Raw genomic sequence first — 259,442 nt, 5'->3', positions numbered from 1 at the left:
GCAGTGACAGGTCTTCACCTCATCCACGTAGAGCAGTGACAGGTCTTCACCTCATCCACGTAGAGCAGTGACAGGTCTTCACCTCATCCACGTAGAGCAGTGACAGGTCTTCACCTCATCCACGTAGAGCAGTGACAGGTCTTCACCTCATCCACGTAGAGCAGTGACAGGTCTTCACCTCATCCACGTAGAGCAGTGACAGGTCTTCACCTCATCCACGTAGAGCAGTGACAGGTCTTCACCTCATCCACGTAGAGCAGTGACAGGTCTTCACCTCATCCACGTGGAGCAGTGACAGGTCTTCACCTCATCCACGTAGAGCAGTGACAGGTCTTCACCTCATCCACGTAGAGCAGTGACAGGTCTTCACCTCATCCACGTAGAGCAGTGACAGGTCTTCACCTCATCCACGTAGAGCAGTAACAGTTCTTAACCTCATCCACGTAGAGCAGTGACAGGTCTTCACCTCATCCACGTAGAGCAGTGACAGGTCTTCACCTCATCCACGTGGAGCAGTGACAGGTCTTCACCTCATCCACGTGGAGCAGTGACAGGTCTTCACCTCATCCACGTAGAGCAGTGACAGGTCTTCACCTCATCCACGTGGAGCAGTGACAGGTCTTCACCTCATCCACGTAGAGCAGTGACAGGTCTTCACCTCATCCACGTAGAGCAGTGACAGGTCTTCACCTCATCCACGTGGAGCAGTGACAGGTCTTCACCTCATCCACGTAGAGCAGTGACAGGTCTTCACCTCATCCACGTGGAGCAGTGACAGGTCTTCACCTCATCCACGTGGAGCAGTGACAGGTCTTCACCTCATCCACGTAGAGCAGTGACAGGTCTTCACCTCATCCACGTAGAGCAGTGACAGGTCTTCACCTCATCCACGTGGAGCAGTGACAGGTCTTCACCTCATCCACGTAGAGCAGTGACAGGTCTTCACCTCATCCACGTAGAGCAGTGACAGGTCTTCACCTCATCCACGTAGAGCAGTGACAGGTCTTCACCTCATCCACGTGGAGCAGTGACAGGTCTTCACCTCATCCACGTGGAGCAGTGACAGGTCTTCACCTCATCCACGTGGAGCAGTGACAGGTCTTCACCTCATCCACGTGGAGCAGTGACAGGTCTTCACCTCATCCACGTGGAGCAGTGACAGGTCTTCACCTCATCCACGTAGAGCAGTGACAGGTCTTCACTTCATCCACGTAGAGCAGTAACAGTTCTTAACCTCATCCACGTAGAGCAATAACAGGAATAGGTAGAGTTGAATTCAACCCAGATAACCCAGACTTGGGCAGCGGGCACGTCTCTCGTCTCTCTTTCTCCATGTACCTTTCCTCTCCCTCACTTTCAAAACACAGTGCATAATCGTGGGTTACTCGCAGGAGAGAAAACCATTCTTTCCCCGATGACTGTGATTAGATATGTTCACAAAGCCAAAATTACAGAGATCGCCAAATGCCTTAATGATAAAGGAAAAGGATTGGCTTCTTCCTCTCTCTCTCTCTCTCTCTCTCTCTCTCTCTCTCTCTCTCTCTCTCTCTCTCTCTCTCTCTCTCTCTCTCTCTCTCTCTCTCCTCTGAAAAGAATATTGGCGGGTTGATATGGAAGGTATATATGATGGTCCGCCATTATGAGCGTTCCCCCTGCCGGACAGCTGTAACACTACCAGGGTAGTTGAAGGTTGAATCACCTCTAGGGTCCGTGTGTGTTAGATCGTTTTTCGAATATCTCGAGAACACTGAGAAATAGCGCTCGTTCCCCGACTCCAGGGAAGACTCGAAGAAAACTTTCAGAGCCGTACTCATCTCTTTTGCCCCTCCCCTGGGGTAGTGACTCATGGGTTCCCTTCCCCGCTCCCACCCCCTTTGGCAGATTCACGTGGCCCACCTCCTCTGCTTTCCCTAACACACACACCTCCGCCTCCCTCCAACACCTTCGTCCCCATCACCAAACTCTCTGTAACACCGGCGATGTCCTCCCTCCATCACTTCCGACCCCCATCACCACCACCAACACAAACAACATTATTACCACCGCTATTACGTCGACCATCACCTCCAACACTTCTCCACCACCGCTGTTACTGTCGACACCATTCCTCCAGCCACGCCACCATCATCATCACCACCATCAACATCACCTCCAACCTACCCATATCCCCACCACACCATCACCACCACTCCTCCCTCCCTCTCTCCCTTCCTCCCTCTCCAGGGGGTGAAGACTATACTCGACCATCACCGTCATGAACTCTCCGTAAATTAGAACTTGACCTTTATCTCTGACCCTTGACACCGTATCTTTGACCCCTGGTCCCACGGACACTGGCTGATCCCAATCGCTAACCAGTCCCTCGCTGGGCTGTCTGTTCTTATCGCGAAACCTCCAACACCTTCTGCCAGATTTATGACCACCCTTGACCCTCAGTAAGGATTCACGAGAAACAGAAAAGGAACCGTTGGCTTATCAGGGGCGTCTGCATAACGAGGTGCGACGCTAATTACAAAATGACAAGTGACGTCATTTCCGTCGGCGGGCGGGGGGGAAAAGAGCTCGTTTGGGGAAGGAACCCCGGCTCGTTAGTTGGTGTTTTACTGGTCTCCTTTTATGAACCATTGGTGGAACCCCACGTAATTGGCTCCGGATCTCCAGCTGACCCTATGCCCCCCTGTGTGTGTTTGTGTGTGGGTGGGGTGGGGGTGGTGGGTGGTATTCCTTATATGTATAGGGTCTCCTCTGTCAAGAAGAGAAACAGCATATATATATATATATATATATATATATATATATATATATATATATATATATATATATATATATATATATATATATGATTACACTAATTTGTGATGGAAGTTATGAAGGTGAAATCGCACTTCAGTAGTACATATAATTTTATTCAACATGTAATTCTCCATACATGTGGCACGACATGTTTCGTGGAGACAATCCACGTCATCAGGTGCCAGTACTTGATAGAGTTATTTAAAATCAACATCACAACAGAGTACCGCCCTCCAGTGTCTGCCAGCATAGACGACACACAGACTTGACCAACAGTAACCGTTGAAACGGAGAGTGATCAAGGGCGGGTCACGTGGCAGGGGGTTGACCTGGGTGTGTCTTGAGCAACTCTTTTTGTTTTCGTGTTTTTGTGTATTCCTGACTCACAGTATTTGCCTCGTATGGAAGAATGTGCTTAGGCCTGTGTTATGGGAAAGACAGAATTTGCTCGTAAATCCTTTCGCGAATGATTGTGAACGCAATAAGGTGGAAGTTTAAAAGCGACAGGGGTAGGGGGGAATGCATTAGAAAATGTATCTTGTGGAGTTAAGAAATGGCAAATTAGTCGATGCAGTGAATATCGGGAGGGAAAAATAAAAGCGGGATGAGCCAGAAAATGGGGGCGGTGATAAGACTATATACATTAGAGGGTGTCAAGAGATAAGGTGGTTTACGGAGCTGACTGGTAAAAACGGGCCTCCGACACCACCAACCTCTCGCAATTCCCCTCTTGATAATATGCAAATACAAACATTACTCCTCGCTACTGTCTCCTTGCCACCTCACAGTGACCAGTGTGTGGCTGTGAGGTGTGGTGGCTCCTCCGGGCTGTAGCTCAGTGCTACCGCAGCTCAAAGACTTCGGCTGTTGACTGTGGTTTAGGATTTGGTGATCTGATCATTCAGCTCTGTAGAATAAGTTAGGGAGAGTAGGGAATACTTCGTCTCCCATGGTAAAGGATTAGTGAAAGGGGAAAGACATGGGTGAGGACCGAGTCATCATCAACTTAAGAATTTAAGTCTTGAATGTATATATATAGTCGTAAAGAGGTGAAGCTACAACAGGCCAGTTATGTAGGTGCACATGAGTAGATGTTGTAGTATATCAGGCGTGGAATCTGTAAGGGCCCTTACAAAAATTGTCAGTCTTCCGCAGCGAAGAGAGTCCATAGCCGCAAGACATCTAGGATCGTGTTCCAATACGTCGAAACTAAGATTCTTTGCCTTTCAGCCCGAAGGGAAGACTTATGTCTTTCTCGGAGTTCCATTCAGCTTTTTCCCTGCTCCCCTGGACCTTCTCCAGGATGATGAAGCCAATAAAGTTATTTTGTCACAAAGGGAGTGTCAGGGTGTCTTCTTATGTGGACGATATTTCACCTTTGACCTATAGGAGGGACAAGCTGTTCCAATAGCTCCTGTTTTCTTGGGGCTGAGGAAGGATTTGAGTTTTACCAGGTATGGAGCAATGCCTACTTGTGATTTGTCATGGGCTACTGATTAAGGACAGGTTCCCATCTTCCACACACGACACCGCGATCCTCGAGCTCGAAGATCTGATCCTTTAAGTACAGAGGGGTAAAATCCTGAATTTCGACGTGCGACCCGTGAGTATTAGTGGCCAGGCCCTTAACCTAACCTTTAGAAAAGCAAGGTTGAAGGCCAGGTCATGAGACCCATGGGTCGTAACTTCGTGCTCAAGGGTCGTAACTTCGTGCTCAATCTTGGGTAGTATCGTCGTGCTCAAGGGTTTAGGTGTACTAACCCTGACCCACAGTAGGGGAGACCCGGAGGCCTGGTGCATGAAGCCCTGTTGAAAGAGTTAAGCCTCCAGACGGCCCGCTGGAATCTGCGGTGGGATATGTGATTTATTTACTTCCAGGGCTTCTCTGCAAGCCTTGGAGGGTGGATGAGTTCCAGGACCTGTCTTTAGTTACCATATGTTTTATTGTTATATATGTCATAGGATTTTAAGATAATGTAATATTCCTCCTTGTACAAGAATATCACAAAGTTGTGTCCAACGTGTTTGTATATTCACATCACTTCATTTATGGAGTTTATTCTGATTTTGTTTTCAGTGATTTTTATAATTGTTAATGAATTGATATACATACTTGAGGGGCTGCCATGCAATTTGCTGAAGGGTAAATGCAATGAAGTATAAGGAGGCCTTAACTATGCCTTTGAAACAGGCCTTAATTACAAGGGGTGCTGTCAGGGGTGAAGACGGTGGTACCCATAGACGTGGACGACATGAGAGTCAGTTTGAAGTATTGATGCCACTTTTGTGAGGAGGGTCCGACGTGTATTAATCACACCACATTCTCTGGCTTCTCTCTTGTTATGTCTTATTTCTTATTATTCTTTTTGTGTGCATCTGTGTTGTTAGGATTGATCCCTTTTCTTTGTGTGATCATTTTTCTTTTGTTTTTAAATTTGTCCATTCATTTGTTTCTTGTCATGAGGTTGTTGGGTGGATTTGCCTCTTGTTACTTAGTCTTCTGAGTTCGAGGTCACGTCAGGTCATGTGTTTTATGTATACTCCGACGCCTAGGTTACACATGGAACATGTGTCTCAACAGACGAAAGATCCCATGAAAAAAAAAATATATATATATGTTTTTAAAAAATCAGACTACTGAAAGTCTGGATTTTTTTCCGACAGAAATTTCGAAACTGTAAACGAGTTTCCGTTAGCCAATCAACGCGACGCTTGCACACGACCTGTCACGTCCACATGGCCGCCCAAATATTATCTTTCCGTCGTTGTGATTGGTAGACTCCCCACCCCCGGCCGGTTGGATGTGAGGAACGTGCCGTCCAGAACCCGCTAATTTATTTCCTGTGGCAGGTTTTAAGGTCGGTTGCCGCGCCAAAGACCCCCAGGCAGGAGAGGAACCGTGATTGTGTTTCCCATCTGATGTTTGACGTACTGTTGGCGTAGCAGCCTTATGGAACCCACGGGGCGGTGAGATGTGGATTTTCCTGGGGTTTCCCTCGTCTCTCTTACGTACGGTGTGGTGTTCGTACGTTGGGAGGGGGAAATCCTCACCTCCTTCATTGAAGTTTAGGACTGGTTTAGAAACTGTGTAGCCAAGGTACTTTTATGCATATAAGCCAGCCAACCAGCCAGCCAGCAGGTCACCTAACCAGCCACATCGCCAGGTCGCTAGGCGCTAGCCAGACGGCTAGCCAGCCAGCAAACTAAGCATAGTTAGCCAGCAGCTCGCGTCCCCCACACCCATCCCTCGTAGGGCTCGTAAATCAGTCTTGACGGGGAGGAAATCAGATATGGTGGACAGGGTGCAGATTTCCCCCTTGATTGGCTAATACCTCCTGGAAAGTAGATTTTGGCGGGTGGTGCGCGCCAGTCTCTATTGTCTGACGTCGACTGGGATGAGTCGGTGTGAAAGTGATTAGCGTGCAGTGAGTTGTAGGGGATTAGATGTGAATTTGGAGTGACCTGAACACGATTGTGTAGGGGGTATTGGGGGGGGGGGGGGGACTGAAAAGGATCCGATGTGATTTGAGGAAAGACTTGTAGATGTTTGGCCGGTAATACGTTTGGTTGGTTTTGGTCCGAAAAATTTTTTGAAATGAGTTATGATTAAAGGAGACTGTTGTTTGCGATTTAAGATGTTGGTTGGTGATAATAGGTCATAATCCAAAGAGAATTTGATTAAAGTCTTTGTTTTGGTTGGTTTTGGGTGAGATCGAACTTTAAAGTAACTAACTGTAATTCGAAAGGACTCCTGAGATGAGTGGGTTGTTATGTGTGAAGGGAAGGTAACTTACTTGGTTGTTGTATGCGAGAACTTTGTGATAATTGGTTGTACAGTGCGAGGGGCTTAAGTTGATTGGCTGTCGTATGAGAGAACCTTAATGTGATTGTTCGCATAAGCAGAGTTCTTTGTTGATTGGTATTGCTGGGAGAACACTTCGAGGTGATTGGAGGTCGTCCGAAGGAGACGCGTAGGAGGAGAATAACACGACTGTAATCCAGTACTGTGCAGACGACACTGGTCAGGGAGAAAAGTCTCTAGCTCAGTGTATCCTTCCCTTTCGAATGGAGGTGTGTGACACTCTCTCTCTCTCTCTCTCTCTCTCTCTCTCTCTCTCTCTCTCTCTCTCTCTCTCTCTCTCTCTCTCTCTCTCTCTCTCTCTCTCTCTCTCTCTCTCCTTCCTTTACCTTCGTCTAGCGACATATTGAACAACGTTTCAGGCGGTTTGTCATGCGATTTTTCCCAGAAATCTTCACCACAGACAAAGATATATCGTCAGGACCGCGAGCCTCCGCTGGGCCAAGGACCCTTTAGCCCTTTAGTATTCCGGTCGTGTCCCCCATATCTACTTCAGTGATTTCCAAGACCTCTCCCTCCTCCTCCTCACCATACCATCTCGCTCATGCTCGGGATATAGTTTCTCCCAGAGTGGGAAACCCTCCCACCCCTCCCCCTCGGTTGTGGTTGTATTTGTGTGTGTGAGTGTGTGTGTCTGTCTGTCTGTCTGTCTGTGTCTGTGTACCTGGTAGATGATTATCGAGACATTTTTCTTGAGTTCTGTAGAGTGTTTTTTTTTTTTTAATTCTTTTTTTTCTCGTTTTTTTTTTCATTCTTTCTTTTCTCGTGTTTCTTTATTCTTTTTTTTTCCACGTATGTCTAAGTTAGCCTCTTCTCGCTGCCGTGCGTGGTGCGCTTCATGAGTAAATGTACCCCATTTTAACCCCTTCGTTTAACCCTTGAAATTTAACCCTTGGCCTGGACGTTGATGGCATCTGTAGTGATGATATAACCACATACCAGAATGAGAGAAATGGTTAATGATTATCGAATGTTAACGTTAGATTTAGCGTTGCTTGCTATATCGTGGCGCCAGCCGCTTCTCCCAACAGCTTTTGGTTATCGGAAGCACAGGAGGTTGATGGTCTCTGTCATGATATTCTTCCTGGAATTAGGTTGAGGTACCGGTGCGACGAAGGTGTTTCGACATGGTCGTTCTTCGTGAGATCTGCCTCTACAGAAGCGACGTATCGTATATGGTGGTGCCTCAAAAACACGGACGGGAAAACGCATCTTAAGTGAAAGAAAAAAAATTATAAAGGTATGTATGTACCTACAGCTTTCTGCCGCCAGGCAGAGGTGAAATCGGATCCCAAAAAAAACGAGCGTAGGCGAGAAAAATGAGTTGATGAAAAAAAAAAAAAAGGTACCCTGAGCTTCAGTAGGATAGACATGGGCCAATACTCTTCGCTACAGACGTGTAATGTATATTGACATGGAAGGGAAGAGGGGGTAGACGAGACCCCCAGGTCTGCCCGTCTAGTCTGTGAGCCGTACCGTGTAAAAAGTGAGGGCGCGCCAGACTGACGCGGGAAAAGGAGGGTAAAAAGCTTTTACCGGACAACGGTGGTAGGAGGAGGAGGGCGGGAGACAGAGAGAGAGAGGAAAAAAAGAATTACAGGACTGGAAAGTATAATGGTGACAGAGAACATGTGTAGTTAAGTCGTGCCACTTTGATTCAACTTGTGTAGTACGGTATCGTCGTCGGAGCTTTGAGATAGCAATGCTAAACTGACAGAGCAGGACTGAGAATGAAATGCTTCTTGTAGGTTTGAGGTCGACGTATGTACTGCAAGTTGTTGGATTCGATACCTTTAAACGGCTGATGGGTCAGTAAGCCAGAAGTCGTGTGCATGTACTACATGCGTAATTGAAGAAAAAGAAAATTTTGGTGTAGGTATCAGACGGAAACAGGATATATGCCCACGCAAGATACAGTACACAACAGATACATTGATGAAGTATTGACTAACAGGACACAGTGCGAGTGAAATATATATATATATATATATATATATATATATATATATATATATATATATGGTCAAACAGTTTATAGACAGGAAATTCAGTTACGGCAATAGCTAAGGGTCTTTGACACACGATACTCCAACATGGCTGTATTCCGTAAGGGAAATTTGTCCACAGCTACAAGGTAGGATGCAATATATGCCTTATTGCCTGGTTGCATATCTCCTGAGGAAACTCCGCCGACTTGCAGATATTGGCCCACAAGTTGAAGAAAACGTTTTCATCCGTCAATCGTTGACTAATAGCTTGTACGTTGTTCTGCGGTAGTATAATGTGACACGGTATACGTTTTCTTCCGTCGGATTATCCTCTCCAACCCCATTAACTCGTGTCGGTGTGTTAACCGTTCCCTTGATGCGGAGGTTTTCATATCGTTCTCCGCTTGCAGATTTATGGATACTGATGATATTACATTAATGGATCTCAAGACAGTATTTGAGAGAAGAGGATTGTGAGTATCGTCATGTAATGTAATGGCCCAGCCCTCTTCTTGTAAGAAGAGTGATATATGTATATATATATACATATATATATATATATATATATATATATATATATATATATATATATATATATTATCCCTGGGGATAGGGGAGCAAGAATACTTCCCACGTATTCCCTGCGTGTCGTAGAAGGCGACTAAAAGGGGAGGGAGCGGGGGGCTGGAAATCCTCCCCTCTCGTTTTTTTTTTTAATTTTCCAAAAGAAGGAACAGAGAATTGGGCCAGGTGAGGGTAGTCCCTCAAAGGCTCAGTCCTCTGTTCTTAACGCTACCTCGCTAATGCGGGAAATGGCGAATAGTTTGAAAGAAAAAGATATATATATATATATATATATATATATATATATATATATATATATATATATATATATATATATATATATGTGTGTGTGTGTGTGTAAGTTACAACTGTATGTATAAGCTCAAAACTCGACAACTTGTTTTACTTGGCACACATAGTGTTCCTGCAATGTTTCCAGTGTTAGTTTCGAGTATCCTAGTATGCCGTACATTAAACAGAAAAAAAAAGAATTAGCATATATTGAATTTCAAAACAAAAAGAGAATGAAATATGTATATTTGTTTTATGTTTTGCATTAGAATATTCCACTGTCAGACTTTGATCTGTTTTGCGGTCTAGTACAAGATGTTTTTTTTTTTTTTCTTCTTTAAGGGGCGTCGTCTCAAATGGTAATGCATTAAATTAGGTTTGCATAGACCGCTGCATAATACATGAGGCGACCCTCTCCAAGTCAGTCGCAAGGTTAGAGATACGAGAAAGCATCTTCATTTTCTTTTCGTCAGACCCCAGTCACGTCCGAAGGTCCTCATCAAAGCTGAGCTCACACTGGGAGTTACGATTTTTTCAATCAAACAACTCCTCGTAATGTAAGTCAAATACGCTTTTCGTAACATCACCAAATTCTTCACTAAGGAACTGACTCTCTCTCTCTCTCTCTCCACTGCGGGTATCGGTTACGTTCGATTGTGTCTGTGCTACAAAATATGGTTCCCCCCACCCACCAATTTCCTCTCAATAATTACGTTGTTTGTGATAAAGCAACAGTTCGAGAAATGTTGAGGGATGGAACAGTGAGATGGCTTTTACTTTGTCTTTCCTGGCGCTACCTCGCTGACGCGGGAAACAGCGATTAAGTATATATTGCTCAAATATATTGTAAACAGCGTTGAAACAAAGAATGCCTATAAGTATAATATAGTCACCCTAGAAACTGACGTTCGTTTTCTCTTATAACCGTAAAGAGGAGTACGAAATATAATACTTGATGGATAACTTAAATGTCTGTGATGAAAGTGTATATGGCTCTGAAAGGTACGAAAGTTAAGAGGAAATAGCTAACTTAAGAGAAATGTGAAGAACATAGATACGGATAACTTTAATAGAACCATGGGTAACTTAAAGGGAAGTATGAAGTATTACTGTAGATGGATAGCTTGAAGATAAGTTTGAAATGCTACAGAATATATAACATTTAAAGGCGAGATTTTAAGTATTACAGAGTATCTTTTAAAGGAAGCCACTGTATTTGATTCTATCTTGTTGTTCTCATCATTAGTATTGTCCACACTTGTCGTCTCATCACACGCACCGTTCCAGCCCTCTGCTGTTATGTTCACTACCTCATAACCTTATGCGAGATTCGTCCGGCTCGCGACTTTATCCATCTTTCATAATTAGGCTGCATGTAGTCCACCGAAGTCGAGATGGGTGAAGAGAGCATACGAAGTTCGTTATGAAAGACGGTTTTCGTAAAATCAGGAATTTTTTCAGGCGGACTTTCAGGCCGAGCACATCTCGTGGGGAGGAGGGGGCTTCGAAGTGCATCCAGCACCGAGTACCCTCCGGTCGCAGGGGGACCATCTGTCAGCAAATTAGGAAGCTTTTTAGAAAACGTAGAAAAGATAAATGCAGGAGCGAGGAGGTCTAGGAAGAGTCTTCACTACATGAGTGGTCTCACAACCGGCACACAGTGTGTCACAAAATGAGAGATTGGTTCAAAAAGATTTTTGGAACATCCGGAGGTCATAGGAAGAGGACCTCGAAGGATTCGCCGGCTGGGGAGTCCCAGGGGCATGAAGAATTCGTCGGAGAGGAGTTCCCACGTCATACATGCTGCCTGCCTAAGGCAGATCCATGTCGCTCGAAGGATATATCCACCGATGGTGCTTCACTGCCTAGCCAAGGGCGTCCACGCCGATGCTCGAAGAAACTCTCAGGTAAGGGAGTGCACGAAGATTACATTGACCCCAAGGTAATTATATCCCCTGAACGAGGTCTCTGGATTCAGAGTCCTGTTAGGAATAGGACCCCCGTCCCGAGCGCTGGTGCATCTCACGTACTGCCAGCACTTGAGGTTCAACCTAGTGGATCTAAGAAGTCGAGTTTGTTGACCGAGTACTTGCAGACAGGGGCCGAGTTGGCCGAATTTGCGTGGACACAGATCATTGCCCCCTTCACGATATCTAGGATAATTCTTCAGTCGTTTTTGATACGCGCGTCAAACTCCTATCTTTCGGAGACCAGCCGGACGACTTCACTGAGCGATCAGTCCAGTGGCACGGAGTGGGGTACTCCCAGCGGTGTGAGGTTCATGTGGGCCGAAATTTGTTCCTATTGTTGTTGTACGTGTGCATCGTTGTGCCTGTGCTTTATTATGTATGTAGGCTTGTCGGCAGAGTGATGTGGACGACTAGGAGGGTCAGTGTTCGCGGAAGAGAGGTAGATAACCACCCACCCACCCCTACGGCCTAAAGTCATCTCCATTACCGAGTTGATAAATCTAAATTACCCTACTACCATGTATGATTTTTGGATTATGTTTCAAGCGCACCATGTTTACTACAGGATAGATCTTCACTACATATTGAGTCTTTAATAGAGTAATGATATATTAGTTGTGATGCATCTTCACAAGTTATTCCTCCACCTTCTTTTAAAAACTTCAACTTCACGTATATCTGTCGTGAAGCGTCTCTCCATCAGTCATTTAGTATCAAATCTTTACCACATTTATAATTCATCGGTGTTTCGTAACAGCATACTTCACTCTTCTACGGGTCAGGCCAAAAGTCCTGGTTGTATTGAAAATGCGTTTATGACACTTCCACGTACGTAAGGTCAAATGCGTCTTCGCTCCCTCGCTATTCCCTTATCTTCACTACTACAAGCTTAGTTCAAAATTACCTTAATCCAAATCCAATGCTCTGTGTTCACACAATACTCATCTTCACTACATTTCACTGCAAAGGCCATCATTAATTCACTCTAACTACACCTTCACCTTCAGTGCTGATTCCACCACCCCCACACCACCACGTCACTGACTTTCGACCACACACACACACACACACACACACACACACACACACACACACACACACACTATTTTTAGTTTTTAATCCGTGTAAAATTCCAACGTTACTCATTTTTTACATCTTTCTATTCCGGTTAACACGGCTTTCTACGACAATTTATGAATTAGAAAAATATCATATATCGTTTCAATGTCGTTCAGGGAGAGTTAGAATCGACCCCTGTCCTGCTTTGGGGTAAATGGATGTGAGAATCGAGTACCTTCTGCTCCAGAGGTACAGAGGGGCAAAAATGCAAGAATCCGTAGTGCAGATATACTTGCTGGACGCAAGAGAAATCTGTCGACCCCAGATGAACAGAAGAGAAAGAAGTTTAGAAAACTTAACCCAGAAATATAGTCAGGTCAGACGGGAGTTTTGTCTAGCATGGAGGGACACACTGGTCGGGAAGAAACGATGCTTTCTTCAGTAGAACTCACTAGTTGGGAAGAAAAGAAAACTCTAGTGCAGCGGAGGCGCGTGAAACGCCACAGTGATTCCTTCCGGATGAAGAGAGCTTTGCGAACTGTAGATTATTTGACTAGCCGATCGTAAAGAAAACGGGCACTGCCATCACCTTCAAAGAGAATTAGCGAAGGAAAACCGACTGTAGAGCCACCGGAAGACGGGCGTTTGGGGAGAGCAGTGCAGACTGTGGAGAAGTATCTGCTCGAACAGAGAGCGTTGTATGCTTACGATCAGTACACTAAGCTCCGGGCACGTTACAGTCAAAGATCACCTTCTTCGGATGAAGAAAGCAGTCTTTGTTAGAGAACCGATGGATAAGCGAAACATCAGATCTCACGCCAAAGTAAGAGTCTGAAGAGCCAAGGCGGGAAGGGTAAAGAGAAAACTTGCTGGACCCAGAAATGTAGAATGTTTGAAGATGAAAACAGCGGCGAAGCACTGAACTGTGATGAGTACTGGACCAGTAGAGAGGACAATAGAGAAGAGGAGATCCTTCAAGCAGAAGAGACAGACAAGGCCAGAGGGAACGAATAGTATAAACGAGAATTGATTGTTACAACTACGAGTTTATACTCAGTGGATGATGGTACGTCTGATGATCTTACCAGTACATGTGAGGTTGATGAAGGAAGCTTTTCATATAGTGAGTATTATCATTCATCTGATAGTGGTTGCCATCGTGAATGCGATGTGAGTTCTTATTCTGCTGATGACGAACGTTATTCACTTGTTGCTCAACCTGTTTCATGTGTGGAGTCCCGATACTCATCATCAAGTCTTGGAGAAGATGAGAAAAGCCTCGAAAATGATTTGTACATTGAAGAGGAGGGAAGGAAGTTACATGGTACACTCTCCTGGGATGATATGTTTTCGAGTGATAAGGACGTACCTTACCCGCCAAAGACGGCTCCCCACTTCAGTTTCAGTGTACTTAAAGACCCTAAGCCGGTCCCCACATTGAAGAGTCTGTGTCGATCGGTCTTTGACGAATTAATGAAGCGACTCTCGTCGGAGTGGGATAGGAATTTTGCCGCTCAGCCTCAGAAGATGAGTGGTCTTAAACTCGGAGATGTACCATTTTATAGCATGTGTATTGCAATGACAGCACTCAACAAGAATTCAAAAGACCATCTCCTCCTGAGAGACAAGTTGGTGGCAGAATTCCACATGAGTGAAGTCGCTGCCAAAATATCAGCCTTTGAATTGGCGATTGAGGGAATCGCAGAAGTTGATAAAATAATGATGGACTTGATAGAAACGGTTAACGAGCTCAGAAGACGACACGAGGAAGAAGAAAGTGTTGGTTGAAGGCATAAAGGAGGAGGATCCATGACCCCATAACTCGTTTTGGATTTTGCTTGAGCTACTGGTCCGTATGAGATGGTTTTGCTTTTCTCATATATTTTGCAAACAGTATCTCATCCTATTCTTATTCACCACCCAAAGATAGCTATGCTGCGCTGCAGTTAACATAGTTGTCTCGTGGAATACCCATTTAGTATAGTAATTAATCCGTTAACAGAGTTAAATCATCAAGGCTACGGCTTGATTTGTTAAACATACTGATGCACTATTTCCTTGGCAACTGCGCCCATTCCTTAAATTGTTCGTGTACATTCTGGTAATGTAGTGGTGATGCATATATAGAAAAATTACATGTTCAGTAAAATGATCAGAACTCCTCCTGGTGAATTGCGGTTTCACCTTCATAACTATAATCACTGACCAGTGTGATCAACATAATCATTCTCTCTCTCTCTCTCTCTCTCTCTCTCTCTCTCTCTCTCTCTCTCTCTCTCTCTCTCTCTCTCTCTCTCTCTCAAGATGGAATAGTTCCGCAAGACTGGATATAGGCAGACAACATTTCTATGTATGAAAAAGGTGGGAGGGTTGGGGAGGGAGAAACCGTGAAATGCCTGGCAGTTACCGTCCTGTTAACCTCACGCCATTTAATTGTGTAAACTTATATAGAGTCGGTTATTAAGGCATAAGTCCTCGGGGACTGATCACTGGTTGCAATAGGAAACTGGATTAAGTCTGGTCACGTGATAGGAGGCAGAGAGTGGTAATGAATGGTGAATGATCACACTGGCCACCCGTCACTAGTCGGGTCCCCCAGCGATTCGTCCTTGGGCCCATCCTTTTCACCATTTATATTAACGATATTGATGTCAGGCTGAATAACTAACATATTTTCCAAATCTGCAGGTGATACAAAGATCGGCAGTGCCATATCAACTGAAGAAGATAGGCTAAGAATATAAGATTAGTTAAAATCGCTGAATGGTCTAGAAAATGAACTCAAAATTGTCGAAAATTTCTTTGAAGTAGTGCCACCACTACCAGCGAGAGGATGGACCTAAACTTTGAGATCACCAAGTTAATTTGGACTGTACGAAATATTTCTGTAGTCGCTGAGTTGTCTAGAAAATGCATTAACGTCGATTTTGAAAACTTCTTCACAGTAGCGCCACCTACCAACGAGAGGAAATGGACTTTAACGTAGAGGTCAAGTTAATCTGGACTGTACGATTTATTTCTCTACCAACGACATTATTGACGCGAGAATTAAGCCTCAGAACTTGTTCAAAGCAACTGTTGATATCTCTCTAATTAGGTTTGATCATCACTTGTCACTTTCTGGTATTGAAAAGTCATTTAATCATCACGAAGTAGTGGTATATTCTGCCACCCGCTTAGAGAGAGCAAGAAAAACTTATTGTATCATTCTTCAACATCAGGAATGATATGAATATAACTTGTGAGGCTGAAGCTCCAGGTTTATCCTCACTATTGTCTTTATGATAAAAAGTAAATGGATGCATGTCGTCGGTGATGGGATGCGTGACATATTCATGTTCATTCTACATTATGACTTTCCTATGAAACTTTCCTTCACGCACATTAATCCAGCAAGCTAGATATTTTTTTCATACCAGTTTTTCCTGAAAAGTCCGGCGTGTTGCGGGAGGGAGTGGAGGGCGGGCAGAGAGCTTCGCTATTCTTTTCTTCTGCTGCCTTTTTTTTCCCCCTTTTTAGTAGTGTTAAGGCCAGACCACCTCTCTTGGACCTTGGGTCCGTGTATCTGTGTAAACTCTCTCTCTCTCTCTCTCTCTCTCTCTCTCTCTCTCTCTCTCTCTCTCTCTCTCTCTCTCTCTCTCTCTCTCTCTCTCTCTCTCCACACACACACACACCACACACACACGAGTGCAAAACTCCCTCCTCGTACAGTACAGATAGGAAATCACCCAGTTATCCCCCAACCCCAGCAGCCAAGCGCCCCAGCTCCCACCACCTCCACCACCCTCCCAGCTGGCCGGCTAGGAATATTCCACTGGCTACGTCTTCCTCTTGTTACCGTCGGGGGCGTCCCCAGGAATTCCCCCAGCCGCCAGGCAAGTGACTGGTTTCGTAACGTTGCCCCCGTTGGTTTACATGTTTGGTGCCCGGCCTCTCTCCCACTCGCAACCCTGGATGATTTTTGTACAGAATCTGGGAGTATGTGAGTCCGTGCTTCGTTACCGTTACATTAGGTGACGGGTATATTGCAGTGACACTCACACAGTATCTTGGAATATCTAGGCAGTTTGCTGCATCCCCCGTTATGCGTCTGTTACTATCCCGTTACGTCTGGCAGTAGCTATGACATCTGTTACCATCCCGTTACGGCCGGCAGCAACCATCGCATCTGTTACTATCCCGTTACGTCTGGCAGTAACTGTCGCATCTGTTACCGTCCCGTTACGTCTGGCAGTAGCTATGACATCTGTCACCATCCCGTTACGTCGGTCGTTCCGTCTTTCCCGTCTATCGTCCTTCTGTGACGTGCGTCACTCCCGTCACAGTAGGCCTTCAAGTCCTCCTGTGGATGTGTTCCTTAGGATGTTGCTCCTTACGATGCAGGTGTTCCTCCCCTGCTCACAGGTACAGTGTCAATCTACAGGACCATGTCTCTAACAACAGCTCCTCCTGTATTGTTTATAAGTATAGATTACGTAGGTCATGGGTCTTGCAGTGTAGGTACCACGAAAGTTTTGATAGGAGGATTGGGATCCTTAAAATATTTCGTGAGGGACTTGAAAGGTTTCGTGACTTCAGAAAGTTTTCTTTCTATTGTTCTTTTTTGTCTCCTTCCTGTTATGCTCTTCCTCTCACACCGACCTTTAACTTCTGCTTTACTCTCCTCTCTCCATCTAACATACTTCAGACATTTTTATGACACTATTGTTGATCCTCCTACAGGAAACCTCGTGAAACATCAGATTGTCTATCGCATGTCACTTGGCTTCGTGTATATATTTTCGCTTGGTACAGCTGGCCTCAAAGTTTTCCTAGAGTTCTTGCCCCTAATATTCTGCGCTGACGCTCTGAATTAGAGATGTCATTTTTTCTGTGTAAGAATCACTCACGTAAGTGTGATATTTCACACCCTTTGCTCTTAAGCATCCCTGGTTGTGGTGGGTTGAGGGTGTGTGTAGGTGACTTCCTTCCTTGGCATTAGGAGCCAGCAGCAAGTGAGGTCACTATACCCAGTGGAGGCGCCGTCGTTTTCTGAGGTCGCACCGTCGGTACTCAAGAGATGGTAGCGTCGTGCTCAGCGATCGTACTGTCGCGCTCATATGTCGCACCGTCCTGCTCGAATGTCGTAGGCTCGATTTCAGGGGTCGGGCCGTCGTGCTGAAAGATTGTACCGTCGCCCTCAGAGAGAGAGAGAGAGAGAGAGAGAGAGAGAGAGAGAGAGAGAGAGAGAGAGAGAGAGAGAGAGAGAGAAGTGTACTGTCGTGCTCTTGTGTAAGCTCGTAATGACGAACTTGACATCGTATTTGCAGTGGTAGTGACGGCCGTGTGGCAGCAGTTGTTTCTGTAGTGGTCCAAGCTGTCTCACCTGCTATATGCTGACCTTGTCTCGACCTCTGTACGTAGACATAAGCGTAATAAGCGTCTGGCGACCAGTTCTGTATGTCTTTATACTTTTATCTTCGTACAAGTTACCCATGAATCCCTCAGCACGTATGTACGTATGCATCCGTAGCGTTTCATGCACATGTCGTTTATAGGTGTATTTCTACCATGTGGTTCCTCTCATGAGGTGAATTGTCTTTTGGGAAAGAAAAAGAGAGACAGAGAGAGACTGGATTACTTTCTAGGTGAATTAGTTACGCAGCCTAAATACCAACAAGGTGAGCTGGGTCATAGGGCAGGACTACCAGGTACTGGTTATGAATACGTAAGTGTAGGCTGACCTTGCCTGGTGAGAACCTGGGAGGGGAGTTTGATCTTGTTAGAACGGCCTCTTAACACGCTCGGCCAGCACAGGTGATGATCCCGGACTCTCTCTCTCTCTCTCTCTCTCTCTCTCTCTCTCTCTCTCTCTCTCTCTCTCTCTCTCTCCCCTCCTCCTCCTCCTCCTCCTCCTCCTCCTCCTGGTAACCACTCCAGTGAGGAAGTCACCTTCGTCGTGGCTGTTACCATCGTCAGGAGGAGACGGGGGAAGGGAGTACAAAGCGTCGTCCCTAATAACCCCGCTCACCTTACCCTTCCTCCCGCGCACGCGCTCTTACGGAGCACAACCTGCTGGAAGCTTGCCGAGCCACCATCAGTGAGGTTTAGGGGTGTTGCTTAACGAAGCAGCCTGGCGCTCGTGCGTTCCCGCATGACGTTTTTCTTTTTTATGAGGTGAGGTCACTTGACTGACCCATGATGCTGTGGTCAAGTGAACGTCATTGGCACACTATATACCTACCTGGGGACCAGTGATCATTGACGCACTATATACCTACCTGGGGACCAGTGATCATTGACGCACTGTATACCTACCTGGGGACCAATGATCATTGACTATCTACATACCTGGGGACCAGTGATCATTGACGCACTATATACCTACCTGGGGACCAGTGATCCTTTACTGGCACATCATGCTTTTGAAGAAAGTGATTTGCATTCAGCGACATCATTCAGCCGCGGTGTATGGTGACTGTTGATGGATGGCCACGCTCTCCTGCAGCCTGGTGGGTAGTTTTGTTCACACTACTGAGGCGCCGTGTCTACGGAGGAGGTGCTCACCGTTGAGCGGCACACGGCTCTCTCTCTAACTGGGGGTCCTGATGATTTCCTCTCGTAAGAAGAAATGGGTTGATGTAGTGCTTTCCTCTTGTGTATTGCTGTACGTGATGACCCATCACGTAGATGATTTTTTTTCCCGTTCCTTTTTGCGTGTAACACATCCTTTGCTGTGTTCCATTCTCTCTCTCTCTCTCTCTCTCTCTCTCTCTCTCTCTCTCTCTCTCTCTCTCTCTCTCTCTCTCACACACACACACACACACACACACACACACACACAGACACGTGCGCGCGCAAGCACACGCGCATACAGCTTCACCTTATGAGAATAGTAAAGGAGACAAACTGTCCCCTGGCAAACATTAGAATTACATTCAAGTACCTGGCCGGGTAGATATTGAGCAAGCTGTTCACATCCTACGTTAAGTCCAATCTTAAGTGTACTTCTCAAGTTTGGTTCCCGCGCTTGAAACGCAGATAAGGTCCAGAGGAGGGCGAGAAAGATGGTACCGGGGTTAAGGGAAGTTGAGGTACGGAAAGAGGTTGGAGGCGATTGATTTGTCCATCTCTCTCTCTCTCTCTCTCTCTCTCTATCTCTATCTCTATCTATCTATCTATCTATCTATCTATATATATATATATATATATATATATATATATATATATATATATATATATATATATATATATATATATATATATATCTCCTTCCATCAATTTCGGTCCGACCCTTGAGCACGGCGGTACGACCCCTGAGCACGACGGTCCGACCCTTGAGCACGACGGTATGACCCCTGAGCACGACGGTACGACCCTTGAGCACGGCGATACGACCCTTGAGCATGGTGGGTACGACCTTAGGGTATTATGGCCTGACCTGAGTGGGAAGGACGTAACGTCGTGTTTAAGGGTTCGAAATACTACAGTTGATACCATATTTTTTTTTTTTCTTTCCTTTGTTTAAGAATTGGAATCGGGTATTTTGGATAATCATTATTGTGACGTTTTCCCTTCGCTTCTGACACGCATTTCCTCATATTATCGCTGTTCAGTGTGCGTTCGCAGAAATCCAAGACGGTGCGCGGTTCAGGGCGTATGTGACGTCATGCTTGCATGCACTGGTGATGCTGTCTCAGCGGCTTTTGCCCGAGGTAGCAGGCACATTGTGATTGACGTCACTCAGCTGCAGGAAATTATAGGGTGTTGGATCAACGTGTGTCGGGAGGGGGGATTGGGTGTGCTGACTTAGTGGCTTTGTTTGAGGGCGGCTTGACTTCTCTAGAATCTAGAATCCACGAGTCATCTCGGTGGTCTAGATGATAATAACTCGGTGACTCAAGACTGTGGATTGAAAGTGGCATTTATAAACTGTGGGCAACACTACGGTGGTATAATCAAGAGTCATACAGTATTTGGTTCTTGCAGTGGAGGCTAAAAAGAAAGCAGTTTAACAGCATCGACTCAGCAAGGTGGTTGGGAGTCACTGTGGTGTTCGACGTCAAGATATACGTGTCTGGTTTATGTGTAGTGCAAGAAAGTGGCTCTGGGTTAGTCATGGTTCTTTGTGATGATCTGTCGGTAAAAACTGTTTCGGACAAGGTTCAGATGACTGTCATTGTTGAAATGATGGGTCTGTGACCCTCCTGATGTGTGTAATGAGGCAAAGGTTATTGCTACTTTGGTCTGAAGTGTTGAAGGATGTGTTATTTCTTACAGCCCTCGGAGTAGCACTTGAAGATTGACCCGTTCAGCTTGCTCTTATTTCCTTACAGGTGCTACGTGCGAGGCGTGGCGTCACGTAGATGCAAACTCTACTTGGCTGTAGCGTTTGCCGGAGGTGCCCTCCCTGTTCAGCCGAGGGACATGACAAGAGGTTGAGGTAAGTGACTGGTTCTGATGTTGAAAATCAGTTGGCTGGGTTCTGAGGACTGTAAGACGTGCAGCTGTTGATGTTGGACTCCGTCGAGCTTTCATGTCATCCTGGTGTTAAAGTGATTATATTGTCTTTTGATATATATATATATATGTATATATATATATATATATATATATATATATATATATATATATATATATATATATATCGTTTATGAAACGGCCTTGATTAGGGCCATTGACTTGCTTGCGCCGTCTCAGCTAACATTAAGAAGAAAAAGGTCCTGACACACGATAAGGTCACGCCTCAGGTCAGGGAACGTGGGACTTGTTTCATCTTGACGGGATATATTCCCTTTGACAACTGAGCATATTGATGTGGCCGCTGATGGAGAAGACTTGACCTATGCTCACGTCTCTCCATGACCTTTCATGTATCGACTAAAGGACCTTGTGATGTCCTTTGTGGGATCCTGAAATATCCCCGACAGGATGGGATGTGTGAGGATTCCAATAAGGTATTTCCTGGATAGAGGATCTTGTGGAGGATCTGTTGTTACCTCTTTGACACCGAGCTCTCGTTTCCCTGGTGTCTGTTGCTTTCGCCTCTGAGGATGGGTTGTCGTGTTTCACTTGACTGCAAAATACAGTGTGTGGTACAGTCAGGGAAAAATGTATACATATGTAAATGAAGTCTTGTTTACGGAAGTTTTGGTGTTGCTTGGCGCACTCGATTCGTAATCTTCGTGAATATGATGGAGGGTGTGACATTCCGCCCCCCATGCAAAAACCTCGATGGTTATTTATGTAAAACTTAAAATATTCTCTTTCTTAGGTCGATGGTACGACCTTAGGATATGCGAGCCTGACCGTTGAGAAGACAGAGCCTGAAGGGCTAAGTACAAAAGCCGGTCCGTTATTATCCACTGGTGTCATCAGTACAAGGCTCGGATTGTAGAAGAGTCAAAGGTCGTGAGCATTTTTTTTCTTTTTTTTTTCTTATCTGAAGAGAAAGACTTGTGTTTGGAGAATGAGCGATGCATCAGGAGTTTTCCCCGTGTTGCTGCAGCTGCGTGTAATTTGAAGCGACGGTCGGTGGGGCTTTACGTCGTGTACACATCATTACATATCAGAGGTCTGGCTGTGAAAAAGGTTAGGAACCCTTGCCTGAGGAACGGACGGGAGTATAGAGAGGAACGTTCGGTCGTACTGCGCTGGTACAGTCTAGTGCACGTCGCCTGTGCGTCGCCTCGTCTTCTGTTTGCTACCATTGATCGTTGAGCTCGAAGGTATACACGTCCCTTGAACAGGACGGTACGGTCCTTGAGCACACCGATTGCGCAACCCTTGGAAACGACGCTGCGATTCGAGCACGACGCCACGACCCTTGGGTATTATGATTCAGTCCTGGCCTTATGAGCAGACCCTCAGGTACCGAGCTCAATGCCCGATGATCACCTGAGGGGGTAGTATACTCGTGCTCGAGGGTCACTGGGTTAGGTAGTTAGAGCTGCTCAAGTGATCCATATGTTGGAAGGTTGATTGTCACGTTATAGTGATGATAAAGAACTGGTGTTGACGAACGGGCGGCCGGGGAAGTAGTGATGACAGTTTACCTTTCCGTATAACACTTGTAGATAAGGAGAGTGTGTGTCTCTTAGTGGGATTGCCTCTTCAGCCAGCTCCAGGTTGGGAGTGTTTTTGCCTATCAATGAGGCAGAATATTGATGGAAAGGTTAAAAGATTTTAAATTTTGCTAGAATTTTGTTTTCCCTCTTCAACCAGCCCTGAATTAGGGGTAGTTGGTACCTGTATATGATTGGTATTATTAGCGAGTAAAAGACACGGTCTCTTCCTGAAACTGCTTTTTTTAAGGCCATCTGTGTGGTTGGGGGAATTTTGCATCAATGGACTGGCGGTGCTCTCTGTACCTTGGCCCCTTAACCACCTGTGAATGAGAGATGCTCTGGCGTGCCGTGAGCCAGAGCATTGTCCTCTTTAATCCTTCGTCCTCCACTTTATACACGCACACAGAGAAAAAAGAGGAGTTACCTGATCACAGCTTTTGAAGATTCAAAACCAGTTTAATGACGTAGACAGAGAACAGTTCATCGAAAGAATGGAGGCATAGAATGACTAGAGGACATTACATGAAATCAAGCGAGGAACTTTTAAGAAAAGATATGAGCAAGTAATTTTGATTGTGGAAGAGTGTTGGTTGATGCAATGAACCGATTTGCGAGGTTGTGAATGTGGACTGCATACAGAAGTTTAAAAAGTATGGTAGAGGAGAAAGTTCATGGGATGGGGCCCCCCCCGAGTTTAGTGCTCCTTCCCTCCCATACTTTACAAACACTCACTCTTCACGTGCTGGAGTTTGGATGATCATACTTACAGACGCACAGAGAGTTAGTAGAGGAGGTCTAGAGGAGGGCAGCAAAGATTATACCAGAATTAAGAGAACTGAGTTACAGTGAGAGGGTTAAGACCATAGATTTGTCCACCACGGTTGAAGGATGAGTAAAAGGTGAGTTGAGCTCAACCATGAAGTTTCTAAACCAGTTTCATGATGTTGACTGTGAACAGTTCTTCGAGAGATGACAAGACAGAACAGTCAGAGGCCCCAGCAAGAACGAAGTTGAGAATACTGACTGTATATGGAATATGAAACAGTGACAGTCGAGAAAAGCCAAGATATGGGACCTCCACGAGCGTAGGAATCATTTCCTCCTACAGTACAAAGAGATGATTACAAGCAAGCACTTACCAACGCGCGCGCGCGCGCGCACACACACACACACACACACACACACACACACACACACACACACACACACACTTTTCCGTTTTTCTCCACGCTCTCCGAACCATTTCTTGTAAGAACTTTACGCAATGCCAGAGCATTTCAAAGCAACGTCTGTCCTTGAATTACCTCCGGATTCCAGCATTCGTATCGGTCGGGTATGTGCATGCTTCGTATTTCTCTCTCTCTCTCTCTCTCTCTCTCTCTCTCTCTCTCTCTCTCTCTCTCTCTCTCTCTCTCTCTCTCTCTCTCTCTCTCTCTCTCTCTCGTGGAGTGAGCCAGCAGTCACTTCACTGGCTATCAGGTTACACTCCATTGTCCCAGGTCGGTGCGTTTTCTCCCTGCCTCACCCCGCTCGTGGGATGCTGGCTTTTTTCACACCACACACCTCCAGTCTCACCGTCTGAAACGTCACTTGGGCAATACCTAAATATCACACGACTCACTGTTTCCGCAACCGTAGATTCTCTCGTGGTGGGTGCTACGCGCTACTTACTACCTCTGCTCCTCTTTTTTGGGGGCAAAATCTCGTCATAGGGAATGGTATGTAACACCCCCACCTCTCCCCCACGAACTCGTTCTCCCTCTCAGGGAAAAGTGGTCTCCAGTATTAGCATATAGGGCGATTGAAATTCACCAGAAATCTGGGAGAACATTGGCGCACATGGTGTTGTGGGTACAGATTAACCATCTCCTGTCCTGTGTTAATGATTGTCATGGGAAAATCCTAACAGCAGATAATGTTGTTACTATCATCACTACTACTGCTATTACTACCACCACCATCACCGCTATTACTCCTGCTACTACTGTTAATACTAGTAGTAGTAGTAGTAGTAGTAGTAGTAGTAGTAGTGTTGGAACGTTGGTAATTAGAATTATTGTAGGGACAACATTGCCAAAGGGAGGTGGTCATACCAGAGTAGCCGAAGTCAAAAAAAAAAAAAAGCGTGCACGCCACCCACCGCCTGTCTCTCTAAATCAACTCTGTTCTTTTTTTTGTTTTCCAATTTCCGGCAAAGGGGGGAATTTTCCGCGGAGTGTGGTGACTGTTAGGAGGGTGGGGTGGGGTGGGGTTTGCTGCTGGTAGCGGTGGAGGGTGTGTGTGTGTGTGTGTGTGTGTGTGTGTGTGTGTGTGTCTGTGGGTTGCGGGGCCAGCAGGAGCCTGGGTCAGTCGGTGCTGGGCTATGACGGTGAGCGAGTGTGTTACTGCGGGATCCCGACGACTTCCGACCACGCCGCCGTCGCCGTTGTCGTCGCCACTGCTGCCACTGCCACTTCTCCTCCTCCCCCTCCTTCTTGTAGTGAATCGGTGGCCACATGTAACCCCGCCTAGATCAGCGTTACCACAGGGGTACGGATTTCAACCATACGATGGGATTATTTATTCTCTATACTCTAAAAAAAAAAAAAAAAAAATTTTTGACTCTTCTCATCACCTGGACTTCGATGAAGGTTTCTATATAACTCCTGGTGCCACGCGCGTTGTCGAACTGACCTGTTTTGACCACATGGGATGATTTTATGTGCTGTTTGATTCCTGGGCTTCGTCCGTGGCCAAGAGATCTACATCGGACGTTGATTAGTGTGCGATATTGGACTCGCAGGGACGATGGATGAGGAGGAGGAGGAAGATGGGTTAATAAGCCTCGCCACAGGGGTGATGTGAGTCGCGTCTCGTCGATGCATCTCACGTGTTCTTGGTGGTGGTGGAGTCGCCTGCTCCTCCTCCTCCTCCTCCTCCTCCCTCCGTCGTCGTCCGCCCTGCAAAGTAACCGTAGCAAGAGCTCCGTGCGGAGAATGGCCAACCACACGACCAATACCACCGTCAGGTGTATGTACACACACACACACACACACACACACACACACGTGTGTTATATAATGGAGGGGAGTTGGTCAGGACGTTCTCACGCAGTGCCGTGCTGTGGGTGGCGCGAGGGGCGCTTGCGGAGAGTCTCGGGCCGATCGCGAAGAGCGCGAGGGGTAGTAAGGGCTTTCGACCTTCTTTCGCGCACGAGGGCGAGACACGTGAACGACGCGACGGTTCCATCCATCCATCTATCCCCCCCGCACCGCGCAACGATGGGGCGTGGGGCCAAGAGTCGTCAGGTCAGAGGCCAAAGCCATCATACCCTAGGGTCGTACTGTCGATGATAACAACCCCCCCATAAGGGTCGGAACGTCGTGCTCAATGGGTTTTAAGTTTGGAGCGGTACGCCACACTTTGTCCTGCCTCGTCTTTAGGGATGCTTTAGGGCGCGTCGTATGTAGGTGGAAAACACAGAATATTCTTCTCTTAGATCCAAGGAGTACCTATCCCTCACCCCAACCACCTGTTTGCAATAGCTCGTTAGAGACGGAGGTCGCGTGACGTTCCATAGTATTTTGCATATTAATGATCACTGTCGGTTGAGGTAAGATTGGATATATATATATATATATATATATATATATATATATATATATATATATATATATATATATATATATATATATATATATATATATGTGTGTGTGTGTGTGTGTGTGTGGGTGCGTGTGAGAAATATATATATCCTATTGGTGGTAAGCGTTGAGAAATTACTCATAATTTCGCCTTACATTATTTTTATGTTGGCTGACTGACTGTCCCCCATCGACGTCATTTTGATTTGCAATTCGTGTAACTTCTATCGTCAGATGACGAAATAATATCTTGGTGCTCAGGCTGACGATCTCTCACGTTTCTGGTCGGGATATGTAGCGTTTCCTGCTGTATTCGACTCGTCATGGGTGGGGGTGGGGAGAGAGAGAGAGAGAGAGAGAGAGAGAGAGAGAGAGAGAGAGAGAGAGAGAGAGAAAGTTTAACAATTGCAACGAAACTAACAAAAAAAAAAAGGTGATCATTTTCCAGGTTTTCTCTTTTTGTCAGAATTTCCGTCTCAGATTTGAATGATATATTTTTCAGTCGGTAAATGTCTGCGATTTTGAAGATATTTTCGATGAACCCTGAACACCTTATCCTCACTTACTGACCATAGATGGTGATTTAGCCTTTAACTTTAATCCAGGACCTCTCTCCTCTGTTCTGAAATGTAATTCAAATACTAATTTACTTCTAAACGGAGAGGCTAACATCAATATTTAAGATGTTAAGGTTTGAAGATGATTAATATCAAAGATATTTGATCAGTTTGAGCGTTTCTGTCCGTGTGAACAATGCAGGGAAGAGTTGACCTACATAAAGGGGTGAGGGGAGGGCTGCCATATTGGTACGGGCAGCTATGTAAACAAAGGAACAGACATGTTGTTATGATGGCCAGATTAATGCCCCACGGAGGCAGCCATCTTGTTACCATATGGCGGTCATATAAGGTACGTTCTGGGGAGTATATCAGGGGGTGGACATGATGGGAGCCGTAGGGGGTCATATCAAGGGGTTATTATGATGGGCAGGGGCAAGGGGGATGATGTCAAGGGGGTGAAGATAATGGTGCAGGGAGAGGATGATGGAAAAAGGGTGGACATACATGGTAGCCATGTTTGTACGGGGTGAGGATTACATGTCCGACATGTTGGTAAACTGAAGGGGATTACATGGCGGCCATGTTGGGGAAGGGTAGGGGATTATATAACAACCATGTTGATACAGCGTGTGGGTTGGGAAGGGGGGATTTCACGGCGACCGTGCTGGTACAGAGAAGGGGATTACATAGTGGCCGAGCTGGTACGGGGAAGGGGATTACATAGTGGCCGAGCTGGTACGGGGAAGGGGATTACATAGTGGCCGAGCTGGTACGGGGAAGGGGATTACATAGTGGCCGTGGTGGTACGGGGAAGGGGATTACATAGTGGCCGAGCTGGTACGGGGAAGGGGATTACATAGTGGCCGTGGTGGTACGGGGAAGGGGATTACATAGTGGCCGTGGTGGTACGGGGAAGGGGATTACATGGCCACCATGTTGGTCAGAGGACGCAAGGCGACGTAGTGTGGGGAAACCAACAAGAGTGATCAATTCATCCGTCCTGTTTATCTCATATGACTTTCTAATGCGCCATTACCTCCCTCTCCTGAGTCGAGTCTCTGGGGTTGGTAAGGGGGTGGGGTAAAAAGCCATCACTTGGTGGGGCGCCGGCACCCCACACCCCACAACGGAATAATAACAGGAGCAGTATAGTCAGTCCCTTGTCACTTATTAAAAGACTTAGGGTAGCGTCAACATATTTTCCCTCTTTCAGACTCTCTCTCTCTCTCTCTCTCTCTCTCTCTCTCTCTCTCTCTCTCTCTCTCTCTCTCTCTCTCTCTCTCTCTCTCTCTCTCTCTCGTTCACTGGATTCAGTCGTCCTATCGTGACGAATGGAACGGTTCAATACGAACTCAGCCGAACTTTTGTGACGCATTCGAGGTTTCAGACCGAATTTTACGTGACTATTGTAACGGGCCTGATGGTTTATAAAGCTAAATGCCACCGAACTGTCGTAACACATTTAACTGTAAAAAAAAAAAAAAAAAAAAAAAGGAATTTTAGAAGTTCGTTTTGGTGTCTTTTTTTGCATTACTAGTCTCCTTCCCCCCTTTTGGTGTTTCAAGTTTGCTTCTGAAACTCAATTTTGGGTTTTGCTTTGCTTTTTTTTTCACTTTATTTCGTATCACATTCTGGTTTATTTGTGCTCACCGTAGAGCAGAGTCTGGTTTACGTCAGCATGTAATCATTGTTTTCATAAGTGCTCGTCATTATAGATTTCCGATATGGTTTTGCACACGATTTAGAATCATTGACTTAATGTCTCCGCGCCTCCTTTCACTGTATTGTTTCTCGTCTTGGAATTCGTTATTCACATCATCACTTCTGGCGCTTTCATTTGTTACATTTATATATTTTTGCATATATATATATATATATATATATATATATATATATATATATATATATATATATATATATATATATATATGTATATATATATATATATATATATATATATATATATATGATGTGTGTATATATATATATATATATATATATATATATATATATTATTTATCTTATAATTGTCCTCTGCCGAGCTCCTCCTACAGACTAAGATTTTTCCTCAGACTGCCACAGGACCTTCATTGCGCCCACCCTCTTTGGATACCTCAGCAAAGGCCCCCCCTCCTCTCTCTCTCTCTCTCTCTCTCTCTCTCTCTCTCTCTCTCTCTCTCTCTCTCTCTCTCTCTCTCTCTCTCTCTCCACTCCGAACATTCCCCGTAGACAGACAGATGCCTTGAATCTTAAAGCCTTTCCATCTGCTCGCCATCAATTCAGATCTCATACTCCGAATTCCCTTTCTCTAATACCACCACGATCACCACCGCCACAACTTCGCTCTTGTTAGCATTCACTTTCAACCTCCACATCTTCTACCTTCATCCACACTCCCTCAAGGTGACTTCATTCGCTGCTTTGTCTTATCAATGGACAGTCTTACCGGCATATGCAGCAAGCAACAGTCCAGCCTTCCACCTCTTTCATCCCTCAGCCAACCAAACCCTGTTCATTTAACCTGCTCTGTAACCCTCCCCGTACCTCCCCTAGCTGCTCTACCCACAGAAACATATCAAACAGTCAGGGAGACAAGACCCAACCCTGTACCACCTCATCCTAAGCTTCCACGAGACAGCTCACCCGCCCTGTTACATACATATGCAGCTGTGTGTGTGTGTGTACCCTCCTCACTGCCTTCCTTCATATCTCTGTGTGTCAACATCACAGGCATCGAATGAGTTCTGTGTTTGATACAGTCGGTCATGCAAGTTCCATAACGCAGTATGTTTTAAGAGCTTAGATAATCCCATCGTATTAATTATTGTTTTGTTTCATGTGAATAGGTAGTGAACTAAGTTATAAGTGTTTGTGGACACGTGCATCGTAGTTAGTGAAGACATGTCCACCCCATTACAGCTGTACAGTGTCACGTATATGATTACACACACACACACACACACACACACACACACACACACACACACACACACAAGCGCGTGCGTGCGCGCGTCAACCCACATCCTGTGAAATGAGATATTAAGTCTTTTTTCTCGAACCATTCCCGGGAAACCATCACTTGTGCTGCGAACTGTACGGAAAATAGGTGTTCCAAGTGGTGTTGTGGCCTGTCGACTGAGAGACATTGCCATAGTTGTTGTGGACCGAGAGCAGAACCAAGGTCTTCGTGCGGGAGACCAGTGAAGAACCCGTCTCCTCTCCAGAGAGAGAGAGGAAGAAGATGTTGAGGAGTGTGGTGGGTAGTGCGCCAGGCCGGAGCGCAGTGCTTGCCACGTGTCTGCTGCTGTCCCTGTGTCTGGCCGGAGCCCAGGACGCCACTCCCAGGGCGAGAGGAGCCCAGGCCACCACTACCAGGGTGAGAGGAAGCCAGGTGGGAGGAACCAGAGGCGTGAGTGGACGTGGCGGTGGTGGGCGTAATATCGGTGGACGTGGTGATTTATGGGCGCGGAATGTTCCCCCTGCCGGAAAGGACAGGGGCGTCCCCACCCGCTACAGTACCTCTAGAAGGACCCCTCCTGGCTACGACGCTGCCTCCTTCATGCACTCCAAGTCGTGAGTATCCCTGGTATCCTACTGCTCTCCTTTCTCCATCACTCTCGTCTTGTAGCTGTATCGATGACGCCTCCTGGTCCGTGGTCGCATGGAAGGTGTCTATGTTTATTCAACTGCACCGCCAGTGGTCTGCCTGTTGCATTACTCACGTTTCGTAACGCTCTCTTTTTGTCCTCTTACCCAACTGGTAATCAAATTCTCTCTCTCATACCTTTTTTTTTTTTTTACCTCCCGTTTCATCATTACATACATTCACCTCCCTCTTTATCCTTGCATCCTCTCTCCGTTTTTTTGTTCTCTCTCTCGATCCTTCTACCTCTCCTCTCCTTTCCTTTTTCCTTGTAACATACAGCCCAGTTCCTCGAATGCTAACTTCCCCAGTGACCGGCATGTTGCATGTTGTTTTTGGTGGTGTTGGTGATCATTAAGCTTGTCCACGCCCTCTGTTGACTGTCTGCCGCGTTATATATGACGGTAAGTACACTTATAAGATAAACCCGTAATTGAGAACTGTTTAGAGTATATGAATGATGTGTTCATTGAATATTTATGTACGTAAAAAGAAATGATGCTCGAGGCATCAGGAGTTGGTAAGTATTCCTACTTCTCATTATTGGTTATTCGATCATTAATCGTGTTTACAGTAGTGAATGTGCTTTTACACATTCCCACTCAAAACCCTTAAGTGTTAATGATTAATCATGGACGAGATGTCCCTGATTAACATGATCCTTACGAGACACCAGTACCTTAATTAGTGGACTTTTACCTGATAGGGGAAGGCTCTTCCGCAGGTACAAGGGCCCAAATTAGAGACATTCACCTGAAAAGGAGTAGCAGGTCTCCTCCAGAGGTACAGATGCCCCTAATTTGCGAAAAGGCGCGGGAGAGAAGCACCGCGAGACCCCCCAGCGAGGGGTATGAAGACCTAGCAGTGTACTGAGGGGGAGCTCGCCGAGCATTGTGGTATAGAGCCACAGTGACGCTTGATTGTATTTCCCGGGCACGCCGCCGCTTGTGGATCGGTGTTTATTGTTGGAAGTAGCGATCCTGCTTACGGAGGCGGCCTCACTGCCCAGCAAGGCCTACTGCCGCTGGGCATATGTGTCTGTCTGTGGGCTGGAGAACTGGGTAAAGCTGAAGGCACTGGTGGTGTAAGGTCGGGTGGGCGTAGGGAGAGGGTAAGAGAGAACAACTCTCTCTCTCTCTCTCTCTCTCTCTCTCTCTCTCTCTCTCTCTCTCTCTCTCTCTCTCTCTCTCTCTCTCTCTCTCTCTCTCTCTCTCTCTCGTAGGTAATACAGGTATTCGGCACCCACCGACTAGGTAGGCTCTTCCGGTACTACCCGCCTGAGTATCGAGAAGGGTTGGTTAGTGACGGCTCTGTAAGCAAGCCACCAGCACTTCAGTGGCTGACGAGTTGCATTCCTTTGGCCCAGATAGCTACCTTTTTTTCTTTCTTTCTTTCTCTCAACCACACCCACACTTGGGCAGGTGACATTCAGTCCGTATGCATAACAGACCCCATCTCACACTGAACACTCGAGCGTCATGTACCTTCACAGGACTTGTCCCTCGTAAATCAACGTTTACCTGCGGGGGGCACTACCCGCTAGCCCAGCCCTCTGGTAAAACGTTCGTCCCATTAAGTAAGCGCTGGTCTTTGCCTATAGTGAGTCACCAAGAGCGTCGGCCTTCCCCTACCATAGCAGGTGACAACTACAGTTGATCGAAGGTCGGGTGATGGAGAGGTTGGGGGGAGTGAGAGGGGGAGAGAAAGGTATATATCTGTCTCTCTGGACGACGACGTTGGTCGGGTTTTTGTCTCGCCGTCCGACACAGACAAGCTGGAGCTTGGTCTCGTTTATGCGCCCCCCCCCCCCCCCCCCCCATCATCGCAATCCAGGCCATCGCTAGAAAGGGGGGGAGGAAAGGGAGTCAAAAGACGAGAAGGGGGTGGAGAGAGAGAGAGAGAGAGAGAGAGAGAGAGAGAGAGAGAGAGAGAGAGAGAGAGAGAGAGAGAGAGAGAGGGTAAACCGGTGGTAGAGGAGGGGCGACGGTGCGGGAGAGGAAAGGTGGGTGGTTGTAGTGGAGAGGGAGATCATAACACCGGATGGTTGTTAGAGTGGAAGGTGTTTGAAGATGGGGAATGGTTAGCGTCAGAGTTGAAATGTATGGTTCAGGAAGAGGAAGAGATGTTTTGAGTTGGGACATATGGTGAAGGATTAGATGGTGGTAGAGGAGGGGCGTATAGTGAAGATGGAGGAGGGGATGGTGTTGAAGTATGGATGTCTGGTGAAGATGGAGGAGGAGGAGGATGTGGTGGTATTAAAGTAGGTGCTAAAAAGAAGGGAAGACATCGTAGAGCATCTGTCGTAAGACGAAAAGGTAATGTTAGAGTAAGCCATGACATTAGAGGGTGTTACAAGGAGGGAACATTGTCATGGGAGCAGGAGACGGAGTTGAGGGGGTCGGTAGGCGTGAGAGAAGACTGATGTAGCACCAGAGGCTGCAGAGTCAGAGGTGGAAGAAGAAGAAGAAAAAAAATTGTAATCGCGATTGATTTTAGTCGATTAGGTAATGTAGACACTGAAGGAGGTGAGGGTGGTATGTCACAAGGTGACGTGACGTAACTCTTCTCGTAATGGGCCGGTAGGACTGTGGTACTGGCCGATGTGAATGGCCTTTGCTCTGAAGAAAAGGAGGATTATCGCGGGAGAGACAAAAACTGGCTTTGATTCAAGTACTTGTCAACGCTGAATTTCTTAAGGCTGCGTAACTGGTTACTGGGAGAGAGAGAGAGAGAGAGAGAGAGAGAGAGAGAGAGAGAGAGAGAGAGAGAGAGAGAGAGAGAGAGAGAGATCATAGAGGAGATAAAGAGTAAAATATGGGTGGTAGAAACATATAGAAAAAGTAGACTGGTGCGAGGGAAATATAGGAGGGAACGAGAAAGAGATCGAGTTAAGGAAAACGAATGAAAGAGAAAGAAAAGTTACTAACCTTTGCGGAGGCCCGTAAGTGTATTCATGGTGGCAGGAGGCAAACACACACACACACACTCTCCCACTGTACGTGCTGTAAGGATGTTCTCCCACGCACGTTACCCTCCTGCCTAAGAGACAGGCCTCGTACAGGGAATTGTATCATGGGAAAGCCACTTCGACGTTAATATATATATATATATATATATATATATATATATATATATATATATATATATATATATATATATATTATTTATTTATTTTGCTTTGTTGCTGTCTCCCGCGTCAGCGAGGTAGCACAAGGAAACAGATGAAAGAATGGCCCAACCCACCCCCATACACATGTATATACATACACGTCCACACACACAAATATACATACCTATACATCTCAACGTATACATATATATACACACACAGACATATACATATATATACATGTACATAATTCATACTGTCTGCCGTAATTCATTCCCATCGCCACCCCGCCACACATGAAATAACAACCCCCTCCCCCTCGTGTGCGCGAGGTAGCGCTAGGAAAGGACACTAAAGGCCACATTCGTTCACACTCAGTCTCCAGCTGTCACGTGCAATGCACCAAAACCACAGCTCCCTTTCCACATCCAGGCCCCACAAAACTTTCCATGCTCCACCCCAAACACTTCACATGCCCTGGCTCAATCCAATACATGTATATATATATATATATATATATATATATATATATATATATATATATATATATATATATATATATATATATATATATATATATATATATATATATATATATATATATATATATATATTCGAAAGTATTGTTATTTCCTGTAGCTTAATGACTTACATGTACGTAGTAGAAGAGAATATCTTGTTATGGATGATTATAGCAACAAATGTTACCGTATAATGATGATTAGAGTAATGATAATGATAGTAAAAATAATGATAATGATGATAATAATAATAATAATAATAATAATAATAATAATAATAATAATAATAAGAATTATGATAATGACAATGATAACGATAATGATTATAATAATAATGGTAACGATTATGATAAATATAATGATAATTTCGTTAAAGATATGATATATGTCACTGGGACATGACAGGAAATATATTGTGAATAAACAGTAGAAATAAAGAGTACGTTTTTGATGGGAATATGGATGACGAAGAAAGAAATCTACCTTAACCTTCAGTAATTAGTAGAGCGGAAGGGCCTTCAGATTATAAGTGGTGGGACTGGAATACAAAGACGTCGGGACCGGCAGTTGGTACAGAAAGGCGTTGGAGACGAACAGTCGGTAAAGATAAGCGTCGGGGACGAACAGTCGGCAAAGAGAGGCGTCGGGGACGAACAGTCGGTAAAGATAGGCGTCGGGAACGAACAGTCGGTAAAGACAGGCGTCGGGGACGAACAGTCGGTAAAGATAAGCGTCGGGGACGAACAGTCGGTAAAGAGAGGCGTCGGGAACGAACAGTCGGTAAAGATAGGCGTCGGGGACGAACAGTCGGCAAAGATAAGCGTCGGGGACGAACAGTCGGTAAAGATAAGCGTCGGGAGCCAACAGTCTGTGAAGAAAGACCTTAGACTCAGAAACGGTCAGGGATAAAACCCACCAGATAGTATAAAGCGAAGAAACAGATAAACAGACTAGTTTGGCATACTTAACAGACGTGTAAAACAACAGGTTTACTGCTGATAATACATGTGTAACGATAGAGTAAACGTCAGGAGAGTTTTATACCTCTGCTGAAGATGATGTGATCTAGCCAGTCTGACCCTACAGGTAACAGGAGACCTAGTGGTCCATGACGAGGTTATCTGCTTTCACAATGTAAACTGTGGAAGGAACAGGATAGTAAAGCTGAGGGCACCTCCCGACCCACCTCACTCTCCGGCTCAACGGCCGGCAGAGGGAGAGGAAAAAAATATGAGAATAAATGTTATGAAGGAATGGAGAAAGTACACTGATGTGGAAATGTTATAGGAAGGTGGTCTGTCTCGTCTGCCGGGATGTTCAAAGAAGCGACGCAATATGAACGCTAGTGAGTGATAGAGTAAATTATATAGTCATGTGAAGAAACACAAAGAACAGTATCATCCTAAAGATCTGAAGAAGAAAAAACGCAAAAGAATAGCAGTCGCTGAGGAAATGTATGAGACGCTGAGGCAAAGGTGAACTGTGAAACTTGCAGAACTGGTTCCATGTGTCACATGCAGTAACAGAGGAAGAATGGGATATGATGGTGGTGATGAATGGTATGATTAAGGGAGCCTAAGCTTAACACTGGTCACTGGATCAGGCAGGTGCTGGCGATTGGATCAGTGGAACCAAGAAGTGTTATCAGTTAATAGCCAAGTAACGAATCGTGGTGCTCTTAACCAGTTGAGAATGTTGGGTACTTATAAAATGAGATAGTGTTATGGACGAAGTGAAATTCAACTCATGGGTTGGTTGGTTCTTTGGGCTGTAGGCTTGTCAACTGCCAGGGGTCCGTAAGGGCGTCATCGACAAGCTACATCCACCAACTGAAAAACCTCCAACGCCTTCTTCAGGTGTTCAAGGTTGATTCTTAGAACACATGCAGTCTCTCTGTACTTGTGGCTCATAGACAATAGGGATGAGGACGCCCTCCAAGAGAAGTGCCAGGTAAAGAGAAGGATATGCAACTGAGTTGAAAAGAATGACAAACAAAAAAGAAATGAATAGAGAACTAAACTGAAGAAGAAGTGTAGCACAAGAAGAGGCGCGACTGGCGAGGATCCCGGTACTTACTTGCCAACTACGCCCGTGAAGATTATAACGGTTCAGAATTGGTAAATGGAAGGAGGCGATTGTCGTAATATATGTGCCAGAATCATTGACCCACTTAATACTGCAGCACGACCCTTCAATATGATGGCTTGGCCATTGACCTGACCCGTAAGGTTCAAAGTGAAAGGCCAGACCATCGAACCTACCCGTCACACCGCTGTGTTCTAGGGACAGAACACAGAATCAAGCATAATTTCTTTATTATTATTATCATTTTCCAAATACCGACCATCTGTCTAGAACAACTTGGAAGACGTGCTCAGCTTACTCAGAGAGGCAGTTTAACTGGCCATATCATAACATTATATATAACCAACACTTCACGTGATTGACAACGAAGTAGTTTCGTTTCAATACAAGGCTTTATTCTTTTCTTCTTTTATCTCATAAGCTTTTCATCCCCAAACCTCACAAGATCCCTTGAATCCTCTTCTGAGTTCTTCAGCTCCTTAAGAAATCCGTCCCTCCAGTTGCCCCCAAACCTGTCCCTTTAGTCAGTACTTCAAAAAAACCCTCCAGCAATCCCTCCCTCCCATATTATCAAAGTCCCAAAAGCCCTTCCCTCCAGACAGCATTCAAAAGACCCCTTCAACACTCCCTTCTGAGACTATCAAGAGCCCCCAGACCCGTTCCTCTAACCAAGACTCTCGAGAACTCCCGTCCAACAAGCCTTTCTCAAATTCTTCAGCTCCTTTAAAAAGAAAAAAAAAAAACTCGTCCCTCCAGCCAAGAATGACATAGCTCAAGTCTCCAGTCACCTGCCCTGGATATTTGTTGTGTACGCGTCCAGAATGGAGGAACCGACCATTTCAGGTGGGGGGGGGGGGGGGGGGGGTGAAACAATGCGAGTACCCTCAACCATTCTCATTAAACTAGTCTTGGTGAAAGTAGTTCGTTCCGTATCAGCTACTCTGGAGACACAAGACTTTATGAATTCACAAGCGTAACCTTTCACACAATGTTGTTCTCCCTTTTTTTCCTCCTGACAATGAAATCAGTCGAGCTACCATTGAACGACTCTCAGACTGGCACATTACGTAACACTAAAGACAAAGTATGGTGGCAGGCGTACACGGGGAGAGTGTGCATATTGAGTATATTTATATATAAAAAAAGAAACAAAGATTGCTCTAATGCCCATTTGTCATTGAAGATCACGACGTATGTACTTTCAAAGGAGCCAAGATGATAAGAACGGTTTCTACAAGGGTGACTCCCAAGCCTTTAATGAAGTATATACAGAACGCCAGAAGCCAGATGGGATATACAGTGTGAATCCTAATCATAAAGCAAAAATAGATACGTGGATCCGCACGTTGATGCGAAGGCTGGCAGAGTGTTTGGTAGCGGGAGGAGGTGGCTCAATAACGACGATAATCTGAGGAATAAGATAAAAAGATGTCATTATGTATGTGATCAGATCCCTCTTGTCTGATATGGTCAGGCCCTGTGTTGACAGGACGGGATGCCAGCGGAATACCAAGGCAGGTCCTGTTTCCTAGTGAGGCGGGTGAGGGGTGACGATACGTTTCTAGGGAGACCGCTTGAGCGTCAGGTAGGGCGGTGCTGAGGACGACCTAGAAGCGTCACGTAGGGGGGTTGCTAAGGACGACCTAGAAACGTCACGTAGGGGGTTGCTGAGAACGACCTAGAAGCGTCACGGGGGATGAATACGACCCTGGAGCATGACGGGGGTAGAAGAAATAGGAGCGTGACAGGGGTTACAGACAATCCAGGGGGAGTAACAGGGGTTGAAGACGCCTCAGGCGTGACGGAGGACGGAGGATAACCAGGAACGTGACGGGGCTGAAGACGACCCCACGGACAACACTCTGGGGGTGAGGGAGGGAGGGAGAGACACCACGGAGGAGGAGGTCGGTGTCTGGCAGCCTGGAGTAGCCACTTCCGGCAGAAGCGAGATGTGGCGGAAGTTATCATGGACCACCGGAAGTAAGTACATGACTCGTCCGCCAAAAAGCCAGAATTTGCATGATTTTTTTTTTTTTTTTCTGGTACTGCCACTGTGAATGATTGTATGTATGTATGACCAACCAGGCGACAGGACCCCTTCTCCGGGGCTTTCTGCTGCTGAGAGACTACGCTACAATATGTAGCAGCGAAAGGATGGACTCCTCTGAGGTGCGAGGCCTCGACGAGATTGTACTCCAATGTTACCTCTCCCCAAAGCGACTTTTCACTCGCGGCGTAACCTCGAGCAGGTGGTGTCCAGCAGTGCCATATATATATATATATATATATATATATATATATATATATATATATGTTTCATCATTCTAAACACTTAGATCGTCAAGAGGTTTATAGATTGTATTTTATGAATCTTAATATTGATTACTATTAGATTATGCATAACATCACCGGGATACTACAGTGGTCATCACACGATGCCAAGACACGTCTTACACACTTCATGATGCCGTAGGAGAACACTAGACTATATATCCTCATAACACCATACAGTATGGCCGCACTTCGTCTTTAACACCATACCGGAGGGACGAGACACCATACCTTGACAACCAGGCCGTTTCTGACACCATACCGTGACACCAAGCTGTGTCTGACACCATACCGAAACACCAGGCTGTGTCTGACACCATGCCGTGACACCAGGCTGTGTCTGACACCATGCAGGTGAGGTGGGGTGGGGTAGGGGGGGATCCAAGTGTGCATATCATCGTCCTCGGGTGGACCAGACAGAGCGTGACTCCCACCGCTGCAGTTCCTCTATTCAGAAAATTGCCCCACACGACCGCGACCGTGTCACGTGAACCCGTGTGTCCGTTTGTTTGCCTCACACGTTTGGCTGTGCGTGCATTTGTTGTATAAGTGTGCTAGTGTATGTATGTTTGTTTTCATACACTTGTGAGTCTTGTCACAAACCGTAACTTGAAAATCTGCTGAGGAACCAACAGAAGACCTTGGGGGATGTCAGAAAGAGGCGAGGGCTTCGGCGCCGGAAGTATGGTGCGTTGAGCGATGCGGTGTGAGTACGTAGCTGGGGGTTAACGGTAGATGGAGCTGGGTTTGCATGTGGTGGAGTTGAGGTTCCGGTTTAGGTGGAGGTAGGGCTGGCATTTTATGGGTGGTTGAGGTAGGGACTGGGAAGTAAGGTTTGTTTGAGCTGGGTGTAGGATTTCGTTGCAGCTGGGGTTTTTTTTTCAGAAGGTTTACGATTTTAGGGAAGAACTAGGGTTCATTGGAGCTAGGATGAAGGTTTTGGTGACTTAGATTTTAAGGGGTTAAGGTTTGATGGAACTTAGGTCGGAGATTTTTGGGGATAGCATGACAGCACCAATTAGTTTGGCTGCGGTGCCGACGACCTTGGGTAGAAACGGAGTGTCGAGATTAAAGGTTTGTGGTGGAGGAGGTCTCGCTGGGGGTCAGTTGTGGAGGAAGTTTTGTTAGGGATTGGTGTAGTTGGGGAGGAGTGGTATAAGGACGGCCGCTGAAGGCTTGTAGATGGTTGCGAACGTGGAGGTAGAGCGGCAGACAGGCCAGCATATCGATAAGGTGAGTAAGAGAGGAAGTGTGAGGGAGATTCATGGTGAAATTAGAGAGGTTCGGGCGCAAACCGGGGTAGAATGGTGGAGTTGGGGAGGAGGTTGCCTCATGAATACAAGAAGAAGGGAAGGATAACGTTTGTGATCCATCCAGCTGTTGAGGTTAGTGGGATGGATAACCTCTGTTCAGTATGGCTTGAAGAAGGTTTCTTGCTCGCCTGGGGAAGAAGGGGGCGAGGTTACCTTTGTTTGTCAGAAAGAAGGGGTACCTTGCTTTGCTAGAAAGGGAAGGGGATACTTTGCCTGAAGAGAGAGGAGGGGTGAGGGTCCCTTTCTTGTCAGAAGAGGGTGGTAACTCAATAGCGTAAAGAATTCTAGAGTGTATAGCTTGCGACTTGGTGGGGTTAACCAGTTGCTGGGGCTGCTTGTGGTAGGGAGTTGATTAATCAGGCAGATTGGTTGCAGGTGGTTGACTCGCGGTTGGGTTTGAATGACAGGGAAGGGGGTAGTTTCAGGAGGAGGTAATCTTACGGGAGGCATTCTCACGAGGTAATGTTACGAGAGGATTAGTTTCCCGGGGTGGGAGGTACCTTGTGATGGGGATGTTCCAGGAGGGATAATGTTCAAGGGGTAGCATAGGGAGAGACAATCTTGCGGTGGTGGTAGCTAGTTCGTATGGAGTATGTTCCCCGCTGTAGTGCGAAAGGTGGTAATTTAATCATTTTATGCGGGAGGTAATTAGTAAGGGAGTGCTTGATTATAGTTCTCAAGGGGTAACGGATGAGGAGGGTAGCTTGTAGCACGGGTGGTGGCGTGTGGAAGGAGGAAGGTGGAGTTCTTGTAGGAAGGGTGTTGCCTTTTTGGGGAGGATGGGTTGAGTTCTTGTTGGAATGCTAGTGACTAGAAGGATGGGAGGAGCTTGGAGTGAAGGCAGGCGTGAAGAAGGAACCTTGATCCTCTGTCTCATGGTGTTGGCGGTAGGTGTCAGGTAGCTGATATCTCATTGGCGGTTCCGATGCGGTTGTGGCACCACAACTACAACTCTTTCGGGACGAGATATATCAGGTGGCAGGCGTTGACTATGACGAGAATGGCACGGGGTAACACCTTCCCGATATATCGGTCCAGGTCTGAATTACGGTTGGAGAGAGAGAGAGAGAGAGAGAGAGAGAGAGAGAGAGAGAGAGAGAGAGAGAGAGAGAGAGAGAGAGAGAGAGAGCTACTGTGATGACCGCCATCTTACAGCTGGATTTTAAGGAAATGAGGATGATTCCGTGATCTTTTCTGAACCAACTACATTTGACCCTCTTGTGTGGTGGTACAGGAGGAAGACCAGGCTGGGGGTAGGCGTTTGTAAGGATGGGGAGGTTGAAAGTTATGTAGTTTCTCTGCGCTCAGGCGCCCGGAGCAAGAGTGTACCCCTGAGTGGACGAAGAGTGTGGAGATGTTGGCTAAAAGACTTGATAGGTGGTACTGACATGTTTAGTTTACCGTTCAACGTGACGACTAGAAGCTTGGACTACCTGGAGAGGACTGAGGTCTAGTTTTACACTGTGGGGTGGGACGAAATTCATGGTAACGTGGTTGCAAGTGATATGGTTTGGGAGGCTTTTACAGGTGGCCCAGAGAGCTATTGACAGCTATCAATGGTAGAGTCGTCGGTGTATTTCCATCGAAAAGTTGCGTACATCAGGCCATCATTTGTAAGGACGAGAAGATATTAGCGGGTACATCTTCGTGTCCTTGGTGAACCTCACACGCAAAAGATGTATAGATGAAGGCTGCTCGGAAGCGTATAGCATGAGGATGCTTCTGAGGAAGTCTACTGACCATAGAATGACACTTTCTGAAGCTCAAAGCTGATGGCTTTGTTGATGATTGTGTTATGGTTGACTAGGTCAGAAGCTTTGGTGAAGTCAACGATTTTGAACAGGACATGACTTATGGGTCTTGCTTCTGCGTACGTATTTTCCGATATATAAGGCTGTAGATGGTAGATGGGTTCTTCTTCTTGCTACCAGACTACTGAGGGTTTGTGGTACTGGCAGTATCTCTGTAAGCCTAGCTACACAAAACTTTCATATTAAGCTGAGGATTGGGAAGATGGTAGTAAGTCGTAACTTACAAAGAGATTGTAGGTGTAATGACTTCGGTATTAGGGAAAGATACGAAGTTCTCCAGTCACTCAGACATTCTGATTGCTTTAGAGAAGCACCGCTAGTGGATCAGAGAGGATTTAGCCAGTTGAGGGTTGAACTCCTGATAGAGTTACATAGACGAGTCGGTGGGTCCGCTGAGGCGCCTTACCTTGAGGCTGTGGAGCCGTCTGGCGATTCAGATTCATGTAGTGACTCAGGTGGGTGTTAGGGTTGGAAGGTGGGAGGCAGGTAGTGTCAAGGTGGAGGAGTCTATGGCTGATGGCGGTGGCGTGATTGTCGATTGAGTTGAGCCGCATCGTGGCCGGTAAAGTCGATCTCGTCGCCACGCGGTTGCAGGAGGATGGATTTCTCCGTGTTCACACCGCCTCCTTGCGCCAGTGTTCCATACCACCGGCTGATGGTGAGCTGTTCCAGAAGTGTCGTGGTTTGGTGAGGTGATCAGATTTCCTCGCAGCTTGTATCTTGCCGCTTGTTCCGGAATGCCTCATAGAGGTCGGGAGTGTTGTGACAGGAGGTCCGTTCCCGTAGCGGCAATAGCCTCATACGTCGGGATGTGATGCTGGGCACGTCAGCTGGGTGTAGTCATACAGATCCCTCGGAGAAGGAGTGATTTAGGGTTTCCGTGATAGTGCTGACGACATTGTCCCATTTAGTTTCTGTGTAATTCTCTCTTAGTACCTCACCTCAAGGGTATCAAACAATTCTTCCCGTCCAGAGTGACGTACTGAGGAATCGGTAACCGGCCTGTGTGTGTGTGTGTGTGTGTGTGTGTGTGTGTGTGTGCCTTGACATTCGACTCCTGATGTTGGATCATCGCGGGGCCGCATGTGTGCGCTTGTGTCCAAGTGCGTTTGCTGGTGAGCTTTATGTACATTAGTGTGTCTGTGCTTGAATGTGTGTTAATGTCTGTGTTGTGTGTGTGTGTGTGTGTGTGTGTGTGTGTGTGTGTGTGTGTGTGTACCAGTATATATGTACAGCATAATGGTAATTATTATGATAATGACAGAAAACACAAGGTAGAGATAACAGTTATAATACCAATAGTTCATTGGCCATCAGAGACATTGCTAATACATGAACGTAGGTCCAGATTCGTGTTACGAATGCGTGCGTTGTCCTTCGGACTTCAGGCTGGCCTAAGCTTCCAGCTATACCCGCTCCGAAATAACTTACGTTTTTCTGAGTGTAATTAGGTTGATAAAGTGCTGTACGAAAATTATAAAGCGATATGAGAAACGGTTTAGAGCACGGAGCAGTATATGTGTACGTACGTATTGTTGCCTTGTCAGTGTAGATCAGCTGAACTTAGCATCAGTTGTACCTTAACAGGTAGTTAACTGTAACGGGATGTGGCATCGCTGGATGTTATGATATGATGTTGAGGCCTTTATCTGCCGTATTGTTTAGGGATAAGGATTTGTGAAACGATATCGATAAAGGCCATCGAAGAGGAAGTAGAAAATAATGCAGATTTGAGTAGTATTGACCACAATGTGGATGTAATATACGACGAAAACGAGATGGCACAGAGTATGATCATTATGCTAGTAGATGTAATGAAGTAGACGGATAGTAGTGAGGGATGCATATCCTAGGGTAGATCTCAAGGGAAAAGGCTAATGTGTTGTCCTTTGAGGTGATTGTAAAGCAGAGGGGTCCTGGTGTCCTGTGAGGAGTCTGTTTGACTGGAAGGTTACCACGTGAGACACACGCACTAGCCTACTGACTACTGTCACAACTTAAGCTATACTCAATACACTTTCCATCTTCATGTTCAGGTCGTCCCACGAAAAGGTTTTGGATCCTCCTTAACGGTGGAAAGGTTCAGATTACGTGTCCATATGATCTCAAAAAGCAATTGTCCATATAGATGAGGGACTGTGTGTTGATTGAGGAGATGCGGAGATGAATAACTGATGCCGAGAACAGCGATGGTACGTATGTTAACCTTGGGGTACACCATCCAGGACGGTCATACAGTAAGCAGGTGTGGAAATACCATTAGGTAAGGCGGGAGGAACAACTTGGTAGGTGTGTGTATGTTACAGCTGGATGACTTGTAGGATGAAGATTTCAAACTGTATCTGTAAACCTGGAAGTTTCGTCACGGTAATCCGGTGTTTGTTTTCCCAACCAGGGAGATGTGTTCGCAGATAAAGAACCCAGATTTCTGATGCATGTGATTATGTAAGATGTCATGGGTAAAGTTCACAGAGTTCATGCTTGAGACAGACAGACCGGGAGGCTATTCATGTGTGAGCTGATGTGAAGGTAATGTGGTGCTCAAGGCCAGAGATCGGATCACCTGAAGAGAGATTAAGTATAACAGGTTTACAGGCGTCGACGATATCGATTTCATAAGGAGGGGAAAAAAATAGCGTTGGATCAAGTATAAGTTCCTGAGGAACTCCATATTGTACTTGCATTTGAAGGAGGGTTAGTTAAAAGAGATACTTTTTCCCCCGATTTTATAATCTTTTTTTAAGGTTATTATTCTGACCTTTTTCCAGTCGCTCTTCACAATCACAGCCCTGCATTCAGACGGATGCAGTACGTTGTCTTGGTTAATGTTAACAGATGCTTTTTGAGAGTTCACGGTGAGCCATATTGATATTTGAGTGATGCGTCTAGGGATTGCAACATACTCTTCAGTGAAGTATCCGGGTCGATGTTGCGAGTTCGGCTGCCAGCTGGTCGGTTGATTGGTTAGTTCCTTTATTTGGGGGATATCGTTCTAGGAGAAGTTTTGCGTTTACAACGAACGTGCATTTGCTTGCGTGTCTTGATGCGTCAGTGCTTACGCAGGCGTCCATAAACACATACATGCACTTGCCGACTGAGGCAGGGCTCAGAATATAAGGGCCGTATTATGTGTACAGAATGTACGTCTGTACAGGTTATGAGGTGAACCGTCTTGAAAATTAGAACCTATATCTTACATACTGGTGATGATGTATTGATTAATGAAAATGAGGAGTAAAATTCTCTCATACAGAGATATAGTTACGTACGTTCACACACACACACACACACACACACACACACACACACACACACACACACACACACATATATATATATATATATATATATATATATATATATAACCATACGGTTAACTTAGAAAGTATACGTGATGTCAATTTTGCAAGAGACTGTTGATAAAGGGTTTCAGAATAACCTCGAATGAAGAAACACGTAAAAAGTATTCAGTGAACGAATGAATACGCGAGTGGCCAGGAATGAACATATTTGTAGAAACGCGTGACGTTGAGTAAATGTGACTAAGGAATGAATCGGTGGAAAGCAAAGACGCAAGAATTGAGAGAATTAGCTACACATGGTGTACCCTCTATATACATGTGCATTTAGCCTTTGTGCTCAGAACATATACACATTTCTGTACCCCTCCCAACCTTCACAGTTCTGTAAGGAAAGCCTTCTCTTATAGTATGGTATAGTGTCATCTCTAGCACTGTGTATATCAATGTATATGATTGTATTCTTGTTGCTGGAGTTTAATACATAGTGTACCTTACTGTAGTTTCATGTATTTTTTATGTCACTTTAGTTACATGCGCTGTGTGACTGTAGTTTCATACATTTTTAAGTATGGCTAGCTTGGCTGTACTCTCCTCTGTAACTTGCTAAACAAAAGAGACGGAAATGCACCGTAGGAAGACATTATGATCCAGTAACCTAACAACCTTTACCACACTCCTCAGCAACAGACACCTGCCACTCACTGAATAGGAATCCATTATTGGCAGTATTGTCCACACCGCTGGCCTGACATAAAGCCCATGGTTCTCGACATATATTTTCTTGTTAATTAGTAAACATGATAGAAGAATATCGCCTTAATGAAGACATTAAGGATCTCTTTGTGATCGTGCCATCTCCATTTTTCATCAACGCCTGTTGGGCGATTATTCGAGATCCGGTATCGAGAATAATTTGCATATCAAAGGCTTTGTGAAGTGGGTTAAGATGGAGAGCTTCAGCTTCATTGGGCACTAATGCATGCAGTAGACACACACACACACACACACACACACACACACACACACACACACACACACACACACACACACACACACACACATACACACACACGCACACACAAAGAGATTCTGAACCTGCTCTAGGCTTCAAAAGGAAGCCGGCTTTCCCAGCTGGTGTCAGCTGCGCTTGTGTTTGCCGCTGTTGGCAGCCCCTCCAGTCTCCACCACCATTTTATAAGAGAGAGAGAGAGAGAGAGAGAGAGAGAGAGAGAGAGAGAGAGAGAGAGAGAGAGAGAGAGAGAGAGGCTCTACCACTTTCTTTGCCACTGCCACTTTATAAGGGGGGCTTTGCCACCACTACTTTATAAGGGGCTTTCTGCTACCTCCATGTACGAAGGGTTTGTCACCTCTCCCACCTTGTAAGGGGGGTCCACACTATCATCGCCTCTACCACCTTATGGGGTAGTGGGGTGAAGCTCACGTTTGGCGCCTGTCAGGCAACACCAGAATGGATCTTGAACCTGTTAGCTACAACTAGGATGGCTCTTGCATTCCGCTGCTGATACGTGTACCCCTGGTTGTGCACCACTTGTTACATGTACTCCTGGTTGTGTACTACCGTTAGTACATCTACCCTGGGTTGGGAACCGTTGTTGGGACGTGTATCCCCGATTACGTAGCACTTGGTACACGTACCCTGGTTGCGTACCAGTTGATATATGTACCTCCAGTTGCGTACCACTGTTGTAACGTGGGCCTCCAGTTGAGAGCTGCTGGTGAGCGAGAGTATCCACCGTGAAAAGTACACACCTGGGCTGTGTGCCATTACCAGACTCTTTAAGGGGTGACTGTAGGACGTTGCCATAGTGTGGGTACGAGTCAGTCGGGGCTTGTAAGCATGTTGCCATAGTGGTCTGGCTACAGTACCTGGGCTTCTGGGGTGTTGCCACAGTGTTCAGATCACGTTAGGCTACGACGGAAGGCTTTGCCATAGTCTGGTCAGACGACAGTAGTAGGACTTCCTGGATGTTTCCCTAGTGTTTATCTGAGGTCGCGCGACGTTAGTAGGTGAAGATGTGGAGTTGTAGTTTAAATCTTGCTAAAAAAACCTTGACCTCGGCCATTCATCCATGGCGCTGAGTTACTGGTGCCATGAGAATGGATGTGTTGTCACACCAGCCACCAGCGTGTTGGGACTCTCTGATGGTGTCCAATGTTTCGTATCACGAAGAACAGAATATAAATTCGTGGGTTTGGATTCCTCAGATGAGTTACCAACCTTTTAGCTCTCCGATGGTCTTAGTTGTCGTTCTGCCCTCACCCCAAAACAAAAGGAGGATGATAGTGAGGTAGGGAACTCTGCAAGGTATCTGGCGTGGATGGGCTTGTCCGTTACAACGCAGTTTACCCTCCCCGTTCTTCTTGATGCGAGAGAACCAATGTTTTATGTTATTTTCGTACTTTAGGCTAAACTGCCATTTTCTTTTTTTTTTCCTTTCGGCACACGCCACCAAAAAAGAAAAAAAGATTATATGTATATTTACTGGATCCTTTACCCCGTCGAGGAGTCTTGTACCGTGAGCGCAGTAAATGGTCATTCAGCAGGGAGACTGCGCAGCGCCAGGCAGTTTTGAGAGGCCAGCGCTGACAGGACCTCCTGACTTGAGTCCTTGAGGAGGTAAATCACTTTCTATCCCCTCTCCTCGGTGTTCGTTTTCTCTCCTCCTTTTCATGATTCCCGTTTTCTGCACCAGTCACAGAGAAGGATCGATGAATTCTGCAAAGGAAAGAGGAAAATAAGCTTATTGAAGCATGACTTCAGTAAATTACTGGAACGTACTTGGGTGGGACTCTTAATATGCGGGAGGCATTATTACCAGTCTTTTACGGGGTACCACCGTGTATAGTCAGTCCCTCGCGCCAATCGGCGAGAGCAGTACGGCATGGAACCAGGTCATTGACAGGCTTTACCTCGAACCCTCGATAGGGAGGTTCCAGCTACTGTTGCCAACTAAGTCTTCGTTCGTGCCTGACTCTGCCTTTCCCGCAGCGTGGGTTGTGAAAGGGATCATCATTTGTCGCAAGATTTTAGTATTATTGTTCCAGGGTTTGTTCTTACAGTGGGACTCTTAAGTGTGGGAGTTAGGAGGGTAGTATTGGCCACCCAGCCTAGCTGTTGTGAGAGTTAGGAGCATAGAACTGTCAACCTCAGCCTAGCATATTTGTTTTATATAGTCCCCGTTATGATATGGGCAAAAATGCCCCAAAGGTTGTCTCAAGTGAAGAAGAATACGAAAGTGATTATTAATCTGGGCTTCGCAAATATTTGTTGACAATGACTATTAAAGGTAGAAAGGTCATATCAGAGGGAAAGATGGAGGGAGGAAGCGAGTCCATAGCTTAGCTGTTCGTTGGGAGAAGGTATCACATAACGGTTAATCTTCGAGTGAGCCGGTCTCCCACACAGGAACTCTGGGAAGCAGCAGCCAAACGCATGCCTTGGGTCCAATCCTTGCGGGCCTTACACTTGCGTCATGATGCTTCCCGTGTTTAAGACCTCGTGACAAAGATAAGGTTGTCAGGCACTTGTTCAGGCCTGTTTGGCTCCTGAGACGTCATTAGAGTTGCTGAAGATTGCCAAAAGGAGGTCAAGAGTTTACAGCACGCGTTCGCATCGAAGGCATTATGATATACCATCGACCCATCGCGGCGTGAATGTTAAGGATCTTCCTTGAGCGTGGACAAGACTCGACGATGTGTAGGGGTCGTGGGGGAGGCAGGAGGAGGAGGAGGAGGAGGAGGTCTTCAGCCATGTTTGTGCTTTGGTGTGTCTAATGCCAGTGTATTGTGGGACGGTGTTATTTTCACGGAAATATTCAGTATCAGTGATTGATACATATTGTATTCCTCCCTGTTGATGGGAGGGCAAAAAAGGCAGTATGAGTCTTTCATCAAGTGCGTGAAGACGATTTATATCCATAGTTCTGGGCGAACCAGTGGGAAATGTTGCACCGGTTATGACGTGGACAGTGTTGTCATCCACAGGTGGTTTGAAGAGCTTTTTTTTTTTTTTTGTCTCGATAACGATGGCAGTAGAGCCGACCCGCATTACTGTACGTACGGAGCAGAAGTTCTCAACGTTCATCGCAAAGACTGATACTAAAGCAACTTTGTATATATATAGTCATGATAGCATTACATTGTTATTGATCTTGTGTTTAAGACTTTTTTTTTTGCATTCAGTACCTGGAAGGGCGAAAATCCGCATATCTGGAGATGGAAGTGAACTGTAGTGATAAGCATCACTGGGGATGGCACTGTGTGTGTGGAATCATTTGTACTTCAGGAAATGCAGGCAAGGCGCGCCGCGCCGTCTGGCTGCTCGGATTCAGGTGCTCAGAACAGGTTACGTCGGGAAATACGTGTCCGTGTTGTAAACTTCATTAATATTGGTCGCATGGCGAAGCTTATGTCGCAAATGGTCGAAATGATAATGTGACCTTTTTACCAAACCAGCTCTCTCTCTCTCTCTCTCTCTCTCTCTCTCTCTCTCTCTCTCTCTCTCTCTCTCTCTCTCTCTCTCTCTCTCTCTCTCTCTTGCTGTAGGGTCTTTAGATATTGTGATGGCTAACGAGGATACCAGCCATGCCTCCTCTTCGTGTGTAGTATCTGTTAATCGAGAGCCATGGTGGATAAGCACCTTAGGCCACCTGGGCTCTAACTAGCGGCAGCTACATACAGCATCACAAGACGGAACCAGAGGGACAGAAAGGCAGCATAGCAACATGCAGATGGATAGCGGAAGGCCTGTGACAAAGTGATGTGGTCTGCTGTGGTTTTATTATTATAAGCGCGTAAAGAATAATCACTGACATTCGGGGTGAGGTGACAAATGGACTTTTACGGCCAGCTGTTTTGGCACATGGGTGTGTGTGTGTGTGTACTTAGCGCTCTATTGGAACCAGTCACACACGCTTCTCTCCAATCTCCCTAAATGGATATGGCAAGAGTGAGTGTCGGCCTGTATGGTGACTTTAGTTTATGTGTGACCAGTGTACAACTGTCATCTTGGGTCGTTATCTATGATGAGTAAGCTCTTTTTTTCCCCCCTTTCTAAGTGGCTGAACGGAATGATTAGTCGTCCCCCCACCCAACCCACCCACCCACCCAGTCAGTCCCCACCTGTAGCTGTCATGGCGTCGGAGCCAACCAGTTAATCTGACCATGCACGGACTAGGGTTCCATTGTCAGCAGCAACGGCAGCTTCCACTTTCTCCTTAGGGGTCACTTTCTATGATTGGTCCTGGTCTGACCAGGTCCCTGGGCAGTTCATGTAGTGCACTGACAACATTTGTAGAACGGAGTCACCAGTCTGGGGTGCCTGTCGTAGGACGTATGGTAGGTAGGTAGATCAGGTCAAATGCCTTCAAGGGTGCCTGTCGAAGGACGTATGGTAGGTAGGTAGATCAGGTCAAATGCCTTCAGGTTTGTTTAGCTCGGGTGCCAGGAGACGAGTTCCTCAACTTGCATAAGCAAGGTTGGATTTCAGAGGTGTTGCCTCCACTCGGTTGGAACTCGACCTAAAACTAGTAAATTTGTGCTCTCTTCAGACAGTAGAATCACCTTTGCTGTAGTTTTCATTTATTTCAGTTAGCTAATCCTTCGGTTATTGTTATCACTATCGTGCTTAAGGGGCGCACCACCGCTTGTGCTGACGGAATTTACCCCTAAAACGTCAACTCTCCAGATGTTCAGCATTAATCACCACCCGCCGCTCACGTACACATCAAACTTCCAAACCTACTCGAACACCCTTTGAAAAGCTCCACCCTCTTTATGTGATTCCCATACACACCTTCTAAGCCTTCTAGACACTGTACTGTACTTTAGAACATAGCCTCCAATGAGACGATTTGGAGGTAAGAGGACGGACTGAGGACGTGAAGGTTTATTGTTAGGTGGTGGAGGATATTTGACTGGTATCGATGGTGAAGTAAACAAATTATTACATGATCAGACAAACATCATTGGACGTTGGTTGGTTGGTTGGTCCTTCGAGCTTTAGGCTTGTCAACTGCCAGGATTATTTAGGTCGACAACCTCAACATACAGATATGTAGAAGGACCTCCAATTACGCACGGGGTTACGTTCTTGGACAACCTTTAGTAAGTTGAACCATTGAAACCCATGTTATAATGGGGGTAGTTACCTTCCTGGCCAAACATTTTCCCCCTGTGTAACCCTTTTGGATGGAATATATATAGTATTTGAAACTAGGTAGCCCATCATTGCATGATTTAGACGCTTATTGAGTTAAGCAAATTGAACATGGTGATGAGGGATTGAGGTGTTGACTGAGTAGGATGGGATCGACTGAGAGCTATAGGGAGGGAGAGGGAGAGAGGGGCCTCTTGGATTATCTTCGTCAGCCCTTGAATCATCTCACTCAAAAAAAAAAAAAAAGAAATTGCCATTTCACAGGTAAGACAAACGACTCTCAATTAACTTATAGAGGGAGGAAAAAACCGTAGTAGTGAGAGGTTGAGGTGGTGGAACACTGGAACTGGGTTGGAATGAGGGCAACTTGGTGGGGAGAGAGGGAGGGAATAGGGTAGGGGAACTAGGCTTGCTTACCTGACCCCCCCTGTATTATGTGATGCGGCTCCTGTTTCATCTGAAGGACAGCCAACTTACTGAAATGTCTGCTTCTACTGTCGATGAGGTAGATAATGGGGTTAGCAACGAACGTATTTTGCTGGTTGAGGGGGATACAAATCGAAGGGTATTTTTTACCATGACATAGTAAATATATGCATGGTAAGTACACAAATACTTTAGATCAGTGGTTCTTAAAGTGGGCCACATTATTCCCGAGAGGGCCATAGTATACGTGTAGGAGAGGGCCACACGAAGCAACATGGCCCTCAATGGGCCATAGTATATGTCTGGAGAACCATACACTTTCTGCCATACGAAAGATATCTTTACTGACGCCGTACATGTCAGAAGACTTATAAGATAAAATATCTACTTGGGCGGCTTCGATCGAATTTATCATCATTTTGTAAAGATTTTAAACATGTTCCGAATATCATAAAAGTATTTCCAAAAGATTAAGAGGTTTGTAGAGGTATAAGAAAGCAGTTTTAAAGGTTTTCGATGCTGTTGTATTAATGCTAGATAAGTAGTTTTGTGTTCATTTATTTTTCTTATTATGATTCTAAGAAGGACCACAGCGGTAGATGAGGATTCAACTTGGTGCTGTAAGCCAAAAACAATTCGAGAAATCTTCGCTTAGAATATGATTATATACCTTATTATTGAAACAACATCCATCTAGTCCATAGAACTATATATATATATATATATATATATATATATATATATATATATATATATATATATATATATATATATATATATATATAAACGAAAGATCATTTTTCTCAATCTGTCGCAAGTAAAAGCATAGTTTCGTAAGTCCGGACAGGTGCCTTTGTTCTGTCGTATGTCCGGACTGTCGCATGTCGATGCGTCGTATCTCAAGGTCTTGTGTATATAGACAAATATAGTGCCTGTGAACGCACACTTTCATAGAACACTTATTGCCCCCGAACAGCAAGGATTCGAACCTGGCATCATTTGCGTGGTAGTTGGGTACGCTCACTACTCGGCTATGCTACAGCATATGTGAGTGGTCAGTGTACCCACCTACCATGCAAATGGTACGAGGTTCGAATCCCTGCTCTAGGAGGGCATTATGCGACATATGAATATATATATGTATATATATATATATATATATATATATATATATATATATATATATATATATATATATATATATATATATATATATATATATATATATATGACCTGGTTTTAATACTATAGGTGCACAATTAGGGTTTAAAACTGTCTTAATGTTACGTAATTCATTAGAGCAAGGTCACATCTTATCTATAGTGTAATTGCATACCAAACTACATACATAGACGTCGTCAATAAGAATCTTTCTGCCGTGGCGAAGAGTGTGTGTGTGTGTGCACATCCTGACACCCAGTCATCTGATATCACGCTTGTCCATTGAATTTCATCAGAGATAAGCTCTTGCATTTTACTGGAATACCTTCAGCTTAGAGCAAGCGTCCATCTCGATTTAGGTCGACTCACACAAGTGAGGAAAATGTATCTTATCTTCAACCTGGTTTTCAGAATCTTAGTAAGACCCAAAACACACATTTGGTCAATATTTGGTCTGTGGATGTTGAGAAAATTATAAAACCATACACGTTTTTCAATGCATATATGGTCCTTGAGGTGCGAAAGGTAATTCTAAGACTGTGCACGGATTCGCTGCGTATTTGAACCTTGAGGTAGTAGAGATGATCATCAAATGGCAAATACTTTCACTGTGTATATTGCCCTTCCCCCACTTGTCCAGCGTGATCCGTAGAGAAGCGTATGCATCCACCTGCCCTTTCGGTAACCCAAGCGAAATATGCACAAACGTCGAAGGTAAGCTCTCGTAAGAATGACGGTAGAACGCGTTCGCAATTACTACATCTGCATGTTGTTTGTCATGCGTCTAACCTCAGCGTCGGCGTTCAGCGGCATCAAATATGTTGGACGTTCCAGAGGTTATCATGGCGAGGGTCAGTGATTCCTGCAGATTGGCATCAATGTCTTGACGCAACATTCGTAAGGGATGCGGGGTCGGTCGCCCGTTGCCGAGTCATGGTGGTGGCAAGTTGCTGTGACGTCATACGTTCTACAAAGTGAAACCGTTTACATAATTGATCGGTTACCTCTATAGTGAAACCCATGCTTGAGTGAAATCGTTTATTATGGATCGTTTATCTGTGTAGTGGAACCGAGAAGAACGTATCCTGCTCTTTTAACAATCTCAGTTTTCTCATAGATTTTCCTTAAACCATTTTAGTTCTGTCATTGCACTGGGGAACTTCATGAAGTGTCGTCCTTAAGGAACAAGAAGCTTTGTGTCTTGAGTGAAGTTATTACCAATCAGGTCTGGAACTTCGCAACAACTAATTTGTGTGAACTGATTCTCATTTAAAGAAAGTTTGACCGTTGGAGGTCAACGGTATACGATCCATGGACATTGTGACGACGTCTTTGAATACCTTCTGGAAGGGTCAGGTCATTGATCATGTACCAGTCACTTGCTACAGTTTGTGTAACTAGAGGCAGCAAGAGAACTAGTCAAAATGAAATTACTTTGTGTTTTTGTCCTATGGAGCTGATAGTGGCGTACAGTATACAACCTTTGCAGAGCCCTTGATCCAACAACGTACATACAGAAGCCTTTCTCTGGACCTCTTGAGTAAGGGAATATGAGTTGCCTATGAATACGTTAAACATACTAGTAATTTAATGTAAACAGACTGAATATGTAAACAGACCTGTTAAACGTGTGAGTATCGCTATGGTAAACAGCCTAGTTTATCGTAATGTAACAGAAAGAAACTGAAAGAATCGATATAAGTACCTGTAAACAGGCTAGTACAAACAGGTCGATGTAAAGCAGACTGAATGAATCAATATAATTACGGTAAACAACCTACCATCACTAAATGAACGGGTAAACAGCATAGTTGAGTGTCACCAGCGTCATTTTCTTTCAAATGGATTGGGTAAGATCTTCGGTTATTGGTAGTCACCCCACCGTTCATCGTTATGCAGCCAGTACAGGAATAAGCAAGCCGTTATGTGACGGTAGCCACAAATGGGCCTTTTTTTTGTCTTTTTTAATGCGTCTGCACGTGTGTGTGTGTGTGCGCGTGTTCGTATGTGTGGCTTTCGTGGGTCATGGATGGGAAGGGACCGGGAGGAAGGGGGGATATTTTGTATGGGTATTGTACAACTGTAGTTCAAGGATTTATGTAAATGTATGATAGGATTTGGTTTTTGAGATCGCGCAGTGTGTGAATGTATAGTGTATTGTTATCCGAGGCAGGTGTTTTATGTATGCACTGATATTGTTAATGTGTACTCATTATTTGGTATTGCAGCGAAACAATCATTGCTCATAGATCGTGTGTGTGACTGGACGACACAATATATATATATAGTACTGATGGCTGTTATGTTCTTAACGTTGTGTCGCTATGTTTATAGTATTTAGTGACGTGTGCTCAAGACAGAGTTAAAGAGTCAGTAAGGAATACTTTGTGGTTTAACTCATTATTCACTCGTGTTTGCCTGCAACCCAAGCAAAGTTTTTGTGGCGTTTTAAAAGTCACAAGGGATCTCTCTCTCTCTCTCTCTCTCTCTCTCTCTCTCTCTCTCTCTCTCTCTCTCTCTCTCTCTCTCTCTCTCTCTCTCTCTCTCTCTCGGCAGACGTTCAGTGGATACGCGCGGCTCTAATGCCAATGAGATTTTTTTTTTTTCTTCAACGGAGTTTACGACGCAGATCTTCGGTGAAATGAATTGCCTCGCCAAGTTCTTTTGCATCCCTGAGCTGAGTGGAGAGATGTGCCCAGCTCAATGGATTAAGTGAATGACCAAGTTCGTCTGTGTCGTATGATGAGGACTTACTCATTGTTCATGGGTTGAGCACTGGCCTGTGGTGCTTGTATTATCATTGACGTGGTTGATTACAAGCATATGATACGGATATTTTCCTTTGATATATGAGGCCCCATCTCTTGAGTTTGTCCTCTGTCATACAGCTCTTCTGGACTTCTGTAAGCTGTCTATATTCAAAATGCCATCACTCGGTCTGTTCCATTTATCAGCTACTTTTATACCATCAGAGAACTTCTATACATCTTTCATAATAAGTTTCTTGCTTGATTTTTTTTTTTTTTGGCTTAATTTCATGTTTATGGCTTCTCAGTGTCTTACATTTGCATTAACGTCATCTAAACGGTTTAAAAATCTTTAAGGTGGTGATCAATTTACCCTTGTGGCCGGTGTCGACCTGACCTGGTTGTGTAAACAAGCACCTCCTCTTGACTTGCGTGATCACACCTGTGCAGAATCCCGCGCATCTCTCACGGTGTTGTGGTTCCCATCGTTACGTGGGCGCTTGGTCTTCGGTCGCAACATACGTACTTCACAGACCGACCTCGGCTTTCCACTCAAGGTTAGGTCGGAGGCAGCCAGCTTCGACCTTAGAAGGAACACCTCCTCTAGTCTCTTGCCGATGAATGGGCTTGTATACCCGCCTTCTCTGGTCTCCTGCCGATGAACAAGCTTGTATAATTCCCAAGGACCGACGTCGTGTTCTGGCTCGGCCTGGCCGCACACAGATAACCGAGCATCACTGGGATACGGGAGTCTGTCAAGCAGCTCATGGCTAATACACACCAAAGCGTAGACTTTCCCTGGATTGCATCACCTGCCATGTGACTTTAGATTACAGGAGCTCTTACAGCATCATCTCCAGTGACTTCCTCCTCCTCCTCCTCCTCCTCCAGAAATTCCTCCTACAGGGCCTCCTCCAGTGCATACCCAGCCACCACCTACATCACACACCCTCCATGTTGACTGGATCCCACAAAACACCACGCGGAACATACACTCATCCTGCTGCTACGCCATACTGACGAGTTCATTCGACACTCCCTTTACGCTTGAACACATCGGGGGCTAGCTTGTAGATCGTACCATACTTGCTGGTTCCCTTCCATGGTTTCTGTACATCAGTGGTTAAAGAAAGTCTGTATTTTGTATTGGCACAGTAAGAGTATTGACTCGCTCCCGAACCCAAGGTTCTGCGACTGCCCGTGTCTTCCAGGCGAGACCGTCCAGCCCAGCAGCAACTTCTGGTTCATGGGTCTTACCGTCGTATTCAACGATCGTTCCTTCGTGCTTAACGATCGTGACCGTCCTGCCGAAGCTGAAGGAGTTGACTATTCATGACGGTAGGCGTGGAGCCAGCAGAGGGGTTGGTGAGGCTTATCTCAGTCAGAATTAACATGCAGCCCGACATTTGTTGCCAGTGTTGTCATGCAGGGGACTGACGTCCAACCACGCACCCCACACTGTGTCGTGATTTGTCCAACCGGTGTCAAGGCCATGTGTCCCGGCCCTTGCGTCACTCCCGCCGGGGTCAAGGTCGTGTTTTCAGCCGGGGTCAAAGTCAGGTGCCTAGACCATCCACCACTGGGGTCAAGGGCTCGCATTTAATTCCCTTGTCTTACGTCTGTAAGACAGAAGACGACACGATCTTTTTGGGTCTGCCGGCCTGGCATTTAGTTCAAAGGTCACGCCATCATATCCAGGGTTCGAACCGTGGTACTCAAGGTTCGTATTGTTGTACTTAAGGTCGTTGGGAACAGTTGATCAGTTCGAGGTTCACGTCATTGTAAATGTTCATCAAGCACGCCATGATTTTCTGTGTCGTGATTTCACCGCATAACCCGCTGTGTTCTTGAGGTCACCGTTTCCCTGGTGTGCTTTGTTGTAACCTTACCCGACACTGTGCCGTGCTCCTAGCTCGTGCCAGAGGCAAGAATGTTTGGAACTGTGCTGGTGAACCTTAGGACTGGTACCTGAGACGTAGCCAGCCATTGATATACTGAAAGTATGGCGATGGGAGGTGTGTGCACCATCTCAGAATGAGGAACCAGTAACGTAGTTAAATTCATCAGAGCAGCAACACATTTTCTGCCTATATATATCTTCTTAATTCTCACACTTTTCATGATGTTAAGTTTCGCAACTCTACCATTCATCTTTGCAGCAACATAAACTTGTAGGGCATAACCCTACAATCTACTACGTTTAGGAAATTCCACAAAATGAATGTAAAAAAAAAAAAAGAAGGCCCCTTCCCAGATGCTGGGGTGCTGTAGAAGCGAAGCAGTTGTTTTCATTGAGTATCTGTTTCATATCTTTAGCTCGGCATTCGTCCAAGAATAAAGTACTGCTTACATAGAAGGGCTGTATCTCTTCTTCCACTTATTTCTTAGACAGATTGGAATCAACACTCGTGTTGTCACTTATCTTCAGCCATTTCCTTACATTTCCTGTGATCTTGCTTCTCATCTCGCTTTTCTGTAGGAAGTGTTTGGGTTACTGCTCTCTTGGAGTGTCTGCGTGTACCCCAGCCCCTAAGATCCAGACCCGCATCATATGAGATTCTGCTGCTTCCTGTAGTTTCTGTGTGGAAACCAGCCACTCGAGATTGTCCATCATGTTACCCTCTTCTTTCCCGTTACAGCGCAGTGGAATTATTTTTCCTTTTGTCTTTCCCTCATCCTGTAACCTTCCCAACTTTAATATTCGCATCTGGAATTACCGGAGGAGCTCAAACAAGTTCCTGCTGCCCTGGTTTTGTTTTCTTTCGTTTATCTTATCTTTCATCCGAGATGGTCGTGACAGGAGGGCACGCTGTCGTCCATGTAAGTCGGCTCCTAAAAAGAAAATGTGTGTCATGGATATTTCATTTCTGGGGAATCATGCAGTGCTTTCATTGCAGTGTTTTTCCCATTTTCCCTTCCCGCACATGGTCTCCTTGACCAGTGGTTCCCAACTCTTTTTTTTTCGGAGTGGCGTGCCAGCCAGTAACATGTCCCTTCCCAGCTTTGTGTCCCGCCTCACATCGATGAACCTCTTGTATAATATTATACACTGAACTTGAACCAACCTTTAGTGTATGAATATAGTATCCAAGATTCCTTAACCTAAAAATGTATTCATATTCGTTTTTTTTTTTTCTTTTTGGTCGCGACTGGAACTTGTGAGGCTTAATTAACACCATTTCCTTTCTGGACGGCTCTCTCGCGAACAGCTGACGGAACGGGTGGTACCCGCGGTTGGAATCCACAGCCCTAAACAGAGTCCCATGACATGTTGAGAAGGTAATGCCCACCCTCCAACCGCCGGGCGTCGGGGGATGTTAAAGAATTTCCGGGAACCTTGGCGCCTGCTGACGGGGAAGAGGCTGGGGCTCAGACTGCATCGTAGTATAGTTGCTCGCCATGTCTACAATCCTCGAGACCAATCGGTACCTTTTTAATCTGATCACCACACCAATGCTCGGTGTCTGTAAACAAATATCTGCTCAGTGAAACACCGTTTGATTAGCACTCCTAATCTCCTCCTTCCCCTGGAGATCCGTGCACACCTGTTTATCTCGTGGCCCATCATTTTACGCATTTAGGAAGGAGTCTGTGACTTCTCTGACTTAAACACGCCAGTTGTACGGATCGTGGACCTTCTATCTCGCGGCTTTGATGCCATTTGGCTCAAGTTGGCTCGTATTCTTCCCATGCATCGCCTCATCTGAATTTGCCACATTCTTCGACAACTTTGTCTCCTGTAGTGAGGCTGTACCATCCTCTCACATTTGCTTGCAGGACCCTTTAGCACACATAGTTAAAAAAAAAAATGCTCTCGGTGATACTGGAGGAAATGAAGCCCATTCCTCTCTTTTTCTGGCCAGTAATCGAGAACAACTGATCAGACGCCCTGCTCGTGTTCTCCACCTTCATGACCAAACTAATAACACAGTGGCTCTCTTTCCCACCTGTGGTCCCCCAGGCTATCGCTCCACAATATCACCTCCACTGGGATCATCCGATCACCCTCTGGTAACTTGTCTCTCGGCAGTGCTGGAACATCTTGCCCATGTTCCCCTCTTTAGCAACTGCCGACTGCAGTACGTTGTGAGAGGGACTCACTAGACCGATCTTGCGAGATTTCTTTTCGGACTTCTCTTAAAGTGACCGTTGCCTCTCTCACGTGATGACTGTGTGTTGTGCCGAACACATAACAAGAGGTCACCGCTGCGGACGTGAAGGCAAAGCGTCCAACTCGCCACCATCTTCAACACTCGTCCACGGTGGAATCTCACTTCATCTGTGTCGAGACAGCGATTATATTATGGTTGTGTTCTCCTTCATCTGACACTCACTGAGCTCTTATATATATATATATATATATATATATATATATATATATATATATATATATATATATATATATATATATATATATATATATATTATTATTATTATTATTATTATTATTATTTATTTATGGAAAGAATCGTTTCTTTATGCGGATAAAAGAGAATGTGTTTGATTTTCATTCGTCTCGTAATGATAAATTTCTATGGTCCTTAGTTACGAATGTCATTGACAACATCTGTTTATCCAACGTTCTCTCTCTCTCTTCTGTCTCAGTTATTCTGTGCCTTTTTTTTCCTACTGACAAAGTTACGCTGTTCAGCTGTCTTCCCTTTTCTTGTAATTCTACTGTAATAGAATTTATCACTCGCTTACGCTTCCTGTAGTTTCGTATCACAAGGTCTGCGGAACAATCCTTTTTTTTTTAAAGATAACGATTACAGCGCTTGATGTGGGAGTGTTGTCATTCTCTGTGTCTCAAAGCCACGTGCCTCTCGTAGCCAGCCCTGCCTCTGCGCCTCTAGTTGCTTGTCTTGTTCCACCGTGTCACTATCTGTACCGACGCCTGTCTTTAATTCTTGCCCCATATCTACCCCACTCATACCATCTGTACAGCCTCACGTCACCTCTACGCCCACCTGTCAGCCTCACCCACTTCAGTTTTACTCCCTTGTTCCAGCCGCAAATAAGGTCATGACCTTCGATAAACTCGTCATGAGTTTATCATGTCGCCCAACATCTGTCAGTCCCTTGTACTACCACGTACCCAGTCCCTTTCATCACCACCCCCAAGCTCCATTCCATCACCTCAACCTCCCTTCTCCCCCACCACTTCCCATCATCTCTAAATCACCCGAGCCCACCGCCTCTTCCCATCACCCCTCTCTCTCTCTCTGGTCGCTGAACCAGTCATCGGGTGAAGAACACTTACCTGCCTACCTGCCTGCCTGCCTGCCTGCTTGCTTGCCGGGACTTCCCCCTCCTGTGGTAGGTTTTCCCCGGTTAAGTCCCCCCCGAGCCTCCCTGCGTATACATGTACGTGTGCACGGACGGATACCTGGAAAAGAGGCTTGTTAAGACTGAAAGTGCGACAAGGGACTTTGTTGTCTCTACGAACACAAACACATGCGTTGTAGTTTTATCATGGGACACACTGTAGCAGGACGTGAAGTCAACTAGTCCTTTTTTTTCCTTCTTTTTAAGTTGGGAGACGTCACATACCTGTTCTGTTTGACTACAGTTTCTTCACTCATATTCTCTTCGTTGTCTTGCATGAGAACGTCATTCGTAACTGGACTTACACCGTACAGGCTTTAACGTCACATATATATATATATATATATATATATATATATATATATATATATATATATATATATATATATATATATATATATATATATATACCTGTGTTTATCATTGTATGCATATGAGTGTGTTTTCCATCAGTAGATTTAGCAATAATGCCCTCAGAGTTAGTTAACTATTTATTCTACATCGAGGAAAAACAAAAGCCCTTCTCCGAATGTTAGCTCCGGTCAAGCTAAATTCAACACAGATGATTCAACTTCAGTCGTGTTCGACTGCCAAGCGAGACCTGGTAATGTTTTTATAAGTGAATAGGAAAATATTTCTCTGGACGCTGTAAAGTAACATTCTACTGCCACTGGAGCAGTGAACAATGTGCTGATGCTTACTCCCTCCCTCGAGAAGCTAAGCTGTGGAATTCTGTTGTTTGGTCTCTTCCACTTGATTATGGTCTTTTTCTCCCCCATTATAGAGTCAGGTGTTTCAAACACCTGCACAGACTCCTGACTCATACCTTCTCCCCTTATTTCAAGCTGATCTCTCTACCCAACCGGAGATGGCCTGTGATCGGGGCATGTTTGGCCCATGCCACGTCAGATGGTATTAAGAAGGATAATCACTGCAACGAATATATTGTGATGGCTGTTGGAATGTGTCTGCCGCAGCGAGCGACGAGAAGATGCAATGGAATGTGAGTTAACGTTTGTATGAAGAGTGTTGGCACGAGAAGCGATTGGGGCTTTTATTTTTTTTTTTTCTTGCCCTTGTGCTCATGATAGAGATTCTCTCTCTCTCTCTCTCTCTCTCTCTCTCTCTCTCTCTCTCTCTCTCTCTCTCTCTCTCTCTCTCTCTCTCTCTCTCTCTCTCGTGTGAGGGTGTGGGGCTCAAGCAACGCATATCCGGAGCCGTCGGTGCGTCACAGTATATAACCAACGTCACATCCAGCAACAGCCTTTTCATTCCGCCAGTCGCACGCACGCACACCCCGCCTCCCCCCTTTCCCCCTTAGTCGCACGTGTGCCATTCCCCCGTCGCACTATTCCCCTCCCAGTCACACGCACCTTTCTCCCAGTCGGACGCACTATTCCCCTCCCAGTCACACGCACCTTTCTCCCAGTCGGACGCACTGTTCCCCTCCCAGTCACACGCACCTTTCTCCCAGTCGGACGCACTGTTCCCCTCCCAGTCACACGCACCTTTCTCCCAGTCGGACGCACTGTTCCCCTCCCAGTCACACGCACCTTTCTCCCAGTCGGACGCACTGTTCCCCTCCCAGTCACACGCACCATTTCCCTACAGTCGCACCCCCGTTCATTAAGGATGTGCTGGCCTTGAGGTGGTCCCTAGTCCCGCCCAAAACCTCCATGGCATCCGATACAAAGGTGTCATCAAGTGCAACTGTAATTGCAAAAAAAAAAAAAGGAATTTCACTTGCGATTTAAGCAAGTGCTTCCTCAGATGTAAGTGTCATTGACCCGTAACTGAAATGTCTTCTTAGTCTTGATGTGTGTGTGTGTGTATGTGTGTGTGTGTGTGTGTGTGTGTGTGTGTGTGTGTGTGTGTGTGTGTGTGTGTTTTATATGCCTTGGGGTGATCGGATCATGTCAATTAAGAGACGGGGGTCTTATCGCAGAGGTGACTGTGTCGCGTCATTAAAAAGAAGTGTCGTGTCGTGAGATGACTGACATGTCATGTCCGAGCCCCATGACAAAAGTGAATCAATATCCGGTTATCCTTCGGAAAAAAACTGTAGCTCGAAGCAGCAGACTGTGAAACACTATATATATATATATATATATATATATATATATATATACTGATAATAGTTTGTTATTTGTTTCTCTGTGGCCCGTCTTCATAACTTTAAATTTACTCACGTAAGCCTTCATCAGTCATGCAACAGACCAGCTATTGAGTGTGTCTAGGTTCCCTCGTAAGTTGATGCAATCTTCCCCGTTTTCCTCTTCCCTCGCCACCATTGCATCATCCCCCGACCTACGTGTGTTCAGGCAGGTATCAATACCTTCTGGCAAGTCCTTTGCGGAGATCAAGAAGAGCAGTGGTCCCAGAGCAGAACCCCGCGGCACCCCACCGGTTACGACCCTCGAGCACTACGATCCGACCATTGGGTATGATAGCCTGGCCTTTTGACTCGATCAGGTCGTGGTCAAGAGTCGCAACGTTGTGCTCAAAGGTCGTGCCGTCACGTTGGTGTGATTTTCAGATCTAGGTCGATCCGCGGTTGTCGCCTCGCTGTAGGGCCACAGTGGCCTGTTGTAGAGGCACAGTTGACGGCAGATTATAGCTTGCTCATCCCACCTGAGATACGGTGGCTCGAGCCTCGGGTAGAGAGCCGGTATGCACAGGTGTCGCTGGTTAGGCTGGAGGGAGAGAGAGAGAGAGAGAGAGAGAGAGAGAGAGAGAGAGAGAGAGAGAGAGAGAGAGAAATGATTGTTGAGTGCCCGTCACCTGCTGGAACCTTAGTTGGTCCGTGTCGGCTGAATCTCTCTCTCTCTCTCTCTCTCTCTCTCTCTCTCTCTCTCTCTCTCTCTCTCTCTCTCTCTCTCTCTCTCTCTCTCTCTCTCTCTCTCTCTCTCTCTCTCTTTAAAACCCTCCTCAAGCCTGCCCTCCCTCTTCCATAACCCATGCCTTTCTCCAGCTGACCCCCATATACTTCCCCCTCCACCCTTTGCTGTGAAATAAATCGTTCCAGCACCAGTTGTCAGATGTAATCTCTGGCGAAACTACATCCAGGACCTCACATGACGGGTCGTCGGTCTCGTACAGTTCTTTTTTTTTTTTTTCTTTGATTTCTATTTTTTTTTTCTTTTTTTTTTCGTGTGTGTGTGAGTGTGTTCCACTGAGGCGAAATGACGAGTGAAAGCACAACTCTAGGGGGGATGGAGAGTAGGGCGGGGGGAGGGGAGGAGAGGGGGTTCTACTGAAGGTGGCGTCGGCGATGGCATAGTTGTGAGCTGACGGTGGAGGCCAGTCAGACGTGGCAGCGGCGACATCAAAAAATACTGGGGGGCCCAGAGCGCCCTGATGAATGGCCCGGGAGATGCAAATATGCGGTAGCATTCTTATGATAGCTGCGGCGACACGGTATTGTTGTTTTTCTTCTTCTTCTTCTTCTTCTCCCCGGATGTCTAATGGTCATGTATTCTAGTAGCAATACGGCTTCCATCCATCTGTAGCTGTCAGGAAACATCAGCATAGGGTGAAGGCTTCACGACCCCTCGTGTTGTGGACGAGAGAGAGAGAGAGAGAGAGAGAGAGAGAGAGAGAGAGAGAGAGAGAGAGAGAGAGAGAGAGACTCATGGAATAGGTGAAGGACATCTTGGCTTCATCGATCCTTGGTTCATAGTTGAACGCTCCTGGTCTTGCTTACTTGACCCCGAAGGTTCACACATGTTGATTTTACTACACGCTTTGGTCTCATACTCGACCCCTGATGACGGCGTAATCGTCTCGTAATGACCTGACCAGATCATAGCTTTATGGTGTCTTTTTCAACCATCCTATGTTTAACCTCGAGATGGTATTTAACCCCACAGGTGAAATAGGTGGTAAACCGTGTCTTCCTGGTGACCTAAGCTTACAATCACCAAAAAACTACCTCGTTGGCTGTGTGATACTTAGCCTCCTCAAGAGCTAGCCATATACGAGAACTTGATGGTGTGGTAATTTAGATCCTTGATGACTTTTAACACCTTTTTCGGGGGGACTAACAGTTCTTTTTTTTTTTTTTTTTATTAAACCTTATGATGAACTGTTGACATAAAGACTGGATACATGTATTACCTCTGCTGATAGTTTTAACGTAAATGACCAAACCAGGTGAATTGCTGTTCTCCTGTATGATAAACCCTTCAAGATTTAACAGGTTAGAAGTAAAAACATTTATGATTTGACTCCCGGCGGTAAAGTTATTGTAAGTGTATGAAACTTCTTTTGAAAAAGGAAAATTGGATTTCATTTTAGAGAGGAAAATCCTTTAAATTTGACCATATGATTTCTCTTACAATATTGATTGAATTTTTTTTTCTGTCTTGTAAACTTATCATCTTCGTGATGAGATAGAAGACCATAGGTGTACCAGGACTGACGACGTGGTCGTACTATGGAGCCACAGTGTCGGTATTGCATCTCATGTGGTGAAAGTGACATGCAGGGAACCGTCGGTGTTTGTTTTATGAACTCCACCTCCAGCCGGCGTAGTTTTTTTTTTTCTTATTTTTTTTATTTTTTTTTACCGTTACAGATAATGATCTAAGATTCCTTCTTCTTGAACGACTGAAAACTTTCCTAAACAGTCGCTGTGTTTATTGCTTTCCGTGAATGCATTCTATGTACTTGTTTATCCTGATCTCATATACTGTGCCTTAGAACAGGCTGACCGTTCGTCAAAGTCATCTTTAGATGATTCGTTTTAAGTATCTTTTTTTTAGTTATAGATAGTTTTTGGTACCGACAAGTAACTCAAGGTTGCTCACGTTTGTCAAATACAGAAGTGGACCAAGGACTGAGCCTTGTGGTACAACGCTACTTCATCTTAAGAATTCGTTTGTCTTCTCAATTAATAATCTATCATGTTTGGTCCTTTTAACCCAGTGTTGTTTTATCTATATGTAAATCTCAGCACCGGTACCGTGAGCTTTTGTTTTACGTAACCTTTCGCCATGCGGAACATTATCAAAGGCCTTTTAGGGGTCCAAATAGTTTGGTAATTCGGTATGCATGAGACGCGAGACTCATACGTCAGGTGTATATCATAACTCATTCTTCACCAGCTGCTCCATCCTAATACTAAACATTTACCTGTCAGGTGAGCCCATCAGGGGAAGATAAAGACAGATAGCCAGCATGGTACATACGGTCAGAAATCTCTATCACTTCTTTGTGAATAATGGTCCATCCCTTCTTTCCCGGGCTTATACTACCATCGACCTGGATGCCTCACTTTCAGGTGACGTTGTGTGTGTGTGTATCTGTGTGTGTGTGTGTGTGTGTGTGTGTGTGTGTGTGTGTGTTGCTCAGGGAAGCCCATTCTGGATCACGTGCTGTTGCTGCCACCTCAGTCCCCACTCCAACGCCCCCATCACCCCCCCCCACCCCTTTATATGTACCCCCTACTTTTTCATTTTTATCTTCATTTGTTTTTTTTATATAATTATTTCTCTCTTTCTTTTGTCATTTCATTTACTATGCTTTATTTCATGTATGTTTTTCTTTGATATTTCTTGTCAATTCTTTTATTTTTGTTTTTGTTTTTTCGTTTCGTTTAATTCCTTGGTGGTAGATTGGGTGACCGACCAAAGGCAGGGAAGCCCTATCCCCCAGGGTTCTGTCCTGGGACCATCATTCTTCTTGATCTGTGTAAATGACTTTCCAGAAGCTGTGGTCTCCATCCGTATATGTTTACACATGATGCACAGGTCACGAGAGAAGCGGAAAGCGTTGGAGGTTTCGTCAACTTACACGGAGACCTTCACAGACTCCAAAGATGGTCCCGAAAGACTCCAGAGATACGTGGCTGATGAAGTTTAAGTCCCTAATCCCTCGCCAGAGTCCCATCTCTGGAAGATTATAACGGAGACCAACTGTCCGTTAGCAAATACGAGAATGGCATTCATATGAAGTTCATGGGAAAGAGAATGTTCAGCAAGCTGTTCGCACCCAGCGTAAGTTCATATAACTAGCATATGCATCTAAAGTTTCGACACCACAACTTAAAGAAGATAGAGATAATAGAGGAGGTATAAAGGTTAACATCACCGCGGTACCAGAATTAAAAGAGCTGATTTACAGGGATAGAGACCATGAATTTCACAACCATGGAAGAGAGAAGAGTGAGAAGGTAACCTGATCACTACCTTCATGTTATTCACACGAACTTCTGGCGTAGAAAGTGAACAGTTTTTCGAAAGATGTAGGTCTAGAACAGTGGGAGGACATAACATGAAATTAAACAAGAACCATGTTAGAAAAAGAAGTGTAGAAGAACCTTTTAAGTACAAGGGTGGTGGATGAATTGAATAAATAAATTCATGGTAAATGTGGATTGCATGTAGAAGTTTAAAAAGATGTATGAGGGTAAAGAATGATTAAGAGATTGGATTACGAGTGTGTTAAACTCCCTCCCTCCCCACACATTACGAATAAGGAATTGCTCTCGCAAACACAGTTGATCGATGAAACTGTGAATGCAGACAGAATGCAGGAGCTTCAAATTCTGTGTCGTAGTAGTAGAAGAAGTCCAAGAGAAAAGGCCCCTTGAATGGAGAACTCCCTCCTCATGCGAAACAAATCGGTAATTTCAGATAAGGTAAGAAAAGAAAAGAACAGATGGTGACGCTCTGGGTTAATTCTGCTCTTGGCTATCAGTCACCATCGTTACCACCTGGCCTGATGACACAGCAACCCCATGTCTATAAGTCTTGAGTCATGGTCTCGTGTCACCACACACTGTTATCGTAAGTTTGACATGTATATTTAGATGGATTTTTTTCATCCTGCTCGTTGAGCAAATTGAGGGGATTTTCATTCGCAGTACAGCCAGTAGGAGGAGACAGTGCACCTCCCTGCCTGCGATCGCTCGTCTCGACATAGTGGCGTTTGGCAGAGCTAGGCATGGAGACAGAGCCATACTTATACACTGTACCGGAATGTGGCTCGTGCTAATACCGGGTAATTTCGCTCTTATGCCTTTCCATGCAGCGCAGGGGATTTCCCCCTGTTGAAACATGCCTGTTATTCTTCACACTAGTTTATTCTTTTTTTTTAGTATTCGATATGTAAGTTTTTTTCCCCCCTTTTTTCCTTTCCTGTAAGATTTACTTTCTCGGTTATCAATTAGTAAACTTGTTCGGTTTGGTTCGATATCGCTCTACGTCTTCGAGCTGTGTTACCGGACTGTGTTTTTTATTTCTTTTTCTTTCTGTCGTTCCCAGTTATCATAGAGGTTATCACCATTAACCTATAATGATAATCATAACTGATAAGACAGTGATGATAATGATAACGATGATCAAACACTAATGGTAAACCCTGGGGGACTGGAGGGGAAAAAATATGCTACCCACGTCTCTCCTGCTTGACGTATTAGGCGCTTTGGAAGGGCGGGAGGAGAGGGTACGGGGTTTTTTTTGTGGGGTGGGGGATTCCTACCCTCCTGCAATGTGACCTTTTAAAAAGCAGTAGCAGAGGAGGGAGCGGCGATGGGTTTTTCCTAGAGTGCTTATTTCCATATGCTACCTCGTTATGGCAGGGGAGACAGTGAACTCCAAGTGATGATGATGATGATAAGAAAACAGGACACGTATGCTGGATTACCATTCTGTTACCGTTTAAGTGATTCCTGAATACTTGTAACTTGGATTAAATTTCCTGTTCCGGATTTAAAGATTAAGATGAATATTCACAGTGAATGAGGGAAAATTAGGCCTGGAATTTCGTTAGCCCGGTGTATAAAGTTGCATCCCGGCTCATAACCAAAGTTTTTGCACTAATTGATTCTCTCTCTCTCTCTCTCTCTCTCTCTCTCTCTCTCTCTCTCTCTCTCTCTCTCTCTCTCTCTCTCTCTCTCTCATGGTGGTTCGGCCACCGGGCCACCTCAACAGGCCTCAGCGAGGGAGACCAAGAGAGCAAAGACGTCACGAGGAGCTCGACGTCTGATGGCGGTAGTACTGCTTTTTGGGGGTTAGGGACCTGCGTGCGTCTCGCTCTGCATCCTCTCCCTGGCCACGTACAGGTTGGGTCATCCCGTCGCTGCTTGCTCAGAGCTTCGCCCGTCACTCTAAAGCTTTGGTTTTCCGAAGTTGTCTTGTCCGTGCTTGATCAGGTCTTTTGTCATTTTGGCGTAGAACGTGGCTGTAAGAATGTAATCGTAGACTGGCCCAGAGAGAGGAGGTGGGGGAGAGACGACGACTGACCCTGATCTTGGAAAAGCCGGTTTGTGTGGCCTCGCTTGAAGGACAATAGTTTTGCTTTCTATCTTATGTAAGGAACATTGTTAGACATGATGGCATACCTCAACGTGTCTTGTCTCCCCGTCACTTATATTTTGTGGTGACGGTAACGTAAGGCAGGTCATAGTAGACACGTGACACACAGGTCACAGACACGTTCTTCAAGTACCTTTCATGATGATGATTTTTTTTCTTGTTTTCTCTCAGATTTTCAGAAAGTTCTCGTCATAGACGACTTCAGGACCGACCCATGAACCATCATTGCCGGATTGTATTCATGGCTAGACATGAAGTTTCAGTAGTTTAAAAAAAATCGTGAAGGATTGGATAGTCTTGCGTAATTGATTGCATGTTAAATGACTGTTTGTGTGTTAAAACTGCGTTCTGCCCAGACCAGATTGACAGCCAGAGGTTAATGGATTTTTGTAGATGTAGCAGAGTTTTTAAATGGGTCGCTGACCTTAGATGATTTATTGGTTATAGTCAAGTATTCCTGGACATAAGTCACGGTGAGAACCTTGATATACAAGGTATTAAAAAGAAGTGTGGATTTGATCCTCTTTCAAGAGGAACTGACCAGGTTTTAAAGCAAGTTTTCATATTTATTGTTTGTGTTTGTTATTTTGGAGACCTGTCGTATTACAGGTATAGTTACATCATATATATATATATATATATATATATATATATATATATATATATATATATATATATATATATATATATATATATACTCTTGCTGATTAAATTTCTTATGGCCTGGGCTTAATGCATTGAAGGTATATACATCATCTGGATTTGGGTTTCTATATAGTAAACAGTTTTGCTACTGTTATTATTATTTTTATTATTATTATTATTATTATTATTATTATTATTATTATTATTATTATTATTATTATTGTTGTTATTCTTATTATTATCATTATTATTGTTGATACTTTTGGAGAAGACACCGTGACTTAGTATGAGACCAGTTTCCATTTCCCTTTCAGTTCCAGTGTATAAAGGCTGCTATGCAAAGTTTCTGGGAGAACCCGCTAGTGAAGGTTAACCTGTGTGTATCCTTGTCAGAGCCAGAGGTGGGGTGGTCGGCGGGAGACATACCCCCTGTGAGGCTATTTTAGTCCGGTGTGACAATGAACTAAAGCACCACGACGCAAGAACTGGTTCCTTTGGGGGGCGAGTTTTTCTTTACCTTCGACGCCTTTGTGAGTCCTTTACCCCAGGAACAGAGGTAGAGATCGTCCTGGTTTGCCGCTAGGTGGGAATAGGGTTCCGATCCTGTTACACATGCCTGGGGAAGGGTATTGAACCTCCCTCGTCAAGGATTGAATTCCATCTAGTTGCGGCATTTTTTTTTTTCCACCGAAGGTGACGTAGACTTGTTTATTGACTAATTTCTACGATAGAGTTCTGGCGTAACATTACAGAGCTTTTCATTCCACTCAACTCTGCTGGAGAGATACACGAAGCGCCTCACCGTTTCACGGATGAGTGTAACACAGTGTACAGCAGACCGCGGCACGACCCATGGGTACGTTTGAGGTAATCTTTGAGGCTCGGGTCAAATACGAGGACCTGTCGTACCCCATGGGTCGTCGCACCATCGTACTCAAGAGTCGTACAGGGGTGCTTATGAGACTGAGGATCACTAAGTCGCGTCATAAGATGGACCGAAGTCATGCTGACGCTCCTTGGTCATGGATCAGTTCATTATGTGGTGACATGTTGCATGGTTTGTGATAAAGTCTCACCGATGATTTACCTTTTTACCTGTACGTTGTTTGTTGACATGCCGAGGTACTGACAGGGAAGCATTTACCAGTGTATCATTAGGAGACACGCAGTAACCTTGAGGGGTGTATCGCATGTCAACATTGCGAAAAGTTTTCCATCCACATTAGGATCTAACCTCGCTTGCGCAAGGCATTATCTTCCCCTCGTAAATATTCTCCATTTCTTATTCATATTTATCTCTGGGTATTTCTACCGGACGTCACACGAAAACAGCTTGCAGCTTGAAAAGATTACAAACTTTTGTACACGATCGTATTTTTTTTTCCCCGTTCGTTTAGAACTTGTTTATGTATATATACATATCCATGATGGTCGGTTGTGTCACTTATACCAGAGATGGGAGGAGGCGGCTTTTAGTAATATTTCAAGGCCTAGCAATGAGAGACCAGGTGGACGAACGTACACAACCTAATAATTCCAACAGTAACGTAAAAACTGGATGACCTTTTTCGTATTTACACAGTTTCACGTGTCTTCAGGGTTTTTCTCTCTTCGTCTGATGTTACTTTGGGGGATGGGGAGGGATGCGATTCACATAACTCTATTAGCCGTATTGGTAACTCTATTAGCCATATTGTATCACTTATCTAAACAGTGAAGATAGTAGAAGATTCCAACACTATCAATACAACTGAATTGCATGAGACAATACACAAATACATGGGAAGACAAAGAGTTAGCTTAGCGATGGCGGACGTTAAACAGATGAAAGTTTTGGGGTTATTGGATAAAGATAGATGCATAGGACATGGAATGCCGTTTGTTGCCAGTAAAGTAACTTAGCACCTACAAGGCAAGTTGTTAGCATCCTAAGATATACGGTGAGATAAACCTAGCAGGCCACTGTGAATAAATCAGACTGTTAGATCACTGGGTAAATCAGAATGTTGGACCGCTGGGTAAACGAAAGCAGCCTAGAGACACAGTGAAAGTCCTTGTAAAAAAACACTGCCGTAAACACTAACTTGAATCGTTGTAAATACCGATAACCCATGCTAATCTGAGGTGTCAGTAATCAAACATGTCACAAATGCTGACCTAACCTAACCCAACATATTTATGTTTCCCCTAGATTTAAGCTGTATAGTACCTTTTTGGAGGGTAATTAATCAGTTTGATTATGATTCGTAGGATCTATAATATGCTGGCGGAAATAGGTGCCCCCCTCCTCTGTAAATATGCACATATTAGCCAGCCACATTAACGTGTTGATATGACAGACAGCATGGCCAGCAATGATAGATTGATATAATATAGGTAAACACCAGGGCCAGCAGTATTAGATATCTCTATAAACAGCTTATTAAGCAACTTTAGGATTTACTAGATAACCGCCTTGCTGTAGGAAGCTGAAATTTGGCCCGTGCTATCACATTCACATTGCTCGAGTGAACATTCAGTAGCTGAATAAGCATAGCATAGCAGATCTCATCACACCACTCCGTGAATAAGGATAACTTGGCTATATATTGCTGAATGAATACACGTACTTCCAACAAAGCAGTGAGTAGTTCAGGGGTTATTCACTGTGGTTAAACACACTAGAAACCGACATATGATGTTGATCTTTTCCCCTTAGATTTGTACACGTATTCTGACATGAGAAATTTGGCTTCAGGTAATCGTAAACCACTATGGACCACGCAGTAAACAAGATATAATTCTCTGCGTCTAAGTTTTTTTTTGTTTGTAGTGGAGTTGTTGAAATCCATTTTTATTGATTGTTTCGTTTACGTGCCCCTGGGGTTCAGCTTGTATAATTAACCTTGCCAGCTTACTGGAAATGATTATATGTGACTGGTGTATTTTCCTTGCATTCGTGCAACTCGTCCGTTTCTTCGATTCAGGGAAGCCCGTTGCGTAAGGTAGCCAGTGGGATTTTTCCGACACACACACACACACACACACACACGTGCACACACTGTTATCTCATGCTACGTGCTGGTGATTAGGGTGAACGTTGCAGTTTGAGACGTTCGCTTTGTTCCTTGCGTGAAACACTGGCCATAGCTGTAATAAATCTTGAGCTTTGAACTAGTTCGTTATGACTGAATTTGATTCCATTATTTAGATAAAGGTGTAAAAAGGAGTAAAAAGAAATTATCCCCCGATGCCCCGTAATATAAGAAACCTTGATTAAGACGATGCTTTAGCATGTGGTGGTGGTCCTCTCTCTCTCTCTCTCTCTCTCTCTCTCTCTCTCTCTCTCTCTCTCTCTCTCTCTCTCTCTCTCTCCTAAAAAAAAATGATACGACTGTCTATTGTTTGTCTGCGCTTTTACCAGACGAAGCCAGGTGGTTGATTTAGGCCAGGAAAGGTTCAGATTAGGTTTCACCTCGAGGCGTTTTTTAATAGCCAGAGTTCTGTTGACAGACGGGAAAAACTCAAAATGTGGAACAGGTATCTCAACACATGACTATGATCTTCCCTTGATAGCGAAACAGTGCACTTTGCTCCATGTTTTCAAGCTGAAAATAGTGGTTTTAATTTCACATTATTTCTCGATGGAAGCCTGTGAGATTTATTTCTATTCATATATGTGTTAGATTAACTTAGTTAAAGCCTGAGAATCGTGATTTCAAATAATGCAAATGAAAAACCATGTTTTGCTCTCTCGCAAACTGCCTCTTCGTGAAGGAATGTGACTAGATTGTATAACAGTGTCGTATTGCCTGCTTATATAAAGCTGCGCTGCAGGAAGTGTGATTGTATGTCATACATAACCCGCTTTCACAAAGCCAGTAGATTCTTCTGTGCCCAGAACTTATACTATAGGAATTAGGTGTTGAGCACTGTAATGTCTGATTGCTTTTGGGGAAAATCTACCTCTCTATATATATGGTATTATCCCCACGGTTACGAAAAGTATGAATTATAACGAAACAGCGACTTCTGCTATCTCAAAACTGGAAATACACAGTTACAGTAGTTAGCGATTCTTCTTTTGCCACACACTTGATTGTAATACTAAGCTTGAGCAGTGAAACTAAATCATCCACACTGGGTCTGTAGGAGACACGACTTGAGTGAGATAGAATGGCTGACCTTGACAATAACTTGAGCTTTTGTCCGGAGCCCAAAGGTGGTGTGGGTTGGTTGTGAAACACACAAAGTAGCTAGAAATACAATCTTAGACAATATACACCAGAGAAAGAGCTCTAAAGGAGACTAGGTTAGGTATGGTTCGTGTTAGAAAAGTGACGATAATTTTTCTCTTCGACTCCACAAAGACAAGATCCAAACCCAGCGAATGAGTACCAAAGCCTTTAACTGCGTGATCGCCCTAACTGCAAACCTTAAGATAATGATAGTAGTAGTAATAATAATGATGATAATAATAATAATAATAATGAATATAATGATAAATGAAAGACATCAGACTTATTCTGAATTAGTTATAGCACCTGTTGTGTAAATGGAACATTTTAGAATTATATATGAATCAGCTTCAGTCCAAACCACCAACAGAGCTACCCTTCATCGTCTACTTAGATAGTGGAGACTGTAATCACAGGTTCGATTATGCCAGACCTTTCATTATGTGTATATTAATTTTCATCATATCGGCACTTCGTTGCTGCTGCTTCGTATCGAGCATCACTTACGTTTAGTATAATGGCCACTGAACTTTATCGAGCATCGCTGTAGCCGTGTGCGGTACAGTAGTGGCTACATCCTAATCGAGCAGCCTGTCCCCCTAGCATGGCAGCGACAGCTCCCAGGTCATAATTACCCAGAGTAGAGGCTGTCGCTGCATCATGTATGGGTCCTGCCAGTCTGTAACGTCTTACGGATCATTACGTCAACCGGCTTTTGATGAATTCCACGTACACTTTAAGGAAAGTGTTAGCTCCGACGTGTACCTCCCAGAAGGCAGGCAGGGTTGGCGCGTTACAGACAGGAAAAATTGTTACAAGCGATGGAATGATGTGAGAGATGTCGAAAACATCTAACTATTCATCAAAAGAGAAAAAGTAGAATTACTTATGGTCACATCTGGGTAGCTGGTCGAGTAGATTATTTAGAAATAGTTGTTTTGCACAGACCTATAAAAGCATGACAGCAGATGAAGAAAACCTGCCAATCTGAAGACGTTTCACTTTATTGTATTGGTATTTTTCTCGTCCTGTTGTCTTTAGACCTTTACGTTTCCTTACGTTGCCCATATCACTGTATTATAGGATATTTTCCTTGGCATGGATTTGGTTTTTGGACTGTTCGAAGGGACAATTATATGGGTATGATATATGTATATACACTTATGAACTGTAGGCCACTGTATTTAGCTCTTATCCAGCATTGTGCTACAGTGATTGGTTTTACCCTGTATTTAGCTCTTGTCCAGCATTGTGCTACAGTGATCGATTTTATATTTACGCGTAACGGTGGTGTTAAGGAATGAATACACAACATAAATGGGTTATCACGAATTTATATGTAGGATTCCATCCCCAAAGCACGGCTGTCGCAAGCAAGCATCTAACGTATAATAGGATTACATCTGATGCCTCTTCCATCATCAGTAATGAATCGATGGTTTTCTTAAGTGTAAGAAGCGGACAGATAATGTTGATAGGCTCGCTCGGCCACTTTTTTTTTTTCCCAACCAAGATCCCAAATGGGGAAGAAATAATGGACGATAACCCAATTATTTTCTTTTTTTCTTTGGAGCCTTTGAGGCCTGTCTTAACCGGCTTCCACAGGAGTGTTTTTACCCGGGGAATGATAGGTTACGACAAGTTATAGGATCTGATGTGTCGCTGCACTTTCTCCCCAGCAACCCACGTCATTTAGGCTGCGATAAAGCACTTACGGCGTTGACCTCCTCTACCGTGGAAGCGATTACCACATACGCTATGATAGTTCGTCGGTAGGAAGGGGGTCGCCAGTAGGAAAGGGGGCCGCCGAAGTGCAGCGCCAGTAGGAAGGGGGTCGCCAATAGGGAAAGGGGGTCGCCGAAGTACAGCGCGGTACAAGACAAAGAGTTTTGCAGCGACCACCTCCCCATGTGTCGATAATTCCGTTAATAATGATGGTATTTATGATGACAGCGTCAAGGCAGAATTATCGGTGTTAATTTATAGTGGCCTGACCCATTGATTCAAAGGCTTTATTAGGACGTTTCAAATTCTACATTTTTTATTTATGTAGAAGTAGTATATATATATATATATATATATATATATATATATATATATATATATATATATATATATATATATATATATATAGTGTTACCGGACCCCGCCTGCCGTCAATAGACGAAACAATAAAATCTCGTCAAAGAACTTCTCGCTTCGAGAGAGACTGTCCCACTCACTCTCTCTCTCTCTCACTGGGTGAAACCAAACTTTGAAGCTGCTGCAGGATCCCGCCTGGCACAAGGGGTCCTGAGGCTATAGTTATTCATAATTACTCCAGGACGGTCATCCAGAGGCTCCTGAAGCGGTTAAGGGAAACCGCGGAGGGGTCGGTGGGGGCTTTGGTTGTGGTGCCGGTCGGTGCGCTACGCTGTGTCGCTTGAGAATGGCGGTGGGTAAATCGAGGTCGTTCTTCCACTGTGGCTGGCGCAAACTCGGGAAACGGCGAACAAGTATTATGTATATATATATATATATATATATATATATATATATATATATATATATATATATATATATATATATATAGAGAGAGAGAGAGAGAGAGAGAGAGAGAGAGAGAGAGATTATTCATCTGTCTTATGAATACTTTGATTCATCTAAACATCAAACAAACATCAGTACAACGCCATCTGTTGACTGAGAGGGCATTATTAGTCAGAGCGTAAACGCCTTCATGAGGATTTTATATATATATATATATATATATATATATATATATATATATATATATATATATATATATATATATATATAGTATCAAATTTATTCATAAACGGTATACGTTGACTTGCGTGAACATAGTAAGGTATATTTAAACAGTTTTAGTAGCTGTTGATGCTGATGTTATTGATACATACATACACACACACGCTCGTAAGCAACTACTTGTCTTTCTCATTATAGCAAAGTACGTTGAACCTCATAACGACCTTTACGCCAGGCTAGAATGGGGCTCTACATGGCACAATTATTCAAGACTTTCATCATTATGTATCAAAGGTTAAACGGTATTAGGTGAATAGCACTTGTCGAGCTTCGAGTTGTTGATTACGTGCTCGATTCTTTCGTCCTTGTGGTGATATTTTCCAGGTTAGAAACAGTGTTTGCCACTGGGGGGGACCTACGCACGTCGTTGTAAAAGCTCGGAGAGGAGAACGTCCGGAGAGAAATTTAAACTAGTTTCCTTTCCAAGATCATAGTTGTGTTACCACTGCTACGACGAGTTCGCTGTTAACGAGGAACTCTAAAATTAGCTCTCTCGGCCGGTTCCTAGCTCCAGTTTGTGTGGCGATATATATACTTTTCGAATGCACTTCACTTTTCGTTTTGGACGGTGAGTATTCTAGAGATCTACTTAGCAACCCTCAACTAAAATGCGGTCATAGAAATGCGTCCTTCCTGATTTTTGCATTGCGATATCGAATCGTTAGACGGGAGTGTGGTAGTTCCCTGATGTCCATCCGTTCGTTCGGTAAAAAGCATTGTTAATATGAGACAGACATGTGGGTGACAGCCTGCGCAGGTGTGGAGTATTGTGTCAAGGCGAGATGGGCCGATATGGTAGTTCGTTAGTTCAGGCTTTGAGCCAATCATCATCTTCCAGGGTCGGGCGTCAACTTGTCGCAACCATTTGAAAAATCCTCGACACTTTCTGCAGGTGGTGGTCAAGATGATTATAGCACCATACATGGCATCACTATATAGCCTTTCGTACTTAAATGGTGTGGGTATATTGTTATATTCTTTTTTTTTTTCGTGTGAGACTGACCACTTCTTGCGTCCAGGATGTTGTCGGAGGTGGAGTGGTTTTTCTTTTGTTTTCGTGTTGTTATGAACATAGGTTAAGCAACAGTGATTATGAACATAGGTTAAGCAACAGTGATTATGAACATGGGTTAAGCAACAGTGATTATGAACATAGGTTAAGCAACAGTGATTATGAACATGGGTTAAGCAACAGTGATTATGAACATGGTTTAAGCAACAGTGATTATGAACATGGGTTAAGCAACAGTGATTATGAACATGGGTTAAGCAACAGTGATTATGAACATGGGTTAAGCAACAGTGATTATCACTGATAGCAGAGTTCGTAGAAGATTTTGTAGCTCATATGTATAGAACATTTATTCATATTTATTCATTTTGTCTTAAAAGAGGTCACACTTTTCTTTGTGATTGCGGTATTTATACTGTGATGAAAGTCACTCGCAGTCAGAATGTTGTCTTTCATTATTCCTCTAATCAGGTAAAGCTGTTTGGGTGTGATTCCTTCTCTCCCAACCCTAAACTAACTCTTGCTGCAGCTTCACCTTTGGTTGTATATCTTTGCAGCCAGTTTCTCTGTTCTTTTCTTTCTTTTCTATGACCCTACGAGGTTCAGCTGATACATCCTCGCCAGGGCTTTTCCCTAACCTTCCGTTACTAACGTCCTGCCTTCTGCAGGGGCCCCTAGTGCTATGAGCTCTCTCTCTCTCTCTCTCTCTCTCTCTCTCTCTCTCTCTCTCTCTCTCTCTCTCTCTCTCTCTCTCTCTCTCCTCCATCGTTCCTGTCTTAACTCTAAAGAATCTTATTTTTCTCTGATTTTCTTCTGTTTCGAATCAGTCGTTTCTTTAGTGTTTATTCTCCTCCTTCCGTTTTTCCAAGAGCTTTAAGAGACACCCCCATTTCTCTCTGTTATTTACATGAATGGTTGATGCTTAACTTCCCCAGCTCATATTACGTATCATTTAACTCTTCTTTCCTTCTTTCTGCGCCTTCTGCAGGAGCTACATCATCGTGGCGCCCCGGCTGGCCCGGCCGTCCACGGTGTACCGAGTGGTGGTGGGCGTGCTGAGCGGGTCCTCTCCCGTGGACGTGAGGGCGCAGATGTCGTCATGGGCGGGAAGCCTCACCGCCGCCCAGGCAACCGTGTCCCCGGGGACCACGCAGGAACTGCTTATCCAGGTGCGTGCGGCTGACGCTGTGTTGGCCCGTAGGGTCTTACGATGTGAAAGGATATTCTGATGTGGCGTTTAGTTTTGTGTGGCTGTTCTAAGTGCCACATTAGTTGGGCTCTTTGAACACGACGGTACGACCCTTGGGTATCCACATTAGTTTGGCTCTTTGAACACGACGGTACGACCCCTTGGGTATGATGGCGAGGTCTTTGATCCGCTGAAAGGTGTGGTCAAAGACTAGCCCATCCAAAGATCGATCCATCATGCTCAAAGATCGTACCCTTGAAACATAAAGTGTACGTTCACTGTATGGATCAAAAGGTCTGCCGTAAATGAATAGGGAAGGGCTTTGTTAAGTAATGCGGTTTCTGATGTCTAATAATGGAAGGTGTGTGTGTGTGTACACCAAAGTATCTGGAAGGTGTGATGTATTGCTCATCTTAAGCTTCTCTTGGTCCCGATGACAGCGTTGGTTCTCATACTTTCTTCATTATGGAACCGTTACACTGAGGCGGGATGAGAACCTTCGTGCTGTTGGTAGAGAGGCCGTATCTCGTATTCTGGGAGCCTTCTCGCTATTGGTGCTATTGCTACCCCGGTCAGAACTTTCATCTTCTTCCTATACCCACATCTTGAGGTTGCAGCGAGAGTCTACCTGGTGCTGGTGCTCGTGGTCGTGGACTTTACAAACTCCCGTGCTAATGGACCTCTTCTTTAACCTGTTTATTGGTGCCTTAATCAAGCGGTGTTCAGCGTGTTATACCAGAGACTGAATGCAACACCCATGTTCTTGGATGAGAGCTTTCACGCTATTGGTGAAGAGAACCAGCATGTCATTGGTTCTCATGCTCATCTACTTACAGGTACCTTATACTCATGGAGTGAAAGCTTATACGCTATTGGTTGAGGGACGCCGTGACCACTCCCTCGTCTTCCGAAACTCCACCCAAGTCTTGGCTTCGCCTTCCTTCCTCTCCATCCTTATACACCTCTCCAGGCCGTGTTACACCGGAAATCAAGAAGGTGAGTGTTTGGTATTGGAGTGGAACGTAAAGGGTATGCATGAGAAGAGAATTCATGCATTAATAAGTATGGAGGGAATCTGTGTAATATGCACAACTGGAAAGGTAAATATGTTAATGGGAGAATAGAGTAACGGAATCGGAATATGAAAACAAACCTTTAATGGTAGAAATAGAAAGTGTGATAAGATAATGGGGATAAAGAGAATGAAAGATGTATTGTGTAACTGAAAGATATGGATGATGGATGAATAGAAGATAACAATGGAAATAAAAAGAGAATTAAGAGAAAACAGGGATGGAAAATACGAGAGGTCTGTGTAGTAATTAAAGGGCAAACATGGTAGTACATGAGAGAATAGATTCAGGTATGGAGTACGCATTGGATAAAAATAGATAGTTGAGAAGCAGAATTGAAAGAATTTACAAAGAACGACAGAGGCTGGGACTTGTTTCTCATTGTAACAAGGAGAGATTTACATGAGTGAAGTGTGTAAGGATAAAAGAATGGAAAGAGAGAGAGAGAGAGAGAGAGAGAGAGAGAGAGAGAGAGAGAGAGAGAGAGAGAGAGAGAGAGAGAGAGGATGGAGGGAGGAAGAGGTATGTGATGGTATGTTGAGGTATAGAGCTGTCTGCATCGTATTATCATCGCAATGGCCTAATCCAATTAGTCGAGAAACCTGCTCGCAGAGGGATGATATCAGATTCAGTTGTAACTGCAAATGAGGATCACGTTGATAATGTTGAAGCTGGAGAAAATGTTGGTACAAGACTGACAGATTACTTTTAGGGTTGCTTTCAACATTGCGTGTAATATTGGTCAACATGACAGTCGCGAGAAACTACCTGATTTTAAAAATGCAAATTTTAGTGATCTTTGCATTGCTCTTGACAGCGAAACCTGGGATTACATAATGTCCAATGAAAACGACGTGAACGTTGCATGGAAAAGCTCCAGTAAAACACTCGAAGCAGTGGACGGAACATACGCACCAATGCGAGATAGACGGCCTGTTTCTAAAACGAATCCAAACGGTGGAAATATATGCGTAACCAACATGATAGAATAAGTCATATAACTTTTCGTTTCCTTTTTGTATTTCTTTGTATCCCTGACTCACTAGCATGTCCTCCTACAGTTGGGGTGCGGGTGGTGCTGCTCACGACGGAACTCAAGCCTTATGGTGAACCTATCGACGGCTACATCCTGGTATGTACATTGTATATGGTAAATCCTTCGTTCCAGTCCATATTATTTACTGTTTTATGTTGTTACTGCACCCTATCATGTTGCTACCCATCCTATGAGGTAGATTTTAATTTTTGATGTGGTATCTCTTCCTTGAAGTTTACTTTCATGGTATATGAAACCAGAAACCATTTAACTAAATGTATTTTTGTTTTTCTTCAAATATTAATATGATATTCCTCTTTAGGGCAAAAGAAAATGATTTGCATTAAGTTATGGTAACCTTCAAGGCCCTGTCCAGGGTCGTCGCCAGGAGCCTTTATGTCAAGTAATGACACATTACGTATTTGGAAGGTAATCATGAAAGCCCTCTGGGTGAGAATTGTATGTAGACAGTGCAGGTTTCCATGTGAGGGTCTCGTCCAGTGTGGCGACATTCCCATCCCAGCGGAGTGACGTAGCAGTTGCCATGCGACCAGCCTTTCATAACTTCCTTCTTGTCTCAACTGTTCCGGCTCGCTGCCCCTCCTGCTCCTCACGTGAAGACTGGAGGCTTGAAAGATCCGCAAAGCTCTTGAAGAAAGTAAAGTGTAGTGTATACATACACCTCCTGCCTTTAGCATCCCCCTCCCCCCAATAAGGTGGAAGAGTTTTGGTTCTCCTCCGCCGCTCGGGGTGTCCCCATACGCTCTCAGGGGTTGGGTAATCAACCAGTATTCACCAGATAGTGTGGGCGACGCGCGCTGGCATATCCGGCCTCCTGCACCTCATCAGTGGTCGCCGCGCGCGCCTGGTCGTGCATGTTCAATGGAACTACAGCAGCCCTTGTCCACCTGGGAGGGAAGACCACGATGAAGGCCTCGGTTGTATGAGTTGAATCCCCCCTTCACTCACCCACCCACCCACCGGCTCAATGAGAAAAGGGGAGATATGACAGTAGGACAAGAGAGAGAGAAAAGTAGCGGAAGACCTGATCACGACCCGTGATGAGGTTATCTGCCGGAGGACGGTAATATTACATGAGAAAGCAAGATAACAGAAGACCTGGTGGTCTGTGGTGTGTTTATCTCCTGGAGGACAGAAATACTATATGGGAAAGGAAGATGACAGAAGACCTGGTGGTCTGTTGAGGCAATCTGCTGAAGGACAGGAATAACGCATGGAAAAGCAAGATAAATAAAGACCTGGTGGCCTCTGACAGTTTTCTGCTGGAGAACAGTTATATTATCCCAAATTCCTCATCATGATAGACGGAGACAGGATAGTAAATCAGAAGGTTTTTATGAGGATGAAATTATGCTTCATTTACACAAATGAAGTTTCAGGTTTCTGATGAATTGTACATAGATGTTATGGCCAAAACTTTGTTGAGGAAAAAGATTCTGCAAATAGACTCCTATCCTTCTGGTTGAAAATTTGTTTCCTTAACATGATCTTTGAAACGTCTATACACACATAAATAGTGGTGGAATCGTCGATGATAGAAGTATTAGAAGATTAGATGACAATAAAGCCTCAAAGTATGAAATAGTGGGACGTAAGCTCTCTCTCCACCCTCGTTTTCTTTACGTATTAGCATCCCACGCACACTTCTTGGACAATTAACTTCACTAATGCCTCTCATTTACTGTCTACACCTTACTCCCAGCCACCCACCCAGCCCTCCTTGATACATACTCAACCAACGTGTACTTTTGTACCAATGTTCGTGATGGTCGTCATGTCACTCTTCTTGCTCCTGCTGTTTCTGCTGCTGCTGCTCGTACTACCTCTGCTGCTGCATGACCTACCCCTGCAGCGTGAGTGTGTGTCATATCACCTGTCCCTCATAGCGACCCCGAGCGAGTAAAAGCTAGGAAACAAGCACCTCAGGTGGACGTGCTGCACTTGTAATGGGGAAGCCACTTGTGTTTGGGGAGGTGGGGTTGGAATAGGCCGGATGGCCTTGTGGCTGAATGGTTGAACAGGACCACGGGACAGTGGTACCCCACGACTTACCTCTCGGAAACATTATGGATTGGAAAGTTAAAAGAGGACGACTCCAGAGTGCTGCTCCGTAAGGGGACACACTTAGATGAGAAGGTTAAATAGGGGTTAGTACGGTTGCAATTGACGTTGCGACCAGTCGCTGCTCAGGACGAATAGGTCCGTGCGCATTATCCCGCCTTGCCCAGCGTTACGTGTGAAATGATAATCATGACTGGTAGTGGTCGGGGGGGAAAAAAAAAGATTGAAGTCATGCGACTGGTTTTTCCAGTTTATTATTGGTAGGCTTGGCTTTCTGTTCACTGAATTTTCTGCTAGAATGTGAAAAACTTATGCAACTTATATAATTGTGTGTGTGTGTGGAGGAGGGAGCGAGGGAGGGGGTTTAAGCAATCGCAGACGTGCCAGCGAGAAGACATCTTTAAACGAGCATCGCCTCGGCCGCGGTTGCAGCCTGAATGCTTGCTTCGCGGCCGTGACGTCACAGGGAACCCATTCAGTCCCCCGTGACGTAATGCGTTCGTATGTCTCGAGCGTTCGCTCCCGTGGCCTGTGCCAGGAACACCTGCGTCTCGGGGAGGTGTTTCCCTCTCGGTGTTCTGACCTTTTGTTACGTTCGTTGTGTCCGTATCCACTACAGGTGGCGCGAGCGGGGGTGTTGAGGGTGGTGGACCGCCTTGAGCATTGTTGTGCGACCTTCAAGGACGTTAGAACGACCCTTGAGCGTGACTATACGACTCTTTCGGCACGCATGGTACGACCATCTAACAGGATGGAGCGACTCTTGAGCGTGATGGTACGACCTTAGTACGTGATGGAACGCAATTTGAGTATGACGATACGACTGTCCAAGTTCAATGCTACAACCCATTGAGCATGATGGTATGACCCTTGAGCACGGCATATCAACGCATAAACATATGGATACCAACCTTAAAGGGTCAGGTCAAAGGCCAAGCCTTGTGACCCAAAGGTTATACCATCGTGTTTAAGGGGACTGGTGATCTCAGAAACGACAACTGACTGGTAGTAGGCGGGACAGGAGTGCCTGTTGCAATTTCAGACCACCATCTTTAGTACAACTTGATGCAGATCTCGCACCGACCCGCGTTAGGCATATAAAAAGAAGACTTGACCAACACGAGTCGCAAGGAAAAAGCCACGAGATGGGGAGGTGAGGATCAAGGTGAGGCAGCGTCCCTCCAGTTCTATATTGGAAGGTATCTCTCTCTCTCTCTCTCTCTCTCTCTCTCTCTCTCTCTCTCTCTCTCTCTCTCTCTCTCTCTCTCTCCTTCATCTTTCTCAGAGTCATTTAACCAATCATTCCAGAGTTGTGTTAGTACTTTCGTCTGCCATTTTTGAGGTATACATTTTTCAAATTGTATAATAACATGTGTATATGCCTCTGTACTTAATTGTAAGCTGTTAAGCTGTCACACAAACCGATTTCCAGTCATCAGGAAAATGTCAGCTGTTGTTAGATGTTTTTTTTTTCTCCCAGTCGAATGCTGCATTGTTAGATTGAACTACTCATGGACACCAGGTCATAATTGCAACATATATAGATCTGGAAAGATAGAGATGTAAAGACAGCAAAGGAAAAAATGGCCTCTAAAAGTTTTGAAGGGTCAGGTGTGAGCTGTCAGGGTAAACATGAGAAGGTGTTGGGAAACAGACAGCAACAGCGGCCTGTCCTTGAGTTGCCACCGACCCCACAGTAATGATGTGTGACGCAGTGGCTTCTCCAGCGCCAAGTGGTGTGGCTGATGACGGAGGCACACGGGCAGCCAGACCGCCTCGAGAGCTAGAGAGCAGGATGTTGTCTGCAGAAGAATGGAAAAGAGAATCGACACTGCGACGTAGGGAGAGTGAGTCAAGGTTTGAAGTCAGACTGATTAGTTGAGGACTTCGACTCTTTCAAGCCATTATGTAGGGCTAAGACCTCACCAGTGAGTGTAGCACTTTACATCAAGACGAAGTGGTCGTCTTTCATAACCGGGATGTAACGATTAGGAAGAGAACAGTTTGCGGCACGTGAACAGGTATCCCAAGTTTTCCAGAGGCTGACATGGTGGTTTGTGTAATGCTGTGTTTCCAAGATAGATTTTTAATCTTGCGATGACAACAAGTTTGCTTTTACAGTAATCACAGAGTCGTCAACAGAGATAAGAACAGTGTGAAGGGTTCCAGAAAGAGGTTTAGATGGAAATAGGTTTTAGGGGCACTGAAGTCCTTTCCAGGTGTTAAGTTTCAGACGAGACGTGAATAGGACGAAACAGACTGCTCCTGTGTCCGATTTTTGCGGGAGTATTGTGAAGAGTCTTTCACAACTAATGCACTGGACGAACCAGAGAATTGTCCGTGCCTGTGTGCTCTAGGGGCGCGCTCCTTCCTCTGTATATTATTCTTTTGTTATCCCTGTTCCTTCAGTTTTATCTCTGGTTTTACTTTCATCCCTTTCCATCGTGGAATTTACCGTTAACAGAGTGTATAACCTGGATTGATACCGAGGCCGAGCTACTGTCAGCCCTGCGTACCAGTTACACAAGGATCAAAGCTCCATGCACAGGCTTCAGTAATTTTCCACTCTGCGTAGTCTCACCTCAGGTGTTCCTCCTCCTCCCTCACCTGGCTTGGTCGCTGTAATTTCTTGGCCACGACGGCACAACCTTTCAGCACGACTGTGCACTACCCTTGAGCACGACTGTACACACCCCTTGAGCACGACTGTGCACTACCCTTGAGCACGACTGTGCACTACCCTTGAGCACGACTGTGCACACCCCTTGAGCACGACTGTGCACACCCCTTGAGCACGACTGTGCACCCCCCTCTTGAGCACGGCGGGAGACGACCCTTGAGCAAGATTCTTCGACGCGTTGAGCACGACGGTAGACGACCACTGAACACGATGGTAGACGACCTTTGAACACGACGGTGCGACCCTTGAGCACGACGAATGCGACCCCTGTGTACGATGGGTCTAACCTTGAGCACGACGAGACGACCCTTGAGTACGATACTTTTGACCTGGAGCACGACGGTATAACATATAGTTAAGATAGCCTGTCCTTTGACCTGGTCCTTGATCTAATGTCAGGTCAAAAGCCAGGCCATCTTGCCCGTGGGTCGCACCATTATGCTAAGGTGTCGTTACCGTGTCGTGTTCAAGGGGCTGTGAGTTAGACGCAAACTCCAACCAGCGTCGTAGGTTAAGACGTCCTATAAGCACGTAAAATGTATTGCATATTTACGTCTTGCTTGTGAAAGTCTGGTCGGACAGAAGAGCCAGCGTGTTGCTTCCCCTCCCTTGCCCCCCTCCCCCTCCTCTTCCCCCCCAACGCTTCAACCAAGTGCCTCCACTCCACAAGTCATCCTGCCTGTGCAGAGAGAGAGGGAAAAAAAAAAGTTGTTGGGTCTAGATTCTGGCGAATCGAAGTTTAACTCGAGTTGTTATTTTTTTCTTCTTTTTGTGCGTGTAATTTTTTCCCCCTCCTCCTCCTCCTCCTCCTCCTCGTGCGCCATCTGCACCACCAACGCAAGATGGAAGACCTGTTTCAAGAATGTCTCCGGCCACCTATCATCTTCAAGCCGGGGACTGATAAGGTAAAGGGGGGACATTATGTCTCAGGTCTTGCCGAAGTGTCAGCGATCGCTGATGATGATTGCGACGTCACCCCCCCCACACACCCACACACACACACACACCCACACACCCCTCCCCCACTACTGTGTCGGGATTCCCTGTGGTATTTCCCGGATTCACTCGTGGATTAAGGAATCTCTTCTCTATTTCCATCCAATTAAGAAATGATTGCTGGCGAGACTACAGGGTAGTCGGGGAATCGCTGCTATAGGAAATTTCCACAAAGTAAACCAGTTCGGTTAGAGGAACATAGACCTTAGAGATGCATAGTGGAGAGCACTGTAATCATTTTGACATCCAGCCTTAGATCCGGGGCCACAGGATGTCGGGCTCGACTCCCCTTTTCCATGACTGCTGGCAAAGTCTGACCCCCCAGACCTCTCCTCTGATAGATGTCTCCGTTCTCCGTAACAGTAGAGGAACTTCAACAGGACTTGAGGTTGATGGTGGACAACCTCAGGACTTTGTTTCCTAGTGTGAAGGCGATCTATCGAGTCCCTCTGTGACTGGACACGCAACTTAAGGTCGATTATGATCTCTAGGCAAAAAATGCAAACTGCAGGCGTGGCAGTGTGAGCCTGTGTGTGTGTGTGTGTGTGTGTGTGGGCTTGCAGTGGGGGCAACACGGAGTCAGGAGTTTTAAAGTGGCGTCACACTGCCCATTCGTGGTGTTCATCACTCACACGGAGATGGACGACTGCTGGAGCTGTTGTGTATTATGTGCAAGAGCAACGACCTCCCAACTCCTACCTCCTCGTCTCTTCACCATTGCTTGCTTCATTCTTCCTACACGTAGGGCGTTCCCACTATCAGTTGGCCCCCTTCCTACATTACCCCCAGCCCTCTTGCCCCTCCCCTCCTCACCTCCCTCCCTTTTGTCCTCCCTTGTGACCCTAGGACTCGGTGTTGGCAGCCCCACCACCTGAGTTCATCACCTTGTTAGGGCACACAGTGTGAGGCACCAACCGTTACCTGCTTGCTGCTGGTGCTGGTCCTCCTCCTCCTCCTCCACTTGCCGACTACGCTGCTGACTAAACCACTTACGGGCCTCCCTCCGTATTTACCCACGTCGGGTTAACTGTGGCGTTTTGAAAGCCGTCACACGAGATCATATTTATTTCTCCATGGTATTTTGATTTCCAGGTACTTGCAATCAAGGTAGCATGAACGTCTTAAGTTGTTCTCCATTGGTGAAAGGAATCGTTTAGGAAAAGTGTAGACCAGATGGTTTCCAGCCTTGACATACTTCAAAGGTTTGGACAGGCGTAGTTCTAATTGATGCTGACATACTCTGGCTGTCACAGCTACCAGTATGATGTACCCCAAAATCTCATTGTCGTTTGAGATTGTCATTCAAAGACCCTGTGAATCACTGTATGATGGTGTTCTTTGATATTTATTTGTATTATTCATCCATTCATTTTTCCGATAACAGAAAATGTGAAGTGAGTCTCACCGGTAAGACCTGACGAGTCCATCACTGTGGACTCCACCCCTCCAGTATATACCCAAAGCACCATAGATACATATCCAACAAGCCACCCATCCACCTCAGCAAGCCTCCACCGTACCTCTTCACCCAGTAATGATATCTTCAGTTCCTCCACTTTATACCTTTTCCTCTCGTAACCTACCAGAAGAAAAAAAAGATTACCTGAGGTCCAGGTGCTTAGGAGCACAATGATATCACAATAACATCACAAAAGAAAAATCGCAGTCGTTCTCTTGCGTCCCGTAATCTTACAGCAGTCAATGTTTACACGAACCCCAGACTGATCAATAGCTAGTCAGTCGTAAAGCCTATCTCATGCAAACATTGGTTAGTACTCCCAATGTATTGCGGTACTCCCTGAAGCGCCTGTAAGGCCCCACTTGCGAGCTTGCATCACACCCTTGTTACGTCACGTCAGCAGCAAATTATCTCGATTATCAAGCGGCGAAACATTGGCTGGCTAAGAACAGCAACAGTCGCTGGCTGCCGTCCTGCCCACAAGGAGCAATGGGTATGTGTGTCTTAGCACCAATAGGTTCCCGAAGTATGATTGACCCAGACATCGGAGGTGGCATGCACTTACGCTTGGTTGCTGGTTGATTACTATCAGTTCCAGAGGACTTCAAGAGGCTGAATAGCCCAGGTAAACTTTACTAATAGGGTTCGTCTAGAATTCAAAGGAAGATCAATTTTGAAACGTTGAAGATAAGTTTGACATCCTGTCTGATAACCAGATTATTTATGACTACTTAACTACCTGAGAACGAAGTTACGACCGTTGAGCATGTCGGGAACGACCTTTCGGCATTGGCCTGGCTTTTGACCTGACCTTTATGGGTCAGTCATGTCAAAGGTCAGGCTATCCTCATGTTGGGGTCATCTCTTGTTCATATCCTCTGGTTCCCTAAGAAACCAAGAGACATAAGCTGTCTCTACTCACATACCTTTAGAAACCAAACGACCCGTTTAGTTTTCTTACCTGCATAGAAACCCTTAAAATCTTGAGTCCAGTGACAGATTTAACAATGGACTTGCTCATGCCTTAATCCAGATTTGTATTCGGCTTTTGTTAGACATGTTAACTGGAATATCCACTTGCTCTTAGAAACCGAAACCAAACAGCCAGTAGAAGGTTTTAGTGTTTTTTGACACAGATACTGAAGACATTAGAGACGCTAGCCAGAAATCCCATGTAATTTTAAACAGCATGAGACAAACGAGAGATTTTCTGCTAACATTTCCTTAAGGGAATGTCGTCGGAATTTGGTAACGCAGTTGGAAAACGTAGGTTTCTCTTAGATACCAAGAGACTGGCGAGAAATTTTTTTTATTCTGGAATCTAACGGGCCCTCCCTCAACCTGGATTGCTGCACGGCAGAGGTGAGTGACCTGAGCTGAGTGCTACGCTATGACTAGATCGTCTTGAACTTACCTCGAAAAGGTCACCATCGCATTTCTCTCACGTTAGGTTACTTAGACGATCTATCACGCAGACGCAACGCACGAACACGGACGTGCTTGGTTATGTACGTACACATTTACAAACGTACGTATGCATGAATACACACACTGGTATAGACAGATTGAGAGGTAGACGTTTATATGCACCTGTGTACATAATACGTACGCATAGATATAGGTGCGCATAGCCATATACACCTGAACAGTATTTACTTGAAAGAAAGAGTAATTAATTCATGTCTTGGGTTAATATTCTCTGAATCTTTTCGCCAGGGAAGAAGGACACTTGGTCACGTGAAGGTCATCAGTAACCATTGTTTGCCTCTCCCACCTCACTTGTTGGCTAGTTGCCTTTAGCGCTCCATCTCCCACTCACCCTCCCCTGCATGCTTGCATGTCTCCCCAGTCCGTCCTCTCAATACTCCCACCTCCCACAGTTGTCTCCCTCACCACACCCACTCCCATCATGCACTAAATTTGTAGGGTCGTACACCCGGGCGACTCCAAGGAATTGAATGGTTCTTGAGGCGCTCGACCACCTTGAGTACCTACCCCACAGCCTTGCACCCCGTCGTCTTCATACCACCTGACCAGATCTTGACGTCCACCACGACCATAACGTCCTCAGTATGATTATGGTAGTGCCCAGTGCGCGTGCTTGCGTGCGTGTCGATATGTTGCCGATGGATGACCTGAAGAAATGGTATTACTATTAATATATAGTGGTTGAGATGGGTAAGGCTTAGCCCGTTTATTTTTGCGCTGCGTTTTGCGCCAAACCCTCGGAAGGCCTTGCATGTTATGATTATGCAATGAGATACATTCCTGATGGTGCGCTTAAAGAGTCCTCCACTGACTTCGGCCTCCCATCCTGCAGGAGATTTTATCACTAGTATACAGTGAGATCTTTAGGTGGTAGTGCGCCTATGTAATCCTCCACTGAGACATTTCATCCACGCTCATACACAGGACATATGAACATGATCTTTTGTCGATAGTTTTGCCTTTGAAAAACTGCCAAACTGCCACCTGTCTCCTGTGTACTTGAGAAATATATATATATATGATTAAGTTGACCTAACTCTTTAGCTGCTGGTACGCTGGTGACCTGACTGGAGCTGTTTTTCATCATTTAATTAAGCTGCTGATACTACAGGTGACCTGATTGTTGAAGCTGCTGTAGACCTGATGTTAGTCTGTTGAGACTGTCAGTAGCCTGAGCGTTGCCCCACAAAAGCCACGCGTAACCTGATTAGCCCCGTGGTAGGAGCACTTACGCCCTGATTAGTCCACCGTGTATGTCTCATGAACTACTTCTGGGTGTCAAGACTCGTCGGGGGATTTTGTCAGTATCCCCCATAGTATATTTCTATAGATACCTTAGCCCTGCAGAACTCAGTAGGATGGTTTTGTAGAAGATGGGAAGACCAGCACCTCCTGAGGAATGAAAGATTGACACCGCAAACCACCCAACTCCCCAAGCTTTCCCTCAGTGGGAGAGGGATGAAGGAGCAGAGAGGCAGAGCGCTAGAAGGCTATGTACACGATGGACACCATAAGCCCAAACTCCAAAACCGGGATGGGAAGACAGTCAGAGTGAGGGAAGTGACCTTACAAAACCTGGAAAGGCGGGAGGGAAAGGGACAGGGTTGCGCTGGTTGGGGCCAGTGCCCTTGGCTCAACACAATGAGAGGCAATTAACCTTTCGAGCCCGACGATGCCACAGTCAAGTGTAACGGCGTGAACTTTGACCTAACCCTTATTGATCAGGTCACTCATAGCCAAGGGTGGTAGCGCCGTGCTCAAGGATCGTGCCGCCGTGCTCGGGGACCGCACCGTTGTGCTCAGCAACCTTACCGTTATGCTCAAGGACAGTACCGTCTTACTCAAGGACCTCACCGTTGCAACTCCAGGACAGCACCGTTGCAACTCAAGGATTGCACCGTTGCACTCAAGGACCGCACCGTTGCACTCCAAGACCGTGCCGTCTTGCTAACGGTGTTCACATCTGTACCGCCAAAGCCATATCACGTAATGTCTGAGGCCTTCGGTGGCAGGCGCACTTCAGAACCTTCTCCTCGGGTTGAGGGGTGTGGGCGAGCGTGGCTGCTGGTGAGGAATCCACCAGCAGCCATGTGGGTAGTGGTGGTGTTCCCTGGAAACAGAGAGGGACTGGACCTACTCCAAGGATCTACGTCTCTCTCTCTCTCTCTCTCTCTCTCTCTCTCTCTCTCTCTCTCTCTCTCTCTCTCTCTCTCTCTCTCTCTCTCTCTCTCTCTCTCTCTCTCTCTCTCTCTCTCACCAAAACTTCGCCTTACTAACACGCACTAACTCTTTCTCTCCCTCATTCTCCCCTTCCCCATTTCTCTTTATCATTCATCTTCTCCACCATCCCCTCTTGTCCACTGTACTTTCAGTTTCTACCCCCAACCCCCCATACTCATTCATCAACCAACATGTTAAATGTGAGTTAGCACCAGTTAATCCATCTGTCTCTTCTCCAGGACCCTCAAGGCATCATAGTCAAGCGATGGGTCTCCAGGACGCCCCACGTCGGTGAGTTTCCAATGAGTTTGTTCCCGTACTCTCCTGTGCTTGCTTGTTCCAACACAAGGAAGTCCCTGGTGGTTTTCTCTACCTGTATAGTCTTAAGCATTTTATTCTTCCAGCCCAGAGGTTTTTTGGGTACTCTCTCTCTCTCTCTCTCTCTCTCTCTCTCTCTCTCTCTCTCTCTCTCTCTCTCTCTCTCTCTCTCTCTCTCTCTCTCTCTCTCTCTCTCTCAAATCGTTTCTTGCCATATTTCGTGGTCTGTGTATGCATCTCTGGAAGCATTGTTCAGTTCTGATATCATCAAACTGGTTTAAAGACTTTAAAAAAAAAAAAAAAAAAGATATTGTGATAATCATCTCTTACTCTTATCTCTTCAGCGACAGGATGCTTTATGGCCTCTAACCTGTCACAGGGACTTAGCTGTATTACTCCATGTGCCGCAGGTGTTGTGTCATTATCCTTCCTGCTGCCGGAGCTGCCACAGTCAGGGTGGTGGCGGGTGCGGGTCTCGGCCAGTGGTCAGGTGGAGGAGAAGCGATTCCTCGTCCACAAAATTTACGAACCACTCTACGAGGTAGGTCTCAAAGTCACTCTGTTGTCAGCCTCCCGAGCTCATACGACCTAATTTACCCTATAACCCATCCCTTGTTGTCAGTCACCTGGATTCATTTGACGTAATGACCTTCAAAACCAACCATCTGGTCAGTCACCAGAACTCATATGACCTAATTAACCCCAAAACCAACCTTCTCAGAAGGCATCTGCTCTCTATTGATCCTTTCCCTTTGTCTCCCTCTAGGGAGTCATGGTCGTTCGATCTATCTCCTGTCAGCAACCCCTTCTTCCGTCTTCCATTTCTTCCCTAAAGGTCCATCTCATCCCAGCCTGTGTTCCCTCTGTCTCTCGTTTGCCTTATCATCGTTGCTAGTGTAGCACGGTGCCATATCATTCACTCACCATCTAACTCCTCTTTCTCCCAAGGTGCTCGTCTCCCCTCATTTGCTTCACTGTATCGAATCGTTCTTGCCATTCCTCGTAGTGCCAGTCATGTTATCCCTTACTGCAACTCACAGATGCCTTACGTGCACAACACCAACAATGGCTTCGATCTCCATGTGTTCATTGAACTAATTCTTTTTTCGTTTCTACGTAATAAAATATACAGTAGGGTGTTGATGCCTTCTCGTGTTCTTAGGTGTATGTGGAGATGCCATTTTATGGGTTGTCTGACGACGAGGAGATCAAGGGGAACTTAACAGGGAGCTACAGCTCAGAGAAGCCCGTGTACGGCAACGCCTCCCTCACCCTGTATGTGAAGCAACCCTGGAGCCTGCCGGACTCCCAGCTCAAACGGGTCTCCTCCATTTACTACAGCTATGTGAGTTGCTCAGGCCTGGTGATGTTCATTGTCTTTGTCATACCTGGCATTGGGTCGTAGGGTTTTATGTGGGGAAGTGAAAGAACTCTCTTTTTGTTTAAGGATTCCTTTTCATGGGTTAAGAGAAGGTTTTGAATAGATTCTGGTATGAAAGGAAACGAAGTTATTTTCTAGGGGATTTCTTTCGTTAAGGAAATAGCACAAACGAATAGGTTACCGTGGTCTTGTATAGCAAGACGTCTTTTAGTGTTTCTTTATTGAAGAATGGTTTACCATGAGATTAAACAGACGTTAGTTCTCGTAGATTTCTGATTTGAAATTGAAGGAGATTTTGTTTAATAACTTCCTGCCACTCGGGACAATTCAAGGGATTATTTTCAGTACTTGAAAATAATGGTTTTGCTGGTTTATACTTTGAAATGGTACATTTTGTTTTTCAATTATCTTCACAAAAAGCCTACACACATAAGGGATGTATTTCGATAACGTCCAGTAGTACCGAGAGGTGTGTTTTGAAACATCTAGAAGTAGTCCAAAAAACGATCAATTGTTTTTTATAAGTCACGTGATATCAAGTGAAATATGATTCCACGCAAAGGTCTCTTTTACAAGAGGACGAGTCTCACTGGGTTCGCACAAGATCAGTATTGGAGAGTTTCAGGGATTTACGGTGTAAAAATAAGCCAGTGTTGTATGTCACAGGAGAGTTTGCTGCTTTTCATATCGCATACAGAATGCAACAGATGAGCTTAGGATCTCTAATGTCACTGATTAAACCTGGTGGGTGTGTGTCGCGAAGTTCCGCCATATTCATTTTTCTCTCCGAGTGACTGACCACTTTCCTTCACTACACCCAAGGTGGACGCGGAGGTGAACTTCTCTTTCCCGATGGCGTCACTGCTGGATCACGTGGATCGCCTGGAAGGCGCCGAAGTGAAGGTGGAGTGTGAGTTTCACGACGTCTTCACCTGGATTAAAGCGGAGGGACACTCCAGGTAAGGCCCTAGCGCGTTATGATGTTTCCAGAGGTGTTCCAAAGAAATTGGTCTTCCAGTGACTGTTTTTTTCTTTTCCTTGATGGACGGATCATTCTTAACATGTTTGGTTCTTCGTTGCGAGATTTGAGGTGGTGCATTTTTGAACCTCACATTCAGTGAGAGCCAAAAGGTATTTCCCTCCTCAGGTCTTACACTGATATCACTCACCTCCAGATATTTCTGCTTTATCATCCACCTCTTCATTTTCTTTTTCCCAGCCTTCTTAGTCCAATGTGCAATCCTATCATTATTATCATTAGACAACCTACGCTATTATGCCAGTTCGTTATTCACCATATTTGCTTTGATGTTATTTGGATGCGTCACTGTATTTCTTTTTGTCCAGTCCGTCATACGTCACTGACTTCTTTTTGTAGGATGCGGATCCTGAGCAACCGTGTGCAGGTGGAGGTGGTTGGAACCGGGCCCTTCGTGTTCCGGCCAGGGATGCCCTTCAGCTCCACGGTAGGTAGTGAAGTGACCTTTGACCGTAGGGTGACCTAAGTGTCAGATCTAACCGGGGTGAGGGGAAGAGGTGATTAAATCATACTGAAGACGCCAGCAGACATACACACACACACACACACACACACACGCGGATCACCTTACGGTGGTACCTTGACATACTCCAAAATTGGTCTGATGAAGTTCAACGTAATGGGGATGGGTCAAAGTGGAAGAAAGCCTCGCTATGAATATCATCTTGCTCGATAAAAGCTACAGCAAAGTACATGTGAGAGAGACTTCGGATTGATCATCGTCCCTCGCCTGTTTAGCTAAGTCCCACGTTAGGAGAATAGCAAAAGAGAACAGCTGGAGCGGATGAATGGAAGAAAACGAATGACATGCTTAATGTGGGCACCATACAGAAACTTGAAACGTTTTGTGCTGGTGGAAACTGCTCAAGAAGTGGAGGTCTTACGAATGTAAAGCTCTCTCCTCATACAGTACAAATAGGCAATTACACACACACACACACACACACACACACACACACACAGGCATGACATATTTAAACTAAGTTAAACCACGCACAGAAAAACTGACAGTAACTCTCAAGCACACGTACAGTGATAAACTGTCAAAAGCATAGAAATGTGTATGTCAGTTTGTACATATAATTTAAGACTGCATTTTATTGTTGATATCTCTGGTTTCAATGAGAATAGAAGTAAGTGGTCATGATGCCTGAATTACATTAGACTGGACTGTTCATATTTTCTTTTTCCTAGTTCCTCTTGTTATTTAAGTGCCTTCCCTCAGTTTTAGACATCTGTTTTCATACTGTTACTGTCGTTAACCGACTTCCTTCATTCATTTTAATTTCCCTGCGCCCTTACTTCAGCTCCTGGTATTACCATGTTGTTGTCTTACTGTCCAGCAGGTCGTCTTGTATCATGTGTCCTTCCCACATACCTACCCAACAGGTCTCAGTCAAGCACGGGGACGAGGAGCCAGTGAAGAAGTCGCGTCTTGCCCAGTCATCGTTAATCATTACAGCCTCCGTCACCTCCACCTCCGGCGTCACCTCCACCCTGCCCCAGGTGATGATGACCTTTGGTATCTCTTCATCACGTTCAGCTGACCCCATATTGTGTTTACACCGAACGTCATGTTACACTGACTCATATTATTGCCGACGCCTTGCGTCACACTGACCTTTCGTTAGTGTCTCGCTGTTCATGTAGACAGGACCATGTTTTTTTCCTCTTTGAAACTTATACTGACAATACTTCTAACCTTGTGATACACTGACCGTATTTCAAGCAAACACTGTGCGATGATCACCAGAAAACTGGCTTTGTAATGACCTTGTGTCATACTGATCCTCTGTTACGCTGTGCATATGTTTCCGAGCTGTACTGCGTGGCGTAAACCCCTTCAGGTGCGACAGTTCGATCATTTGTTCCACGATGGCTTGGCCTTTCACCCAACCCTTCAGCGTCAGGTCAAAAGGCCCCAAGCCATCTTCGTGCTAAAGGTTCTTATCGTTGTGTTCATGGATTATTTATGATCATTAATGACAGCCTGCGCGTTACATGATCAGTATATAATCCTCATGATTAGACACATTGCTTCGTGGAAGGGAAAAAAGACGCTTGAAATTGATCAGCGGACACCTTCCATTTTTTGTGTATCCGGAGAATGTCACTTTTGATAAGGAAGACTGCGTCATCTTGAACGAAGGAGAGGTCTCCACTTTAATCTGGGGACTTGTGGGAGTCGTATGTGACCTGGGGACTTGTGGGAGTCGTATGTGGCCTGGGGACTTCTGGGGGTCGTCTGAATCACGATTCTGGGTCATGGGAGGGGCCTAAGCAGTGGAAGATGACATTTGCACGAATTATATCATCCTCGATTTCGTAATGTCGATAGATGGGTGGGGGGGGGGGCTTCCTTACAGTGTGTTTAACGTATCATTCATTTCCTCAGAAGTGTTTGATAGATAGTTTACATTTGCTGGAATGCCAGTTAAAGTATGTTTGTATTTTAGGGTTCGACTAGCAACCGTACGACTACTGGCTGACTGGGTAGGTTTACTCACGTTAACAGTGTGCCACAGAATCAATATTTTCACGATTTTTTTTTTTCTTTTACGATGTTAAGAATAGATCTTGTTGTTCATATGAAATAAGATGAAATGTGTAATGTAATTAGACGAGGTGAGTAAAGTGTCCAGTAAGGATAAGTACTTCATTGTGGAGCTAGTTTTGTGATCTTGGTGACAGATAGCCCGGGAAGTTAGTTCTTTTACCCTCAGCTGAGGGACCATGTGTCATCCAGAACTTTAATGGCTTCGTATGTGTTAGAGAGTATGAGTTTCGGCATTTTTAAACTTTTTATTTTTGACAGTAATGGAACATTTCTCTCTCGTAAGCTTTTCATTGTCTGTCTCGTTCAACTGCGTCCACAACACAGCAGTTTCATTTGTCGTGTACCACGTAATCTTTCCTATTAGAATGCTTCTTTTTTTCCTCTCTCTCTCTCTCTCTCTCTCTCTCTCTCTCTCTCTCTCTCTCTCTCTCTCTCTCTCTCTCTCTCTCTCTCTCTCTCTCTCTCTCTCTCTTTTGGCAGGTGTTGACTGAGCCGTAATCTTTGCGTGAGCCTTTATTGACTTAGAGATTTTCATGAGAGGGGAAATGTATTTATGATTCAAGGAAACTTCCTAGAGCTAAGCTTATATAGCTCGTAAGGATTTTTGCTTACGTGTGACAGGTTCTTTGTGATAAAGTGAATATAATTAAACTGTAGGTAAAATAAAACTACGTTGCGTGGTAGGGTGGTTGTATCATATTATTCTTAACCAGTTTATAAACTTTCAGGTCTCTTAATGTTTAAGTATCACATGAAAAACATTCATAATATAATGTTCACCAGTTTAATAGAGGTATGGTATCTTGATTGTTGTTTTCGGAAGTGGGGAAATGTCGGTGCATCCTCTCCTCCCTCCTTAGCCTAACTCTTCATCACCTAATGATATACAAATAAGAATAGCTATTTTTTTTCTGGAGGGAGGGGGATTTCAAGCTACGTAGTCTTGGTAAAGCTAGTCTGTTTATTCTTGGATGAGATATATCTTTTTTTATGATTTTATTCTTTAATTCTTATGCTTAAGCTGTAGCTTTGTGAAAGCATACTAGGATACTTAATGTTAAACTGATTAGTATGTTAACTAGGAGTCCGGATCTCCTACACTGTCCAGTACAACTGTAGACGTGACTCGGTATCATGTCCATAATTCATGCTCGAACGTTGAAGCCACATTATGGATTGTCACATCCAGTACAGGCCCAATGCATTGGTGAACTCAAGATATACATATATAATGCGTCATATTTCTTCCCATCACCCCATCCAGATTGTCATTCCGGCCCTCTCGAAGGACAGGGTCCAGAATGAGACGCCAGAGATCTTGAAAGAGGGACAGAGAGCGTGGGAGTCTCCATCTGTTGATGGCGAGGAGGGAATGCCCCAGGCGAACGAGGTGGCATGGGTGGAGAGAGAGTTGGTCAACCTCATGGACGACTACATCAGTAAGCAGTACTTCGCCGAGTACCGCGACACGGGCATCTTCAGGTGGGTGGATCCTCGCCGTCAACCATGATTGCAGTATTAGCTATTACTCAACACTTGTCATGACAGGCCCGAGAACAACCAGAAATGTGTATGATACGGATTATCTTATTTTGATAACAATCTGTGTTTGTGTTCCTGTTTAGTCAGTCTTTTCTCGTAATGAAGAATAGATTTGTCGCTTCCATTAATTTCTTCAAACATATTCTGTCAATCATCCAGGTAAAGAAATTCGGCTTGCAAGCAAATAATCTCTCTCTCTCTCTCTCTCTCTCTCTCTCTCTCTCTCTCTCTCTCTCTCTCTCTCTCTCTCTCTCTCTCTCTCTCTCTCTCTCTCTCTCTCTCTCTCTCTCTCTCTCTCTCTCTCTCATCTTTGTAAGTTTTGAATAAAAATACACTTCACGTTTACTACATACCTAAGAAGTCATCTTGGATAATATCCCATTCCTTAGCTGATGTTTTAATGATAGTAATGTGTGCAACCGAATACAGAAGTGAACAAAGAAATGACTTGCAAAAAGAATCACTTTAGTTCATAGGTCAGGCCAAGTTAAGGTTGGTTTTATTTTTTTATTCAAATTGGTTTACACCTGAGTTCTTAGAATATGGCCCATCTTTGGACTTCAGTACAAGCACGGCTTCCTTTCGAGGAACGTCATACTTTAAACCATGGAGTAAATTTACAAAATGTGTTTAACGAATTACCTTTTCAGAGGAAGACAGCGGAAATGTCTCATTCTGTGCCTCTCATATCCATCAGCCTCTAAAAGGTGATCTTTCATCCCCTCCCCACACCCACCCTTTTTTTTCTATCTTTTAATGGGGTTATTAGAGGAGAAGAGCAGGAGGTGGACAGGGGAAGGGATAGTCTGAAATGGAAGAGTGTTTACAGTGGAGGAAGTTATGATATGTATCCTTATGTACCATATTATGTCTCATGTGTACCTACATCATATGTTAATATGTAATAAAGTATTGCGTTCGTCTCCCTCTTGTTTTGAACGAGCGTCATGCACTCTGTCGGCAGATGGATTAAGTTCTCCGAGTAAACAATTTCCCTCGTGACTCTTGTTTGTTTGTGAAATAAACTTTATCTCACGTCTTCACCAGCGTCTTTGTTTCATCAGTCTTACAAACATATGTGTGTGGTGTAAGTATTTGATGCATGTTGGTGATTTTGGTGCCCCCAGCACATTGAGGTTGTGTATGTAGTCGTGTTGTATCTTTTTCTTTTTTAATTCAGTAACTTAAGCTAAGCACAATTTATTGTGTGCAGCGATGGTTGACGGGAGTGTTTTGAGGATTCAGTGGAAGCAAGGGTGTTCTATGTTTGTACTGATGCCGAGATCTTGGATTTGTCTATAGTTCAAATAGTCGTTTCTTCAAGTTTCTCCACATTCTCTCTCTCTCTCTCTCTCTCTCTCTCTCTCTCTCTCTCTCTCTCTCTCTCTCTCTCTCTGCTTTCAGATTCCCTATTCTAGTCCACGTTTCCACCCTTTCTTTCTATCTCACATACACCTGGGTTACTTGCACGTAAACCACAAACATTGTCATTTCACTTGTATAGCACATGACGACAGGTAATTCACACAGCTCTTTCATTTTCAATTTTTCTGCGGTTAGCTCAACTAGGAGGCCCTTCCTAATGCTGAAGTCTCTTTAACAGATGCTGGATCGTAGGTAGTATGTCACTAGCACCCGCTCTCCCTCCCTGCAGGTTTGAGTTTGATGTGCCGAAGGACTCTGCGTCCCTCCGTTTGGATGTGGTCTACCGGGACGCCCACACCCAGACTTCCACCACCACTCATGCCCACTCCCACTACCACCCAGACAACAGGTGAGTGAAGATGGAGGTTAGGAGGCATCGGGGAAGGGGAGGTTGGGAGACACATGTGGAGGAGAGGGTGGCTGGGGGTTACACCGTGAGGAGGAGGGAGGGGTGTTAGTGGACACAGGTAAGGGGAAGGGAGAGACGCCAGGTGACGGAGTTGAGGGGAAGGAGAGGCTGCGGAACGTAGGTGAGGAGGAGGGAGTGGCTGAATGACACAGGTGTGAAAGAGGAGAGAGAGGTTAGGGGACAGGTGAAGTTCACTGGGAGGCTGGGGGACACTGATGAAGGAGAGAGAGAGGCTGGAGGACACAGGTGAGAGGAAAGGAGAAGGTTTGATACACAGGTAAGAAGGAGATTGAGGGAGGACACAGGTGAGGGGGAGTGAGAGGCTGGGGTACACAGGTAAGAGGTAGGGAGAAGCTAGAAAACACAGGTGAGTGGAAGGTAGAGGCTAGGGGTTACAGGTAATCACAGCAGATTGCTAACATGTACCTCTAACCCCCACAGGTATGTGCAGGTGACCTCCAGCACAAATGAAGCCAGAGTTGGGGAGTTTGCAGTCTTCCACATCCGAACAAACTTCCTTATTCAGAATTTCACCTACCTGGTTAGTATGGACAGTTTACACCTAGATGTGTGTGTGTGATTACTATTTGTGATTATTGTTTGTGCATTACGATGAGTGAGTTTTACATTTTTGTTACCCTGTCTCTTTTGCTTTTTTTTTTTCATCATGGAGGCTCATCATGAACAAAAGTCCACATTTAGGCCTGGCCTCAATTGAAGTATACAGAGGTTAATGAAAGGGGAAGAGAAGAGATAAGTGAAAGTATGTACAAATTTTGGAGGAATTGAAAAACCTGTCTTTTAACATGTAACAGGTCAAAGTTATTGGGAAAGACGTGAGAGGGTAGAGAGTTCCAAAGCTTCATTGTCTGGGGAAAGAAACGGTTATCGAAATAGCCTATCCTTGAGTTGCCAGTGATTGCACAGTAATCATGTGATGCAGCAGCTTTCCCAGTATTGCAGTATTGCTTGGTCTAGTTAGTGATGGGACACACAAACAACCAACTCTCAGGAACAAAAACCAAAGTAATACCTATAGAAGAGGGAAAGTGTGTCCTGTTTTGAAGTTAGCTTGGGAGAGCTTCTAAGTCAGAGCATTTGCAACTCAACTTTATCAAGTAAGAATACAGAGTTGGAACCACCCCCAAATGTGAGAGCAGCACACCATACGAGGATGAATCAGTCCTATGTCAAATATAGGAACTGTCACAGTCCTCATATTCTAGAAGCTACTAGTCACTTTTCCTTTTCCAAAAGCTACCAGTCACACTGTTTATCTTCTAGAAGCTACCAGTCATCTTGTATATCATTGAGAAGGTACTAGTCATCCAAAAGCTACCAAACAATTTGTTCATCTTTCAGAAGCAATCACTTCTCTTTCCTGTTTTCCGCTGGTAGCATTTACCTTTGAAGTATATCTCTGTTCTAAGAGCAATTGCTGTCTTCCCTTTCCCTTTTCCAGCAGACACTACGTGCACATTTTCCCCTTCCTTTAACCTGTTCGCACTAAGTTTTGACCCTTGAGCATAACATAATGACTCTTGGGCATGATGGCTTGGCCATCTTACCCAGGGGCAGTACCACTGTGCTTAAGGGTTTGAAGATGACACAGGCTACTTATCTTTTTATAACCCTCCCTTTAGATCATGTCCAAGGGTGTGCTGGTTCACTCGGAGACAGAGGTGACTAAAGGTGATGACGTAGTGACCATAAGTATAGTTGTGGCCTCCGCCATGGCTCCAAGATTCACAATCCTCGTATACATCACTACTGAAAGTGGGGAGGTCCTTGCTGATGCTCTGGCCATCCCTGTCAAGGTCTTCGAGAACATGGAGGTAAGGTCATGGTGAGATGTTCTTTAATGACTATAACATTTATTGGCTGTAGTTTAAGACATGAATAACGAATTTTTATCTGTTGTTGCATAACATCAAAAAAGTTATGAATGTGTTAAGGCCGTATTTTCTCTGACCCATCATCACAATTTTTGAGAATGAGTATCAAAAAAAAATTAAACAGAAAGCAAAGGAAACTCTCAGAACTACAGAATTCAAGGGAAAAAAATGTTGGAATCCTTAGAAAACAGTACTCATTATATGAAATTTTTCCTTAACATATTGCAGTCCTTATTCTGTGTATTGACCTAGGACTGTACCTTTACAGAGTATACATTTAGTTGCTCTTGATATGAAAGTTCACAACATAAGATATGATACTGTGTAGACAAAATTTATTAGTTGATTCCTTTCCTACTGTCAGACAGATAGCATATGACCATATCTTCATGTGCAGCTTAATTTGTGCATAATTGATGATTAAATAAACATGATGTGAGTGTTTCTTTTCACTCTGGTAGGTGCGACTGTCATTGAACCAACACAAGGACCATTGCAAGAAGACAGTGGAAGTTGTGGTAGGTGCACCTCCAGGATCCTTTTATGCCCTGACCTGCCAGCGTGGCCTGAACTACTTCAGGCAGCACCCTAATGCCCTTACTCCAACCCGCGTCCTCGATCACATTATGCAATTGGAACCATCACCCAGGTGCGAGAATCAGCCTCTGTATATAAATGATCAGCAAAGGAGCATTTCTTCACAATAATATGAGACCATCAAAGATACAGGTGTATTCGGTAAACTCGTACTGATTACCATAGACCAGTAGCAGAGGCCACTTCGATATCATTAACATCTGGGTTTGTCCTGTCTTGTTGACTCATTCTTCAGATTGATATTGATATACAAGAAGATCAATATATATCTTCATTCAGAAATTTAGTGCTTTCTCTCCTGCTGTGTGTGTGACTTGAACTTTCAAAGATTATGCAAAAAAAATGACCAAAATTTCACAGTTAAAATTTTAAACATGATTTTGATATCACCAGTTAACTGACAGTGAAGTATATCAGTATAGAATAGATTTAAGGCTTAGTATGTACTGGACTTGGTAAGACATATTGCAGCATTGTGGGCATAACGGCTACTCTCAGGAAGGATATCCCGCTCACAATTTATTTTGGGGTAATACAGCCTCCAAGAGAATAATAGCAGGGAGTAGGGGGAGTTACTAACACTTAGGTAATGCAAATCTGTTGATAAAGCAGAGAAATGTGCATCAGGAAGTGTGTATGTTATGGAATTCAGCTGTGTGAATAAACTAGAAGTAACATGCACTTCACTAATGTCACATAAGTGGAAACAGAATTAAAAATGATGGACAGTGATATGACAAATGATATTTAATGCATAATACCAGTATTCACAAAAGTGTTATCTACACTTTTCTAAGAATTTAGCATTTGACCATGGCTAGTAGCCCGTCAGAAGAGAACTATGGTACGGCTTTATCCTTTGACCATACATGACAGACTTCTTCAGACATACACATAACAACACTTTGTATTACATGCCATCAATCAGCTACTGTAAGCAATCCTAAGAGCTTTAAATTGTCATGCCAGCTTAACCTTTCACATGACATGTATCATGTGAGCTGTTACATCAGTAGTGTCATTATGAGACCAAGTACATGTTTAAAGACTGTACAAGGAAAAATGTTGTGTTTTACCATCTAATGGATGATAATATAAAGACTATTGACAGTACTTTTCTATCTGTAGATCCCTTTCTTTCTCAGTTGGTAGAAAATTGTGCATTTTTGTCATTAATGCTAGGTTATATAAGGGTCCATGTTATTTTGGTATTCTCTGGTCGATGGATTGATGTACTGTAAGAGAAAATCTCCCACAGATGAAAAGTAGTATGAGGGCTATTGATATTTACCTCTTTATCTTCCTAAAAGATAGAAAAAAAATGTAAATTTTTTCTGATATTGAAACTTTTTTGTTAAAACTGTTAACTTATTCAAAGGTTTATAATGTCCCAGGCATCTGTGGTTCGGTGATTGACATATGTCAGTCTTGTACAGCTGTAAGTTATTTGGAATAATTTTCCTCCACGTTAGTGATGCTAAAAATTCCTAGTTATATCTCACCTCATCTGTCATATTAGATATACTTGTACATTAATTTTCTTTGTGATATCTATCCACCATTCACCCTCCCCTACCGTAATTTATTTATGACTGTCATGTTTAAATGTAATAATCCCTCTGTGTTCTCTTCCTCTCTTTCTCTTTTTGCAGGACAGTTCACGGGGTCTTGCACCGGTCTCGTGAAGGATTGTTAGCTGATCGACTGGTACCCCTGGCAGCGCCCAGCTATGCTGGGGATGTTCTTGCCACCTTCCAAGAAGCTGCACTGATCCTCCTTACTGATGCTACCATCTCCCTTACGCCAGGCAGAGGTCTTGACTTTTCTCTTGTAAAATTTGTTCCTTCACCTCATAGTCTCACCTGTCCTATGTTCAAAGATTTATCCCATCCTTAAAAGAAATTTAGATGATTGTGGTCTTATGATGTTTAATTCAAAACTTTAGCAGCTTTTGATTATAACTTCATGATTTTGTTCCCATTTTGTTGGAACTGAAGTTACATATGAAAACAGAAATCTGTAGCCTCATTAGTTAATTACATGATGAGAACCTACCATCCTTAATTTGTTATGTTTTCTGCATATAAGAATAACAAAGAGAAATAGGGAATATCTTGGTGCACAGTTCAAGGAGAATCTTCACTTTAGTGTCATGTGATTTAAAAAGAAATCAGAATGGTATGCATGCTGATTAAGCCAGTAACACACCAAGGAAGCATGTTTTAAGGGAGTGTTGTTATGACACTACCTCCATTCCTTGAGATTTACGTCCCTCTGTGGGATAGTTATTTAAACAGTTTTATCAGAACTAAAGAATCAAAACATATGTGGTGTTTAATAGTGGAGGTTATGATAATCATGGATTTAACAACTGTAATTCAGTGTATGTGTCATTTTCAAGAGTTTGTTGATGGAGATGAAATGGTATGCCAGATAGTGGAGGTTATGATAATCATGGATTTAACAGCTGTATTTCAGTGTAAGTGTCATTTGCAAGAGTTTGTTGTGGGAGATGAAATGGTATGCCATGTGTAGTCATCCTTTACTTGAGGGCCTTCATTACACTTTGAAAGATGTCATTGTGCTCGAAGAGATGATTCAGAGTATTTGAATAATTAGATTGTTTTTGTTGATGGTTTGACTGCTTGCCTTCCTCTGTTGCAGATAAAAGATGCAACATTACCGAAGGTTACATGGAATGTGGGGACGGTTCCTGCTTCCTACCTGAGCACCAGTGTGACGACATCCATCACTGTACCAATGGAGCAGATGAACTGGGATGTGAGTACTTTGTTTGGCAGAGGTTAAGCAGGCTAGGGAATCTCTCTCTCTCTCTCTCTCTCTCTCTCTCTCTCTCTCTCTCTCTCTCTCTCTCTCTCTCTCTCTCTCTGTAAACTAAATTCTCCATCCCTTTCTCCTGCTTACTATCTCTTTTGTTTTTCCAAGTTCAACAATAATGTTAGTTTGAGAACTTCCACATGCCAGCAAATTACCTTCTGTCATGAGAGCCTCAGACCACCAATGTTTGCTTACAGAGGTAGCAGAGACCTGGATATTTTGATTGCACATTCAGTCACCACTGCTGCCTCTTAAGTTCCTTGTTTTGAAGGTGATGATAGTGTGCCTTCTCTTTCTTTTCCTCAACAGCATGTCCACAACTTGCTTTGGTTACTCTTTCTGGTGGTTCAGGGCTTGAGGATCAAGTTATCTTTTGGTCAAGTTTAAAGTCTTTATTTTTTTATAAATGATTTTCAGTTTTTTGTACTTTCACCATATCTTGTAAAATAAACATTTTTCTTCTTTTCAACCATCCCAAAGAAGTACTGTTGGGTGTTTGTATGATAAACTGATTTACCTGACGTACCCTCAAGTTCTAGAAATTATTACACCTCTGATAGCAAACTACCCACTTAAAAAAATAAACCCTCCCATATTTGAAGACTGCATGACTGCAGTCTTTATGATTTGGTCCTCCAAGTGGTACAGCACATCAAGTGTTCTAAGATTTTTTTTTCGATTCATGATATCCATTTATGGACTTCTAAAAGTAACTCCTGAAGTTTGCCTTTTTAAAAGTTTCATGGATCCTCAAGATCATCATTATCTTTCTAAATTGTGATGACTGTTCAGGGTTTGAGATTTCTGAAGAAAACCCATCTCTGTACATTAGCTTGATATTTACTCCATGGGTAAAGTTTTCCCTTATGACTGCGAAGCAGTTATATTGTGGGATTTAGTAGAGATGTCTGTAAGTCATTTAATCAAAATTTGTAGTATCCCATCCAACAAAGTTTGTTTCATGATGTTATTGTTGCGAACATTAGAGGATTTACTTCACTTGCTGCTGTCTCTGCATCTCCTCAAATTGCTTTCACTGAAAATGGATTAGACCTAGTAAATGTGCATGTACATGAAACAGATGATTAACTGCTTAAGAAGCAGTTAGATAACAATGAAAATCATAACTCAATACTTTTTCAATATAATATGATTTATTTTTTGTATGTATAATGCCTGTTGGGTGTGTGCATGTGTGTTTTTGTTTATGAGAAAGATAGATTACATGAAACTGTGTATTTTCCTTTTAGGTGAGAGATTGTACCACGATTTTCCACTACGACATGATCAGCAGGAGGGTGAGTCCTTACTGCAGTGTATTATTTTTTGTTTCTCTGATTTGTTTCAGAAACATTTGAAATATTGCAGTGCCAGTCACAAGATTATTTTTGTCCTCAGTGTCCTGTTTGATTCACCTGTGTATTTGTTGTATGAAAAAATATTTTGGTGTCAGAAAGTCAAATAGATGGAATTCCAACAACACAGTTTCACTGGAAGCCTGACTGAAATCCACAAACAGTCTGTGGGTGGGTTAGGTTAGATGGCATGATTTTATTTCAACATTTTTTCATAGACAGAGGTTCCACTCGAGGCTAGATTGTAAACGAAAAAATGGACAAAGGAATTAGATGATAAAAAAGTCATCTTGAAAACTGTTTACTGCTGTACCCCAGTTTGGCATTCCGAGAATTTATCCCTTTGGCATAAAAAATTATTTTTTTTTCATGGTTTTTTGTCTTGGGTTGAGGAATTTGAATGAATATTCTTTGGTTTAATGAAAGGGTCTCCAGGTTGTAAGGGGAAGAATTGAATTAAATCTACATTTTCAGAACCATTTTATGGTTTAAAACCTGTAATTAGGTCTCCTTAACACATCTTTTTATTGGAATTATAGATTTGATTTATTATTTGGTATATTGTATTATATGGAAATGTATGTTAGAGTACAGTATGTGCTGAATTATGTTGCATGTGGCATATGTTAGAACATGTGTTACTACCTTTAGTGTACAATATAAAGACACATGGATATGATGTACCTAAATACTTTTCATGTTTTATTCTGTAGTGGTGCATTGTTTACTGTAATGTCAGTGTAATTGATAATCAGAATGTAAGACCACTAGCTAATGGAAAATAGAAACATCCCGATGTTTAGGGTATGGAAAAAATTTCACTCATTATGGATAGATTTTTTTTCCCCACTTCCAAAAATTTTTGGTTGTGGTGCATAAGTCTGTAAACTGAAATACGAGTCCCTGACACAGTTAATAGGTGGTAATGAATGCAGGAGTGACCAGCCTGATGTATGTCATGAGCTCAGTACTGTTAAGTGTCTATCCTCCCACAAACATCTCTACTGGTGTAATGTGGACAGTTTTCACATTTGCCTCGATGCTTTCAGTTCACACCAGTTATATTGACTGTCCAGATAACTTGGAAACTGGGTTTCCAGAAGCATATTGGATCCTGATAATCTTGGGAGATCAGTTTCTTCATAAAGTCTCTATATCTTGTTCAAAGATGATGCTGATTCATGCAGGTCCCCAAAATTTCCAATGAGAAACTTTCCTTAATCATGTTAGATTCTAATTACACTGAGATATGCATTTCATTATTATCATCTTTATGTATAGAAGTAGATTTGCATGGGTACTTACTTCCCTCAGTCCCTCACATTCATCTCCAGTTGTATTTCAAGGATATTATTAGATAGAGTGGGCTAAAGCAAAGCCTGTGTATTGTTTTGCTGTTAAACAAATACTTCTTTACACATAAACATTAAAAGCTGGAATAACATGCCTTCATATAATCACTGAACACTGCAGTAAGCTGCCTACTTATTGTCGATGAATACTGAAGTTGGCTGCCTGCTGATATCATAGGTTATATCCCAAAAATGAGATGGTTATTTCCATTCTGTAGATTACCATTGGAAGGATAAAGGTGAAAAAAGATAAACTCCTTGATGAGGTACCCTTGTTATAGGCAAGTGAGCTACCTGTTACTTGTTTGTTGTATTTATAAGACTCTTTCCAGTTATTAACTTGGCTTTCTCTTGCTCAAATTTCATAGTTGGTGAGACTTCATGCACTGACATTCCTTTGACTTGAAACCGAACGATATGTCTCTCCTTATAGATGATTTGAACTGTAGTTACTGATATATGGCAAAGCTTATCATCTTGGATTTTAATCAGACTTGGCGAGTTTGCTTGTTTAGTTGATTTCCAAACCAAGTTCAAAAGCAAAACCAAATGGCGTATTCTTACACTCTAAACTGTTATTTCTGTGTATGAGCCGTGTTGCTGTATTTAAGATGTGATCGCTTCTCTTCTTAGAAATGTTAAAGCTGTTTACAAAAGATATTCATTTGATTATCTCATAAACTCTTAATTTAAAGCAAAGCCAAATGGCGTATTCTTACACTCTAAACTGTTGTTTCTGTGTATGAGCCATGTTGCTCTATTTAAGATGTGAATGCTTCTCCTCTTAGAAATGTTAAAGCTGTTTATAAGAGATATCCATTTGATTAACTCATAAACTCTAAATTTAGAAGGATGAGGGCTGATCCAGCATATGATGACCGTAGTTCCTCCATCATAATAGTGTTACCTGTGTGGGATACTCCTGGCTAAATCCACAGTTGGTTTGTTATTATCACTTGTTATAATTGGTTTCAGGGTGAGAATGTGGATGCTAGAGATGAAGTGACGAGGGGAATGAGAGGTAGTGAGGTCTCTAAAGGTGAAAAGATAGGTAAAATGGATGAAAGGTGGGTAAGTTAGGGTTATTGGTTACATGGAAGTGAATAATTGAATTGGTTTGTAATTACTGATGACAGTAAGTGATGTTACTTGTTCATTAGTAAACATAATTGAATGTTGAAAAGTTTATCTGACAAGGAAATTTATATTCCAGTGTTGACCTCAACACTTGTAATATAAGTAGACATTTCTTGTGTAATTGATGACAAGTGGTTGTAGTGTGTGATGTGGTTAGGTATTCAGTGTAAATGTATAGTTACACCAAATTATTTCTCATTGGTAAATATTCACAAACATTCAGACAATGATGAAATACAACCTTTTTCATTAGTCATGGATCAGTTATTTTCTGAGCTGCAGTTGAGTGAGTTTTAGTAAAATGAGATTTTGTATCGTAAGATTATCTTAACTAGCCATTCTGAATCCTAGCAGTGTGTGCATACATGCACTTTTTCTTATAATTTGCTCAGCTGGTACCTGTGCAGGCCTTTATAAACAGCCCCTCTGCATAGCAGATATGGGATACATGCATTTTTTTCTCCATGATTTGCAGGTATGTACCAGTACAGGTCTTTAGATTTTTTCTGGCAAGCCTTTCTCTTACTACTGAAGATACTGATTTTAGCTCTGGCTTCATGGCATGTGAGGGTGTTTTGAAGAATTCATCTGCTAATATGAAGGAAAAAAAAAATGAAATCAGTGGTTTGGTTGTTAGGTTCTCATTGCACACAGTCTGTATAGGTGTGGAAAAACCATTCCACATTTTTGCAAAGCTTCATTTTTTGTTTCAATTACCATCTTGATGATATGCATTGATGAACAACTAATATCATTACTCATGATGTAAATTCAGTGAAAAATGTCACTGTTGTTAATTGAATAAACAACCCCATAGTGTTGAGTGACCCAGTTTGCCCTGCATACTCAGTTTCTCTCCAGCTTACCCTGTCGTGTAGAACATTATTTAGTTAGCAGTAATGACTATACTTTTCAACAAAAGGAAGTTTTATGAGTAGCTGTATATTAGGTTGTTAAAAGGTACACTTAGATGCAAAACAAGTAATTTTCATTCCACATGAATCTGGAGCTTCAACTACTCCAACAGACAGGATTCAAAGGTAGCTTTGAGAGGTTCTAGAAGCTGTAGGTATCTGGTGACCTCTGCCTTGGGAGCAGCACCAATTATTGTTATGTTCTGCAACATCAGTTTTACAAACTGCCCTCTTATTGTACATCTTGGGAGAGGTCAGTCTGAGTTTCTAACTTTGTTGTGTGTTTCATAGCTGATTTCAGTCTGAGTCATGGAAAATGATATCCTGTAGCTGCATATGATGACATTACTTATCAACCCTCTGAAGAAAGGTGGTATCATTTTTGTCAAGTCACCCATTAGCTTTCTCAGTCTGAAGCATATCTGACTCTGTATGTCTCTCAAACTCCTCGACTAGATTTTCATCAAACTTGGCAATTATATTTGATTAAACAGAAACTAAGACAAACTTAAGTCAGCAAACAGTAATAAGTTATCCCTACAAATGATATTCTCTGTAAATGCCAATAACCAATTAAAATGTTTGGAATCATTAGTTCATAAAAGTGTGGAGAGAACAGCAGTACTGCTCACTGTATGTTGTCATACACAATCATGAGTTGGTGGAATACTTTGCACTTGGTACACTAACAGAAAATTATGATTATTCAGTTTTGCTCTAAACTGGATTGTGTAAGCAAGAACGTTTCAAAGCAGTGGGATATCATAAACATTCATTTAGAATCATTGTAACAGTATATTGATAATAAAAGCATGGGGGTTAGTTGTGACCAAATTGGCTTGCATTATTGGCTTATCGTTCATTTTGATAAACTGTATAGAAAATGTAAAGTTTATATTGTGGTTAGCTGTTTGATGAAAACCTTATAACCTTACAAGGGAAATTTGAGAATACAAGGACTTGAGTTTGGATGAAGATGGTTGTGGTGCATTATTGACATCATGATGATCATAGTGTAACAAGAATACAATACTCATTGATATATCCATATATTGTGGTTAGCTGTTTGATGAAAACCTTATAACCTTACAAAGGAAATTTGAGAATACAAGGACTTGAGTTTGGATGAAGATGGTTGTGGTGCATTATTGACATCATGATGATCATAGTGTAACAAGAATACAATACTCATTGATATGTCCAATTGTTTTGAGGAGCACTGAATTCTTACATTGAGTGAATTTTCTTAACAAATATTTCTTAAAAGATCTGTTGATTACAGGGAATACTTTGAATACATGTAGATCACATGCAATTTCCTGTGTGTTGGAGTTTTTCTTAATCACCACCTAATTATATTTCACCTTCCATTGTGCTGTGCTGGTGATGCTTCACTCAGATCCTCTCAAGCTGAGCTCAGACTCCCTCTTCAGGCTGCTGAGGAACCACTTCATAGAGGACATATTTGATGAGGACGATGTGAACTGGTGCAACACAGAGCTGTGGATAGGTATGGTTTACAGTAGTGTATTAAACGGGGACTAGGGGTTGCCTGACCTCAAGGGCTAATAGTTTGGGTGGCCCTGAAAAAAGATCTGATTTTCCTTAAATCATCCCTGGGCCTAATAGCAAGGGTGGCTCTAAAAATGAGGGCCTGACTTTCCTTAAATTAGCCAGGGGCCCCTATAGCATATCTTTTTTCTGGGGTGCTTGGTTCAAAATGAATTATCAGTGCTTTTATGATCAAAGTTCTGGCAGGCTCTGAGATGGTATGTTTGCCTATTTAATAATGATAACTTGAATTCTTGAGGATCTGATGCACCCTTGTATGTCTCCTTTTTCCTTGACAGTTCTCTAGAAGTCATATGTAATAAGTTTCTTTCACAAGAGTTCTGGAAATGTATAAAGCTTGTTTGATTTTACTTAGAAGAGAAGCATATATGCTGTATTGTTTCTTTGAATTTTTCAAAGATCTTCCAAAAAGTATGGGTGGAACAGAAATGTTTTGGTCCTCAGGATTGCAAAATCCTTAATACTTCACTGTAAGGAGAAATTGGATAGTGAAAGGATATTGTGTGGAATATAAGTAGTGTTTTGTAATTGACATTTGGAAAGATTTAAACTGAAGGGATCTATTCACTTTTTTTATTGACATTTTAGTCTTTATTCTTAAAGTTTAGATGTAATAAGTTTAGTGTAACCTTCAGTGTCACTCCAGAAAACCTTCAGTCTTTGTAGGCTTCCTTCATGGACCTGGATACCTTGGAAAAATCATGCTCCCAGATCTACACACTGTAGGTGTCTTGAATGACTTCACTGTACTGAACAGTGCATTGGAACTGCTTAGGCCACCTTGGATGTGAATTATGACTGCAGACTTGTGAATGTAGTTTTGCAGGGCACCCAGGTCCATGATGGTAGCATACATAGACTCAGGGTTTTGTGGAGCAACTTTGGATGTCACAACAGATCTTGCTGTTTTAGAATTACAGTTCACATTTTGCGATCTGGTTGGTGAGATTGTATATGAAACAGAGCAACTTCCTCTATGTTGCACAGGTCACCATGGGCAGGAGGAGTTGCAGCGCGAGATAGCTAAGACTGCGGAGTCCTGGGTACTGGAGGGATACGCTATACACCCTGAAAAAGGCCTGTCTTTCACTAAACAACCCATTTTTGTGAGTCACGTGTGCTGTAACATGCATACATCTTTTATTGTGCAATAAAGGGACTAAGCATAGAGTAGTGTGGCTTTCAGTGCATTGTTCACAAGATTTGTATGCCTCTCAGTACTGGCTTGGTTGCTAAACTTAAGGAAAAATGAACCATTAACTGACACCAAGTATGGTGTAAGAGTGATAAGAACTATCACAACTCATAGCCCAAGTTTAGTTTGAGATCTTGATATCTATCATAACTTGCAGCATTGTTATTCAAGTACCCATGCGACCTGTTGGTTGAACAAGGAAAAAGATTTGATGAAATGTCCAAATCGTGTCTAGAATCAAGTAGAAAATTTGCTTTTAAAAACCTTAATGTAGCTTAAATCAGTTAGTTAATGAGGACGTACTTTAGGCAATACTTTGCAGATTCTGCAATACCACAACTTAAAGAAGCCAGTGAACTTAAGCCTTCCACATCCCTCTGTGTACAGTTCGCCGGTGACCCTCCCTTCTTCATCGTGACCGAGGGCCCATCCGTGTGTCGTAGAGGAGAGCAGGTGGGTTAAGCCATCATATATATGGTCATATCAGCTTCATGCATATTTGTATGTGGACAGATTTGCCATAGTATGACAAAAATGGAATTGAAAACCATCAGTGATACAAAAACACATATTTCAAGATAACAAACCTTGAAAGTTTTGAAATAATTGTTTCTCTCTTTGTGGACTTTGGTTATTCACAAAGTATTTTCTTGATTAACTTTCAAATGTACATTTCATAGGGGAACCGATGGATGAACTATCTTCATGATTTAGGTTGTCTTATGGCTTTAACCCAGCTTAAATAGCCTCATAGTCCTTAGAAGGTGCAAGGGTTGAAAAGGAGGGCAAATGAGAGTTGAGGAGGGAGAGTATCATTAAACTGTAGGGAGAATAAAAAGATTTTTTGGAAGGAGGTAGATAACGTGCGAAAGATAAGAACAAGTGGGAACATCAGTGACTGGGGCAAGGGGTGAAGTGATAACAGGCATTGATGAAGTGAGGTGATGGAGTGAGTATTTTAAAGTGTTGTTGAATGTGTTTGATGATAGAGTGGCAGATGTCAGGTGTTTTGATCTGGGTAATGTGTGAAGTGAGAGGGTCAGGGAGAATGGTTTGGTGAAGAGAGAAGAAGCGGTGAAAGCCTTGCAGAAGATAAAATCAGGCAAGGCAGCTTGTTTGCAAGGTATTGCAGTAAAATTTATTAAGAAAGGGGGTGACTGTGTTGTTGATTGGTTAGTAAGGATATTCATTGTATGTATGGATCATGGTGAAGTGCCTGAAGATTGGAGGAATGCATGTATGATAGTGTCAGTGCACAAAGGCAAAGGGGATATAGGTGAGTGTTCAAACTACATAGGCTTAAATTTGTTGAGTATTCCTGAAAATTGTATGGGAGGGTATTGATTGACAGGGTGAAGGCGTGTGCAGACCATCATACTAGGGGGAGCAGTGTGGTTTCAGAAGTGGTTAAGGATGTGTGGAACAGGTGTTTGCTTTGAAGAATGTGTGAGATTCATAGAAAAACAGATGCTTTGTGGAAGGTCTTAAGAGTATATAGTGTGGGAGGTAACCTGCTTGAAGCAGTGAAAAGATTTTATCAAGGATGTAAGGCATGTGTGCTAGTAGGAAGAGAGAAGAGTGACTGGTTCCCAGTGAAGGTCAGTCTGCAGCAGGGGTGTGTGATGTCTCCATGTTTTCTTTTTATTTGGTTCTGGATGAGGTGGTTAGGGAGGTAAGTGCAAGAGTTTTAGAGAGAGGAGCAAATATGCAGTTTGTTGGGGATGAGAAGGCCTGGGAAGTGAGTCAGTTGTTGTTTGCCTGAGATATAGCACTGGTGGCTGATTCAAGTGAGAAACTGCAGAAGTTGATGACTGAGTTTGGAAAAGTGTGTGAAAGGAGAAAGTTGAGAGTAAATGTGATTAAAAGAGCAAGGTTATTATGTTCAGTAGAGTTGAGGGACAAATTAATTGGGATGTAAGTTTGAATGGAGAAAAATTGGAGGAAGTGAAATGTTTTAGATATCTGGGAGTGGACTTAGCAGCGAATGGAACCATGGAAGCAGAAGTGAGTCACAGAGTGAGGGAGGGGGCGAATGTTCTGGGAGCAATGAAGAATGTGTGGAAAGAGAGAATGTTATCTCTGAGAGCAAAATTGGGTATGTTTGAAGGAATAGTAGTTCCAACAATATTATATGGTTGCAAGGCATGGGCTATAGATAGGTTTGTGCATGAGAGTGGATGTGTTGGAAATGAAATGTTTAAGGACAAAATGTGGTGTGAGGTGGTTTGAACAAGCAAGTAGTGAAAGGGTAAGAGAGATATGTGGTAATAAAATGCGTGTGGTTGAGTGAGCAGAAGAGGGTGTGTTGAAATGGTTTGGACATATGGAGAGAATGAAAGAGGAAAGATTGACAAAGAGGATATATGTGTCAGAGGTGTAGGGAACAAAGTGAAGCGGAAGACCAAATCGGAGGTGGAAGGATGGTGTGAAAAAGATTTCGAGTGACCAGGGCCTGAACATACAGAAGGGTGAAAAGTGTGCAAGGAATAAAGTGAATTGGAACAGTGTGATATACTGGGATCAGTGTGCTGTCAATGGACTGAACCAGGGCATGTGAAATATCTGGGGTAAACCATGGAAAAATCCATGAGATTGTTTGAGCAGCTGATGTTGGTACAGTCTTGCCAGAGGTGACTTTTCACTTGTGGTGTAACCGAAAGCAGGTAGAGTCCACAAACACTGCCAGTATGTATACTGGATGTGGATAGGGAGCTATGGTTTCGATGCATTATACAATACAGCTCGTGTATGAATGTGAGGGGACGTGACCTTTGTCTGTTTGCTGGCGCTACCTCACTGATCCAGGAGGTGGCGATGCTGTTTTCTGTGGGGTGAGGTATGCTGGAAAACAGACATAGGAAGGCCACATCCACTCTTAGGCATGAGTGGGTGACTCTTACTCATCTGCATTCTGGACTCCACTCCTCTCACAAACATAAACAAGGATTCAGTGTATCACAAGATCCTTCTTGCCCAAGATGCACCTTCCATACTGAAGACGCTGAACCCCTTATCCTCTGTTATTCTACACTCGCCTTACCTAGACATTCTCCCCACTTCACTTCTTGACCTTTTATCCTGTCCAGTGAACATGGCGAGTTTCCTGAGTGCTGGAGGAGCCACTGAGAAGGGGATCCTTGAGCAGGATCTTTACCGTCCTGTTCATCTAACCCTTCTGTGGGGCTTGTGCACACATTGAAAAGTGTGGTTATGCTGTATGTGTGTTTTTGGGGGGTAAGTGCAGGACAGTTGAGGAGTATGTGTTTAGTATTTTCACTTTGGAAGTTATATCTTAAACATGAGGGGTCCTGTGATACATTGAATTGATGTTTATAATGTTGGGGAGATGGGTCGTGTTTAGAGCACTTGCATGAGAGTGTAACATGTGTCAGGAGATATTTGTTTCTGATGGATGTATGTTAGGCAGGGTGAAGTTTAAGTTAGAGTATAGGCTTTTTAGTGATTGTAGATCATTACAATGTGAATTTGTTTGGTCATTGTTATGTTCGCAGGGGAGGTGGGGGATCTGTGAATATAGTTTGCTTAAGTGTGATGCAAAGGTGAGCTTTTTGTTTCTGCATTAGGGATGGTGATTGGTTATCTTTGGCTAGGAAGGGGCTAGTGCTTGTTGCAAAGAACTGGGTGCTAAGCATGTTGAGGTGGGAAAGTATAGGAAGACTTCTGTTTTACTGTGTAAAATAAAGCAAAGTATAGTTGTCTTTTAGATCTCTAAAGATGGGCTTTATTGGTGATGTTCTCAATAATAACTCTGTCATGTAGAAATATAAAGCTTTTTAACCCTTTGAAAAAAAATTGTAAACCTGACATGAAAAACATAGCAAAACAGTCTTTTACACCACCTCTCCATTTAACCATGATACACCTGTTTTTCCAACTTGATTATTCTATTTTACCAGCATGAATCTTTGTCTTGACAGATCTCAGTCCGTGTGCTGGTTTACAACTTGATGGCAACTGCCATTCAGGCATTGCTACTGCTCCATGACAGTGATGACTACCGCTTTGTTCATGTTGAGGCAAATGGCAACGTTCAACACTTTAACCCCAGACTGTCCAGTGGACAGCATCACCACCTCCTGTTTGTGAGTTCCTAATGATGATTCTTCTAACTTTTCAACATTTTCACACTTCTGGTCACTACTCGTTAAAAGTCTTACTTCTAAACATGTCACATTTCTCACTTTTATTCAATCTTCATGCCACTTTTTACACATGCTACAATTTATGTGTGGTTGTTCTTCCCTCCTATGTTCAACACCTCTGCTCTCTAATCGAGCATACCACCATTAGTCACACTTCTTATGAGTGGGTCAAGTGTTTGACCAGCTTTGGTCAGATAATTGGATTATTATTGTTCATACTACTTGCCATTTCCCGCGTCAGCGAGGTAGCGTTAAGAAGAGAGGACTGAGCCTTTGAGGGTATATCCTCACTTGGCCCCCTTCTCTGTTCCTTCTTTTGGAAAATTAAAAAAGAGAGGGGAGGATTTCCAGCCCCCCTGCTCCCTTCCCTTTTAGTCGCCTTCTACGAAACACAGGGAATACGTGGGAAATATTCTTTCTCCCCTATCCCCAGGGATATATATGTATCTGGGAGTGGATCTGGCAGCGGATGGAACCATGGAAGTGGAAGTGAATCATAGGGTGGGGAGGGGGCGAAAATCCTGGGAGCCTTGAAGAATGTGTGGAAGTCGAGAACATTATCTCCGAAAGCAAAAATGGCTATGTTTGAAGGAATAGTGGTTCCAACAATGTTTTATGTTTGCAAGGCGTGGGCTATGGATAGAGTTGTGCACAGGAGGGTGGATGTGCTGGAAATGAGATGTTTGAGGACAATGTGTGGTGTGAGGTGGTTTGATCGAGTAAGTAATAATAGGGTAAGAGAGGTGTATGGAAATAAAAAGAGCGTGGTTGAGAGAGCAGAAGAGGGTGTTCTGAAATGGTTTGGGCACATGGAGAGAATGAGTGAGGAAAGATTGACCAAGAGGATATATGTGTTGGAGGTGGAGGGAACGAAGAGAAGTGGGAGACCAAATTGGAGGTGGAAAGATGAAAAAACTGCAGCAGGGATTCATTTGAGCTCCTCAGATATTTGTAAACCCAACTTTTAAAGGTAGAAAAGCTGCAGTAAGAGAGGATAAAAAACAAAAACAAAAGACAGGAGAGAATTTCACAGTTTCACTGTGTGTGTAACCATTGTAGTGATATTGTTTAGCTGTTATTACATTTGTCTCTAAGGGATTTGCTTTAATACCTGACCGAAGAGAGTTGTTTTGACAGGTTGATATCATAATTGGTTAGCTGGGCTTTGTTAGAGTCCCTCTGCCCTGGACGGGATGGAACAGATTTATATAAGTCCTTTAAAATTCATATGTATTACAAAAATTTGTCTTAACACAAAACATTTTTTTAGACTGATGCATACCTTAGCATCTCCCATTTATCTCTCTATATATCTGCCTAACTGTGTCTCTGACACCTGTTCCCTTCAGTTACTCTCTCAAGAGGGTGGCCATGGCAAAAGCCTCCAATTGCGGTGAACTCCAGTGCCTCTTCATATCCTTTAGTGCCTCACTCTTAACAGGCCACTGGCAGAGGGCAACTTTAGTACAGTGTTTTCATAGACTTATTCCGAATGTTACTACTGACTACCTAATGTGTACACCTAATGTTCCTGCCTTATGTTCCAAGCTACTACTTGCACCTAATGCTTCCACCTAATGTTCCTACCTAATACTTTTATTTAATATTTTTACCTAATGCTCCTGTCTGATTTCTTACCTGCTACATCTGTCTATTGCTTCTGTCATTTTGCCAAAAGGCAGTACTATTGCATAGTGCACACCACAGGAAAATCTAGAGATACAAAGAATGAGATGCGTGAGTTAAGTGTTGCCAAGTGTTATGTGTGACAAGGAGAGATTGTATGTTTGTGGAAAGAATGCCACCAGTCCACCTCTGATTGAGGTAGAAAGAAAAGAAAGCTTCTTGGGTCAGAGGAGTGCGGTTTGACAACCACTGAAGTTCTGGCTCATTACGCATCCATCGCTAACCTTCACGATCCATAGGTGGGTAGTATTGGTAATATACCTCCCTGGTTGGTGGCTGCCCTACCAACCACTGCCTACCCTTAGCACCTCCCATAAGTAATCATTTGTTGTCCTCAGAGACTCCTTTCATTCATCTTATCTCCTTAAAGTTTATTTCATTTATGTAGCAGTCTCCATATCCCGCAGATCCCAGGTGGAGGAGTGAAGGAAGTAGTGCTGCCCTTAGCAGTAATGCGGCAATCAGGAACAATGGAGGTGACAGTTGAGGCAGTGTCACAGGTCCGCAGAGACATCGAGACTCTGGAAATAGAGGTTAAAGTAAGACTTTCAGGTAGAATGAATTCATACTGCAATTCTGAAAATAGCTTTTATTAAACTAATAGATTTACTGAATGCACATTTATATTCATCGCTATGATCTTTTTGTTTATCAATGATTTTTTTGTTTTTTCTTGCTCCTTTTTCTAGTATTCCTTTTCCTTACTTCTACAAACTTCCTTTGTCTTAAACTGTTTACCTTATCAACTAAGATGTTAAGTAAGCCATGGGTCATAAGTTAGGCTTTCCCTGTTGGTTATGCAGTTGGTTCACTATAAATCAGAACCCCCAACTCCAGAAATAGTGTAACCATGAAACAACATCCAAATGACTGGCTGCATATGTTTATTACTGGAAACATAGTAACCACAGCCCTACTAAAGTTACCAAACCTGTTACAAAGTAACAACACAACTGCAAGATTTCTTTGTCTTGGTAGCTTTTTTAGTGATTGTCCATATGTCACTTTTTCTCATCATTGTTGAATCCTCTGGGCAGTAGGTGATGTTATAGAGAGAGGCATACGTTGTGTTGCATTATTTCAGAATTTACAATAATACTCTCTTAACAGTAGAGACCATACTATTCTGAAAATTATAGTTGGCAACATAGTGTAAATGCTAAACATGCTGGTTTTCATTAGAAGGAGAATAAAACAAAAAACAGAAGTATAGATGATACAAATACAAGACTCTTCAACACAGAGCCCTCTACACAAGTATCTTTAGATCATACAGAACTTAAGAACACACAAATCTGTGGATTTGGATACTTAAAGAATTATATTTTATTTAAGCCTGAGGGTGTCCCTGTTAGAAAACACACGTCACTGGTGCTGGACTTGAAGAATCGTGCCCTTGTGTATGAGTTTTTGGATATTCCTGTTGATGAGAGTCCTATCATCCCCTTCAGCATATATAGACAATTTCTGTATGGCTCCCGGGCAGCAAGGATTTCAGTAGCAGGTGGGGAACATATTTGGATCATAACTTCATGCTGATTTACTGTCTATCCAAGAAAGTTAAAGTGAGTGTTTGATTTTCTCCTTATTCATACTATTTTATTGTAATGTTAGTGCCTTTGTAATGCTTTCAGACATGTCGTTATGATGATTGTTTATGTTGATTTAGATAACATTTTAGAATAGCATTTCTTTGAAATCTGCAAATTTCTACTTGGGCTTCTGGCTTGAAAACCAGAGGAAGAGGGATTATTGCCAAAGGAGTGGAAGAGTGAGTGTTAGGCCTACTTTTAAGAAAGAAGTTTAGGGAGATGCACTGAACAGCAGATCAGTGTTTCTAATTAGATGATATGTAGAATGTTAGAAAAGATAATCATAAAGCAAATAGATGATTCCTTGTAAAGGAGACTCCATCTTGGAGGCTGTATGTGTTCAAATGAAAGTTATCCAAAACTAATCCTGCTGATTTCTCTAATGGACTGAGATAGGTAAGTAGATTTTGCACTTGCTCTTTGACAATTAAAAGGTATTGCACACTGTTTCATGCAAGAGGCTGGTTAGCAAATTGTATGACTGGCAGACGTATGAGTGAAACTCTCCATTGGCCTGAAATTCTCTTGTATAGAAATGAACAGAGAATATGTAAATGATTTGGAATAATTAGTGGTATACTGCAGTTTGTGTGTGTGTGGGAGTAAAATGTTTAAAGACAATCTGCAGGGCAAGGAGGATTGATCGAACTTGAAATGATAGTGTAAGAGGTGTGGTAGTAGAGAGGGGAATGAGAGAGCTGAATAGAGTGTGCTGAAATGCTTTGGACAGTTGGTAAGATTAAGTGAAGAAAGGATGACTAAGAGCATATGAGTGTCAAAAATGGAAGGAGCAAGGAAAAGGGGAAAGCTAGGAGGAGGTCAAAGGATGGAGTGAAGGATGCTTTGAAGTCTTGGGACAGAAACATGCAGGAGGGTGCGAGGCATGTAAGGGATAGAAGAATTTGGAGCTTTGTGGTTTACAGGGAATGACATGCTGTCATTGGGCTGCACCATGGCATATGAAGCTGCCTGAAAAACAACAGAAAGTTCTACGGTGCCAGATTGTGGATAGTGGGCTCTGGTTTTGATGCCTTGTAAATGACAGCGAGAGAGTGGATGAGAATGAATGAGGCCATTTCTTTCTTTGTTCCTGATGGTACCACATTAATAGGGGAAATGGAGGACATGTATGAAAGAAAGAAAGAAAGAAAAGAGAGAAAAAGCTCTAATGGAGGACAATAAAAAGTGTACCCGAAGTAGAGGAGCTGTGTTACAAAGAGTTAGTGGTTATAGATATACCTACATTACAAGAAAGGAGACAAGGGGGAGACAGTACCATAGCTTTTGTGTTTGAATGAAGTTGTCAGTGTCACAAGTGAGCAGCTCTCCAAAATCAACAAGGAGAGTTTAATGAGAAGTCACGGCAAGAAACACTTCGGAAAACATGTGGTAAGTACTTTTGTGGTGATAAAGTGGGGAATGAATGGAAGAAGCTAAGTGATGAGACTGTGAATGCAGGCAGTGTACATAGATTTTAAAAGGTAAATGATAAAAAAGAAATGTTCATAGAAAGAGCCTCACAAATGCAGAACTCACTCCCTTTATCATTCAAATAGTTCATTGCATAAGACAAGTTACCTTATTCAGCTCAACACTCTAATATTTAGTAGAATAGAATTGTTGATGTGGAATGCTCCTAGTGTAAAGAACTGACCCTCAAATCAGAGTGCTCACATTGTTTAATTGTGTGGTATCTTACTAACTCCAGTTACATCCATAATTTTTCAGGTGATGTGTTTGGGCCAACACTAGAGGGCATATCAGTGGATCATACTCAGGTGTTTGGTGGACGTCATTTTAGAAGCACTGATGGTGTGGCTTTCAACTTCGGTGCTACACTCTGGACTCTGCATTACCTCAGACTTACTAACCAGGTACTTCACAGCTGTTGCCACCCTGATTTCAGCTTTGCATACTACTTATTGTTTGCCTTTTTCTTTAATGGACAGAATCCTAATAGTATCAGATAATGTGCATGATGGAGGGTTAAAACAGTTTTATAAGAATGAAGTGTATCCATGCGGATTTACCTCTTACTTCAAACCAGTATTTCAGGTACATATTCTTTCTTGGCTTCTGATCATGGCCTATGGTAACTCTGCTGCTCTAGCTCGTGAAAAACATCAGCCAGTTGATTTAGGAATTAAAATGCTGTTATCAGGTTACCTCTCTCCCATAAATCTGTTGTAGTAGCTTCATTCTGAATCTGCACCTTCTTGTTGCTCTTCAGTGGACCTTCGCAATCGTATTTTTGTGTTTCTTCAGGTGTGGCAACTACACCTGAGAGGCATATTCCAGTTTTGGTCAAGTATATGTTGTGAAAAGCATATCAAACATTTTCATATCGATATACTTGAATGTGCTCCTAATACTTGCCAGTTCATAGTTTACCTCTTTCACAATTCTTCTGATGTGAACTCTTGAGATACAGTTGACCTTTAGATATCTTTTACACATTGATATCTGAATTTATTTTCTGCTAATTGCATTCATATCAGTGCTTTCTTTTGGTATTTTCCATTCTTATTACCTTGGACTTACTTAGATGGAATTTCATCCTCATATCAGACCAACTTAAGAGTTTATACAATCCCTTTGTAAGGTAATAAAATCGTTTTCCTTCCTTTTTTCTTTCATAACCTTGGCGTTATCTGCAAACATGTTCAGGTATTAGGCCCAAAATAAAGCCCAGTGGCACATTGCTTATAACTTATCCCATATTGAGAATGTGAATTTTACCTGCGTCGTTTGTTCAGAACCACAGTTAGAGAAAAGGGGGAAGAATGCATTGAATGGTGTTTGCAAGGGAGGCACGTAAGGATAGGGATAAGTGGAGACCTTTTTTGCCGTGGCCACACCTTTGGTGGGAATTCCCAAAGGGAATAGGCATCAGAGATATAGATAGACAGATATGAAGGTGGTTCACATATCAGGCAGTCAACAGTGCACAGGTTCCTCAAAGAAACTCATGACCATCATCTTTCAAAAAATCTGATGAGTAGTTGTAAAAATATTTTTTTATTTATTTTCATGTATTTCAAACAAAATTGCTTGATTTAAAGGAATATTGGTCCAGTTATATTTTTTCAGCATCTCAACCAATTTAGGGATGAGTTAGTTTAGATTTAAGGGTTTCAGTGTATAGGTATTTCACTGCATTAATATCTGATTTAATGGTAAATCCTTGTCTGTTAAAAATGCACATACATGGATATGTAGGTTTTACCAGTCTATTGTAGTTTTATTGTATGTGGATATCTAAGTTTTACCATCAGAACCATCATATCTTCTGTATCCACTGATCACTTCAACCCATTTGTTTTGCAGTTGGATGTGACAGAAGTGCGGGATGCATTTGAGTACCTAACAGTACAGCTTGCTGGGCTACTAAGGCGTTACTCTGTTGGTGGCTTCAGCATGTGGGCCTTCACCCCTCCTAGTGTCTGGTATGTTCTTTGTTTCCTTAATCCCTGGATTGAGTAAGAGTAAATTTTCATTGAAAAGTTTGGCATTAGTATACTTTTCATTTGTCACATATGACTTGGGAGGCATGTGCATCACTTCATCGTCATGCTTTCTTAAAGACTCATGTTCTTGTATATTAATCTCCTATGATTTCAGAATATTGACATTCTTGTTTGATTAATGAAAACATTATTAAAAGTAACTAACCAGAAGCATCAGTTAACCTGAAGATTGGTGGCATTTATGAATCACTGGTGAGAGCCACTGAGTAATTTACATGGCACATGAAGTAAAATGGTGTAATTAGTGAGTTAAATTTTTTCCATATTCTGACATTTGTTTTCATAACAAGATTAAGACCCTCAAAACGGTGGTCATGACAGTAGTCTCCATAACTAGTGATCTCCAGTGCTGCTTCTTAGAGTCTCGTATCTCACTATTGGAAAAGGACAACTTTAGTACAGTGTTTGCATAGGCTCCTGCGTAATGTTCCCACTGATTTCTTCTACCTAATGATCCTACCTACTACTTGTAGTACTGTTATATTAGCTTGTATAAATACAAGGAATCAAAGGGTATAACATGGTTGTTTCAGGTGAGGTAGAGGATGCATGGATCAATTGTTTAGTGTTTGCTTTGAAGACTTTGTGTGATAGAAAACTCTTATAGAAACAGAGGGATTTGTATATACTACGCATGGATATGGAGAAAGCTTATGATGAGTTGGTATAGATGCTTCGTGGAAGGTGTTATGAATAAATGTTTTGAGAATAATGCTTTCAGAAGCAGTGAAGAGTTTCTATCAAGAGTGTAAGGCATGTTTACAAGTAGATAATGAGGAAGATGAATGGTTCCATGTGAAAATGAGTCTGCTGCAGAGTTATGTTATGTCACCATGATTTTTTTATTTATTTATGTATGGGAGATGAGGAAAGTGAATGCTTGGTTCAGATGAGAGGCATAGATTTGCTGTCTGTCAGGGGTGGAGGGGTTTGAAATGTAAGTCAGTAACTCTTTGTTATTGACGTGATGCTGATGACAGATTCAAGTAAGAAATTGTAGAAGCTGGTTTCTGAGTTTGGGAGAATGTGTGAAGGGAGAAATTTGAAAGTAAATGTGAATAAAAGCAAGGCTCTGAGGATTATCAGTGCAAAGAGACTGATAAGTTGAGGTGAGTTTGAATAGAGAAAACTTGGAGGAAGTGTGGTGTTCTACATACCTGAGATTGGATCTGACAGGTATCCAACTTGGGTAGCCTGGTCAGGACCCCAGGCAGCCTTTGAATGCATCACAGTCAACACTGCTAACCATTACACAATGACAGCACGTCAACCCCAGTATACCACATGGTTCCAATTCACTCTATTCCTTGCACGCTTCTCAACCTCCTGCATGTTCAGGCCCTGATGACTCAAAATCTTTTTCACTCCATCCTTCCACCTCCAATTTGGTCTCCCACTTCTTTTTGTTCCCTCCACCTCTGACACATATATCCTCTTTGTCAACCTTTCTTAAACTCATTCTCGCCATATATCCAGACCATTTCAACACACCCTCTTCTACTCTCTCAGCCACACTCTTTATTACCACACATGTCTCTTGCCCTTCCACCACTCACTCAATCAGACCATCTCACACCATATACTGTCCTCAAATATATCATTTCTAACACATCCACCCCTCCTCTGTACAACCTTATTTATAGCCTATGCCTCTCAATCATATAATATTGTTGGAACTACTATTCCTTCAAACGTACCTATATTTGCTCTCGTGGATAACGTACTTTCCTTCCACACATTTTGCATCACTTCCAGAACCTTTGCCCCCTCCCCACCCTATGACTCACTTCCGCTTCCATAGTTCCATCTGCTGCTAAGTCCACTCCCAGATATTTGAAAGGCTTCACTTCCTCCAATTTTTCTCCATTCAAACTTACGTCCCAGCTGACTTATCCCTCAACCCTGCTGAATCTACTTGCTTTTATTCGCATTTACTCTCAACTTTCTCCTTTCACACATTCTTCCAAACTCAAATCACCAACTTCTGCAGTTTCTCATTTGAATCAACCAAAAGTGCTGTATCATTGGTGAAAAACAACTGACTCTTCCCAGTCCCTCTCATCCCTCACAGACTGCATACTCACCCCTCTCTCCAAGACTTGTATTTACCTCCCTCATCACTCCCTTCATAAACAAGCTATCAAATGCGTTCTCCAGATCCATAAGTGCCACAGACAAATCCATCTGTTTTTCTATGAAGTTCTCACACATGTTCAAAGCAAACACCTGATCCACACTTTCTCTACCACTTTTTACCCAATCTAGTGCTCTGTACATGCCTTCACGCTTTTAATGAATACCCTCACACACAATTTGCCAGGTATACTTTTATCCCCTTTGCCTTTATGCAGTGACACTATACATGCATTCAGCCAATCTTCAGGCACTTCACCATGATCTACACATACATTGAATAGCCTAACAAACCAATCAATAATGCAGTCTCCCCCTTTCTTAATTAGTTCAAATGCAATACCATCCACTCCAGCCACCCTACTGCATTTTATGTTGTGCAATGCTTTCAGTGCCTCTTCTCTCTTCACCAAACCATTCTCCATGGCTCTCACTTTGCGCACCACCCCAACCTAAACACCCTATATCTGCCACTTTATCATCATACACATTTAACAGTTCTTCAGAATATTCACTCCATCTCTTCATCACGCCTGTTATCACTTCCCCTTTGGCCCTCTTCCCATTTGTTCTCTTGTATTTTGCACATTATTTACCTCCTGAAGTAATAGTAGTAGTCCTCAGTCACCCAGTTATTCCTAGACAGATATGAAACCAATCTGCACTATCCCATCACCTTGCATGGCCAGTTGCTCCCACTCGACAAAACACCAAGTATATTGGGCACCACAGCCAATACCTACACGACATCCACTCCCAGTATCTCAAACAGCTACACAATAGCATCAGACAAACAAAACACCCCCAGAATGCTAACGGGCACCAGATTTGGACAAGAAAAAGAATCCATTGATATCTCATACAAATAGCACATCTGCTCTAATCTAAACTATGCTTTGCCTGGTCATCCTCCTTGTCCATTGCAAATATGACATAAAGATGCAAGGCACATGAAACAGAGCATGTAATACAATTACTGGCTGCCTAGTAATCACAAACACTCAACACCTGTCCAGTGAAACAAGATAATGTTGATTAAGAAACAAATTTGAAACTTGAAAATGAACGTAAGAGACTTTGCTTGAAATGAATTTTCATGTTCTTGTATGGCTTCTGAAAAACTGGAAAGGTGGAATTTTGTCATTTAACTCAACATCCATTTTTGGTTTAACCTTATAATTTGCTGGATATTTTCCTTTGATATGGCTCTTTTACCTTTTGAAGATTAAATGTGACAGATTGGGAGTGATGCATTGCCACTTATTATTGTTATTTTTTTGCTGAAATACTGAGCCATTATTTCTTCAACTCACAGGCTAACAGCAAAAGTTATAAACATACTAATAGCAGCCGTTCATGAAGATTGGGAAACTTTTTTGTACATAGATCCAAGTATTATTGAAAAATCAGTGAAGTTCCTTTTAAAGTACCAGATGCCAGATGGAGGCTTCATAGAAGAAGGCGAAGTAGCCCTTGATAGTAAGGTACGTAGAGTCCTTTAGGTTTTACAGATATTGCAAATATTCTGTTACTCCTGTAGTTGCTTTCAAATGATATTTTATTTTTTTTATATAGAGTAAAAGAAATGAAGCTTTTGCATTGTTAATTCTCCAAGTTTGTGATAATTATAGACAGTTATTAATAGACAAGTATCTTTAAATCCTTTTCTGCCACATATTGTGTTCCTTCCCTACAAATTTTGCCTTATGAAGAGTACTTATTAGAAACATGAAATATTAACATTTGTATCAATATGCTGGTTTTTACAGAGTATTGGGCATAGAAGGTTTGGTCTTTTGTATTAATGTAGAGTTAGTAGAATTAGAGGGAATTTAGTCTCATTGTACTGTAAATCTTCATGGAAGAGAAGGTGTTTGTGCCTAGGCAGATTGTTAATTCCACTGACATGTCACCCAAAGGCCAAGTTCATAAGGAACAAAGTGTTTTAGAGGAGTGTGTCTTTAGAAAGCTAGCATAAAAGGTATCAACTCTAGGAGGTTCAGAGCTTCCTTGAATGACTGAAATGGTTCAAAGGCAAGTGCCCATAGGTGTTACACAAAAGAAAGAGCAAAGCAGTTTGTCTATGATAAGGTGTGCTTAGATAATACCCACCCCTAATAAGGGATACTTGCAAGGCACTTCTGAAAGAGGCTTTCATTTGGTTATGGATACACTTCCCTTATGAGATTATTTTATTTGGGTCTAAGGATATGAAATCCTCTAAGGATTGCATGACTGACTGATAGTGATAAGCTGCAAGATTTCTAATGCACTTGGTAAGATCTGAAGTTATAATTCCTTATCCTCATTTATTGACAGAGAAGAGAAGTATAACACATATAATGCTTAAGACTGAGTGCATAGACTTATTTTGGAAAGTAGATGGACCAGGACTAGGACTGGGTTGTGGCTGTGACATATCAGGAGGAAGAACTATGATTAAGCCTTCCGGAGGTTGAATATCAGGCCCACCGAACCCCAAGAAAGATACAACTTTTGTAGAACTTTAGTTGGTGGAAAGAGGTAAATCCTGTCCCTCTGGCTCCAGCTTAATTTTAGGGTATCTGCATCATTACAATTTAGTCCCTCATCAGGGAAATTCATATTGGAATTACCACATTTAGCTTGTTTGTGATAAGGTCCACCTGTGGCAAGATTCTGCGTAATATGATCCTGTTATTGGCTTTGCTCCCAAGTGTTACATCTGGGCTGCCACCCCATCTGGTCCATGTTCCTAAGAGTTATTTCCTTAAGTTGTGATACTGAAAAAGGAGTGCTTCTGCTATGTCTTCATCTTTGAACTGCTGATGATTTTTTTCTCTCATACCTGCTGCAAAGGCACCAGATGAAATGCTAACAATTAGATTGTCACTGATGCACTGTTTCTGTCAAGTAGCTCTGTTCATGTGCTGTTATTGCTGGCCTTTGTATATCTTGATGTCAGAGTTTATGAAATAGCAGTGTTTTGCAATTGCGTTACTGAACTCCAACTGCTAGTGGTCAGACTGCAAGTGAAAAGTCACTTTTAAACCAGCCTGTATCATCATCAGTTGACAGTTGGGAGTTCAGTCTCATTGAGAAACTTTTCTTCCAAAGGAGGCTATCATGTCACTGCTTCTAATTGGATTGTAGCCTTAAAGCTGTAGGAATCACAATAAAGAGTCTTAGGATTGTGTGTTGAAATCATTATTATTATTATTATTTTTGCTTTGTCGCTGTCTCCCGCGTTTGCGAGGTAGCGCAAGGAAACAGACGAAATAAAATGGCCAAACCCACCCCCATACACATGTATATACATACACGTCCACACACGCAAATATACATACCTATACATCTCAATGTACACATATATATACACACACAGACACATACATATATACCCATGCACACAATTCACACTGTCTGCCTTTATTCATTCCCATCGCCACCTCGCCACACATGGAATACCATCCCCCTCCCCCCTCATGTGTGCGAGGTAGCGCTAGGAAAAGACAACAAAGGCCCCATTCGTTCACACTCAGTCTCTAGCTGTCATGCAATAATGCCCAAAACCACAGCTCCCTTTCCACATCCAGGCCCCACACAACTTTCCATGGTTTACCCCAGACGCTTCACATGCCCTGATTCAATCCACTGACAGCACGTCAACCCTGGTATACCACATTGATCCAATTCACACTATTCCTTGCCCGCCTTTCACCCTCCTGCATGTTCAGGCCCCGATCACTCAAAATCTTTTTTCACTCCATCTTTCCACCTCCAATTTGGTCTCCCACTTCTCCTCGTTCCCTCCACCTCCGACACATATATCCTCTTGGTCAATCTTTCCTCACTCATTCTCTCCATGTGCCCAAACCATTTCAAAACACCCTCTTCTGCTCTCTCAACCACGCTCTTTTTATTTCCACACATCTCTCTTACCCTTACATTACTTACTCGATCAAACCACCTCACAACACACATTGTCCTCAAACATCTCATTTCCAGCACATCCACCCTCCTGCGCACAACTCTATCCATAGCCCACGCCTCGCAACCATACAACATTGTTGGAACCACTATTCCTTCAAACATACCCATTTTTGCTTTCCGAGATAATGTTCTCGACTTCCACACATTCTTCAAGGCTCCCAGGATTTTCGCCCCCTCCCCCACCCTATGATTCACTTCCGCTTCCATGGTTCCATCTGCTGCCAGATCCACTCCCAGATATCTAAAACACTTTACTTCCTCCAGTTTTTCTCCATTCAAACTTACCTCCCAATGGACTTGACCCTCAACCCTACTGTACCTAATAACCTTGCTCTTATTCACATTTACTCTCAGCTTTCTTCTTTCACACACTTTACCAAACTCAGTCACCAGCTTCTGCAGTTTCTCACATGAATCAGCCACCAGCGCTGTATCATCAGCGAACAACAACTGACTCATTTCCCAAGCTCTCTCATCCACAACATATTTCATATGTTGAAATAGATATATATATATAATGACTAAGAGAATATACATGTTGGAAGTATATGTTGCAAGGGTCTTGGAAAGATGGGCAGCTATGCAATCTGTAAGAGGTGGAGGAGCTTGGGAATTGAGTCAGTTGTCATTTGCTGGTGGCAGATTTTAGTGAGAAACTTCAAAAGTTGGTGTCTAAGTTTGGGAGAATGTGTGAAAGGAGAAAATTGAAAGTAAGTATGAATAAAAGCAAGGTTATTAGGATTAGCAGTGCAAAGAGATGGGTTAGTTGGGATGTGTTTGAATGAAAAAACTCAGAGGAAGTGAAGTGTGTCAGGTACATTGGAGTGGACGTGGCAGTGAATGAATCATGGAAATAGAGGTGACTCATAGGGTGGATGAGAGGGCAAAGGTTCTAGGAGGGCATAAATAGGTACATTTGAGAGTATAGTTGTTCCTGCGAGTTCTGTGACACGCAAGGAATAGAGGATAGGGGATAGAGAGAAAGATATATGGTAATATATGCCTGCCAACATATAGAATATATGAAGACTAACATACTAAACAAAAAAACTGTGTAGTATAGATACAGGTTCATTTAATTAAAGATAGTAACTGGAAATATAATGAAAAGGCACGAAAGGAAAATATGTAAATGCCTGCCAAGGAAACTAGAATGTTGATTTAATGCAGCACCAGTAGAAATTAGAAGTATACATGGAGTGACTACAGAAACATTTAAAAGAAGACAAGATATGTGGATGAGGACATTACCAGATGAATCTAGAATAGACAAATATACAAGAGGAATGGCAGCTGATAAAACAGTATTATACAACAAGCAAGGTATATGCTGAGAGAAGTGAAGGTCAGGGGAAAAAGCAACTACCAACAAACAAGTTTTGTAAAGAGTGCTACACGCTAGTCCAGTTTTCATTTGCAAAATCTCATTGTAGGTACTCGTATATAGGTGGGTACCTTCTGTATCTGTTGCACCCTGCCAAGCTTGTGTTTTCCGCTTGTGGTATTCTGTCTTTACTGATTTCTGTTGTTCTTTATTTTAATTCAGCATTGACATCTTTGAATGGTACAAATTGGAAAGTGTCTGTTACAGACTCTTGTGTTCTTTAAGGAGGAAATAAACAGAGACATTCTTCTAGTAGTGGAACTGTTGATTATAGTTGAAAAAGAATTCAAATTTACAGAATTTAGTGACAAACATTTCATTTATTGTTGCCTTTGACAAATATGAAATGGCCCAGGCATTTAGTAACAGTTCTGGATAGATTCTACTGCCCAGTCTTCTTCATTGATTTGTTTGGCAAGTTTATTTTTCAGGTTAGTTTCTGCAGATGGCTCATTTGAATAGTCTTGAGAATAGTGCTTTGCAATAGGCATACTGTCTTGGTCCTTCCTAAAGTATTATAGTTCCAGTCCTTCCATTCATTTGCTGCAACAGCTGTGTAAGGATTAATGTTTTTCACCCAGGTTAAGAAGACTCATCAGATGTCATCTGTGCCTCTCACAGCTTTGGCAATCGTTGTTCTTCACAACAGCCTTAGAATCCTGCAAGGAACCACTCGAACGAAAGTTGTTGATGCCCGTTCACGTGCAACCAAGTGAGTTTTAAGGTATAGACAGTTTTGTATATGATAAGAAATGAGTGTGGATTAGATACTGGGATGATGTACAGTATATCAAAAGATCAAATTTTATTTTTTATAACTGAGAATGAATTAATTCATAATTGTCCAGACTTGTGCTTATGGCCACCATAAGTCTGAAAGCCTGTGCCTTTCCATATAGGCTGACCTCAGTTTGAATGCAGTGCCAACAAAATTAATCAATAAAAATAGTGCAGAATTGCTTTACATATTGGTCTTGATGAATTGCTTGTCAGTCCAAATGAGGTATCAGTGCTCCTGTCACCCTCACCCCACTACTAAAGAACACCTGTCAAACCTATTAAGCATAGAAAATGCCTGACTAGGAAACACAGCCAAGTTTATTCTCAGAAAAAACATATACATGTTGTATAACTTATCTTAATTCAAGAATTTGTTTTTCTGCATAGTGATTAACACTTCAGGAACATCTTTAGCTTTATCCAGGCCATCTGATGATTTTCACTGGATTTTTACAAACAAAGTATGATCCTGATGTTACAAGAGACTCCTTTTCTGCATTTTCAGCAGTAGTCATATTTGTCTTAGTGAGATTTTCATTATTGTAATGCTGAGGGTAATTTTGAGTGGTTAAATGCAATCTTTATGGAGTATATGTTTTGGTTTGTTGGCCTTCTGACATATGTTACAAGATACATCTTATTGTTGTTTCTTTATTAGTCTGATTTAAGTTTCGTCATCATTATTGGCACCTTGCACTGTGTAGTCTGATTTTAGTTTTGTCATTATTGACACCTTGCACCCTATTTGGCTAAGCCATTTCTTATTTCATCTTAACATCATCTTCCTATTTATTTGTTATCAGTGCATAGTTATTGATGGTTTACTGGGAATATCATGAGGAATTTTCTGTTATTACATAGTGCCTCTGGAACTGTTTGACTGGAGCCACCCTGGATGCCAATACATAAGTTTCCTAGCTCATACTTTTGTCATGGTATGGAATGGCCTCTTCATATGTCAGAACTAGCCTCTCTTGAATATGCAAATTTCCTTGTTGTTTACAGATTTCTTGAGATCCAGCTAACCTACCTTGATGATTGCTACCATGTTGCTATAAGTGCTTATGCTCTCATAGTGACTGATAGTCCATCAGCAGAAACAGCTGCAGACATGCTGAATAAGAACAAATTGACTGATGGTATGTCTCTACTTTGTTCATGATTTAGATCAAACTATACTAAGTGGATACATTGAGATACCAGAGTGACCTCAGGTAGTTTGTAATGCTATGATGAATAAGTCCACTTTAGATTGTGTAACATACTCATGTCGCAGTATCTCAAAAGATTATTGGGAGCTAGAATATGAAATTATAGAGAATGAAAAATCTTTGGAACAACATCCATTGCAGAAATATTATTCTTAGAAAGTCACTGGGTATTCATTCTCATGAAGGTATAGAACTGGTTACTATCTGAAATTTTGTAGGAAAAATCTGCTGTAAAGTGGGGAAAAGGGATATGTATTGTTATATTATCCAACCCCAGGACCTCTTTGCGAAAGGGTTCTTAGGGCTGTAACCCCTGCAGGCTCCCAATTAAGGGCTCTTGCAGCTCCAAGGCTGTGCAGCACTCAGTAGCAGAGACAGGATTGACTCCTTTAGAGCTAAATGTTCTTTGACAAGACCTTAGGACCTGGCCATTGCTGGCCCACAGAAAATGCAAGAAAACTGAAATTAACCCCTAAGTCGTACACAGTTGATGGTCCGATCTCATAGTACTCGCACAGAGTCTTTACTGAAGTTCCTTTATCCAATTTTTTCAGGAACTCCACCTTTTCAAGCATAGATAATGATTTATGCTTACACTAGCACCATCTTCTGCACCTCATTGTCTCTTGGATGACATCCTGAAGTGTTAGAATACAGCCGAGTATAAGAAATTAAAGGGACCAATAATTTGCTTGGCTGCAGTGTAAACAGATTTTGGCACCTTAGTGCTGCTAACAGTACCTCCCTGGTGGCAGATTCAAAACATGCTGAACCATTGGAGTTGCCAGACTACAGAGCGCTGGATTAGAGAGGTACAACCTGTACTCTATTTTGTCAGCTGATGAAGGTACAGCCTTGCAGAGGTGACTTTTGACTTACATCGCAATGTAATGTTGAGCAGGCAAAACCATGGAAAACCTATGTATTATTAGTGTTATTATTATCATTATTAATATTATCCCAGGATCCCTTTGTGAAAGGGTTCTAGTGTTACTTCAGGGAGGTGGGCAGGTGAGATAAGGTAATCAGTGGCAGGATGATGAAATCAAGTTGCCAATGAAAGAGAAAAGAGAGGTGTATGTGCTTTACTTACAGGGAAGGAGTGTGGCTTATTGGGAGGGTGTAAAAGAGAAAGAGGCAGGAAAATGCAGGAGCTGAAAAAGATGGGTGTTCGAGTACCGACAAACTTCAGGGGGAGTAAGGATATGTTTTGGAAGGAAGTTAATAATGTGGAAAAAAAACAGAGAATATATGGAAATGTCAGTGAAGGGGGCAAATAGGGAAGTGGTAATAGGGAAATATGAGTTGAAGAGGAGATGGAGTAAGTACTTTGAAGGACAGTTAAATGTGTTTGATAATAGGGTGGCATATGTGGTGTGATTTTGATTTGTAGGTTTGTTGTGTGAGAAAGTCAGGGCAGGTAGTTTGGGGAAAAGGAAGAAGGTGATAAAAGTCTCACATAAGATGAAGTGCAGCAAAGCAACTGGAGTGGATCTTTTTGAAATTGAATTTCTGAATTTGTTGTTGATTAATTAATTAGGGTTTCCAGTGTATGTATGGCTTGTGGTAAGATCGCATAGGATTAGCAAAATGCCTGTTTAGTGCCATTGTATAAAGGCAAGTGTGCAATGTCACCATGGCTGTTTAACTTGTCTGTGGATGGGATTGTGAAGGGGGGTGTATGTAAGGGTCTTTGAGAGAGAGGATCAGGTCTGCATTCTATCGGGGCTTGGCGGTGTCTGTAAGGTGAGTCACTTGTTTGCTAATGACACAGCACTGTTAGCAGATTCAAGCTAAACACTACCAAACCTGGTGGCTAAGAATGTATGTGTCAGAGGTGGAGGGAACAAGAAGTGGGAGACCAAAGTGAAGGTGGAAGGATGTAGTGAAAAAGATTTTGAGCAATTGGGGCCTGAACATACTGGAGAGTGAGAGGCATACAAGGAATAGAGTGAATTGGAACGATGTGGTATACTGGGGTCAACGTGCTGTCAATAGACTGAACCAGAGCATGTGAAGCGTCTGGATAAACCATGGAAAGGTCTGTGGAACCTGGATGTGGTTAGGGAGTTGTGGTTTTGGTGCATTACACATGGCAGCTAGAGACTGAGTGTGAACGAATGTGGCCTTTTTTGTCTGTTTTCAAGGCACTCCCTTGCTGAAGCAGGGGATGGCGATGCTGTTTCGTGTGTGTGTGTGTGTGTGTGTGTGTGTGTGTTTGGGGGGGTGGGGGGGGGGGGCAGGAATGAATGAATGCAAGCAAATATGAATATGTACATGTGTATATATGTAGATGCCTGTGTGTTTGTATATATGTATATGTTTATATGTATATATATGTGCGTGTGCGAGCCTTTATGTATATATATGTGTATTTGAGTGAATGGGCCATACTTCGTCTGTTTCCTGGTGCTGCCTCGCTGACGCAGGAAACAGTGATTGAGGATAATAAATGTAAATATGTATTTATCCCTGGGGATAGGGGATTAAGGATACTTCCCACGTATTCCCTGCGTGTCGTAGAAGGCGACTAAAAGGGGAGGGAGCGGGGGGCTGGAAATCCTCCCCTCTCGTTTTTTTTTTTTTTTTCCAAAAGAAGGAACAGAGGGAGCCAGGTGAGGATATTCCAAAAAAGGCCCAGTCCTCTGTTCTTAACGCTACCTCGCTAATGCGGGAAATGGCGAATAGTTTAAAAGAAAAAAAAAGATGTATTTATATATCTCTTTTTCCTACATATTTGCCGTTTCCCACATTGGCAAGGTAGCATTAAGAATAGAGGACTGAGCCTTAGAGGGAATATCGTCACTTAGCCCCCTTCACTGTTCCTTTTTCTGGAAAAGTAAAAAACAGGAGGGAGGATTTTTTTTTTTTAAATACATATTCACCGTTTCCCACATTAGCGAGGTAACGTTAAGAACAAAGGACTGAGGCTTAGAGAGAAAAATCCTCACTTGGCCCCCTTTTCTGTTCCCTCTTTGGGAAAGTAAAAACTGGAGGGGAGGATTTCCAGCCCCCCACTCCCTCCCCTTTTAGTCACCTTCTATGACATGCAGGGAATATGTGGGAAGTATTCTTTCTCCCCTACCCCATTCTCCCCTATCCCCAGGGATAAAGGAGGGAAGGATATATATCTATTTTTTTTTTCATTGTTATTATTATACTTATTCGCTGTCTCCTGCGTTTGCTTGGTAGCACAAGGAAACAGGCAAAAGAATGGTCCAACCCACCCACATACACATGTATATACATAAATGCCCACACATGCACATATACATACCTATACATTTCAACATATACATACATATACATACACAGACATATATACACATGTACACACTCATACTTACTGCCCCTATCCATTCCTGTTGCCACCCTGCCACACATGAAACAGCTACACAATACTTGGCAAGTTGCAGCATCAAATGATTACTGTATGACAGTTGGCAACTCATAGGTGGGTCATCTTGATAACTTGGGAACTTTCAACCCTCTCATGTCTTTCCTAGTAACTATGACAAGGCACTTACTGAAGTGCAGGTGTATCATCATCAGTTGACGAAAAAGGGTACAACCTTGTCAAAGAACTTCTCACATCAAAGGAATCCATTATGTCCCTGCTCCTAAGTGTAGCTCAGCTTTGGAAGTGCATGAGTCCCAGGAAAAAGGGTCCTGGTATAAAGAGAGGATCCTTTCAGAAAGAGGTCATGGAGTAATTAGTAAATGTATGAATTTTTTATTCTTCTTTCTCTTGTTTGCTCACATCTGCACTCAAGCTTTCATGTATGATATACTGAAACAAGAGCTTCCTATTAACAGCCAAGCCCCATGCACCTTTTCATGGCTTTTCATGATCACTTCATATGCCCTGGTTCAGCCCACTGATAGTATGTAGCCCCCTGGTACATCATTGCAATTCAAACTGTGTCATGCACACTTCACACCCTCCTGCAAGATCAGGCCCCTGCCACTTAAAGCATATTTCACTCCATCCTTCCACCTCCTCAGTTTCACCACTTCAGACATGGATGCCTTCTTAGTCAACCTTTCCTCACTCATCATTCTCAGAATTTTTAAACATTTTCAGCACATCATCTTCAGTTGTTTCTTACTCCCTCTACTTGCTACCACATTCCTCTTTTACTCTATCATTTCTTATGCATCAACTCTCTCACAGCATGCATTGTCCTTCACTGTTTCATTTCCAACTTATCTATCCTTTTCTGTCATTTTTTCATCTAGTGCCCATGCCTTATGTCCATACAACACTGTCAGCACTGCTTTACCATCAAACATACCTATCTTTCATAAGCAGTGATCCATCATTCCATGCAGTCCTCAATGCACCCAGGACCCATACCCACCTTCACCCACCATATGGCCTATTTCAGTTTCCACGGTCCCATTCACTGCCTTGTTCACTTCCAGTTATATGAATTACTTAACTTCCTTCAGGTCCTTTCCATTGAAACACACTCAAACCAACATCTCTTCTCCTCTGTTAAACTCAGTATCCCTAATTTGATTTGCCATTACTCAATTTTCCCCTCCCACACACTCTCCAAAACTTAGAACTGAGCTTTTGCAGTTTGTCACTTGAATCTGATATTAGAGGTGCCTCGTCAGCAAACAGCAACTAACCCACCTCGCAGGCCCCCTGCACCCTCATGAGACTGCAGACCTCCCCATCTCTCTAAGATTCTTTCATTCACCTCCCTCACAACCCCAACCATAAACAGGTTAAACAGTCACAGTGACATTATACACCTTTGCTGCAGACACCTTATCCTGGAACCACTCACTACCCATATTCCTACCAACACAAAGGCCTTGCTCTGCTCATAAAAGCTCCTCACTCCTTCATGTAGCTTTCCTCCAACACTATGCATTTATAATACCTATAACGAAGCATCTCTAGCAATGCTGTTATACATCTCCATATTCATGAATGAAGCAAACGTATTTTCTCATAGTAAATCCCTGATCCACATATCCTTATCATTCCTAATATGATTCTCTTTGCATGCCATGCAACATACCAACCATGCTCAACAAACTTATACATCTGTAATTGAAACATTCAGTTTTGTCCTCTTTAACATTATACAGAAGCACTTTACAGGTATTTTGCTAATCCTTAGGCACCTAACCATGAGCCATACATATACTGAGTATCCTAACTAACCAATCAGCAACACTGTCAACCCTTTCTTGAGAAATGCATATGTGACTTCATCCATTCCAGCTGCTTTGTCACACTTCATCTTATGCAAGGCGTATATTATATCTAACTGAAAATCATGAATAAAAGAATAAAGAGATAGAAAACAAAGCCCTCTTTTCATGTAAAGGACTCAGAGAAGACCATTATTTCATGTATTTGTTCCCCAGTGAAATAATTTGATATTGGTTTGTTCGTCTCATATGGGATAAGTTGATCATCCAAGAAAAATTTGGCAATGAAATATGCTCATTTGCAAAAACCTTGCTTTAAGTGTATTTTGCTTCATATAAAGTCAAAACAACGAAGTTTTTCATTATTCTCTATTTCTGATCAATAGGTGACATGACCTACTGGTCCCGTATGCCTATCACTACACACTCGAGACGTCAGGAAAATAATCAAAAAGCCTTTCTACTCCCACGAGAACCTGAGCAATGGGATTCGCATGCTGTGGAGACAACGGGCTATGCTCTTCTGGTCTTACTAACCAAAGAGGGTGTTACAGCTAACACAGAACAAATAATGAGATGGCTCAATGCTGTTAGGGATTGGGATTGTGCTTTCATGTCAACAGTGGTAAGTATTTGTCTTACTGTCCCAGAAGTGAGACAGATGGTCTATTTCTATTTTTTCCAGCAGTAAATAACATACATCAATTTAGACCAAAGTAAAACTTTAACAAGAAGGTTCACTTCAAATTACATTATGCTCTGAAAGATTTTCATGTTTTCCTTAAAAATATAGGTTTTGCTTGCAGTTAGTCATTCTCTGCTGAAAAGACCCGTCACAGACTGAAGTCCTCTTTGATTTGAGGCCCATGGATAAAGCAGAAAAGAAGCCAAAAAAGATGAACAAAGAAAAGAAAAGGAAGAATAATCTAAGAGGTTTTGAGGAAACTGTAAGCTTATCCTGTAAAAGGGGGCAAGTCATAGGTGTTAGGAAAACGTGAAAGGGTTAAAGATTTTAAGAGCTTTGTATTGTAGAGTAAGAATCCCACCAAACAGTTATTATATAAAGCAGTGGCATGCCGATAGTTATGTTGTCTACATAATAATAGAGACAGTTTGAAGCCACATTAAGAGAGCTGGTAAGGTTGATTGTTTTAGACTGAACTCTGTCATGTAACTATATAGAGCTAAAGCCACCTCAGATATGAGAGCAGTACTTAGTATTATCGGAGTAACTGCTCAGAAGTAGAAAAAGCTTTGAAATGTAAACAAAACAAAAGTCTTAGTTATATTAATAGTGTGGTATTTCCAAATATATTCACTAATCCAGTAATACCATGTCTGTTCATTTCTTTTAGATTAGGTTATATTTTGAGCCATTGGGTGAGATAAAGAAGTTTTAGAAAAAGAGTTTCAGGTTCATCAGGTTATGTACATCCCACGTAAATTGTATCAAAAATTTATTTACAGAAGTAATGGTCATGAAATGAGATGTAAATCAAACAAAAGATAAAGTGGATTTTAAAAGTGGAGGAATGGAGAGTTAAGTAACTAGTGTTTAGTGTATAGAGTTATTTATTGAAGAAAGTCTTCTGATGAAAAGAAAGACAGAATCATGAGGAACATCATTATTCATAGGGAATGAAGTAGGGGTTGATCCATCAACAGTTATGGAAATGGATGTACCAGAGAAAGAGCTGGACACAAGAGATCAGAATGGGGAAGAAGAGTCTAAAGTTGAGAGCTTAACCCCATTAACTCTTCAAGATGGATATTTTTGAAAGCTAGGCAGCTCCTTTAGATGTAAATGATCCTGAAATACATGATGATGATAATTAGTCTTTGGAATGAGTGGAGAGTGATTTTATGGACATGAACTCTCCCAGCTTGAAAAGTTGACTAAGATTAGGCAGGAGAAGCCATTTAAAGCAAACTTTAAGGCAATTTTGCTAGCACCTACCTGACTTTGACAGCACTGCGCCTGGCTGGTGCAACTGATGATTTTGCAGGCTTTTGTGATTTTACTGTTATAAAAGATCATCAGCAAATCATATTGATTATAATGAGAAAAGACTTATTATATATGATAAAACATTATATTGATCTGTAATAAGATTTTCAATATAAGAAAAATAAGCAATAAGACACACTCAGTGGTAGCTCACTTGACATTAAGGTCTTTTCCTTGTTTTGTTTTTTTAGTGCCATGTGCTGAATCATCTAGAAAACTTTAAAGTATTTCTGAGCAAAAATAGTGGATGAAATATACCTCTGAAATATTTTTTCATTGATATATGAATGTCTGAATTTTTTTCATACGTATATACCATTTCCCATGTTAGCAAGGTAGTGTTGAGAACAGAGGACTGAGCCTAAGAGGGAAAATCTTCACTTGGCCTCCTTCTCTGTTCCTTCTTTTAGAAAAGTGAAAACTGAAGGGGAGGATTTCCATCCCCCCACCCCCTCCCCTTTTAGCTGCCTTTTACGACATGCTGGGAATACATGGGAAGTATTCTTTCTCCCCTATCCCTAGGGATAAAATTATAAGTTAAATACATTTTTTAAACTGCTAGAAGAACAGATTCTCAGGGTTTAGGAAGGAAACCCAAGTGAAGAGTTAAAGGGGTAAATGATGAAGCTTTTGTTCCACACCTTATCAGAAATATTCTGAATGAAATTCCTCACCATTTCTCACACAGGATACAGACATTAACAGGAAATGATATCCCCAGTTGATTTGACCTTGCTTGAACCATATAATGACCAGAGAAGAGACTGTGAGATCCAGAATGCTTAAAGAAATAGAAAGTACGGATAAAGTTAGGTAGTTCAAAGATTTTGGAGACAAAATACAAAGTAATAGGACGGTAATTGGTAGACAAGTTTATTTTCAAAACCTGGCAGAAAGTTTAGAACATAATACTCAGTATTTCCATGTGCACTTCGTTTGTGATGCTGTATAGCTTGAAAAATATATTAACTGAATATTTGTGACCCAACTATTACAACAAACAGCTGAACATCAATACCAGGCAAATTACATGTGATGTAAACACACCTATGCTATTTGTCACCTCCAGCAGATGGCAGTACATCACTCTATGTTCCTTCTGCACAACAAACAAATCTTAGTTATTGAAGTAATGCATACTGCAAAGGGGGTTGGAGGCTAGTAACTAATGAACCCTAGTCAAAGTACAAGTCTGAGTGGCAGCAAGAACTTGGTAGACCACCTTAGATTCTTAGGCATATGATGACCAGTGCCATGGTGAACTTTCATAGTTTAGCCAAATTATTTGGATCTGTTGTTGGGGATTCACTTAACATTGATGAGCAATGATCAGTTTGTTATTTTTTATGATCATGTACATTAAAGCAGTATGTTGTATGCACTCATCATAGATTTGCACATATGAGGTCATGGAGAGAGATCACAGTATTGTGTAAGCAAGCAACGGGTACCTACCTTCTTGAGATAATGTTAACTTATTTGCCTTAGTTAGCTAGTGTTAAGTCATTTCAGAAAGAAAATTTGCTGCCTTTCTTGTTTTGTGGCAGATATCTTAGAACTAGGACTACACCAGGGGGTGTTTTTCTCCTTTGATGATACTAGTGCTGTATACCTTTGCTCACCCTTTATCTGGCTCAACATAAATAGAGGCATCACCATCATTTTAATTTGTTGGGATGTAGATAAGTGAATTGCAAGTTAGTGTCCACTGTGCATGCATTTATGAAACGTATAAAGGCCATCTGGTGGAGGATATCTGCACTGTACTCTTGTTTATTAGACAAGGACCACTGTTGTACCTGAGGCCAGTCCTGAGGTCTCTCATTGAGCCATCTGAAATAAAGGCAGTTCACTCTCTTGTGCATGTAACAGTCGTCTTCCTTTACTAAACTATAAGGTTCCTTTACATCATATTCGTTGTGATAGCCTACCATAATCCTAGCATTGATAGGCACAGAGTCTGATAACAGCTTTTCTGTTTCTAAGAGATATCTTCTTTAAGGAAATAAAAAAGTTCAAAGAATGATTTTAATAAAAAAAATCTGCAAATAGGAATAATAATTTAACTGATGAAGAATTCCACAAAGGAACATTAATAAGCAAGGGATGGGGAGGAGAGAGAGGGAGTAGCAAGGAGTGTCACCCCATTGATGTCTGTCTAAATGTGTCTGGTGCTTTCTAAAGCATTCCAGTTGTGCAATAGCCCCTCAAGATGTCATGTCATTGATCTGTGCTCAAACCCTATCCCTCCTTTTTTCCTATCCAGCCAACTATTTATTAGTAAACTGGTTCATAGAATTTCTTCAAAATACTTAATACTTGACAACTTCATGAAGCAGCTAGTGACCCCATGTGGTTGGAGACAGAGGGGTATTTAATTGCAGGAAGATCCCATGGAGGAAGATTGAGATCTTTAACAAAGTTAGGAGCCTTCAATGTTAATGGCTTGTGAGAAGAAAGGAAGAAAGGAGAACTGATAAAGGAATTTAAGGGTAGGAGATTGGAAGTGCTTATAGTAGGGAAAATGCATTTTTTAGGTGTTACTAAGTGTGAGAGGAAGGAAAGGAACAAGAAAAATTGTGGAAAGGATTAGAAGGGAAAGTTGTGTTCTAAATTGAAAGAAAGGCTAAGGAAAGCATAGCCATTTTATTGGCACTAAGAGTTTGAGGTGTTAAAAAGTATAGAAATGTAAATTTTAGAGCTGTCTACATAGACTGATAGATTGGAGGTGAAAAAAAAATTTCCATTGTTGGGAGGAGTCATGAATGCAAACATTGGGAATGAGAAATTGGATGGTATTATAGGAGAATGGGAAGTACCAAGTCTGAAAGCCAGTGGTGAGTTTCTGGTAGATGTCTATGTAGAGAGAAGTATGTTCATGACATATAGCTTCTTTGAATCCAAGATAATTCATATGTATATGTGGAAAAGTGGGAAAGAAATGAGCAAATGACATTTACAGATAATGTTGTGATGTGAAAATCAGGAAGGAAGTGTTAGATGCAAAGGTAGTGAAGAAAATGTTGAATTTGGCTCATGATATAACAAGAATGAGGTTAGACATAATAGCAAAAATGACGATTAGGGAATGTGGATACAGTAACCTAGGGAGTTAATAATTGACAACATGAGGATAGCAGGATTGGAGAAATCCAGTGAACAGTAAACAAGGCTGGAGTACCTGAAGAAGATGGAGGATAAAGTGGCTACAGATGGAGACAGGAATGAGAGAATATGTGTTTCCTCAAGGAGAGTATATTGAAGGCAGCAGAGGTTTATATAGTAAGAAAGTGAAATGGGGGAAGAGTGAAGTGGCTTTGTATAGTGGAATGAAAGTTACAAATGTAAGAAACAAGAGGGATACATATTTGAAGTCATGAGAATTTGCAAGAGAATGTTTGGGATGAGATGAAACAGTAGTATAAGGAAAGTAATAAAAGAGTAAAGAGGATGAGAAGGGAGGGAAAGCAAAGACCAAATGAAAATTTTGGAAGAAAGTTCAGTGTTTAGAAAAAAAGAACTGTATTGGAAGGAATAGTGGAGAGATAGAAGTGGGAAAGTAGCAGAAATGAAAGATTAAGAGATACAGGAGAGTGCCTCTCAACTTAATTGGATGAACTGTGTAACTGATGGAAGGAATATTTCAGAGTTGATATCAAGAAACAAGTGAAGCAGTGATATCATGCATAGGGATGCAGAGAGGGGAAGGATAATTACAGGCACAAGAAACAGTATCTGAAGATGAGTTGAAAGAATTTATATGCAGGTTTGAAATGAGAAAAGCCCCTGGAATGAATGTGGTATGCAATATTTTGCCTTGTCAAGACCCAGAATTGAACCTTGGAATTAGAGCACATTTCTTGGGCATACAACCTACTTAAGCTGTAATATCAACGTTATTCTTAATCCCAGTAGTTTCATATGCATATCAACAAAGTCTGTTTGGTGAATATTTAAAGGAATTGAAAACATTTAACTTTAAATTGTAATGAAAACAGTTTCTTTAACATACAATCTACCTGTTTTTTTTTGTAAGCTGTAACATCAGTATTACTCATAATGCTAGTAGTTTGAAATGTATATAAGTAAAGTATGTTTGGTGATTGTTTAAAGACATAAAGATAATGTAACTTTGAATTGCATCTACGTTAAGTTTTTCTCATGTGTCTAAGTACTAAATGATTGACAATCTTTATTTTCAGGATACAGTGGTAGCAATGCAAGCATTAGCAGAATATGCATTTCGGGCCCGGCTCCGTGATGTGACAAACATAGAATGCACTTTGGATGTTACTGCTCAGCCTATGCACCCCTTTCATGTTTCCATTAGTAACAGTTCCACATCAGCATATCACAGATTTAAGGTAGTAATAAAAATGTATTTTTATTATAAGCTCAAAATATCAACTATATACAGTGAGATGTGGTGTTAATAGGGTACTGTATATCCTCCCTGCCAAAGCATTGCATAAGTATTCATTTTCTTGAAATTTATATTTTCTTAGATATGTTATTATGTCTCCATGACTATTTAATTTGTTCATGGTTGGGATGGTGAGCATGAGCTTAATGAGTATAGAATTCAGAGAATTTTTTTATGCTTATAAGCCCTTTCCTATATTGCAAGGTATTACTAGGAACAGATGAAGAATGGATTCATTTGCTCACAATTGCAGTTGTTATAGATAGTGCATCGAAGCTAGAGCCCCATTATACTCATCCAAGCTCCATAGATCTTTCTGTGGTTTCCCCTAACACTTCATATGCCTGGTTTATCCTATTGACAGCACTTCATTGTCTGTATACTGTACCATATTCAACAAATGTTTTAATGTCAAAATGCATGGTTATTAAAAAAATTAACCATCCATGAGAAATAACTGAGTTTAAACTGTATTTTAGCCTTCAGGTTGGTTCATTGTCATCATTAGAGATATTACAATGGACTGTCCAGTTAGTATTCTGTTGCCTGAATAACATTTTTAGCACACACACACAGGTACAATCATGAGGCATAGTGTCCCATGATAATAAGTTTTTTTATACCAATTGGGAAGAGTATAATTTACCTGTAATTCTGGATATTTTCTGTACCAAACCTATGTTCTAATTTTTTTGTACAGGACAGTTTTTATTTATCTACTTTAACATACTTATGTTTGCATAAGATGAACAATGGCTTAATCGTGCTTTGCCTACTCAGTTTTGATTATTATGACTATAACTGGACCTCTTTGTTGAGCGAAATTTTTTGTTAATATGTGCATCCCACCTTAGCAAGGTTGCATCAGGAACAGATGGCAAAGCAGTTGAGGAAGAATCCCCTCATAGCTCCTCCTCCTGATCTTAATTGTAGAAAATGATATTGCAGGAAGGGAGAATTTCCAGCCACGCATTCCCACCCTTCTCTGCCATCCTTAGGGATTTCAAATGCATATCAAGCAAAGACTTTTAGTAAAAAAATTTATGCAAAAAGAAGTGTAGTAAAAGCATTCTTACCTTAATAAAATTGCTGTAGGGGTAACAGATGAGTTTGAAAATTGGCATGGGCTTGGGCTGTTGGTTAGAAATGACTCAACAGCACATTAAGTGTGGGCAAGTGGAAATAGGTCTGTTTCTATCTATGTATCTGTCTTTTTTGAAAACCTCTACAAATCTTTACCTTCACCTCCACAAGATAGTAATCAGACATCCCTCCAGCTGCCCCTTTCAGCACATTGACATCCATAAGTCACTTTTTTATGTAGGCCAATAATGCCCTTTGACTATCTCTCCTACTCATATACATATACTTATGTATATCTCTCTTTTTAAACCAGGTTATTCCCAATCACCAGTCTTTTTACAGCACACAAATCCTCCCCACCAATTTTTACTTTTCCAAAAGAAGGAACAAAGAAGAGGGCCAAGTGAGGATTTTCCCCCTTAGGTTTAGTCCTCTGTTCTTAACGCTACCTTGCTAATGTGGGAAATGGCATATATGTATGAATATTTTTTAGCAAACACAAGCAAAACAATCCAGTGTTTAGGAATGTATTGGTGCAGTTTGAGATTTTGAAATATATTTAAGTTTTTATGTAAGATACAATTTACAATATATGTTTTATCTTTCAACTTCTCTATTGCTTTACCTAGCCTTATCTTCCTGCCTAGGAGTACCTTCACTGTTGCTTTACCTTACCTTATCTTCCTGCCTAGGAGTACCTTCACTCCTTATGAGGATCCTTGCACTAAGGAAGCTGGCCATGTCCAGCTTTACATTAAAGCTAATGTGGAAAAAGTTATCTAAAACTGTTGTTGGGTGAGGTACCTTGTGCTTTTTTAGCTTTTGGTTGCCACTATGGCAAGGACAAAAAGTATGCTAAAATAAGTTGCCATCTCAGCCATGAGAAAAAGGAGTGCAAGAAGAATTATTTTGAGCTCCTTAGGTTTTTGTAAACCCAACTCTCATAGGTAGAAAGGCTTTACAAAGAAGGAAGGGCACAAACAGAATTTATTAGTTTCACTGTATTAGAAAAGGAGATATCACAGTAGTCATTCTTCATGTAATTGGTCTCCTTACAGAAACAGTAAGTAGTAGCAGCCAGGTAAGTGCTGCAGGCCCTGGTCATAAGGGCTAGAACACACACTGCATATATTTTGTCTCTCATTTTAGACCTGTACAACATCTATTGAGGAAGCAGTAACTTACTAAAATTCAGTATTGTAGAATGCAGGTTCTAGGGTCTGTATATCTCTTTCTAATATCACTTTGTTTCCCTCTCTTCATTTTCAAACCCCACACTTCATAACCATATCTTACACTCTGTTATGGAAATCTAAAATAATCATCACAAAAGTCCTCTTTGCAACAGCTAGGGGTTCTGTTTAGGTGTCTTGATTATTTCTCTCTCGTATAGCTATTTCATATTGATAGGAATTTTATTCGCCCTAGTATGGAGTATTGCTCACACATTGAGGATGCTTCTTCTTTGACCTCTGTGCCAGCAAGATTGAAATCTGAAGCTGTCTCTCTCATTATCTCACTTAGTATCACCTCTCTTTGACCATCCTTTTCTGTGCACATCACTGTTGCTGCCTACTCTCACTTCTATTGGTAATATTCTGGGCACAGCTATCACAAGCTGTCTCCATGTGTCCTTGCTACCAGGGTTTGTGCCAGAGGTACATATCTGCCTGCTGTTTCCCAGTTTCTGTGTAGGGACCATCTTCTCGAGGATTGATCATTATGATACCTCCATCTTTCCTTGAACAGCCAAACCAAGAAATTCTCTACCTCTTTTCATCTTTCCCTGTTCCTATAACCTTTCTATCTTTAACAGTGTGGTCTACAAATTCCTTTGTCGCCCCGATTGATTTCTACATTGTTTTTCTCATACCTTTTACCTTTAACCCAAGATGGCCTTTGACTGAGGCATGTTTTGTCTGTTACATATTGGTCATTATAAAATATCATGTTGCAAAGTTAACATTTCCTTTTTTAACTGTATACTTATCCTGTTATGCAGTCATATTTATAGAGAATGTAATATTAACTTGCTGTTTGTATGTCCCTAGCTAGAGAATGTATGGGGTCATGTGAACCTGCTGGCAAAGGGCTCTGGTCAAGCAATAGCTCAGCTGGAGGTGTCTTGGGGGGTAGATGCCCTCAGCTTTATTGAGCAACCACGCAAGAAGTACTTTGAACTTGGGGTCTGGGAAAAGTACCACCAGTTTAGGAATAAGTCAGTTATTACTACAACTGTGTGCACCAGGTAATTTCTGTTGAAATTAGTATGTGACATTATTTTTCAAGTCAGCAGATGAACCTTATAATGTCTAATGAAAGGGGAAATGGAGATTATTTTTACATCATACGTAGAGATTACTTATAGCTTTAAAAATGTTATTCATTGTTTTGTATTGTTTCTATTGATGAATGAACTATAGCAAAAAAAATGCATACTGCTTTTCTTTTCATTAAGGAGAATACACTGGATTTAGTTGCAATGATTTTACCAACTTGCAGTGACTTATGGTGACTAAAGTTCAGTTGTAGCCCAAAAATGGCAAGTTGCTCTGACACCCTTTCATGCATGATTAATGTTATAAGGAACAAACAGATAGAAATAAGATTCTATCATGACCAGTGTGTGTAATTCATGGCTAGAAATCTTTTAGTAATACCTAACCAACCTTGGTACATACTGCCAATGCTTTTGTATGGCTGCCAATGAATGAGTATAACTGGATTTAATGAGAAGCCCATCCAGGTTATAGTTTGAATCATGTTGCTCCAACTGACATGGCAGATACTTGTAGTGTTATTGAAGTGTATCTGCCTCTTTACCTCCATGAAGACCAGATCTTGTGTTTGTAGGTAGTTAGTTCAAGGCAGATTTTGTAGAAATTTGTTTTCCCACATTATGAATTTGTACGTCACTTAACAATTTCCATATTTTATTATCATCCTTTGTCACCCTGTTTTGTGTATCCATTCTGACAGTTTGAGGCAGATTTTCCATAACCTTATTTTGTAAAATTTGTTTTTCCATATTGTGAATCTATATGTTGCTTAACCATTGAGCATATTTTTATTTTTTTTCTGCTTTTATCATCCTATGTTTTGTGCATCCATTCAGTCTTCTTTAAGGCAGATTTTCCACAGCCTTATCATTTTTATATTCATAGTATTGTCCAATGGTTGCTCCATACATATTACCATACAAACAAAATTCCCCGCTTCTTGTTTGTACAACTAGTAACGCAGTTTGAGACAATGTTGTAGATTTTTTTCAGCATGATGCATCTTCAATGTGTGATGATTTGAAAAATTGAACAAGTATACTTATGATACATTCATTTAACAGGATATTTATTTGCATTTACGGCTAAAGCCATGATTATATTCCATTGTGCCTGACATTTAGAGGTTGACTGACTTGGCAGTTTCTTTTATCCTTAGTTGCTTCGCAAAAAATTGAATGTCATTTAATCAGAATGCTCCAAAGATTAATTTTTTTTTATCCCTCATCACAGTAGAGAAATTTACAAATTACTAATTTTGATTTATGTATACATTTATGAATATACCTATCATACAGGTGGCTGGCAACTGAAGATGGAAATACAAGCAGTGCAGCTTTGATTGAAGTGGAAGTGCCTACAGGATATATCTTTTTCCAGCCATTAGCAGACAATGCAGTTTCATCAATACAAAGTAGTGGTAGCTTTCCTCAACTCCGTAATGTGCACACAACACACACTCATATCTTCTGGCAGTTTAATCATGTAAGTAAGATGTACTGAGAAGCATGAGTGTTTGTCTTTAGCATCTTTACGTACTGGCTTATACACATTATATACATACATACAAATGTGAATAAGAGCAAGGTTATTAGGTACAGTAGGGTTGAGGGTCAAGTCAATTGGGAGGTGAGTTTGAATGGAGAAAAACTGGAGGAAGTGAAGTGTTTTAGATATCTGGGAGTGGATCTGGCAGCGGATGGAACCATGGAAGCGGAAGTGGATCATAGGGTGGGGGAGGGGGCGAAAATTCTGGGAGCCTTGAAGAATGTGTGGAAGTCGAGAACATTATCTCGGAAAGCAAAAATGAGTATGTTTGAAGGAATAGTGGTTCCAACAATGTTGTATGGTTGCGAGGCGTGGGCTATGGATAGAGTTGTGCGCAGGAGGATGGATGTGCTGGAAATGAGATGTTTGAGGACAATGTGTGGTGTGAGGTGGTTTGATCGAGTAAGTAACGTAAGGGTAAGAGAGATGTGTGGAAATAAAAAGAGCGTGGTTGAGAGAGCAGAAGAGGGTGTTTTGAAATGGTTTGGGCACATGGAGAGAATGAGTGAGGAAAGATTGACCAAGAGGATATATGTGTCGGAGGTGGAGGGAACGAGGAGAAGAGGGAGACCAAATTGGAGGTGGAAAGATGGAGTGAAAAAGATTTTGTGTGATCGGGGCCTGAACATGCAGGAGGGTGAAAGGACGGCAAGGAATAGAGTGAATTGGATCAATGTGGTATACCGGGGTTGACGTGCTGTCAGTGGATTGAATCGGGGCATGTGAAGCGTCTGGGGTAAACCATGGAAAGCTGTGTTGGTATGTATATTTTGCGTGTGTGGACGTATGTATATACATGTGTATGGGGGTGGGTTGGGCCATTTCTTTCGTCTGTTTCCTTGCGCTACCTCGCAAACACGGGAGACAGCGACAAAGCAAAAAAAAAAAAAAAAAAACATACATATATACATTAGTAACAGAAAAAAGAAAACTAGTTTCAATACCAGTGCTATATCTTTCTTAGGTATTCATGTTATACCTGTAATTATTCTGATGTATGTTAGTGGTGTGATTACATATATGTAGTTACCAATTTGTGCAATACTGAGTGAGTTACAGTCATGGGGCTACATTTCTTAAACTTTCTTTTGTATTCTTAAGTCTTTAAGACTTACTCATATGTTTTGCATTTACAGTATCCTGTTATAGATGTTCCATGCATCCACAACTTTGTTACATTAGAAGTATTTCCTTCCATCTCTTGTAATTTTGTTTTTACTTTGTTTCCAACTCCGTCTTTTGGTCAGAAACATGCTCCTGGTTGTCATGTCTAACTTCTTTTATCTCTTCCAGCATTAGATATTTCCATGGCTGCTAGACTTTCCATGTAGCTTAGTTTCCTTACTTCTGCATCTTTCTTTGTTGCCTACCCCTGAATTTTCTCCTGATCAATATGTCCCATTATCCCCTTGTTTGAGGTAACCAAATTGGTGCTGCATGCTCTACTTCAGGTCAGATATGTACTGTAAATACTTTTCTGAACATCTTTATGTCCTTTTGCAGTACTTGAAGGAAATTTTTGTTGTTGCATAATAGATAACCTCCCACCTTACCAGCCCTTCTGGTGGGATGCTCTTGGGATGGGCTGGTTGTTATATAATCAAATATTTCCCTTTCACATATTGATTATTGTATTTTGTCTGCAAGATTGTAGCCAAAATTAGGCCTCCTTTCACCTTGTCCCATCATCACCTTACATTCAGGAGGGTTAAATTTCATGAGCCATCTATCAAACTGCGTCTGAAGCCAGTCTACATCATTACTGAGGTTTTTACGTTTCTGTAGTCTCCACCTCTTTCATTGTATTAGTATCATATGCAAACATATTCATGTATGATTTGAGTCCCTCCAGCACGTCATTTACATAGACTTGGAGGAGCGTCAACCTTAACCAAGCCCTGCAAGACTCCATTGGTTACCCTTATCCAGTTTGAAAATACTGTGCATTTTATGTTTCCTCCGAAATGGGTAATTTTCAAACCATTTGAAGGAGTTCTCGTTTGTCTGTCTTTTGCACTGTTCTTTTCATCACCTTGTGAGGGACAGTATCACAAGCTATCTGACATAAGCTTGTCATATAATTTCCCTCTCTCCTTCCTTAGAAATAGTTATGACATTTGCCATCTTTCACTCCAATGCAAGTGGTCCCTCTTCCATCAGCTCTGTGAGCAAAAACTCAGGTGGTCTGCTGAATGTTTCCACACACCATTAAAACACAAAAAGAAAGTTCTTTAGGGCCATGCACATTATATAGGTCAGGATCCTTTAATATTCTGCCTATGTCTTGCTAGAGAAACCTAAAATTTCCATGGTTACTCCCTCATTCTGTGGTTGAAGATGTATCCAGTACTATGAAAATGCTTTGGAACTCAGCACTTAGATTCTCTGTTATTTTTGTATCCTTCTAATGGATATAGGATAGTTTTACCTCTTTTTTTTCTGTCTTTTTACTTATTCCAGAAATCAAGGTTATGCATCATTCCTTTGTGGGGTTAATTGACCTGCAACTTGGCAGGCATGTACCTTGGTTCAGTATGCTCTAAAAAACTTTTTCCCCATTTAAGTCTCTTAATCCATAAATAGTAGCCTCCCTCACATGATGATGTGTATAGAAATGGCACCTAGTATTATATGATGTTTCACTTTTCTACCTAACTTTAAATATTCAGGCAGGTGCAAGGAAAAATTATGTTCTCGGTACTTCAGCAGTCATCACTATAGGTCCATGTCCATGTTATGCATATAGTGACCCCAGAGGAAAGTATGTAGATAGTTATATGACCTAACTGATTAGGATGAACACATCATTACACATGTTAGTTGGTGACAAAAGTTAAGAAATAGTAGATGTGAAGAAGTGATTCAGAGAATTATTTGAATGGCAGTAAGGAGGTGGTAAGCCAGCACAGGACTCTTCCACCCACATCCCCACCACCTTTGCATTCAGCATTTGTCTGCTATTGTGTAGGAGATTGTTTAACTACCATGCATACATTTCATGACTATATTACAAAGGTGATGTAGGACTTTGAAAACAGGTCATATTGAAGAGCTAGAATTTTTCCAAGTATTTCCAACATTCAATCCTCACTCCACAAACAGTGCAAAAGCTGTGAATAAACTGACCCTCAGAGCACTTAGTGGTACTATATTTGGATAAGAAAAAGAATTCCATCACATACCCTTCATACACTTCATCTTTCACCCCAAATACTGTATGTCCCTCTTGCCTGGTTATTCACCTTGTCCAAAGCAAAGCACAACAAAGACAAACCACACAAAACAAAGCCCTCAGTACAGTTACTGACTGCCTGTCAATTTCAAGCTTTTAACACCAGCACAACAAAACGAAAATCTTCTAATACAATGTCACCGCAAAATACTCAGTACTTAGTTTTATGCATTAGTGCAAGATCTTCCTATCCAAACTATCCACCAGCATTCAAAAAATAAAAATCTTGCTCATTCTTCATACTTCAGCAGCATTTACTCAAAAATTACCCAACAAGCACTACATACCTGCCCTTTCAACCCCATCTGAAACACCATTCTATGTGGATTTACATTCCTTGGGCATGTTTGAGTTACATTTTTGGACCTGCATTCTGGACACAAGCCATCTTTCCATTATTACAAACACCAGTTCAACATATCACTCTATCCCTCATGCCCTAGCTACATCTTCGATATTGAAGATTTCTTCCTCAGTTTTCCTGAATCACACGGACATACCTACAATATCATCACACTTCTTGTCCTGTGATCCTGGTCTGTGGACGTGTGCGGGTTTCTGAATGCTGCGGCCCTTCGGGAGGCCCAGAGAAGATCTTGGGGTAGGAAAGTAAAGGTAACGTATACATATACACATTCTTGTTTCATATGCAGTTCTTGCATTATGGCAAGTAGACAAATTTAAATATGCCACCACTTATTATTATTATTGAACATTAAAAACATATGATAGTTTTTAGAAAAACATTTTCATTGGTTTGTGTGTGGTATGTTGATTAATGAAGGTAACCTCACCAATCTCTAGATTCCATCAGACAAAAAGCAGTGCTTCAGCTATGACATACAACGATGGTATCCAGCAGCTAACCTGACATCTGTACGATCTGCAACAGTTATGGAACTATTTGCTCCTGGTAAGTCTTAACTTCACAGTAAAATCATAACGTATAATACACATCAAGACTTATTAATATTGTAATGCCATTGATAAAGAATCATTGTTTGTAATAATAACTTTTAAAACTGTTATGGAATACAACTTTGAATATATCTCTGATAGATTTATATGAACCATAAAGTATTTCTGTTTCTTGATGTAGTCAGGATTAAGATGTAGATTACAAAACAGTCTTACATGAAGGGTTTGATATTCTGCTCTCTCATTGTCCCATCTTGACTTTATCTATCCATCTGTATCTCTGATGCCTGTTCCCTCCAGGAACTTTCTGAAGGGGGTGGCCACCACAAGAGTCTTCATGACTTGTGAACCCCAGTTCTGTTTCTTACCCTTAAATGCCTCACCCTTAACTGGCCACTGGAAGAGGGGAACTCTAATGCATTATTTCCCAATGCTTCTACCTACCATTCGTACCAACTGCTTTTCCCTGATGCCTAATCTATCTTTTTCATGTATACCTTTCTTGTTTTCTCAGGAAGGACAGCAAATACAAAGATTTTATTTACTGCAGTTTTTATACTCTCATGTTCTGCAAACCGAACAGCATGCTTTTAACACCTGTTGACATTTTTCTTTTTTTTTTCTAGTTATCACATAAATATGGCAGGCCTCATTGCACATTATCACTCATGTACAAGAACTGAAACCAATGCCTATTATCCACACCCAAGCCCCACAAAATACTCCTGTATTACAAATGTTTTCTCAGTTTTTCTCGGATTTCTGTACCTAATTATAGAGATTTCAATTTATTTTTTTTCCCACTAGGATCATATTATGAGCAAGCATAAGCGATCACATGTCTAATGGGGTTCAGTTAAGCCCAGATGATCTTTTCTTACCAAGGTGATAGATATTTGTTCGTAAATCTTACCATACTTAATGCTCCACTTTTGCTCACGAGAGTCCTATCTCAATTTGCTCCCTGGATCCGTGGATTGCTTTTCACAGTTACTCAGTTTTCCATTCCCATGCCTCTATGTATTTTAGTTGTCACACTTTCAGTGCACAAATTTCACCATCTCTGGGTTTGTACTCTTCACTCTTTTTTTTGTCCCATAACAACTATCTTACATTTTGTGTTCAACTTCTCTGCTATTTCTCTGTGTTTTCTTTTTGTATTGGCCTTACTAGCAGATGTTACTTACCATACTTTTGGTGGAATGTAGATTCAGACTATCTGTGGTCAGGTGAGCCTTTTGCAGCCCATTTTTTTTATACTAATCTTGTTTGTATATTCATTTAGTTATGCTACGGGATTGCTTGTGCAAGAGGTTACACTGAAAAGAAGTCACCTTCAAAGAGGCTGTGTCATTGTCAGGTGAAGAATACAAAACAGAGTCTTATCAAGGCCCATCTCACTCCAAAGGAGTCCATCAGTACACACCTTCATGAGCGCAGTATGGAAGCTGCAGGAGCTCCATTAAAGGAGTCCTTTAGTTGTCTAATGATGATATTGATGATAGTAATAGTATTAACAATAATGATAATACAATTATGTTTTGTTATCTGGACCTGGATATCCTTGCTTATAAATAGGTTTGCTCAGTATATGGTAATTTTTGACATATATCCTTAGGAGTCACCTGGATTCTCCCCAATCACACCAGTCACTTTTTCATTGCAAGGAAGTAAAAATAGGTCCCTCTTCCCTTTGTGTGGCTATGCTCTCTCTCTCTCCCTTGCTCACATTATGATCTAGCTATTGGAAGAAATGGGTTTTTGAATTATGAAAAATAATTTCTGGCAGGAAAGTCTTGTGAGCAATCATCCTTTGTCTTTTCCCTTCCCTCCTTCTATCTCCCTTTGTCTTAACTCTCAACCTATTTCTGCTGCCATGAAAAAATTCAAAACTGTGTAGAGCAATCCTGGAATTAAGGAAGTAAGGTGGGATAGGGATTGTGTGTACAACAGGAGAGTCCTGTGTAAGTATTGCATGTGTATCACTTTGACAAAATGAGAAATATTTCCTCCAGGGAATGGTTAGTTAGGGCTAACTGATCTCTGTTGGGTGTGCAGACTCATTGTCTTGCTTACAAGTCTCACCTGCAGGAAGGAGAGATTACTCCTGTTTCAAAACCACATTATCTGTTTTTCTCCCACCAGAGCACTTCGAGATGGTGATGATAAATGCAACACCACTAGCATTGCTTGATATTTGTGAAGTGTGTGGATCCTACCAGTGTCCTTATTGCCCTATCTACAGCACTGCCCCTTCATCATTAATTTTGACTGAAGCTACGAACATTGCTGCAATATGTCTCTGGATTCTTGTTCTGTTAACTGATGGGTTTGTGATTGCTCCATTTACAGATTTTATTAGAGGGTCTTAGTCAGAAATACTCAGTATCATTGTTAATGTAAATGCATATTATTTTAACTAGTATTTAAAAGAATTTATTTTGAACTGAAGAATGGTAATGTACCTATATGGGCACAGTATGTTTTCTGTTTTCTTTATCTCTGTCACATGCAACAAGTTTTGAAGTGAAACATATTTGATCAGCTGGTGGACAGGGAAATGACAAGCATAATATGGAGAGCCTCAAGTCTCATTGCTTACAGTTGATTAATGATGGGGTAAAGTTGTGACTAGACAGTCCAATATTAGAGCCCTCTGAGGTCCACAGATTAATGGAACAGATTCACTTTCAAAAAAAATTTTCTGTACATAGTTTTCCCACATATACAGCATTAAGCTACTCCTCATAGTTAATACATTATAAATATTGCTTAGAAACATATGACATTTCGGAATTATCAAAATCCTACTCAGAGTAAGAAATATGTATTTTTCCTGGAGGCCTGCATAGTAACATTCAAATGAATTCAAGAACCACTTGGAGATGTTTAAAAAAATCATTCAAAAGTATCAGCACTTTGGGATGTTCAAAAAAATCATTCAAAAGCACAGTCAGCTTGTCACGTGTTTTATCATCATTTACTGTCCCCTGTATCATGCCATCTTCCCCATTAGCCTTTAAATAAATTAGAGCTACAGAGTCAGTATTGGACAACTGCTACATAGTAATTCACAGGAAGGGAGGGTTTAGCCATCTATTCCTCTTGGGAAAACTTTTTTTTGCATCAGAGCAGGTTTTTCCTCGTGTGCCTCATTTGAGTGAGATCTCTTGCATCAAAAGGAGAAAAAAAAAGAGAAAGACGGATATTAACATTCCGTAAAGTCAGCCCTACTTAGCTAGTAGAACTAGACTGCATGTTTCACAGTTCTGATAAGTTTGCACATGACACCTTGGTCTTGTATTTTACTTCTGACTTACTAAGTCGTGAAAAACATATTGATGTATTTATGTATGTGTGTACACTGATGTGAATATGCCATACATATTGATGTGCATATGAAGAGGAGAATCCACTAAGGAGGAAACATGCATTACAATAAAATGGAAGTACCTGTACTACATAATTTTTTAAGGATATGGACTGAAATGAGAACCATTTTTTATTTAAAACTTGGATTGAACAGCACTGGAAGCTGCCATTCTTCTTACCCATGATAAAATTTAAAGCTAAAACTTAAGAGATGGCAAATTTTGGAAAATAATCAAATTCTCTGATAACTGTCAAGAGGAATCAAGGAAAATATTCAACTAGTACATCAGTAACAGTATCACCTAGATATGTGAGGAGGAAAGTTTCAGATCAGTCAAGGAGTCTTGTTCTCTGAATCTGGAACTAAATGGCAAATGGAAGACATGATAACATATGTTAACATCAGACAAACATTCCATGTTTTCGGATCTTTTATGGAGCTAGTGGGTCCAGATTACAATTACAGATATTCACTGCATGCAGAGACCAAAATAGATCATTTCTTCCAGTGATGTATGATTACTACCTCATGCAATATCCCTTAAATGCATATGTGGGCAACAAGCAGAATCCATCTCTTAACTGGAAGTGATATTGTGAAACCCATGCAAAGAAGGGCATTGACATTACTTAAGTCTTTCAGAGCTTTAGGCAGATCCAGCATGGCAGGAATTTGTGACGTATCTCTGTTCTAGAACTTTGTAGCATATTGGCACAGGTATGTGAGGAGAGCTTCAGGTCAGTCTGGGAGAGTCTCATTCTCTGAACCTGGAACTAAGTGACAAATGGAAGACATTACATGTCAACACCAGACAAACAGCGAGTCCAAATGACAAAGTATTCACTGATCATTTCTCCCAGTGTTGTAGGGTTACTCCATGCACTATCCCTCAAACGCATATATAAGCAGCAAGAAGAACCTGTCTCTTTTTAGGAAGTGATTTTGTGAAAGACATGCAAATGAGGACATTGATACTAATTAATGTCTTCCAGAGCTTCTTTTGGCAGATCCAGCAGGGCAGGAATTCATGAGAGGTGCCACTGCTTTGCAATATTGTGGAATATTGCACAGGTATGTTTCTGTATTCATGGGGTTATAATTAAACTTTGTGATATTACGTATTTTGTTTTGGGGTGACTGGATGACTGAGGCAGAGAGAGTTCAAGATACAGGTTGAGCATCCCTAATCCGAAATGCTACAAAATCTGAAACTTTTTGAGTGGGAACATGATGTTACATGTGGAAAATTCCACACCTGACCTCACTTGCTCATGCTGGGCTCTAACTCTGTCGGCACAAGTTTGTTACAAAACATCATTACTGCCAGACCTATGTGCATTACTGACTGTTTTTTGCTTATTCTCTGCTCTCTGTGAATAAGTGTAAGAAAATGCTTATCAGTAGCATATAATTTCAGAGTCAGGAATGAAGGTGATGCTAAACAACCAAAGATTGTCCACATGGACGGCTGAAGTTGACACCTTAGCTTTCTGATGGTTCATTGTTACACAAACTGTTTCATGTGCAAAATCATTAAAAATATAGCATACATCACCTTCATGCTATGTGTTAGTTGTATATGAAACATAAATGGATTTTGTGTTTAGACTTGGGTCCCATCCCCAAGAATTCGCATTATCTATTATCCATCATGACAAATGTAGAAGACAGATGGTATGGAGACAAATGAGTTAGAGCTGAGATGTACATCAACGTTTTGACTGTTATGCAGTCTTCCTCAGCAGATTCTGATTCCAGCATTTGGCAGGATGATATTCCCCAGCAACTGATGGTCACCCAGTTGGATGCCTTGGCATGTCACTCTCTGATTGGATCGCTTCCCCTACTGCCTATACCCACTGTTCACAGTGATCTCCGCTGCCTGACGTGACCAGCAGATGAACCCAGACCTTATGCTAATGCTGTTCTTAATCCCTTCCTTTAGGTAAACTTTTATGCTATCACTAAACGGTCGACATTTAGCGATAGTGAGAAATCTTATCTAGAGGAAGGGATTAAGAACAACGTTAACACAAGGCCAGGTTCATCTTCTGGTCACGTCAAGCTGTGGAGATCACTGTGATTGGGTGGAGGCAGCAGGACAAGCAGCCAAGGCGTCCAACTGGATGACCATCACTTGCTGGGGAATACAGTTCCGCCAAATGCTGGAATCAGTACCTCCTGAGGAAGACCGTTGAACGATCAAAGCATTGAGGTATGTCTCAGCTCTTTAATTTGTTTGTTTCCATACCATCCTGTTTTCCACATTTATATATATATGCAAATATTCCAAAATCCAAAATACTTCTGGTCCCAGGCATTTCGGATAAGGGATACTTAACCTGCATTATTGGAGGTAAGAGTTCCAGTGTAGATCTGTAAAGATGGAGTGCGGTGGTGGTGAGATACAGTGGCTATTAACAAGTGCGTTTGCAGATAATACACTGTTGTCTGCTGAGAGTTAAGATTTGTTGCAGAAGATTGTAAGTGTAGTGTATGATGCATCTAAGTGTAGGCCATTGAAGGTAAATTTGAGTAAAAGTAATTATGTTTGAAAGGAAACAAAGTGAAAATATAGATTTTGCACAGCCCTATAGTGTAAGTAAAGAAAAAGTACCAAACTTTGTTATAGATATGGGTGGAGAAAGATGGGAAGAGGTGACAGGATTTAAGTATTTGGAACTTTTTTTGGTGATATTGGAGATATGGAAGGAGATATAAGGAAGAGAGCAGTACAGAGTAGAGAAGTCATTGGATCCCTTAATAGAATAATGAAGGGTAGAGGTGTAAGTGTGGAAGTGAAGAAAATGTTAAGGGACAGCATAGTCCTCTCGATCTTGACCTATGCAATTGTAACTTGGACATGGGATGAGTCACGGGGCAAGAACCAGGCTGTGGAAACGAGTTATTTGAGAAGAGCTTGCAGTATGACTTGATGGAATGAAGATAGTAATATGAAGGGATGTATGGGATATATGATATGGCAGGAAATGCAAAGGGGATAAATTGTAGAGTGGCTGATATATAATACTTCAAGATGGTTTGGGCTTGTGGAAAGAATACAAGACAGGGACTTTATATTGAGAGTGTATAATAGTATGATTAAAGAGATTAGTGTGAGAGGAAGACCACCTGTGACATGAGAAAATAGAGAGAATAGTGATGGAGGGAGAGAAATGAGGGGAAAAATGCATGGAATGGTGTGTACAAGGGAGGCATGTACGGACATTGATAGATGGAGACTCTTTTGCTGTGGCCATCCCTCTGATGCGAGTTCCTAAAGGGAATGGGCATCACTTATATAGATAGATAGAGTTCCAGTGCAAGGATTCTTTAGAAAACAAAATATTTGGCCCCTATGGGCATGGAGATTGTTATCTTCGATGCCAAAGTCCCTGTGGTTTAGTTTCCCCTCAAAGCTGCTCATCAGAAATCTTTCTAAGAGTATGGGAAATCAATGGTAAAGATTCATTGCATATCTAGTCAAGTCACCAACAGTTTGTGGGGTCATGTGGTAAGTTTACAAGAGACTTTTGCCATGGCCATCCACTTGAGGTAGTAGTCATCAGTGTTATAGATAGATAGGTTAGGAACAACCAGTCATACATGTTGGTTAGGACTGAAAGGGTTAAAACCCTCAAAAAGTGCTTGTGTTAGTCACCTGGAGCTACTGCTGTACAGACCTGAGCCTTTTTGTTCATTGCTGTCATGAATCTGATCCTCAGACTTGTAAGAACTCTGTCAACTTTGAAACTTATCCAACAAAACACATTGAGCATTGGAGGAGGGGAGGATGGCATTCGTATGTAACTCTTGGATCCAATTGGTCTAATGAGACTGTTCAACATACAGGAAAGCTTTTCAAAGTTGTTATATTTCCAGTTTGGCAAGAGCTTGAACTTCACGTTTAACAAACAAATTTTTTTTTTCCTTTTATTTCATGGATTGCAGGCTTATTAGATAAATTTAATAATATTTATATAGTGTTAAGTTTGTAGGATAATTCTTCCAAACCCCTTTCTGTACTTACTTCAATCACCTTGAACAGTGTATTCTCCTGTTAAACGTTCTCTGTTTGCACATCACATCAGTTTGGAAGATTTTTCATTATGGTGTCATATTATGATGAGTAAGTAGTGAACCAGTATTATATTATTTTTGCATTTGACAATATCATATTTAATACTAATATTCATGTTGATGCCAAAAACAGATTTTATATATTATTACTTACCATTTTAGTTGTACATTTATAACAGCTATAACATGCAGTACTTTTTGTAAGTAAAAATCATCCTTTTAAGTCATACAGTTATGACTGAACTGTAATATACATTTGTTTTTTATAGTGAAAGTGTATTAGGTACACTCCAATGTCTCAAATCCAATAACTTTAAAAACTTATCACCTGTGAAAGTACCAGGTTTGAGGTGCTCACTGAAATCCCTCCCCTTCCCCTTTTGGCCTCTTTGTACTGTAATCACCTATCACTAATGGTCTACATTGTATGTTTTAGGATCAGAAACAAGGAAGAATCTTTGGCAAGTACAATCATAAAAAAAACAACTACTGTGGAACATTGATGATGATATAGCAATAGTTAAGTTATGCAGGATAGGATCAGCATGGATCCAGGGATAAAACTGTTTTATCAGGTCAATAGGGTCTTGAGAAAGAATTTATAGGATTCTGGAAAGGTCAATTACATGAAGCAAGTGACACTGCAAGTACTACTTAGAAGTCACCAAAGCTTCATACATGCCCAGGTTCAGAAATGTACCCTTTCACCAAATTCCTTCCCTGATTCTCCTAAGCCTGACCTATATCCATTCTCCATCAAGAACATCCACACAACTTTTACAAGGGATGAAATGTAGGACCTGGCTCCTGCCACCCAAATTATCATCATTGTAGAGAGACTCTCAAGTTCCCTCATCTTCAAAAGTGACTTGGCTAATTGACCATCTTAGTCATTGTTTACAATTTGGGTTTACCCCAGATGCTTCACATGCCCTAGTTCAGTCCATTGACAGCATGTCGATCCCAGTATTCCGCATTGTTCCAGTTCACTCTATCCCTTGCAAGCCTTTTACCCTCTTACATTTTTAGGCCCCAATCACTCAAAACCTTTTTCTTGCCATCCTTCCTTCTTCAGTTTGGTATCCTTGTTTTTGTTCCCTCAGCCTTTCCTCACTCAATCTCCCCATATGTCCAAACCATTTCAGCACACCCTCTACATCTGTCTCAGCCACTTTTTGTTAACACACATCTCTCTTACCTTCTCATTACTTACTTGATCAAAGCACCTCAAACCACATATTGGCCTCAAACATTTCATTTCCAACACATCCACTCTCCTCACATGCCTTGCATCCATATAATATTGTTGGGACTACTATACCGTCAAACACCTATTTTTGCCCTCCCAAATAACATTTACTTTTTTTACACACTTCCCAGTGCTCCTAGAACCTTCACCCCTCACCTAACTCATGACCCACCTCCACTTCCATGATTCCATTCATAAGCAGACAACAACTGACTCACTTCCCAGGCCCTCTCATCCCTCGACTTCTTACTCATACTTCTCCCTGACTCACATTTACCCCCCTTACCACCTAGCCCATAAACTTAGGACAAATCCATGTTATTCAATTTGCTCTCAGGTTCCTTTCGCACTACAGTACCTTTTAGAATAATGAAAATTACACAATCCAGCAACTGCTCAGCTCCAGGATAGCAGGATTTGAGACATTTCAGTGTAGCCCAATAAGACTCTTGGGGATAAGGACCTCACTCATGAATTTTAGACATGTAAACTAAATGTTGCTGGGAAAAGCTTTGTTTTTGGACCAGGATAACACTTACTCTCTTATGTAAATTTTCTTTCTGTACTCTAGTTAAGCATTTAGGATGTTATTGTTTTTCTTAAGATTTTCATTGTGAAAAATATTGAATTGTTGGAAGTGGGAGGGAAATAATGTTCCAATACCCTTCTGACTGTGTCTCCTAGTAGCTTTTAGTATTATTACTGTCTTCTCATTCTCAGAACATGGATAGATCATGATTTTGAGTGAATGAATATCTTTTGCCAGCTTTGTCACTACTCTATCTTAGGATCTGCAGTATATCACAGCTAGGAAGGAGATATGGTGAAGTTATGCATGCTGTACCCGACTTACACTTAAGCACAGGTAAACAAAAATTGACAGACTGTTTTTACATTGCACTCTTTAGACCTTAGTAGATGTGAACACCAGATTTGTCCCCTTGTATTCAGGAAATAACAGGGTTTAGACTAAAACTAAACTGGTAGAAAAGTACTGAAGTTGGGCAAACAGAATATTTTCACCTTAACCCTTTCATTCTATATTAAAGGATGGTGGTGAGAAAAAACATAGCAGGTAGGACTGTTTTTCTTTTTTTTTCTAGGCCATATTCAGACACAAAGGAAAGGATTGTAACATATTGCACAAATGATGCCAGAGTTAGTAAAATTATAAGAAAGGCATATAAAGAAAAATGAAAAAGGACTTGAAATAGATGGGCAGAGTAGACTTTGAAAGAAATCAGTGATGAAAAATTTGAACATATGTCACAGAATTATTAACAATGTTAACAGTGAAACTTGTAAGAGCCCAACAGGAAAAGAGAGTGAAAGTGAAGAAAATGTAAGATATAGTTATCAGGACAATCATACGTGAAAAACAAAAAAACACGTGGAAAAAATCATATTGATAAGTCGAGTAACTCAGTGCAGTATAAGAAATTTCACTCAGGTGTAAAAAAGATGAAGTTGAGAAGTCCAGTCCCCTGCTCCCACCCATTTTAGTTGCTTCCTACGAAATGCAGGGAGTACTTGGGAAGTATTCTTTATCCCCTATCCCCAGGGATAATATATATAATAAATATATGGATGAAGGCAGTAAGTATGGATGTGTACATGTGTATATATGTATATGTCTGTGTATGTATATGTATGTATGTGTGTGTGTGTGGGCATTTATGTATATACATGTGTATGTGGGTGGGTTGGGCCATTCTTTGTCCGTTTCCTTGTGCTACCTCACTTACGCGGAAGACGGTGGTTAAGTTTAAGTATAATATAATGTAATATAATATAGTATAATATAATATGATATATAAATATATATATATATATATATATATATATATATATATATATATATATATATAGGGGATGGGGAGAAAAAATACTTCCCATGTATTCCCTGCATGTCGCAGAAGGCGACTAAAAGGGAAGGGAGCGGGGGGGCTGGAAATCCTCCCCTCTTGTTTTTTTTTATTTCTCCAAAAGAAGGAACAGAGAAGGGGGCCAGATGAGGATATTCCCTCAAAGGCCCAGTCCTCTGTTTTTAGCACTACCTCGCTAACGCGGGAAATGGCAAATAGTATGAAAGAAATATATATAAGGAGTGAATACTTCCCATGTATTCCCTGCATGTCGCAGAAGGCGACTAAAAGGGAAGGGAGCGGGGGGGCTGGAAATCCTCCCCTCTTGTTTTTTTTTATTTCTCCAAAAGAAGGAACAGAGAAGGGGGCCAGATGAGGATATTCCCTCAAAGGCCCAGTCCTCTGTTTTTAGCACTACCTCGCTAACGCGGGAAATGGCAAATAGTATGAAAGAAATATATATAAGGAGTGAAAAAGATTTTGAGCAAATGGGGCCTGAACATGCAGGGGGGGTGAAAGGGGGTAACCCATGGAAAAGTCTGTAGGGCCTGGATAGGGATAGGGAGCTGTGGTTTCTGTGCATTACACATGACAGCTATGGACTGAGTGAGTGGATGTAGCCTTTTTTCATGTTTCCTGGCGTTACTTCCCTGACACGGGGTGGTAATGCTGTTTCCTGAGGGGAGGGATGGCACTTGGAATGAATGAGGGTGAGCAAGTATGAATATGTGCCTGTGTATGTATATGTTGGTATGTACATATATGTGTATGTATATATGCATGTAAGTGGATGGGTCTTTCTTCGTCTGTTTCCTGTTGCTACCTTGCTGAGGCAGGAAATGGCGGTCAGGTATAATAAAAAATTAACATATAATACTTCCCATGTATTCCCTGCATTTCATAGAAGATGACTAGAAGGGGAGGGAATGGGGGGCTGAAAATCCTCCCCTCTCTCTCTCTCTTTTTTTTTTTCTAATTTTCCAAAAGAAGGAACAGAGAAGGGGGCCAGGTGAGGATATTCCCTCAAAGGCCCAGTCCTCTGTTCTTAACGCTACCTTGCTAACGCGGGAAATGGCGAATAGTATGAAAGAAATATATATATAAAGTACCAGAATTGAATACTGCTGTTTTGTATGAATAGCAATTGAAATTAACAAACTGTAGAGAATTCAGAAACATTTAACAAGCAAATGGAACACTTACATTGCTGTGAAAGAACTTGAATTATTGAATTAGAAAGAAGGGGAGGTTATACAATCTTCTTGTCTCGCATTACTCAAGTTGTAGCTACTCATGTCTTATTTCAAGAATTCATCATTTTGGCAACCAAGAAATTATTACTTTGTTGATTATGAATTGGTGCTTTTTCATATTTTCATGCCGACCTCTAGATGTTAAGAGAAAGAGATGAAAGTAATCTACATTTTGTTAATCATTTATTGGTTTAATTTAAAGACTTATCAGGTCTCAGACTCACCTTTATGTAGTGTTGTCACCTCAACTGCCTGTAATCCTTCATGTGGTAAATCTCGTAGCTCAGGGACTAATTTAGAGGCCTTTCTTTGTACCTTAGAGAACTGATTACTTGACAGACACATAGACATAGAGATTAATACAATATGAAATTTTTACTTCTCTCCCCCGTATTTGTACCTCATCAAGACTTGTGGGTATGTATGATTTGTATAGGAAAGGTTTTTACTTCTCAAAAGGAATAACACATCATCAAGCATTATTTAATCATTAATAGTAAAGAGTTTACAGTGTTCATCTCATTTGCATTCCCATTAAAGTAAAAATGAAGTTTAGACCTTCATATTTACATTTTCATCAAGATTGATTTGACACATTAAGTAGCAGTTAAGTTTTTTATTGTAATAGTTATTTTTTGTAACACTTAGTGATATACATTTCTAAATAGTATGCCCAGTTCTTCTGGAACAGGGTTTTTATTAAGATGTGAAGCAAAAAGCAATCAGTATTGTTTGATTCTGTATGTTAAAGAACATACATTTTTAATAACATTAAAATGTATCTCAGCAGCAAAGTTAGCTGTCAGTAATGATGAACACACAGATCCATATATTTATTATTGTACAGTACAGTATTATTGTTCACTTGAATTAAAAATTCATACATTTTATACTCCACTAGATATACTCAAATTCACATATACTTCCCTTTAGGAGTACTCTTTGTGGAAGATGTGATGATAAGTTACTGATAAGAAATTTCATTTTTGTCTTCAACCAAATTCTTGGATTTGCATTTTCTACTAACCATTCCTAGTCACCCAAGTTCAAATTCACTTCCCTCATCACTTGATTCACCAGTTTTCAGCAAGAATGTTAACTTGGACGAAACATTCACATGTATGTGAAGTTCAGTCGAAATAAGTAGGCTCACTAGTAATAAGAAATAACAATAATGGTGATAAAAATTAGTAATAATGTAAATAATAACTTCATTGGCCATGTGAATGTGAATATTCATACCTGTGTGCTGATATGAACTTTATTCAAATGTGTATCTTTATGTTGAGGGGTGAATATGCACAGCATTTGTGCAACATTAATTTTCCTTGATAATTCATCATACTGACTCCTGTAAAAATAGCCTGTTGTTGGGATGTTTCAGGCGTTAGTTGATATTGGTACAAAATCTTAGAGGGGGTAATCAACCCTCTCTAAGAATTTTTGTAGATTTTTCTCTCAAAAAGTGGTCCCTTTGATACTGCTTGGGGGCCAATGAGGCTTTCACTCTCATTTGTTCTTGGGCAAACTTTGGTAATATTTTATTCATGGTAGTATGAATCTCTCTGTAATCTAGAAAAATTTGCTAGTCAGCCTTTTGCCAGGTTTTAAGGAACACATTATAACCTTCCTGACAGCCTTCCTGTTGGTTACACAGCAGAAATAGTCAAATGTGTCATTCAGTTTGTCATTTGTTCACTAGCTGATGTAAGAGTGTAAGGCATCATTTCACCAGTATTCTCTAATGTTTATTGAATTTTGATGGGTCTAACAGCTCATTGAGTGTTCTACATTATTTTCACATTCCACAAAAAATATAGATTTTGTGTACCAAGATAAATAAGTGATGAAATGGTAAAATAATACAAGAATTAAAGGCACTTGCTGAAACAATGTTGCCCAAGGATGTTACAGAACCTTTTGTTAGGACTAATTCAGGTTTATTACTTCAGTATAGGAACTTCATTTTCATTATGTTCAAATAATTTGCCATAATTGTTACCAGGTTTATGGTTTTGTCTGCTGAATGTTGCAGAATTATTCTATTTATATTAAGATAGACCTAAACAGCCTAAAATGCTCTGGAAAAGTTTTTAGATTTAGCTTTGGTGTGAAGGTTCATAAAAATTTTTTCTCTTTTCCCTCATTACCTCAGCCATGGACCTTGGGATTAACATCCTATAATGAAGAGGCTAGTTAGCAGTGGGCATGGTAATGCTGTTGATGACTTTCATTCTGAAATAAGTTTTCTCAAGATGTCAAGCTTAGTCAGTTATGCTCAGGTAGATCGGCTGAAAAAGGTGGAATGCCATCAAACCTGTTGGATGTCACAGAGTTATTGATTTGTAAGATAACAATGATACTGCTATAACCTTAGTTTTGGGGATTAGCATTTTCTGGAGGTTCTTGTACATTAGAACGTTTCTCAGGTGGTGAGCAGTGTGGCCACATCAGAGATGATGAATGCATTGCTGATGGCCTTATAGGTATTCCATTAATTTGAGGATAATTTGTCTTCAAGGTCATTGAAATAAATTATGCCACATTATGCTAATGTATAGAATATTGAATTACTCTTCAAACTATGACTGTTGTTGGAAAATGGTGTGCCAGCCTTGGTACAAAAGATGGGCAAGAGCCATAGTACCAACATTAAATGCCCCTTCATGTAAGTCATGGTAACTTTTGTTAGGTGTATTGTATTTACAATGTGTATAAGTGAAATCATTTATCAATTTTTCTAAACATTCTATTTCTGACATACAGATATACCATTAAATTTTTTCTCTGATTTATTTAATTGAGGAAGTGCTATTGGTTGCATTTAACCAAATGTATTTTTGAGGAAGTGTTATTGGTTGTATTTAACCAAATGTATTTAGCATGTTTTATGTTTTTTATTATTATTATTTTGCTTTGTTGCTGTCTCCCACGTTAGCGAGGTAGCGCAAGGAAACAGACGAAAGAATGGCCCAACCCACCCACATACACACGTATATACATACACGTCCACACACGCAAATATACATATATATACACACACACAGACATATACATATATACACATGTACATGATTCATACTGTTTGCCTTTATTTATTCCCATCGCCACCTCGCCACACATGGATTAACAACCCCCTCCCCCCTCATGTGTGCAAGGTAGCGCTTGGAAAAGACAACAAAGGCCACATTTGTTCACACTCAGTCTCCAGCTGTCATGCAATAATGCACCGAAACCATGTTTTATATATATATATATATATATATATATATATATATATAATAAATAAATAAATAAATATTGACGTGCTGTCAATGGATTGAACCAGGGCATGTGAAGCGTCTGGGGTAAACCATGGAAAGTTCTGTGGGGCCTGGATGTGGAAAGGGAGCTGTGGTTTCGGTGCATTATTACATGACAGCTAGAGACTGAGTGTGAACGAATGGGGCCTTTGTTGTTTTTACCTAGCGCTACCTCACACACATGAGGGGGGAGGGAGTTGTTATTCCATGTGTGGCGGGGTGGCGATGGGAATAAATAAAGGCAGACATTATGAATTATGTACGTGTGTATATATGTATATGTCTGTGTGTGTATATTGAGATGTATAGGTATGTATATTTGTGTGTGTGGACGTATATGTATATACAGGTGTATGTGGGTGGGTTGGGCCATTCTTTCATCTGTTTCCTTGCACTACCTCGCTAACACAGGAGACAGCGACAAAGCAAAATAAATAAAATGAAATATATATATATATATATATATATATATATATATATATATATATATATATATATATATATATATATATATACACACACTACCAGACTTTGCCTTCTCAAGATTACACTGAAAGTGAAAAGGAACCTTTGACGGGTTGTGCCATTGGGAGTACAACCATGTCAAAGAACTTCTTGATCCAAAGGAGTCTTCATTTTGCTGCTACTTTTAGTGCAGCTTTGTATTGCAGAAGTCTTCTGAAAGATCTAAAGTAAAACCAGGACTCTTTTGTAGAAATTAATCCTATATATATATATATATATATATATATATATATATATATATATATATATATATATATATGATCAAGTAATGAAACAGTAAGAGAGATGTGTGGTAATAAAAAGAGTGGTTGAGAGAGCAGAAGAGGGTGTATTGAAATGGTTTGGTCACATGGAGAGGATGAAACTCGACAAGTCCCGTGCTTTGTCATGTATTAATCATATGGTTAGGAGAGATATAAGAATGAGACAGAAGACTTCAGATTCATTATATATGTATATTTTTCATTAGTGAGGTTGTGTCAAGAACAGAGGAGTGAGCCTTAGAGGGATAATCCTCACTTGGCCCCCTTCTCTCTGCCTTCTTTTGGAAAAGAAAAACTATTTTATGCTTCATGATAACCAAGCCAAGACAGCTCATAAACCTGTCAGATTTAAACGTTATAAACCCAGTAAGATTGTATCCCCAGGGGGTTTTTACCATGTTTTCTTATTCCCCAGAGTTCCTATCATTGGTCATTTACACATGAGTGAAATGGACTACAGTAGAGTGATCACCAAAGTAACTCCTCATTGAAGTGTAAGGCTATACTGTATGTATTCCTGTAATATGTGGTACCTGTTTTTATATATCACTTATGTACACAGCCATCCAAACACCTTCTTAGTGTTTAAAGTAAACTAGTAAGTTCATGTGTATCTGGTTTATAGTATAATTTTTGTTATGCAAGTAAGGATGCCTATGTTAATAGGGTTTAGATTTAGTATTCTTAAAAAAAATGATAAAAATCTTAAGTTTTACATGGATTGTTATTCTGTTATTTTGTGAAATAAAGATTAATATATCAAAATTAAATTTAATCACCTAAAAAACTAAGTTCTTTATTGTAGGAGGGCAAAATCTGCATTGGATCGGGGGGGGGGGATTTTTTTTTTTTTTTCTATTCTTACAAACCAATCCCTGGATCAGTATGGAAACAAACCATTATGATTCCTAGCCTTTGGGGCCTTTGTTGTCTTTTCCTAGCGCTACCTCGCACACATGAGGGGGGAGGGGGATGGTATTCCATGTGTGGCGAGGTGGCGATGGAAATGAATAAAGGCAGACAGTGTGAATTGTGTACATGGGTATATATGTATGTGTCTGTGTGTGTATATATATATATATATTCTTACAAACCAATCCCTGGATCAGTATGGAAACAAACCATTATGATTCCACAACAACAAACTCACCGACAACCCTAGAGCTCTGCTTGTCTGTTAGGTCAGTCTATGTTTCAAAGGACCACCGGTATTTTTTAAGTCAAATATCTACAGCTGTCAGTGGATTGAATCAGGGCATGTGAAGCATCTGGGGTAAACCATGGAAAGTTGTGGGGGGCCTGGATGTGGAATGGGAGCTCTGGTTTCGGGCATTATTGCATGACAGCTAGAGACTGAGTGTGAACGAATGGGGCCTTTGTTGTCTTTTCCTAGCGCTACCTCGCACACATGAGGGGGGGAGGGGGATGGTATTCCATGTGTGGCGAGGTGGCGATGGAAATGAATAAAGGCAGACAGTGTGAATTGTGTACATGGGTATATATGTATGTGTCTGTGTGTGTATATATATATATGTGTACATTGAGATGTATAGGTATGTATATTTGCGTGTGTGGACGTGTATGTATATACATGTGTATGGGGGTGGGTTGGGCCATTTCTTTTGTCTGTTTCCTTGCGCTACCTCGCAAACGCGGGAGGCAGCGACAAAGCAAAATAAAAAAAATAATAATCTACAGCTCAGCCAAGTTCGACCCAAACTAAGGTAGAGAAGAATATCTGATTATGCAGTTCTTTCAATCATAAGGAAATTATTTCAAAATAAGATATTTTTGAGAAAAAACAAGTCATCTGAAAACTAAAGGGCTAAAAACGTTTTCCAGCTTTTGGCCTTACATCGCAGTGTCAAACAGTTAAAGCCTAGTCCAATCTTCCACTTCTACAGAAACAGCAGAAGGAATGTGGCCAGAAATCCTCCACATACCTCATGAAAATCTTCTCAAAAACCTTAAGCCTTACAATATTGTTATTTGAGGAGCTATTCTTTCTTAAATTCCCAGTAGTATTTTCCTACACAACCTCCCACTACCTCGTACAGACAACAATAAGAAGGTCCTCTTATATTCTTATGACATTACAATTATATCACAGCATTCTGACACCAAAGAAGCAATTATAAACATGCAAAAAAAACTACTGGAACAGTGGCTCACCCAGACCAAAATGTCTGCATCTACACGTCTTCACAATTACCCTTCTGCAACTCCTAGCATCTAGAAATGGCCTATTGCATCCATTCAACAATACACCAATTATTCTGAGTGTCATATCACACACAAGACATTAACTCCACACATCACAAGCATCTACACAAAAGCAACGTACACTGACTGGTATCAGATTTGGAAACATGCATGCACAAACTAAAGACATAAGATCTCACCTGCTCTGCCCAGGAAAAAGAATGCAAGGGACCTCTTTAATTATAATAGTTTCAAGAATCATCAGTGGAAGAAGGCCCATTCTCAATACATAATACGGAAAAAACTAGAAAAGAAATGCATAGCAGTGCTGACTACATGTAATCCTCCAAAGAACTGCAAAGATTAAAAAAAAATTATAACATGTAACAATTGGGAAAATACAAGAAGCATTAAAATATAAACTTCTAAGAGATGATAAGTTACTGATAATGGGTGTTTTCAATTACTGCCATAGACAGATGGGGAAATTAGGGAGTCACAAAGACAAGTTTTTAAGATTGTATACAGGAAAATTTCCTATACCAGCATGTCACTAGGATGAAAGGGACTGATTAACATCATTACACATACCAGCAAATATAATGAGTATGCTATATTATATATGATATATCACGTGAAAAAAGTGACCATGTATGCTTGATTAATGCTTAAGTGTGACTATGTGGTAAATTTGGAAGTTAAAAGCAGAGGTGGGACAATTCCTGAAGAGATATAACAACTTCAACAATATCTGTGGTAACTTAGGCTGGGAAAAGGAGTTCAGGTGCCAGGAACCAGGGCAATAAGGAGAAAGGTTCAGTGAAACTTTCAATGGATGATTAGGAACACGGGTATCTCTAGCCTCATACACATACAAAATGTTACGAGGGAAGACTAATTTTATAAAAGCAAAGGAGCTTTGAGGTGTGCAATGGATACATTACCTAAGTGGAAGGGAATAAAGGATGCATGTCTGAGGAGCCTAGTCAAAATGGGTAGTCATCAGCAGATACCCTAAGGGTTCTGTTCTGGGACTATTACTCTTTTTGATACGTGGAAATGACTCACCAGAAGGTATGGACACCTACCTGAACATGCTTCCAGAAGTCATGAGGAAAGTGAAAAAACCTGGGTGGATTGCATTACCTTATACTATAAGGTAACCTTAAAAAATGGAGTGAGAGTACTTTGATTCAAGACTGATGAAGTTCAACCCAAGTAAAAGTACAGAGAATGAGACAGCAAGAGATGGCCTCAATGTGATTATCATCATCCAGGAGAAAACAAGCTGCAGGAATATGTCTGTAAAAGACTTAAGCATTGACATTGAACCTAACCTGTCACAATAGTCCCACCTCATGAATGTAGTAAGGGAGACTGTTTGCTAGCAAGTACCAGAATAGCATACAAGTCCACAAAGAAGGAAATATTCATCAAGCTGTACATACTACACAAAAGCCCAAAACTAGATTATGCTACTCAAATTTGGCCACTGCACCTAAAGAGCATAAAGAAACTGGAGGAGGGTCAGACGAGAGCAGCACAGATGGTAACAGAATCATGAGAGCGTAGTTAGAGGGGAAAGGCTAGAGGCTTTCAATTTGCCCACATCGTAAGAGTGAGAGGTGACCTGATCACTACCTTTTAAGTTTTTAAACCAGACTGATGACATAGAAGGTAGTCAATAGTTCTTGAGAGATTTAGGGATATAACAACCAGAAGACAACAAAAAAACATTAAAAAAGATGAGAGGTGGGGGTAGTAAAATGAAAACATGTTTAATACAGACACCACACACAAATTTTAAAAGCTGCCTCACCCACACATGGACTAAAGCATCCCTTCCACAAATGTACAATCCCTCCTTGTCATACATAACACCTGACAACACTTAACTCACACAGCCCATTCTTCGTAATTAGATTTTCCTGTAGTGAGCACTATGAGCTGGCCCTGCCTTAAGGCTAAATGGTAGGAGCATTAGATAAAAGTAGTAGGCAGGAACATTTAGGCAGGAGCATTAGGAAGTAGTCAACAGGTACATTAGGCAGGAGCATTAGGTAGAAGCAGACAGCAGGAACATTAGGAAGGAGCCTATGCAAACAATGCACATGAGTTACCCTCTACCAGTTGCCTGTTAAGGGTGAAGCACTCTAGGCCAAGAAGTGGCAATGGAGTTCACAGGTTACAGAGACTATACTGCCAGGACCACCTGCTTGAGGGAGTTCCAGGAAGGAACAGGCATCAAAGATAAAGACAAACAGAGACCCTTCAAGAGGTGGGGCCCCATAAATGTAAAAACTCAACCCCTACAGTACGAATAGGTAATTACACATACTGAGAAAAGGGCAAATGTAATACCCATCTACAAGAAAGAATATCTAGAAGAGGCAGTGAACTATAGACTGGACTCACTGACAAAAGTGTTCTGTAAACTACTAGAAAAGATAACTGACAAGTGTGTTCAGTAAACTACTAGAAAAGATAATCAAAAAGGGAATGAATTACTTCCTGCAGTGGAGAAATTACCTTACTGAGAAATAACATGGTTTCAGGGAAAGGTCATGCATAACAAACCTCTTGTAATTATTCTACAATAGAGTGAACTCTGAACTGAACAGACTAGAAAGCTAGGTGGATTGTTTCTATCTGAACTGCCAGAAAGCATTTAACAATGAGCCACAAAGGAGGCTGATTACTAACTGGATCATCAAGCAGGAATAAGGAGAGATTCCTCCAATGGATAGAAGATTATCTCAATGAAAGAGCAAAGGACGTACATCTGAGGAGTATTCTCCAAACAGCTGGAGGTCACCAGTGTTGTGCCTGAGGGTTTTATATGGGGACCAAACTTAGTCACAACACACAAGCATATGAACACAAATGTAGTGCACATGAATATGCACTATTATGAGCAGCATAGCCAAGCGGTCAGTGTACCATATTACATGCATATGGTAAAAGGTTCAAATTCTTGCTCTTGAAAGGCACTTTGTGCTCTATGAAAAAGTATGTCAGCAGCTTTGATGCACGAAACCAGGTTATAATGATGGGTGATTTAAATGCGAAGGTGAGTAATGTGGCAGTTGAGGGTATAATCAGTGTACATGGAGTGTTGAGTCTTGGAAATGGTGAAGTGCTTGTGGATTTGTGCACTGAAAAAAGACTGGTGATTAGGAATACCTGGTTTAAAAAGAGAGATATACATAAGTATACATATGTGAGTAAGAGAGATGGCCAAAGGGCATTATTGGATTACGTGTTAATTGATAGGCGTGTAAAAGAGAGACTTTTGTATGTTAATGTGCTGAGAGGGGTAGCTGGAGGGATGTCTGATCACTATCTTGTGGAGGTGAAGGTGAAGATTTGTAGAGATTTTCAAAAAAGAAAAGAGAATGTTGGGGAGAAGAGAGTGGTGAGAGGAAGTGAGCTTGGGAATGAGAAATGTGTGGAGAGGAGAAGTACCTGGAGATATTGAGTGTAGAATGGCAAAAGATGAGAGCAAATGACATGAGGGGAGTGGGTGAGGAATGGGAAGGATTTAGGAAGCAGTGATGGCTTGTGCAAATGATGCATGTGGCATGAGAAAGGTGGGAGGTAGGCATATTAGAAAGGGTAGTGAGTAGTGGGATGAAGTAAGGTTGTTAGTGAAAGAGAAAAAAGCGTTTGGACAATACTTCAGGGAAGTAGTACAAATGCCTAGGAGATGTATAAAATTAAGTGGCAGGAGGTTAAGAGAAAGGTGCAAAGGTTGAAAAAGGGGGCAAATAAGAGTTGGGGTGAGAGAGTGTCATTAAATTTTAGGGAGAATAAAAAGACGTTTTGGAAGGAAGTAAAAAAAAATGTGTGTAAGACAAGAGAATAAATGGAATGTCATCGATATCTGGGACATACATACATACACACATACATATTCATACTTGCTTGCCTTCATCCATTCCTGTCGCTATCCTCCCCACAGGAAATAGAATCACTACCCCCTACTTCAGTGAGGTAGCTCCAGGAAAACAAACAAAAAAGTCCACATTCATTCACACCCAGCCTCTAGCTGTCATGTGTAATGCACCTAAACCACAGCTCCCTATCCAGGCCCCACAGACCTTTCCAGATACTTCACAGGCCCTGGTTCAGTCCACTGACAGCACGTCAACCCCACTATACCACATCGTTCCAATTCACTCCTTCCACACATTCTTCATCGCTCCCAGAACCTTCGGTCCCTCCCCCACACTGTGACTCACTTCTGCTTCCATGGTTCCATCCTAGAAGTACTTCTAAGTCCACTCCCAGATATCTAAAACACTTCACTTCCTCTAATTTTTCTCCATTCAAACTTACATCCCTAATGAACCTAACAACCTTGCTCTTATTCACATTTACTCTCAACTTTCTCCTTTCACACACTTTTCCAAACTCGATCACCAACCTGAGCAGTTTCTCACACCAATCAGCCACTAGAGCTGTATTATCGGCGAACAACAACTGACTCAATTCCCAGGCCATCTCATCCATAACAGACTGCATACTCGCGCCTCTCTCCAAAACTCTTGATTTATACACCCCTAACCACCCCATCCATAAACAAATTAAACAACCATGGGGACATCACACACCGCTGCAGCAAACTGACATTCAATGGGAACTAATTACTCTCCTCTCTTCCTACTCATACACACTGTTTCTAGCAACTTACTTCCCACACCATATATTCTTAGAACTTTCCACAAAGCATCTCTATCAACCTTATTGTATGCCTTCTCTAGATCCATAAATGCTACACACAAATCCATCTGTTTTCTAAGTATTTCTCGCATACATTCTTCAAAGCAAACAACTAATCCACATATTTGTGTTAGCGAGGTAGTGCAAGGAAACATACGAAAGAATGGCCCAACCCACCCACATACACATGTATATGCATACCCGCCCAGACATGCACATATACATACCTATACATTTCAACATACACATACACAGACATACACACATATATATACGTGCATATTCATACTTGCTGCCTTCATCCATTCCCACCACCCCCCCTCCACACATGAAATGGCACCCCCCTCCACCCGCGCACATATGAGGTAGCGCTAAGAAAAGACAACAAAGGCTACATTCGTTCACACTCGGTTTCTAGCTGTCATGTGTAATGCACCCAAACCACAACTCCCTTTCCACATCCAGGGCCCATAAAACTTTCCATGGTTTACCCCAAACGCTTCACATGCCCTGGTTCAATTCACTGACAGCACGTCGACCCTGGTATACCACATCGTTCCAATTCACTCTATTCCTTGCACGCCTTTCACCCTCCTGTATGTTCAGGCCCTGATCGCTCAAAATCTTTTTCACTCCATCCTTCCACCTCCAATTTCCCACTTCTCCTCGTTCCATCAACCTCTGACACATATATCCTCTTTGTCAATCTTTCCTCACTCATTCTCTCCATGTGACCAAACCATTTTAATACACCCTCTTCTGCTCTCTCAACCACACTCTTTTTATTACCACACATCTCTCTCATCACTTTCATTACTTACTCGAACAAACCACCTCACACCACATACTGTCCTCAAACATCTCATTTCCAACACATCCACCCTCTTTTGCACAACCCTATCAATAGCCCATGCCTCACAACCATATAACATTGTTGGAACCACTATTCCTTCAAACATACCCATTTTTGCTCTCCGAGAAAACGTTCTTGCCTTCCACACATTCTTCAGAGCTCCAAGAACCTTCACCCCCTCCCCCACCCTGTGACTCATTCCCGCTTCCATGGTTCCATCCGCTGCCAAATCCACTCCCAGACATCTAAAACAGTTCACTTCCTCCAGTTTTTCTCCATTCAAACTCACCTGCCAATTTACTTGTCCCTCAACCCTACTGACACTAATAATCTTGCTCTTCTTTCACACACTTTACCAAACTCAGTCACCAGCTTCTGCAGTTTCTCACCTGAATCAGCTACCAGTGCTGTGTCATCAGCGAACAACAACTGACTCACTTCCCAAGCCCTCTCATCTACAAGAGACTGCATACTTGCCCCTCTCCAAAACTTTTGCATTCACCTCCCTAACAACCCCATCCATAAACAAATTAAACAACCATGGAGACATCACGCATCCTTGCTGCAAACCGACATTCACTGGGAACCACTTTCCTACTTGTACACATGCTTTACACCCTCGATAAAAACTTTTCACTACTTCTAGCAACTTACCTCCCATCCCATATATATATATATATATATTTTCTTTTCTTTTAAACTATTCGCCATTTCCCGCGTTAGCGAGGTAGCGCTAAGAACAGAGGACTGGGCCTTTTTTGGAATATCCTCAACTGGCCCCCTCTGTTCCTTCTTTTGGAAAAAAAAAAAAAAAAAAAAAAAAAAAAAAAAAAAAAAAAAACGAGAGGGGAGGATTTCCAGCCCCCCGCTCCCTCCCCTTTTAGTCGCCTTCTACGACACGCAGGGAATATGTGGGAAGTATTCTTAATCCCCTATCCCCAGGGATAATATATATATATATATATATATATATATATATATATATATATATATATATATATATATATATATGTTATTAAACTTTGCCGCTGTCTCCCACGTTAGCGAGGTAGCATGAGGAAACAGACGAAAGAATGGCCCAACCCACCCACATATTCATGTACATACATACACATCCACACACGCACATATACATACCTATACATTTCAACATATACATATATATACATGCACAGACATACATATATATACACATGTACATAATTCATACTGTCTGCCCTTATTCATTCCCGTCGCCACCCTGCCACACATGAAATGACAAACCCCTCCCCCAGCATGCGTGCGAGGTAGTGCTAGGAAAAGACAACAAAGGCCACATTCGTTCACACTCAGTCTCTAGCTGTCGTGTATAATGCACTGAAACCACAGCTCCCTTTCCACATCCAGGCCCCAAAAAACTTTCCATGGTTTACCCCAGATGCTTCACACACACACACACACACACATATATATCTTTCATTTCATAGTATTCCCCATTTCCCGCATTAGCGAGGTAGCGTTAAGAACAGAGGACTGGGCCTTTGAGGAAATATCCTCACCTGGCCCTTTCTCTGTTCCTTCTTTTGGAAAAAAAAAAAGAAAGAGAGGGGAGGATTTCCAGCCCCCCCCCACTCCCTCCCCTTTTAGTCGCCTTCTATGACATGCAGGGAATACGTGGGAAGTATTCTTTCTCCCCTATCCCCAGGGATAACAAACATATATATAAGGGGAGTGGGGTAGGAATGGGATGTATTCAGGGAAGCAGTGATGGCTTGCGCAAAAGATGCTTGTGGCATAAGAAGCGTGGGAGGTGGTCAGATTAGAAAGGGTAGTGAGTGGTGGGATGAAGAAGTAAGATTGTTAGTGAAAGAGAAAGAGAGAGGCATTTGGACGAATTTTGCAGGGAAATAATGCAAATGACTGTGAGATGTATAAAAGAAAGAGGCAGGAGGTCAAGAGAAAGGTGCAAGAGGTGAAAAAGAGGGCAAATGAGAGTTGGAGTGAGAGAGTATCATTAAATTTTAGGGAGAATAAAAATATGTTTTGGAAGGAGGTACATAAAGTGCACAAGACAAGGGAACAAATGGGAACATCAGTGAAGGGGGCTAATGGGGAGGTGATAACAAGTAGTGGTGATGTGAGAGGAGATGGAGTGAGTATTTTGATGGTTTGTTGAATGTGTTTGATGATAGAGTGGCAGATATAGGCTAGTGTTTTGGTTGAGGTGGTGTGCAAAGTGAGAGGGTTAGGGAGAACAATTTGGTAAACAGAGAAGAGGTAGTAAAAGCTTTGCAGAAGATTAAGGCTGGCAAGGCAGCAGGTTTGGATGGTATTACAGTGGAATTTATTAAAAAAGGGGGTGACTGTATTTTTGACTGGTTGGTAAGGCTATTCAATGTATGTATGACTCATGGTGAGGTGCCTGAGGACTGGCAGAATGCTTGCATAGTGCCATTGCACAAAGGCAAAGGGGATAAAAGTGAGTGCTCAAATTACAGAGGTATAAGTTTGTTGAGTATTCCTGGGAAATCATATGGGAGGGTATTGATTGAGAGGGTGAAGGCATGTACAGAGCATCAGATTGGGGAAGAGCAGAGTGGTTTCATAAGTGGTAGAGGATGTGTGGATCAGGTGTTTGCTTTGAAGAATGTATGTTAGAAATACTTAGAAAAGCAAATGGATTCGTATGTAGCATTTATGGATCTGGAGAAGGGATATGATAAGAGTTGATAGAGATGCTCAGTGGAAGGTATTAAGAATATATGGTGTGGGAGGCAAGTTGTTAGAAGCAGTGAAAGTTTTTATCGAGGATGTAAGGCATGTGTATGTGTAAGAAGAGAGGAAAGTGATTGGTTCTCAGTGAATGTAGGTTTGTGGCAGGGGCGTGTGATGTCTCCATGGTTGTTTAATATGTTTATGGATGGAGTTGTTAGGGAGGTGAATGCAAGAGTTTTGGAAAGAGGGGCAAGTATGCAGTCTGTTGTGGATGGGAGAGCTTGGGAAGTGAGTAAGTTGTTGTTCGCTGACGATACAGCGCTGATAGCTGATTCGGGTGAGAAACTGCAGAAGCTGGTGACTGAGTTTGGTAAAGTGTGTGAAAGAAGAAAGTTGAGAGTAAATGTGAATAGAGCAAGATTATTAGGTACAGTAGGGTTGAGGGACAAGTCAATTGGGAGGTAAGTTTGAATGGAGAAAAACTGGAAGAAGTGAAGTGTTTTAGATTATTTGGGAGTGGATTTGGCAGTGGATGGAACCATGGAAGTGGAAGTGAATCATAGGGTGGGGGAGGGGGCGAAAATCCTGGGAGCCTTGAAGAATGTGTGGAAGTCGAGACCATTATCTCGGAAAGCAAAAAATGGGTATGTTTGAAGGAATAGTGGTTCCAACAATGTTGTATGGTTGTGAGGCGTGGGCTATGGATAGAGTTGTGCGCAGGAGGGTGGATGTGCTGGAAATGAGATGTTTTAGGACAATATGTGGTGTGTGGTGGTTTGATCAAGTAAATAATGAAAGGGTGAGAGAGATGTGTGGTAATAAAAAGTGTGGTTGAGAGAGCTGAAGAGGTTGTTTTGAAATGCTTTGGTCACATGGAGAGAATGAGTGAGGAAAGATTGACAAAGAGGATATATGTGTCAGAGGTGGAGGGAATGAGAAGTGGGAAACCAAACTGGAGGTGGAAAGAAGGAGTGAAAAAGATTTTGAGTGATCGGGGCCTGAACATGCAGGAGGGTGAAAGACGTGCAAGGAATAGAGTGAATTGGAATGATGTGGTATACCGGGATTGACATGCTGTCAGTGGATTGAACCAGGGCATGTGAGGTGTCTGGGGTAAACCATGGAAAGTTGTGTGGGGCCTGGATATGGAAAGGGAGCTGTGGTTTTGTTTTGGTGCATTATACATGACAGCTAGAGACTGAGTATGAACGAATGTGGTATTTGTTGTCCTTTTCCTAGCGCTACCTCGCGCACATGCGGGGGGAAGGAGGTTGTTATTTCATGTGTCGCGGGGTGGCGACGGAAATGAATAAGGGCAGACAGTGTGAATTATGTACAAGTGTATATAAGTATATGTCTGTGTGTGTATATATATGTATACGTTGAGATGTATAGGTATGTATATGTACGTGTGTGGACGTATATGTATACATGTGTATGTGGGAGGGTTGGGCCATTCTTTCATCTGTTTCGATGCGGTACCTCGCTAACACGGGAGACCGACAAAGTATAATAAAAAAAAATATATATATATACATATATATCATTATTATTATTATTATACTTTGTCGCTTTCTCCTGCATTAGCGAGGTAGCGCAAGGAAACAGACGAAAGAATGGCCCAACCCACCCACATACACATGTATATACATACACGTCCACACATGCACATATACATACCCATACATTTCAACGTATACATACATATATATACATACACTGACATACATATATACATAATTCATACTTCCTGCCTTTATTCATTCCCGTTGCCACCCTGCCACACATGAAATGACAACCCCCTCCCCCCCACGCGTGCAAGGTAACTCTAGGAAAAGACAACAAAGGCCACATTCGTTCATACTCAGTCTATAGCTGTCATGTATAATGCACCAAAACCACAGCTCCCTTTCCACATCCAGGCCCCACAAAACTTTCCATGGTTTACCCCAGACGCTCACATGCCCTGGTTCAATCCACTGATGGCACGTCGACCCTGGTATACCACATTGTTCCAATTCACTCTATTCCTTGCACGCCTTTCACCCTCCTGCATGCTCAGGCCCGATCACTCAAAATCTTTTTCAATCCATCCTTCCACCACCAATTTGGTCTCCCACTTCTTGTTCCCTCCACCTCTGACACATACATCCTCTTTGTCAATCTTTCCTCACTCATTCTCTCAATGTGACCAAACCATCTTGATACATTCTCTTCTGCTCTCTCAACCACACTCTTTTTATTACCACACATCTCTCTTACCCTCTCATTACTTACTCGATCAAACCACCTCACACCACATACTGTCCTCAAACATCTCATTTCCAACACATCCACCTTCCTCTGCACAACCATGTCTATAGTCCAAGCCTTGCAACCATATAACACTGTTGGAACCACTATTCCTTCAAACATACCCATTTTTACTTTCCGAGATAATGTTCTCGCCTTCCACACATTTTTCAACACTCCCAGAACTTTCATCCCCTCCCCCACCCTGTGAGTGACTCACTTCCGCTTCCATGGTTCCATCTGTTGCCAAATCCACTCCCAGATATCTAAAACACTTTACTTCTTCCAGTTTTTCTCCATTCAAACTTACCTCCCAACTGACTTGTCCCTCAACCCTACGTTACCTAATAACCTTGCTCTTATTCACATTTACTCTCAGCTTTCTTCTTTCACACACTTTACCAAACTCAAGTCACCAGCTTCTGCAGTTTCTCACCGGAATCAGCTACGAGCACTGTATCATCAGCAAACAACAACTGACTCAGTTTCCAAGCCCTCTCATTCACAACAGATTGTATACTTGCCCCTCTCTCCAAAACTCTAGCATTCACCTCCCTAACAACCCCATCCACAAACAAATTAAACATTCATGGAGACATCATGCACCAATGCCACAAACCGACATTCACTGAGAATCAATCACTTTCCTCTCTTCCTACTCGTACACATGCCTTACATCCTCGATGAAAACTTTTCACTGCTTCTGGCATCTTGCCTTCCACGCCATCAACACTTATCATATGCCTTCTCCAGATCCAAAATGCTACATACAAATCCATTAGTTTTTCTAAGTATTTCTCACATACATTCTTCAAAGCAAACACCTGATCCACACATCCTCTACCACTTATGAAACCACTCTGCTCTTCCCCAATCTGATGCTCTGTACATGCCTTCACCCTCTCAATCAATACCCTCCCATATAATTTCCAAGGAATACTCAAGAAACTTATACATGTGTAATCTGAACACTCACCTTTATCCCCTTTGCCTTTATACAATGGCAATATGCATGCATTCCACCAATCCTCAGGCACCTTACCATGAGCCATACATATACTGAATATCCTCACCAACCAGCCAACAACACAATCACCCCCTTTTGTTAATAAATTCCACTGGAATACCATCCAAACCTGCAGCCTTGCCGGCTTTCATCTTCCACAAGGCTTTCACTATTCTTCTCTGTTTACCAAATCATTCTCCCTGACCCTCTCACTTCGCACACCATCTCCACCAAAACACCCTATATCTGCCACTCTATCATCTAACACATTCAACAAACCTTCAAAATACTCACTCCATCTCCTCACATCACCACTACTTATTACCTCCCCATTTGCCCCCTTCAGCGATGTTCCCATTTGTTCTCTTGTCTTACGCCCTTTATTTACCTCCTTTCAAAACATCTTTTTATACTCCCTAAAATTTAATGATACTCTCTCACCCCAACTCTCATTTGCCCTCTTTTTCACCTCTTGTACCTTTCTCTTCACCTCCTGCCTCTTTCTTTTATACATTTCCTAGTCATTTGCACTATTTCCCTGCAAAAATCTTATTTTTTCATCCCACCACTCACTACCTTTTCTAATCTGCCCACTTCCCACGCTTCTGATGCCACTAGCATGTTTTGCGCAAGCCATCACTGCTTCCCTAAATACATTCTCTCATATGTTTACTGTTTCCTGTGTGAACAAGAAAGTGTCCATAATAGACTCCTGAGCTTACGGGATATAAGGCTCCTTCCTCTGTCCCTTCTTTTGGAAAGTAATCCAGGAGGTACTTATGACACAGACTTGCTAAAGGTGACTCTTCATTCATGATGTAACCTCTAGCAAGTAGAGTCTGGTAATGCCTACAGTGAAGTCACCTTTAGAGAGGCTGTTTTACTGGGAGTACAGTCTCGTTGTAGAACTTCTCACTCCAAAGGTGTGTACATTACCATGATACAGGAAGCAGCACAACCTTGCATTACAGAAGCCTTTAGAAAGGTCCTGGATAATACCATAACTCATGAAGAAGCCTCACATTAATAATATATAATGCCTCATTAATGGAAATGGAAATGGAAATGTCATAACAGTTTGACAGAGATGAACAAGTAAATATCTCATATATCATTACTGAATTATTTTTTTAAAGTCCTATACTAGTTTCAATAAAACTTTATTAAAAAAATTTCCTAGTTTTATATTACACGCACAAATAAGTATATATACTATATTCTTTATACATAATCGCCATTTATCGCATTAGCAAGGCAGTCAAGAACAGATGACTAAGCCTTAGAGGGAATAATTCACACTTGGTCCCCTTTTCTGTCCTTTTGGAAAAGTAAAACTAGGAGGATTTCCAGTCATTTTCCATGACATGCAAGGAATAAGTGAGAAGTATTCTTTCTCCCATATCCCCACTGTGCAAAGACAAAGAGGATAAAGGTAAGCGTTCAAACTACAGAGGCATAAGTTTGTTGAGTATTCCTGAAAAATTATATGGGAGGGTACTGACTGAGACGGTGAAGGCATGTGCAGAGCATCAGATTTAGGAAGAGCAGCATGGTTTCAGAGGTAGTAGAGGATGTGTGGATCAGGTGTTTGCTTTAAAAAAATGTGAGAAATACTCAGAAAAACAGATGGATTTGTATGTAGCATTTATGGGTCTGGAGAAGGCATATGATAGGGTTGACAGAGATGCTTTGTGGATGGTCTTAAGAGTGTATATATCCCTGGGGATAGGGGAGAAAGAATACTTCCCATGTATTCCATGCGTGTCGTAGAAGGCGACTAAAAGGGGAGGGAGCAGGGGGCTAGAAATCCTCTCACTTTTAATTTTCTGAAAGAAGGAACAGAGAAGGGGGCCATGTGAGGATTTCCTTCAAAGGCTCAGTCCTGTTCTTCACGCTACCTCACTAATGTAGGACATGGCAAATAGTATGAAATATATATATATATATATATATATATATATATATATATATATATATATATATATATATATATATATATATATCTTATCCCTGAGGACAGGTTAGAAAGAATACTTCTCATGCATTCCCAGTGTCGCAGAAGGCGACTAAAAGGGGATAGAACAGGGGGCTGGAAATCCTCCCCTCTCATCTTAAATTTTCCAAGAAAAGGAACAGAGAACGGGGCCAAGTGAGGATATTCCCTCTAAGGCTCAGTCCTCTGTTCATAATGCTACCTCGCTAAAGTGGGAAATGGCAAATATGTATGAAATATATTATATATATATATATATATATATATATATATATATATATATATATATATATATATATATATATATATATTTATATATATATATATATATATCCCTGGGGATAGGGGAGAAAGAATACTTCCCACGTATTCCCCGCGTGTCGTAGAAGGCGACTAAAAGGGAAGGGAGCAGGGGGCTGGAAATCCTCCCCTCTCAGTTTTTTTTAATTTTTCCAAAAGAAGGGACAGAGAAGAGGGCCAGGTGAGGATATTCCCTCAAAGGTCCAGTCCTCTGTTCTTAACGCAACCTCGCTAATGCGGGAGATGGCGAATAGTATGAAAGATATATATATATATATATATATATATATATATATGGAATATTTTCCAATTTATTTTACACAGGAATTTACAGCAAATAATCTTAAAATTTCTTAACTTTCTTTATAAGGTTCTTCTGCTTCATAGCCATTGTTCTTAACCGTCGCCAATACTGCTTTGTGTTTGGATCCATCTCACTTAGTGGTGGTAGCTTTTCTGAGGAAGGAATCACACGGTATTAGAAACATTTTAAGTGGTATTTGTAAAATCCAATACGGGTATACATGTATATGTAAACATATGCAAATGACACCATCCCAAAATGTATTCACATGACAGACACATGGCACAACTTTCAAGAGAAGTGACATGAAATGGTTTGCCAACTTTACAGCTGGCTGCCAAACTATTCATTCACAAAGGCTTTTCCTCAAAAATCCTTAAGCTCTAACATGTAGTCTGCCAGGAAGCAGTACTTCATCCATCCTTCAATCTGTTCAGCAAAAACCCCATTCACCTCTCTCCAAACCAGTAAGTAATGAAAGGGTAAGAGAAATGTGTGGTAATAAAAAGTGTGTGGTTGTGAGAGCAGAAGAGGGTGTTTTGAAATGGTTTGATCACATGAAGAAATGAGAGGAAAGATTGACAAAGAGGATATATGAGTCAGAGGTGGAGGGAACGAGAAGTGGGAGACCAAATTGGAGGTGGAAGGATGGAGTGAAAAAGATTTTGAGTGATGGGGGCCTGAACATGCAGGAGGGTGAAAGGCGTGCAAGAAATAGAGTGCATTGGAACGATGTGGTATACTGGAGTCGACGTGCTGTCAATGGATTGTACCAGGGCATGTGAAGCGTCTGGGGTAAACCATGGAAAGTTTTGTGGGGCCTGGATGTGGAAAGGGAGCTGTGGTTTCGGTGCATTATACATGACAGCTAGAGACTGAGTGTGAACGAATGTGGCCTTTGTTGTCTTTTCCTAGCGCTACCTTGTGCACATGTGGGGGGGAGGGGGTTGTCATTTCACGTGTGGTGGGGTGGTGACGGGAATGAATAAGGGTAGACAGTATGGATTATTCTTTCTTTCTTTTAAACTATTCGCCATTTCCCGCGTTAGTGAGGTAGCGTTAAGAACAGAGGACTGGGCCTTTTTTGGAATATCCTCATCTGGCCCCCTCTGTTCTTTCTTTTGGAAAATTGAAAAAAAAAAGAGAGGGGAGGATTTCCAGCCCCCCGCTCCCTCCCCTTTTAGTCGCTTTCTACGACACGCAGGGTATACATGGGAAGTATTCTTAATCCCCTATCCCCAGGGATAAGTATGGATTATGTACATGTGTATATATGTATATGTCTGTGTGTGTATATGTATGTATGTATACGTTGAGATGTATAGGTATGTATATGTGCGTGTGTGGATGTGTATGTATATACATGTGTATGTGGGTGGGTTGAGCCATTCTTTCGTCTGCTTCCTTGCACTACCTCGCTAACGCGGGAGACAGTGACAAAGTATAATAAAATTATGAATAAATAAATAAATTAATAAATAAAATACATATACATTCATACATACATACACAGCGGGTGGCAATGCCATTCCCTTTGGGCAGGGAGGTGCCAGAGATGGAAGAAGGCAAGTGAATACGAATATGTACATGTGTATATATGTAGTATATATGTATATGGCTGTGTATGCATATGTATGTATGTATTAATGCTGATATGTATATGTATGTACATGTACATGTAAGGGCATGTATAAATGTGTATGTATATGAGTGGAAGGGTCTTCGTCTGTTCCTGGCACTACCTCACTGACATGGGAAACAGGGATCAAGTATAATAAATAAATAAATAAATATAAATATACACACATGTACATATTCATACTTGCTAGCCATCATCTATTTCAGATGCCACTCAGCCCCACAGGAAACAGCACAAATGCATGAAAGAAAAAATAACATATATATTCTTCTCTCAGCCGCAACTGATTGCCACCCCCTGCATCAGTAAGGTAGCACCAGGAAACAGAAGAAGAAAGGCCACACCTGGTCACATCCATACACAAACTGTTATGTGTAATGCAGTGAAACCACAGCTCCCTATCCACATTTGGGCCCTCAGACCTTTCATGGATTACCCTAGACAATTCACTTGCCCTGACAGCACAATGACCCCAATAAACCACACTCTTCCAATTCACTTTATCTTATGCATGCCTTTCACTCTCCTACATGTTTAGGCTCTGATCGTTCAAAATCTTCTTCACTCCATCCTCTCATTTCCAATTAAGTCAACCTTTCCTTACTCCTCCCTGTATATCCAAACCATTTCAAAACACCCTCTTCTGCTCTGTCAACCATATTCTTTTTATTACCATACATCTCTCTTACCCTTTCATTACTTAGTCGATCAAACAACCTCACACCCCACGTTGTCCTAAAACATTTCATTTCCAAGACATCCACCCTCCTCCACACAACTCTATCCATAGCCCATGCTTCACAACCATATAACGTTGTTGGGCGTAATATTCCTTCAAACTTACCCATTTTTGCCCTCCCAGATAACGTTCTCTCTTTCCACAAATTTTTCAGTACTCCCACAACCTTCGCCCCTCCCCCAGTCTATGACCCCTATGACTCATTTCCTCTTCCATGGTTCCATTCGCAGCCAAGTCCACTCCCAGATATCTAAAACATTTCAGTTCCTCCAATTTTTCTCCATTCACACTTACATCCTAACGTCAACCCTGCTGAATCTAATAACTTGCTTTTATTCACGTTCACTCTCAACTTTCTCCTTTCACACACTTTTCTAAACTCAGTCACCAACTTCTGCAGTTTCACACTCAAATCAGCCACCAGTGCAGTATCATAAGCAAACAACTGACTCACTTCCCAGACCCTCTCATCCCCCACAAACTGTACATTTGCCCTCTCTCCAAGACTCTTGCATTTACCTTCCTTACCACCCCATCCATAAACAAATTAAACAACCATGGTGATATCACACATCCCTGCTGCAGACCAACCTTCACCTTGAGCCATTCACTCTCCTCTCTTCTTATGCCTTACACTCTTGATAAAAACTTCTATATTCTAAAGACCCTCCAGAAAGCATCTCCATCATCCCTATCATATGCCGTCTTCCAGATCCATAAATGCCACATACAAATTTATCTCTTTTTTTTTTTAGGTATTTCTCACACTTTCTTTAAAGCAAACAACTGATTCCAACATCCTCTACCACTTCTGAAACCACACTGCCCCTCTCATATCTGGTGTTCTATGCATGCCTTCACCTTCTCAGCCAATAAACTCCCAAAAACTTAACAAGTATACTCAACAAACTTATAGCCCTGTAGTTTGAACACTCACCTTTATCCCCCTTGCCTTTATACAATGGCACAATACAAGCATTCTGCCAATCCTGAGGCACCTCGCCATGATCACACATACAATGAATAACCTTTACAACCAATCAGCGAGACAATCATCCCCTTTTTAATAAATTCAACTGTAATATCATCCACTCGAGCCACCTTCCACCTTCTGCAAGACTTTCACCATCTCTTCTCTCTTCACCAAACGACTCGAGATTCTCTCACTTCGCATACCAACCTGACCAAAACACCCACCATCTCCTATTCTAACAATGAACACTTTTAACAATCCTTCAAATCCATAAACAAATTAAACAGCCAAGGAGACATCACACACCCCTGCCGCAAACTGACATTCACTGAGAACCAATCACTTTCCTCTCTTCCTACTAGTACACATACCTTACATCCTTGATAAAAACTTCATCAATACCTGTTACCACTTCCCCTTTTGCCCCCTTCACCAACGTTCCCATTTGTTCTCGTCATTCACACATTATCAATCTCCTTCTAAAGCATTTTTATTCTCCCTAAAATCTAATGATACTGTCTCGTCCTAACTCTCATTTACCCTCTTTTTCGACTCTTGTACCATCTTTCGACCTCCTGCCAATTTCTCTTATAAATCTCTCAATCATCGGCACTTCCTCCGTTAGTATCACTCAAACTCCCTTCTTTTTTCTTTCACTAGCAACTTTACTTAATCTCACCAATCACTACCCTTTCTAATCTGCCCACCTCCCAACTTATGCATGCCATATATGCATCTACTGTGCACACCATCAATGCTTCCCAAATTATTCCCCATTCCTCACCCACTCCCCCCTCTCTTCATCTACTCTCACTTTTTGCTATTCTTCACTCAATCTCTCCAGGTATTTCTTCACATAAGTCTCCTTTCAAAGGTCACTTACTCTCATCACTCTATTTCGAAAGCCTCAACAAATCTTCACTCACCTTCACAAGATATTGATCAGACATCCCATCAGGTGCCCCTCTGCCCCTTGGAGGAAGAAAATGAACATTGCATGGGATGAACTCTATCATTCCTAAAGGCTCTACCAAATAGGAGGGTAATGTAAGTCAAAAGGATGCTTCCCATTTTGCTCTCCCTTTTCCTACTAATGGTTCTATTCTTTAGCAACAACAACTCTCCTGAATGTGAAAGTGGTTTAAGACATTCTGTAATTTTGCTGCTATGAAGAGCTGAAAAACTTTTTATCTGAATATCTATAATTATCAACTCCATTCCATATTACATATGGTGAATCAGCTGCAAACATTCTCTCCATTTATTCAAGCACATCCTCAACCCATATCCAGTTTATTGAGTGAAACATGAACTTCAACACTAATACAATTTCCTAAAAAACAAAGACTAAAGCCCCTTCTCAGTGATATATTCTGATTTCCAAAATCTGACATCTGCTCGACAAACTCCAAGCACTTCTACTAATGTGTAATCACCTGTTGTTATCTTAGATTATACTGTACATTTTGGGATCAGAAACAAGGGAGAATTCTTGGTAATCAGAGCAAATAACAAGTTGTACTGTTGCAATGAGTAGGATCAAGGAGGCCAATGACAGGTTCACTGTTCTCACATTAACACAGCTGTTCTACTCTGTAACTTGGAATAAATTGATTCACCACCATTCTTTTCCAGTAATAATTAATGTATCACTACTTCAAGGTCTGGTAAAGTTCCAGTACTGGCATCACAGAAATACATACCAGCAATGGATTTTCTTTTTTCATGTAACCTCAAATATACTGTAAATTTAGGTTTCTGGGAGAAGTTAAATGAAGTTTTTATACACATTAATTCTTTTAAGTGTTTCTCTTATTTCTTTGATATGCCACATTTTCCCAAATCAGCATAACCCTCTACATTAGCAGTAAGAATGCTTTACTTCAGTTCTGCTTCACTTAAAAGCATCTCCTTTACCTGATTTTTTTCATATCAGCACAGCCCTCCCCACTATCAGTTTAGGTTAGGTTTCATAGATGTTGATCTTTGAAGTGTTTCCCTTACTTTTACGGTACCTTGTATCTTTTCATATCAGCACAGCTCTCCTCACTAATTATGCAAGGCGACTTAAGAAAATATCTTACATATTGCTCTTACTCTTTTGCTGCACAATGCCATAAATCTGAATAGACATTCAAAATCATAGGCCATAAAACTTGGATTTACCTTACAGACATAAATTATACAGTAAATTCAGCAATTCTACACTAAATTGAAATCATTTATGCCATATGAATTACTGTAAAAATTTGTATGTATATTTCAGTTTCATGCTATGTTACTTATCTTCAATCACTGTTTGTTAGATATGTAAAGCTGATTTTTTTTTTTAATTTTCAAGAAATTTTTCCTAAACTACAAATTATTCAATTTTGTATCAGTTCAGTTCAAGAAAATATGCAGATTTTGAAGAGCAAATTAACTGGAAGAAAACTGCAAAAAGAAAATTGTTGACATTCCCATTCCCACCCCTCTAATTACACATTTAAAGAATGTGAGAGATAGCTAATTATACTAACCTGTTCTAAGTGTCCACAGCCACTCTGGATACTCTGGGTCATCCTTAATTGTAATGTCCTCTCTATCCTCTTTCACAGGATGAGATCCACACACAAAGTTAACTAATTTTTCAGGATCTGCTTCCACCGGCAGGTGCTGGAACAGAAGAAAAAATGAAAAACTGGTCCCTTTCAAGAGTGTGTGATTAATATTCTTCACTGAAATATACCTAAAGAGAAGTGAAGATGAGGATTAAGGTTTTCATTGGTGACGTAGGACTGAAGGCTTTTCTAGCAGAATTAAAGCATGAAGGCCCTTGAAATCCTTAACAAAAATAAGAACGGGGAAGGCAAAAAAGAAAACCCAAAGCTTCACCAGGAAAGTATGGGATACTTCAGTGTATGATACAATTCATAATGAATGCCTACGAATATATCACAGACCTACAGAAAGCTGAACAACAGCCATTACGTAAACATTATGCCAGTGATGGTGTAAGCTCACTAACTACATAAAATTATTTTTTATGAAAAAACACTCAACTCATCATCTAACTGACAGAAGAATTCCTACATCATAATATTCTATGATATTTTTTATCTTATATTATTATTCATCCTTCTCCTTGATCGGCATTTCCTGCATTAGCAAGGTACCCCCAGGAAACAGGCAAAGAAAGACCCCATAAACCACACATACACATACACATATAAATATATATACATATAGATGCACATATACATACAATATATATATATATATATATACTATCATCATTAACATACTTGATTGACACTTCCTGTATCAGTGGGGTAGCACCAGGAAACAGACAAAGAAAGGCCTATTTACTCAAACACACATGCACATATACATACATATATACAGCCATATACATGTATACACGTACATATTCCTACTCACTTGCCTTCATCAGTTCCTAGTGCCACCCCATCCCACAGGAAACAGCATTGCTATCCCCTGCATCAGCAAGGTAACGCCAGGTAAACAGACAAAAAAGGCCACATTTGTTCACACTAAGTCTCTAGCTGTCGTGTATAGTGCACAGAAACCACAACTCCCTATCCACATCCACGCTCCACAGAACTTTCCATGGTTTACCCCAGACGTTTCACATGTCCTGGTTCAGTCCAATGAAAGCATGTCGACCCCAGTATACCACATCATTTCAATTCACTCTATTTCTTGCACAACTCTCACCCTCCTATATTTTCAGGCCCCAACTGCTCAAAATATTTTTCACTCTATCCTTCCACCTCCAGTTTTTCTCCATTCAAACTTACCTCCCAATTGACTTGTCCTCAACCTTACTGTACCTAATAACCTTGCTCTTATTCACATTTACTCTCAGCTTTCTTCTTTTACACTTTACCAAACTCAGTCATGAGCTTCTGCAGTTTCTCACACGAATCAGCCACCAGCGCTGTATCATCAGCGAACAATAACTGACTCACTTCCCAACCTCTCTCATCCACAACAGACTGCATATTGCCCCTCTTTCCAAAACTCTAGCATTCACCTCCCTAACAACCCCATCAATAAACAAATTAAACAACCATGGAAACATCACACACCCCTGCCGCAAACCAACATTCACTGAGAACCAATCACTTTCCTCTCTTCCTACATGTACACATGCCTTACATCCCTGATAAAAACTTTTCACTGCTTCTAACAACTTGCCTCCCACACCATATATTCTTAATACTTTCCACAGAGCATCTCTATCAACTCTATCATATGAGTTCTCCAGATCCATAAATGCTACCTGCAAATCCATTTGCTTTTCTAAGTATTTCTAACATACATTCTTCAAAGCAAACACCTGATCCACACATCCTCTACCACTTCTGAAACCATACTGCTCTTCCCCAATCTGATGCTCTGTACATGCCTTCACGCTCTCAATCAATACCCTCCCATATAATTTCCCAGGAATACTCAACAAACTTATACCTCTGTAATTTGAGCACTCACTTTTATCCCCTTTGCCTTTGTACAATGGCACTATGCAAGCATTCTGCCAATCCTCAGGCACTTCACCATGAGTCATTAAATAGCTTTACCAACCTGTCAACAATACAGTCACCCCCTTTTTAATATATTCCACTGCAATACCATCCAAACCTGCTGCCTTGCCGGCTTTCATCTTCCGCAAAGCTTTTACTATCTCTTCTCTTTTTACCAAATCATTCTCCCTAACCCTCTCACTTTGCACACCACCTCGACCAAAACACCCTACATTTGCAACTCTATCATCAAACACATTCAACGAACCTTCAAAATACTCACTCCATCTCCTTTTCACATCACCACTACCTGTTATCACCTCCCCATTAGCCCCCTTCACTGATGTTCCCATTTGTTCCCTTGTCTTCTGCACTTTATTTACCTCCTTCCAAAACATTTTTTATTCTCCCTAAAATTTAATGATACTCTCTCACCCCAACTCTCATTTGCCCTCCTTTCCACCTCTGGCACCTTTCTCTTGACCTCCTGCCTCTTTCTTTTATACATCTCCCAGTCATTTGCATTATTTCCCTGCAAAAATCATCCAAATGCCTCTCTTCTCTTTCACTACTAATCTTACTTCTTCATCCCACCACTCACTACCCTTTTTAATCTGCCCACCTCCCACGCTTCTCATGCCACAAGCATCTTTTGCGCAAGCCATCACTGCTTCCCTAAATACATCCCATTCCTCCCCCACTCCCCTTACATCCTTTGTTCTCACCTTTTTCCATTCTGTACTGAGTCTCTCCTTGTACTCCCTCACACAAGTCTCCTTCCCAAGCTCACTTACTCTCACCATTCTTTTCACCCCAACATTCTCTCTTCTTTTCTGAAAACCTTTACATATCTTCACCTTCGCCTCCATAAGATAATGATCAGACATCCCTCCAGTTGCACCTCTCAGAACATTAACATCCAAAAGTCTCTCGCACGCCTATCAATTAACACGTGATCCAATAATGCTCTCTGGCCATCTCTCCTATTTACATACATATACTTATGTATAGCTCTCTTTTTAAACCAGGTATTCCCAATCACCAGTCCTTTTTCAGCACACAAATCTACAACCTCTTCACCATTTCCATTTACAACACTGAACACCCCATGTACACCAATTACTTCCTCAACTGCCACATTACTCACCTTTGCATTCAAATCACCCATCACTATAACCCGGTCTCGTGCATCAAAACTACTAACACCCTCACACAGCTGCTCCCAAAACACTTGCCTCTCATGATCTTTCTTCTCATGCCCAGGTGCATATGCACCAATAATCACCCATCTCTCTCCATCCACTTTCAGTTTTACCCATATCAATCTAGAGTTTACTTTCTTACACTCTATCACATACTCCCACCACTCCTGTTTCAGGAGTAGTGCTACTTGCTCTTGTCCTCTCACTAACCCCTGACTTTACTCACAAGACATTCCCAAACCACTCTTCCCCTTTACCCTTTAGCTTCGTTTCACTCAGAGCCAAAACATCCAAGTTCCTTTCCTCAAACATACTACCTATCTCTCCTTTTTTCTCATCTTGGTTACATCCATACACATTTAGACACCCCAATCTGAGCCTTCGAGGAGGATGAGCACTCCCTGCGTGACTCCTTCTTCTGTTTCCCCTCCTGAACATGCAGGAGAGTGAAAGGCGTGCAAGGAATAGAGTGAACTGGAACGATGTGGTATACCGGGGTAGACATGCTGTCAATGGATTGAACCAGGACATGTGAAGCGCCTGGGGCAAACCATGGAAAGTTCTGTGGGGCCTGGATGTGGAAAGGGAGCTGTGGTTTCAGTGCATTATACATGACAGCTGGAGGCTGTGTGTGAACGAATGTGGCCTTTGTTGTCTTTTCCTAGCGCTACCTCGCACACATATGGGGGTAGGGGGTTGTTATTTCATGTGTGGCAGGATGGCGATGGGAATGAATAAAGGCAAACAGTGTAAATTATGTACATGTGTATGTATGTATATGTCTGAGTGAGTGAATATATATGTATACGTTGAGATGTATAGGTATGTATATTTGGCGTGCGTGGATGAGTATGTATAAACATGCGTATGTGGGTGGGTTGGGCCATTCTTTCTTCTGTTTCCTTGCACTACCTCGCTAACGCGGGAGACAGCGACAAAGTAAAATAAATAAAATAATAAATATATATATATATATATATATATATTTAATTTGTTTATGGATGGGGTTGTTAGGGAGGTGAATGCAAGAGTTTTGGAAAGATGGGCAAGTATGCAGTCTGCTGGGGATGAGAGAGCTTGGGAAGTGAGTCACTTGTTGTTTGCTGATGATACAGCACTGGTGGCTGATTCATGTGAGAAACTGCAGAAGCTGGTGACTGAGTTTGGTAAAGTGTGTGAAAGAAGAAAGTTAAGAGTAAATGTGAATAAGAGCAAGGTTATTAGGTACAGCAGGGTTGAGGGTCAAGTCAATTGGGAGGTAAGTTTGAATGGAGAAAAACTGGAGGAAGTAAAGTGTTTTAGATATCTGGGAGTGGATCTGGCAGCGGACGGAACCATGAAAGCAGAAGTGAATCATGGGGTGGGGGAGGGGGCGAAAATCCTGGGAGCATTGAAGAATGTGTGGAAGTCGAGAACATTATCTCGGAAAGCAAAAATGGGTATGTTTGAAGGAATAGTGGTTCCAACAATGTTGCATGGTTGCGAGGCGTGGGCTATGGATAGAGTTGTGCGCAGGAGGGTGGATGTGCTGGAAATGAGATGTTTGAGGACAATATGTGGTGTGAGGTGGTTTGATCGAGTAACGTAAGGGTAAGAGAGGTGTGGACATAAAAAGAGCGTGGTTGAGAGAGCAGAAGAGGGTGTTTTGAATGGTTTGGGCACATGGAGAGAATGAGTGAGGAAAGATTGACCAAGAGGATATATGTGTCGGAGGTGGAGGGAACGAGGAGAAGTGGGAGACCAAATTGGAGGTGGAAAGATGGAGTGAAAAAGATTTTGAGTGATTGGGGCCTCAACATGCAGGAGGGTGAAAGGCGGGCAAGGAATAGAGTGAATTGGATCGATATGGTATACCGGGGTCGACGTGCTGTCAATGGATTGAATCAGGGCATGTGAAGCGTCTGGGGTAAACCATGGAAAGTTCTGTGGGGCCTGGATGTGGAAAGGGAGCTGTGGTTTTGAGCATTATTGCATGACAGCTAGAGACTGAGTGTGAATGAATGGGGCCTTTGTCGTCTTTTCCTAGCGCTACCTCACACACGAGGGGGAAGGGGGATGTTATTCCATGTGTGGCGAGGTGGCAATGGGAATGAATAAAGGCAGACAGTGTGAATTGTGTTTTGGACAATCACATGTTTACCAAATGGCATCCTAGCTTCTTCTCTTCGATGTGTATCAACTGACTGTTATATTTCTCTCTTGTGTCTCCCATGATGATGTGATTATTACACGAAAGTGCACTTGGGAATGTTTCGTGTTTCATTTTCCCCGTGGACTCATAGGAATATCTTGATCACGCGCAAAATTGTGATCCTTTCCAACATGTATATACATGTGTATGGGGATGGGTTGGGCCATTTTCTTTTGTCTGTTTCCTTGCGCTACCTCACAAACGCGGGAGACAGCAACAAAGCAAAATAAATATAAATAAAATATATATATATATATATATATATATATATATATATATATATATATATATATATATATATGTACATATTCATACTTGCTTGCCTTTGTCCATTTCTGGTGCTACCCTACCCCACAGGAAAGAGCATTGCCACCCCATGCATCAGCAAGGTAGAGCCAAGAAACATACAAAGAAAGGCTACATCTGCTCACATTCATTCTTTACCTGTCATGTGTAATGCACAAAAACCACAGCCCCCTATCCACATGCAGACCCCACAAACCTTTCCATGGCTTACACTTGGCTAATGGATTACAAAGCCATATAAAAGATGCTTATAACAACAGCGTTACTTACCACCTTCACTGCCACTGGTTCAAGTTTCCCTTTCCCCTTTTTTGCAGCAACTGTTGAGAGAAAGAGTTCTTCTGATCATGTGAATATGAAACTATCTTCTCTGCTATTCTTCATGTGGTAAATGTCTAAAACTAATTCCACAAGCTTAGAGAGTATAATGCACTTTTAAATATCTCCATTGTTTGATCCGTGGAATTCAATATTACACTAAAAAATGTACAGGACTATATTCTAACTTTTTTAATGCTGTTATCACTTTGAGAAATATACCTTCAAAGATAGTTTGGAATGCCAATAACATTTTCTTGCCATCCATATACAATTTTCAGTAAGTTTAATAGGTTTGACTCCAATTATTTCTTCTTCCCTTTTGAACAATCTTAGATTTTACTGTATCAATCCAATCAAATTCAAATAATTTTTCTTTTTATACTTCACTGGTTTTCCTATCTTCCCAAAGTAGCATAAAGAACAAACAAGTGACTCATATGTATATATTTTATCTATTATTTTATTTTGCTTTGTTGCTGTCTCCTGCATTAGCGAGGTAGCACAAGAAAACAGACGAAAGAATGGCCCAACCCACCCACATACACATGTATATACATACACGTCCACACACAGCACACACATACCTATACATATATACCCATGTACATAATTCATACTGTCTGCCTTTATTCATTCCCACTGCCACCCCACCACACATGGAATAACAACACCCTCCCCCCTCATGTGTGCGAGGTAGCGCTAGAAAAAGACCAACAAAGGCCCCATTCGTTCACACTCAGTCTCTGGCTGTCATGTAATAATGCACCAAAACCACAGCTCCCTTTCCACATCCAGGCCCCACAGAACTTTCTATGGTTTACCCCAGACACTTCACATGTCCTGATTCAATCCAGTGACAGCACGTCGACCCCGGTATACCACATCGTTCCAGTTCACTCTATTCCTTGCACGCTTTTCACCCTCATGCATGTTCAGGCCCCGATCACTCAAAATCTTTTTCACTCCATCTTTCCACCTCCAATTTGGTCTCCCACTTCTCCTCGTTCCCTCCAACTCTGACACATATATCCTCTTGGTCAATCTTTCCTCACTCATTCTCTCCATGTGACCAAACCATTTCAAAACACCCTCTTCAGCTCTCTCAACCACACTCTTTTTATTACCACACATCTCTCTTACCCTTACATTACTTACTCTGATCAAACCACCTCACACCACATATTGTCCTCAAACATCTCATTTCCAGCACATCCACCCTCCTGCGCACAACTCTATCCATAGCCCATGCCTCGCAACCATACAACATTGTTGGAACCACTATTCCTTCAAACATACCCATTTTTGCTTTCCGAGATAATGTTCTCGACTTCCACACATTCTTCAAGGCTCCCAGAATTTTCGCCCCCTCCCCCACTCTATGATTCACTTCCGCTTCCATGGTTCCATCCGCGGCCAAATCCACTCCCAGATATCTAAAACACTTCACTTCCTCCAGTTTTTCTCCATTCAAACTTACCTCCCAATTAACTTGACCCTCAACCCTACTGTACCTAATAACCTTACTCTTATTCACATTTACTCTCAACTTTCTTCTTTCACACACTTTACCAAACTCAGTCACCAGCTTCTGCAGTTCCTCACATGAATCAGCCACCAGCACTGTATCATCAGCAAACAACAAGTGACTCATTTCCCAAGCTCTCTCATCCACAACAGACTGCATACTTGCCCCTCTTTCTAAAACTCTTGCATTCACCTCCCTAACAACCCCATCCATAAACAAATTAAACAACCATGGAGACATCACACACCCCTGCCGCAAACCTACATTCACTGAGAACCAATCACTTTCTTCCTACACGTACACATCCCTTACATCCTTGATAAAAACTTTTCACTGCCTCTAACAACTTGCCTCCCACACCATATTATATCAAGAGGACTCATATGTACACACCATAAATACTGTACTGAAAAAATGCCTCTAACCCTCCTTAATGTTCAGAGCCTGAAATGCCAAAACTACCTTTACTCCATCCTCCATCTTTTCAGTCTCCCCTTCCAACACAAGAATCCTTTTTATCAGTCTCTTTATCTTTCCTCTCCCTAGGCCCATAGGCCTGTTCCATTTTGGCACATCATGGTCAGACCTGTCATTATGATAACGCTCATTAGCACACCTATCTCTGACTGCTATTTCTCACATGACTAACTCACCTAATGCAACAAGTTTTTCCCAAGCATTTCATTTCCAGCACATCCACCCTCTTCCTTTACTTTGCATTCTGGCATATGGACAATATTCAGGCCTACATTTCTAATCCAAAATACTTGCTGCTATTCCTTGGCAGCACATTTAAGAATACCCTTTTTCATAAATGAAGTAAATATTTTAGTGAATACTTACTGATGAACATTTCAAGAATGTTTCATGATAGTTCATCAATAATATTGACCATGATATTAGTGCTCTTGCAAACAAAATACAGTCTTCCCAAGGATCACATAACCTAAAGAAATAGTTTCTTTTATGCTTTCATATTTTTCTATTGGTTGAGTACTTTTGGGATTACTACTTTTTACTAATATGATACTGAACTTCGTTCTCAAGGTTTTATGAACTCTATTATCATACTCTTTTTAATACTCATTATTTAAATTCAGCGATAATGGTTTTCATTAATATGGTATTTCTCCAAGTTTATTCATATCATGTCAAACCTCATTACTAGTTCCATGATACCAATAAGAGTAAAATCCTCATATCTATCCATGTTTTATATTCTTCTTGTTTCAAAGTGCAGCATTCATCTCATCTTTGACAATTCTGTGTGGCCAACTTATGAAACAAAGTTTGGGGCCACTGAACTAGAATAATGTACATTAAATCTATATTTCAAATACTAAGAAGGTAAAGTGATGTTTTCATATGATTTGCTGATTTATGACATTTGCTTTACCTATACTATTTATACCAGCACATAATTAATCCACTTTTCCTTATGTACAAAATCTTCACTATTATTGCCTTAACCAATATTGTTCAATGATCTATGCTAAAAATCATAATCTGCAGCATAATCTTATTGTCGTAAAAGTCGATCTTTAGCTCCACATCATAGTAGTCAAGAAACTCTAAAATAACCTCCCTAGCAGCCAAAATTTCTCTTTATATTCCATAGTCATGCCAAAACATACCCAGTAAATTCAGAGTTGAGTACCAGGCAAATGTTGACAGATTTCACTGATATTCCCATTTGTTCTCTTGTATTTCTCATCATTAAACTCCTTCCAAAACATCTTATTCTACCAAAAGTGAACTGACATTTGTTCACCTGAAACCTAATTTCCCCTATTTTTCAACCCTTGCACTTTCCTCTTAACCTCCTACCACTCTCTCACACATCTCATATTCATTTGCACTCCTTCCCTGTAAGTACTTCCCATGTACTATATTTTCTCTCTCAACAGCAACTTTACTTTGTCATCCCATCACTCACTACCCTCTCTCTCTCACCTGCCAACCAAATGCCTTCCACATGCAACACACTTGCACATGCCAGCACTGCCTTCCTAAATCCTCTCTCATTCCCCTTGCGTCCTTTACTCTTACCTTACACTCCACACCCAATTTCAGTTGGTATTTCTTCAAACAATTCTCTTGTCTAAGCTCACTTACTTTCATCACCCTCTTCACACTCATACTGTTGTTTCTTTTTCAAGAAAAAAACTAAAAATCTCCACCTTACCTCTACAAGATAATGGTGTGACATTCCACCAGTTGCCCCTTTCAACTCATTCACATCCTATCAGTAAGTAGGTAATCCAGATATGCCCTTACCATCTTTCCTACTCACCCATGCATAATTATGTTCCTCTATTTAAACCAAGTATTCCATATCACCAGTCCTTTTCAGCACACAACTTCATAAGCTGTTAAATCATTCCTATTCACCTTATTGAATACACCCATTTCTCCCAATTATTACCCCAACTGACACAAGACTCTTTGTCACATTTAAATCATCCATTACTAATACCAGATTTCCAGCATCAAAACCGCTGACACACGCAGCTGCTCCCAGAACACTTGACTTTCATCATCACCCTTTCCACTGCCAGGTGCAAAGTACTACTAATTGCCAACCTCCAACAACCTACTTCCATTTATACCCACATAAATCTTGAACTCATTTATCTAAAGCCTTTCACACATTCCCACAACTCCTGCTTGATCAGTACTGCTACCCTTTCCAGAGCCCTTGCCCACCCAACAAACTCTGATTTTACTCCTGAGGCATTTCCAAAGTATTCTTCTCCTTTACCCTTGATCTCTGTTTCACTGAACCAAAACATCCACATTACTTTACTCATACTACCTATTCTTCCTTTTTTCCCCTCATCTAGGTTACATCTTCAAACAATTAGGCATTCAAGTATCTTATATAAAAATACTATGGTCCACATCATTCTCCCTACCTGTTACCACAGTCATGAAAATAATACTGCATAAAACAATTATCAGTGCTAAATCTGATAGTAATACAGAGCTTTTCCAGACAATTACCCTAAATTAGACTTTTACCTTGATTTTCAATACTAAATTACCACCAAGATGAAACACTGGACAAATTCGAGATCTCGTGAAAACCCCGGTTATCCTGAGCCTACAGATATCGGGAACCGGATACCGGTTCCAGAATATACCAGTACGCCAGTAAGGTGCGGTCCAAGCAGTCTATATGTCTTGGTCGTACTACACTTCTAATTGGCAATTTGATCACTTTTCTGGCCGTCTATACTACAACACGTTTACCATAAACACAGAATTGTTTACCAAACTCCTTTCTCAAAACTTCTCTGAGAACCTTTAACTACAAATAAAACATCTCACTTACATAGAGGTTTTGCATAGTTCATTTGCTGAACTTGTGTACATGTTGGAAGGAATGTCAGTCGGTAGGAAGTGGTTACACTAGCACGTAATACTTGGAAAGCAAAGGCTCCACTACATGAAGCCGCCATCTTTGTTTTCCTCTGGACTTGCGTATGTAACCAACACAGTTTCAGTTATGTGTTTACATAAAGCTTATTTCTATTATGCTTAAACCCTAACTACACTTCCTTATTCTTTATCTTTGCGATAAATGTATTTTATGAAATTCTGTTATGACTACTATAACTGAATAATTAATGTGTAATACATAATTTGTTAGAAAATAAGTTCAGTTTAAGTTTCATTATCTACACAATATACACTTAAAAAGACAGGTTAATAAATTAGGAAAGCAAATATACCTGTCAACTGGATCAAAATGCATCCTTCACAGTAAATGAGATGAAAATGTAGATGTAAAACTGAGAACATTTGAATTAAGAATTTCCTAATGCCCTTACTTAGCTTACATTTTAAGAACTTACCGCTCGTTTATATATCCTTTTCTATTCACATTTGGGAATTTACTACTGAGAAATCACCGTCAGAAGATATATTATCAAATAGATACATGTAACTATATAAAACAAAAAATATTTCTTGCATTACTGTTCCATATGATAATTGTACTTAACTCGATTTACTTTAATTTAATGAATTCAGTGTTTCACGTCATCTTCAACCATCTAAGCAATTAGTCCTTATACATTAATATATTTCAATAAAAAAACACTTTATGCAACAATGAAGTTTTGCCTGCATGGCTTTTCATATAACTGTTGCCATAGTAACATTATAAATAAATAGTTACTCCATATGACAGAAGTGAATTCGTAGTTGTCTGTGGTGTACGTAGTATACTGTCAACCGTACAAGATATAAATGGCTAGAAATGCGTACCATTCTTGTGTTCGTGTGGGTAACTGGTACGAAAATAGATTAATGGAAGAGGTAAGTTCTGAATAGCTTTGCTTTAAAAAAGTTGCCCCGGCTTTTGTTTGGATATTCTCGGCATGTATAACTCTTATCGCTAGAAATTGCTAGATTTATAATTTCATATTTTTAAAGCACTTACTTGTACAGTTACTCATAAAACAGGCACAAGAGCAGTTTCTACGAGCTTTATTTCTCTCTCGCATTTTGCACCTGTAATTCCTGCAATGTTGAAGTGAACATAGTGAGGAAAGACACTATTCTTTTTTTAAGAAATATCATATTCTTTTCTAAGTAAGTTTTAGAATTAGTTTTTCATCTGTATTCTCACTGGTCATTGCTACCTACTCGATGTGATACAGGATGAGACCCATGAATGTAATAATAAATGCGATACGAAAAAAGTTTGTAAAACACCTGTGCTACCTGGATAATGTTTCTGCCTCCTCAAGTGAATTTTACCTCTTGGCTTGGAGCAGTTTAATACCTAAGCCCTTGTGATATCGACTTCTGATTCCCTCACCTCTAGAACTTAAGTTTAGAAGTATATCAAATTTTGCTCCACATTCATTAGGATTTAGTAGCATTTTAAGACATAAGACCTTGGCATTTGACCACTAACCACTAAAACATTATCCAGTGCAGGTCTTTGCATACAGTATTTTGTACAAGGATGCTATATATCCCAAAATCTACTCATATCTTGTATACATCATCGGGGCACACACTGATTTACAGAGGGGAAACCAACACAACCCCTTTGCTTAGCAGGATGAGGCCAACTGTACTCACCAATTTTTTGTTATTCAATTAATATCTCTTCATAAGGATACGCTAATAACTTTATTAGAAGTCCATCAAAGGATTGGAAAATCACACAAATATATAGTTGCTCATATCATGAACGAAAAGCAGAGAGAATATCATAACGCTAGGAACATGCGTTAAAAAAGTTAGCTGATATATATATATATATATATATATATATATATATATATATATATATATATATATATATATATATATGATTGAATACGACAGCATATTTAGAGTTGTTAATTTGCTTTCTTAAGATCTCTAATTTTCTCAGTACCATTTCACCATTAAGTGGGGGCCCAAACACCAGTTGTCCGTAGTTCATTTATTACACTCAAGCTTTCGCTTACACATTAGGCATCAACAGGAATATACACACACACAAAAAAGAGATAAAACTGCGTTGCAATAATAGGATATAATATGGAAAACGCAATAAAAATATAAAAACTCGGAAAAAAAAGCACAGCACATTAATGAAAAACACTACAGTAAAGCAATCAACAAAATAGAGAAATGTGTTATTGTTCTGTTTCACCTTAACTCTTAAGTTTTTCTGTATTTCAGCTTTTATGCTGTATTTAGAATGTTACTCATACTACTCTTGATCTTGTAAACTGTTTTGCTTTTAGTGTTTTCCATTACTTTCATGTGCTATGTTTTTTCCGAGTATCTTTATATCATTATTGCGCTTTCCATATTATATCCTAGTTTTGTGACGGTTTTTTTTTTTTTTATCTTTCTTGTAGATTCCTGATGATGCCTCTGTGTAGGCGAAAGCTTGGATGTAATAAATGATGAACTACGGACAACTGGTTTTTGAACACCCACCTAATGGTAGAATAATACTAGAGAATTAGAGAGCATAAGAAAGAAGATTAACAACTCTATGTTGTATTCAATTCTATATGCATTAGAGAAAACCTGCTCCCAGCGTATACTAATATATTTATTTATTCATTTTGCTTTGTCGCTGTCTCCCGCGTTAGCGAGGTAGCGTTAAGAACAGAGGACTGGGCCTCTGAGGGAATATCCTCACCTGGCCCCCTTCTCTGTTCCTTCTTTTGGAAAATTAAAAAAAAAAAAAAAAAAAAAACAAGAGGGGAGGATTTCCAGCCCCCCGCTCCCTCCCCTTTTAGTCGCCTTCTACGAAACGCAGGGAATACGTGGGAAGTATTCTATCTCCCCTATCCCCTAGGATATATATATATATATATATATATATATATATATATATATATATATATATATATATATATATATATATATATATAAGCGAGAAGTCAAGATATTCCCTGTTTCTATTAATAAATCTTTTGTTTTTTGGCAGTGGCAGTCCATGACAGACAAAAACTCACATGCAGTTATATAAGATGGAAGCTGCAAATATTATTCTGAATTATCTTCCAGCCCCAACGCTCTCGTGAACTGTCTTCATGTGTTCCTGACACAAAGGGTTGAACCAGAGGCCGTCTAGTTGCTGCTTCTCAGGGTTATTTTGAGACCATCAACACATGAGGATTGACCATTATGATACCCACTTCTTTCCTGGAACTGCGAAGCTTTGAATCTACTTTCCTTTCTCCGTTATTTCCTTTCTCCCTATAATTTTCTATCTTTGAGAGTCTGTCCCCAAAGACCTGCAGATCCCAGATCAATTTTTACATTCTTTTCTTCTACTTTTTCTTTTTACCCGAGATGACCTTGATTAGGGAATTTTTTACCCATTTCATGTCGGGTACCATAAACAAAAAATTGCTACTGACTGTGAGGGGGTAATGCCAGGAACCGTGTTACACCCTTTGTGTCATGAGTTCACAATCTCCCTTCATGCACCATACTCCAATCTTCCTCACTTCTGCTTCCTATCCTCTAGCCATCTTTTTTTCTTCTTCGTATTCAACATATTCTAAATGATCATTTTCCCAATCGTTATAAACCTGTTTCTTTTTGCAAATGCAATTCTATCACCTCCTCAAGAATCCTTTGATTAATCTTCATTTTATTTAAAGCTTAGCCTCGATGAAGACTTCAGTTCGTAGTTGGAGCCTTCAACATAGAGGGAGGAAAAAATCTAGTTTTGACCCTACCTCAAGTCAGGTTTACCGTCCTTACCCTGTTTTCTCAAGCAACCCAAAACCAAATAATCAAAACGTATTAAATACTCTTCGAGACTCCTCGTCAACCACTGGATAGCAAAATTCACTTGTTCGCCGTGTTTTCCTGAACATGACATGCGATCAGCAACCTTAAGTCATTAGTTTTCATGAGAACGGGAAATATTTTCGAGGACTTGTATATGTGATGTCTGTATTAGTCTGCAATTTCTCACTTAGATTAGATCTCGTTGCTGATTAACAGACATCTGAAAATTCCTAGCCCAATATATGAATAGTATGAGAGTTTAGGTTAGAGAGAGTTAACGCTGTTACTACGTATCAAATAGCCTCATCTACGGTTCTAAGTACTGATGTCTAGACACAGCTGTCCAAAGACTGTCCCTCATTCTTTCCCAACGCAGTGTCTGTGCTAACTCCTTACATCCTCATGAATCATTCAGGCGCGTCTTTAGCACGCAGTGACGCAGTTTTGATTCTCCTACAACATACAGAACGTTCCATAATGGCCAAACTTACACACACTGTGGAATGGTCGAGAGAGCGTCGCCATACACCCTTCCCCCATGGCACGCAAAGCACCTACGAGTACCTCCTCCTCTGCACACGATCAATAGTCAGTGCCTGGCACCTTCGTCTTTAGTGCCCCAGTTGTCACGACTTACGTAATTTGAACCACCTTGTTACATAACTAGATCTATCCACCTCTCTCCTGGTGTGTCTGTTCCCCTCGTACTTTCCATCGTTCTCATATCTCCCACATAACAGCGTTTGACAAAGCCTTTGCTTTGCTATCCTTTTCTTCTACCGCTTTTATGGGAAAAGCACATTTTCCAGTTAAGGCCATATCACCTTACTTGGGCCTTAGGTCGGTGCATGCATGTAACTCTGGTCTTGTGACTTTAGAAGTGATACACAGGATGCGACATATCCTTAAAGGATTTTTTAAATTATGAATTGTATGACCAACCCCCAAAGAGAATGTGGGGTAAACTTACAGAAAAAAAAACTAATTTAACGTGGGCTCACCACGCGTAGACCGAAAATTCAGCAGTTTATTTCCTACAAGAGCGAGAAAGAAACTTGCTAATTGATATTTTCGTGTAACCTCAGCAGCAGGAGCAGCAGGGCAAAAATTTCCCCTCTTGAAAACAAACGGCAGCGAACTATCGGCCAATCAGCAGTGAGTAACTTTTATCTATGGGAAGCTCTCTTTGACGGAACTTGAGGAACGAAGTTGACCAATCATCGTCACGTTCGATAGAAATTTTGTTAACAACCTTTACATTCACGAAAATATATTGCAATTTATGGGAACATGGAATATGCAGCATAACATACGGGACATCATGAAAATATCAAATACTACAGAAAGAACGGAATACTTACGTGTCATCGTGCAAAGAAGTCAAACGAACGAAAAACACCAATCTCACTTACAGGTTAGGGAAAGAATACGACAGGTATTGCGACGTATCTTCGCTCAGCAGGAGTTTGAGAGATTGACGGTACTTGTACCGTACGTCAAGTGCACAAGGGTAGGATTTATTGTCGAACAAGAAAGGAAACCTTTGTGTCGAGTTGTACGTGATAGGCTCATTCCATTACAATACTTTCTTTTTGAGCTCAGTCGTGGGTAACAATGGTGATTTTTTTTTCTTTTTTTGGCTAAATACGGTAAAAAAATAATCTTTACATTCTATACGACCTACAAGGGAAAATGAAACACAGTTATTTACATTTTTTTATTTATTTTTTTATATTCCTATATTTCTTGCAAAAATAGAGAAGAGAGGTGTGGTGGGTACTACAGAGCTGTGGCACGGGCCTTGCAGCAGCCAACAGCCCAAGCGATCAGCCTGACGTTTTGGACGATTCTGCACACTACCTTCACATTTTCAACTCGGTGGATTCATTACATGGAAAACAGTGGAAGTGCACAACGGCTTTAGCTGAAGACATAAATACATTAGACGTAATCCATCATACACTCACATACACAGTAGTATCAGAGAGATGAAAGATAGAACAGTAAAAGCAAGACCCTTGGAAAGTTACTGCGAAGGAGCAACCTCATTTACCGGAACACAAGGAACGAGAAGACTCAGAGAGAGAAAGGCTTGATACCTCTTGGAGGGGATGGGAGGTGGGGTTCAGGTATAAGGTAAGGTAGCTTCCATCTGTTCTGATACGCAGGGGTGTTGGATGACGCTGAAGTAAAAGGCCGCAGTCACAGAAACCAAATTTCTAATTTATTAATTACCGATAATGTCATCACTTGTTGCCAGAGGGGACTGAGAACTATTAATCTGCCGTCACTTTTGGTAACCAGATGGTTGAAAATTGCCTAAACAGTGATGTATTTGGATACTAGCAAACATATGTGGGATCTGTTTTCCGTCGGTAAAATCAGCCTCTGTAGCTCAGAGCACTGCTTTATCCGATCTATAAATATTTCACTATACAGCAGTGGAGGGTACATGAGGTTTGTATACTCCGGAAGCTAACGTGCAAAGCCTATACACACAAACGTACACACACGTCCATACGGCGGAAACAGACACCATCTCAGTCACCAGATACATTGAAGGTACAGAAATCAGACACTCTAGCAAAACACGTAAACACTAGCGCTCTAGCGAACATATAGACACAGATATCCAATGAATGTTTTCTTTATGTACATACACTACTCCTATATACATCTTGTGAGCATTCTGTGTGCAAGATAAACTGGCATTTCCAAGAAGTGCTACAGTCTGAACTCCCATCACCAGTGTCTGTGTGAGCCGGGGAACCGGATGGTTGTCTTGTAGAGTCTTCGGCCGAAGTCGTTCTCAAACTTGGAGAGTAACGTCTGTTCGCTCAGGTTGTCGACCTTCTTCTCGTCCCTGTATTCACCCCAATGTTCATCCTTGTATTCACCCCCATGTTCATAATTGTATTCACCTCCATTTTCGTCCTTGTATTCATCCTCGTCGCCTTCCTCTGACGAAGAGGATGACGATGAGCTACTGCTACTGCTGCTGCTGCTGCTGCTGCTGTCCTCCTCATCTTCATCGTCGGAGTCTTCTTCATCGGAGTCTTCTTCTTCATCAGAGTCCTCTTCATCGTCATCATCATCATCATCCTCTTCATCTTCGTCTCATCCTCTTCATCTTCGTCCTCATCTTCTTCGTCTTCGTCCTCATCTTCTTCGTCTTCGTCCTCATCTTCTTCGTCTTCGTCCTCGTCTTCGTCCTCATCTTCTTCGTCTTCATCATCATCATCATCTTCCTCTTCACTATCCTCTTCCTCTTCACTATCTTCTCCCTCTTCACTATCTTCTTCATCACTATCTTCCTCCTCGTCACTGTCCTCCTCGCTGCTGCTACTACTGCTGCTACTATCTTCTTCTGATGATGAAGAGCTATCTTCTTCTGATGAAGAAGAGCTATCTACTTCATCTGAATCTTCCTCTTCATCTGAGTCTTCCTCTTCATCTGAGTCTTCCTCTTCATCTGAATCTTCTTCCTCCTCCTCCTCCTCCTCTGAATCCTCCTCTTCCTCATCATCATCTTCGTCCTCGTCTTCATCCTCCTCCTCCTCCTCGTCTTCATCCTCCTCCTCTTCCTCGTCTTCATCCTCCTCCTCCTCCTCGTCTTCATCCTCCTCCTCCTCCTCGTCTTCATCCTCCTCCTCCTCCTCCTCCTCGTCTTCATCCTCCTCCTCCTCCTCCTCGTCTTCTTCTTCTTCTTCTTCCTCTTCATCGCCTTCTTCCTCTTCATCACCTTCCTCCTCTTCATCACCTTCTCCCTCTTCTTCATCACCTTCTTCTTCTTCTTCCTCCTCTTCGCCTTCTCCCTCTTCCTCCTCTTCGCCTTCTTCCTCTTCCTCCTCTTCGCCCTCTCCCTCTTCCTCCTCTTCGCCTTCTTCCTCTTCCTCCTCTTCGCCCTCTCCCTCTTCTTCGTCACCACCCTCTCCCTCTTCCTCCTCTTCGTCTTCTCCCTCTTCTTCACCATCCTCCCCCTCTTCCTCTTCTTCGCCTTCTGCCACTTCATACTTTCGCCCTTCTCCCTCTTCATCGCCTTCTCCTTCTTCTCCTCCCTCTCCTTCGCCTTCTTCCTCTTCCCCTCCCTCTCCTTCGCCTTCTCCCTCTTCTCCTCCCTCTCCTTCGCCTTCTCCCTCTTCTCCTCCCTCTCCTTCGCCTTCTCCCTCTTCTTCGCCTTCTCCCTCTCCTTCGCCTTCTCCCTCTTCTTCGCCGTCTCCCCCTTCTTCGACGTCTCCTTCCTCGCCTTCCTGTGCCTTGGTGTAGCGGGCCGTGCCCGTAACCGCCTTCGCAGCGGCAGAGACGGAAGCTACGGCCACCGGGGGAACCACTGAGGCACCGATCTTGCTAGCGACGGAGTCGTTCTTCCGAGTGTTCTTCCGTGCGTGCATAGCCTTCCGCTCCTCGAAGATCTTGAAGAACGCTGCCTTCGCCCTCTTCACATCTTCAGTCTCTTCCGGGAGGTTATTGCTGATGACCCTGAAACCGTCCGACCCGGACACATAATGGACTTCGACGTTCTTCCCGTTCGCATCAGTGTAGGAGTATTTCCCGACGGTCTGACCCCTCCCGTTGGAAGCCTGCAAGTGCGAGCGGCCGTCGGAGGCGACGTTGTAGCCATAGACATACCGCCCGTTGCCTGGGCGATCGAAGAACTTGACGGCCTCTTCGGCCGCGCCCCTGCTGCGTTGTTTCTGCAACTGGGTGTTCCACACTCTGTTGAGGTCCCCTTGGGTTTTCTGGGAGAGCTTCTGCAGCGACACAGTGGACCTTACGGGAGACCTGGCGAAGGAATACGTCCGTGCTGGCCGTGCCTCGGGGCTGTACAGGGTGCAAGCCGCGACTGCCACAACCACCACCACCTGCAACCACAAAGGCCACATTACTAATGGCAAGTCATAATCTAATGGATATAAAACAGAGGGCGCATCAAGGAAAGGCTTGCCGAAAACTTGGACTGAATATTAATACTGCTTATGTCTGGTCATCATCCAGCAGCAGAGTCTGTCATACTTGCCGAAAACTTGGACTGAATATTAATCCTGCTTATGTCTGGTCATCATCCAGCAGCAGAGTGTCTGTCGTATTTGCCGAAAACGTGGACTGAATATTAATACTGCTTATGTCTGGTCATCATCCAGCAGCAGAGTGTCTGTCATACTTGCCAAAAACTTGGACTGAATATTAATACTGCTTATGTCTGGTCATCATTCAGCAGCAGAGTGTCTGTCATACTTGCCGAAAACTTGGACTGAATATTAATCCTGCTTATGTCTGGTCATCATCCAGCAGCAGAGTCTGTCATAATGTCATATACGGTGATCGACGCAGACAACATGGTGAAGTACGAAGAACTTTTAATACCTTCATGTGCGATATCTTGCAGAAGTACCGTACGAATTCATGGAAGTTTCCCCATCCCCATATGATCTCAACTGTTGCAGTATTTAGGATTCCTCCCTCAGTGTACGAATGACATGGTCTTGAGACTAGAAGGCTACCTCTGTCTAACATAGTTAGGGTTTTCCCGTGCCTCATCTGAGAGTGATATGAACTTTAATAACTCGCACTGTCAAGAGATGGGTGTGGTGACATAGTTAGAGATGGGGAAACGCTTAACGTCTCGAAATTTCATGCAATTAGATAGTTCCTCAGGATGAAAACATGTCTATGTAAATCACCATCCTCACATGCTAGTCAAATGGTCAGTTTTTCTATTGCCCAAGTAATGGATGATCATCGAACATGGAAATGTCAAACAGTCCTCCTCCCACAGGAGTATGAACCATCTGACCAGTGACTCAACGGGATCACTTTTTGGGCCAGTCACCCATGGCATTAGCCAGGATACGAACCCACCCCCACAAGGCCACACTGCTGCTGCTGCTGCTCGAGCCTAGTGTATAAATATGACTGCTGGAGGCTGAGACGAAAATGAATATTCAACTGTGGTCAAGGTTACCTTAAAACATAGGTGTCTATCTAAATTGAATTGGTATTTTTTCTCTCCTGCCGTATTGGGCCTTGACGGAAGGAGTACTTTATTACCTAATGAATTATATCTCAGTTTACTGGTAAGATTATAAAGTATGTTGTATTTGAGGTGTTTTACTACTTCTATATCACGACTTAGATGTCTATCACTAAAATAATTTGTCAACTACCGGTTAAGACGATCACTGTGGCTCGGTGTCACCAAGTAACACTTCCGTTAGACAATAGTAAACAAAAAGAACAAATTCCTGTGTTGGTGGCGCTTCAGGGGAAACCGTGCAGATAATAACGACCAGTAATCCATGTTAAAGCAGAGTATGTCTCCATGAAAATAGAACAGCAACAAAGATATCGTAACAGCCTGGAATCTATATAAACAAAATGGCCGTGCACTCTCACCTTTCCCACACTCGAAGTTACCCTCTTTTCTTTTTTTTTCTCCTCATGCTTCCTTCAGCCAATCACAATATACGTCACATGGTCACCCAACACGTAACTCCAGAAAATACTGTAGGCCGCTCAGTCTCACGAACCGAACCCCACCCTGAAACAACTCGAGACAGCCCTGTTATGCTAAAGCTCTTTTTTCTTTTTTTACTTCACTGATTTATACTCCCGCAGCCTACCATGAGTCTAGTTTGCTCTGTGCAAAATGCTAAAAAGGACCAGACTTTCAAGACCTTCACTATCTTTACAGATCGTAATATGAACAATTTGCGCCTAGCCAAGCCTAGCCTAACTCATCCGAACCTAAACTAATCCAGCCAAGGCCAAACAAACCGACTGCAATTCAAAACTGCACACATGACATGAGATGAACTATCCTGGCATCATTTGTTAACGGCCACCGACCTATGACGTAATGCACACTTGTCCGTCTAACTATTGCTAATGAAAGATTCCTGGATTCTGTCGAGGGTGGCTGGGCTGTTCACGTCCGGCTATCAAAAAGTCAGCCAGCATCAGTTCTGTCGTGACTCGCGCCACTCCACCGCTATCAATCGCTCATCGACTATCGTTACATCGTGCGTGCGTCACACAAGGCGTGGCCCCGGCGTTCTCTCTCTCTCTCTCTCTCTCTCTCTCTCTCTCTCTCTCTCTCTCTCTCTCTCTCTCTCTCTCTCTCTCTCTCTCTTCGTAACTGAATGTGGTACCTACTTAGGTTTCAAGTGTTTCTTCTACTGAGAAGACAAAGGGAGATGGAACAAGCCAATGATTATTGATTTTCTTTTCTCTCTGTTTCTCCTATGGAAGTACAGAAACGGCTCAGGAAAGGATCCACACAACTGGCTACATTCTCGAAAAGCAGGAACGCAAAGAGCCAACAATCCTGAGACGAAACAAGCCCAACCGACCAAGCTATGACCCACATCGTAAGACGAAGACAGTTAATTACAAGGGATGATATGAATCAAGAACCAATAACATATAACCGTGAATCAAGAGCTATTAACAAATAACCTCATGAAGCAGGGACAGCAGTGAAAGGAGTAGGATATACCAAGCAGTCAACTGGTGCATGCCGACCTGGAGAGACACAAATCCCGTGATCAACAAGGAAGCAGCTATACACGCTAAAAAGAAAAAAAAAAAAAAATACAAATATTTGAAGTGAGAAATGGAAGAGGACGGGAACCCCCCAGTTGATTTTAATCCAGGGCCAAATAACTCAGGTTTTAGGGCCGGGTATTGAATGTCAAAGCACGTTCGGGTGCCATGATAAGAAATTATCAACGCCCGCGTATCCAAAAAAATCATTAACGCCTGGATCTGTATCACGGCTTAACCTGACTAAATTATTTTACCGCCTGGAACAGACTGTTTCTGGCAAATTCACGATGGAAAAGGTACAGCTACTGGGAAGGGAAAGGGTACTTTTTTTCCTGTGCGTTCGTGTGGCTGCTGATAACTGGCAACTTGATACACCAACCTCTGCTGACCTGTGACGGTAAATGTGTCAACTTCTGTCATTGTTTCCTGCTGGTAGACGCGAGGGCGTGCCTGAATCCCGCCCCGCCCTGCCCCACTACCCTAACAGTATCAAGCGTTCCCCCCAACATGGCAGCAGCAGTTCCTTCCCCCCCAGGCGATCACGACAGGCCTCAGGGTGCGCTCCTTCGTGCCTGGCGTTTTAACTGAGTCATAACTAGGGTGGCCTGGACGAGGCCCCGGCACCCAGTGCCAATGTCCACAAAGCTGTGTGTGTGTGTGTGTGTGTGTGTGTGTGTGTGTGTGTGTGATGCAGGGTTGAAGGTCAGCCTGGCAAGGTGACAGTTCGACCCTCAAGGCCTTCGGCAGGAGCCCACCAGTCTATCATTTCTTGCAGTAACGTGCACAACAGTTATGGGCACAACAGGTTCTTAGAAGAGCGTCTACACCTCAGAACACAACCACTGTCCAAATAATCAGTGAAACTGATTGACTGATGTGACCTCGACGGCATTTCTAAAGATGAAAATATGTAATTCAAAACATTTCTTCAGTACAATTTGCAAATCAAATTTTCGTCCACTCAGACCGTCCGAATTTCATGTTCATACCATTTATGGCAATACTGAAAGGAGGCTATTAAAACGAGGATAGAATTATGGTGGCTGTCCACTGGTCATGGGTGTTTATGGCAAGGTCATACAGTAAATGAGCTGTATCATCTGGTGGTGTGAGCAATAACAAACACATGACTCCCGCCAAGAGTTTCCTTCTGTTAGTATGTAGCTGAAGGTAATCCAAGAGAAAGATGAAATACACGGTGTTTCCCTATTAATAAATTCTACTGATTAAGAGCCCTATTCTCCTAACGATGCACTGTGACCTTTGGTATAAAGGATTTAATTGTTTCCGATGAGTCAGCTGGTGTTTCTTATGACTACCTTTGTCAGGGGGCGAGTCCTGGCTTAGTTAGACATTCATGAAGCCGAGGAAAAAGTTGCAAGGTATCCGCCTTGTAAGAAGTTCACGGGAGCTGGTGGTACCGCTTGCTTGACGGGAACTAAGCAGGGATACTGCTGTCCCTCCCCCATCCCGTCCTCCTCTGTCTCTGCATCCTTACGTCTCACGAAACACCTCCCCTCTGCCACACACACACACACCTGAATCTCGTAAAGAACCTTGCCATATACACCCTCGCGACACTTTCCTCCCTCCCTCCCTCCTCTGTGACTGTCACTGCCGACGCCCTGGCATGCAGTCGTGCCAGCCTGTACATAGGGCAGGCCATCACCGCCTCACCCCAGGTTGTTACCCAAGGTGGTGCGTGCGGCTCCACACACACACACACACACACACACACACACGCACTGGCCTTTACAGGAGCAAGGCACGGTGGCTGGCTGGCCCTGTGCATTGTAAGAAGTAACCCACGTTAGCCCACCACCACCCTGCCAAGCCCTGGTCACGCAACCTAAAGACGTCAGTCTCTCACAACGGTAACGCACTCCAGAGGCATCATTGTCAAGTGCTCCAGAATAAGTATCGACAGGGAGCTGTCACGCATTCTGGAGCCAACAGTATCAGGGACCATTCACGTACTCATGAAATGGTCTCGCACTCCAAACCAAAATTGTGAGGATCTACTCACAAGTCACACACTTCAGAACCGTCCGTGTCTTGAACTGGTCACGCACTCTAGAGCCATGTGTCACACCCTGGTCACGCACCCTAGAGCCATCAGTGTTATGCACTGGTCACGCACTTTAGAGCTAACCCTGTCATACATAGGTCACGCAATCTAGAGCCACCAGGGTTAGGTACTGATCACGCACTCTAGACCCATCAGTGTCAGGCACTGGCCACGCACTCTCAGAGCGATCATTGAGCCAGTTCTTCAGTTCACTGTAAAACCAACAATATCTCTTTAATGGCAGGAGGTCGATCCTTTCATTGTCCCTGTGATCTTTTTTTTTTTTTTTTTTGTCTTTATTCGGGCGTTCGAGAATATGTTGGAAACTGTTACACGATCACTCGTGAGAGTTGGTACGTCTACATCTGCAAGGTAAGTTAAGGAGACGAGGATATGTGCACGACACACATGAGGGCAATATAATTAGACGTGGATATCAGCATGAAATAATATGGCAATAACATAATTAGATCCCTGTACTTGCTGAGCTAGAGCCTCCATAAACTTCCAGGCCCACACTACTACCTACATGAGGATTAACGAGAGAGAGAGAGAGAGAGAGAGAGAGAGAGAGAGAGAGAGAGAGAGAGAGAGAGAGAGAGAGAGAGAAATACCTTCGTATGCGTTGTGCTTACCGTATACCTTGCAGAGAGAGAGAGAGAGAGAGAGAGAGAGAGAGAGAGAGAGAGAGAGAGAGAGAGAGAGAGAGAGAGAGAGAGAGAAAACCGTTTTTCCCTTGAAAGACAGGGCAAGCGACAGCAGACGTCGCTGTCAAGCCGAAGCTTCTACAGCCACTGCTAGGGGGTGAGGCCAGCATGTCGCCTTCCTCAGGTGATGCGTATACGCCCTACGCACGGGCGGTGCACCCCCACGCCACTCCTCCCCCTTTCGCCGCGTCAATAAGACCCAAGGCCACTGTCTGCTCCGGTTTTTGCCTCCACCGCAGGGCAGGACGGCCGCTTGGGTCCTGGGGCCCCCACCAGCGTGGGAGGCCCACTCTCGCTCTTAAGCGGACCAGGCGTCAGGCGGGGACCGCTGGGTGGGCACGCAACAAGATCGAGGGTGCCCAGGTTCGGTTCCCACACCATATGGGGCTCTCTGGTGTATGTAGCACGAGTGTTGCTGGTGGTGTGTGCACTGCCCCCTGGCCAACTGAGAGGCTTCGTCTTGTGATGTTGTGGCGATGGTGGCGGGTGTATGGCTCTGGTGGTGACCGGAGTGTAAGTGGTGATGGTGATGAGGGGTGAGGGACTGGTGAGGGTGGGGTTGCAATGATGAGGCCGTGGTGGTGGTGATGAGGGTTTGTGTGTGTGTGGGTGGGTGGTGTGTGTGTGTGTGTGTGTGTGTGTGTGTGTGTGTGTGTGTGTGTGTGTGTGTGTACTTTGTTAGCAAGGTACATAGCAAAATAACTTAGCATGGTGGCCAAAGACAGGATCTCTTCCATAACAATCAGTATTTTATGTACTCATTAAACATATCATTTCTTACCATCATGTGTCCCAAGACTTTCTCTTATGTGGTAATATTTCAACAACATGATCATGAAGGTTTTCACATCAAATGTTGCAATGATTCTAACTTGGGCAATTCACAAGGAGTAAACGACTTGTTTTTCATCGTCCCTTGAACACGATGGCTCGATCCCTGAACACAGTGGTACGACCCTTGAGTACGACGGCCATACCTCGTGCTCAAGGATGATGCCGTCGTACTCAAATGCAGAACCCTCGTGCTCAAGGATCGTACCATCGTGCTCAAGGATCGTACCGTCGCGCTCAAGGATCGTAACGCTGTGCTCAAGGATCGTACCGTCGTGCCCAAGGATCGTACCGTCGTGCCTAAGGATCGTACCGTCGTGCTCAAGGATCGTACCGTCGCGCTCAAGGATCGTAACGCTGTGCTCAAGGATCGTACCGTCGTGCCCAAGGATCGTACCGTCGTGCCTAAGGATCGTACCGTCGTGCCCAAGGATCGTACCGTCGTGCCCAAGGATCGTACCGTCGTGCCTAAGGATCGTACCGTCGTGCTCAAGGATCGTACCATCATGCCCAAGGGGTCGTCGTCGGAGTTCTAACCAGTCATTTCCGCCTTGATGGTGGAAGAGGCAAGCGTTACGCGAGAGTAACTCGCAACGTGACGGTCGAGTAGCCATGGGCTCAGTGATGGGTGTGTGGCGGTCGGGGTGACGGGCACGGACGGTGGTTACGGGGTCACTGCCTTTATCCAGTGGGTGGGTGGGGAACAGGGACCTCCATTACTATCATTTAGAGGATATTAGTCTTCCAATGGTGTGTCTGAGAGAGTGGATTCTCATTTCATCTTATGACTCGCTGAAATGTCGAAGGAACTTGTCGTAGAGATACGGACCTGCAAGTTTGTAAAGTGCGGGTGGGAGGGTGTGGTCATCTTGTGATATGTGAAGGATGGTTGATGAATATTCGTCAGGTTTTAGAAGGAACAGGCTCCCTGTCTGGAGTCGCCCGCCCCCTACCCATCCCTTTTCCTTCCCCTGTGTGTGGTGGTAATATTATGCAGACGGTGGTGAGAGGAGTAAAAAAAAAATATATAAAAAAAAGATGGTTAAGTTTATCATGTTCGATTCTGGCCTAGAGCCTTATGGCGGACGGAAGCCCTCTGTTGTGATGATGGGTGATCTATTCAGCAGTGGCTGTCGCGTTCCCCTGACAATGCATACTTCTGGTGTTCACGTCATGAGACATGCTTCTTATCATATACATATTTACTATTTTACACCACACGACCAAAATGCCTACCGACAAGAAATTGTCCGAGAGTACGAAAGTTCACTTTTACGTTAACCGTACATCATGAAATGATATTCAATAGGCATCAACTCACTCCCGCCCCCAACCCCACCTTGAGCACGACGTCGTCGTACCGTCGTTCTCAACGGAGTTAGAAGAATTCCAGTTCTGCTGTTGGCCTATGATTGTGTAGGTTTTGGAAGACCTTGTATGTAGAGCCTCATCAGCTTCATATCACACGGTTGGCTCAAACAGCTTCAGCACTGGCGAATCTCCTCAGCTACCTAAGCGAAGAACTTCTCTTCCCTTACTGTGCTAATGGGTAATCACACACGCACAGACACAACCTTAACAGAACATACAATCAAGAACAAAAAAAAATCATCCTGGTAGAGTCCGATAAGGGCAAGGCGTGGCCTCCCTGCGTGTTTTCATCTACCGGGTGTTGCTGGTGTGAGTTTCATGTACGGGAACATGGTACCAGTACTCAGGCTCCAGCCGGCGCTATCATTAAGGTCATGTCTTACAGCGACCTCCTCCGTGTGCACCGCGCCACACCAACACCACCTCCGCGTCTAAAGGGGAAAGGTACTGCGAGTCACCACAGCTACACTACGCGCACTGCCACACCCTCTCCTACCACCCTCACCATCTGCCACACAGTGTTCTACACCCTCAGTTACCATCCCCTACCACATCTCTTTTACACTTGTTACGCTACCTGCCACACCCTATGCTACACCTTTTATACCACCTACACCCTGTTCTACACATGCTACACCACGTGCCACACCCTGTTTAACATCTCAGTTACACCATCAGTCACACCATGTTCTACATCCTCAGCTGCCACAAGTGGTGTGAAGGGCGTGGTACACTACACCTCACCCCTGGCGATACACCTGGCCCAGCTGCCACACCAGGTGGTGTGATGGACGTGGCAAACTACACTACACCCTCAGCGCCACAGTAGGTGGTGTGAAGGGCGTGGTACACTACACTACATCCCTGATACCACAGCAGAGGGTGTGAAGGGCGTGGTATTTAACCCTAGTGTTTACCAGAGCAGCTGGCATCTGTTTACTCCTGTTTATTCACCTTGGTCACGCACGTCATCAGCACAAGCGGAAGTGTTTGCATTGATTATAATAATTGTTATCATGATTGTCAAATACACTGCGTCATGATTCGTAAGATTATTTCATACATTCTCGTAGGTTTTACTACGACGATGATAAGTTATCATTTCATAACCAATTACTACGACAGTGATACGTTACTTATTATTTCATAATCAATAAACAACAATAATGTCACCGATCTTCGTATTTATTCGTGTATCAATTCACCTGTTATCTTGCTATGGCTCACTTGCCGTTATTGCAAGCATCAGTCATGGGTCAAGTATCACTCTTTGTTTTGGGAAAGGTCACTGCTATTTTCGTCCTGGATGGGGAAATGTTATCGGATACGTTCTTTAAAGGAGAGAGATGCGGAGTGTTGCTCATTTTCCTGAAGTGTGTGTGTGTGTGTGTGTGTGTGTGTGTGTGTGTGTGTGTGTGTGTGTGTGTGTGTGTGTGTGTTTGGGGAAGAGAATTTTACACTCGAGTTAACCCGTCTCTTAACCTTGTATATACGTCCATGGATGTATAATGTCTTCACCTCTATACACACACGCACACTGATCTCCGAAGCGTAGTGGTTGTTGTTACTGATCGTCACGCTTGCATGGGCCGCCTGGGATCAAACCCGGATAGGTTCGAGTCCTGATCGCGGCAGCCGGTCCACAGACCACCCAGCTGTTCATCCTCATTTAGGGACTGGTCGATAAAATGGGTGCCTGGCATATGTCATGGTGTGTGTGTGCATACATACATAGGGGTAAACACATGGTACATATATATATATATATATATATATATATATATATATATATATATATATATATATATATATATATATATATATATATATATATATATATACAAAGAGACGGGGCAACATGAGTGTAAAACTCTCTTCCCGTAACACACACACACACACACACACACTACCCATCCTGAGCCAGAAATATGTCTGTATGTGAATACGTATTTGCCAATAACTATTCATACTATACTGGAAGGAAGTTAAACACATTCGTGTATCTGGCTGGTTTGTGCTTGTTGCGAGAGAGAGAGAGAGAGAGAGAGAGAGAGAGAGAGAGAGAGAGAGAGAGAGAGAGAGAGAGAGAGAGAGAGAGAGAGAGAGAGAGAGAGAGCGCATACGAAGTGACTGAGATGAGACGACAGAGGAAGAAATGAAAGGACTGACAAACAAATAAGAGGGGGTGTCGAGCGAGGAAGGGGGGTCGGTGTCGGGTGGACCCAGTAACGTCACACACATCTCATCCACGGACCGTAACACAGGAACCGTCCGTGTTGGCTCTGACAGGTTTATGAATGAGGGACGTATGCTGGCGTACTCGAGCGTGACATAATTACCAGCAAGAAAGACGGGAAGGTAACGTTTTTTTAACCCCTCCCAGAATGGGTCCCAAAGGCTGACGGCATGTTTACGGCCATAAAGATCCAGTCTTCATTCAACCTTTTGGTCGGGGAAGAGTTGCACATTGCGAAACGAGATCCCACTAGGAGGTAATTGGGTTTTATGTTGATTTCACAGTTTAGGAGTAAAAATCCTTGTGCTGTCATTAGTGAGGTTACGCTTCTCTTCCTACACCAAAAGATCACAGTCATGTCTAAATAATGAAGACTGGAGCAATACTGACTTACTATATTCATATTATGGTATGGATAATAACATGATGATCTCTGAACACCAGAATCTAAATGTGCATTTATATTTCTTGTGTGAATAACAAAATGAATCCTAGTTGGTGCATACTGGTATATAATCATCTAGAAACCCTAGTTATGATAACTAAAGTTGTCCGTTTATATTATCGGATCCTTTGTTTTGTTAGTTTTATTTGAAATTCAACCATAGCGTTACCTGAATCTCCATAACCTTAGCGTTACCTGCATCTCCATAACCTTAGCGTTACCTGCATCTCCATAACCTTAGCGTTACCTGCAACTACGTATGAGTATGTTACCTAACATCACCTAGATACAGACCCATGGATAACATTTATTACCGTAATCTAAATCCATGATGACCACATATATATGTGGTCATTATCAGTGCTTCACATCCATAATAACAACATTTATACCTCTAACAACCTAATCACGCTCTACACCCACGATAACAACAGGCATCTATGCTCGCCGTGCTAGTCTCCTCCGTGCATGATAACAGTTTCTAAATGCTAAGTTGCGTCGCAGCCACAAGAGCCAAATTCATTAAAAGGTCACTTGACTCGTACTTCCACCCGGGTGTTGTTAGACCTGAGCCAGTGTGCTTGGCACTGTCTTCGCCTTATGCTAGACTTGTTGAAAAGGTTAAAACGAGTCCTGGAAATCTCTCAAAGCTTAATCCTCCTGGTCTGACGGTACGGTAATCGCAGGACTGCCACAAAGTTAAATGTTACGACAAAATCTTGTCAAACTGAGTCTCAGTAATACTTGTGAGGATATATTTCTAAAGGGGGTCTTTAGAAGAGGGATCAGAAGGCAAGATTCCCCTGCCGCTTGTACAAGAATTCTTTGTGTAAAGGATTCCATCGCCTTTCGGAGGTCTGTACAGAAGCTATGAGGGTTCGACGCGTTCTTTTAGTGATGACCCCAGTGGCTTTACCCTCAGTTACAAACTACTTACTGAAGGTAGTCTACTTTTTGAAGCTGGCCACGGATGACCTAGGTTTTACAGTAAACTAGTCTGTCTTTCGCTAGCAGTCTAGTTTTGGCATTTCCGGTCTCTCTCTCTCTGTGATTACCAACTACAGGAATTCAAGTTTTTCTCGCACTAGTGTCATGGTCAATGTCAAACAACTATGAATGAAGTTATGCACGTTGGTTGTATAATCCTCCGTGAACGAGTTTCCTCACCACATGACATACGCTGCCTTCACTTCTCGGACAGCCTTCGGGTCATATGGTCATTATACATCGAGCAGAAAATACGAACTAATATCCGCCCTCTATATATATATATATATATATATATATATATATATATATATATATATATATATATATCTTTCTTTTTCACGAGGTTAGTTTACAACGACTGATTTCTTTGTTGTTTCACAGCTGTGAATGTGCGTCTCATGAAACTGTAGATTTACCTTTTATTTTTTTCTACGAGGGAACCGTTTTTCAATGACCTATGAGGCAATGCCTGAAATTCCTAAATTTATTTTCTTTTTTCCCTTCTGGAAAGGACGAGTTGGCATATTGGCCAGATGGGCGTTAGGAGACTTAACACTTTAGTTTCCGATCTGGTCATCACGGAGTCTTCTCGTCGGTGACTTTGTCGCCAAAGAAAAGGAATTGATTTTAATCATGAGAGGCATCAAGCTACCCCCTTCCTATCACTTTAAAGTTTTGAAATTATCAAGAACAGAGCTCAGAGATACAGCTACATAACCATAAAAAGTAGATACACTTTTTTCCCCCAAACACTTTTGATTCCTCGAAATATCCGGTAAACACGGTGTACAGATGAAAAGAACTCCTCAGTCTACGGTATAACTGTTGCCACCGAAGACCGGACCACCGTATTCGAACACAGCGTATTATACTGAATAACAAGAACAGCCAAAGAATGATCTTGTTAGTTCTGAACTGCAAATATCGACAGCACGTGACGTTACACTCTTGACCCCCTGAATATAACGCCACAATTATTACGTAGTGCCGCGGTTTGCGTTCCTGGCCGTGACGCATTCACGGGCTGCTCAGGTTCGAATCCTGGATTGCGGCAGTCGGTCCACAGTCAACCCAGCTGTTCATCCATCCCTAGGGGTTGTTCGATAAAAGAGGTACGTGGCTCAGGCTTGGGTATATACATATACATACACACACACACACACACACACACACACACACACACACACACACACACACACACACACACACACATATATATATATATATATATATATATATATATATATATATATATATATATATATATATATATATATATTGTTAATGGGATGGCCTTGATTAGGCCCTCAGCTGCCCGTGCCGTCACAGATAACAAAAAAAATAATCTGATTAACTCCTTGGATACCGAGTTTCTCAATCCGTCTTGACGCAGGCCACACCCCTGTACGACTCTTTAAACTGAAATGATGGCGAACAGTCACACAGCTTTGGAGAGAGAGAGAGAGAGAGAGAGAGAGAGAGAGTGTACCTTTTTCACTTACAAGCCCCTCCGAGGGGATTCTTGGGCGCGCTGCTCTCGCTGCAATGAAACAATCTACATCCCTCGTTCAAGACAAGGGGAAAGACAGATACAAAAAGAACCAATACAGTACCCGACAGTAACATCTTGCTGAGTGCCTGCATCACAAGCCTAAGTTTAACGTTGCCATTTAGCCCGTCAACCTACAAGACCCTTCAACCTCAGCAACACGCAGCAACAGCCAACACTCATCCTTACGGAGAAGCTATGTATACAATACGTTAAGTGACAACTTGCGTCGCACTGAACGGGAGATAATACAAAATACCAATTCATTCTCCTTTCTTTTTTCCTCCTCCTCCTCCTCGGAGAACTCATAAACAAGCCGATAGTCCCCCAAGCCTTAGCATGAATTTCAGATATATAAAGTTTTCCCCCCCCCTTTTAGGGTCATTAAATATGACCTAGCTCATGCCCATGAATTGTTTACCTCAGCGCCTCAACTCGGCCCAAACAATGGTAACTCTGAGGCTGTATTTTGCGAGTCAGGTATTAACCTCACCTCCTCCCGGCCTAATTAGGGTCCCGTGGGGGTCTCTCGCATAGAATTAGATCTCCTGACACGTGCAGAGGTCAGGGTTACTGGCCTGTTTGTCCGGGGTCAGAGGTCAAGCTCAGCAGTCATCATTGTGCCGTCATTAAATCATACGCTGACTCAGTATTCGACTTTATATATATATATATATATATATATATATATATATATATATATATATATATATATATATATATATATATATATATATATATATATAAAGTCATATTTGGCGAGGCTGTGTCATCACCAGTCGAAACAGTCTCGTCAAAGGGTTCACCCTGCCCCTGCTGCTGAGCGTAGCGGAGCCTTGGAGCTGCAGGAGCACCTGGAGAAGGGGTCCTGGGGTAACACCACGACCCCTTTCTGAAAGAGGTCCTGGGTTAATCATGTGCTAATCATAACACTATAAGCACCAGTGTAACTAATACTATTGGATGATTACACTAATTATAATTAGTTCCCAAGTGATTGTCAGCTTGGGGAAAAAAAAAAAAAACATCAGTCAACAAGCATTAGAATCTATTCATGACTGGATATCAAGCATTAGAGCAGATAACGTAGACTGCTGGCATTGGGGTTCAGATAAGTTGAACACTTAACACCACAGGTTTTGACTGTCTTCTTAACGAAAATTAGTGTTACTGTTAGCCCTGAAAACTCTCATAATTATTGTAGTCCTCAAGAAGTAGCAGTCATAGTACTGCAAGCCTCGGATACGTATCAATGACATTACTGCAAACCAAAGTCCGTAGCAATGAAATTATCGCTAACCTGAATAAACAGTTATGAAATTATATTGTCAGCCCGGATAACTAGCACTATAACATTGTTAAGAGTACATAACTAGCACTAAAGTCACAACTAGCATATGGATAACTGAACTCGAATCACTGCTAGCATATATAACTAGCACTAAAGTTAAGGCCAGGATAGATAACTAATGTCAGAATATATCAATTGCTAGCAGTGATAGCTAGCGATGGGATTACTGCTAGCATGGATAACTTTCACGAATTACTGCTAGTGTGGATAACTTGCACAAGAACTATTGCTATTATGATTAACTAGCACTAGAATAATTGCTAAGATTCATAAATAGCAACAGAATCATTGTGAACATGGATGAGTAGTAATAGATTCTTTTATTAGCAAGGATAACTAGTGCTGGTATTATTGCTAGCATGGATAACTGGCATCAATATCACTGCTAGTATGGATAACTAGAACTAGAATTATTGATAGCAAGGATAGATAGCATTAGAATCAAAGCTAGCATACATATCTAAAACTAGAAACATTTTAAGTAGGAGCAAGTAGTACAGGAATTACTGCTAGCATGAAGTAATACTGGAATTATTTGATAACTAGCAGTGGAATAATTGCTAGCCTTGATACTAGTCCCTAGAATTATTGACAGCATGGCTTAAACTATCAATACCGCAAGCCAGGAATTATTCTTAGCATGAATAATTCGCTATGGCATACTAGTAACGAGGAGAACTAGCACCCCTTCTATCCTTGATACTACCTACAGTCACTGCCAGCCCACGTCAATAGCACTGAAATTCTTGTCAGTCAGGAAAACTAGGAGGAGCAAACTAAGAATACGGCTGATATGAATTACTCAAACGTAGGTTATCTCCGGGTGTATGTTTGACGATCGCAAACCACAGTAAGGTCAGAAAATGATGGTACGACCTAAACAACCTTTAAGAGTATCAGTCCCATGCGACTCCAAGAGGAGCCAACTACGCACTTCACTTGGTTCATCGTAACACCTTCCATTTTGGAGTTACTCCCTTCGTGGTCTTCTTGATAGTTTCAACACGTTCAAAACACGTTCTATCCTCCTTTTCTTTTTTTCTTCCAAGGCGACAGTGACTTACCACTAAAACACAATTCACCAAGGTCATCCATCACTAAAGAACTCCCGATCCAAGACTCATCACGAGTAAGTGCTGAGGAAGGACGACTTACCCACTGAGTACCCATGATGCTTTCAGGTCCGCTGGCTTACACCACTCGGACCAACTTCTGACTGACCTCGCGTCGTGTCTCCGCTTTATATACCTACACCCCGGTCTCAGTGCCCACCCTCTGGGTTGCCACTTGCGAATATTTTCAAGCGTAATAACCCATCCTCTCATAAAATCTATTTCTACAAATAGTTTCACAAATTATGAGAGACAAAATGTCGATCAGTTCACAGACAAACAGGCCTCTGGCGTCCCAAAGAAAGGTCGCAATTGCAATTCGTTGGGTATCGTATTTCAGCGCAAATATTCTTTTGCTGTGGACCGAGATTCATATTACGGATGACTCCTCACTACTCAAGAACTGCAAGACAAAAAAGCTTTCCACAATGAATCTTCGATTACTGCTGACACTTTCTGGAATGCGACTTGATCCAGGATCTCTGACATTTTCTTTAAGACATCAGAAATAGGTTTTTAACCGACCAGAGCTTAAAGTGATGTATCATAGAACAGTCATAAACCGACCAGTACCTTTGACTGTATTAGAGAACATACAGAAACAGACCAGTACCTACTACTGCATTAGAGAACAGACAGAAACCGACCAGTACCTTGTCCTGTATTTGAGAACAGACATACACCGACCTGTACTTAATACTGTGTTAAGAGAACATACAGAAACCCACCAGTACCTAGTCCTGTATGTAAGAACAGACAGAAACCAACCAGGACTTAGCACTGTAATAGAGAACATACAGAAACCGACCAGAACCTTTTACTGTACTAGAAAACAGACATATACCGCTCAGTATCTAGAGTTCTATATAAAGCCGCAAACATAAATTGACCAATACCTAGTGATCATCAGAGAAAAGACATAAACCGACCAATATCGAGTACTGTATGAGAGAACTGACATACAGCAAACAGGATCGAATACTGTATGAAAAATCAGACATAAACCTACCAATACCGAGTACATTTAGCCGACTTATAACTAATACAGTATTAGTAGGATGGTGTAATGTACCGCAGCACAGTATTACGTATGGTTCACAACGACGTATCCTGTGGAAATACACGACGGTACGACTTAACCCCACGACCCTTGCGCACGTCAATACTACCCTCGAGCACGATGGTACGACCCTTGAGCACGACGGTACTACCCTTGAGCACGACGATACTACCCTTACGCGCGACAAAATGACCCTTAACCACGATCGGTACGCCCCTTTGGTAAAATGGCCTGGCCTCTGATTTGACGCAATAAAATCAGGTCAAAGGTCATCATACCCAAGGGTCGTACCGTAATGCTCAAGGACGGTACCGTGCGTCGTACCCAGGGAAACGATGAGGCACGTCGGGAGCGTCGCACGCTCGAAAACACATATAAGTGGCGAATTTCCCTCCACTTCTTGTGTCGTCACGCCTAGTGCCCACCCACACTGCTGACAATGGCTCCAGAATTCGTACCGTCAACAAAGAATTCTTGTACCTTGAAAAGGCCCGATCCAGGTCGTGCGGTGGAGAAACATCAATACCAAATGCACAACAGACACGTTCGCTGAGGGTAAAACACTGCAGAAATGGAAATGGAAAAAAGAGATGAAGTTGACGTGTAAGAAAGCAGCGGAGCTTGCCTAAATGGACCGCGCCCTCAGGACCAACAGCAGCAGTAAACAGTGCTAAGCGGACCATACCATTCACCTGACACCTTTACATTTTAAGTAGGTTTATCCGGACCTTGTGGCTTCCCAGCATCCAACCCTGCTCCACAAACCAGCACCTCCGTTAATCATGGTCCAGTAACCTAATTACTTCCACTGGCTACATGGGTAGGTGAAGCAGAGGGTCATGCAAGTTACTGTCGACTACGATCTATCGTAAATAAGAGGTTAAATGTGTCTAATGATATGCGCGTCGAGGGGGTAGACTTTGGGGGCGGCCTGACGCTGGGGGTGAGACGGAGTTGGTGGAACCAACTGTGTGGTGTCAGTCACGAGATGTCTGGGTCCTCCTGAGGGCTGTTAACATTATGTTGCTAAGACTATCGCGGCTGCAGTAAAAAGTGTCTTCCAGGCCGCTACCTCGCTCGTAACTGTGGCTTTTTTTTTTTTTTTTTTCATCGACGTACGCACCACCCTTTTTTTTCAATCTATTTTTTTTCTTTACGTATCTAAAAGAACATGGCCTTCAGGGTCCCCACACACATTCTGTATCTATAACCATATGGTTTTTAAGGTTGACAGAATTTATCGTCTGTGATAAGGGCAAGTTTCTACCTCCCTATCTCGTGTGGAAGGAAAAAAAATGAATACAATCATGGAGTATCACACACCCAGACTTGAGGTCCAGCAGACCACGCTGGCTATACAAGATATACATATACACACCTACCTCTATATCTTTTAAAAGAAATTATGTAATTTCTATATCTATCGGAACACCATTATCTAAGCCTCACGCGTAGTGCCACTCCAGTGAGCGGTGTACAATAACACGGAGGAAACTCTGCGAAATGTTCTCTTCTCTGTCAAGAAGCGGGTCATCAAGGTGCGGTCGCATATATGGTATTGCCTGATATTGTTAGCACAGCCCGATACTGTCAGCACTGCCTGATGCTGACACTTGTCCCTGACACTGTCATCAACGCGTCAGCAATAATAATAATAATACTAATAATAACAATAATAATGATAATAATAATGATAATATTAGTAATAATAATAATAATAATAATAATAGTAATAATAATAATAATAATAATAATAATAATAATAATAATAATAATGATGATGATAACAATAATAATAATAACAGCCAATGAACAAATTAATTTACTTTTCTCCATTTCATATATGTGACTTATCAATTCAGTGGACCAGCGCGCCCCACATTCTTGGATGACCAAGATTTTGCATAGACCCCCTTGCTCCGTCACATGATCGCAGGTTAATGGAAATGAGCAATCACACATGGACAACCTTTTTTACTATAAAAATCCAAAATTGAAAATTACATATATATCACATTTGTTGGATATAAGAAACAAAAGACAGTGAATGTCTTACCTTCCGAAATACTCTAGCTTTCCCGAACATATTAAAACAGTTTATGTCGTATCTCTTAGTCCCCTAACTATAGGATCTACTCCTCTATACAACATATATCCGAGGATTTCTAAATTTGTTTTAAACTGTCAACAATATCGGAAAACTTTACCGAGAGTCGCACGGCCGTTAAACAAAAGATGTACAGTCCATTCTAAGTCTCTCTTCAGGGATGACAACGGTAAGAAGAGGTCTAGGGACATAATAGCCCTCAGCGGGTATTGTAGTATAATGTCAAGGCGCTTACGCTACCAGCACACACAAGAGGGAGACGACGCAGTACGCCGCACGCACCGTCGCGACGCAGTACCGTTCCCTACAAGGCGTCAGCGTGGTACGTTCAAGGTAGAGACGCGCTAACTCCACCATGGCAACTGAGCGACTGAAAGCGCTCACCATATTACGATGAAGGAGCCGACATCATACGTACGATGTGTAGAAATACCTGGAAACTTAACATCTACGGAGGTGTAACTGAATCAGTCGGGGGGCCTGAAACTAGACATGTGTCCTGTCTTTATCTAAAGGTAACTAAGATGTTGCTTTCAGCTGCTCTTTTTGGTAAATCATTCCAATAACAAGCACATCACCACATTCGAGATGAAGCTGCCCGCGAATTTGGATCCATTAGATCACAGATTATTACACCTAAGTCTTCTTCCCCATTTACGTTTTGTGAATCTACAGAATTCAAACTGCATTTTTTTTCTTTTACTACCAAAGAGCAAAACTTTGCACTCATCAGTGTGTCTTTGTCAGCTTGCAAATGTAAATGTTACTGATGTAGCTTTATTTCCCAGCGTAATTTCCTCTATACTGCGGACTGTCCTAAGAAGACCAATAAAACCTGGTCTAAAAATTTTTTTCTTCTTTTTAGTAGACTCTATCAGGTATCAGGTCAGTAGGCCAAAGATGACGACACAGTAAAGCTTAAGGTGTTGCAGATGAAGTAAACTCAAGAGGACCGCAAGGATGGTATAAGCTGATGTCGGTGGATCATGTTCGAGGAATGAAACAAAGTTCTTCACGGTGTCAATGTCATAATTTCGAGATTTTTTTTAAATTTTGCATCGACGTCGTACATCCAAGGCGTCGAGGTAATTTGTCTAAAGGTATCGCTGGAGTGAGCCAAAGATAGATGTCATGTCAACAAACTTCAGCATGTCCGGCGCGGTTCGTTCCAGGCATCCCCGCTGTATAATCAGAAGTGTGAGCGAGGTTCCTCCAAGGCTGTCTCGGGGAGGCTACAGAACGTGCACTCATCTATCTCGTTAACTACCTTGTTAAGGTAGAGTCATTATATCATTAACCTTGGCAGCTCTCTATGGTATACCAAGTGCCGGAACACCGAGTCCTTTGTCGTAGAAGTACGGCTCCCGAAGGCTTCCTTTGGTAGCTTTTGTGACGAAAGTTTCCGTATCGAGTCTCGTGGCCTACGCGTGTCGAGGTAGGTATCATGCGACCATATGGTTCTACAGAAACCTTTAACTTCCTTGTGAAAAAAAAAGTCGCCTCCCTTCTGTGAGAGGCCTACCTCTGCCCACTGGCCTCGGATCTTTACTTATAACCGCTTTCAACTCTCCATTGATAAATGTGTGTGTGTGTGTGTGTGTGTGTGTGAGAGAGAGAGAGAGAGAGAGAGAGAGAGAGAGAGAGAGAGAGAGAGAGAGAGAGAGAGAGAGAGAGAGAGAGAGAGAGAGAGAGAGAGAGAGAGAGAGAGAGAGAGAGAGAGAGAGAGATAATGCTGAAGGGTACAAGACCATCTAGGAAGACGTACATTAAAAATGTTTGTGCCTTTAAACTATCCTTTGGTGTCTCCGGCCTGAGGTATAGACAAAAAACTTGAAGAGGAAAAGATTAAAACAGGCTGTTAAAGATCGTAAAAAATGATACTTCTGGTGTATGACCAGAGTTTATTAAAACAATATAAATTAGCAATATATATATATATATATATATATATATATATATATACATATATAATATATATATATATATATATATATATATATATATATATATATATATATATATATATATATATATATATATATAAATATATATATATATATATATATATATATATATATATATATATATATATATATATATATATATACCGGCACATATCATCTGTATCTTTTTTATGTTAGCTGAGACGGCACGGGCAGCTGAGGCCCTAATCAAGGCCACCATCCCATTAGCGTCCAGGGCAGACTCTTTCATACCATCACCCACGTAACAATCTATGAAGTCCCAAACCAAGGGAAACTAAGAAGAATGTTATCACCGTAGAAATCCTCCCAGTTGTGGTCTGTGCAAGATGACCACCGCTACTACTGAAGAATAGTCTTGTGAACGGCACTGGCGAGGGAGGGTCTTTTAAAGAACAGTACTGGCCAAGAACATTCCTCCGAACAGCTCTGTTGAAGAATACTCCGGTGAAGAACTTTCAGTCGGTGCAATACAAGGAATGAAAGACGTTGGATGATAGAGAGTGTTGTTATGATGTGTAGTTCAGCGAGGCGTGGCAGGTCTGGAGAAGTTCTACAAGGACCCTTTACTCTTCGGCTAAGAACACAGGCGGGGCATAGGATGTAAACATTAGAACGAGACACTGCGAAAGAGATTATGCGGTCTACATCCTCACTATCATCACGCTGATCTGACACTCAAACCGTGAAATAAGACCTCCGAGCCACCACCGCCATATAAGAATATTCCATCAAATAGAAACATTTGAAACCTTAATAACCAGGCTATCAAGACGCGGAACACCTCTTAATGGTGTCCCTAATTATCATATTAACGACAGTTTTTTTTTTAAACTCTCTCAATATATATTGTTCATTAACCCAATTCATATCATATAAAACATAAATATGGCTGAATTAGAATTTGTGTCAGTCGAATATGCCAAGATGTACAGTGTCACACAGTTCATTCGTGAACAGTAATTGCGCTAGTATCTTAAACTTCCCATACTAATGACAGTAAGAACCAGTTCCAGTCTGTTTATCATCGCATTTGAGAGAAATGGTGTTATCTGTTGCAACACCAGATATAATTGTTGCATTTACGTTATTATAAGCCTATTACTATAATATGAATGAAGAAAGTATAATAAAGTCCTCGTCAGGTATTATCCCACTCGGAAGTTCCTCAGGGTTACTTCCGTCTAACGTAATAATACCTCAAAAAAAAATGACAATTAACTTGGTGAGATAGAACTACATTTACCTCAAACAACGATAAAACACGCATCTCAAATATATATATATATATATATATATATATATATATATATATATATATATATATTTTTTTTTTTTTTTTTTTTTTTTTTTTTTTTTATACTTTGTCGCTGTCTCCCGCGTTTGCGAGGTAGCGCAAGGAAACAGACGAAAGAAATGGCCCAACCCCCCCCCCCCATACACATGTACATACACACGTCCACACACGCAAATATACATACCTACACAGCTTTCCATGGTTTACCCCAGACGCTTCACATGCCTTGCTTCAATCCACTGACAGCACGTCAACCCCTGTATACCACATGACTCCAATTCACTCTATTTCTTGCCCTCCTTTCACCCTCCTGCATGTTCAGGCCCCGATCACACAAAATCTTTTTCACTCCATCTTTCCACCTCCAATTTGGTCTCCCTCTTCTCCTCGTTCCCTCCACCTCCGACACATATATCCTCTTGGTCAATCTCTCCTCACTCATTCTCTCCATGTGCCCAAACCATTTCAAAACACCCTCTTCTGCTCTCTCAACCACGCTCATTTTATTTCCACACATCTCTCTTACCCTTACGTTACTTACTCGATCAAACCACCTCACACCACACATTGTCCTCAAACATCTCATTTCCAGCACATCCATCCTCCTGCGCACATCTCTATCCATAGCCCACGCCTCGCAACCATACAACATTGTTGGAACCACTATTCCCTCAAACATACCCATTTTTGCTTTCCGAGATAATGTTCTCGACTTCCACACATTTTTCAAGGCTCCCAAAATTTTCGCCCCCTCCCCCACCCTATGATCCACTTCCGCTTCCATGGTTCCATCCGCTGACAGATCCACTCCCAGATATCTAAAACACTTCACTTCCTCCAGTTTTTCTCCATTCAAACTCACCTCCCAATTGACTTGACCCTCACCCCTACTGTACCTAATAACCTTGCTCTTATTCACATTTACTCTCAACTTTCTTCTTCCACACACTTTACCAAACTCAGTCACCAGCTTCTGCAGTTTCTCACATGAATCAGCCACCAGCGCTGTATCATCAGCGAACAACAACTGACTCACTTCCCAAGCTCTCTCATCCCCAACAGACTTCATACTTGCCCCTCTTTCCAGGACTCTTGCATTTACCTCCCTTACAACCCCATCCATAAACAAATTAAACAACCATGGAGACATCACACACCCCTGCCGCAAACCTACATTCACTGAGAACCAATCACTTTCCTCTCTTCCTACACGTACACATGCCTTACATCCTCGATAAAAACTTTTCACTGCTTCTAACAACTTGCCTCCCACACCATATATTCTTAATACCTTCCACAGAGCATCTCTATCAACTCTATCATATGCCTTCTCCAGATCCATAAATGCTACATACAAATCCATTTGCTTTTCTAAGTATTTCTCACATACATTCTTCAAAGCAAACACCTGATCCACACATCCTCTACCACTTCTGAAACCGCACTGCTCTTCCCCAATCTGATGCTCTGTACATGCCTTCACCCTCTCAATCAATACCCTCCCATATAATTTACCAGGAATACTCAACAAACTTATACCTCTGTAATTTGAGCACTCACTCTTATCCCCTTTGCCTTTGTACAATGGCACTATGCACGCATTCCGCCAATCCTCAGGCACCTCACCATGAGTCATACATACATTAAATAACCTTACCAACCAGTCAACAATACAGTCACCCCCTTTCTTAATAAATTCCACTGCAATACCATCCAAACCTGCTGCCTTGCCGGCTTTCATCTTCCGCAAAGCTTTTACTACCTCTTCTCTGTTTACCAACTCATTTTCCCTAACCCTCTCACTTTGCACACCACCTCGACCAAAACACCCTATATCTGCCACTCTGTCATCAGACACATTCAACAAACCTTCAAAATACTCATTCCATCTCCTTCTCACATCACCGCTACTTGTTATCACCTCCCCATTTACGCCCTTCACTGAAGTTCCCATTTGCTCCCTTGTCTTACGCACCCTATTTACCTCCTTCCAGAACATCTTTTTATTCTCCCTAAAATTTACTGATAGTCTCTCACCCCAACTCTCATTTGCCCTTTTTTTCACCTCTTGCACCTTTCTCTTGACCTCCTGTCTCTTTCTTTTATACTTCTCCCACTCAATTGCATTTTTTCCCTGCAAAAATCGTCCAAATGCCTCTCTCTTCTCTTTCACTAATACTCTTACTTCTTCATCCCACCACTCACTACCCTTTCTAAACAGCCCACCTCCCACTCTTCTCATGCCACAAGCATCTTTTGCGCAATCCATCACTGATTCCCTAAATACATCCCATTCCTCCCCCACTCCCCTTACTTCCATTGTTCTCACCTTTTTCCATTCTGTACACAGTCTCTCCTGGTACTTCCCCACACAGGTCTCCTTCCCAAGCTCACTTACTCTCACCACCTTCTTCACCCCAACATTCACTCCTCTTTTCTGAAAACCCATACTAATCTTCACCTTAGCCTCCACAAGATAATGATCAGACATCCCTCCAGTTGCACCTCTCAGCACATTAACATCCAAAAGTCTCTCTTTCGCACGCCTGTCAATTAACACGTAATCCAATAACGCTCTCTGGCCATCTCTCCTACTTACATAAGTATACTTATGTATATCTCGCTTTTTAAACCAGGTATTCCCAATCATCAGTCCTTTTTCAGCACATAAATCTACAAGCTCTTCACCATTTCCATTTACAACACTGAACACCCCATGCATACCAATTATTCCCTCAACTGCCACATTACTCACCTTTGCATTCAAATCACCCATCACTATAACCCGGTCTCGTGCATCAAAACCGCTAACACACTCATTTAGCTGCTCCCAAAACACTTGCCTCTCATGATCTTTCTTCTCATGCCCAGGTGCATATGCACCAATAATCACCCACCTCTCTCCATCAACTTTCAATTTTACCCATATTAATCGAGAATTTACTTTCTTACATTCTATCACATATATATATATATATATATATATATATATCACTGTAAAATCAAAACATAACGTATTTTCTATTCAAAACTTTAACAGTCTTCCAATCCATGTCGGCTAAACAGTGCCAAACGAAACATTCTCCCACGCGTGTAGCCTCAACTTTTGTCTCAAGGCAGTTTTCACTTAACTGAAGTTACATTAGACAACCTTAGGTCAACAATTAATCATTAACTTTCAGGAACATTAGGCAGGAGCATTAGGTAGAAGTTGTCATCAGGAACATTAGGTAGGAACCTCTGCAAACACCGCGCTAGAGTTGCTCTCTGCCAGCGGCCTGTTAAGGGTGAGGCAGTAAAGGCTAAGGAGCGGCACTAGAATTTGCTGGTTATGGAGACTCCGTTGTTGTGGCAAACTCCCTGAGGGAGTTCCAGTTGGGAACATCTGTCAGAGATATAAATAGACAGTCAGAGCTTTCAGGAAATCCTTTCAGCAATGCATCTTAGGTCGCATCATATGGAGGAATGAAGTGAGATTACGTTTTGATGTGGAAGTTCACAGTCAAACAAGCAAGATGCGCAGTGAAGTGCGCTGCAATACAGCGCGGTTTACCTCAATGACGGCAAAACAAAGCCCAGGAACACAGCCTTTGTCATCAGCACGTCCGCCATGTTTTTCTTTGCGTTAACTCAAATTTATGTCTCGAGGGTCGGATCCCGTTTTCTCTGTAAGAGTTGCAGTAGTATTAAGTCACTTCTCTCGTCTTCTCTGAAAAAAATTACATAATTTTGCCCCTTTTTCCCGAAAAGTTACATTATCCTGTCTCATCTACCCAGTTCTCGTTTTTTTCTAAACGTTACATCACAATGTCTAAACCTACGCAGCTCTCGTTTTTTTCCCCAAGCTACGTCATCATGTCGTTTTAACAATTATCCTGACGGACCTGTAGTTTAATAACTACCCCGACTAAACTGTCGTACAGTAACTACCCCAGCGAAGCTGTCGGATTTGTGATTACTCCGGGTGAGCTGTCGTTTACTAACTACCTTTACTGAGCTCTCGGTTTGGTAACTACCACGAACTACCCCGGCAGGACTGTCCGTTTAGGAATTACCTCAGCTGTGCTGTAGTTTAGTAACTAACTCCAGCTGAACTGTCGTTTAGTAACTAACTCCAGCTGTGCTGTCGTTTAGCAACTAACTCCAGCGGTGCTGTTGTTTAGTAACTAACTCCAGCTGAGCTGTCGTTTAGTAACTAACTCCAGCTGAACTGTCGTTTAGTAACTAACTCCAGCTGTGCTGTCGTTTAGTAACTAACTCCAGCTGAGCTGTCGTTTAGTAACTAACCCTAGCTTAGCTGTCGTTTAGTGACTGTCGTTTCAATAACTGCCTCATAGCTAGTCTTTTTTTTTCTTTCATAAGTGTATCTCAAAGACTTTAAGTTCTAGTTTTAGCAGTCATCGTCATGACTGGCTTCTTGCTTTATCTGTGAAAATTCGGAAATACTCGTCTAAGGTGCTGAGCCAATCACATTCTGCAAATCAAAGTTCAATCTGTCATGTTTTCCGGGTTGATTCTGTTTTTAGGGTAGGAGATCGATTCTGTTCTCAGGGTAGGAGATCGATTCTGTTCTCAGGGTACGAGATCGATTCTGTTCTCAGGGTAGGAGAGATCGATTCTGTTCATTCTCACGGTTGAACCAGTTTCCGTTCAAAAATGTTATAATCATCATGCTCATGGATAAGATCTTTTTTTTTTCAGCACAGGAGCTCCATGATAAGTTTCCACGGCTTCTCTTCCTGCGCGGAAATAAGGAGTAACTCTCATACAGTACATCTTGTTCCTCATTGTGATAATTTAGGAATATCTCGAAACTTGTTTTCTTCTCTGCTTACATACCTGTACATGTTGACAATTCTTTTGATCATGAAAGGATCTACCTTGAACATCCCTAAATTGTTACTGAGATTATTGTTGAAGCTGTTCTTAGTAATGCTAGACTCTATGAGATATCTATTTACAAATGAATGACAAGATACGATTTCTCGAGTCAATAGGGTGGCCGAAGTCTCGCATGTGCAAGAATGAGCACTGGATTCATGCCCGGCACGAACACTGTAATGATGTTGCTTTATTCTTGTCAACGAGCTGAATCTATTGGTCAGCAAAAAGTGACTTCAGTCAATATCACTGAATCTATCATCATCGTCTCTGTACGAATGGATTATGGGATGGAGGATAAACATGTTATGGCTAAGTTCTTTCTAGTGTTTAAATACTCACTTTAGGCTAAACTGTGCATTCCTTTGTGGATAGTAGCGAAAGACCACAGGGCTTCCTTCTCTCCACGATGTAAGTTGAGGGAAGCTACTATAGTATAGCTTCACCGTCGGACGACAGGGATGTTAGGATACTGTCCCTTAAACCATAGCTTCAAACTCGTACTATACGCACGCTAGGAAATAACTTTAAACTCACAGCTTCAACCTCGAACCAAAGGAACGTCAGGAAACAACCCTACAAACCCCAGCTTCATCCTCTAACCCCACGAGCGTTAGGAAACAACCCTGCAAACCACAGCCTCAGCTCTAAACCACAAGAAAAATTTGGAAACAGCCCCACAAACCAAAATTTCAACCTCAAACTACATAAGCGTCAAGAAACAACCCCCTTAAGCCACAGGCTTAACTTCGGACCACTAAAACTTCAAGATCTCTACGAGCCACAGCTGTGAGACACAGGCGTCAGGGGTCCGATGGTGCCTTTAAGAGGCAATAAACGTCACTGGTCTTTTCTTGCCACGTCTCAGCAGGTCACGGGGAGGCACTGGTCCTGACACACGTCTTCCAGTGCCACGTTGTCAGCAGGTCACAGGAAGCCACCCGTCTCGACACACGTCTTCCAGTACCATGTCGTCAGCAGGTCGTGGGGTTGTACCCGTCCCGACACAGTACGTCGTTTGCCTGGGCATCAACGAATTCTGGAAACTACTGTACAATCACCAATCACTGTCAAAAAGCAGGTAGTTCAAGTCGACTTTCTACGTCGTTTGCCTTACACGTCCGCAACGGTCTGGACGCTGGGTCCCTGTGTTGCATCAGCAAGTTCTTGTGGTCTTTAATAAATAATTTACATTCTTATCTAGAAGCCTTGCAGGCGAAGTAAATCATCAAAGCCACTTTCGCTTTTACCGTCGTACAATATTGGGACTCGTGTACCTCGTGAAGGTCTGTTCTGTCCATTATACAGATCATCTTCAAACCTCAAATATTTTACAGGAAACTCAAGGTTTGCCGGTCGTGTAAAGAAAGTGCAACACCAACTCCGACCAACAATGGACTCCCGGGCATCCGCCGCCGTGTCAACACGCCAGACCTCTTGATTTAGCCTCATTTACAAAAAAATCTCGCGAGGAGCACAATGGTGACTGTGTGGCGGGAATCACCGGCCATTCAGTTGCGCTACATTTCCGTCTTCTGTGTAATTCCCTGGCCCCGTGGCGGCGGCCGTGTGTGCACAAGGTCGGCAAGGCTGAAAGGAAAGGGGTCGAGTAGGAGCTCAGTGATACTCTGCCCCAAACCTTGATACACATTCACACTTTCCAGTTCAGCCTCACACAGCTATTTTTACACTTTTATTATTTCAATCTTAGGTGCATTTTCCTTAACGTAGCTGAGGATGAAAGACAGTTCCTCTATGACCGTCTTCATGTACGCTATAATTCACACTCACCGTAATCACTAGTCAGGGGGAAATTTCGACACGGTTTACCCGAAGTTGTGTTGTAAAAGAAGTATTGTTACCAGAGAAAGGTTTGAGAAGGAAGGGCGCTGCTGTTGATCGACTCAACCACCTGTGTCGCTCACGTCTCAACAATTTTTTTTCCTTTTAGTTTCTTTACATTCTGTCCTTCCGAAGTTCCTTATGTACAGACCATGCCAGTGAGGATAGCACTCCTGTCTTCCCTCCTGATGAAGTGTGTTCTCGCTCATGCAAGGGATGATGCAAGGGATAGTGTGGACGGGTCTTCTGCTGAACGTGTTGGTCGAACCCTCTGCTTTACTATCCTGTCTCCCTCTATATAGATTAGCACTTCAGGACGCTCTTACAAACCTCCAGCACATAACTTCGTCATGAATCATAAGCTCCTCTGTTGTCTGTCCTTCTCACGTACGTACATCCCATAACGGACCTATGATTCGTCTCATACAGAATCAGATCTCTGTATAAACCCAAGTATATTCTGACGGTGTCCCTGGTATGCGTGGGTGAAGGCATCCCGGTGATATTTCCCGTGCGCTCTGCTTCCTCTGACTCACACAGCACGGTAGGCTTCATGACTCAAGATGGGTAAACTCCGTCAGGGGTGTGATGCCTCCAAGGCGTCATGGGAATGGTTTCGTGTTCCCACACCGGCAGCAGACTGGAAAAAAAGAATTATACATACATATTCATAGGATGAATGTGCAGAGGGAAAATTGTCATTTGGTGAAGAAAGGCTGATGGAGGAGTATAACGTTACGAAAGACAGGATGACTGGTAGTTATAAGAACTGAAAATGATGGTTTATGGAGAAGAGGTCGCTGGCTTAGAACAGGTTAGAATATGAATGTTACTAGGACAAACTTATAGACCCGGTTCCGATCATCATCCCTTTCTTCGTATCTTGTTAAAATTATTTGATTTTCAGGCAACAGATTTTCAGTGTTCACTATTCAGTATTGTTTGAGACCCAGTGTCCATAGTTTAGTGCCCATAGAGACATATATCGGGACATACGATTCCCTCCTTAGAGACAATGGTAACGAATATACTATTATTATCATAATGATTATCATTATCACTATCATCATTCTTCATAAACCGTTTGGTATCTTAAGGTATTCCAAGGCAACATTAGTCACGACCCCAACATCCGAATCATGTGATCATCTCCGGAATTGGATCAGACATTTCCGAACTCATGAAAAACGGGATCATATAACCACTTCAAAGCTCATACTGTTTAACTGACATGAGCTCAACGCTCAGGATCGAACTACCGCCCCATGTGTGTTTGATGTACCGTGTTGACCACTACACCATACGGCTCCGGGAATATCTAACATCCCGTAAGTTCTCTTCTTACAAAGCCCATGAATATATATCTTTGTCTACCCATCTGTATAACTATCTTCTTTTTTTCACATAGGAAGAATTTCCTTGTCTTTGTTCAGGGTCGCATGATGTGGGGAGTGTTATGTCAAAGCTTCTCACTGTCGCACACACTAATGTTTTCACAGACATAATATATCACGCAAATACCAAAATACACACACAACAAACTATCACTCGACAAATATTAGAAAACAGAAACGTGCAAGTATCCACACAAACAAGGATAATATATGCAGTATATATTAGCTCTATTGGTCTAAATACATGCATCTTTTTTTATGATAAACGTTTTGGGAAACACTTAGTTACACAGTGCACAGCAGGCCAGGCCCCTCCGAAGACAATTCTTCAAGGACGGCCATACAGCCATACAGGACAACGAACAACTGAACACACTATAAAGATCTTTTCTCACGAAAACGGGACCCAGTAGTTTCATTCTTAAGTGAAGGTTGGGGGGGGGGGGGGGGGGGATGCGTCTCACAGATATATGTGCTGCAAAGATGATAAAGAAAAGCGAAAACCGTGAAAAAAAGTACCTTGCAATAGTAATCATATACAAAGAGGTGTCTGAAAATACAGCGTAACAGCAGATATTTACGTATTTTGCTACGAATGCTTCACTTTTTAGAAATTAACGACCAAAAGGGGTTGAGATTTTGTCTGCTAGGAACTACTATTGTTCGTTACAAAATGACATATTTCGTTACGTGGTGTTACGGTAGTTTGAACATATCTTTTCTCATCATGGACATGCTTAGTAACAACTCAACGCACAAGCGTTCTGACCTATAATTTTTTCATCCCTATTAATACAACACGAACTTCGTCAACAATATGCAAGCTTACCCAGCTTGTATATCGTGATCGTGAGGGGTCACGTCTGAGGCTTGATGTAAGATATGTGAGGAACATGGAAGGTGGAGATAGGGAGGGGATCTGGAAAGGGGAGGAAAGTCCTATTCTTATCACCAGGGTTAAGACCTCTGACCTGAGATAAGTTAAGTGAAATCATTACTCCTTTTTCTTGTTCTATTTTGCCTCCTCTTATCCAAAGGAGATAATATTAACAGATATACATAAACAAAAGTTTATGTGAAGGATAATCTTCCTTGAATTCTTTTTTTTTTTTCCCAAGTCGTTCTTTCGTGTACACAATTCAGGGAGGTAAATCGAAACCTTCATAAGTCTGACATGTGACATCTCACCTTTCAAAACATGACCCTTGATAATTTTTTTACCTGTCAATAGTTGATGATCAACTCTCAACACGTCCAGCCTAACATATCCTCTGTTAATCCTCAACTTCAATCTATCAACCTCCATCAGTTATAACCCCAGTCCAAAGTAGACTCTATATCGACTTGACAAATCTTAGGAACCTTACCCATTAAATATATCATGAGACAAAATACCTAAGTCGACCCATAACAGACGAAACAGAATTCAGGGAAATACCGAATTTCCCCCAACTCAAAAACTTAATGGTCCCAAAAGACAATTCATCAGACACGAAGTTATTCTAGTTTGATTTGTGTCGTTTAGCTAATCATCGTAAAAGATAACTAGGAAAGAGTGGTCAATGATGAGGAAATATTAAAAGCAACAGCTCTCACGAATCAAGGCCACGCCACACTATAATTCTGAAGTTCAACAGCCACCGTAATCTTAATGACCATTTGATTGTCCATTCATTATCGTGAGCTCTGTCCCACACAGCAGGCAGACCATCCTTTTTTGTTACCATCTCAAGAGTCCATTGAGGAAATAGTCATAAAACTTTGAAGGTAATCTAACATATGGCACGAAACTTTTATATTACGCGTTCCTTTGACAAAGGCGGGAACACTGCGTGGGTCTTTGAGCAGTGGACTGGGTTATTCGGGAGTGTTCCCCCTTCATTACCAAGATGCAGTACTTCTGTAGGCCCAGCAACGCTTTTACCTTTACCATTATCTCGAATGAACAAACACTGATGCCATTCACATTCTCATACGCCTTAATAATGTCAGCCAGCATCATGTATTCATAAATATCTTTCTTTTACTTTAATGGAAACAAACTGGCTTATTGTTTACATTACAATCCATGGACGTCCTTTACTTCCATCTTATCTTGACCTCACCTCATAACGTGGAACCAGGAACTGCTCTTTGCTCGTAGTCTGCATCGGAACCTTTCTACCTCTTCCCTCCCACACCTAGTTCAAAATTAGCAGCAAGGTCGGAACAGCTTATCTACATTAAAATAATATATATATATATATATATATATATATATATATATATATATATATATATATATATATATATATATATATATATATATAGAAAGACGAATGAGACAAAAATATATTCGGAAATACTGTGGCGTCGTGAAATACAAATCATTAAAAAAAAACCCTAACACTATTCAGGTGTACCAAATCTCGAAGACGGATATTCTTGACAGACTAAACATAATATAAAGCCTAAAACAACATTCTTTTAACCACAGTAAAGAATATATATCCTTGCCAAGGTCCGTGAAGACCCGCAGATCCCACGGGGAAAGGAATTCTGTCTCATATAAAATGTGATCACATTTTTTTTTTTTATTCCACCAGTGTCTCTATAACGCATAAGACAAGAGACATGAAATTATTCATACATTTTCTCTATCATATAATCTACAGGGAGGTCTGAGAAAACATCAGATCACCGTCATCAGAACGGCTAAACTTCTAGCATTATAAAGTCATGGAATACAATAAAAGATATAGGGACAGTGATTCTTCCATGTTGTCAGGTGGGATGGGTGGTGTTGCGGTCTGCGAGAAAATTAGGAAAAAAAAATATGTTTATCGTGGCGGTTAACTTGTATATAATTTGGTTTTTAAAGGGGGTTGGAACCTATACTGAAACAGTGTGATACACATAGGAGGCTACTCTAATCATTTATAACAGTTTAAAAATGTCACCTCACAAGGTTTAGAAACCATACACAAACACGCTCCTACCTTCAGTTTTTAAGACAGATCGATGACATGGACAGTGAACAGTTCTTTGAGAGATGTAGTGACAGAACAATCAGAGGACGTAACATAAGTATTACGCAAGAAACTTGTTAAAAAAACAGATGGAAAGAAGTATCATTGTGTTACTATGAGTGGTGGCTGAATGGAACAGAATGGCCGAGAACATGGTTAATACAGGCAGCATAAATAAATTTAAGATGTTGTATAACACCAGAGGATATCTATTAGTGGAAAACTCCCTCCCCGTACAGTACAAATATTTGTACTAAGTAATTACAAATGGGTAATTACACACAGTCACAGGAATAAAAACACGGCACGTATATACAAGGCTACGAGACCGAGGACATATGAGTGTAAAACTCTCTCCTCGTAACAAACAAATTATAATCACAAATAGCAATCACACACACACACACACACACACACACACAAATATCGCCCTCGCCTTGCCCAAGGGGGTTGACGGTGCATGTTCATCAGTGAGGGTCCATACACGCACGACACCCCAGGCGACTGACACACTCGACATCCAACCAGGAACAAAAGGCTAGCCAGTAACATCCTTATACCATGTGTCTCACCCTTTACCACTGATGTCCCAGATGCCAAGTGCTAACCAGCAGCAGAGGGAGGAAGCTGTCCAGCCCAGCAACAGGCTTATCATACCCCCCACCTCAATGCAAATGTTACTTCCCCCAATCCACTACAACCTTATTCTCCCTCATCCAGCCAACCTCAGAATGCCCTATCGCGTTACAGCCTCACACTGACCCACCACATTATCACTTCACACTGATCCACCGCGTTACAACCTTACAATAACCCACACCACGTATCATAACCCCAAACCAAACCACACCATCACCGTGTCTTGCAGCCACGCCCCTGATTTGCATTAGACAACCCACTCATAACGGCAGCTCTTCCTGCCTAACATGGGGCGCTCATGCTGAAGCACGCGGTGCGAGGAGGGGGGAAAACCAAGTTACCATCAGACACTGCAATCACCTAATTACAAACGGTATTCAGACTTATCGAGAGCGGCGACCCTGAATGTGAGGTAAGAGGTCTGGCTTGGTGGAGGTGGTGGTGGTGGCGGCTTGTACCTTGCACTGTACGGACGCACCGTGCGGGTTCCCATGTCGTGCGGACGTTTATTAATCTTTTGAGATTCTTCTGGACGAAAAAAAAAAAAAATGTTGGGGATTATTTTCAATCGCCGTGGGAAATCGTAATGGTGTAAAGCAAGAAGATAACTTTGATCATCGTGAATAAACCTAAGTATGATTTCAGTGATAATGATGATAATAATAATAATAATAATAACAACAACAACAATAATAATAATAATAATAATAATAATAATAATAATAATAATAATAATAATAATAGTAATAATGATAATAACTGGGAGGAGTACAAGAGAAGGAGGCAGGAGGTCAAAACAAAGGCACAAAGAGTCGAAAAATCCAAACAAATGAGATATGATGTGGGAGAGTATCGATATTTTGGCAGGAGGTGAACAGTGTGAGAACAAGAGAACTGATACGAGCGACGGCAAGAAAAGCGGGCGGGGGAGATGGTAATAGGTGAAGACGATAAAATGTGTATTGTGAAGGACTGCTGATTGTGCTAGATGACAGGGAAGCGGACGTGGCGTGTTTGGGACGAGGTGGTATGCAGTGTGAAAGAGTTAGGGGGTATATGCTTGGGTAAAAAGGGGGGGACGGTGAGAGCCTCTTGGTAGACGAAGTGCGGCAAAGCGCAGGAATGGATAGGACGGCAGCTCAGAAGGTAAAGGGAAGTTATAGAGTGATTCGTGGGGACGGGTGGCTGGGGTTTCGGTGCACTGAACCTTTGACAACCTGAAACTGTATATGTGAAAATGAGGCCACGGTAGATACCTTTCTAACACGGGAAAGGCAATGAGGAAACAATAATAATAGTAGTAATGATAATAATGATGATGATGATGGTAATAATGATAATAATAATAATAATAATAATAATAATAATAATAATAATAATAATAATAATAATAATAATAATAATGATGATAATAATAATAATAATAATAATAATAATAATAATAATAATAATAATAATGATAATAATACTAACAATAATAATTATAATAATAACAATAAGAAGAAGAAGCAGAAGAAGAAGAATGGGAAGAAGCAGAAGAATAGGAAGAAGAAACAGCGTTATTTCCCTTTACATACACCTTAGGCAATCTTCCAGGAACACCCAGAGCAAGATACATCCGCGCTCACAAAAAAAGCCATACGGGTTCGACCTTGCGTCCCCCGGCCGCGTGCCGCTGGGGTTACCACACCAGACCCAAGGGGTGTCCGTCTGCTGGCCAGCGGGGAGAGCGCTCACTCTTCGGGTTGCGAAAGGCATCTCTAATGACGCACTGATGTTACTGCCTGGTGAGCGTCTGCTACAATGACGGAATAAAGGAACGGTAGAACGAATCCATGGCTGTATGAAGTCACCCAAAAGACCATTAATGACCGTATGAGAAGTAACGCAGAAGAGAGCTTTTCCAACACGTCACAATCACATTAGACCACAACCGTGAGGGTCCTGGAGTCCGTACAGCTATGGGTTACGATGAACACTGTCCCATCGAGCAGCGAGTACTGGATGCAGTAACACCAGTCATGATACTGTTTGCATCATTCGGTTATACGTCTTTCACATGACTTAATGCCTTATTTTCAATAACTCTGAGGGACTCCAGATTTGTAATACGCCAACCGTGGTGTCCGCTGCTCGGTACAGTATGGTTCCAGCACTCTGGCCTCTCCCTGGTATTTTGTGAAAGGTGTTCGTAAGTCAGTTAAGACACACCTGCGATGATGACTGGGTGAATTGTGATAAGGTCACTACTCAATCATTTCTCTTCCATGAAGGGTAAATATAAGGGTTCTAGTCTTTCTCAATAACTTGCCACTCTTAATTCTGGTGCCATTGCTGTTGCTCTCCTGTGCACCTCCTCTTTTATATCTTTCTGTTTCTTTAAGTGCTATGACCAAACGTGAAAAAACATGTTCTCCTTTTGACTTGATGTAGGATGTGGACAGCTCGCTGAACATTTTCGTTATCCAAATACATGAATGCTAGTCTAACATTTGCCAGCAGACAATCTGCCTCCTTTACTACTCATCTGACGTACCATTTTGGCGACAGGTTTGGGAAGATGTCAACTTCCATGTCCCTTTCACACTTCAGTTTACCTCCTGCAAGATAATATTCATGATGAGGCCTTCTTTCATTGTGTTCTATCCTCATTACTTCACATTTAATGAACCTGAATTTCATCAACCCGGACTAACTTTCGATTTTTTTTTAGGTTTCCTTGTAAGTTGGTGCAATTCTCTTCGCTTCTTATCTCCCTCATGATTAAGGCATCATTAGTAAATATGTTCAGATACGAGTCTAATCCCTCTAGCAAGTCATACACTTTGATCAAGAACAGCAAAGGTCCCAAAGAAGAACCCTGCCGCAGTCAAATGGAGTTTGTCTAGATCCCCTTGTAAGCTGTCGTATGTATGTACACATTTATGTATGCATGCATGCATGTGGTTAAGTCAGTGCGCGCAAACGTGCCCTGAAGGTAAAGCAAATGCTATCAAATACCAATATGTGCATGTTTATGTATGCATCCGCGTCAACCTTGGCAGTAATTACCAGGCTGGTGGACGCCCAGCTCAATATTTCACCGGGAGGAGGAGAGTGGGATTGAGGCAGGGAAGAGGGAGAGAGTGAAGAAGTGCTGGAGGAGGGAGGGAGTGGCTCAACGAGAGTGAGAGTTTTTGCGGCAGCAGGAAACACAAATATATCTCCGTAAGGAATTCAATGAGGGTGAAGGAGTGATCCTGTGTCCTGATAACATGTGAGTGGAGGTCAGTGTGCGTGGGAGAGGGAAGGCAACAGGCAGAGGTAGGGGGTCAAGGAGGACGCAGGGAAACCCATCAAGTTCATTATCGAGGTATTATCTCACGTGAGTGTGGCCAATGCAATGCCAAGGGGAACCAAATACTTGAGAAAGTGGGTGAATTTCTGGCAATGCAAAATGCCTGTGGGAAGTACAGGACAGCAATATGATAGCAATGAGAGAGCATCATTATGGCCACAAGTGTTCCAGGATGCTACGAGAAAACGACGAGACACTCGTAAGTGCTTCTTGCTGCATCATGACAGCTTCAAGTGTTCTTTGCGGCATCATGATAACTTCAAGTGCTCTGCTGCATCACGACAATCTCAAGTATCCCTGGCTCCCACACCAACATTCCCATCAGTACGGCAACCATCACAAGCATCTGACCATTAGCCTGTGACAGCAACACATCAGCGTCAAGTGTCTCTGACAGCAGTTCAAGAGAAGCAAGTGTTCCTAGTAGCGTCTGACTTTCCTGGCATCCATACTTCCTGGAGGAAGTATGGATGCGTTAAGTGTTCCTAGAGATAGCATGGCAGTATTAAGTATTCCTGGGGTTATATGGGACGGAGCAACATACTAGCATTAAGTGTTCCTGGGAGGAACATGACACCAGTAAGTGTTCCTGGAGGCAGAAATGGCAACCTTAAATATTCCTAGTCGCCTGGCAGTATCAATGGAGCAAATCAATAGTCTCAGTGTTCCTTGCAACTAGGGACGGTGAAGTGTTCCATACTAACATGGTGGCTACGTGACATCCTGACAACATCTCTGGAATCTCAAATGTTAGCGATCCGGAAGTGGTCACGACACACGATCGGGGCTGAAGGCATTAGGTGTCTCTGACAGCAGCAACCTGGGGGTAAAGTGCTCCCAGAAACAACGACGAGTGTTCCCTGGCTGTCATGTCTTTTTCTAGCAACACTCTTGACAACATTAAGTGTTGCTGAGAGCACCATGAGAGTGAAGTTCTCCCGGGACTACCATGAGAAGTGCTCCTAGCAGCATGGCAGGATAGGAGCGACAATACCAGAATATAATGTCAGCGCCTTGACACTGAGAGGCGACTTAGAGGTGCACTGACGACGCGGATCTCCGCACGTACGGCAAGGTCCTTAGGGCGTTGTCAGTCCTTCTGGCTTTCCTCTGCTTGTCCTTGAGTCTTCCCCCCTAATACCTGGAGGTGCTGGAGGAGAGCCTCAAGTGGCTCCTCCCTCCTGCCTGCCTCAAGAGATCTGTCGGGATCGTCCGAGCGTGGCTGTCCATCTTGGGTAATGGCCAACTCTGCAGGGCAGTTTGACCTTTGGTTGAGCAGAAAGAAGTTCTTGCGCTGGTTATTTACCGCCAGGCTTCTGGTGTCGTTTCGCTCCAATGAATTCATTTATTCATGTCTTCTTTGTCGTAATCGAAATTTTCTTTTATAATTTTGATTCCTTTTCACCTTTTCGTTAATCTTTTTTTAGTCTTATCCGAATTTCAATTTCTTCACAAAACTCTGTTCCGTTACTTTCCGTGGTTCTCGTGATCTCTGTCCTCTTCTGTATGCATCTCCAGTGGCCTACCCGACTCATGTGTCCTTCACATTCTTATGTACATTTTCCCGCCAGTCAGGCAGACTAAGATGGGCGCTGGCTCCAGATGAAGTGCTCCCTGGGTCCAGTGTCGTCATGGTCGGGGTCTCCAAAGGAGACAGCGGACAAAAGTGCCATAGGTTCGTCCCCTTCCACACTCCCTCTCTCCTTTCCCCATCTTCATCATTTATACCCTTACCCTATGCTTCTTCCCACTCCTTCCTGGAGTGTTACCCTAATAATCTTACTAGTTTCATTCCTCCCACCTTTATCTTTCCAATATCCATCATTTCCGACTTTCATCTACCCTTGTTCTACTTTTTCTTCTTCTGCCACCTTCCTACAGTCACCAATCTTCTTCCTTTTCTTCTTCTTCCTAATCCCCTTTCGACTCCTACATCACTTCCAGTCTTTCTCAACCCACTGATTCTTTCTGCTGCCTCCCTCCCTACCGCCCTAACAAAGACTGGCAGTGATCCACGACTCTTTAAGGTACAATACACGTCGTTACACAGGTAAGTGGGGCGGCTTAAAGCCGGGCATTGTCACACTGCGACCTCGAGGTGCCGTGGAGTGCACTGCGGCCTTTCCAGCTCTCACCCCAACGCCACACACGACCTGTTAGGAGCCTACAGCAACTCTTAAAGACTCTTCTACTACAAGAACTTAGGGCGTCATACCAGGCTTATCAGAAGCGCAACTAAGCTCCACAACAACTTATATCAATCCTCAAAAGGTAGCATCAAGGTCGTGCGATGCATCGAGAAACTCCAAGAAGCCACCAACAACCTCAAAGACAAGACCTTGCGAAGACCCTTACAGTCGTACGTAGTCCTTTAATATCAACAGGACGGTTTCAGGAGCCCATTACAGCATCAAGGACCTTCCATACCGCCACAGCCTTGGAAGAAACATTCCAACAAGAGCAAAAGGCATGGACCACTGCACTTGAAGGATCGTGGCTCGCTGAGATTGTCCGAGAGAGAGAGAGAGAGAGAGAGAGAGAGAGAGAGAGAGAGAGAGAGAGAGAGAGAGAGAGAGAGAGACACACATGGCCTTTTGAACACTTAATTGTTCTAGCAAAGTAGTTCAAGCTCGAGAAGCGGACGTAGGGAGAAATATAATTTGAGTTACTTTACATATTCTGGTTGATGATAAAAAATATTCCACGAAAAAGACTGATGCTAAAAACATATCCTGAGACTGACACTCTAATGCCAGAAATACGTTTTGATACAAGTGCTAGATATTTGAAACATATGACACTAATTCGTTGCCACACGACCAATTCTAGGCTTGAAATATATCAAAGAAAAAATAAAATAGGTTTAGATGAACTTGGATATGTACCTCAAGATCCACACTTCGAATTTCGAAGCTCATTTCGAGCTCGACAGAATAATACTGGATGCAAGCCAAAGGTTTCAGCTATATAAAATCTGATGTTTACAGTAGCCAAAGACATTCTTGCCTGTAAAATACATCATCAGATGGAGTGTATCATTCTGGAAGAACTGAAAGAAAGTTTCAAATTATAAATCATAACAAGTTAAGACTACGAGTCAGCAACAGATGTTGGAATGTAAATACCTTACGAGTGAGACAGTCGATGGCTGGACATGATGTGTAAAAGGAGCAACTAAGACAACGGGAATACTGGAACAGCCTATGAATGTTGGTGTATGAAGAGGATAATCTGGTGTTGGAATACAAAGGAACTCAGACACTGGAAATATGAGCTGGACACCCATTGATTACTGGAAGTACGAAATAACTACATTGCCAGATGCTGGAAATTAGACTGGACAATCGGATGCTGTAAACACCAACTACACGACCTACTGCTGGAAATACATCACGAGTCAACTTATCCCAGACTAGACTGGTATGTCTGAAAAACTAAAACTGATTCCTGTAATACCGGATAAAGATCATAGCTCAGATTATCCAGCCTTGCTCTGCTCCAAGAGCAAGTGCTTTTTTTTTTTATACAATGACATTTGGAAGGGTGCGCGTTACTTCAAGAAAAACAAAATATTAGACACATTTTTGCCCAATACCTAAAAATAAAATCTTTATGGTTGAAGAAGAAAAGGGTTAGCGTACAGCGTGCTAGTGTGTGGCTTCAAGAAGTCTTAGTTATATAATGGTTAAAGAATCAAGTATATACTGGTTGATGTCTCTGGTATACACTGGGTTATGTCTCAGGTATATATGAAGTAAATTCTCCAGCAAATACTGACAGATCTCTCAACGACGTAAAGTGGTGTGTGAGGACGTCAAGAATGGCCAAATTCTTCACAACCTGAACATATATGACAATGGCTGCCACCCAATCTAGACTATTTTAGTGGTATGAATATTCACACATGACATTTCCAGCCTCGCTGCACAACCCCAACCGACCGAGAAAAAAAATGATTAGATAAATACTTTGCAGTATAAAAATGAACACGCAAGGCTGACGCACTTCTCGAGGCCTCAAGGTTTGCACGACGCAAGTAATGCCCCAGATGAACATTACTAATCCTTTCAGGTATATATCAATGGAGTTGGTATCTTCAGGAAATACTAGAATCTCATTTACGTCCTAGAAGACGTTTCACACAGATACCAAGAGATAACTTCGGTATAATTCATCTAGAAGTTGCGGATAGGAATTAGTAGATATTCAAAGCAGATACTGCTTGATGTATTGTGACGTAATGTGCTGTGTGGTGATACCTACTGACGTGTATTGATGTGGTGTGTTTAAGCACGTTCTTACGTGTGGGCCCCGTCCACTGATGTGAGGTGATGTGCGACGTGTGGCAACTTGCCGTGATGTGTGAAGATCAGCGGTAACGTGTGGTCCCACCCAGGGATATGTAACGATGCGTGACGTGTGGTAACTTGTGGTGATGTTTTCGTGAAGATCCGTGGTGATGTGTGGTCCCACCCAGGGATATGTAATGATGCGTGACGTGTGGTAACTTGTGGTGATGCGTTCGTGAAGATCAGTGGTGATGTGTGGTCCCACCCAGGGATATGTAATGATGCGTGACGTGTGATAACTTGAAGACGTCTTGGCTTGAGCCGCGTCCATTGTCTGGAGGAGGAGAGCGGTCTCGTCCACCGTTCCTACCTTGGTCATAATGTCAGCTGCTGAGCAGAGGGTCTCCGCTACATAAATAACCCAGGGATGAAGGGCATCGTCGGCCACACACTCCTACAGACTCCAGCATCAAATGGACCCAAAGATCAAGGGTAATTGTTCGAATATTGTTACATAAATATGTATGTTCCAAACCGATAAATGAAAAAATAATGGGATTTATGCTTGAGAGATATGGTTTTGTGTGAGAAATTTTTGCTTAAGGGCGTCTCTCCACTTCGCTTATTTGAGGACTTCATGACTCTTAAGGTGAAGGTGCAAGCAAGAACGGTCAGATGAAGAAATGGAGGAACATGAGCATCAGGCATAAGAGATCAGAAAATGATAAGTGTATGAAAGTGACAGCTGACAGTCGCAGATGTATTGAGACACCACCACTTCTTCAGCTGCACGTAGCGCAACCGATTCCAGGACGACCCCCACTGAAAGTGGTCGAGATGTTGATCTGTTTCATCGTCCCCTACACACAAAGGAAGGTTAAAAAAAAAAAAAAAACAGTTTTCTTATGATGTACTCATCACTATTTTCATTATCGAGCGACAATGATCCTAGTACAAAAACTGACGGCCAGGGACCTCTGCATTGTTGACATATACCAGCGCACGATAAGACTAAGTACCGTTTTGCCTGGGCCTCCAGCTCGCTAAACTCTGTAATTCTAGCACGATGGACGAGTGCCCAAACGAGCCAAATCTCGAAACTCAAGTAAGATATATTAATACATTTTCCTGGAGTTTCATACAAAGGATATGATGATGACGGAGCCCAAAATATCAAGATTCGAGGGTTCATGTGATCGCTGGAAAGCCTCGCCCACGGGACAAAAGAGGATCCTGCAGGCAGGTTCCTGGATGAGTCGAGGAAACTCACAGCAGTGTGGGAGAGGGGCGTGTCCGGGTGGGTCCTGAGAGCGAGAGTTGATCACTGTGACTAACTCGAGCGGCCATCTGGTTTGGTCTGTCCAAGGCTGGTGGAGATGCACGTCGCGGTCAACCGTTACGATGGAAGGAGAGAGAGAGAGAGAGAGAGAGAGAGAGAGAGAGAGAGAGAGAGAGAGAGAGAGAGAGAGAGAGAGAGAGAGAGAGAGAGAGAGAGAGAGAGAGAGAGACTATCCACCGGAAGCTAATCAACGGCGTCATCACATCATATCAGCTATAGGGAAATCCTTGGTAACGTGAACCCCACACCACTGGCCATGGATCGGCTTCTGGTCTGCCGGCCACCTGGAGAACGTCCATCAAGTTTCTAACTTCTTTTTATAGCTGCCGACATAGCAGTAGCAAAAAAAAAAAAAAAAAAAAAAAAGAAAAAAAACCGTATCGCAACCGGAGCCATGCCTGTTGGAAAGGTGAAATAACGAGAGCCTATTAAAGAATTACATGGGAAACTAGTTTGAGCTCCTTAGGTTCTTGCTCACCCGACCCTTTCAGAGTGCAACAAGGTTACAGGAAAAGACGAAGACGGAAAGAAGAGAATTACAGCCTCGCAGTGTGAGGAAAGGAGGAGGCAACACAACGGTCAATCTTCGGTGGGCTGTTCTCCACGCAGGAACTATGAGAAGCTGGTAGTAGCGAGCCACGGGTCCAGGTCTATGGCTTACGAGAGCAGTGACTGAAATAACACTCTTTTAGAACAGAGACAAACATACAACATCATGGCAGAAGGATACGTAAGATATAATAAGATATGTATGAATGTTAGCAGAGATTTGTACAATATGTCTTACAGTCTCTGAAAATGAGAATAAACGAAGGAGAGACTCGGCTAAAAGTCATAACGTTGAATTCTAAGGATGAGGCTGATGGTGGACAATTGGACGCTCACAAAATGGCAACAGGAAAGAAACAACACAGAAACCAGATCACTGTGACAGTCTACATTAACCTTCATTTGCGCTGACCTATATAAATGTTCCCCGGGGGCAGCCACACATGGCTGACCTACAAAAATGCCCCAAGAGTGACACCAGACACACACGGGTGACCTGCGGGAATGCTTTCCGAGGGGCATCAGGCTCAGGAAAATATACATCTGGTGTTTAAAGGTATTCTGGCCTTCTTATCTATCATCACCAATGCCAGTAATATTACTCCCCACCTTTTTTTTTTGCGACGGTAGGAGAACCCTCTAGGTCCTTGAGTTCCTCTGAGCTCACACGTCGATGTATTATACCTTCTGTGCGCTCTCTGCTTGCCCCCACCTACCCCCCCTTGCTTGCCTCCGCCTACCCCTTGTCATGTGCCCTTCACCCACATTATCTCAGACACATTTTCTCTGTGTATGCTTGAACAATGACTTATTCAAACAGATTAGAATAATAAAAATGCACCGAGGATGCGCCAGATACAGCTTGTTGACATGCTAAGACTGGTTCGCCGTCAGCAGGACTCGAGCAGTGATGGAGGCCAACAGAGGAGCACCCCACAGTTGTCTCACATACAGAGTCATCAGATTCTTCAACATGTAACAAAGAGCTCGGACATTAGTCCGCTGTTGGTGAAAAAATTCAAGAGCCCAAACACTGAATGTTTACCGTAAAAGTTCATTATTACACGAAATCTCAATGTCAGGAGGCGATGCAAACGCAGTCTGCGTAATAGTCATTTCAGAACAAAAGGGTCATTACTTTTAAAGTGAAATCCGTGTCATCATTGTTTATTATAGATAACAAACTGAAGCAATATACGTGTAGGTGAAGACTGCCAGCTGCAGGTGTTCGGATGGCAGGTCAACACACGCTTGTGTGTTCTCACAAAAATCCATTACCCACTGTTTGGAGAGGTCGTCTCAAGAGTTGCTGGAAACACAAGACATTACCACCCACGATCACCCGCACCCACCTCCCCTCCAGAGTGAGTGAGTAACCTCATGTAAACACACTTTCTGATATATATATATATATATATAATATATATATATATATATATATATATATATATATATATATATATATATATATATATATATATATATATATACATACATAATGTGTATGTATGCATCTGCATTTATGCAGCCATGTATATGCATATGTATGCTTTCCGTCATGCTTTTTATTTTGTTCGAGGTCTTTGACTTATAACTGAAATAGTACATACTAATACGACCACTTAACACATTAGTTCTAGGTGCACGTGCCAGCGTAGCAACTCATGTCACCTTTGACTTCGAAGTGGACTCATTTCCGCTCACCTGACGCAAGTGAGAGACAGCTTCTTCTTAAGCTTAATTTTCTTTGCCAGCTGTTCTCTCTTGCAGTCTCCTGTGGCACTTTTCATCCTCGGTTACATACACAGACCCCCCCCCCCCCACCATACACATTTGTTGCCAGTCCGATTTTCGACACTACTGTGACAGGAATGTAGCTAAGTCTGTTGTTCTGCTGCCATCAATGAATGAGGAATTTCCTCCAGTGGGAGAAGCACTGACGACTATGTCCGTGGATCTTGATCACCTAGTGTGCCGCAAACCTCGAGCTCTGCTCTTCCTAGGTTGTCTACCGACATCTCTGGGTACTGACCCCTACCTGGCCAGTGCTGATCTTACTCTTGCAAGATCAAAACTTCCCGAGCAAGGTCGTATAACAAGATAGCGTATCAAATGTCTTTGAAGAAAGTCTTCAAGAACTGCAGCGGGGCCTTTCCAGGCAGGTACCTTATGGAAGATCAAGCAGCGTCTGTAACGACTTTCCGTCTCTCCTTCCACGATGTGCGGCAGTGTGGTATTTGTCGTTCCTCTGGCACGCGTACCTATCTTGTCTTGCAAGGTTAATAGTCAAGCAGACACCTTAAGACATATTGTGGGCTCATGCTTCGATTCTGGGCAATGACTTCGTTCTTAGCCAAAGGTCCTCGGTCAGGCTTGGAGTGACATCATCGGCAAATAGCCAGGTCTTCCGAGATTCAATCATTCTGGCAAGTGTTTTCAGATACTTTAAGTGCCGTTCATAATTGGCATCACGCCTGCTTCCATGTAGTTTATCTTGTTACAACTGTGATAAAGACCCAAGTCCAGACCCGATGAAAGCCATCGGGCACGGGGAACTAAGACACCAACAAATACAATATGCTCGAATGAAGATCTCTGTCCATTATCTATTACTTTTATCTATAATTACCCCTTTCTAAGGAGGTTCCTGGTGATACTCAGCAACGTTTACAGATATAATTTCTAACAAGATCTAACCTCTGAAAGCGCCTATCCCTTAATCAACACGCCAAATCTAATTAATCATTTTCTTTTAAGAATGAAATCAGTGTTAAGGACAGATTGCCATTACTATTTTTTATTCAATAGAACAGAAAAAAAAAACGATTTTAAAAGTCGGGTTTTCTCTCTCTCACTTTTGAGGGAGAACTTAGCCAGTTCCTCGTCCTGACCCTGACGTTTGCTTACCGACCCGCTCATATTGACACAGCCTGCGGCTCCCTCGCTCGTTTCTCCTTCCCTCTCCGCTCCTCTCTCTCTTCCGTTTTCTTAGTTTGCAAACAATTTCTCGGCAAAATTTGTTCTTTAAACAATGTACAGTATATTCACTCTGGCGGCTCCAGGCGCTGTCAGGATGAGGCTGTTTACACACAGTCCCGCGTCACCCCCACTGCCGCTCTTCCAGGCCGCTTAGATGGAACTGACCCAGATACTCGATGGTCCAGACCCACGCACGTCTGGACGTCTATGCAAAGCCTTACTGCAAGTCCCCGTATCAAAGAACTGTGCCCTTCTCCAAAGTCCAGCTCTCAAGTTAACCTTACGCCATGAAATGACAGAACCTTGCCAGAAGAGAAGGATTTCGCCTTAACTGGTAAACATCACACGCGTGAAAATTAAGACCCACCTTATGGAATGCGGATGGTGACAATTGCCTTAAACACATAGGAATCTTAAACAGCTTTCATGGTTACCCAAAAACCCGAAGGAACCCGCAACAACATGGTGCACAAAGCAATTACCGATCATCCAATCGACCACCTGTCAACTCAGCTGTAATGAGAAACATATTAGGTCGCCAGTCATTCTCAGCGACCCTGATGATCATATCAAGCATACCTACAGCCAGATGTTTACATCACTAATACCACCACGGTTAGAAAAAAAAAAACTAATTTCTATAATGAACTACAGTTGTGTTACATTAAACAATCATTTGCGACCCCGGCTCAAAAAGTTGCTTCCGACGGAAGCAACATTACGCACCATCAACTGTGACCTCCATCTCAGTCAAATAACAGAGTCATTACTCCCTGTAGCTTACATCCCCACAAAAAAAATATAAATTCCTCCAAATACAATAAGCTAAGATGAAAAAGGTTACAAAAAGAATAAAATACCAAAGCAACTCTCATAATTATTGGACAACCCAAGGTGATCGGGCCATCTCTCTCTCTCTCTTTAGTCTAATGCTATAAATCCATCTTTTCCGCGTTCCTTAACCTTAAACTATCACCAGCCAACCAACCTCCCCTTTCCCCC

General features: G+C 42.2%; 4 protein-coding genes across 6 annotated transcripts in view; 2 read left to right on the top strand and 2 right to left on the bottom strand.

Moving 5' to 3' along the window:
- The first annotated feature begins 24,944 nt into the window (after positions 1-24,944).
- Positions 24,945-165,376, top strand: LOC139756349 (CD109 antigen-like). Its single transcript, XM_071675715.1, has 36 exons — positions 24,945-25,099; positions 29,860-30,326; positions 78,697-78,877; positions 79,734-79,893; positions 81,032-81,102; positions 92,171-92,222; positions 92,660-92,790; positions 93,412-93,594; positions 94,453-94,589; positions 95,009-95,096; positions 96,059-96,175; positions 98,491-98,708; positions 100,423-100,542; positions 101,044-101,143; positions 102,246-102,437; positions 102,959-103,146; positions 104,747-104,907; positions 105,759-105,875; positions 107,183-107,230; positions 112,090-112,200; positions 113,250-113,368; positions 113,845-113,910; positions 117,396-117,560; positions 119,714-119,845; positions 120,642-120,810; positions 122,627-122,772; positions 124,226-124,344; positions 127,874-128,042; positions 132,496-132,626; positions 133,700-133,833; positions 139,464-139,702; positions 145,288-145,449; positions 148,643-148,839; positions 150,169-150,355; positions 154,455-154,563; positions 156,714-165,376. The coding sequence occupies exons 2-36, from the start codon at positions 29,995-29,997 to the stop codon at positions 156,938-156,940; spliced, it is 5,178 nt and encodes a 1,725-aa protein (XP_071531816.1). The 5' UTR covers positions 24,945-25,099; positions 29,860-29,994; the 3' UTR covers positions 156,941-165,376.
- Positions 165,377-185,390: 20,014 nt separating this feature from the next.
- mRpL54 (mitochondrial ribosomal protein L54) lies at positions 185,391-203,757 on the bottom strand. The gene is made up of 4 exons (XM_071675714.1): positions 203,601-203,757; positions 198,691-198,740; positions 192,715-192,850; positions 185,391-186,996 (listed from the first exon to the last, which is right to left on the bottom strand). The coding sequence occupies exons 1-4, from the start codon at positions 203,725-203,727 to the stop codon at positions 186,884-186,886; spliced, it is 426 nt and encodes a 141-aa protein (XP_071531815.1). The 5' UTR covers positions 203,728-203,757; the 3' UTR covers positions 185,391-186,883.
- Positions 203,758-204,433: 676 nt separating this feature from the next.
- The window catches only part of LOC139756209 (cilia- and flagella-associated protein 161), a 99,723-nt gene continuing 44,714 nt past the window's right edge, over positions 204,434-259,442 (top strand). The window contains exon 1 of the mRNA XM_071675373.1: positions 204,434-204,589. Coding sequence (XP_071531474.1) covers positions 204,521-204,589 — 69 coding nt within the window. The 5' untranslated portion in view covers positions 204,434-204,520. The remainder of the gene's footprint in view (positions 204,590-259,442) is intronic.
- LOC139756347 (uncharacterized) lies at positions 209,236-227,844 on the bottom strand. Of its 3 annotated transcripts, none has more exons than XM_071675712.1 (3): positions 227,781-227,844; positions 211,710-212,394; positions 209,236-211,661 (listed from the first exon to the last, which is right to left on the bottom strand). In XM_071675712.1, exons 1-3 carry the CDS (start codon positions 227,793-227,795, stop codon positions 210,370-210,372), a joined length of 1,992 nt encoding a protein of 663 aa, XP_071531813.1. In that variant the 5' UTR covers positions 227,796-227,844; the 3' UTR covers positions 209,236-210,369. The 3 variants fall into 3 exon arrangements, with proteins under 3 accessions (XP_071531813.1, XP_071531814.1, XP_071531812.1); XM_071675713.1 differs by having other exon boundaries at positions 209,236-211,631; XM_071675711.1 differs by having other exon boundaries at positions 209,236-212,394.

This window comes from Panulirus ornatus, chromosome 21 (genome assembly GCF_036320965.1).
Source record: "Panulirus ornatus isolate Po-2019 chromosome 21, ASM3632096v1, whole genome shotgun sequence".
Classification (NCBI taxonomy): Eukaryota; Metazoa; Arthropoda; class Malacostraca; order Decapoda; family Palinuridae; genus Panulirus; species Panulirus ornatus.
This window is presented reverse-complemented; position numbering and strand designations above follow the sequence as displayed.

Coding starts and splice junctions, on each gene's coding strand:
- LOC139756349 (XM_071675715.1), top strand. CDS start 29,995: ATGTTGAGGAGTGTGGTGGGTAGTGCGCCAGGCCGGAGCGCAGTGCTT. Junction 92,791..93,411: donor TTTACGAACCACTCTACGAG/GTAGGTCTCAAA, acceptor TCGTGTTCTTAG/GTGTATGTGGAGATGCCATT. Junction 96,176..98,490: donor TCACCTCCACCCTGCCCCAG/GTGATGATGACC, acceptor CACCCCATCCAG/ATTGTCATTCCGGCCCTCTC.
- mRpL54 (XM_071675714.1), bottom strand. CDS start 203,727: ATGGCGGCTTCATGTAGTGGAGCCTTTGCTTTCCAAGTATTACGTGCT. Junction 198,741..203,600: donor GAACTATGCAAAACCTCTAT/GTAAGTGAGATG, acceptor TTCTCTCAACAG/TTGCTGCAAAAAAGGGGAAA. Junction 186,997..192,714: donor GCTGTGGACACTTAGAACAG/GTTAGTATAATT, acceptor TTCCTTCCTCAG/AAAAGCTACCACCACTAAGT.